At 36.4% G+C, this 243,793-nt stretch overlaps 1 protein-coding gene across 2 annotated transcripts; it reads right to left on the bottom strand.

Annotated features, from left to right (window-relative positions):
* Window positions 1-12,279: 12,279 nt before the first annotated feature.
* On the bottom strand, window positions 12,280-171,302 carry KLHL4 (kelch like family member 4). Of its 2 annotated transcripts, none has more exons than XM_024241144.3 (11): window positions 170,660-171,302; window positions 73,577-73,744; window positions 73,050-73,186; window positions 69,515-69,711; window positions 65,223-65,435; window positions 61,856-62,042; window positions 51,428-51,652; window positions 49,953-50,115; window positions 48,016-48,228; window positions 17,206-17,377; window positions 12,280-12,819 (listed from the first exon to the last, which is right to left on the bottom strand). In XM_024241144.3, the coding sequence occupies exons 1-11, from the start codon at window positions 171,079-171,081 to the stop codon at window positions 12,754-12,756; spliced, it is 2,163 nt and encodes a 720-aa protein (XP_024096912.1). In that variant the 5' UTR covers window positions 171,082-171,302; the 3' UTR covers window positions 12,280-12,753. The 2 variants fall into 2 exon arrangements, with proteins under 2 accessions (XP_024096912.1, XP_002831902.3); XM_002831856.6 differs by lacking the exon at window positions 12,280-12,819 and adding an exon at window positions 14,510-15,673 and having other exon boundaries at window positions 170,660-171,300.
* Between the last annotated feature and the right edge of the window lie 72,491 nt (window positions 171,303-243,793).

The raw sequence follows: 243,793 nt of genomic DNA, 5'->3' as shown, positions 1-243,793 counted from the left end.
CTATGTGGTGACCCTTGCCAGATGTTGGTGCCATGGTTTTGAACTTCTCTACCTCCTGTACTGTGATCCAAATAAACTTCTGTTCTTTATAAATTATCTAGTCTCTGGTATTCTATTCTGGCAGCAGAAAATGGACTAAGACAGAAAACTGGTACTCAAAAGTGGGGCTTTTGCTATAACAAATACCTGAAAACGTGGAAGTGACTTTCAAATTGGATAATGGGTAGATTTTGGAAGAATTTGGAGAAGTAGTCAAGAAAAATCTGTATTACTGTAACTCCAAAGGTTCTTGCCTTAGCCATGCCAAAGATATGTGGTGGCAGCCCGCGGTGACAGACAGACACGGATTGGACCGAGAGAAAAAAGCTGTAGTTTTATTGAGCAGAGTGACAGTACAAAGCTTCCACAGCATGGAAGGAGTCCCGAGCGGGTAGCCAGTGTTAGATTTTTTGATGACCTTTTAAGCTCTTTAAGGCGGGAAATAACGTGCAGTGGGAAGATGTTACCAGAGCAAGAAACAAAGACAATTAACATGTCTCAGATCTTAAGGAAAACCGGAATTGCAACTTAAGTTTTATCTACTTTATTTATTTATTTTTTTAAATTTTATTTTATTTTATTTTATTTTATTTATTATTATTATTATTATTATTATTATTATTAAACTTTAGGCTCTATGGTACATGTGCACAACGTGCAGGTAAGTTACATATGTATACATGTGCCATGCTGGTGCGCTGCACCCACCAACTCGTCATCTAGCATTAGGTATATCTCCCAATGCTATCCCTCCCCCCTCCCCCCACCTCACAACAGTCCCCGAAGTATGATGTTCCCCTTCCTGTGTTCATGTGTTCTCATTGTTCAATTCCCACCTATGAGTGAGAATATGCGGTGTTTGGTTTTTTGTTCTTGCGATAGTTTACTGAGAATGAATCTTGCAGCGGCATGGCGAAGGAGACAGGATCTCACAGGATTTTACAAATTGTGTTTACAAGGAATTGGAATTGGGAGCATAGATAAGGTCTGCTGGTCACAGAAAAATGGGCTTTTAACATTTCTTTTAGTTTCAGGGGTTGGGGAAGGGAGAGAGGGAGAGAGGACACAGGGAAGCTTACAGCCGAAGTTTCGCTGTTTATAGCTTTCTTGGGGAAGAAAACACATGCACAAATTCTGATGTTAGGAATATTTTAAGCACATATCTTCAGTATTATTCATCCAGGACCAAAGGAAGTCCTGATGCAGGAAATGAGTGAGTTTCACAGCTTTCTGAGCCCCTACTCAACCCAGGGAGCCCAGCTGGCACCTCCTCTCATTACCATGAATGAAGCATTAAAGGCAATTTTAGTTAGGGTTCAGAAGAAGAGAGGAGGTGTAGGAAAAGTCTGGAACTTCTTAGAGATTACTTATGTGATTTTGACCAGAAATCTGGTAGAAATATAGACAATGAAGGCCATTCTAAAGAGGTCTCATATGAAAATGAGGAACAAAGTATTGGAAACTAAAGTAAAGGCCATCCTTGTTATACAGTAGCAAAGACTTTGGTTGAATTGTGTTCATGTCCTTTGTGGAATACAGAATGTAACCGTGATGAACTAGAATATCTGCCAGAAGAAATATATAAGCAGTGAAGCATTAAGGCAGCTATGTGACTACCTTTAACCACATACAGTGAGATGTGAGGCAAAAGGAATAACTTAAAGATGTCATTTATAATTAAGTAGGAAGCAGAACAGAAAGATTTGGAAAATTCACAGTCTGGTCGTGTAAAAAGTGAAAAAGTATATTTGAAAGAGAATATTCAGGGTGTGGACAAGGAACCAAACCCTTTGCTAAAGAGATTAACATGAATAGAAAGAAGCCAGGTGTTATTTAGCAAAACAATGGGAGAAAGATCCTGAAGGCATTTCAAAGATCTTTGATGCTTCTCCTCCCATCACAGGCCCAAAGTTCTAGAAGAAAAGAATGGTTTGGGAGGATGGGCCTGGAGCATCCTCCACAGGTTCACTGCCCAGAGCCACCTTGGGACTCTGCTCCTTACATTCCAGTACAGTGTCCCTTGGCTACCTAAGCTGTGTCTTAAATGGGCTCAGGTGTGGCTAAACCACTTCTCTGGAAGACAAAAGCAGTAATCCTTAGCAGCCTCTCAGTTATTCGACTCTACATGAGTGAGAAGTAAATATTTAATATTCTAAGCCAGCTAGGTTTTAACTTATTTTATTTTTCTTTTTTTTATTAACATAGCCTTGGGCCAGGCGCGGTGGCCCACACCTGTAGTCCCAACACTTTGGGAGGCCAAGGCAGGCAGATCTCCTGAGGTCAGGAGTTCAAGAGCAGCCTGGCCAACATGGCAAACTCCCATCTCTACTAAACATACAAAAATTAGCCGGGCGTGGTGGCATGCACTTGTAATCCCAGCTACTCAGGAGGCTGAGGCAGGAGAATGATTTGAACCCCAGAGATGGAGGTTACAGTCAGCTGAGATTGCGCCACTGCACTCCAGCCTGGGTGACAGAGCGAGACTCCATCTCAAAACAAAAAACCAGAAAACATAGCCTTGTTTGGCCTATCCTAATGACTGTAAATATTGTTACAATATCATCTTCTAGTGGCTAACAGACCAGATTCTTTGAATTACTTGCACATAGTATGTGTATACTGTTTTCTCCCCCAGAGCATCTCTACAATTTTAGATAGTAATTCTACAGTCTTGCAAAATGCAAGAGCTTTTAGGGCATGGCTATCTCCACCAAGATTTCAAAGGTTGTTGCAGATAGCCTGGGGGGTCAGGGGGCCCAGGCAAAGACTTGCCGTAGGGGTGTAGTTGCTGCAAAGATCCCTTACTCTCTGCAGCATACATGTTACAGTGGCAAAGACCACTGCAGAGAGCCCCTACTATCATGGACCAGGGAAGTCATGGGAATGGGCCATCCCAAAGACCCAGAATTGTAGCGCCACCAGTGTGCAACTCCAGCCCTCCAGCCTGGGAAAGCTGCAGGCATGAGACTCCAAGTTTTGAAAGTTTATGGGTGGACCGAGCTCAGAAAAACAATAGGGGCAGGGCTGCCCAAGGCTTCAAGTGCCCAGCACTCCCAGTGTGACCAGGGTGCTTGGCATGAATTCAAATGGGATTATTCTGAAACTTTAGACTTTTGAGTTGGTGCTTTCAAAAAGTATTTTGGACTTGTTGGGATGGAATGAGTATACTTTTTGTATATGAGAAGGACATGTATTTTGGGAGCCAGGGGTGGAATGCTATAGTTTGAATGTATCCCACAAAGTTCATGTGTTAGAAACTTGATTGCAATTTTTAAAAATTTAACTTTTGTTTTAAGTTTGGGGTACATGTGCAGGTTTGTTATATGGATAAACTTTGTGTCATGGAGATTTGTTGTACAGATTATTTTGTCACCCAGCTACTAAGCCTAGTACCCAATAGTTATTTTTTTCTGCTCCTCTCCTTACTCCCACACTCCACCCTCAAATAGATCCCAATGTCTGTTGTTCCTTTCTTTGTGTTCATGAGTTCTCATAATTTACCTCCTACTTATAAGTGAGAACATGTAGTATTTGGTGTTCTGTTCCTGAATTAGTTTGCTAAGGATAATAGCCTCCAGCTCCATTAATGTCCCTGAAAAGGACATGGTCTTGTTCATTTCATGGCTGCATCGGTATATGTACCACATGTTTTTTTCCCAGTTTATCACTGATGGGCACTTACGTTGATTCCATGTCTTCGCTATTGTGAATAGTTCTGCAATGAACATATGTGTGTATGTGTCTTTACAATAGAACGATTTTTATTCTTTAGAGTATATACCCAGTAATGGGATTGCTGTGTCAAATGGTAGTTCTTAGCCCTTTGAGGAATTGTCACACTGCTTTCCACAATGGCTGAACTAATTTACACTGCCAACAAAAGTTTATATGCATTTCTTTTTGTTTGCAACCTTGCCAGCATCTGTTATTTTTTGACTTTTTAATAATAGCCATTCTGAATGATGTGAGATGGCATTGCATTGTGGTTTTGATTTGCATTTCTCTAATGATCAGTGATGTTGAGCTTTTTTCATATGATTGTTGGCTACATGTATATTTTCTTTTGAAAAATGTATGTTTATGTCCTTTGACCACTTTTTAATGGGGTTGTTCGTTTCTTTCTTGTAAATTTATTTAAGCTCCTGATAGATGCTGGATATGAGACCTCTGTTGTATGAGTAGTTAGTGAATACTTACTCCCATTCTGTAGCTTGTCTTTTTACTCTGTTGATGGTTTCTTTTACTGGGCATAAGCTCTTTAGCTTAATTAGGTCCCATTTGTCATGTTTTGTTGTTGTCGTAACTGCTTTTGGAGTCTTTGTCATAAAATATTTGCCCATTCCTATGTCCAGAATGGTATTGCCTAGTTTATCTTCCAGGGTTTTTATAGTTTTGGATTTTACATTTGTGATGGTTAATATTGAGTGTCAACTTGATTGCAAAGTATTGTTCCTGGGTGTGTCTGTGATAGTGTTGCCAAAGGAGATTAACATTTAAATCAGTGGACTGGGAGAGGCAGACCCACCCTCAATCTGGGTGGGCACCATCTAATCGACTGCCAGAGTGGCTAGAATAAAGTGGGCAGAAGAAAGTGGAATGAAGAGACTTGCTGATTCTTCCAGTCTTCATCTTTCTCCCGTGCCAGATACTTCCTGCTCTCAAACAACAGACTCCGAGTACTTCAGCCTTTGGACTCTTGGACTTAACACCAGCGGTTTGCCAGGGGCTCTTGGGCCTTTGGCCACAGACTGAAGGCTACACTGTTGGCTTCCTTACTTTTAAGGTTTTGGGACTTGGACTGGTTTCCTTGCTCCTCAGCTTGCAGGTGACCTGTTGTGGGACTTCACCTTATGATCGTTGTGAGTCAATTCTCCTAATAAACTCCCCTTCATACACACATATCATATTTGTTCTGTCCCTTTAGAGAACTCTGACTAATAAAACATGTAAGTCTTTAAACCATCTTGAGTTAATTTTTGTTTATGGTATAAGAAAGGGGTCTAGTTTCAATCTTCTGCATATGACTAGCCAGTTATCCAAGCACTGTTTATTGAAAAGGCAATTTTTTCCCCATTGCTTGTGTTTGTCAGGTTTGTTGAAGATCAGATAGTTGTAGGTGTGCAGCCTTATTTCTGGGTTCTCTATTCTGTTCCATTGGTCTATGTGTCTGTTTTGTATCACTACCATACTATTTTGGTTACTGTAGCCCAGTAGTATAGTTTGAAGTCTGGTAATGTGATGCCTCCAGCTTTGTTCTTTTTGCTTAGAATTACCTTGGATTTTGTGGGATATGATGAGGTTTCTCTTCAAATAGCCTGATCAATCTTTTAATTCATAGTACCCCACCTATTTTTCCCCCCCTTTTTCTCCTTTTTCCTTTCTGCCTTTATTAGATGCCCAGGCATGCCACAGTACCAGGCGTTATCAGTACCAGCTCACATTCCTTTCCTTATTTGGAAAGAAGACTAACTTTCTAGCTCGCTACAGATACCCCTTCCCCTTTCTCTCTCTTTCTTTTATGTGCCCACCTTATCTAAAAAAATTCAAATGTTTAGCCAACCGGGATTAGTTTAGATTGTAGGACCCGATCCCGGCCAATGAGGAAAGGGTACTGGGACAGGACTTGAGCCAGAATTAAAGGCTCTCGTGCCCCTTGTTCAGGTGTGCTCTCAGGGCGACTGGCCAAGGAGGCACCCCTTTGCGCAGAAGTAAAATTTCTTTGCTAAGAATCCTTTGTTTGAGTGTTCAATTTCCTTAGGATTTTGAGCGTTATTCCTAACAATATTTAGGCTCTTATTTTGTTCCATATGAATTTTAAAATAGTTTTTTCTATGATACTGATTTTTCATGTCTATGAGCATAGAATGTTTTTCCATTTGTTTGTTTCACCTTTGATTTCTCTGAGCCGTGTTTTGTAATTCTCCTTATAGAGATCTTTCACCTTCCTTGTTAGCTGTATTCCTACATATTTTATTCTTTTTTTGGCAATTGTGAATGGAAGTTCATTCCTGATTTGGCTCTTGGCTTAGTGTTGTTGGTGTATAGGAATGCTAGCGATTTTTGCACATTGATTTTGTATACTGAGACTTGCTGAAGTTGTTTATCAGCTTAAGAAGCTTTTGAGCTGAGACTATGGGGTTTTCTAGATACAGGATCATGTCATCTGCAAACAGGGATAGTTTGACTTCCTCTCATTCTGTTTGCATGCCCTTTATTTCTTTCTCTTGTCTGATTGCCCTTGACAGGACTTCCAATATACTATGTTGAATAGAAGTGGTGAGAGAGGGCATCCTTACCTTGTGCTGGTTTTCAAGGGGAATGTTTCCAGCTTTTGCCTATTCAGTATGATGTTGGCTGTGGGTTTTTCATAGATGGCTCTTGTTATTTTGAGGTATGTTTTTTAAATACCTAGTTTATTGACAGTTTTTAACATGAAGGGGTGTTGATTTTTATCAAAAGCCTTTTCTGCATCTATTAAGATAATTAAGTGGCTTTTGTCTTTAGTTCTGTTTATGTGATAAATCACATTTATTGATTTGTGTATGTTGAACCAACCTTGCATCCCAAACTAGAAGAGGTACAGAGGTACTGCCACCTGAAGTTGCTCCATCAGAGAGGAATGACAGAGGTGGTTAAACCTCAGAGGGTATGGTTAAGGGTTGTATATAGGGAAACTAGAAACTTGAGAGTATAATTTTATTTACTCAGAGTAGAAATTTATCTACCTTTTAGAAAATTAAGAAACATAATGTGACATTATGGAATAAGTCTACTACTACTATACACATGCAATTACTTATTTGTGATTTTTCAATTCATGATAAAAAATTTAGTTATTTTTTTCTGTTAAGATTTATAGGTTTTATCCAACTTATTCTCCAAAAAATAGACTACTAGATATTAAGAACTTACACCAGTATGTATGTGTTAACATTTTACCATACTTTTTTAAGTCTTTCTGTTGTAAAAGAGTCAACCACTACCATGAGGGTAATGTGCATCCTTCAAGTCAACTGTTTTCTACTTTTACATACACATATGGTAAGTTTTAAAGGTTCACAAAAGCTGAATCATGTTGTCTTATCTGTTTTAACAAACAAACAACCTATTCTATCTGGTTATTCAGTGTGCTCTGTTTCTGACATGACATCTACAGAAATGTAAAGGCCTCCTCATCTGCTTGCCAACTTTATGTTTCCTTCCATATCCTCTGTATTAGTCACATAATTTTTACCTCCACAAGACCATCCTGCAGGTCCATTGGTAGTTTCCATGCCTCTCTTAGTAATCCATGAACTCATGAACACTTATGTACCCGATTTATGGTCATGGGAGACACAGGTTATCTTCAGCCCTTTTGCACCTAGAAGTACTACATAGTTATTTCTGATTTACAACTACTTCATGGTATTGAAGCTTGCTATCTTTGCAGGTATCATCTTTGAAAAGAAGGTGGTGTACATATTCCATGTTCTGGGATCCTTAACCCTATCTGGGGCTTCTATTTTCTCCTAGGAGTGAGTTGAAGAAAGTGGGTACATGGCAAACATCTCCACACACCCAACATTCACTCATGTCTTTCTTGCTTTATTATCAACTTTCTCCCCAAGACTCTTTCCCTCCAAGCATGGTATCTTTATCCGGTCTTATTGGGGAACCAGGAAAAATCTTCTAACTTAACACACCCTCCTGTTAAATATTTTTTTCTTATACCATAATTAATGATCTTTGAGTTTATGATGTAAGATTTTAGTCTTACAACTCCAGAGTAGGGCTATAATGGGCCAGATTAGAGATGGTTACAGGATGAGAATAAATTCAGAGAAATAAAGAACACCCCAGATAATATGTCAATTCATTACACTATTAAACAAGCAAAAGCAAAAAAGCGTATCTTCCTTCTAACAAAATTGGAGCATGTTTGGCACAGATGTCTGAGTTAACAAGTCAGGCTAATGAGAAAAAAAAATAGTTAGCATTTAAGGATTTGGCCTAAGCCTCCCCAAAAAATTAGAAAAAGAACATCTGGGCCAGACGCAGTGGCTCATGCCTGTAATCCCAGCACTTTGGAAGGCTAAGGTGGGTGGATTACCAGAGCCCAAGAGTTCTAGACCAGCCTGGGACTGGTCTAGATGTGGGACCCCATCTCCACAAAAGATAAAAATAAAACAATTACCTGGGCATGGTGGTGCCACACCTGTAGTTCCAGCTGCTTGGGAGGCAGAGGCAGAAGGATTTCTTGAGCCTGGGAGGTCGAGCCTGCAGTGAGCCATGATGCCATGATTGCACCACTGCACTCCAGCCTGGGTGACAGAGTGAGATCCTGTTTCAAAACAAAACAACAACAACAAAAATAAATAAAGAAAGAAAGAAAAGAAAAAATATCCTTGGGGTTGCAGTGTGCGACATGGTACAATTTTTACTTTTTCGTATTTTTATTTAAATATAAATTGATACAGCATAATATTCATCCACTGAAATTTTAGAATCCGTGTTTTGAAAATTATATTCATAGAGTTGTGTAACCATAACCACAATCTTAGTTTAGAACATTTTCATTACCATGAAAAGAAACCCCATAAACCTAAATAGTCACTCATTTCCTATTTCCTGCCAGCCCTCATCTCCAGCCCTAGCAAACCATTAATGTACTTTAAGTCTCTATAGATTTTCCTATTCCGAACATTAATATAAATAGTATCATAAAATATTGGGCCTTAGAAACCAAACCCTTGCCAAGCAAAGCTGTGAGGACAGCACCATCACTCGAGAGGATCTAAAAGGTGGGAACCCTTGCTCCAGTGGATCCAGAAGGTTAGACCTCTTCCGCAGTGTGTATTGATGTTGGTACCTCCAACCCTGTTGGGCCTGGAGGGCAGAGCATCTAGCCAAAGAGGTTTATTCCTGAGCCTTAAAATCTTATGGAGTTTCCCTTATAGTTTGAACTTATGACCTGTCACTCCTGTTTTTCTTTCCTACTTCTCCATAGCAGAATGGGACTCTCTCCTATGCCTGTCCCATTGTTATATTTTTATAAGCAAATTAACATGTTTGGTTTCATAGGTTCACAGCTGAAGGCAAATTTGCTGTAGAATAAGTCATACCTTACCGGGCACAGTGGCTCATGCCTGCAATCCTGGCACTTTGGGAGGCCGAGGTGGGTGGATCACGAGGTCAGGAGCTCAAGACCAGCCTGGCCAACAGGGTTGGAACCCCATTACTACTAAAAGTACAAAAGTTAGCCTGGCATGGTGGCAGTGAGCTGAGATCATGCCACTGCACTCCAGCCTGGGTGAAAGATTGAGACTCTCTCAAAAACAAAAAAAGAATAAGTCTCACCCATATCTGATTTAGATATTTAGACAAAACATGGGAATTTAGGCTTTTGAGTTGATTCTGGAAAGAGTTAAGAGTTTTGGGACTGTTGGAATGGATTAATGTATTTTGCATATGAGAAGGACATGATTTGAGGGGATTAAGGAACTGAACGTTATGGACCGAATGTTTGCGTCCCCGCAAATTCCTATGTTGAAACTGTTCCCACCCCCAACATGATGATATTCGAAGGTGAGGCCTTTGGAGGGTAATTAGGATTAAATGAGAGCAGAACCCTCATGAATGAGATTAATAAATTTCTAAGAATCTTGAAAGAATGTCCTTTCTGCTCTTCACTTTGTGAAGATACAAAGAGAAATTGGCAGTCTAAAACACAAAATACATTTCTGTTGCTTATAAACTAACCTATCTATGGTATTTTTGGTATGGAAGCCCAAGCTAAGACAGTGTCTATTCAGGTTGTTTGTTTTATTATTGTTGATTTCTATGTATATTTTGGATAACTGTCCTTTATCAGACACGCCTTTTGCAAATATTTGTTCCCAGTCTGCGGCTTCTCCTTTCATTCTCTTGACAGTGTATTTTACACAGCAAAGTTTTTGAGTTTAATGAAGTTCAGCTTATCAAGTCTTTCTTTCATAGACTATGTCTTTAATGTTGTATCTAAAAAGTTATTACCAAACCCAAGGTGATCTAAAGTTTCTCCTATGTTATCTTTTAGGAGATTTTAGGTTTACACTTTACATTTAGATCTGTGATCAAATTTAAGTTAATTTTTATGAAGAGTGTAATGTCTGTCTAGATTCATTTTTTAAATATGGATGTCTCGTTTTCCAGCACCATTTGTTGAAAAGCCCATCTTTTTTCCATTGTGTTGCCTTTGTTCCTTGGTCAAAGATCAGTTGACTATATTTATGTGAGTCTATTTATAAGATGTCCATTCTGTCCCATTGATCTATTTGTCTGTTATTTTGCCAATTTCACACTCTCTTGATTACTGTAGCTTTATAGTAAGTTGTAGTTGGGTTGTGCCAGTCCTCCAATTTTGTTCTTTAATTTCGTGTTGACTATTTTGGGTATTTTGCTTCTCCATATAAACTTTAGTCAGTTTCGCAAGATCAATGTACTTTTAAATGTGAAAAATCTCAAATGTAACCATCTCATTCTATCTTCTACTCCTCTTTTTTTATATATTTCCCATTATTAAACGTTTTGTGCTGTACTCTGTGTAGTGTACTCAGGCTTTCCCTCCAGTTTATTATCTTCTTATTTGTGCGTCATCTGCTACTTTACCTCCCCAGTGAATTTTTAAGTATTTAAAGTGTCCATTTCTGGATGTTCCTGGCTTTCTTTCCCTAGGAGAAGTCTCAAGACCCTGTCTTAATGATTCTTGTCTACACATTGGTGTTAAAATCTTTGCCCTCAGTGGTTATAACTAAGTTCATTAACTCCAAGATGATCTCTAGTACCATCTGAGTTTATTATTGTTTTCTAAGTTCCCTCTGATTTCTAGCATCTAAAGATTTGCCTTTATTTCTATGGAGTGTAGCTATGTACCTAAATTTTGTGTTATCTCATCTCTCTGTGTTTTTAATGTGTGTATATATTTGTGGATAGAATCAGAGAGACAGACCTCTGCCTTTACTTATTTGGCCATGTTTCCAGTGCTGTTATTTGAATCCCATTCTCATAAAATACCCAGTCTTTGATGCCATCAAAAATCTATTCATTCATTTTTTCCACAATTATTTACTGAATACCAATTTTGTATTAGAATCTAGACAGACACTGGGGATACTATAATGAATAAAACTAAAATTCATGTGAGAGATTATAGTTTAGAGGAGGAGAATTGTCTGTGTCTACTGGCTCAGACGTTCTCTCAATTGTGCAACTTACTATGCATTGGATTAGCCAGGATGGTTCTATGAATTCATATGAACTTGCTCAGCCTGACTGGCTTTTCAGCCTCATCTCATTATGCAGACTTGACAAAATTGAAACAAGTCTAAGTGGATTTGTGAAGATATGGCTTTCAAAGATCTCCATGTGATATTATCTTTCAGCTTTATTTTAAAATAAGACTAATTGTGATTTGATGGCCAGAATTCATGTGTTCCCATTCTGGTAAGATATAATTAGCTCTGGTCAAGTTAGTCTTTTTTAACCACCCAGCTATAAACTGAATTTAACATATGAAACAGGGCTATTTAAATGAAGGTCTCCATGGCCTTAGATGAAATGTAAATTTGGCAAACTCAGGTGGCTTTTGTATAGGTGAAGCCATTTAATTCTGATTCTCCATCACTTAAAATATAATCCAAATTTTATAGGCTTGGATTTGGTACAAATTTCATAAACTTAGTTTTAATTAGTTTATATCACTAGGGTCCTAAACACAGCAGATCTTTAATAGATGTTTATGTCAAGGGGCTAATATCTGAAAAATACTAATGTGCTTTTATTTTTTAATTTTTACCCATTTATACCTTCTCCATATTCAGCTGTATGTACCCATTTCAGTCATTGTTTACATGTGCTGTGTGTGTGTGTGTGTGTGTGTGTGTGTTTCTGTGTGTGTGTGTTAAGGGAGGTGATTAGGACTATGACAGAAAAAAATAGAGAGTGTCAATATTAAACATTTAGCACCATGAGCAGGACTTTTTCCTAGTCTGTAGCAGGCCATAATCTTAAAAAGCAAGCATTGTTAAGAGAGAAAAAGCTTTAACACTTTTATTAATATTACTAAAATTCATAAATCATAATTATATATATTTATGGTGTACAAAATGATATTTTGGTATATGCATACAGTGTGGGATGATTAAATCAAGCTAATTAAACATATTGTCACCTTACCCGTAATTCACTGCAGTGAGATATTTGAAATTTTAAAAACATTTTAAAAACTTTCCTTTGAAATATGGAGATCCATGCTTGCAAATTAGGTAGTGCCTGTGATATCTTCCACAGACAAGAGGGGAGATGCTCCTTCCATCTTTTAAGTTGGGACTTAGTGTCTCCAGCAGTGTGGACAGGATGTAAAGAAAATTCACTACGAAGAGAAATAGCAACTGAAAAATCTCTTCTACCACAGGTAATGTGATTGGGAGAAAGTAAACATAGAATGATGACAGTTGAGGACATATGTGTTTCATGGTCTTTTTTTTTTTCTTTACCTAGACTAAGATCTCAAGGTAGGAGTCTTGTTAGAGAACTTAAAATGAAATCCAGAGTCACAGAGGTTTTTTTCTATATTGTATTTGGAACTCCAGAAGGAAACTGTCTTTCAGTGTTCCCTCCATACCAAAAAGGGGCAACAGCCACACCTGAGTCAGATTGATAAATGGCATTGTTGTGTGGAGAAAGGATCTGAATTTAGTGCCCCAGAGTCTCCTTCAGCTTCTGTGTGGTATAGAAGTTTTGTAGAAGTTCTTGCATGCCCTGTGGAAATACAGGAAGGTGACAGACAGTGTTAGAGAATCATCATGATGCATGCTGAGAGTTGCAGAGTAGGGAATCCTGAACATGGTCATAGTGATTACAGAAAAAAATCAAGAAGCAACATTGTCTTTCAGATCTGAGTATAGTAAATGTGTGAGCCCTTACACTCTTGAAAGAATATATAAATAACATCTTTCCTATACATATTTGTTTAAACTAGCCCTGATAGGTTATCTCTGCTAAAGCATGTCAGAAAGGGCCCGCTCTTACTCCTCCTTTTGCCAATTAAGTTTGACTGAGACAAGCACAGTTATGTTTGAGTGCCCTGGGCCTCTGCAGGTCTCTATTCTGATGGCTCACATCTGCTCAGATTTTGGCAGCTCATCTAGGGCATTGTCTTAGTTCATTTTCTGAGGCTTAAAACAGAACCTGGGTAATTTATAAAGAAAAAGAATTAATTTCTTACAGTTAGGCAGGCTGAGAAGTCTGAGGTTGAGAGGCCATATCTGGGATGGCCTTTTTGTTGGTAAGAACTGTCAGGTAAGTCCCAAGGTAACACATAGCATCACATGACCAGGGGACATACGGTGCACCCTGAGCATGCTAGCTTAGGTCACTCTTCCTTCCTTTTCATATAAAGTCACCAGCCCTCCACTCTTATAATAATCCATTAATCCATGAATGGATTAATCCATTCGGGAGGGCACAGGCCTCATGGCCCAATCACCTCGTAAGGGCCCTGCCTCTCAATACTGCTACATTAGGAGTTAAGTTTCAACATGAGTTTTCGAGGGAAAAAAATATTCAAACCACAGCAGCCACAGTGGCCTGAACACCATTTTTAAATGCAGCTATGAAGGGGTAGCCCTGGGAAACATACATGTCTCTTCTACGGGTCAATACTTGATCAAGTCCAGCTATGCCATTGAGACGAGAGTATTCAACTTTCTCTTTCCTCTTGTCCATGCATGACTCTAGACACAGTCTGCCATTTGGTAGCACCTCGTTGTTACTAGAGGATTGGCAAGCTAGGCTGCAAAAGGTCCTTTGATCTTTTCCATTGGTTGACACCCACATTTAACTTAACAGGCCAAGCTGTGCATTGGCGATAAAGGTTTAGGTAACTCTACTTCTACACTGATTTTAATAAGGTGTGAATTCAAAAGACCTAACAGGGCTGTATATGTGTTTCACAGCCTCTCTATGTCTCTATCTTCACCTCTAGAACTGCAGAAATCTATAGCTCTCTCTTTAGAATTAGAGAAAATGGCAGGTGTAAGAAGAAATAAAGGAGTGGAATTCTATTTTTGTGTTTAAGTATTTTAGTGATATAGGAAATGTAAAATCAAAAGTCCATTCAGGTTGTACTTGATATATTCTAAAGCCACACTATAGCGAGAGGAAATAAAGTTTATTTAAATTCAATTTGTCAAAGTACAAATATCTTTGTACAACTTACGTTGTTCTTTCTTAAAACTTAAAAGCTAGTAGTATATTTTACAAGCATTTCTCCAGATTTTGATTTCACAATCCACAATAAAGAGACTGTTTAAAAGAACTTATTTGTAGAAATTCTAAAATTGTGCATTTACTTGGAAAGTTACTTCCACAAAGGGTTTTTCTATATTTCATCTTAGTTGTATAATTAAATGGAATAAATGCAAGAATTACACATAAAATACTATTCAACTAGCCATTTTTGCTTTTTAAAACTTAAAAAGTCTTTTTTTTTTTTTTTTGTACAGCACACATATCCTAACATTTTCTACTGGATAATATAACAGTAACAGAAAAGCATGTGTTGGTACAAAAAAGATAACTATAGAATTGACCAGGCTTATTGAATATTTTCGTGTTCCCATGTGTTAACACTGAGTAACATCCTCAATTTTAATGTACTTTAACAATTGTTTTGTTTTTGAAAACTTGTTTAACTTAACGATATTTGTTTATAGAGTTAACATAAATGTTTGAGGAGAACATTACATTCTATACAAGTGAGGCCCTGACACTCTGAAGCTGAGGTCACAGTTTGTATCAATATGATAAATATTCATTATTTCATTGTATAGGCTGTGTATATGAAATTACAATAATACTTTGCTGGTAACAAATCTAACAAGACAATATGTTAAGAAATATCAAATTTATATGTGTGCTCTGGCAGATGAGCAAACCTGTAAAAATTTTGACATACCGTGATCAACATAACAAGTTTTGTCAAAGAGCCATTATTTTTTTTAGCTTCAACACAGTAAAAGCTTTCCTCTTGGTAAATGTAAGGAATTGTTTAGCTCTTTGGGATATTATTTGAATAGGAGAATAATGGCTTACTAAAAATCAGACTATTTTAAGCTTCAGATGTTACCTTTTATATTTCTATGTTCTAGATAATAAGAGTATTTAAAAAAAAAAACTGAAAATGTTTTTAACTTCTAAGGCTCTTACCTTGAAATGTATTAATGCTTTTATAACCCGCACACTGTTGCCATCATCAATTTTCATTAAATATTTTAGCATTTTGTAGTAATGGGGCTATATCTAGACTATGGGATTTCCTTTTATATTATCAGCTGCAAAAGCACATATACTTAATAATTCATATGTAATTCATGTTTTAAAACGTTTTGGCTTCACAAATGAAAGCAATTGTAACTACAAATTAAAATGATACAACAATTTTCCAGTCTGATTATTAATTGCAGGAAAAAGAACATGTATTTCTTTCTCCCTGTGTCCTACTCAGTTTCTTGAAATTATCCAGTTTCATTCCATTTGATAAAGATAGATAGCTTTAGGGTAGCTTCACCACTACAACACATGCACCAGCTCTTCCAATGTTAACAGGAACTTCCTAAAACACAAAACAAGAAACAAAACACTGTTGGAACTCCGATTTCAGCATAATATAAAATATTATATTCAATATAGTTGAAGAAGTCCTTACTTATTTTGGTCTAACATCAGCTTGTCTAAAGATGAGATAAACTGCAGCCTAGATAACAGTGTAGTGTGTTGGAAAAAACACAGCCTTTAGAATGGTAAAAACCTGAGTTTGAGGATCAAGTGATCTTAAGTAAATTTCATCTCTCTGATAATATTCTCACTTGAAAAATTACACCTAATTATACTAACACGTCAAGGTTTTTGTGATGAGTGAGTGAAATAATGAATGACAATTTGCACTTAGTAGTTATAATCCCACCATCTGTTAGTTCTCTTTCACTCTTTTCAAGATCACACGATGAAACAGTGACACAGCCAAAAATATAATCTAGGACTCTTAGCTACTTGTCTACAATCTTCAGAAAAATAAATCCCATAAGCTGGTCAAACATCTTGATTATTGTATTTGTCCTAACACCTTGCATGATATTTTTTTTCCTTCGATTTCTGGTTGGTCCTAAGCATTGATAAAACAGCAGCTACCTACATTGTAGCATTTGAGGGTTTCTGAGTCTTAATGAATCAGATTATTGGAGAAGAGAGATTAAAATCTCATTATCAGCTGTCATTATATTAACACCAATTTATTTAGAGCAACAGACAGCTGTACCCTGTAGAATACAGAGTAGCATGAAGTCAGTAGAAGGGAAGATGAAGTTAGGTACCAAATACAAGGTTTGCCTGTTTATGGAGATGGTAAAGAGTTAATCATACTTTATGTTTTTTGTTAACTCATCATTTAATTGACAAAGCATTATTAAATATTTTAGACTAAATCTAGGGCTATCACTGGCAAAGCAGTCAAAAGGGTCAAATTTGCCTTTAACATCTCAAAGATGCCATTTCAATGCTATTTTTTGTATTCTCCTTGAAATTAGCTCTAATAGATGTGCAGCACTTTTGAGAGGTTTTAATTCTGGTCTCTTATTGTTTACTAAATTATTGACTGACTGAAGAATTTAGGAGTATTGCAGTCTGCACAGTCTCTATATGGTAAAGATTGAAGGCTTGCCTCCTGGGTGCCAGCCAATAAAAAGGGCAGATATTTGTGGAAGAGGATGTTACCCTTTGGTTCTCAGGTCACAACATATACATAAAAAGTTGGCCATGGTAAAATGCTTTATTTTATTTATTTATTACTGAAGTATTTTATTGGATTCACTTATTTTCTTTAAAGGGAATGCTCTCATGAAGTCAAGAGAATGGTCTGTCCTCTTTTATATAAGTACTGATGGGTCCTGCTATCGACTATCCTGTCATATTGTATCAACTAGATCAACTTGTAATTCTCTAAGGCATAGATAGAGCACATACTATAAATTTCACTAAAAGATCTTGTTAGGGCCTAGAGAAGAGAATACAATTAATTTCAAAAATATATTTTAATATCTTCTTTTTAAAATGTGAAATATAGTAATTTGAATATTTTAATTTGAATACCTCTTTCCATTCATTTCTCTGTGCATCATATGACTCAACTGTGTTCAAATAAGTATGTCCATCATATCCTCCAACCACATAGAGTTTGTCTCCAAGGGTGCACACAGCAACAGCATCTCGAGGAACACTCAGAGGTGCCACAGTTGACCATGAATCACTTTTTGGATCATACCTTAAGGGATTTAGAAAGATAATTGGGAGGAAAAGTCCAATAGAGTTACAGTTGAAAATAACAGACATTCTCAAAATGTATACCTATCTGAAACACAGGATTAAAAACACTTTATACAAATATCAAATGTAGATTGGATAATATTAAGGATATGTGCATGACAAAATTACCTTCAGCCACTAGGTGTCTCTCAAAGCTTATTGAAAAAGTTTCCCTATCCAAGATACCACGCACTTCATTAATCAGTGCTTAGATAAACTTTGAGGAAATTTCACATATTGTGATCCTGGCATTATATAAAAAAGTCTCCTCTCATTTAGTAGTCTGATTGAAGAGCTTTTTTTTTATTATTTATTTGCCGAAGTTATACATAAGATGTCTGATCCATTTTATATGAGAACTCATATTTTAAAGTAAACCTGAATATAATTGCCTTTCTATTTTTGCTGTATGAAATGTAGTACTTTGGTTTTAATACTATTTGCAGATAGAATGGTCATAGACTTATCCTGTGTTTTTGCCTGCTGAGAGTTCTTATTTATCTTCAGTGGAGTCAAGGTTAATTGTTTTCTATTTTAATCTGAAGTTAACTCCTTATCCCCAAACCTCTTTAGTAAGCAAAATGAAAAATAATTCAGTAAGTAATATTAATTAACATATTTTCTAGAAATTCTTTCCTAATCTTTGAAGCTTATTTTTAAAAATATATAACACTAAAATCTAAGAGGTGAACAATGAAGAAAACTCATAAAATTATACACAAAAATGCTCCCTGACTTTATATTGGCCTATTTGTAAAAGCCTAATGAAATATATTGATTTTACAAAGGAGATTTTCATTTATCACTTTCCACTGATATATTTGTATTACCCCCTCTAACCACTGTTTGTATCTCTTTAATGATATTCTAAATCATCTGATTTCAGCTTCCATCTGAAATCGGTCTCACGTCTACAATTTTAAAAATATTATCTGAAATCAGCAATAACTCAGACAACTTAAATTCTATATCATTGAGTGTCATGTAGCATATCACTTTAAATTCAGATGTTATGGTAAAAGTCAGAGCTAGAAAATCCATAGCTGCATGCTCTGGCTAAGCCAAATCTTCAAAACAATTGCTATTGTTAATTGATGCTTCACTCAGCTGACAGTCAGGGTACACACACAGATGAATCATGAACCAAAACTCATGGAAGGATTTCCTCATAAATTTGCATCCAAAGACCCAAGACTTTTCTGCATGGGCATGGTAACTAATGCTCAAAATCTGGCTAACATTATTATTATCTGGATGCTGCTTGATTAAGAAGAGGAGTTTGGGGAATGTTGAATCTTTTGAAGAAAAACTAATTGGTAATGTGGTTATCATCTGTAAAGATACACAGGAGCAGTTATTAAAGACAAAAGTAGTCACCACATATTCAACTTAAAATAGCATTACTTCTCTTCCTTGTTTCTCTTTTGCTTTTCTGTCTCCCTTACTTTGAATGTAAGTATATATATTCTAGAGGAAATGAAATTGATCCTGAAGTCAAGAGAATGAGTCATGGTCTTATTTTCCCACTTAGAGTAACTAGGAATCATTTGCTTGATTTATTTGCCTCAATTTTCTCATTAACATTATAGTAATAGTGATCCCTGACCCAACCAATGTGATGGTTTTAGAAAACTTTAATTTAAATTATTATCATAAGAAATTGGGTATGCCAAAAGTGTTTTAGCAAAAAAAAAAAAAAGCATTAGAAAAATTGTTCAAGACGTGGAAATGAAGATTATCTGATTCCATAGAGGCTGGATGGACCTTTAAGTGGCTTTTTTTTTTTTTTTTTGAGACGGAGTCTCGCTCTGTCGCCCAGGCTGGAGTGCAGTGGCGCAATCTCGGCTCACTGCAAGCTCTGCCTCCCGGGTTTACGCCATTCTCCTGCCTCAGCCTCCCAAGTAGCTGGGACTACAGGCGCCTACCACCATGCCCAGCTAATTTTTTTTTGTATTTTTAGTAGAGACAGGGTTTTACCGTGTTAGCCAGGATGGTCTCGATCTCCTGACCTCGTGATCCGCCTGCCTCCGCCTCCCAAAGTGCTGGGATTACAGGTGTGAGCCACTGCGCCCAGCCCCTTTAAGTGACTTTCTACTGACAAGCCTATTTTACAACTTTGCGTGTGTGGAAGTTAAGTTGTAAAAAGCTGAGTTTCCTTGTGATTTTTTTCTATAACAATACAAATTCATTTTGCCTGATAGAAATAGAATTGATTTCCACAATGTAGAAACAATGACTCCCAAAGATTATCTTTTATTGTTCTATATGATTTCAACTAGTTTTGCATCTATTGAGAAATTATTTCAGCATTCAAAGTTGTCTAAGTACCTTTTATTCAAATACCCTTTTGAACTTGTTTTAACATCTTATAATTGTTTTCTTCATCTATGAATCATATAAAATGTTTAACACGTTCATTTTATATTTTTTAATTTTTATATTGATATATATTTGTACACATTTATGGGGTACATGTGATATTTTGTTACATACATAAAACGTGTCATTTTATATTTGTATGAAAGCCATGATTTTAACTTTTTGAAAATTATATTTTAGCACTAGTCATTTTCTCAATGCCTTTTCAAGGAAAATGACAATAATAGCATAATAAAAGGTGATAATGTTGGTAATAAAAATAATACTGAATTAAAGCAATAATACTAAAATGAAACAACTATACTCACTTAGTCACTCCTATTGAGTAATTAACATATGACAAGCAATGTGGTAAGTGCATTACCACATTTTATTTTGTACCCTATGCGGTTGATACTATTATTATTCCCACTTTACACATGACGAAACTGACATTTAGAGATGTAAAGTAACTGGGTCAAGGTCACATAATTAATAAACAGTAGATTTAAAGCTTGAACTCAGATCTATCTGACATCTAATCTGATGTGTTTAACTACTATACTATGCATTTGTTTAGTATGTGTAAAGTTCTTGTTTTTCTCTTTTTAAAAAAATTTTAAGAGTACGAGAATTTTAAAAATCAGTAAATTTGGGAGTGTAATTATGTCAGAAAATGAGGTTAAACATCTACTTATAGGATATGCATGTAAATATTTAATTTTGTAGTCTGTGCCACAGATTATGTCAGAAAATATGAATTAAGTTTATATTTTTAGTGGTTTGTGTAAATACATATTTAAATTGATGTAGACATTTTAAACCATAATAAGGCTCGTTCTACTGTGAACACTCTATGGTGCTAAAATATGCAGCCCAATTTATTTTTTTCAAGTTTTAGCACAGAATTCCACAATGTCAAGGGTTCACAGAGTAAAGCTAAGAAAATGCCGGCATTATAATAATGGGAATAAAAATGATTATTTAATTAAAATAGTTGTATATTCCACATTTTTTTGTTATGAGATGTATACTTTTTTGTGATAAAATTAACTTATATAGTTTCATACATTTAGATACAGGAAGCCAAGCTAATACAACACAAATTTTACCACAAAGCCCCAACAAAAAGCTTCCAGACTGCAATAGAAACAAGAAAGCACAGACTATAATAAATGAAAACTATCTTGCTAGGACTTATTACAAGAAAATTGCCATTATAAGACAGAATTATTTGTATCTCTGATTATATATTTACATGATTTACTTCTTGACAGGTACAATTTTTGTGAAGTCAGATGTGATTTCCATAGCAGAAAACCTTCACAGCTTCTTATTCACTATGTATCTTTGAACAGTTCTGTGTTATTTTGGATAAAATCCTTTAGGCAACTTTTAATATTTCTGTAAAAAACAACGTGGGTTTTCCATATCAGTCTTTCTCCTTGACCTCTCCCTCCCATGAGTCTCACACTCCAATGCAGTTTTTTGTTTGTTTTTTAAAGACAGAGTCTCATTCTGTTGCCCAGGCTGGAGTGCAGTTGCACGATCTCAGCTCACCATAATCTCCGCCTCCCAGGTTCAAATGATTCTCATGCCTCAGCCTCCCCAGTATCTGGGATTACAGGCATGCACGACAATGCCCAACTAATTTTTGTATTTTTTTAGAGATGGGGTTTTGTCATGTTGGTCAGGCTGGTCTCGATCTCCTGGCCTCAAGTGATCCACCCACCTCGGCCTCCCAGAGTGTTGGCGTTACAGGTGTGAGGCACCGCGCCTGGCTCCAATGTAGTTTGAAGTGTCAGTGAAATCTTAAGATACCATAATTATTTTTATACAAATTCATTAGCACTTTTGATCAAGACATTTTTTCCCAAATATAATAATTCCAGATATTATATGTTTATGTTATATATGATTTAGTTTTGCCAACTATCAAGAGTTTTATAAAGAAGTTATAGGTATATATGGCTTTTAGGTGTAGAACCATAAATACTTCCACAGGCATAAGAATAGAATTCAATGCCTAGGTACCATTACTTAAACTAAAAACTGCACTTACCTTTGTTGAATACAACTATGGATTTTTCAAATATCTGTGTACATTCTCTGGTAGTCAGGCTTGTACCCTAACTTTTATGAGTTGTGTGCTGTCTATGACTTTTTGTAGTCTACAGAAGGCATCAATAAATTATCTGGGCAATTTAAAATTTTTGTGGAATCTGTCCTTTTTAAAAAAATGTCTTGCAGTGTTGTTTAAACACAGTTTAAGTCTACTGTATTCTTTGGGTTTTTCTAAAAGGAAACATGATTTGGGCCATGAATTTGGGCCATGTATTTGGGGAATCAAATACACACACGCGCGCACACACACACACACACACACTCACACGCACACACACATCCAGAAAGCACACATCCCTAGAAATGCCCAAGAATACATCAAGCCTTTATGCTGAGCTGACCCCAGGCACAGAACATGACCTGCTAATGTGTGATGGTCTAATGCATGAAGCCAGTCCTCAAAGACTGGGAAGGTGTATGTTTTTTCAAAAACCCAGTTTTCAGCAAAAGATCAAAAGGCATACAAAGAAACAGAAAAAAATAAAAACAAAGTCAATTTTAAAATAACAAATTAAGTCTCCAGATAATCTTCCTGTAGAAATATAAAGATCTTACTTACAAGACAATAACATAGCTGTCTTATGCTAAAGCCAAGAGAAAAACAGAAATAATGGAAATAAGTTAAAAAAATTATAATAAAGAAACGTAAAAATTTTTGAGCTGAAAAATAAAATGACAATTTAAAAATTCAGTAGAGGGATTCAATGAGAGACTCAAGAAACAGAAGTAAGAATAAGTGAACTTAAAGATAGGTCATTTAAAATTATTGTGTTTGAAAAGCAAAAAGAATAAAAAAAATGAGGCCGGGCACGGTGGCTCACGCCTGTAATCCCAGCACTTTGGGAGGCCGAGGCGGGTGGATCACAAGATCAGGAGTTCAAGACCAGCCTGGCCAATATGGTGAAACTCCATCTCTACTGAAAATACAAAAATTAGCCTGGTGTGGTGGTGCACACCTGTAGTCCCAGCTACTCAGGAGGCTGAGGCAGGAGAATTGCTTGAACCCGGGAGGTGGAGGTTGCAGTAAGCTGAGATTGCGCCACTGCACTCCAGCCTGGGCAACAGAGCGAGACTCCATCTCAAAAAAAAAAAAAAAAAAAAGAAAGAAAAGAAAAGAATAAAGAAATATGAATAGAGCCTAAGGGACTTATGGGCTAACATCCAGTGGACAAATATATGCATTTCAAAAATCTCAGAAGAAAAAGAGAGAAAAGAACAGAAAGAATATTTGAAAAAATAATAGCTGAAAAACCATATCAAGACACATTATAAACTGTCAAAAGTCAGAGATAAAGAGACAATATTGTAAGCAAGAAGAGTAAAGCAACTTGTCATGTAAAAGGAATTCTCAATGAGATGACTAATAAATTTCTCAGAAAAACCTTAGAAGACAGTGGCATTTTTTTTTTAAGAGGGCAAATTAGGGGCTTTGCTGGCATGCCTCACTGACGAGGAAGTAGCAAAATAGTGCGTAGAGATTCACACTGTAAACTTTTATCGAAGAAGGAACACAGGTGATTAACATAAAAGCAAAAGAAACTCCAGATACTTTGATGAATTTGGTGGCAGCAGCCTGTGCCGTGGGTTCAGTGGAAAATTGAGAGTGAGTCCCCAGTGCATGAGACCGGGAGAAAGTGTCTCCACAATACACATTCCCACTGGGGAGCTAGGCAATCTAGGCCAAGGGGGAGCTCCTTGACCCTACCAATCGCTGCATCTGATGTTGGGAGCGGTGGGGAGACCTTGAGAAGGGGTAGCAGCGGAAGTGTGTTGCACGCATTCCAGACCCTGGCTCCAATAGTAGGTGGCCAATAAATATCCTAACTATAGGAGTCTCTACTGAAATCTGTAAGCCACATGGGCAGCAGTCACTAGCTGGGCAAGTCTCCAGACTGAGATTTGTGATCCTAGTCTCAAACAGGAGAGGAGTCCTCATGGCCAGAACTGAGAAGAGAGAGTGGTATGGGATTGAAGTGTGCATGCAGGAGGTGGGTGACCTCCCGTTTGCAAGACCAGGCTAGGAAGGGTATCATCTGGGAGCCCCAGTTTTTGTCCCAGCCAGGAAAGTCTTCAGCCTGGGACAGTTTTGCAATCTGAGATGTTCTGCTTGTAACTTAGCTATTTGTTTCAGCTTGCTGCCAGTAGTAGGCTTCAGGAGGGAGCTCTGCAGGGTGGTGACCCAGGAAGCAAGGCAGGTCTCACTGCCACCTGCTAAATTTTGGAGCCCAAGCCACTCCTCGTTTCCTATGCTGGCTCTTTGGAATGACAGAGGTTTCTCCACTCCTTCTAGTATTGCCCTAGTGGCCTGAGAACTACTTTTTTTCACCCATCAGGGCTAGCACTTGCACCTGCTATTGGGGAGTCTGATTATGGGCATGCCTGATGCAGCCCCATCAGAATTTTACCCCATTACACACCTCATAGGCAAAGCATGGGACCAGAACCCCTGGGAGTTCCACAACCCAGCACATTCCCTGGGACATTAGAGTACTTCTCCTTGTTAGTAAAGATCAAGCACAGACCTTACTACCACCACCCCAGCTGCCTGTCACCTGCAAGTGCCTTCAACTGGCCGGGAGGTCAACCTGCACAGCCCATTACAACTGCTGACATAAGTGCACAGTGCTCGGGAAGGAAATGTGCTTTGTGCAACCTCTGCTACCATCATCACCCACACCACCCCAGCTGTTTAGGAGGCCCTGAGCCTCCTCACCTGCCTTGTACATTAATACTACAACTGGCATTTGAGCAAGTCACTACACTAAGGCTATTTATAACCAAGGAAATTATACAGCACCTACATCATTCCTCCACCATCTCTGTCAGGGTTAGTGCTTGTGTCCACCACTGGGATACCTGAGGGTGGCCCCAGCTGGTCCAGCTCTGCCCAACTTCACCCTCCTCATGGTGCTGAGGATAAAGCCCAGGCCACTGGGCATTCCGCAGGCCAGCCCACTGCCTGAAGCACCAGAGGCCTTCTCCTGATAAGCAAATATAAAGCATAAACCTGTCTGCTACCACCACCACCACCACTGACTCTTACCTCCTTCAAGTGCCACGTACTGGCCTGTAGGTTAAAATGCACAACTCAATACAAAATCCATTGACACCAATGCAGATAAGCTTATGGAGACCTCTGCCACCCCAGCTCCAATGGAGGCAGTGAGCCTGCTCACACACCTAGAACATTGCTATGACAACTGGCACTTGAGAAAATCACCACACTAAGGCTACCTATAATGAAGAAAATTCATACAGAGTCTTTGCCACTGAAAACACTCAGACTCAAAGCCTGATCTTGAATATCTTATTCAAAATAGGTTATATTCACATCCTTAAGGGAAAAAAATGTCCCATCCAAATAAAAGTAAATTTACAAATAAGAAGATGTGATATTTTTCTTTTCAAATGAGAAGGAACCAATGGAAAAATTCTGGAAGTATAAAAGAACAGGGCGTTATAATAACCCTAAAGCATTGCACTAACTCTTTAGCAATAGTTCCTAACCAAAATGAAATACATGAAATTTCAGATAAATAATTCAAAATATTGATTTTAAAGAATCTCAACAGGATTCAAGAGAAAGCTGAAAACCAATACAAAGAAGTCAGAAAACCAATCCAGGATATGAATGATAAATTTGCCAAAGAGATATAGATTTTTTAAGAAAAGAAAAAAACAACTTCTGAAAAGGATAATTCATTGAAGGAATTACAAAATACAGATGAAATCTTCAACGACAGACTAGACCAAGCAGAAGAAAGAATCTCAGAGCTTGAAGACAGTACTTTTTAATTTATCCAGTCAGACAAAAACAAAAAAAAAAGTAGAATTAAAAACTGAGCTAAGCTTTTGATAAGTATGGAACTATGTAAAATGTCCCAACTTACAAATTATAGGTATTCCTGTGGGAGAAGAAAAAACCCCAAAGTCTGGGAAACTATTTGAGAAAATAATTAAGGAAAACTTCCCTAGTCCAGGAAGAGATTTAGGTATCTCGATACAAGAAACTCAAGAAACTCCAGAGAAACATTGTAAAAAGAATCTCACCAAGACATACAGTCATCAGACTAAGTTCAATATGAAGGAAAAAAATCCTAAAATCAGCAAAAGAAAAGCATATAGTAACCTATAAAGGAAACCCCATCAGACTAACAGTGGACTTCTCAGCAGAAGCCTTACAAGCCAGCAGAGACTGGGATTTTATTTTCAAGGCGCTTAAGGAAAAAAGCTGTAAACCCTGACTTGTGTATACTGCCAGAATAAGCTTCATAAATGAAGAAGAAATGAAGTCTTTTGCAGACAAGCAAACACTGAGAAAATCTGTCACCACTAGACCAAACTTAAAAGAAATGCTCAAGGAAGTTATAAACATGAATACAAAATTTGTTCAATACTTGCCATAATAAAAACATCTGAAAGTATAAAACTCAAAAGTCTTATAAGACAATTACACAAATAAGGTTACAAAGTAGCTATATAACAATATTATGACAGGAATAAGACCTCATGTGTCGATATTAACCATGACTGTATATGGATTAAATATGCCAATTAAAATAAATAGGTTGACAAAATGGATTAAAAAAAGGATCCAACCATACACTTCTTACAAGAAACTCACTTTATTGATAAAGACACTTGGAGACTTAAGTTAATGGGGTGGAAAAAATATTCAATTTAAATGGAAAACAAAAGCAAGCCAGAGTAGTTATATTTACATCTGATCAAGCAAACTTTAAATAAACAACAGTTTAAAAAGACAAGTAACGACATAATATAATCATGAAGAAATCAATTCAACGAAAAGATGTAACAATCCTAAATATATATGCACCAAACACTGGGGCACCCAGAGTTTTCTTTTCTTTTTTTTTATTTTATTATTACTATACTTTAAGTTTTAGGGTACATGTGCACAATGTGCAGGTTAGTTACATATGCATACATGTGCCATGCTGGTGTGCTGCACTCATTAACCCGTCATTTAGCATTAGGTATACCTCCTAAAGCTATCCCTCCCCTCTCTCCCCACCCCACAACAGTCCCCAGAGTGTGATGTTCCCCTTCCTGTGTCCGTGTGTTCTCATTGTTCAATTCCCACTTATGAGTGAGAACATGCGGTGTTTGGTTTTTTGTTTTTGTGATAGTTTACTGAGAATGATGATTTCCAATTGCATCCATGTCCCTACAAAGGACATGAACTCATCATTTTTTATTGCTGCATAGTATTCCATGGTGTATATGTGCCACATTCTCTTAATCCAGTCTATCATTGTTGGACATTTGGGTTGGTTCCAAGTCTTTGCTATTGTGAATAGTGCTGCAATAAACATACGTGTGCATGTGTTTTTATAGCAGCATGATTTATAGTCTTTTGGGTATATACCCAGTAATGGGATGGCTGGGTCAAATGGTATTTTTAGTTCTAGATCCCTGAGGAATCGCCACACTGACTTCCACAATGATTGAACTAGTTTACAGTCCCACCAACAGTGTAAAAGTGTTCCTATTTCTCCACATCCTCTCCAGCACCTGCTGTTTCCTGACTTTTTAATGATTGCCATTCTAACTGGTGTGAGATGGTATCTCATTGCGGTTTTGATTTGCATTTCTCTGATGGCCAGTGATGGTGAGCATTTTTTCATGTGTTTTTTGGCTGCATGAATGTCTTCTTTTGAGAAGTGTCTGTTCATGTCCTTCACCCACTTTTTGATGGGGTTGTTTGTTTTTTTCTTGTAAATTTGTTGGAGTTCATTGTAGTTTCTGGATATTAGCCCTTTGTGAGATGAGTAGGTTGCGAAAATTTTCTCCCATTTTGTAGGTTGCCTGTTCACTCTGATGGTAGTTTCTTTTGCTGTGCAGAAGTTCTTGAGTTTCATTAGATCCCATTTGTCAATTTTGGCTTTTGTTGCCATTGCTTTTGTTGTTTTAGACATGAAGTCCTTGCCCATGCCTATGTCCTGAATGGTAATGCCTAGGTTTTCTTCTAGGGTTTTTATGGTTTTAGGTCTAACACTTAAGTCTTTAATCCATCTTGAATTGATTTTTGTGTAAGGTGTAAGTAAGGGATCCAGTTTCAGCTTTCTACATATGGCTAGCCAGTTTTCCCAGCACCATTTATTAAATAGGGAATCCTTTCCCCATTGCTTGTTTTTCTCAGGTTTGTCAAAGATCATATAGTTGTAGATATGCGGCGTTATTTCTGAGGGCTCTGTTCTGTTCCATTGATCTATATCTCTGTTTTGGTACCAGTACCATGCTGTTTTGGTTACTGTAGCCTTGTAGTGTAGTTTGAAGTCAGGTAGTGTGATGCCTCCAGCTTTGTTCTTTTGGCTTAGGATTGACTTGGCGATGCGGGCTCTTTTTTGGTTCCATATGAACTTTAAAGTAGGTTTTTCCAATTCTGTGAAGAAAGTCATTGGTAGCTTGATGGGGATGGCATTGAATCTGTAAATTACCTTGGGCAATATGGCCATTTTCATGATATTGATTCTTCCTACCCATGAGCATGGAATGTTCTTCCATTTAAAATGAATATTACTTGACTTAAGAAAAGAGCTAGGCAGCAATGCAATAATAGTGGGGGACTTCAACATCCCACTGACAGCACTAGGCAAATTATTGAGGCAGAAAATCAACAAAGAAACACAGGAAAATGGCCTTGGGAAAAAATTCCTGACTAAGACCTCAAAAGCACAGGCAACAAACGCAAAATTATACAAATGGACTTAAGTAAAAAACTTCTGCATGGCCATGGAAAGAATCAATAGCGTGAACAGAGAATGTTCAGAATGGGACAAAATATTTGCAAAGTATGTATGTGGCAAAGGGCTAATATCTGGTATTTACAAGGAACTCAAACATCTCAGTCATAACCAGAAAAACTCAAATAACCCCATTGAAAGTGGTCAAGTAATATGAAGAGATAATTTTCAAAAACGACATATAAATGGCCAAAAAGCATATGCAAAAATGCTCAACATTACTAATCATGAGAAAAATGTGAATTAAAACCACAATGAGATACCATTTTATACCAGTAAAAATGGCTATTAATAAAAAGTCAAATAATAACAGATGTTGGCAAAGATGCAGAGAAAAGGGAACACTTACACACTGTTGGTGGGAATGCAAATAAGTAGTACAATCTTTATGGCAATCAGTATGCAGCTTTCTCAAAGAGCTAAAAATATATCTACCATTTGGTGCAGCAATCCCACTATTACGTATCTACCTGAAGGAAAATACATCATTATTATTATCATTTTGGTATTATTATCATTATACCAAAAGATACCTGCACTCATAGGTTTAGTGCAGCACTGTTCACAATAGCAAATATATGAAATCAACCTAAATGTCCATCAATGGATGATTGGATTAAAATTATTATACAATCATAAACACACACACACACACACACACACATATACATATACCATGGAATACTACTCAGCCATAAAAAAGTATCATGTTTTAAACAATCATGTCTTAAACAAAATAACTCAGAAACAGGAAGTCAAATATCACACGTTCTCAGTTATAAGTGGGAGATAAATAATGCATACACATGGATATAGGAAGTGGAGTAGTAGACATTGGAGACAGAATAGTGAGGCAGGTGGAGGGTGGTGAGAAATGAAAATTTACTTAATTGGTTCAATATATACTCTTCAGATGATGGCTACACTAAAAGCCCAGACTTCTCCACTTTGCAACAGGTCCATGTAGCAAATCTGTACTTATACTGCCTAATTTTTTTAATTTAATTTTGTTTTATTTTGTTAATTTCCAGGGCACATGTGCAGGATGTGCAAGTTTGTTACATAGGTAAAGGTGTGCCACGGTGGTTTGCTGTACCTATCAATCCATCACCTAGGTATTACACCCAGCATGCATTAGCTATTCTTCCTTATGATCTCCCTGACCCCCACACTCCCCTGACAAGCCTCAGTGTTTGTTGTTCCCCACCCTGTGTCCATGTGTTCTCATTGTTCAGCTCCCACTTATAAGTGAGAACATGAGGTGTTTAATTTTCTGTTCCTGCATTAGTTTGCTGAAGATAATGGCTTCCAACTTCATATATGACCATGCGAAGGATATGACTTCATTCCTTTTTATGGCTGCATAGTATCCCATGGTGTATATGTACCACATTTTCTTTATCCAGTCTATAATTGAAGGGCATTTGGGTTAATTATATGTCTTTGCTATTATGAATAGTGTTGTAATGAACATATGCATGTAAGTATCTTTATAATAAAATGACTTATATGTCTTTGGGTATATACCCAGTAATGAGATTGCCGAGTCAAATGGTATTTCTGGTTCTAAATGTTTGAGGAATTGCCACACTGTCTTCCACAATGGCTGAACTAATTTACATTCCCACCAATGGTGTAAAAGCATTCCTATTTCTTCAGAACCTCACCAGCATCTATTGTTTCTTGACTTTCTAATAATTGCCATTATGATGGGCATGAGATGGTATCTCATTGTGGTTTTGATTTGCATTTATCTAATGATAAGTGATGTTGAGCTTTTTTTCATGTTTGTTGGTCTCATGTATGTATTATTTTGAGAAGTGTTGACAAAGCTGACAAAAACAAGCAATGGATAAAAGATTCCCTATTTAATAAATGGTGCTGGAAGAACTGGCTACCCATATGCAGAAAATTGAAAATGGACCCTTCCTTATACCTTATACAAAAATTAACTGAAAATGGATGACATGGTTTGGCTATGTCCACACCCAAATCTCATCTTGAATTGTAGCTGCCATGATTCCCACGTGTTGTGGGAAAGACCCAGTAGGAGATAACTGAATCATGGTGGCAGTTTTTCCCATACTGTTCTCATGGTAGTGAATAAGTCTCACAAGTTCTGATGGTTTTATAAGGGGGAACTCATTTTGCTTGGCTCTCTCATTCTCTCTTGCCACCACCATGTAAGAAGTGCCTTTCAGCTTCTGCCATGGCCTCCCCAGCCATGTAGAACTGTGAGTCCATTAAACCTCTTTTTCTTCACAGTCTTGGGTATGTCTTTATCAGCAGCAGGAAAATGGTCTAATACAGTACATTGGTACCAGTAGAGTGGGGCACTGCTGAAAAGATATCTGAAAATGTGGAAGTGACTTTGGAACTGGGTAACAGGCAGAGGTTGGAACAGTTTGGAAGACTCAGAAGAAGATAGGAAAAAGCGGGAAAGTTTGGAACGTCCTAGAGTCTTGAGACTTGCTGAATGGCTTTGCCCAAAATGCTGATAGCAATGTGGACAATAAGGTCCAGGCTGAGGTGGTCTCAGATGGAAATGAGGAACTTGTTGGGAATTGGAGCAAAGGTGACTCTTGTTATGTTTTAGCAAAGAGACTGGCAGCATTTTGTCCCTGCCCTAGAAATTTGTGGAACTTTAAACCTGAGAGAGATTATTTAGGGTATCTGGTAGAAGAAATTTCTAAGCAACAAAGCATTCAAGAGGTGCTGTTAAAGGCATTCAGTTTTATAAGGGAAGCAGAGCATAAAAGTTCAGAAAATTTTCAGCCTGACAATGCGATAGAAAAGAAAATTCCTTTTTCTGAGGAGAAATTCAAGCCTGCTGTAGAAATTTCCTTAAATAATGAGGAGCTGAATGTTAACTGCCAAGACGATAGGGAAAATGTCTCTAGGGCATGTCAGAGATCTTCATGGCAGCCCCTCCCATCATAGGCCTGGAGGCCTAGGGGGAAACATGTTTTCCCCATGCTGTGTGCAGCCTAGGGACTTGGTGCCCTGCATTTATAGCTGCTCCAGCTGTGGCTAAAAGGAGCAAATGTAGAACTCAGGCTGTGGCTTTGGAGGGTGCAAGCCCCAAGCCTTGGCAGCTTCCATGTGGTGTTGAGCCTGCAAATGCACATAAGTCAATAATTGGGGTTTAGGAACCTCTGCCTAGATTTCAGAGAATGTATGGAAATGACTGGATGCCCAGGCAGAAGTTTATTGCAGGCATAGGGCCCTCAAAGAGAACCTCTGCTAGGGCAGTGCAGAAGGGAAATGTGGGGTCAGAGCCCCCACACAGATTCCCTACTGGGGCATCACCTAGTGGAGCTGTGAGAAGAGGGCCACTGTCCTTCAGGTCCTAGAATGGTAAATCCACTGACAGCTTGCACTGTGCACCTGGAAAAGCCTCAGACACTCAATGCCAGTCTGTGAAAGCACCTGGGAGGGAGGCTGTACCCTGCAAAGCCACAGGGCCAGAGCTGCCCAAGACCATGGGAACCCACCTCTTGCATCAGTGTGACATGGATGAGGGACATGGAGTCAAAGGTGATCATTATGGAGCTTTAAGATTTGACTGCCCTGCTGGATTTTGGACTTGCATGGGGCCTGTAGCCCCTTTGCTTTGGTCATTTTTTCCCATTTGTAATGGATGTATTTACTCAATGCCTGTACCACCATTGTATCTAGGAAGTAACTAACTTGCTTTTGATTTTACAGGCTCGCAGGCAGAAGGGACTTGCCTTGTCTTGGATGAGACTTTGAACTGTGGACTTTTGAGTTAATGCTGAAATGAGTTAAGAATTTGGAGGACTGTTGGGAAGGCATGATTAGTTTTGAAATGTGAGGACATGAGATTTGGGAGTGGTCAGGGGTAGAATGATATGGTTTGGCTGTGTCCCTACTCAAATCTCATCTTGAATTGTAGCTTCCATGATTCCTACATGTTGTGGGAGGAACCCAGTGGGAGATAATTGAATCATAGGGGCCTTCCCTACCTGCCTCACCTAAGATATTGTTTGCAAAAGCCATTTTGTTAATTTCCAATGCACTGTAATTCATATGAAAAGTGACAGTCTGTAGTTATAACAGGTGAATGTGCAATAATCTGTCTTGGAAAATTACAGACAGCAAGATAAATAGTCTAAGTAACTGAAGACCCAGCTTAGTTAACACATCTGTGAACAAATGTGCAGTGCAGTTTCCCTCATACTGTTCTCTTGCTAGTGAATACGTCTCATGAGATCTGATGGTTTTATAAGAGTAAACCTATTTTGCTTGGCTCTCTGTTTCTCTCTTGCTGCTACCGTGTAAGAAGTGCCTTTTGGCTTCCACGATGATTGTGAAGCCTCCCCAGCTACGTGGAACTGTGAGTCTATTAAACATCTTTTTCTTCCCAGTCTCAGGTATGTCTTTATCAGCAGCATGAATATAGACTAATACAATGGATTGGAGACTTAAATGTTTAACCCAAAACTATACAAAACCCTCACCAGACTAAGAATAAAAGAAAACTACCTCACCCTGATGAAGTTAGTATATGGAAAACCAAGAGCTACTATCATACTTAATGTAAAGTATTTCCTGTAAGAACAAGAACAACTTTTACCACTTTATTTGACAATTAGAAATTTTAAACCAGAGCAATTAGGCTAAAAAGAGAAATAAAAGTCATGCAAATTGGAAAGGAAGAAATAGAAAGATATCAATAAAGGGAAAGATAGCTTTTGCTTATGGAGCGGAAGCCTTAATATTGTTAAGATATCAACACACTCAGTTGGGTGTGGTGGCTCACGCCTGTAATCCTAGCACTTTGGGAGGCTGAGGCAGTCAGATTGCTTGAGTCCAGGCATTTGAGATCAGCCGGGCAACATGGCAAAACCATGTAACTACAAAAATTACAAAAAAATTTGCCGAGTGTGGTGGCACATGCCTGTAGCCTCAGCTACTAAGGAGGCTGAGGTAGGAGGATTACATGAACTTCGGGAGTATGCAGTGAACCATGATGGCACCACTGCATTCCAGCCTTGGTGACAGATGGAGATCATGTCATTAAAAAAAAAAAATCAATACACAATGTGATCTACAGATTCAATGCAATTTCTATCAAAACTCCTATGGTATTTTTGGCAGAAATAGGAAAATTCATCCTAACTCTATATAGAAACTCAAGAGACCCAAAGTAGCAAAAACAATCTAGAAAATGAACAAAGTTGGAGGTTTACTGCTTCCCTGATTAAGAAGCTTAGTATACTAGCTACACTAATCAACACAGTGAGGTACTGGCATAAAGATGGACATAAAGACCAATGGAACACAGTACAGAGCCCAGAAATAAACCCTTACATACATGGTCAAAAAAATTTTGACAGTGGTGCTGAGGCCATTGAATGGGGAAAGGAGAGTCTTTTCAACACATGCTAATGGGAAAGCTGGATATCCACATGCAAAAGAATAAAGTTGAATCTTTACTCAATAAAGAACAAATAAACTAATGGGTCAAAGGCCTGAAGGTAAGAGGTACAGTTATAAAATTCTAGGTATAAAATATAAATAAAAAGCTTGATGAACTTGTAATTTGACAATCATTTCTTGGATAAAACACCAAAAGAACAGTCAACAAGAAAAAAATATATAAATTGAACTTCATCAAAATTAAAAGTATTTGTGCATCAGAAGACATTATCAACACCGTGACCAGGAAATCCATGAAACAGGAGAGACTATTTGCAAATCATACATATGATAAGGAACTAATTTCCAGAATATGTAAGGAACTACTGTAATAATAATATTCAGCCTTAAAAAGGAAATGAAATTCTGACACATATTATTACATAAACGTTGAAGAATCACGCTAATTGAGATATGACAATCATAAAATAATAACTATTTATGATTCCACCTTTATGAAGTAACTAGAATAGTCAAATTCATAGAAACAAAAAGTAGAATAGTGGTTACCAGTGGCTGCGGAGAGTTAAAAATGTACAGTTATTGTTTAATAAATACAGTTTCAATCTGAGCGGATGAAAAATGTAGAGATGGTTGGTAGTGATATTTGCAAAACAGTGTGTATATGTCACTAAACTGTGCACTTAAAATAGTTAAAATAAAAAAATCCTTATTATGTATAATTTGCCGCAAAAATTAGCACTATTAAGAGGTGATTGGTTATTGCTTATGCTAACTGTAGAGAGAACTAATGTGGTTTTCTTCAGTGTCACAAATATTTGACTATAGTACATTATAGTATTATAGTGTATTACAATCAAATATGTATTATCTGAGGCAGTGATTGACCATATTTATGGTTTGTATAATCTTAAAAAAATAAGTTGCATCTCTTAATAACTGATTTTAGAAGAGGCATTCCAGTTATACACTGAGTGCTAGAGAGCCAGTCATTGAGAATAAAGTTTTTAAAGTGCTACAGATCAGAATTCCCTATAAGAAACTATTAGCTTTAATTATCAATTATGTGTAAGTGGTACATTTATCAGAAAAAAAATAATATTCATCCTTTTTCTTTAGACTCTTCTGCCTAAATTCTATCCTTTACGTCATTGTTTGACCAATTTCTTCCAAGTTTCTTTTTTCATGATATTCCAGCTCTCCTCAGTTTAATTTTTCCTTTGCCTAAAAGATAAAATCTCAAAACTTCTACCTTGGCATTAAGGGACATCAGACAATGTGGTCCTTAATTCTGTTCTGAGTTGCACTTCCAAATTATATTTCCGTCCAAAGTGTCTGCTCTAACTGAAAAAGCTGTCTCCTTCTTTACTTCAATGGTTTTGATTGTGATTTTTTTCTCCTAAATTTGTATGCCTGCAAAATACAAATTCTACCCATTCTATAAATTTTCCTTGAGGATGCCATTCCACAATTATGTCTGTTTCCAAAATTTTGCTCACCTTACTGTAAATTTGTCATTTGGTCTTAGGTTAATATTATTTAACTATTTTGTGTATGTATACAGTTTTTCTGTCTTGAAAGGGAATGTAAATGGTATAACTACACAGTCATAACATTTATTTTAACCAAGATACACACCATTCATACGAGTGGATGTCTCCCATTCAATGAAATTACCTCTGGGAAACAAAATACTTATTGCAATAGAGTCACTGCAATAAGTATTTCTGTATATTAATAAAATACAGAATTATATTATTAATTTCTGTATAATAATTCTGTATATTTTGTGATGGTAAGTCATCATCTCTTTACAGATTAATTTCATTTGATTTTTAAAAACAATAAATTTATTTTTATGTTGTTAATGCTATTTTTGAAATTTCTATTGGTGTTTAATGAACAGGTGGTATTTAGTTGCATGAATAATTTCTTTAGTGGTTATTTCTGAGATTTTGGTGCACCCATCACCAAATGTGTAGACTTTATCCCTCACCCTACTCCCACCCTTTCCTCTGAGTCCCCAAAGTTCATTGTATCATTCTTATGCCTTTGCATCCTCATAGTTTAGCTCCCATTTATGAGAGCATATAATGTTTGGTTTTCCATTTCTGAGTTAACTTCACTTAGAATAATGGTCTCCAATTCCATCCATGTTGCTGTGAATGCCATTATTTCATTCCTTTTTATGGCTGAGTAGTATTCCATATATCCCATTTTCTTTATCCACTCATTGATTGATAATTGACAGGCATTTGGCTGGTTCCATATTTTTGCAATTGCAAATTGTTCTACTATAAACATGTGTGTGCAGGTATCTTTTTTGTATAATTACTTCTTTTCCTCTTGATATATACCCAGGAGTAGGATTGCTGTTTCAAATTGTATATCTACTTTTAGTTCTTTAAGGAATCTCCACACTGTTTTCCATAGTGGTTGTACTAGTTTACATTCCCACCAATAGTGTAAAGTGTTCCCATTTTACCACATCCATGCCAACATTTATTATGTTTTGATTTTTTGATTATGGCCATTCTTGCAGGAGTGAGGTAGTATTGCATTGTGGTTTTGATTTGCATTTCCCTGATCATTAGTGATGTTGAACATTTTTAAAATATGTTTGTTGGCCATATGTATATCTTCTTTTGAGAGTTGTCTATTCATGTCCTTAGCCCACTTCTTAATGGAATTGTTCGTTTTGTTCTTGCTAATTTGTTTGAGTTCCTTGTGGATTCTGTCCTTTGTTAGATGTAGATTGTAAAGATTTTCTCCCCCTCTGTAGGATATCTTTTTACTCTGCTGATTATTTCTTCTGCTGTGCAGAAGCTTTTTAGTTAAGTTCCATCTATTTATCTCTGTTTTTGTTGCATTTGCTTTTGGGTTCTTGGTCATGAATTCTTTGCCTAAGCTAAGGTCTAGAAGGGTTTTTGCAATGTACCATCTAGAAATTTTATGGTTTCAGGCTTTAGATTTAAGTATTTGATTTGATCCATCTTGACTTGATTTTTATATAGGGTTAGAGATGAGGGTCCAGTTTCATTCTTCTATATGTGGCTTGCCAATTATCTCAGCACCATTTGTTGAATACAGTGTCCTTTCCCCACTTTATGTTTTTCTTTGCTTTGTCAAAGATCAGTTGACTGTAAGTATTTGCCTTTATTTCTGGGTTCTCTATTCTGTTCCATTCATCTATATGCCTAGTTTTATACCAGTACCATTTTGTTTTGGAGAGTATGGCCTTATAGTATAGTTTGAAGTTGTGTAATGTCATGCCTCTAGATTTGTTCATTTTGCTTAGACTTGCTTTGGCTAGGCAGGCTCTTTTTTGGTTTCACATGAATTTTAGAATTGTTTTTTCTAATTCTGTGAAGAATGGTGGTGGTATTATAAAGGCAAATACATTGAATTTGTAGACTGCTTTTGGCAGTATGGTCATTATCACAATGTTGATTCTACCCATCATGAGCATGGGATGTATTTCCATTTGTTTGTGTCATCTACGTTTTCTTTCAGTAGTGTTTTGTAGTTTTCATTGTAGAGGTCTTTCACCTCCTTGGTTAAGTGTATTCCTAAGTTTTTGTTGTTGTTGCAGCCATTGTAAAAGGGGTTGAGTTCTTGATTTGATTCTCAGCTTGGTCACTGTTTTTGTATAGCAGAGCTACAGATTTGTGTACATTAATTTTTTTCCATAAATTATTGGAGTACAAGTGGTATTCGGTTACATGAGTAAGTTCTTTAGTGGTGATTTGTGAGATTCTGTTGCACCCATCACCCAAGTAGTACACACTGCACCATATTTGTAGTCTTTTATCCCTGGCTACCTCCCACTCTTCCCTTGCCCAGTCCCCAAAGTCCATTGTATCATTCTTATGCCTTTGTGTCCTCATAGTTTAGCTCCCACATATCAGCGATAACATACAATGTTTGGTTTTCCATTCCTGAGTTACTTTACTTAGAATAATAGTCTCCAATCTCATCCAGGTTGCTGCGAATGCTGTTAATTGATTCCTTTTTATGGCTGCATAGTATTCCATCGTGTATATATACCATAGTTTCTTTATCCACTTGTTGATTGATGGGCATCTGGGTTGGTTCCACGGTTTTGCAAGTGTGAATTGTGCTGCTATAAACATACATGTGCAAGTATCTTTTATGAATAATAACTTCATTTCCTCTGGGTAGAAACCCAGTGGTGGGATTGCTGGGTCAAATGGTAGTTCTACTTTTAGTTCTTTAAGGAATCTTCACACTCTTTTTCATAGTGGCTATATTAGTTTACATTCCCACCAGCAGTGTAGAAGTGTTCCCTGTTCACCGCATTCACACTAGCATCTACTGTTTTTTGATTTTTTGATTAGGACCATTCTTGCAGGACTAAGGTGGTATAGCATTGTGGTTTTGATTTGCATTTCCCTGATCATTAGTAATGTTGAGCATTTTCTCACGTTTGTTGGCCATTTGTGTATCTTCTTTTGAGAATTGTTTATTCATTTCCTTAGCCCACTTTTTTATGGGATTGTTTGTTTATTTCTTACTGATTTGTTTGAGTTCATTGTAAATTCTGGATATTAGCCCTTTGTCAGATGTACAGATTGTGAAGATTTTCTCCCACACTGTGGGTTGTCTGTTTACTCTGCTGACTGTTCCTTTTGTCGTGAAGAAGCTCTTTCGTTTAATTAGGTCCCACCTATTTAGCTTTGTTTTTATTGCATGTGCTTTTGGGCTCTTGGTCATGACATCCTTGCCTAAACCAATGTCTAGAAGGGTTTTTCCAATGTTGTCTTTTAGAATTTTTATAGTTTCAGATCTTAGGTTTAAGACCTTAATCCATCTCAAGTTGATTTTGTATAAGTTGGGAGATGAGAATCCAGTTTCATTCTCCTATATGTGGCTAGCCTATAATCCCAGCATGATTTGCTGAAAACAGTGTTCTTTTCCCACTTTATGTTTTTGTTTGCTTTGTCAAAGATCAGTTGGCTGTATTTGGGTTTATTTCTGGGTTCTCTATTCTGTTCCACTGGTCTATGTGCCTATTTTTACACCAGTACCATGATGTTTTGGTGACTATGGCTTTATAGACTGGTTTGAAATCAGGCTGTGAGATGCCTCCATATTTGTTCTTGTGCTTAGTCTTGCTTTGGCTATGAGGGCTCTTTTTTGGTTCCATATGAATTTTAGAATTGTTTTTTCTAATTTTGTGAAGAATAATGGTGCTATTTTGATGAGGACTGTGTGGAATTTGTAGACTGCTTTTGGCAGTGTGGACATTTTCACAATATTGATTCTACCCATCCATGAGCATGGGATGTGTTTCCATTTCTTGGTGTCATCTATGGTTTCTTTCAGCAGTGTTTTGTAGTTTTCCTTGTAGAGGTCTTTTGACCCCTTGATTATGTATATTCCTAAGTATTTTATTTTATTTTTTTGCAGCTATTGTAATAGGGGTTGAGTTCTAGATTTGATTCTCTGCTTAGTTGCTGTTGGTGTATAGAAGAACTACTTGTTTGTGTACATTAATCTTATATCCAGAAACTTTGCTGAATTCTTTTATCAGTTCTAGGAACTTTCTTGAGGAGTCTTTAGGGTTTTCAATGTGAACGATCATATCATCAGCAAACAGTGAGAGTTTGACTTCCTTTTTACTGAGTTGGATGCCCTTTATTCCTTTCTCTTGTCTGATTGCTCTGGCTATGACTTCCAGTACCATATTGAAGAGGAGTGGTGAGAGTGGGCATCCTTGTCTTGTTCCAGTTCTCAGAGGGAATGTTTTCAACTTTTCCACATTCAGTATTGTGTTGGCTGTGGGTTTGTCATAGATGGTTTTTATCACATTAAGGTATGTCCCTTGTATGCTGATTCTGCTGAGAATTTTAATCATAAAGGTTGCTGGATTTTGTCAAATGCTTTTTCTGCATCTTTTGACGTGATTATGTGATTTTTTTAAAATTATTTTTATGAGGTGTATCACATTTATTGATTTGTGGATGTTAAACAATCCCTGCATCCCTGGTATAAAACTAACTTGATCATGGTGTATTATGTTTTTGATATGCTGTTGGATTCCGTTAACTAGTATTGTGTTGAGAATTTTTGCATCTGTGTTCATCATGGATATTGGGCTTTAGTTTTCTTTTTTGGTTATGTCTTTTCCTGGTTTTGGTATTAATGCTGGCTTCATAGTATGAATTAGGGGGGTTCCTTCTTTTTCTATCTTGTGGAATAGTGTCAAAATAATTGGTATCAATTTTCCTTTGAATGTCTAGTAGAATTCCACTGTGAAACTGTCTGGTCCTGGACTTTTTTTTGTTGGTAATTTTTCTAGTTACCATTTCAATCTCGCTGCTTGTTATTGGTTTGTTCAAAGTATCTAATTCTTTCTGATTTAAGCTAGGGGAGTTGTATTTTTCCAGATATTTAGCCATCTCTTCTAGGCTTTTTAGTTTATGTGAGGGAAGGTGTTCATAGTACCCTTGGAGGATCTTTGGTATGTCAGTTGTAATACCTCTTGCAATTCTTAGTGAGGTTATTTGGATTTTCTCTCTTCTTTTCTTGGTTAATCTTGCTAATGGTCTATCAGTTTTATTTATCTTAGAACCAGCTTTTTGTTTCATTTATCTTTTGTATTTTTTTTGTTTCAATTTCATTTCATTCTGCTCTGATCTTTTTATGATAAAATTTCCAGGTGTTTTTGTGCTTCTTGTATTTGAATGTCTAGGTCTCTAGCAAGGCCAGGGAGGCTTTCCTCAATTATTCACCCAAATATGTTTTCGAAGCTTTTAGAATTCTCTTCCTCAGGAACACCTATTATTGCTAGGTTTGGTCGTTTAACATAACGCCAGACTTCTTGGAGGCTTTGTTCATATTTTCTTATTCTTTTTTCTTTGTCTTTGTAAGATTGGATTAATTAAAAAACCTTGTCTTTGAGCTCTGAATTTCTTTCTTTTACTTGCTCAATTACATTCTGAGACTTTCCAGGGCATTTCACATTTCTAAAAGTGTGTCCAAAGTTTCCTGTATTTTTGATTGTTTTTTTCTTTAAGCTGTCTATTTCCTTGAACATTTCTCCCTTCACTTCTTGAATCATTTTTTGGATTTCCTTGCATTGGGCTTCGCCTTTTTCTGGTCCCTCCCTGATTAGCTTAATAACTAACCTCCTGAATTCTTTTTCAGAAAAATCAGGAATTTCCTTGGTTTGGATCCACTGCTGGTGAACTACTGTGATTCTTTTGGGGGGTGTTGAAGAGCCTTGTTTTGTCATATTACTAGGCAGGGTTGGTTTTCTGGTTCCTTCTCATTTGGGTAGGCTCTATCAGAGGGAAGTCTAGGGCTGAAGACTGTTTTTTCAGATTTCTTTTGTCCCACAGGATGTTCCCTTGCTGTAGTACTATCTCCCTTTTCCTATGGATGTGGCTTCCTGTGAGCTTAATTGCAGTGATTGTTGTCTCTATTCTAGGTCTAGCCACCCAGCAAGTCTATCTGAATCCAGGCTGGTACCGGGGGGTGTCTGCACAGAGTCCTGGGATGTGAACCATCTATGGGTCTCTGAACATGGATCCCAGTGCCTGTTCCAGTGGAGGTGGCAGGGGGTGCAATGGAGTCTGTGAGGATTCTTAGCTTTGGTGGTTTAATGCTTCATTTTTGTGCTGGGTGGCCTCCTGCCAGGAGGTGGTACTTTCCAGAAAGCATCAGCTATGGTAGTATGGAGAGGGACTGGCCATGGGTGGGGCCCTAAAACTCCCAAGACTCTATGCCCTTTGTCTTCTGCTACCAGGGTAAATAGGAAAGGGCCATCAGGTGGGGGTGGGGCTAGACATGTCTGAGCTCAGACATTCCTTAGGTGGGTCTTGCTGCAGCTGCTGTGGGGGATTGGGGTGAGATTCCCAGGTCACCAGAGCTGTGTACCTAGGAGGATTATGGCTGCCTCTGCTGAGTCATGCAGGTTGTCAGGGAAGTGGGGAAAAGCCAGCAGTCACAGGTCTCACCCAGCTCCCATGCAAACCAAAGAGCTGGTCTCACTCCCACTATGCTTCTCCCCAACAGCCCCGAGTCTGTTTCCAGGTGGAGGACGAGAAGGGCTTGAAAACTTGCCCCAGGCTACCTGCTTCCATGCTGCAAAAGAAAAGGGCTTGGTTCTTCCCCCACCTGTGGAGTCTGCACAACAGATTTGTGCCCTCCCCCCAGTTCTGGCCAGGAGGCTTCTCACAATGTTCAAATTGTTAAAAAGTTCAGCTAAAGATGTCCTCCTCCCTGTGGAGTTTTACGCCCTGCTCCTCTGGCCAGCCTCCAAATGTATCCCTGTGGTACCAGGCAGGAATGGCCTGCTAGGGGACCCAGCAAGCTCACAGGGACTTTCTGCTGCTTCCTCTACCCCTGTATTTCACTCGGCCCTTTAAATTGCCTCAGCTCCAGGTAAAGTTGGAAACTTCTCCTGCAAACAGACCTTCAGCTTCTCCAGTGGGTATGTTTGGGACAGGAGGGTCTCCCTTTCACACTTCTGCAGTTGGGCCACTCACAGAACTTGGGGTGTCTCCTGGGTCCTGCAGGAGCAGTTAGTTTTATTCAGATGGTCTGTGGGTCCTCTCAGGATTGCTGGTTTGTTCTTGCAGTCCATCTGGAGCTAAAATTCACAATGCGAGCCTCTGCACGCTGCTTTATCTGGAGCTGCAATCTTCTGCCTCGTCCACCATGATGATTCCAATTCTGATTTGTGTACATTAATTTTGTAACCTGAAACTTTGCTGAATTCATTTACCAGTTCTAAGAGCTTTCTGGATGAGTCTTTAGTGTTTTCTAGGTATACAATCATGTCATCGGCAAACAGTGACAGTTTGACTTCCTTATTACCAATTTGGATGCCCTTTATTTCTTTATCTTGTCTGATTGCTCTGGCTAGGACTTCCAATACTATGTTGAATAGAAGTTGTGAAAGTGGGCATCATTGTCTTCTTCCAGTTCTCAGGGAGAATGCTTTCAACTTTTCCCTGTTCAGTATTATGTTGGCTGTGGGTTTGTCATAGATGGCTTTCATTACCTTAAGGTATGCCCTTTCTATGCTGATTTTGCTGAGGGTTTTAATGATAAAGGGATGCTGGACTTTGGCAAAGGGTTTTACTGCATTTATTGAGATGATTATGTGATTTTTTTAAAAAATATTTTTATGAGGTGTATCACATTTATTGACTTGTGGATGTTAAACAATCCCTGCGTCCCTGGTATAAAACCAACTTGATCATAGTGTATTATCTTTTTGACATGTTGTTGGATTCTGTTAACTAGTATTGTGTTGAGAATTTTTGCATCTATGTTCATCATGGATATTGGGCTGTAGTTTTCTTTTTTGTTATGTCCTTTCCTGGTTTTGGTATTAGGATGATACTGGCTTCACAGAATGATTTACGGAGGATTCCCTTTTTCTCTATCTTTTGGAATAGTTTTAGTAGCATTGGTACCAATTCTTCTTTGAATGTCACATAAAATTCCGCTGTGATTTCATCTGGACCTAGACTTTTTTTGTCTAACTTTTTAGTGACTGTTTCAATCTTGCTTCTTATTATTGGTCTGTTCAGAGTTTCTATTTCTTCCTGGTTTAATCTAGGATGTTGTATATTTCTAGGAATTTATCCATCACCTCTAGGTTTTCTAGTTTGTGTGTGTAAAGGTGTTCCTAGTAGCCTTGAATGATCTTTTGTATTTCTGAGATATTGGTTGTAATATCTCCCATTTCATTTCTAATTGGGCTTATTTGAATCTTCTCCTTTTTTTCTTGGTTAATTTTGCTAATGGTCTATCCATTTGGTTTATTTTTTTCAAAGAACCAGCTGTGTGTTTTCTCTTTTGTATTTCTTTGTTGTTGTTTCGATTTCATTTAGTTCTGGTCTTTCTTTTCTTCTGCTGGGTTTGTTTGTTGTTTTTTCTCTAGTTCCTTGATGTGTAACCTTAGATTGTCTATTTGTGCTCTTTCAAACTTTTTGATGTAGGCATTCAATGCTATGAACTTTCCTCTTAGAACCACTTTTCTGTTTCCTAGAGGTTTGGAGAGGTTATATTATTATTATTGTTCAGTTCAAATAATTTTTTATTTCAATCTTGATTTCATTGTGACCCAATGATCATTCAGAAGCATGTTATTTAATTTCCACGTATTTGCATGGTTTCGAGGGTTTCTTCTAGAGTTGATTTCCAATTTTATTGGACTGTGGTCTGACAGAGTACTTGATAAATTTCAATTTTCTTAAATTTGCTGAGACTTGTTTTGTGGCTTTTACTGAGACTTGTTTTGTCATATGGTCTATCTTGGAGAGTGTTCCATGTGCTGATGAATACAGTGCATATTCTGCAGTTGTTGGGTAGAATGTTCTGTAAATATCTAAGTCCATTAGTTCTGGGGTATAGTTTAAGTTCATTGGTTCGTGTTGACTTTCTATCTTGATTACCTGTCTAGTGCTATGAGTGGAGTACTGAAGTCCCCCACTATTATTGTGTTGCTGTCTATTTTATGTCTTAGGTCTAGTAGTAATTGTTTCATGAATTTGGGAGCTCCAGTGCTAGGTGCATATATATTTAGGATTGTGATATTTTCCTGTTGGACTAGTTCTTTTCTCATTACATAAGGTCCCTCTTTGTCTTTTTTAACTGCTGTTGCTTTAAAGTTTGTTTTGTCTGATATAAGAATAGCTACTCCTGCTCATTTTTTTGTGTCCATTTGCATGGACTATCTTTTTTCCACTCCTTTACCTTAAGTTTATTTGAGTCCTTATTTGTCAGGTGAGTCTCTTGAAGACAGCAGATATTAATTAGTGAGTTCTTATCAGTTTTGCCATTCTACATCTTTTAAGTGGAGCATTTAGGCCATTTTACATTCACCATTACTATTGAGATGTGAGGTACTATTCTATACATTGTGCTATTAATTGCCTGAATACCTTGGTATTTTTTCACCGCTATTGTTTTATATGTCCTCTGAGATGTATACTTTAAGGAGACTCTATTTTTCTGTATTGTGAGGATTTGTTTCATGACTTAGAGCTCCTTTTAGCAGTTCTTGTAGTGCTGACTTCATAGTGGCAAATTCTCTCAGCATTTGTTTGTCTAAAAAAGACTGTATCTTTCCTTCATTTATGAAGCTTAGTTTCACTGGATACAAAATTCTTGACTAATTGTTTTGTTTAAGGAGGCTAAAGATAAGGCCTCAATACCCTCTAGCTTGTAGAGTTTCTACTAAGAAATCTGCTCTTACTCTCACAGGGTTTCCTTTTTAGGTTACCTGGTGCTTTTCCATCACAGTTCTTAAGATTATTTCCTTTGTTTTGACTTTAGATAACCTAATGAATATGTGCCTAGGCGATGATTTTTTTGTGATAAATTTCCCAGATATTCTTTGAGCTTCTTGTATATGGCTGCCTAGATCTCTAGCAAGGCCAGGGAAGTTTTCCTTGATTATCCCCTCAAATATGTTTTCCAAACTTTTAGATTTCTCTTCCTTGGGAACACAAATTATTCTTCTGTTTTGTCATTTAACATAATCCCAACCTTCTTGGAGGCTTTGTTCATTTTTTTCAAATAATTTTTTTCTTTGTCTTTGTCAGATTGGGTTAATTTGATACACTTGTCTTCAAGCTCTGACATTCTTTCTTCTACTTGTTTGATTCTATTGCTGAGACTTTCCAGTGTATTTTGCTATTCTCTAAATGTGTCCTTCATTTCCAGAAGTTGTAATTGCTTTTTATGTTTTCTATTTTATGTATGTGTGTATTTATTTATTTATTTTTTCGATGGAGTCTCGCTCTGTTGCCCAGGCTGGAGTGCAGTGGCATGATCTCAGCTCACTGCAACCTCTGCCTCCCAGGTTCAAGTGATTCTCCTGCCTCAGACTCCTGAGTGGCTGACACTGAAGGCACCTGCCACTGTGCCAGGTTGATTTTTGTATTTTTAGTACAGAAAGGGTTTTGCCATGTTGGCCAGGCTGGTCTCAAACTCCTGATCTCAGATGATCCTCCCACTTTGGCCTTCCAAAGTGCTGGGATTATAGGCATGAGCCACCACGTCTAGCCTGTGACTGCTTTTTATTTATGCTATCTATTTCACTGGAGAATTTTCCATTCATATTCTACATGATTTTATTTATTTATTTATTTATTTGATGTGTTTAAGTTGGACTTCACCTTTCTCCCATATCTCCTGGATTGGCTTAATAGTTGACCTTCTGAATTCTTTTTCTGGCAATTCAGATACATCATCTTGGTTTGGATCCATTGCTGGTGAGCTAGTGTGATCTTTTGGGGGTGTTAAAAAACCTCATTTTGTCATACTACCAGAATTGTTTTTCTGGTTCCTTCTCATTTGGGTAGACTATGTCAGAGGGAAGATCTGGAACTCAAGGGCTGCTGTTCAGATTCTTTTGTCCTATGGGGGTGATCCCTTGATGTGGTGCTCTCCCCTTTCCCCTAGGGATGGGGCTTCTTGAGCACCAAACTGCAGTGATTGCTATTTCTGTTCTGGATCTAGCCATCCAGCAGAGCTACTGGGGTGGGGAGTGTCTGCCATGAGTCCTGTGATGTGATCCATCTTTAGGTCTCTCAGCCATGGATACTAGCACCTACTCTCGTGGAGGTGGCAGGGGAGTGAAGTATGCTCTGAGGGTCCTTGGTTGTATTTTTGTTTAGTATGTTGGTTTTGTGTTGGTTGGCCTCCAGCTAGGAGGTGGCATATTCAAGAGCCCATCAGTTCCGTTTGTATAGGAAGGATACAACTTTGCCTTAGGCTTAGGCAGTGGGCAGGGCCATAGAGCTACCAAGAAATTATGACCTTTGTGTTTGGTTACCAGAGAATAAAGAGAAAGACCATCAGGTGGGGGCAGGGTTAGGCATGTCTGAGCTCAGACTCTCCTTGGGTGGGGCTTGCTGCAGCTGCTGTGGGGGATGGGGTGTGGTTTTCAGGCCAATGGAGTTATGTTCCCAGGGGGATTATGGCTATCTCTGCTTTGTCACATAGGCCACCAGGAAAGTGGGGGAAAGCTGGCAGCCACAGGCCTCACCCAGCTCCCATGCAGCCTGCAGCCAGAAAGGCTGGTCTCACTCCCACTGCACCCTCACTCAACAGAATCTAGTTTATTTCAAGGCAGCCAGCCAGTGAGCAGGGCTGAGAACCTACCCCAGGCCATAAGACTCCCAGCTGAGAAAGCAAGCAGGCTCACATTGCTGCGGCTATCCCTGCGCAGCAATCCACCTCCCTCAGAGGGTCTGTGGATTCTCTTGGCTTTCCTGTTATGTTCCTGCGGTAGTTCTTAGAGCAAAAGTTCACGATATGGTTCTCCACACACTGCTCTGTCTATACGAGTGGGAGCTGCAAGTTAGTCCTGGCTCCTATCTGCCATTTTTTCCCCAATCTCAGTAAACTTATTTTGATTTGAGTCTCCTGAATTGGTTGAGTGATGTAGCTTGGCATAAAATTTATTTGTTTACCACTTTGTCTTATTATTTTGTAGTGTGACTATTTAACAATAAGATGGCATATTCTTTTTACGTATTTCATGCTGAATCTGAAATGTATACGGAATATTTAAAAAATATATTTTTAGCCTAAGAGAAAGTGTACAATTGTACAGAAGATAAATCCACTAAAAGGATTAGCATTTATTGGAAGACTACTTTCTGGTTGTTTAAAAATGTAATTAAATACAGTCCATTAAAAATAAAAATAAAAAATTAAAATTAAAATTAGCTAAGATCCCATATTTGAAAGAGCCTGGAACAGGAGGGGACTGGAGTCTTAGAGGATCTCAGCTGGGAAAGGACTTGTTCTCCCTAGACTCCCTTTGTACTATTTAATTTTCTTACAGTGGGCATACAAATAAATTGATTTCCATTTAAAAGAGAAAAAATCTTTCTATTTCTAAAAAATTAAATAACCAAATAATTACATACAGAAAGAAATAGAAAAAACTTACCGTTCCACACAGTCAGAAAGCCTGGAGCAATGGTTGGAAGCAGGGGCATCATGCCCCCCTACAACATATAAGAATCCATTGTATGTGGCAACTCCCACACCTCCACGTCTTTTGGACATTGGCGCACACAAACTCCACTTGTTAGTGTGTGGGTCAAAGTATTCCATTGATTTGAGGCAGGAACTTCCATCACGTCCACCAATAGCATATAATCTAGATAAAAAGACAGAACTGTGTGTATGTATATGTGTGTGTATACATAGACACACAAAATGCATGCATAGAATGAGAGCGAGAGAACTTTGTACAAAGCTTTTCAAGTTTCTGAAGGGTCTGACTATATATTCTACTCCTACACTATTTTGCAGTGAATAGCAGAAGTTTGTGAATAGATCATTACCTGAGGGCACCTGTTAAAATCTATCCCAACCCAAACCTCCCTTTTTCACTATCTTTATCACAGTCATTTTAACATAATTGAATAAAAGATTCCATGGGATATGAGGCACAGAAAAAAAGAGGGAAAGATCAAAGGGATTGGCAGGATAGTTCCAAAGACCAACTCCAACAACTTTACAATTTTAGCAGGGTTCAACTACCTAGGAGCAGAATCCGTTGTTTTTATGTATGACTTTATATTTGCATTAAAAAATTATCACTTAGAAGACATTAGCTTAATAAACAACTAAGGAAAGAGGATAGAACCTAGAAACTAGATTTTTTTTCCCTAGGAAGTGATATTGGCTATGGCTATGACATTTCTCCCATACACTTCAAAATGCCATTCTTTTGATAAGTAGTATTTTTAATATAATTTTAAAATTATCATGTATTAATAAAGACAGACATTTATTAATCCATATTCCTATAACTTCCCTTCATGCTGAGTTGTAAACAATAGCAACTCAGCAAAGCACAATTAAATAGGTCAAATTTCATGTTTTCATCCTGTTCTGTATTACGTAGGAGATTACATAACTGAATCACTTGACATTATTCAGGTGAGGCCACAGATAGATTTAGGAGTAGCTTAAGCTCTAAGACACTTTAAAACTGGATGTCCTCTTAACTATGGACATTTCCTATTTATTTCTGTGCAAGGTTCTAAAAACAATGCGTTGACATTTTGACTGAGACCATATCTATGATAATGTATTGGCTTCATGCATAGTCAATATAAACACACAAGGCTCTCTGGCAACTGACCCAACCTATTGTCTGAAACTCGCATGATTCATGACCCTCTTATATGCTGGTCATTGTCTCCAAAGTTCCCTTGTCAGAAAGCACATAATACCTGGTAACAATTCAAGCTCTTAGAAACTTCTAACATCATCATGTTTTAGTATAATATCTCGGAAGTGACAGGCAAGTGACAGGAAGAGGTAAATATTCAGGAAGGGTGAGACAAGGTAGGATTCTATATTTAGGAACCCTGAACACTCAGGAGAGGGATTGTTGAAAGAATAAAAGAATCATCTTGTTATATCCATAGACAGACTAAAGTTTTGATAAAAATAAATCATAATGTAAAAAAGTAGTAACTTCTTGAGGTTAAAATTAGAACTGGCTTGCCTATAAAAGCGTTTCTGAAATTTAGTGTGCACAGAAGTCACCTGAAGATCCTGTTAAAATTAAGATTCTGATTCAGGACATCTGGGTCGGGGCTAGGATTCAGCATTTCTAAATATGAAAGGTGGATGCTGCTGGTCCCAGGACCACACCTTGATTAGCAAGGACATACAGAATATTTAACCAAGTATTTATTTTAGACAAGTATTTTCAGTCCTAATAGAGAGTTCCAATGAAGATCTTTTATTATTGATAACAAGTACATCCAGGTTATTTGGAATGCTAATTGATTGATGGATCACATCACTGAAGTTCTGTACTATATGACCTGGAAGCAATGAGCATGTGTGTTTCTACTTACTCACTTGTTGTTTAATGCAACAACACCAACTGTGCTTCTAGGAGTTGACATACTGGCTACGTAATTCCACTGTCGTCCCTCAGGGTCCCATCTTTCTACAGTATTTAGATAGCTCCATCCATCATGACCACCTACAGCATACATTGGTCCTTCAAGAGTGGCTACACCTAAAAAAATTAAAATAATATGTGGGTTCACCTCGGTATGCCACACACTGAATATTGCTTCATTTTGCAAGCAATTAACTGCTTAAATTTTTTTTGTTTTGCTTATTAAACGATTTTGCATACATATGTATAGTTTACTGACTCTGTTGTAAAGCTAAGCATGGTTTTCTAACCCTATGAAACTTTCAGTTTTAGTTACTATATCATAGAAGGGTATTATTGTTGTAACACTGAAGTCAAAAGAGGCAATAGAATGCACCATTTCTAGATATGTAATTTAAAAAGCTGGCTTTTTCTGGCAAAATTTCAATATTGTTTGTTGATGTAACATGTAGATACAATATGATGTTGATTCTTAGATAAACCTTAGAATTACAGGCTGACTGTAGTAGGTCTTTATAACCTCTGGTGTTTAATATAGGGATAAAAAGATTCCTGTGAGCTAACTTACTAGACAGAGCTTTTTAATGTTTAGTTAGAAGTTTGTTCTTTCAAATATTATGAATAGCCCATTTCTGCTTCGCATCTGCTTTGATAATTTACATAATTGTTTTTTTCCCCACCTTCACTATCCCAATCAACCTCTCAGTGGTATATCATCATCACCTCTCCTACCTATTTGCTAATATCAATTATATTGAAAAATAAGCTTGCTCTGATTTCTCTGCAGGACGTTTCTAAGCTATGTCTAGGAATAACACTGACATAACTGAACTGAATAATTATATAGTGTATTATTTGGCAGAGTCAATTTATCAGGATAATTGGGGCAAGCAATACCATTCCTGGATCTGCCATTTTTTAGCTCTATAAAAATCAGATCAAAAAAAAAAAAAGAAATTTTTCTGTTGTTCAGCCAACTCTTATGATATTGCAAAAATATGGAGCCTAGTATAAAGAACGAGGTATCTTGACAAATATTCAGGAGAATCAAAGTTCTCCACTATGGGCACATGATTCATCTAACTAGAAACACAATCCCTCCCAATAGTCAAGTACTTTCCTCTCTAAATTGAGCTTAGAAGAAAACTCCTTGCTGTAGTTGTATATTATTTTATAATAAATCCCTTTGAAATGTTGTTATCCTTTTTAGAATGAAACCCCTTTAAAGTACTGGTGGAAGGGAATCAGGAGCAACCTGCAACAATAACAAATGTCTCACAGGCTTTTATCATTTCCTTAAGTTTTTCATCATTTTGGAGACATTTTCACTAAGGATTTGGCTAAATCCCAATAATGTGCTGCTAGATTTAATTTTTAAAAACTCTACTTACTATACATTCTTGAAAAATACCTTATGTTAAGCTCTTACCTAAGCCGTGCCGATGTGTTGACATGGGAGGCATCACAGACCAGATTTTGCCAACTGGATTAAAACATTCCACTGTATTCAAAGTTTTTAAACCGTCTCTTCCTCCCACGACATAGAGCTTATTATCAATAACTGCAACTCCAAATTGAAGCCTACGGCCATTCATGGTGCCAATATGTAGCCAACTGTTGGTCCTGAGGTCATATTTTTCAATAGTAGTAGTACCTGACAAAGGGATATTGAACAATGGTAAAATCTACTTTTATTGAAATTTTGAATTGGTATTATTCACATTATAATTATGTACCCATAACTTACAGCACAGTATCAGTGATTACAATTCAAATTAAGTAAGTAGCTCAGGTAATTCTACAACCTGGGAGATAAAGCAAAGGATAATCTTTTACCACTTCTGGACCCAAATAGAAGAGTCGAAATAAAATGTTTTATGTAATATGTTTGGTTTATACCCTTATAACACTGGCTTTGGCTATACTATTCTATTGGTAGTATCAACACAAGTGTCAAATGACATAATTTACAACAAAATACCTTGGATTCTATTATTGAATGTTTGCACATCTGTTACAGATTTAATTACTTATGACCATTCAATATATTAATTTATGCTTTTTAAATTTGTTTTGGGTGTATGTGTTTATTTGTGTGTGTGTGTTTGTGTGTATATGTGTGTATGTTTATTTAAAAGACACGTAACTAAAGGACCAGGAATGAAAATTATTTTAAAACGGGCCTTTAGCTGTGTGTCATGGCATGCACCTGTAGTCCCAGCTACTTGGGAGGCTGAGGTCGGAAGACCACTTCAGCCCAGGAGGCGGAGGCTGCAGTGGGCCAAGATCACACCAGCCTGGGTGACAGAGTGAGACTCTGTCTATATAAATAAATAAATAAATAAATAAAATTCAAACAATGTTAAATGAGCCTTTGGTGTTGATTCACATAATGTTCCATGATGGTAATGATACAAAAGGTAGAGAGAAATTATTTATGCAGATAGTGAGGTCAAAAGAGTCCTTGGTGGAATTATCTTTCTAATCAAAAGCAGCCCCCCAAATCATTTACTTTTTAACAAAGAGCAGCCTGAAAAATCAAGCTGCAGACATAGATAAGCAAGCTGGAAGCTTGCACAGGGGAATGATGGCAGCTGCACCAATAGGAAAGGGCTACCTTGGGGGCAGGCATTTCCAACATGGAGGCTTCACCTTCCCTTTTTTTGTTACCACGTGTACAGTAAGAAAGAAACGGGTAACATGGCCAGTTTAGGCAGAAAACCCACCTGCATAATAAAAGATTGGTGTGGGCGCTGCCAGAGATTTGTGCCCTATGCAAATGGCACACCTGGTCCTAAACAGTCTTTTGCGCCCTATGTAGAACAGGCACCACCTCCTCACCAACTCATCTATAAACCCCCCTGCATTTCAGCACAGATCTGGAAACCCATTTTTCCAGGACCCTTCTCTGTAGCGGAGAGCTATTCTCTTTCTTTTGCCTGTTAAATTTCTGCTCTTAATCTCACTCTTTGTGTGTCCGTGTCTTTGATTTCTGTGGCCATGAGACAACGAACCTCAGGCGTTACCCCAGACAATGAACCTGCTTCAGTAGCACAAAATATTACAGTTGGGAACATAGAATTACAAGGTATTACTTTCTTTAAGTGTTAATATAATTGTATTTTCTATTCAATTACTAATGTACAAAGTTTACTGCCATAGTATACTGTCACTATTGACAAAGTAAACTATCACTACTGTCATAATGAATTGTCACTTCAGTAGGCAATGCTTCTTACCATTCATTCATAATAGTTGTTGCTATTTTTTAGTAAAAGCTAATTTTGCACAACAGGGAAACTTCTGAATGATAACCAGGGTGGAAAATAATAGAATTATTTTTTACATCTATAGTATATCTAATAGAGTTTGTGGCAGGTTTAAAAAGTTTCATAGTTAATGGGTGCAGCACACCAACATGGCACAGGTATACATATGTAACAAACCTGCACATTGTGTACATGTACCCTAAAACTTAAAATATAATAATAATTAAAAAAAAACCTCATTTGCTAGAAAAGAAAAAAAATTTTCATCCCAATTACACAAAGTCAACCACAGTAATAAGCAAAAATACTTTCCAGTTGCTCCTTTATTGGGAGATTTGTGAAGAAAATGCAGTCCATTAGTTATAATGAAGACTTAGTTAACATTTGAAGCATAATCATTGGCAGTGTCAAAATTTAAGCAGAGTGTATATTAAATATATAACTGCTGCTTGATTAGATTGAATTAGTGGAAACAGTGTTTCCTTCCTCTAAGTTTAAATATTTTCTGGTGAATAGTGCACTGCAAGTATTTGTGTTCCAAGATTTTGGATTTTCTAACACAAACTTGTAAATACACAGGGACACATTTACTCTTTCTCTTTCATTATTGCCTCCTTCACTGATAACATGGATTTGACTGAATACTGATTTATGCATTAGCAATTGCTCTACTGACTATATTTCCTGCTAAGAGGTCAAATTATAACACTTATCAAAATATCTTTTCTACACTAAATATCTTTTGATGGTAATGTTAAAACTGAAACATCTAGAAACACCTACTTTTATTCTATGTTTAACCAGTCAGTTTTCTCTGAATGTTTTCCACTTGTTTCCATTTCCTCATCCCAATCTTCCTATGTCTGTATTCTTATTTGCTTGTTCTAATTTTAACTTTTAGTTCTCTTTGTGTTAGTGGAATTTACCGATGACCTAATTTAGATTAGGAAATAAAAGCTAGTCTGCACTCATTGTTATGATTATGAAGATATGAATGGTGGGGTAATTAGAAAATTGTACAAATCTACATTAGTCAGCTGTATGTAGAAGATTTGCACTGAGAGATGTAGATGTGTGATTCATGCCAGGTTAAACTTTTCAAGGCATTTGATTCAATATACAAGATAAAATGATCCCATAACTTTTGACTGCAACTTGAGCATTTATGACTAGTAGTTCTACATATTGAATTCTGAAGACTTCTCCAGCCCTTTTGTCCACCCCCACCAATCCTTCAACTAATCAAAATGTATATTCTCTAGCTGCTTTACTAGGGCAGCCCTATATTAGATGGAAAAACAAATTCAATTTTTTTACTATCTTTTCCTTTAAAATTTTTCCGTATAAATAACTGTCTGCCCCGGAATGTTTGATCTATTGTTTCTCAATTCATTTCTAAGCTCTTACCCAATCTTCGTTCATAATCTATTCAAGAGTGAACAAAACCTGTCAAACTTATCAGTGTTGCTGAGAACACTGCAGTTCCTGCAGTAGTGAATATATCCGATGTAATGATTTCCTCCATTTACTTTACAAATGTTCCAAAAGCGACAGTATTAGCCTTTACCTTGTCTCCTGCCATATGCTTTATTCAGAATTTATTTTTTAAACAAATAAAAATTTACAAAATATTATGTATGTACAAGACATCCAAAGTTTACTAATTGACAATTTAACAATTTTGACTCTATGATTATACTTAGCACTTTCTAATGATTCTTTCAAATACATCTTAGGAGTTATAGTTAGCCCCAGCCATTTGTGTGATATCTATATTTAACAGCAATTCTGAGCTTGTTATATGAGTCAGAGAGGAAATTAGAGACTGAGGAAGCACTGCATTTCCTAAACATCAAAACATAAAACTTAAATTTTTAAAATTTTTAAAATTTCAATAGTGTTGGGGGTACGGGTGGTTTTAGGTTACATGGATAAGTTCTTTAGTGGTGATTTCTGAGAATTTAGTGCATCCATCACCCAAGCAGTGTACACTGTAGTGAATATATAGTCAAAAACATCTTTTAAAAATAACTGAAACAACACCCTGTAAGAAAAGGCATATGTATAGAAATTAATGTTTATGCTTTTGTGAAAATATGTAAAGTAGTACATTTTTCAATGTCAAACTGCTTTATACAGATAAATGCTGCTCACTTAATGTTTTTGTTATACTTCTTGGGTTTTTTTCTTTCTTTTTCTTTTTTCTTTTTGTTACTACGTGTTTACCCTGGTTTTCCAATAGATTCTAAAACCCCCAAAGAGTTTTGTTGTTGTTCTTTTGTCTGTAGTAGTGGCAGTGTAGAAAAAGGAACATCGTATTTGAATAAGAATTTCTTTTTTTTTTTTTTTTTTTTTTTTTTTTTTTTTAATTTATGAAGTATTTATTGATCATTCTTGGGTGTTTCTCAGAGAGGGGGATATGGGAGGGTCATAGGATAATAGTGGAGAGAAGGTCAGGAGATAAACACATGAACAAAGGTCTCTCGTTTTCCTAGGCAGAGGACCCTGCGGCCTTCTGCAGTGTTTGTGCCCCTGGGTACTTGAGATTAGGGAGTGGTGATGACTCTTAAAGAGCATGCTGCCTTCAAGCATCTGTTTAACAAAGCACATCTTGCACCGCCCTTAATCCATTTAACCCTGAGTTGACACAGCATATGTTTCAGAGAGCATGGGGCTGGGGGAAAGGCCATAGATCAACAGCATCCCAAGGCAGAAGAATTTCTCCTAGTCAGAACAAAATGGAGTCTCCTATGCCCACCCCTTTCTACACAGACACAGCAACAATCTGATCTCTCCTTCCTTTCCCCACACTTCCCCCCCCCCTTCCTTTCAACAAAACCGCCATCGTCCTCATGGCCCGCTCCCGATGGTCGCTGTCTCTTCGGAGCTGTTGGGTACACCTCCCAGACAGGGCAGCCGGGCAGAGGCGCTCCTCACCTCCCAGACAGGGAGGCCGGGCAGAGGCGCTCCTCGCTTCCCAGACGGGGCCGCCCGGGCAGAGGCGCTCCTCGCTTCCCAGACGGGGCCGCCCGGGCAGAGGCGCTCCTCGCTTCCCAGACGGGGCCGCCCGGGCAGAGGCGCTCCTCACTTCCCAGACGGGGCGGCCGGGCAGAGGCGCTCCTCACCTCCCAGAGGGGGCGGCCGGGCAGAGGCGCTCCTCACTTCCCAGACCGGGCGGCCGGGCAGAGGCGCTCCTCACTTCCCAGACGGGGCGGCCGGGCAGAGGCGCTCCTCACTTCCCAGACGGGGCGGCCGGGCAGAGGCGCTCCTCACTTCCTCCCAGACGGGGTGGCGGCCAGGCAGAGGCGCTCCTCACCTCCCAGACAGGGCGGCCGGGCAGAGGCGCTCCTCACTTCCCAGACTGGGCGGCCGGGCAGAGGCGCTCCTCACTTCCCAGACGGTGTGGCGGCTGGGCAGAGGCGCTCCTCCCTTCCCAGATGGGGCAGCCAGGCAGAGGCGCTCCTCACTTCCTCCCAGACGGGGTGGCGGCCAGGCAGAGGCGCTCCTCACTTCCTCCCAGACAGGGTGGCGGCCAGGCAGAGGCGCTTCTCACTTCCCAGAGGGGGCGGCCGGGCAGAGGTGCTCCTCACTTCCTCCCAGACGGGGTGGCGGCCGGGCAGAGGCACTCCTCACCTCCCAGACGGGGCGGCCGGGCAGAGGTGCTCCTCATCTCCCAGACGGGGCAGCCGGGCAGAGGTGCTCCTCACTTCCTCCCAGACGGGGTGACGGCCGGGCAGAGGCACTCCTCACCTCCCAGACGGGGCGGCCGGGCAGAGGCGCTCCTCACTTCCCAGACGGGGCGGCCGAGCAGAGGCGCTCCTCACTTCCCAGAGGGGGCGGCCGGGCAGAGACGCTCCTCACTTCCTCCCAGACGGGGTGGCGGCCAGGCAGAGGCGCTCCTCACCTCCCAGACAGGGCGGCCGGGCAGAGGCGCTCCTCACTTCCCAGACTGGGCGGCCGGGCAGAGGCGCTCCTCACTTCCCAGACGGTGTGGCGGCTGGGCAGAGGCGCTCCTCCCTTCCCAGATGGGGCAGCCAGGCAGAGGCGCTCCTCACTTCCTCCCAGATGGGGTGACGGCCGGGCAGAGGCACTCCTCACCTCCCAGACGGGGCGGCCGGGCAGAGGCGCTCCTCACCTCCCAGACGGAGTGGCCGGGCAGAGGCGCTCCTCACTTCCTCCCAGACGGGGTGGCGGCCAGGCAGAGGCGCTCCTCACCTCCCAGACGGGGCGGCCGGGCAGAGGTGCTCCTCATCTCCCAGATGGGGCAGCCGGGCATAGGTGCTCCTCACTTCCTCCCAGACAGGGTGGCAGCCGGGCAGAGGCACTCCTCACCTCCCAGACGGGGCGGCCGGGCAGAGGCGCTCCTCACTTCCTCCCAGACGGGGTGACGGCCAGGCAGAGGCGCTCCTCACTTCCCAGACGGGGTGGCCGGGCAGAGGCGCTCCTCACTTCCCAGACGGGGTGGCCAGGCAGAGGCACTCCTCACCTCCCAGACGGGGCGGCCGGGCAGAGGTGCTCCTCACTTCCCAGACGGGGTGGCCGGGCAGAGGCGCTCCTCACTTCCCAGACGGGGTGACCAGGCAGAGGCACTCCTCACCTCCCAGACGGGGCGGCCGGGCAGAGGTGCTCCTCACTTCCTCCCAGACGGGTTGGCGGCCGGGCAGAGGCGCTCCTCACCTCCCAGACGGGGTGGCCGGGCAGAGGCTCTCCTCCCTTCCCAGACGGAGTGGCCAGGCAGAGGCGCTCCTCACCTCCCAGAGTGGGCGGCCGGGCAGAGGCGCTCCTCACTTCCCAGAGTGGGCGGCCGGGCAGAGGCGCTCCTCACTTCCCATAGGGGGTGGTAGCCGGGTAGAGGCGCTCCTCACTTCCCAGATGGGGCAGCTGGGCAGAGGTGCTCCTCACTTCCTCCCAGACGGGGTGGTGGCCAGGCAGAGGCGCTCCTCACTTCCCAGACGGGGCGGCCGGGCAGAGGCACTCCTCACCTCCCAGACGGGGCGGCTGGGCAGAGGCGCTCCTCACCTCCCAGAAGGGGCGGCTGGGCAGAGGCGCTCCTCACTTCCCATATGGGGTGGCAGCCGGGCAGAGGCGCTCCTCATTTCCCAGACGGGGTGGCGGCCAGGCAGAGGCGCTCCTCACTTCCCAGACGGGGCAACCAGGCAGAGGCGCTCCTCACTTCCTCCCAGACGGGGTGGCGGCCAGGCAGAGGCGCTCCTCACCTCCCAGACGGGGCGGCCGGGCAGAGGTGCACCTCATCTCCCAGACGGGGCAGCCGGGCAGAGGCGCTCCTCACTTCCTCCCAGACGGGGTGGCAGCCGGGCAGAGGCGCTCCTCACATCCCAGACGATGGGCGGCCGGGCAGCGGCGCTCCTCACTTCCCAGATAGGGCGGCCGGGCAGAGGCGCTCCTCACTTCCCAGACGATGGGCGGCCAGGCAGAGATGCTCCTCGCTTCCTAGACGGGGTGGCGGCGGGGCAGAGGCTGTAATCTTAGCACTTTAAGAGGCCAAGGCAGGAGGCTGGTAGGTGGAGGTTGCAGCGAGCCGAGATCACACCACTGCACTCCAGCCTGAGCACCATTGAGCATTGAGTTAGCGAGACTCCGTCTGCAATCCCAGCATCTCGGGAGGCCTAGGCAGGCAGATCACTCGAGGCCAGGAGCTGGAGACCAGCCCGGTCAACACGGTGAAACCCCGTCTCCACCAAAAATAGAAAAACCATTCAGGCGTGGCGGCGCGCGCCTGTAATCCCAGGCACTCGGCAGGCCGAGGCAGGAGAGTCACAGGAGCCCGAGGCAGGGAGGTTGCAGCGAGCCGAGATCATGGCAGTACAGTCCAGCTTCGATAACAGCGGGAGACCGAAAAAAGGAGAGGGAGACCGAAGAAGAGGGGAGAGGGAGAGGGAGAGGGAGAGGGAGAGGGAGAGGGAGAGGGAGAGGGAGAGGGAGAGGGAGAGGGAGAGGGAGAGGGAGAGGGAGAGGGAGAGGGAGAGGGAGAGGGAGAGGGAGAGGGAGAGGGAGAGGGAGAGGGAGAGGGAGAGGGAGAGGGAGAGGGAGAGGGAGAGGGAGAGGGCTGAATAAGAATTTCATCTCCAGCCTTTCTTAATGTTTGTCCTTTGGTTGGCTATCTAAACTTAAGATGTGCAAAGTAGCAGTAACATTATTGTAACATTATTGTGAGGATTAGAAACGATGTTTGCAAAATGCCAAAGATTAAGTAATCAAAAATGTAAGGTTTTACTATTCTTTTAATGGTCTGCAACGTCCCGTGAGCCTTTTATAGTGTCTCCGTATACCAGGAATTCAAAGTGTCTCATGCCTTTATTTACTTCCATCACAAACTTTGATAATAGAGTCCCGAGATTATAGGCTCATATTTCACTCATTTTTGGAGACTGATAAGGAGTTATAGATACTTATAAACATTTGTTGTAATACATTCCTTTATGGTAACAATAATTTAACCAAGATTAGCCCGAAAAAAATGCCAAAAATAAAAAATAAAAAACAAACACAAAAACCAAACAAACACAAAGTTTTCCATTTCTCACAATGCAAATTAGGCTTTTTTCAGAGTCAGAAATGAAAGATAACTGTACTTGCATTTTTTATTTAGTACTCTTGTAATTTAAATACCAAACAAGAAACCTTCTAATATGTTATTAATATTCAATTTAGTCAACAAAATTCAATAAAACCTCAAGTTGCCAGACTGGAAATTAATTATAGGATCTCATTGTCCTATAAAACCTAGCTTGTAACATTATTGTTACAAAATACAAAAACGTTGTTATTTGTTATTTCCTGAAGAACATCAGTTCTTGAAGTAACCCTACAAATCTGCAAATAATTGCATTTGCAATCTCTTGTTTTATGGGCTTATGATTAATAAGCATAGTTACTATATAGTCTTCCAATTTTCAATTACGTATATCAAAGAAAATAATGTGATTCCAGTAGGACTTCAAAACAAGTTTTTAAACTTTTTTTCTATCCCCTTTCTTTTGCTCATTTTCCATCACCCCCCCCAGTTTCAAGATGTAGTTCTGAGATAAACTTTACATGAATGAATGAAAGAATTCTTTCATGAATGAATTCTTTACATGAAAGAATGTTTTCTTTCCTCCACTCCCTTTCTTATCCCATTCTATGCTTCCATGCCTTATGCACATTGGTTACCTAGATGCTTGATAAACACACACCATACTCACTCATCTGGTCAAATATTTCCTTAGAAGCTTCAGGGACCGGATGCTGATACAGACCAGACACCTCTGGCCATGATGGCACCAGCCCCTTTACCAGATGGAACGATAAATAATTCAACACAAGTCATTGAAGTTGGTCACAACACCTGACACTTCCTAGCCACCCTGCCTATTCTGCATTCCAAACTCTCTCTTTAAAACCCCCACATTCCCTCTACAAATGGAAGAGTAGACATTTTTGGAAAGAATTCCACCCACTCCTCTCCTTACTAGCATGGAAAAGAAAATCTTGCTCTCTTTTTATCACACCTCACTCTTGTTATTATGGCTTCTTTCTACAAGTGGCCAGCAGCCAGACCTTTTGCCAGTTACAGTCTCTTCCTTTCTGATTAACATGTGAAAGGAAAATAAGTCTTGGGACCCCCAAATCACTAAGCCAAAAGGAAAAGTCAAGCTGGGAACTGTGTCAGGCAAACCTTTCCTCCCTTTTTATTCCTAAATAAGATAAATACTGAGATTCTTTTTTTAAAAAAAAGCTACATACATCCCTCACAATTTGCCCACAAGGAAATTCCTTCTGGGCCTCCAGATGCTTACCCTTAAAAAGTTACGCTGAATTTCACAATGGCAGTGTAAATTGACAGCTTATTTTCATAGGTGCAGGACAAAGGAGTGACAGAACTCAATGTCATCCCTCTGTTCACCTGAGACAAATATGTATCTGATTGCTTCCTCTGCTTTATTGTTTATGAAAAAAATGCATATTCTCTAAGCTAGACTAAGGCATAAGTGACTATTCTTGTACCTCCCTCACATGTAAATTGTGTATTCAGTGAAAAGCTAATCATATGCTCAAAAGAATGCAACCATCTGTCTCTTACCTACTTATGACCTAGAAGGCCCCCACTTTGAGCTGTCTCGCGTTTCCGGACAGAACCAATGTATACCATACACGTTGATGTCTGATATCTCCCTAAAATGTATAAAACCAAGATGTACACTGACCCCCGGGGTTAAGAATGGGAGCATTCTTAACCTTGGCAAAATAAACTTTGTAAATTAATTGAGACCTGTCTCACATACTTTTGGGTTCACAAACATTAAATAAGTTTTCCTTGAAAAGATAAAATATGGCAAAGTAAATATTCAAATCTTAAAACAGCTTCTGTAAAGTAAAAGTGCCTATTAAGAGTTCAACACTAATTGAAAGGTTATGTCTCATAAGGTAAGTAGAAAAATGAGGTCACAAAAATCATATAATGCACCCTATTTATGAAAATTCACTTTAGGTGCACTCATTTAACATGGCTTTAATATCACCCTTATAATTTGGAGGCTGTTAAGAATGTATCTTTTTTGAATGAAGACACTCTAAGTTATTTTTACCTTTCATAGCATCCATGCCTCCTACAGCATAAAGTGCCCCCACAGTTGATTTTCTAGGCTTAGTCCGAGGGCTTTGCATCATGGATCTTCTCTCAGGCAAAAGATGATACTTCATAGCTTCCATCAGGAGCTTCTGACACTCAAGATCACCAGTAAACATGGAACTGGTTTCAAGATCTGCCAGTAACTGAAAAGTAGAGATGCATGGCATATGAATGGAGAGTTCACCATTAGAAAGAACATATTTGTATTTATATAGCTTTGGAGGCTGGGCGCAGTGGCGTACACCTGTAATTCCAGCACTTTGGGAGGCCAAGGTGTGTAGAACGCTGGAGCTCAGGAGTTTGAGACCAGCATGGGAAACATGGCGAAACCTTGTCTCTACAAAAAAATACAAAAATTAGCCAGGTGTGGTTGCAAGTGCCTGTAATCCCAGCTACTTGTAGGCTAAGGTGGGTTGATCGTTTGAGCCCGGGAGGTAGAGGCAGAGAAAACTTGAGCAAACCGAAATGTAGAAGTTTGATTATTTAATGATTTTTGTTATTTAGTACGATTTTTATTTTCACTTATCAGGGAAAATAACTACAAATCTGCTGGTAGTAGCTAATGACCTCTGCAGATTTATTTAATTGACGCATTATTCATCTTTTGAATATGTACACATATAAAGGAGCAAACATCAAAAAGCACTCATAGAAAGTATTGCTGAAAGCAGTAGAAGAGAATGGCTCTGTGTGCACAAGTAAGAATCTCCTAGTCTACTGCATGCGGCTAATACAAGTAGCAATCTTTTTGGTGGATTTGGGGTAGTCGTGTTGGTAGTGGTGGCCATGCAAACATGCTCAGTTAAAATAATAACAGACATGGTGGACGGTATCTGTATCATCTGATCACAGAGTATTCTGAAAGTAGGTGCTTTTTAACTGAGTTGAGATACATGCCTTAGTAACTAGCCAGCATATTAACAAAAATAGATGATCAATTCTTTTTAACTATCATTACCTGGCACACAGTGACCTTATTTAACACTGATAAAAGTGAGGTAAAGTATTTTTCATGAGATGAGTTGGAGAGAATTCAAGAGTATATTTCAGAATGTTGTCAAGAGTCATCTTAGATTGGTTCCCTTGGAGTTTTGGGTCCACAGTATCATGGGACATTGAGAGGAATAGTGAGAAGTTTGCTGGAATAGAAGAGGTAATCTTATTACGTTAAACTTATCCGAATTTTCCTGCTCTTCATGTGTTAATTTCAGTTCTGTTCTCACTCCACCTGTGATATCTGATGGATCTTTATTTTGACTTGCCTCATGAGAGCCCAGGCATTTGCTTAATGCATATGCTTTCAGAAATAGGTTTAAAAACTAGGCTATGTATTTTTTCCTAAAAATACTCTTCAGAGATTCATCACCATCCTTTTTATATATTTCATTTCTAAGAAATTTGTAAGGTCACCTTTTAAATTCTTTTGGAAAGCCTATATTTGCATGACATTGCCTATCACTACCAGGATCAGGAAAAGTTGACACAGTCCATATTCTAGGTCTAAGGCATACTCAGAGGTGGGCTACCACGGTACTGTTGGTTGTACATTTGGGCTAGAAATTTCCCTCCATTCCAATAAAATAACAGAAGTTCAAACTAAGAAGTTCACTTTGCTGAAAGTGTCATATAGACTTAAGGCTCTGTAAAGATACCAGCCTCTGATCTTACACCAGTGCATCTTAAGTTTTTTATGCCTAAAATCACAAGGAGAAATTGTTAATACACAGATTCTTCAGCCTGTTTCCCTGAAATTGGTTAACTGGGTCTGCAGTGGGGCATGAGAAATTGTGTTTTTAACAAGTTCACAGGCCCAGGAACATTTTCAAAGGCAGTCTGAGAATCTCATACGTCATAGAACTTTTCTTGAGAATAATACACATAAGTGTACACGTTCACCCAAACATAAAATTTCCATAGATTCTAAAGATCATCTGTCAATCCAAAGATTTAGAACCCTGGATCTAAAATTATATACATATTTATTATTTCTGTTTTTGGCATTACTATTGCCTTCCTTGCTCTTTGGATAAATTTGCTATAACCAGAAGTGTAATCAATGTTCTTTCATTGCATATAGATAGATTCTTAAGAGCATGCATATAGTTCTATGGAATTTAATTAACAGCTGGAAGTTTTAAAAAATGTGGAAAAATCAACTGGGCACAGTGGCTCATGCCTGTAATCCCAGCACTTTGGGAGGCCGAGGCAGGAGGATCACAAGGTCAGGAGATCGAGACCATCCTGGCCAACATGGTGAAACCCCATCTTTACTAAAAATACAAAAATTAGCTGGGTGTGGTGGCACGTGCCTGTAATCCCAGCTACTTGGGAGGCTGAGGCAGGAGAATCGCTTGAACTAGGGAGTCAGAGGTTGCAGTGAGCCGAGATAGCCCCACTGCACTCCAGCCTGGCAACAGAGCGAGACTCCTCCTCAAAAAAAAAAAAAAAAAGAAAAGAAAAAAGGAAAAATCATCAACAGATTAACAATCTATTTTTCAATATTAACATTTAATTAGTAACTGTGTTATAAAAGTGGATTCATGTTAATATTTACAAAATTATTGATCCACTAAATCTATACAAGTTTTCTGTTTTCAATTTGGATGATGTTTGAGGGCTATAGCCACAAATTCAGTAGATATTACATGCATATGTGCAGTACATCCACATGTATTATAAATTTTATTGATCAATTTGCTACAGAGAAAAAACTGTGGTTATCACCAATGGTGAAATTATGTGGTGAGACTGCATTCCAAAATTCAGTATGAGTTGAGTTAACCCTGGATCTTATTCAAAGGTGTTTGTTCTTAGAATCATCTTTGCTATAATCCTTCAATTCAACATATATGGTGAGGATGCCTTTATAATTATGCTATAGTGCATCAAAAGTATGATAGCATTCTTTTGATCATAGCAGATAATATTAATAGATATTATTCAGTACCTGACTCCTTCCTAGACTCTCCTCTGGAAGGCTATTGTACTAATTATTAACATTTTGCCTAGAAGGTGTGCAGGAAAAAAAAAAAAAAGCGTTAGCCTAGTCATTTTCCCAGCTTTTTACAAATATTATGTGGTGAAACTGAAACTAATGAGTATTCTGATGTTTATGGTTTAACGGTAACTTTTTTTGGCCATTTTTTTTGTCTTTTATTAATGCTTCTAATTGATGGCTGAATATGTTCTTCTGTGAAACAAATCTTGTACACTCAAATTACCAGGAATCTTCTGAAAAAATAAAATTAGGCAAATAAGAAATGGATTAGTGCCTAGTGGTAGTTCAGAGCTATATTTTAAATTACCTAGGTAATTTTCCATACCTGTGGTGGGAGTAATGGCAGTCTGATGTAAGAAAGCAGCATCCCCAGTTCTCCTTGCCTATTCTGCACATCATGCCCCACCCACTGCATTAGAGCATGAAAAATAGTCTCTTCATCAGGCACATTAATGTCATCACTGCACAGAAGTTTTGAAATTTCATTAGCTGGAAGCAGGAGGAATTCTTGGTTTTTTATTACCTCAATGAAGTGTTCCTAGAAAAGAAAGGTCATCTACTAAAACTTTGCACTTTAGAAATTTCTTAATGGAATAAGCATATCAAAGCATTTCATGTTCTTAAACTTCAGAAAATGCAAGAGACACAGATGTATCCACTTAAAAAAAATAGGTGCTCCTGCTACCCATGACATGGGTAACAGGGAGTCTTCTGAAGCTGAGAGGCCAAATGCTTCCACTGGGAATTATTTATGGAACACACAAGGTTAGCTTTAACTGCTTCACAGCCCACATAGGCAGAGTGTTGGAGCCAAAAATGGCAGTTTTTGCTCCCAGCTGCTGTATGTGACAACAGCAGCTCATGACTTCAGAGCTGACTGTCTAGTTGGTCTTCAGCCAAAAGCCATAAGAAAAAGGCTGAAACTTTTTAAGGTGGTGGCTATCTTGAAAGACTAGGAGAGTTAACTCTGGCTATGTATGTGAGGCAGAAACAAACTGAATTCCTTGGAGATAAGAAAAAAGAATGATGAAAAACTCTTTCCTTTTATGGAAAAGTATGATCTTCTACTGACCAAGAGAAAAGTACTCTTTTGCAGTTGGTAACAATCTATGGGTTCAGGACAATCTAAAAAGGATTCCTGTAAAGTTTTTTCTTTAGGAAAGAGTGAGGATGTCTTTTAAATTTATATATTATCCCTGGCTAATATTTTCATATTTTTTTTAGTAGAGTGAAGCTCCATCTCAAAAAAAAATAATAAATTTATATATTATATCTCAATTCTTCTTTCATTGTGTTGTATTTTGTCAAATATACAATTTCAAACATCTGTGTTTCATTTTTAAATCAAAATACCATCATATTTTTTCTAGTTTATAAATATTACATGTTCTTTCTTTGACAACAGAATGATCATGTTTAACATTTCTCATAGTGAAGATCTCAAGTTTTAAATGAAATAAAATATATTTCTAAAATGAAGATAAACATACCTACTTGGCAATTTATGTTGCACAATAAACAGATATTCCAGGAACAGTTTAAACTAGTCTCCGAATAATTGGGGTCTCTAAATAAATCAAATCACCACATCAGCTTTACTTTTAGTTTAGTCATTGTGGAAGTGAATCAATCAAATAAGAAAGTTATCCAGACAGCAATAATCAATGTTGATACACCCATCAGAAAGCTCTGATGCCGTAAGTTTCAAGCTGGCCTATTTAGACAAATAACTCTTTGTGATTAAGACAAACAATTGAAAGAGAACTGCTGTTCTTACTGTAGCAGATGTCTCTGGGTGAAGACCCTCCCACTTATACAAATAATGGTGATAGTAGTACAACTATTAATACATTACACTTGTACAGCACTTCACATTTTACTGATTTCTTTCACAAGCATTAAGTCATCACTAGTGTGATCTTGTGAGAAAGTGGAATTAGTCTGATAAAAAAGCAGGTCATATGAGTTGTCTGTTTCCCTATGGAGTAAGTGGCAAAGTCTGGATTCAAGCATAAGCCTCTGAAATCATGCTTACTGCATTTTGTTTGATATTGCAACTGCTTTTCATAAGTGATATGATTTTTGTGAAAGAGTTTAGACAAATATAAAACTATAAAACTTAAGGTTATATAGTACCGATATTGTATATAGATTCTGAAACTGCATTAATATTATGGACACCTCAATATCTCCTCCTTCTTACCCACTCTCCAATTAAAAAACAAAGAGGAAAAACCTAGATTTTCTGATAGAATTTGTTATGACTTCAGAATTGCTTCCTAATGGGACTATTGAAAATTGCTGGGCAATATAGTAGATTAGTCTAAATAAAGAATAAGTGTAATTTTAAAGTATCTATATATTACATTGCAGTATCCAGTATGGTATAGAAATAATTAGTTTCACTTAAAGATTAATTTTAAATTGTTTTATTTTGGAATTATTTTGCTCCTAATTTCAAGGTAAACACTTTATTCTATGCAACTTCCAAGGGAGTCTTCTTTTGTGCCCTGGCTTAACTATTCATTTTATAAAAATCTACACTTATATTGTTGAAAAATTTGCCAAATGACTATCACATATTTGGTAAATGCTTCATTGATGCAGACAACTATCTATATGATTTAAATGGTTAATTTTATGTATGAACTTGACTGGGTAACGAACGGGGTACCCAGACATTTGGCCAAATAGCATTCTGAGTGCGTCTGTGATGGTAGTTCTGGATGAGGCCCATTCACATTAGGGAAGGCAATCTACCTTGTTCAGTCTACCAATGCACATGATTACAATTGAATCCCTAAATTGTTTAATATTATTCTTAGACATTAAAATTATTTGCATTATTAAACTATCAATCCAGAACTGCAAAAACATTATTATAGCAAGACCTTTATATATGTTACTGTATTTACAATAGATACTAACATAACTAAAGAAGAGAGATTAAGAGAGACAACAATATTATATTTTTATGCACATCCTGCTTCAACACTCCGTTTTGGTCACATACTAGGAAAGGGAAGACAAGTTCATTTTGAGCAACAAAAATAATTCAAACTTTTTTCGGAACGTATTTTGCTTGCAAGTGTGTAATACTAAACAGGAAACTGCTAAAACTTAGTTCAAGAATTTAAGTAATTTAATAGGAAGTTTTCATGTTTATTTTTTGTGGTAGAATAAACCTTTGACCTTCATAACTGCTGTTCCTTCAGATTATATGGCATCTGTATTTAGGACACAGGAACATAAATGGTGTATGTAATTAAATGATATATTTTAAAATGTCAATCCATTATAATATGATTCTCCATATAATGGTATTGTTTTAGGAATATGTTTCAAACTTCAAATTTTGAGCAATGGACCTAGGGTGGGAAGTAAGAGGGAGAAAGATTTGATAAGAAGTTTTTAAACAATTGAAATTTTAGAAATTAAAAAATTACCTTCGGTATAAAACTCCAGAAAAATACTTTTTATATGCATCTCTATTCTAAAAAATGCTACTTTTATTTATGATTTCAATGTGTGCCTTTCTATTGTTCACTTGTATGCAATTGCTTTTTGTTTTTTAATATTAAATAACTGAAGCAATTTCATATTTTTGAAATATTTATATTTTGATTGGGTTTCACAAAATGATCCATCTCTTGTGTCCTTCCCTTCTTCAGAGGTTAAAAAAGTTTATTTTTACTCTGCATCAGGGAAGTATTGGCATCTATTGTAAGGCTTTATTGAATATCCTCTGTCCATTTAATATGCTCTATCTTATCATATGCAACATTTAAATAATTACCACCTATGAACATTTGCATTATATTTAATTGTTAATAGAATTGAAAGGGATTTTAAGTTAGTTGCATTAATGAATTGAGCTGTAAGTTATTTTTAACCAAAGTAAAATTTGTTACTAAGACATAAAGAAGTTCATTCAATAAAATTATCTGGGCTGGGTGTAGTGGCTCATGCCTGTAATCCCAGCACTTTGGGAGGCCGAGGCAGGTGGATCACAAGGTCAGGAGTTCGAGACCAGCCTGACCAATGTGGTGAAACCCCATCTCTACTAAAAATACAAAAAAAAGCAGGGCATGGTGGCGGGTGCCTGTAGTCCCAGCTACTCGGGATGCTGAGGCAGGAGAATCACTTAAATCCAGGAGGTGGAGGTTGCAGTGAGCTGAGATCACGCCACTAATTTTGGTAGTTTTTAAGCTCTGACAATTATTGACCCATTAATATTAGCATTTTTCCTTACTGAATGACCCCTCACTTTCTTTATAAATCATAATTTGTACAATTTTACAAACTAAAGCCCTAATTGTGCAAAAACATCAGGGAATTAACATTTTCTTAATACTATAGATTCTATTTGAAATACGCAGTTGTACAATTTATTTTTTGGCAGTATTTTTATTTCCTTAAGTTTGGGGATTTAATTAAACATTTGTAATTCAAAAAAGGAAAAGCTTTCTTGAGTGCAGCTCAACCAGACAAATGTTTTTGTTGAATATATCATATGTGAAAGTCATCTACAAGTTATATAAGTTTATGTTGCTTACTAATTTTATTATAACATTAACATATTTTTACTACAAGTTAAGTTGAAGCAATTGATTTTACCATAGTGTATTTGTGTGCCACGTTCAGAAGTTCTGTACAGCCTTGGGCATCTCCAAATGATCGAATCCCTAAGCAGTTTGAAGGATGGAGCTGCTTTATGAGAAAATTGGAGCAAACATCAATGACCTGAGTCAGCTGCAGAAGACAAGCTGCAGCCAGCAAACTTTCAATGGTATCTTCTTTCAACTGCAGGACTCCTAGATGGTTTGAAAAAGCAAAGAATGATTATAAGTTCCATAAAGTAAAAACTATGTCAACTAGTTGAATTTTTTTTTTATTTTCCTCTCTAGTAGAGCTATGCTTTTCAGCAGATTTGGAGCACATTTTGAGGCTAATATACGCAAGAGAGTCTGTCTGTAAACACTAATAAGATGGCTGAAATGAACCAGATTAGGTTATCAAAAATGACTGTAGCAAATAGTGAATAACATTATTGTAAAGAACAGCAACTTGTTACTTCTTTATCATCTTAGGCCTGCATTTAAATCTTATATCAATCATTTCACATTGTATATGTACATGAGAATATTACGTTGTACACCCTAAACACATACAATTTTAATTTTTAAATCATACCTGTATAAAGTTGAAAAAACTGTTTCTTTATGACTCAAAGAACATTATGTCATATTGTATAAGAATCATACAATTGGCCATGCAAATAACTGTCATTGTGAGGAGGTAAACATCTTGGTAAATAAAAAAAGCATTAAGCTTAATTGTCCATTTATTTTGTAAGAAGAATACTGAACTTTTATGCCTTTTCTTTGTATCTACATTAACTGGTAAAGATGTATTTGCCCAAAATATTATCTCTAGAATTGACCCCTGGCACTGTCTCAAGAGGAAGAAAATGTTGCCAAGAGTCCACAAATGAAGAATTACTTATTTGCTTTGTTATAAAAAAAAAAATCAGTCTCTTTTTGAACATATCTGTAATGAATTTTTAAAAACAGAATCAGAAGCAAATTAAGTTAGTCTGTTTATATTTATGTCTGTATTATTTTTAGAAAAAGTGTTATTGATTAGTTATTGCAAAAATTCTGTGATTTTTATGAGACATTCCTACTTTTTATTGTTTTAGCCAAGTTATAAAGAATGTTTCAAATGGCTGATATCAATTACAAACTATTCCCCTAAAGTTTTCCCTTCTAAAATACCTTAATATGGGGCTCATATAGTTGCATAACCATAAGGAAAAGAGTAATACATATTGTGACGTCCTCTATACATAGTTCAATCTGTAATATATATTGTAAAGGGGTCCATCCCATCAGCAGACTCTCTTGTATTGTTCTTGTTCTGATTTTGAAGGGAGAGCCCTGCCCATATCTCATGAGACCTAGAGAAGTATGAACTATTCTCCAATTCAGATATAAATATGCAGCTGCTATAGACATTTAAATTTGGTCTGGTTATTAGGAAGAATATTCATTCAGAGGAATAGTTATAAATGTCTTCGATACAGTAGGAAAGCATTGTATATTACAGTGTACAGTATTCAGTTACAAGCATGCTTAAGAAAGGCTGTTTGGAGCTGCTTCAAGTTTCACTTCATTAAAGGGTAAAAGGATAGTCAAGCCAGCTGGCTGAATTATCTTATCCTATGAATGCTCACTGGGAACAAAAAGATGTTTTCTAAAGATTAAAATGTATCAGGTAGAAGAAATAAAGTTCTTTCCATTTCACCCCTGATTTTAAAAAACTTATTGAAATTTTAGAGCATAATGGAAATTTAGGGAATATTTTTGTTTAAAGGCTTGTCAGGAGAAAGGTGAAAATTGAAGGAAGGAATGAAATACTGTGAAATTTCAAAGTAGTTTTGTTAGAACAGTGGTCTTCAAATAGCATGCATACCGCTAGAGTTACATAAGACCTATTTGAGACACAGATCAATTTCATGTAAAGAAATTTCAGTACCTCAAATTCCATACATACCCCTCCTAAAAAATGGTCTGCTCCGAAAACAGTTGTTACCACACAGGTTTTACTTTCCCAGTGTCCTTTCCATAGTTTTCTTTTTTCTCACCTCATAAAAGGAAGTCACATTCCTCACCTATCCCAAAATATACTATGCTACATTATAGGGTTGTGGCATAGGAACAAATTTGAAATAAAAGCTTATTCATACATATTTTTGTTAGGATCTAAATCATATCATATTCACACTTTCAAAATGTACAATCTGGTGTTTTTTAGTATATTCAAAAAAGCTTGCAACCTGTATCACTATCTAATTCCAGAACATTTTCACCACTCCCAAAAGGAACTCTATTAACATTCATTCCCAATTCCCTCCATATTCCTACAACCAATAATCTACCTTCTGCCTCTACAAATTTTTCTATTTTGTACATTTACTGTAAATGGTATAATAAAATAAGCGATCTTTTGTGACAGGCTTCTTTTATCTGGCATAATATTTTCACACTTCATCCATGTTGTGATATCTGTTACTACTTCATTCCTTTTTTATTGCCTATTAATATTACATTGTGTTCATATACCGTATTTGATTTACCCATTCCTCAGTTTGTAAACATTTGGGTTGTTTCTACTCTTTAGTTATGAATGATGCTTATATGAACATTTGTGTACACGCTGTCATGTGGACATGTTTTTAACTCTTGGGTATATAACTATGAAGGAATTGCTATATTATAAGGTAACTATTTTGTGTAACTTTTGAGGGACTGTCATATAGATATATTTTTAAATGAATTGTTGTTGGCACCAAATTCTTATAGGATTGAGATTTGTTAGATACATTTAAAATGCAAACTTAATAGTGCTTTATAAAAAGATTAATATTTACAATATTTTGGGGATTATATACTTTACAAATATTTAAAATTACAACATATTTTAGTCATTAATGGAAAAATGTAAGGAGAGCACATCATTTTTCAAAATTATTTTACAGACAGTGCAAACAAAAATGTTTGAAAATGACTCTGTTGGAGAAAACCAGGAGGTAAGCTTTTAGTCTTAAGAAGAGCCTAAGTATACATAATCAAATAAACATATTTTAATACTAAGAGACCCTGAAGATGAAATAATCATTCTGGAATCAAAGTCAAAATACTTTTTAGTCCCCAAATTCATTGTGACCTTTATTTACAGTTTGAATAGATATGAAAATTATTCTGAATGAACAGAATGACTAAACCTCTACCGTAGGATTGGAAGATCCCATTCCCAACTCTACTTTTTACAAACAAGAACGTGCCCACACCATTCCAGAACTGTTCTTGTATGTTTGTGTTAAATAGTTGTCTGCTCTCACGGTTAAGGTATTTTCTACTTCTTACATACCTCTTGTTCTTTTATATTATTGAGTTTATATCCTAACTATGCCTTTTTATTACTTTAGGAAATTTATTTAACTGATCTATTCTTTAGTTTCCTCACCTTTGTAGTTGTAGTGGCAGTATTACAGTAGTAGTAGTAGCAATAATAACTACTACTACTACTACTAATAATGTGTGTTATGTAATGTAGGGTCATTATGAGTTAATGTGTATTTAGCACTTACCTGTGTAAGCATACTGCACCAAGGAATTTAGTGCATTTGGATCTACTCCTTCCATCCTGATCTCTTCTTGTTTGGCTTCAAGCACATCATTAGTAAACATTGCAGCAAAATAATCAGACACTGCGCTGAGAACCAACCTGGAAATAGGAAATATGTGTAGGAATTTAAATGAGTCAATAATTTCACTGAAAAGCATGAAATGGATTCAGCAAGTTTGTGACACTAGTGAGTCTGTTTTCTCCATAAAATCTTTATAATTCAGTTAAATGTAGTGAAGTTAGAAAGGTCAAATACATAAACTGATCTTTTTTAGAGGGTGTGCTTGTGCTGTACTTTCCATCATCAGTCTTTTCAAAGTTTGGCTCTTCTAAATAATACACAGAGAAACGAATCATATAGGCAAACACTTTTTCAATATAGGAAAATAAATATTTTTACAAATATTCCAATTTATAATCCAGGTACTTATTTTCTCTTATTTATAATTGCCCTACTCAAAACCATTCTGTATACATAAAAATACTTACCTATGGGCTGGGATGCGGAGGTGTCCTGCAATTAGTAGCACATCACATAGTTGTTTCTCTTTCAAGTAGTTCTCCATTTTACGAAGAGTTTGCTCTGCATGGTTTATAACATGGAACTGCTCTTCAGATCTGGTGGCATTCATTTCTTCAGAGTGTTGTGTATCTAATCTGAAAAGGAAGTAAGGATGACAATATGGTTCATCATATAATTTTGTAAAAAATTTAATTTTTCTCTAATGAGAATACAAACATGTAGTGGAAATTTAGGCATACCAACTTCTAAAGGAAATATGTTGGATTAAAGTAAAATTAAAATTTGTTTTCCAATCTTAGATATTTTACTATAATTACTACCTAACCTTTCATTAAAGTGAAGTGTGCTGGTTAGTATTTATATCTGAAATGTAACCAGAACTATGTACAATTCACCAATAGGGCTAGTGATAGTTGTTATATTCACAAACATAAAACCTACATTCTTTGATTTATATGGGTATTATAATTATGTCAATAGGCAGGAAACCCTTAGACCTGAGTCAAAATACTTTAACAATTTTTGATTATGTCCTGAAGCTTCTCCCTGGAGTACTCATTACACATCAGAAATATTCCTCAAAGAATTCCAAGCCTAAGAGTTTCATAGCATTCTTTACAATATCAATCCCATTAAGAAACTGTACATATTTCCACCTTTTATTTCTTAATATTTAGTCAAACGTGATAGCTATTGAATTTACAATAATAAAAGCAATCTACCTGTATTTTCAACATTACACAATGGTGGAATTTAAATCTCAACACAAGTACATACAGGCTCACAATCAGTAGGAGATGAACAACTGATTGATAAGATGAATGCACTTAAATATTTTGCTTATTACATTTCTTGTATCCAGGCATCATTTTCTTTTTTTTTTTTTTTCTTTTATTATTATTATTATTATTATTATTATACTTTAGGTTTTATGGTACATGTGCGCAATGTGCAGGTAAGTTACATATGTATACATGTGCCATGCTAGTGCGCTGCACCCACCAACTCGTCATCTAGCATTAGGTATATCTCTCAATGCTATCCCTCCCCCCTCCCCCCACCCCACAACAGTCCCCGAAGTGTGATGTTCCCCTTCCTGTGTCCATGTGTTCTCATTGTTCAATTCCCACCTATGAGTGAGAATATGCGGTGTTTGGTTTTTTGCTCTTGCGATAGTTTACTGAGAATGATGATTTCCAATTTCATCCATGTCCCTACAAAGGACATGAACTCATCATTTTTTATGGCTGCGTAGTATTCCATGGTGTATATGTGCCACATTTTCTTAATCCAGTCTATCATTGTTGGACATTTGGGTTGGTTCCAAGTCTTTGCTATTGTGAATAATGCCGCAATAAACATACGTGTGCATGTGTCTTTATAGCAGCATGATTTATAGTCCTTTGGGTATATACCCAGTAATGGGATGGCTGGGTCGAATGGAATTTCTAGTTCTAGATCCCTGAGGAATTGCCACACTGACTTCCACAAGGGTTGAACTAGTTTACAATCCCACCAACAGTGTAAAAGTGTTCCTATTTCTCCACATCCTCTCCAGCACCTGTTGTTTCCTGACTTTTTAATGATTGCCATTCTAACTGGTGTGAGATGGTATCTCATTGTGGTTTTGATTTGCATTTCTCTGATGGCCAGTGATGGTGAGCATTTTTTCATGTGTTTTTTGGCTGCATAAATGTCTTCTTTTGAGAAGTGTCTGTTCATGTCCTTGGCCCACTTTTTGATGGGGTTGTTTGTTTTTTTCTTGTAAATTTGTTGGAGTTCATTGTAGATTCTGGATATTAGCCCTTTGTCAGATGAGTAGGTTGCGAAAATTTTCTCCCATTTTGTAGGTTGCCTGTTCACTCTGATGGTAGTTTCTTTTGCTGTGCAGAAGCTCTTGAGTTTAATTAGATCCCATTTGTCAATTTTGGCTTTTGTTGCCAATATCATACTGAATGGGCAAAAACTGGAAGCATTCCCTTTGAAAACTGGCACAAGACAGGGATGCCCTCTCTCACCACTTCTATTCAACATAGTGTTGGAAGTTCTGGCCAGGGCAATTAGGCAGGAGAAGGAAATCAAGGGTATTCAATTAGGAAAAGAGGAAGTCAAATTGTCCCTGTTTGCAGATGACATGATAGTATATCTAGAAAACCCCATTGTCTCAGCCCAAAATCTCCTTAAGCTGATAAGCAACTTCAGCAAAGTCTCAGGATACAAAATCAATGTGCAAAAATCACAAGCATTCTTATACATCAATAACAGACAAACAGAGAGCCAAATCATGAGTGAACTCCCATTCACAATTGCTTCAAAGAGAATAAAATACCTAGGAATCCAACTTACAAGGGATGTGAAAGACCTCTTCAAGGAGAACTACAAACCACTGCTCAAGGAAATAAAAGAGGATACAAACAAATGGAAGAACATTCCATGCTCATGGGTAGGAAGAATCAATATCATGAAAATGGCCATCCTTCCCAAGGTAATTTACAGATTCAATGCCATCCCCATCAAGCTACCAATGACTTTCTTCACAGAATTGGAAAAAACTACTTTAAAGTTCATATGGAACCAAAAAAGAGCCCACATCGCCAAGTCAATCCTAAGCCAAAAGAATAAAGCTGGAGGCATCACACTACCTGACTTCAAACTATACTACAAGGCTACAGTAACCAAAACAGCATGGTACTGGTACCAAAACAGAGATATAGATCAATGGAACAGAACAGAGCCGTCAGAAATAATGCCACATATCTACAAGTATCTGATCTTTGACAAACCTGACAAAAACAAGAAATGGGGAAAGGATTCCCTATTTAATAAATGGTGCTGGGAAAACTGGCTAGCCATATGTAGAAAGCTGAAACTGGATCCCTTCCTTACACCTTATACAAAAATCAATTCAAGGTGGATTAAAGACTTAAATGTTAGACTTGAAACCATAAAAACCCTAGAAGAAAACCTAGGCATTACCATTCAGGACATAGGCATGGGCAAGGACTTCATGTCTAAAACACCAGGCATCATTTTCTAACCACCAGTTAGGATTAGTTTTAGATCTCCTCTCTCCTGATTCAGTCTGTGTTTCTTTTAAGACAGTTGGTCCAAGGTGATATGACTTTCTCTGTCCAATTCAAATATATTATCACTCTTTAAATCTTCAGTCATAATATTGTACTGATAAGAAAGGATCATGGTATGAATAGCTCAAAAACTGCCTGCTACCTCCCTTCAGATGCACTCTTGTTGACTTGTTCTGGAAAAGAACAATTTCTTGGCACCATAGACTGAAAAGCATTCAGTTTGCACTTAACTCACATTATCCTAATCTTTTCTCTTTTCTAGTAATGATTCGGTTCACATTAATTGAGTCAAACATTCAATGTCGAATTAGCTTAGCTCCCAAAGTGCTGGGATTACAGGCGTGAGCCACCATGCCCTGCCATGCTTACTGGATAATTTTATCTGAAGAAATGATGTATCCCTATTTGTGAAATAAGTATTTTAATATATCACATGTGATTTTAGTGTAAAATATGCTGTTGTAAATCACTAAAATTATTATTTGAATGACAATATTATGCAGTCTTGTGTCACTCAACAACAGAGATACATCTGAGAAATGCGTCATTAAGGGATTTGTTATTGTGCGTCATTATAGACTGTACCAACCCAAAGCTACATGACCTAGCCTACCACTTAACTAGGCTATGTGGTTTATGGTATAGCCTATTGCTTCCAGTTTACAAACCTGTACAGCATGTTACTGTACTGAATACAATGTAGGCAACTATAGCACAATAGTAAGTATTTGTTCATCTCAAATATACAAACATGGAAAGAGTACAGTAAAAATATAATATAAAAGATGAAAAATGGAATACCTGCATAGAACACTTACCATGAGATAACCTTTTAAAGACCAAAACTTGCTCTGGGGGTAAGTAAGTGAATGGTGAGTCAATGTGAAAGCCTAGCGCATTTCTGTACATTACTGTGGAATGTATAAACACTGTACATCTAGGCTGCACTAAATTAATAAACAATACTTTTTCTTTAATAATTAATTAATCTTAGCTTTCTGTAAATTTTTTTACTTTACAAACTTTAATTTTTAAACATTTGACTTTTTAAATAACACTTAACCACACTGTACAGATGTAAAAAACATTTTCTTGTATCCTTATTCTAAAAGCTTTTTTCTATTTTTAATTTTTTTAGCTGTTAAACTCTATGCTAATTGTTACACAAACATATGCATTAGCCTAGGCCTATACAAGGTCAAGATCATCAGTATCACTGTCTTCTGCCTCCACTTCTTGTCCCAGTGGCAGGTTTCTAGGGGCAATAAGACACGTGGAACTTTCATCTCTGCCTTCTTCTGGAATGCATCCTGAAGGACATGTCTGAGGTTGTTTTACAGTTAACTTTTTTTTTTAAGTAGAAGGAATACACTCTAAAATAGTGGTAAAAATAGTATAATATAGTATAGTATAGTATAGTATAGTATAGTATAGTATAGTATGTACTTAAACCAGTAACATAGTCATTTATTATCAAGTACTATGTACCGTACATAATTGTACGTGGTATACTTTTTATATGACTGATAGTGCAGTAGATTTGTTTACACCATCACTACAAACATGTGAGTAGTGCATTGTGAACAATGGTTGCATTGTCACTTGATAATAGGAATTTTTCAGCTCCCTTATAATCTTATGGGGCCATCATCATATAAGCGGTTTTTCATTGACCAAAATGTCATGATGCAGTGCATAACTGTACTTGAACCAATTCCATCATATCCCAGAGTATCTGATCTGACCACTATGTTCTACCACCTCCAATCTTAAACACTAGTGTAGAAACCAGACACTAAGATGTTAACACTTGAAAAATATATGAATGTTTTTACTTACCAAATACCCTTTTTAATATTTTTGTGGTTATTTCTATAGCCCTTGTAAAATATGCCATACATTAAGGAAATTATCTTAAATCATTTGTGATATTTTCAGATTCATTAATAGTTTTAATAAAAGCAATTTTTTAATTTAAATAGAATTTATATTCTCAGAAGCTTTTTTTCTTTTTTTAAAAGAGACAGAATCTTGCTGTGTTGCCCAGACTGGAGGGCAATGGCCTGATCTTGGCTCACTGCAACCTCTGCCTCCTGGGTTCAAGTGATTCTCATGCCTCAACCTCCCAAGCAGCTGGGACTGCGGGCGTGCACCACCACACCTGGCTAATCTTTGTATTTTTAGTAGAGACAGGGTTTCACCATATTGGCCAGGCTCGTCTCGAACTCCTGATATCAAGACATCCACTAGCCTCAGCCTCCCAAAGTGCTGAAATTACAGGTGTGAGCCACTGCGCTCAGCCACAGAGGCTTGTTTTAATCACCTAATACTTTTTCATTTATGCTGCTCAAAATTAAAAAGAAAGTGAAGAAATTTCACAAATGCAGTTAAATACGTCTTTCAGTTATGTGTTTTATTGGAATGGAATGTTTAAGAAACTCAGCAATCATTTGGATATTTTTCTACTATCATATATATTAATATGTAAATTTAAATAATTATATTTTGATAATTCTAAATGCAGAAATGTTCAGAAAATAACATACAGAATTATTGTCTGTGTCAAATTAAGAAGACAGAAGAAAACTATACATAAAATTTGGAGTCAGTAGAAAAAGTAAGCCATCAGATGTTCTTCCTGATACCCAAATACTATCCAATATAGTTAATATTTAGACTCATTGTTTCTGCTGAATGTGTGTGTGTCCTAACTTTCAATAGAACTTTGCATTTAAACATCTCAGAGGAGATTTATTCATTCCACAGCTACTTATTGATTTCTTAGTGCCTGAACAGACCTATTTTAGGAAGTAAAGATATAGCAGTAAACACAACAAACTCTGATTCTCATGCACTTTGTCTCATGGGAGGGCTTAGAATGTAAACAAATAAGTATATCAGGTAGTGATAAGGTCTATGAAGAGAAACAAGGTGAGGGAAGAGAGTAGAGGCTTTGGGATGGGGAGGCTGGTGGCATTTTATGTAGAGTGGTAATGGAAGGCATCTATGATAAGATTAATCTGCTGAGAAAACTGAGAAAGCAAGCCATGTAAATATCCTTGATATAGTTTTGACGTTTGTCTCCTCCAAATACCATGTTGAAATGTGATCCTCAGTGGTGGAGGTGGGATCTAGTGGTAGGTGTTTGTGTCATGGAGGTGGATCCCTCATGAATGACATGATGTTGTCCTCGGAGTAATGTGTGAGTTCTCACTCTTTCAGTTTATGTGGGAGCTGGTTGTTTAAAAAGACTAGCACCCTTCAAGGACTTCATGTCTAAAACACCAAAAGCAATGGCAACAAAAGCCAAAATTGACAAATGGGATCTAATTAAACTAAAGAGCTTCTGCACAGCAAAAGAAACTACCATCAGAGTGAACAGGCAACCTACAAAATGGGAGAAAATTTTTGCAACCTACTCATCTGACAAAGGGCTAATATTCAGAATCTACAATGAACTCAAACAAGTTTACAAGAAAAAAAAAACAACCCCATCAACAAGTGGGTAAAGGATATGAACAGACACTTCTCAAAAGAAGACATTTATGCAGCCAAAAGACACATGAAAAAATGCTCATCATCACTGGCCATCAGAGAAATACAAATCAAAACCACAATGAGATACCACCTCACACCAGTTAGAATGGCAATCATTAAAAAGTCAGGGAACAACAGGTGCTGGAGAGGATGTGGAGAAATAGGAACACTTTTACACTGTTGGTGGGACTGTAAACTAGTTCAACCCTTGTGGAAGTCAGTGTGGCGATTCCTCAGGGATCTAGAACTAGAAATACCATTTGATCCAGCCATCCCATTACTGGGTATATACCCAAGGGATTATAAATCATGCTGCTATAAAGACACATGCATACGTATGTTTATTGCAGCACTATTCACAATAGCAAAGACTTGGAACCAAGCCAAATGTCCAACAATGATAGACTGGATTAAGAAAATGTGGCACATATACACCATGGAATACTATGCAGCCATAAAAAATGATGAGTTCATGTCCTTTGTAGGGACGTGGATGAAGCTGGAAACCATCATTCTCAGCAAACTATTGCAAGGACAGAAAACCAAATACCACATGTTCTCACTCATAGGTGGGAATTGAACAATGAGAACACATGGACTCATGAAGGGGAACATCACACCCTGGGGCCTGTTGTGGGGTGGGGGGAGTGGGGAGGGATAGCATTGGGAGATAATATCTAATGTAAATGACGAGTTAATGGGTACAGCACACCAACATGGCACATGTATACATATGTAACAAACCTGCACATAGTGCACATGTACCCTAAAACTTAAAGTATAATAATAAAAAAGTCGTGTGTACACTAAAAAAAAAAAAAAAAAAAAAAAAGGCTAGCACCCTTCCCTCTCGCTTGATCCCTTTCTTGCCATGTGACATACATGTTCCCCTTTCAGCTTCTGCCATGAGTAAAAGCTGCCAAGGCCTCACCAGAAGGCTTGCAGATGCTGGTGTCCTGCTTGTACAGCCTGCAGAATCATGAACCAAATAAATCTCTTTTCTTTACCCCGGATCAGGTATTCCTTTATAGAAATGAAAAACGGACTAATAAAATCCTAGTAAAGGTAATTCCTGGGAAAAAGAAAAGCCCTTCAGAAGGGAAACTGTGCAGTGCATGGTTCAAGGAACTGCAACAGTCCAGTGTGGCTAAAGCAGAACTAGTGAAAGGAAGAGAATGGTGAGGTCAGAGAGCTGGTGAGACACCAGGTCATGCAGCGACATTGGGAATTCACATTTTGAACAGAAGTAGCATGATGTGATTTAAGTCTTTAAAATCTCCTGGCGTTTATGAGGCAAGGGTGGAAATGGGAAGAAGAATTACAAGTGTATTGTAGTAATCAAGATTATAGAAGTGGTGGTATTGATAGAAGTAGTTAGGAGTTGTTAAATTCTGAATAAATTTTAAAAGTAGAACCAAATAGATTTTATGATGGATTAGGTAAAGAATGGTAAAGAAATAAACCAAAGATGATTTCTCGGTTTGACATCAGCAACTGCCTAAATGGTAAAGATGGTTACTGAGATAGGGAAGGATAGGTTTAGTAATCATAAGTGTGTTAGGATATATCAAATTGGTGATACCTATTATAATTCCATGGAGGTATATTGAGGAGAATGTTAGATTTGTGACTCTGGCCTTAAGGGGAACAACTGACATATAAGTGGGGCCATTGCCAACAATGACATTTAAGGCCATGGGACTAAATGATATCACCCCAAAGAATGCATGTTATTAGGAAAGGGGTTTGAGGTCATCTCTGGTGACTTCTACATTTAAAGATTATAAAAATAAGAATGAGGAGCAAGTTTTGGAAGTTGAGGATAAGAGATGAAGGTGAAGAAGAGCTGTTTATGAGAGTCGAAGGGTAAACTGACTAGGAAACTACATTAGGACTATGTAGCATTACAGGTCCAGTTGATTTTTGTGGTAATGTTTAAAATAAGACTATCAATGTAGTTCTTATTAGATACAGGCACAAAATACGTGGCAAGCTAAACTTAACCAAGGTTTTTGTTTTTCTAGAAAAGCACAAAGGAAGAAGAGAATTTAAGGGCATATGCAGGTATGTGATTCTGATTATGCCACATGGAGTGTAAGCTGGGTAAGTAGCGAAGTGAGGACATTAGGTATGTGTGAAGGTTAGTGGGTTGGCAGACCCAATAAGGCTAAAATAATTTTGAAGGAATGAACTGAAAAGGTAGGAGGAAGTGACCAGAGACTTGATTGCTTGAAATCAATGCTACGGAACATATGCCATTGTTGATAATGACAAGATGATGGAGTGTGGCCACAAGATTTGAGAGCTGCACTAGGGTGAAACATGTTATTACTGGAGGTGACGCAACTGAGAGGCCACGCTACTCTAAGTTTCATCTACACAGATACTGAGATTGCCAAGAGTAAAAAAGATGGCATAGATCAGGAAATATATATGATAGGCCAGAAACTAAACTTCTCAAGAAATGAAGAGGAATAATCCATAAATTGTATACACAGGTTACTCATCTCTAGGATCTATAATATCCACAGAGGATTTAAGAAATGTTTTATGTAAGTCCTCAGATATGTCTTCAAAATATTGTCATTATTTGCCAACTAAGCCAATAGTGTTATTTCTTACTTTCAGAAGCATTTGTTTTCTAAACTTTTTATTTTTTGCTTTATATGTATTAACTTGTATTTACTTCTTTATATCTCTGTGCAAATGTAAACTCTGTCCAAATGTAAACTCTTGAAAATAAAGAAAATAGTTTCTACATTTTTAGTATTAATAATGCTGATAAACAATTAACTTTCAAAAGACATTTGCTACATTAATCAAGACCTGGGTGTTTTATTGATGACAGACTTTTTTTACTGATTTAATTTTCTCACTCATTGTTTGTCTAGAGTTTCTATTTATTCATAATTTAATCTCGATAGGGTGCATGTGTCTAGGAATTTATCCATTTTTTATGTTCTCAAATTTGTTGGCCTATACTTGTTTATAATACACTTTTATGAATTTTTTTGTATTTCTGTGATACTAGTTGTAATGTCTCCCTTTTCATCTCTGATTTTATTACCATATTTTCTCTTTTCTTTAGCTAATGATTTTTGTTTAGTTTTTCAAATAACCAATTCTTAATTTCATTGATATTTTGAATGCTTTTAGTCTGTATTTTGTTTATTTCTAGTATTAGCTTCATTGTTTTTTTCTTCTACCAATTTTAGGCTGAGCTTGTTCACTGCTGAATTCTACCAAACATTTAAGTAACAACTAATACCAATCATCCTCAGACTAATCCAGAATATAGAAAAAGAGAAAAAAAAACTTTCAAATTCATTTCATATACCAGCATTACCCTGATTTCAAAAACAAACAAGAATACAACAACAAAAACTATAGGTTTCTTGAACATAGATGGAAAAATTCTCAACAATATACAAGCAATCCAAATTCAACAGCACGTTAAAAACATCATCTATTGTGATCAAGTGGGATTAATCCCAGGGATTCAAGGAGAGTTCGCCATATGCAAATTAATATATTTGATACACTACATTAACAAAACAAACAAGACCATATGATCATCTTAATAGACACAGAAAAAGCATTTGATAAGAATTAACAAGTCTTCATGATAAAAAAAAACCTCTCCAGAAATTAGAAATAGACTGTATGTACCTCCATATATTACAAACCCAAAACTAACACACAAACTAGTGAATTGGGAAAAACTAAAAGCTTTTTAGCTAAGATTAGGAATAGGACATAGATGACCACTTTTACCACTTCCACATAGTACTGGAAGACCTAGCCAGACCAATTAGGCAAAAGAGAAAAATGAAAGGCATCAAACTGGAAAAGAGAAAGCCAAATTGTATCTATTTGCAGATGGCATTATCTTATATGTAGAAAACTCTAAAGACTACACAAAACTCTGTTAAAAGTAATAAATAAATAAAGTCATGGTATAAAAATTCAACATAACAAAAATCAGTAGTGTATCTACATGCTAAGAGCAAGCTATCTCAAAAATAAATCAAGAAAACAATTCAATTTAAATATATATAAAAATAAAATACCTAGAAATAACCTTAACAAATAAAAACTATAAAAGAGTAATAAAGAAAACAGAGACATGAAAAAATGGAAAGATATCCCATGTTAACGGATTGAAAGAATTAATTTTCTCAAATGGCCATACTACCCAATGCAATCTACAGATTTAATGCAATACCAATGAAAATACAAATGACATTCCTCACAGGAATACAAAAACAAATCCTAAAATTCATATGGAAACACAAAATATCTTGAATAGCCAAAGGAATCCTGAGCGAAAAAAATGAAGTTGGAGCCATCATGCTACCTAACTTCAAAGTATATTACAAGACTATAGTAACCAACAAAGCATGATATTGGTATTAAAACAGGCACAAAGAATAATGGAACAGAACACAGAGCCCAGAAATAAATTCACACATCTGTAGTCAAGTGATTTTCAATAAAAGTTTCAACAACACACACTGGGAAAAATTTCTTCAATAAATGGTGTTGGGAAAATTGGATATCCAGCTGCAGGAGAATGAGACTAGAATCCTGCCTCTCACCATATATAAAAATGAACTCAAAATAGATTAAAAACATGAATATAACACTCAAAAGTATTAAAATACTAGAAGAGAACATAGTGGAAATGCTCTGTGACATTGGGAGGGGCAAGGAGTGTTTAAATAAGACCTCAAAAGCACAGGCAACAAAAACAAAAAGAAACAAAATGAACTACATCAAACTGAAAAGCTTCTTTATAGCAAAGGAAACAATTAACAAAATCAAAAGATAATGTTCAAATTGTGAGAAAATATTTCCAAGCTATACAACTGACAAGGGATTAATATCTAGAATATATAAAGAATTTAAACAACTCACCATAAACCAAATAACCTGATTAAAAATGGTCAAAATACTTCAATAGTCATGTCACAAAAATGGACATATAAATGGCCAACTGGTATATAAAAATGCTTAATATCACGAATTACCAAGGAAACACTAATCAAAACCACGTTGAGATACTACCTCACGCCAGCTGGAATAACTGTTAACAAAAAAAAAAAGAAAAAAAGAAAAGTCTTGGTGAGTTTGTTGAGAAAAGTGGACACACTGTTGGCATGATTATAAATTAGTACAGCTACTATGGAAAACAGTATGTAGATTCCTCAAAAAAAATACAAATAGTACTACCATATGAATACCTATGTGACTGATAGATACCATAGGATCTTTCAATCCCACTACTGGGTATACATGCAAAGAAAATAACATCAGTATGTCAAAAAGATATCTGCACTTCCTTCATTATTGCTGCACTAGTTAGAGCAGACAAGATATGGAATAAATTCAAGTGTCCAACAATGAATGAATAAATAAAAAAATGTAGTATATATACACAATTAAATACTATTTAGCCATAAAAAGGATTAAAATCCTGCCACTTATGAAACAAGGATCGAGCTAGAGGACATTATGTTAAATAAAATGTTAGACACTGAAAGACAAATACCACATGATCTCACTAATATGTGGAATTAAGAAACAAAAGAGTTGATATCATAGAAGTGGTGAGTAGAACAGTGGTTACTAGAGACTGGGAAGCAGTGGGGAAAGGGAGGGTGGAGAGAGGGTGGTTAAAAGGTACAATGTGACAATTAGATTGGAGGAATGAATTCTGATATTTTATTACACAATAGAGTGACTGTGGTTAACTGTAAAGTACTGTATATTAGCAGATAGCTGGAAGAGAAGCTTTTGAATGCTCAGCACAAAGAAATAAATACATACTGTGATGCATATAAATATCATGATTTGATCATTATATAACATATATATGTATTTAAACACCAAATTGTACTTCATAACTATATACAATTATAATGTGTAAATTTTAAAAAATAAAAATAAATAAATATTTGTTGTTTGATGATGAAAAACTATTATATAGATTAGGACAAATTCTGCTTAATTATTAAATCCCCCAATTCTCCTAATAGTATTACATGGCACCACTAAAAATACTAACGACAGCAGCAGAGTTTTATTTAGTATTTATCAACATTCCTGTAGGTAAAAACATGCTAATTAAAATTGTGGTGTAATTCTATACAATCTTCAATTTTACAGTGGGTTTCAGACCCTTAATTTATCTTTTCTGTACTCTTTAAGAATTTTGATGTTATGCTTGCCTCCCAAGTTCTTACACACTTATTTTCTTGAAATAACTGATATGTCATATCTTTAACAAAAATTCAGTTAAAACTCATGCAAATGCTAAGATTTATGTATTATTCTTCACTGTTTGTTACACAGAGGTAGTCTCAATTAAATTATTACTGGTGCTACTGTTTGTTTGTCTTCTGGAGTTCGCCTTCTACCCCATAATTCCCTGCTCTGTTGCTCCTCTAGCCTCTTGAACCTCATCTTACAGACATTGTCTTGACTACTAACTCCCAATTTTAAAATATGCCCATTACTTATGATTTAAAAGACAGTTTTAATAATAAAATGTGAGATTTTCTTCACATGTGTGTAAGAATTTTAAGTTTCAGGGCACCTTACATATTCTTATGATTCTAAAAGGATATCCGCCCAGAAATCTAGAAGCAAGCAAATACTATGCCAAATTAGGTAACAATAGACAGGATTCAAGTTATTAGACCTCTAGAACCCGCTTTCATTTTTATATACACACATGTATGTATACAGACAAACATACAAAGATACACTATATATACAGACACAAGTTGTTTAACAACAGGGATACCTTGTGAAAAATGCATCAATAGGCAATTTTCTTGTGCAAACATCACAGACTGTATTCACACAAGCCAACATGATATAACCTACTACACACCTAGGCTATACAGTACAGCCTATTGCTCCTCAGCTACAAACCTGTACAACATGTTACTGTACTTTTAATACTGTAGACAATTGTAACACAACAGGATTTGTCTCGCTAAACATATCTAAACATAAAAAAGTACAGGAAAATACAGTATAAAATATAAAAAATGGCATACCAATATTGGACATTTACTATGAATGGAGTTTGCAGGATTAAAAGTTGCTCTGGGTGGGTGAGTGAGTAAGTGTTGTGTAAATGTGGCAGCCTACAACATTACTGTACACTACTGTGGAATTTATAAGCAGTGAAATTTATTTTAAAATTTATCTTTAATAATAAATTAGACTTAGCTTACTGTAACTTAGCTTATTTAGTTACAGTAAGCTAATTTATTATTGAAGAAAGACAATTTTTATCTTTATTTTTAACTTTTTCTGTAATTTTTTAATTTTTTGACTCAAAACACAAACATTGCACAGCTGCACAAAATATTTTGTCTTTATGTCCATATTTTATAAACATTTTTCTATTTTTAATAATTTTTAATTTTATTTATTATTTTTGCATTTTAGACTTTTTTTTGTTAAAAACGAAGACATGAAAACATATATTAGCCTAGATCTAAACTGAGTCAAGATTATTAAGATGTCACTAAACAATAGGAATTGTTCAGGTTTCATGGGCCTACCATGGTATACTCAGTCTGTAGTTGACTAAAATGTTGTTATGCAGCACACGGCCCTATAAGGATAACATAAAGCAAAAGCCTACAATTCTCCCATAAAATCCAAAGCATATGGACAGCTATGAAAGCATATATGTTTTTAATATTTAGGATATTTTTAGAGTAGGTAGCCAGGCAGTCATGAGAAGGCCAGGAGAGGATCCCTCCCCTGAGGAATGTCTGACGACCATTAGGTGATGGTCAGTTGGTCGTTACACTCTCTCTAAAATAACAAATGATCACAGCTTGTGCCAGGGTAAGGCAGGCAGTCTTCCATTAGATAGGAAACAACTGAAGCTTGTTATCAGCAGATTGTTGATAAGATCTCAGGGCTCGGGTGAGCAGGCTCAAGCATGCACACTAAGAGGCAAAATGGTAGTTTAACCAGCATACGAACTTCCTCCAGGAACAGTCCACTGGTAAGGGAAAAGCATTTCAGGTGAGCATGTGCACAACTTCAGTAAACACCCTGCACATGTGGCCCCTCATGCTGGCAGGCCACCATGCATGTGGGCAAACTGCTTTAAGGAAAGAATCTGGGGAGAAGAAATGCAAACTCCGGAACTATGCCAATGTATAAAACCCCAAGTCAAGAGTTGGACAGGACACTTGGATCTCTCAAGTAACTCACTCATCTGGCCCTCTTCCAAGGATACTTTACTTTCTTTTGTTCGGTTCTAAAACTTTTACATAAACTCACTCCTACCCTAAAACTTGCGTTAGTCTCTCTCTCTGCCTTATATCTACGTTTGCCTCTTGGCCAAATTATTTCCTCCAAGGAGTCAAGAACCAAGTTGCTGTAGACCTGTATGGATTCGCTGCTGGTAAAATACTTCGGTGCTGTGACTTGGCTACATTCCCTAGTATTATGGGAGCCACAAGATGAGATTAGGGTGAGGACACACAGCCAACCACTTCAAAAAGCAAGGAATAGACGTTTCTTACCACTATAACTTGTTTCTCCTATCTAACTGAAACTTTGGACGCTTTTCTATGGATATTTTTAATGAAAAAATAAAAACTGTGTTCTTCACTATCAAATTTTGGTGAAGATACATGAGAATAAACAGTATTTCTCACTGAAATAATATTTCCAGATTAGTGGTGAAGTCTGTTGATTTAATTTATATTTTTTAGACTTGTGTTAGGCTATTCTTGCATTTCTATAAAGAAATACCCGAGGCTGAGTAATTTATAAAGAAAAAAATGTTTAATTGGCTTATGTTTCTATAGGCTGTCATAGCTCTGGCATCAGCTTCCGTGGAGGTCTCCGAAAACTTAAAATCATGGTGAAAGGTAAAGCGGAAGCAGGCACTTGACATGGCAAAAGCAGGAGCAAGAGAGAGAAAGAGTTGTGGGGGAGGTGCTACACACTTTTTTTTTTTTTGAGACGGAGTCTCGTTCTGTCGCCCAGGCTGGAGTGCAGTGGCGCCATCTCAGCTCACTGCAAGCTCCGCCTCCCAGGTTCACGCCATTCTCCTGCCTCAGCCTCCTGAGTAGCTGGGACTACAGGTGCCCGCCACCACGCCCGGCTAATTTTTTTGTATTTTTAGTAGAGACGAGGTTTCACCATGTTAGCCAGGATGGTCTCAATCTGACCTCGTGATCCGCCCACCTCGGCCTCCCAAAGTGATGGGAATTACAGGCGTGAGCCACCGCCCCGGCCGGTGCTACACACTTTTAAATGACCAGATCTGTGAACTCAGAGCAAGAGCTCTCCTATCACCAAAGGGATGGCTCAAGCCATTCATGAAGATCTGTCCCCACGATCCAAACACTTCCCAGTAGGCCCCATCTCCAGCACTGAGGATTACATCTCAACATGACATCTGAGTAAGTACAAATATCCAAACTATATCACTTCTGTACCAAGTAATTGAAACGTATTTGAAAAATAGAAAATACAAGAAGAAACAAAAGCAGAATAATGGGATTCCTTCTAATCTAATGTAATTGAATGGCTTTATTGCAATTTCCGTTTATGGTTTATTTGAACACTTAGGCCACATACAGTTTTCTTGGTTTGTTTTTCACCGAATGCTGCTATCACCAAATCCAAAGTAGAGCCATGGATGGAAAAGTGAGAGAGGTAGTAGTGGTGAACTAAAGTAAACACACCCTCTCAGTGATCTACAAATGCTCATTCAAAGCAGCACAGGTGGTACAATCCTCCAAGCCTGTGTTTGGTACTCTCTAATAATCATATCGCTGTTTTTTTCTTTTTTTTTTTTTTGCTACCTATTTTTTTCAGATTCCTAAACCATTTATAGGATGAAGTAAATTTGTATGTGTACTTCAGATGTTTAAAATATTTAGGGTCTATGAATGTAGAAAAGGAACACAAGTGGTATTTTTCAGAAACATTGTTGTATGAATAGACCTAAAAATAATTCATAAACAGTACATATGTTTTTGAAGAAGCATAATAATAGGTTATTTCGGTTCTCAAAGCTGGATTAAATTTGAATCTAAAAAGCAAAATATACTTTCTAGGCTGAGTTTAACGCATCTAAGAAATGTTTTATTTCTTTCATAGTATTTGTAGATTTGATATGTAGAATAATTAAGGAATGCAACATATCAGCTTGCAGTCTGGCAGTGAGGACTTAAGGAGAACAGATGAAGTGGAAGTCTCAGAAAGCAAAGAGCCAACTCTCTAGGCAGGTAAATGAGAAGAAGTAGACACATATTTATGGAAAGACAGGTCATGTAGTCAAAAGTCTGAGCATGTACTCAAGAGGAACCAATGAAAAAGAAGAATGTTGCTATATTATTATATATTATATATAACATAAAAGATATTAATTTTGATAACTTACAGAACAAATTATGTTATGTAAACACATAATGACTAAATATATTTGAATATTTTTTTCTATGGTTATTATTTCTGGATCTCACATAAGGTTATAAAATGTTGCACTACACATGTGTATATTGGAAGTTTTAATTTTCCATTGCATAAAATATTTCAGGACTCACTACTATTCGACAGGGAGGTATACAAAAATGTAGCATTTTGCCTAGTCTTCTGATGGAAAAAATACTAAAATAAAACAACCAGAATCTGTTATGTTAGGGTCATAGATTTTTTTAACATCCTTATAACAGGGAAAATTTAAATTTTGTCCCCACTTATTTGACTTGGTCAAAAGCTAAGCCAAGAGTTTAAACAGTTCTCAAAAAATCTATTATTTTCTTGCCAATATGCATAGAGATTTTATTGAGTTCTATCTCTTTTCTAGATTGGTAAATTTTCCCCTTTCTAATTATTTTGTAAAAATTAAATATGATGGCATTTCAGGAAGCAGATAATAAAACTGTATTCTCTTGCTGCTAAATTGTTGGATTGCTTTAGTTAATTCATGTATTCATGGCGGCTTTAAAAAGACCTATGACCATTTGTTTGTACCAAAATTAAATGCCAAAGTATCAGTATATTCTATATTTATATCTCTATTCACATTAACCATAGTAATAATCCTGTCAAACCTCATTAATTTGGAATTCTCTAATACAGAAATTGTAATACTTCAAACAGGTGATAGATTGATACTGTTTAAAAGAGTGTATCAAGCAAATTAATAAAGAACAAAGAGAAATACCACATACAGAGAAGACATAATTTTAAAATATATTAGAAACATTAATTTCACATACCAAAATATAACCGTAGTATAAGCAGAGAATAATAGGTTGAAATTTTTTATACTCATTACAAATAATCTCCGAATGCATATTCAATTAATATTCCTACTAGGCTAGGGTATGAATTTAACACAATATTTTTTTACTTTTCAAAACAGAATAGAAATAGTAATAATTCTATTCCTATATTATTCTATCACCTAAGACCAATTAGTGAAACAAGAACAAATTTGAATGAAAAAAAAAAAACTGCTTTTTTTCTGCACTGGAAAAGCATTATAAAGTTAGTGCTCTCATCATTGAGATGATCTCTCTGCACCAAATATCCAATTACTAGAACATAGCACTTTCTAAATACTATTAGAAGGTAATATTACAATACTGATTTATTCAATTTAGCAAATATTTATTGAAGACTGACTATGTACAAGGCACTGTCCTGATATATGATGCATAACAACACAGGTGCACAGACTACCACTTTCTATAGCCATTCTTAAAGTTGGATTCCCAAGAAACAATGTTTACCACCTAGTATTGCCCTTAGTTTCTACACACAGAAAAACAAATATGAATCAAAAAGGAATGCTTTTGCTTTGAAGTAACCACTATCTAATAGCCTTTCCATATGTACATAACTAGATATGCCTAAAACTTATCATAATTTATTTATCTCATTGAATTGCAATTAGAATAACTTTCTGAATATTGGAAACAAACTCAAGAGGAATAAAGTTTAAGGCCTGTATGTCATGGAACCTTTAAAGTGGTTTTGTGGCAGAAAACCACTTTAAAGTGGTATTAACACCTGTGCCACCTAGAAATATAAGCAGAGACTTAGACAAACCATGTTTTTATTATTATTTTTATCAAAGAAGGGTTAGAAGCAGGTATGATAATTTCAATTTTTATGTTAATACAATCTTTCTGTTCTGGAATAAATTCTAGCTACAGTGTCAGTATCAATAATAATCATACTTAACGGTGAGTGATCACTTACTATGTGACAGGTACAAAGCAGTCCATATAAAGTAACTCATTGAATCCTCTCAATAGCTCTATTATACTAATTTCACTGATGAGTAAATAGGCTGTGCAGAATGGTTACGTAAACTGTGGATACACATGTCCAATTATTATGTGTCAATTTAAAAATAATAATAAAAATCAAAGCTGCTAAACAAACAGGATTTCAATCTAGGTAGTCTTTCTCTAGAAAGCCAGAGTCTTAACTACTAAACAAAACCAATTATCTTTCTAGATCATCTTGTCTTAATTGTCTTTTTTCTTGATTATTTAAAGATTAAATGCAAACTGATAATGATAAATCATATATTAAATCTTGTCAGGATCTGGATGTTTATAACACCTGGCATATGCCAGATCCTTTCTGGTATCCCAGAATTTGGATGGTTGCCCAAGAGACTGCTTGTGTTCAAATTTTCTTACACATATACTGGAAGTGATAGTTGCAAAAACCTATGGAAAGAAGCAAAACGTCGAGACCCCTGGCTTCTGCCCTGCCTCCCTGTAATCATGTTTTAGCTCAGTTAGAAAGGAACTGGTAATGTATCCATACTGTATTTGGAGGTCAGCTACCCTCTGCAACTCTTGTGCAATTTAATTCCTAAACTTTCTTTCGATACACTTAGGTATTTTATTTACTGAAGATTATCTAGCCTTTTGCTAACTGAGTGATTTCCTAAAAAAAAATGTAGAAATTCATTCATCCATATAATAAATATTTACTGAATGCCTGCTCAAAATGAAAGGAATACACACAGTCTTTCACAATGGTTTTATGTCGTAAAATACGATGTCCCATGTAGTTAAAATGAGAGAACAAAATGAAATTCATAAATTTGCGAATAACCAGCATACTTAGTTTTACAGCATTATATACAAACACAGAAAGGAAACATTGCATGTTCTATTAGTCCACTCTCACTTTACTATAAATAATTATCTGACACTATGTCATTTATAAAGAAAAGAGGTTTAATTGTCTCATGGTTCTACAGGCTATACAGGAATCATAATGCTGGCATCTGGTCTGCTTCTGGGGAGACTTCAGGAAACTTATTTATGGTAGAAGGTGAAGTGGGAGCAGACATGTCACACGGCCAGAGCAGGAGCAAGAGTAAGAGGGGGAGATGCCACACACTTTTAAATAACCAGATCTCATGAGAACTCACTCACTGTCATGAAAAAGGTACCCAGAAGATGGTACTGAACCGTTCATGAGAAATCTGCCTCCATGATCCAATCACCTTCCAACAGGCCCCACCTCCAACATTGGAGGATTAAATTTGAACATGAAATTTGGGTGGGGACAACATCCAAACTATGTCATATGTGTTAAAGTTTATGTTTATATTTAGTATTATTAGCTTGCATTATTATATTATAATTAGCTATTATTCACCAGCAATCTAATTGGGTACTAATTTGAACTTTTTTTCTAATTTCTAATATAGTAGACATAGAAACAAGTATGAATTGACACTATATTATTCAAAGGGCACTCATTTTTCATTGGGAAATTATTACTCAAATGGCCAAGTAATGTAAAAACTGAAAAATATGTCTGAAATGATCTGGTGAAAAATGAACATTTCTATCCTAAAAAAATAAATTGGGGAATGTATGACTACATAATTAGTGACATTATGCTCATTCGCTTCATGTAAGATAATGAATGAGGCAGCTTAAGAATTTAGAAAACAATATAATTTATAATTTACTCTTCAACTAATGGCATTTTTCAATAAAGAACACAGGATGAACTAAGTTGAGGTGGGCTGGTTTGAGTTCCACTCTACAGATCATGAAGAATGTATACACATACTGTGCATGGTAGATTGTCAGAATGTATAAGCAGAAATACTCAAGTGAATCTCTTCAAATCAACACTTACAAAGAAGGTTTGGAACTTTCTTACCGTGTAAACGGAAGTGAGTTTAGCACTAAGTATCACCTAATGAGGAGCACAAAGAGAAGGGTAGAGGAGGAAAAACGAGTGATAGCATTTTACTGCCCCTTGGAACAAAGCTTGACCTAATATTATGACATTGTTGAAGCCAGTTCCCTTCTCTTCCTTTTGAAGAGAAACATTTAGTCCCAGATATTCCTAGAAAACTATTGGCAATTTCTTTAGCATAGAACAAACAAGATCAACTTTGGTGAGACAAAAGAGATTTTAGTGGTGATTTTGAAATACAATATGAAAAAAAATCCACAAAATAATAGAAAAATCTTATGATTTTAATGTAGTTAGAGATCCAAGATACAGTATTCTTCAGGAGTCGTCTCTGAATTCTAGTGGATCTGTATTACAACAGCAATATGTAGTTTGTGGGACAAGATGGGGGACGGAAATTGGAGATGACGCAGATCAATGTGTGAAAACCCATAGTGAAAGTGGCAAGACAAAAGGAACGCCCTGTTCTAGTTGGTTTTGTTAGAAGGGATTTAGGAAAGACATAGGAAAACATGAGTGAGCAGAAATAAAGTGTGAAACTACACACTGCAGTTTAACACATGAGGGCAGACGAAGTGAATCAATGCAAAAAGTTTGTGGTTCAGCATTGTAGTTGTTTAACTGGATCATTCACAGGTACCTTGAAACCGTATAGGAATTAGAACTCAAATTCATCTTCACTCTGAGGCCATTGATCTCATGAGATCTCATGAGAACTCACTCACTGTCATGAAAAAGGTACCCAGAAGATGGTACTAAACCGTTCATGAGAAATCTGCCTCCATGATCCAATCATGGATATATCCAATCAATATATAGTAGAAAGATTGAAATTAAATTCCCTACTAATATATAAATAAAGCCTATAAAACAGGATGCATACATTTATGTTATAAAAACAGCATGCATACATTTATATTATACTGGATGTAATGTAAAGAATTGAAGCCGGCAAAGTTTATTTAACTGCTTGAACAGAGCCATTCTGTCTGTGAGAACCCCGAATGAACCAGACCACATGAAACTATCAAATACAATTATTTTCAGTCCCATATAAAGACTAATTAAATATGGCCTTCAATACTCTACTATTCTTTTGTTGTCAGAGAATTAAAAAGCAATTCACTTAATAGGCATTTTAGTTCCATAATCATTGAACAGGTGAGGTATATCAAAGCCAAGTGTTGCCTGTATAAGATGAATTAATGCATGATTCATATGCCTTGTGATATCATTTTATGAAACAAAAATAATTTAGATTATTTCCAAATAATCCCACCCTTTCTAGCAAGGTGATGGCTGTGAAGATCGTAGCCCACATTTTTGTCAGGTATTGCTGGTGATACAGGGAGCAATGTGAACATTAATTTTGGAGAACTACAGTTGTGGACATGGACCTCTCTGGTGGCTCCTTGAAAGATCATCGATAGAAACTGTCTCTAAGGAAGCCTACACATTGGACTCACCAGACAATGACATTAAATTATGTGTCAAAATATTCAAATATCTAAAGAAACTCATGAACAAAGCCTAAAAGAAACTAGATGAATGATGCCTCACCAAGTAGAAAATACAGCAAAAGAGATAAAACTTATAAAAAAGGCCCAAATAAATTCTGATAAAATTCTACAACTGAAAAGAACAATAACTACAATTTTAAAAATATACTAGACTAGTTCAATAGTAAATATAAACAAGTAGAATAATCAACCAACTTGAATGTAATTCAAATGATATCTAGTTTGAGAGCAGAAAGTAAAAAATAATGAAAAAAATAAACAGAGTCTAAGAAACCTGTTTGACAACATCAAGCATGTCAACATACACATAGTAGAAGTCCTAGAAGGAAGAAAAATAGGGCAAAGGACAGAAAGAATATTAGAAGATATATTCACTAGACACTTTCAGAGATCTGAGTCTATATATACAAGAAATATAATGAACTCCAAGCAGGACAATCTCAAAGATATCCACGATGAAACATTTTATAATCAAAATGTCAAAAAGTAAAGAGAAAGGGAGGATCTTGACAGCATCAAGAGAGGCAATATTTATCACATACAAGTATTCCTCAATAAGATTAACAGCAGGTTTTACATCAGAAAAAAATGGAGAACAAATGACAGTGGAATGACATGTTTAAAATGCTGAAAGAATATAAAACATCAAACAAGAAGTCTGTATCTAGCCATACCATTCTTTAAGAATAGGCAAGTGGGATCCCATCAAGTTAAAAGGCTCTTGCACAGCAAATGAAACAATCAAAAAAGTGAAGATACAACCCACAGAATGGGATAAAATATTTGCAAACTATTCATATGGTAAGGAATTAATAACCAGAATATGTAAGATGCTCAAACAATTCAACAGGAAATAAATCTAACAATCTGATTTTAAAACAGGCAAAAGAACTGAATAGACATTTCTCAAAAGAAAACATACAAAGGGCAGAGGGGTATGTGAAAAAGTGCTCAAAATCATTGATCATTTGAGAAATGTAAATCAAAACTACAATGAGACATGTAACCTCAGTTAAAATGGCTTTTATCCAAAAGACAGGCAATAACAGTGCTGGTGAGGATGTGGAGAAGAGGGGGCCCTTGTACACTGTTGGTGGGAATGTAAATTAGTAAGTCACTATGAAGAACAGTATGGCTGTCTCTAGAAAAACTAAAAATAGAACTATCATATGATCCAGCAATCCCACTTCTAGGTATACACTCAAAAGACAGGAAATCAGTATATCAAAGAGATATCTGTACTTCCACGTTTATGGCATCACTGTTCACAATAGCCAAGATTTGAAATCCATGTAAGTGTCCATCAACAGATGACTGGATAAAGAAAATGCAGTACTTATACATAATGGAATACTATTCAGCCATAAAAATAAATGAGATCCTGTCATTTGTAAACACATGGACGGAAGTGGAGGTAGCTATGTTAAGTGAATTAAGCCAGGCATAGTAAAACAAACAGCACGTGTTCACACTCATTTGTAGAAGCTATAACTTAAAACAGTTGATCTCATGAAGGTAGAGAGTAGAATGATGGCTACTACAGGCTGGCAAGGATAGTGGGGGTGGGGGAGAAGTTTGGATGGTTAATGGGCACAAAAATATAGTTTTATAGAGTTAATATCCAGTAATTAGTAGCACAACAGGGTGACTACAGTAAATAACAACTCATTGTACATTTTAAAATAACTTAAAGAGTGTATTTGGAATGTTGTTAACACACATAATTGATAAATGTTTGAGATTAATACCCCATTTATTCCAGTGTAATTATTAGACTTTGTATGCCTTTATCAAAATATCTCATATATCCTGTAAATATTCCACCTAATATGTTTGCATACAAATTTAAAAATGTTAAATTAATAAGTCCTTAAAAACACAGACAACACAAGCAAAAATAGACAAATAGGATTATATCAGACTAAAAAGCTTCTACACAGAAAAGGCAACCATAGAGTAAAGACACAATCTGCAAAGCGGGAGAAAATTTTTACAAACTATTTGTCTGACAAGGGATTGATATCCAGAATATACAAGGAGCCAAACAACTCAACAGAAAACAACAAATAATCTGACTAAAAAAATGGATGTAAGAAATTACATAATGAGTACAATGTCCACTATTCACCTGATTGTTACACTAAAAGCCCAGACATCATCACTACACAATATATCCTTGTTAAAAAAAACCGTACTTGTACTCCTTAAATTTATATGAGTAAAAAGTTACAATTATTCATTTAAACATTGGCTAATAATCTGAATAGACATTTCTCAAAATAAGACATACAAATGACAAATCACGTATATGAAAAAATGTTTAACATCACTAATGTTGGGAAACTAATCAGGGAAATGCAAATCAAAACCACTATAAGATATTAGATAGAATGGTTTTTATAAAAAAGGCTGAGAATAACAAATGTTGGTGAGGATTGGGAGAAAAGGGAACTCTAATGCACTGGTGGGAATGTAAATTAGTACGGCCATTATGGAAAACAGTATAGGGATTCCTTAAAAAACTAAAACTAGAATTACCATATGATTCAGTAATCTCTCTACTGAGTACATATCCAAAAAAGAAGTTACTATGTTGAAGAGGTATCTGTAGCCTCGTGTTTATTGCAGCAGCATTTACTATAGTCAACATATGGAACCAACCAAAGTCTTCATCAATAGATGAATGAAGAAAATGTGGTGTATATACACAATGGAATGTTATTCATCCTTTAACAAATGAAATCATGTTTCCTGGACAAGCCTGGAAGACATTAAGTGAAATAAGCCAGGCAGTTTTTTCAGCATCATTTTTTGCAGGAACTATCTTTTTCTCATTACATATTCTTGGCACCCTCATCAAAATCAGTTGACCTTTTATGTAAGGGCTTATTTTTGAACATTCTATTCTGTTCCTTTGGTTTATATATATGCTTTTATGCCAGTAACATAGTGTTTTAATTACTATCCCTTTGTAATATATTTTGAAATCCAGAAGTATGACTCTTCCAGATTTGTTGTTCATTCTAAAGATTGCTTTAAATGTCTGATATCTTTTGTAGTCCCTCATAAATGTAAGGTTTTTTTCTGAGATTGTAACAAATGTCATTGTAATTTTGATAGGGATAGTATTGAATCTGTAAATCACTTACAGTACAAACATTAAAAAATATTAAGTCTTCCAATCTATAAGTACAGGATGTCTTTCATTTCTTCAAGGGGTTCTTTGATTTTTTTCATCAGGATTATACCGTTTTTTGTGGGGGTTTGGCTGATTTTATTTTTTTATGTTTGTGGGTATATAGTAGGTGTATATATTTATGGGGTACATGAGATATTTTGCTACAGGCATGCAATATAAAGTAAGCACATAATGGAGAATAGGGTGTCCATTCCCTCAAACATTTATCCTTTGAGTTACAAACAATCCAATTAAACTCTTTATGTTATTTTAAAATATACAGTTAAGTTATTATTGTGTATAGTCACCCTGTTGTGCCATCAAATAGTAGGTTTTTTTTTTTTTTTTTTTTTTTTTTTTTTTTTTTTTTTAGAAGGAGTTTTGCTCTTGTTGCCCAGGCTGGAGTGCAATGGCACGATCTTGGCTCACCGCAACCTCCCCCTCCTGGGTTCAAGTGATTCTTCTGCCTCAGCCTCCCAAGTAGCTGGGATTACAGGCATGTGCCACCATGCCCGGCTAATTTTTTTTTTTTTTTTTGTATTTTTAGTAGAGACGGGGTTTCTCCATGTTCATCAGGCTGTTCTCGAACTCCCGACCTCAGGTGATCCACCTGCCTCAGCCTCCCAAAATGCTGGGATTACAGGCGTGAGCCACCATGCCCAGCAAATAGCAGGCCTTATTCATTCTGTATAACTATTTTTTGGACTCATTAACCATCCTCCCTTCCCACCCACCTTCCCACCACTCTTGGCAGCCTCTAATGACCATCTTTCTACTCTCTATGTCCTGAGTTCAATTGTTTTGATTTTTAGAACCCACAAATAAGTGAGAACATGCAATGTTTGTGTTTCTGTGCCTGGCTTATTTCACTTAACATAATGATCTCCAGTTCCATCCATGTGGTTGCAAATGACAATATCTCATTTTTCTAATGGCTGAATAGTACTTCATTGTGTATAAGTACCAAATTTTCTTCAGCCACTTATTTGTTGATGGAAAGTTAGGTTGTTTCCAAATCTTAGCTATTTGTAAACACTGTTGTGACAAACATAGGAGTGCAGATATCTCTTCAATATACTGATTTCCTTTCTTTTCTGTATATACCATCAGTGGAATTGCTGGGTCATATGGTAGCTCAATTTTTAGTTTATTGAGGAACATCCAAATTGTTCTTCATAGTGGTTGTAATAATGTACATTCCTACCAACAGCATACAAGTATTCCCTTTTCTCCACATCCCCACCAGCATTTGTTATTGACTGTCTTTTGAAAATGTCGTTTTAACTAAGATGAGATAATATCTCATTGTAGTTTTGATTTGCATTTCTCTGATGATCAATGATGTTGAGCACCTTTTCATATAACTGTTTTTTGTCTTTTTTAACAATGTTTTTTTCAAATCTTTTGCTCATTTTTTGATCAAATTATAAATTCTGCTTATTAATCTCTTGTCAAATGAGTAGTTTTCAAATATTCTCTCCCATTCTGTGGGTTGTGTCCTTTGCTATGCAGGAGCTTTTTAACTTGAAATAATCTTATTTTTCTTCTTCTTCTTTTTCCTCTTCTTTTTTTTTTTTTTTTTTTTTTTTTTTGGTTGCCTGTGCTTGTGGAGATATTGCTCAAGAAATTTTTGCCCAGACCAATGTCCAGGAGATTTTACCCAATGTTTTCTTGTAGTAGTTTCATAGTTTAAGGTCTTAGATTTAAGTGTTTAATCCATGTTGCTTTGATTTTTTTTAATATGGTGAGAGATGAGGGTCTAGTTTTAGTCTCCTGAACATAGATATCCAGGTTTCCCAGCACCACTTACTTAGGAGACTGTCTTTTCCCCAGTGTGTGTTTGTGGCGTCTTTGTCTAAAATGAGTTCACTGTAGGTGTGTGGACTTGTTACCTCATTCTCTATTCCATTTCATTGGTCCATGTGTCTGTTTTTATGCCAGTAACATGCTGCTTTCGTTACTATAGCTTTGCAGTATAATTTGAAGTCAGGTAATGTGATTCCTCCAGTTTTGTTCTTTTTGCTTAGTATAGCTTTGGCTATTCAGGGTCTGTAGTGGTTCCATATTAATTTTCAACTTGTTTTTCTATTTCTGTGAAGAATGTAATTGGTATTTTGATAGAGACTGCATTGAATCTATAGATTGCTTTGGGTAGTATGGACATTTTAACATTATTGATTCTTTCAATCTATGAACATGGAATTTGTGGGGGTGTGTGTCCTCTTTAATTTCTTTCATCACTGTTTTATAATTTTCCTTATATATCTTTCACCTCCTTGGTTAAGTGTTTCCTAGGTATTTTATTTTATGTGTGGCTATTGTAAATGGGATAACTTTTTAATTTCTTTTTCAGATTCTTCACACTGTTGACATATGGAACGCTACTGATTTTTGCATGTTGATTTTTTATCCTGCAAGTTTACTGAATTCGTTGATCAGTTCTAGTAGATTTCTTGTGGATCCTTTAGGTTTTTCCAAGTATATGATAATATCATGCACAAAAAAGGATAATTTGATGTCTTCCTTTCCATTTTGGGTGACCTTTACATCTTTTACTTGTCTGACTGGTCTAGCTAGGACTTTAAGTGTTATGTTTAATAAAAGTGATGACAGCGGGTAAACTTTTCGTGTTCCAGATACTAGAGAAAAAGATTGCAGTTTTTCAGCACTCAGTATGATAATAGTTCTGAGTCCATTGTATATGGCTATTAATATGTTGAGATACGTTCCCTCTATCCCCAGTTGTTTTAGGGTTTTTATCATGAAAGGATGTTTAATTTTACCAGATGCTTTTGCTTTTTCAGCATCAATTGAAATGATCATATGGATTTTATTCTTCATTCTGTTGATATGATGTATCACATTGATTAATTTGCATATGTTGAACTATCCTGACATTCCAGAAATAAATCCCTCTTGATCATGATGAATATTCTTTCTAATGTATTGTTGAATTCTGTTTGCTAGTATTTTGTTGACAATTTTTGCATCAATATTTTCCATATATATTGGCCCCTACTTTCCTTTTTATTGATCCGTTTTTGTCGGCTTTTGGTATCAGGATAATACTGGCCTAACAGAATGAGTTTCAAAGTGTTACCTCCTCCTCTATTATTCAGAATAGAATAGCTTGAGTGAGATTGTTATTAATTCTTCTTTAAATATTTGGTCAAACTCAGCAGTGAAGCCATAAGTCCTGGGCTTTTTTTTTTTTTTTGCTTTATTTTATGGAGAGATTTTTATTATGGCTTTCATCTCATTACTTGTTATTCATCTGTTCAGGTTTTAGATTTATTTTTGGTTCAGTCTTGGTAGGTTGTATGTATCTAGGAATTTGTCAAACTCTTCCAGATTTTCTCATTTATTGGCCTGTAGTTGCTCACAGCAGCCACTATTGATCCTTTAAATTCTGCAGTATCAGTTTTAATGTCTCCTTTTCATTTCTGATTTTATTAATTTGGATATTCTCTCTATTTTTCTTAGTCTGGCTAAAAGTTTGTCAATTTTGTTTAACTTTTTAAAAAACAAATTCTTGTTTCATTGATCTTTTGTATCGTGGTTTTTATTTCAATGTCATTTATTTTAGCTCTGATTTTTATTATTTATTTTCTTCTACTAATTTTGGATTTCATTTCCTCTTGCTCTTCTAGTTCTTTAAGACACATTGTTAGATTGCTTATTTGAAATTTTTCCTCTTTTTGATGTAAGCACTTATAGCTGTAAACTTCTCTCTTAGTGCTGGTTTTCCTGTATTCCATGGGTTCTGATATGTTGTGTTTCCATTATCACTTGTTTCAAGAAATTTGTTAATTTCCATCTTAATTTATTCATCGACCAACTTATCATTCAGGGACTTATTGTTTAATTCCCATGTATTTCTATAGTTGCCAAAATTTATCTTGTTATTAATTTCTAGTTTTATTTTATTGTGGTCAGAGGTGATCCTTGATATTATTTCAGGTTTTTTGGAATGTTTTAAAACCTGTTTTGTGACCTAACATATGACTATCTTTGGGAATTATCCATGTGCTAAGGAAAAGAGTGTCTATTCTGAAGCTCTTGGATGAAATGACCTATAAATATGTATTAGGTGCATTTGTTCTTCAGTGCAGATTAAGTCTCATGTTTCTTTGTTGATTTTCTGTCTACACGATCTATCCAATGCTGAAAATGGGGTGTTGAAGTCTCCTGCTATTATTGTACTGGGTCCTATCTCTCTCTTAAGCTCTAACAATATTTGGTTTATGTATCTGTGTGCTCCAGTGTTGGGTGCATATATATGAAAAGTTTTTAGATCCTCTTGTTGAATAGATACCTTTATCATAATATAGTGACCATCTTTTTCACTTTTTATAGTTTCTGTCTTAAATTATATTTTGTCTGATATTAGTATAGCTACTTCTGCTCTTTTTTGGTTTCCAATGGCATGGAATATATTTTTCCATCTCTTTATTTTTCATCTATGTGTGTCTTTATAGGTAAAACTTGTTACTCATAGGCAAAAGATCAATGAGTCTTGTCTTTTTTATTCATTCAGCCAGTCTATGTCTTTTGATTGGATCATTTAGTCCATTTACATTCAATGTTATTATCGATGAGTAAGGGCTTACTCCTGCTAATTTGTTTGTTATTTGTTTTCTGTTTGTTTTGTGGTCATCTCTTCCTTATTTCCTTTCTTCCTGTCTTTCTCTAATCAAGTTAATTTTTCTGGTGATATAGTTTTGTTTCTTGTTTTTATTTTTTGTGTATCCATTGTATGTTTTTTGGTTTGAGGTTACTGGGAGGTGTGCAAATACTATCATCTTCTAATCCATTATTTTAATCTAATAACAACGCTATTTGCATAAACAAACAAACAAAAAGAAAACTATTTAAAAAATCTATGTTTTAGCTATTACCCCTGCTTTAACATTTTGTTGTTTCTATTTATATCGTATTGTACTATGTCTTGAAAAGTTGTACTTATTATTTTTCATTTTGTCTTTCTAATTAAGAGTAGTTTACACACCATAGTTACAGTGTTATAATATTCTGTGTTTTTCTTTTTACTTAATGTCATTAGTGAGTTTTATACCTTCAGGCAATTATTTATTGATCATTAATGTCTTTATATATTTTTTGAAGTGCTCCCTTTAGCATTTCTTGTAGGACAGGCCTGGTGTTGATGAAATCCCTCAGCTTTCATTTGTTTGTGAGGGGCTTTATTTCTTTTTCATGTTTGAATAATATTTTCACCAGATATATTATTCTAGAGTAAAAGGTTTTTTTTGTTGTTGTTGTTCAGCACTTTAGATACGTCATGCCACTCTTTTCTGGCCTGTAAGGCTTCCACTGAAAAGTGTGCTGCCAGATGTATTACAGCTCCATTTAATGTTACTTGTTTCTTTTCTCTTGCTGCTTTTGGTATCTTTCCTTTATCTTGACCTTTCGAAGTTTCATTATTAAATGGCTTGAGGTCGTCATCTTAGGGGTAAATCTACTTGATGTTCTATAATTTTTTTTTTTTTTGATACTGATAACTTTTCCTAGGTTTGGGAAGTTCTCTCTTATTATCCCTTTAAATAAACTTGCTACTTCTATCTTTTCCCTACCTTCTCTTTAAGGCCAATAACTTTTAGATTTGCCATTTTGAGGGTATTTTCTGGTTTCTGAAGGTGTGCTTCATTGTTTTCTATTCTTTTTTTTATTTTGTCTTTTCTGACTGTGTATTTTCAAGTAGCTGTCTTCAAACTCACTATTACTATCTTCTGCTTGATCCCTCTGCTATTAAAAGACTCTGGTGCATTCTCCAGTGGTAAAATTGCACTTTTATGCTCCAGGATTTCTTCCTGATTTTTTCAATTAGCTAATCTCTTTGTTAAATGTATCTGATAGAATTCTGTATTCCTTCTCTGCATTATCTTCAATTTCTTTGTGTTTCCTCAACACAGCTCTTTTGAATTATCTGTCTGAATGGTTACATATCTGTTTACCCAGAATTGGTCCCTGGTGCCTTATTTCATTCATTTATTGAGGTCATGTTTCCATGGATGATGTTGATGCTGGTAGATGTTCTTTGGTGTCTGGGCATTGAAGAGTTGGCTATTTATTGTAGTATTTATTGTCTGGGCTTAGTTGTAGATGTGCTTCATGGGAAGGGTTTCCAGATATTCGAAAGGACTTGGGTATTGTGATTTAATCAGTGTCTACTTTAGGGGGCACCTCAAGCCCAGTAAAACTGTTGTCCTTTCAGATTCATAGAGGTACTGCCTTGGTGGTCTTCGACAAGATCTGGGAGTATTCTCTGGTTTACCAGGCAGAGACTTTTGTTCCTTTTCCTTTTGTTCTCCCAAAAATGTAGAGTCTCTCTCTTTTCTGAGCCACCTAAAGCTGGAGGTGAAATGACACAAGCACCATTGTTACCACCACCACTATGTGCTGGGTCACATTTGAAGCCAGCCCAGCACTGATCCTAGCCCAAGGCAAGCTGTAAAAATTCACTGGTTTAAGAGCCCACTTTGTGCTCTGCCCCCTTGTGGTCATGCTGGTACCTAAGTGGCTATGCAAAGTTCCCTTTACTTTTTCCTCTGCTTTTTTCAAGCAGAAGGAGGTTTGTCCTATGGCCATTACAGCTGGTAATGTGCTGAGTCTTACCTGAAGCCAGAAAGTCTAAGGGGCTAACCCAAGGCCCTCAATGTACTACCTGGGTATTGCTTCTGGTTATTTAGGGACCAAAGGCTCTTCAGTTAGCAGATGTGAATACTGCCAGGGCTAGGTCCTTTTCATCAAGGCAGTGGGTTTCCTTCTGGCTCAGAGTGTGTCTAGAAATGTCTGGGAGCTAGGGCCTAGAATGTGGGCCTCACAACTCTGACTGATGCCCTATTTTGGTATGGCTGACATGGCATCCAAGATGCAAGACCAAGTCCTCCCCACTCTTCCTTTACTCTTCCTTCTCCTTTCCTAAATCAGAAGGAAGGAGTCTTATTTAGAGCTGCAAGCTGTGCTATGTGGCCTGGGGCCAGGGGAGGGTGATGCTAGCACTCCCATGGCTGCCCCAGTTGGTGTCTCACTATGTCAAATTGAGAGGTGAAGCCAGCTGGACTTCCTGTGTCGAGTGGGGACTTGGAGAACTTTTCTGTCTTACAAGAGGATTGTAAAACGCATTAATCAGTGCTCTGTAGCTAGCAAAGGGACTGTAAAATGCACCAATCAGCGCTCTGTAAAATCGCACCAATTAGCACCCTGTAGCTAGCAAGAGGATTGTAAAATGCACCAATCAGTGCTCTGTAAAAATGCACCAATCATCACTGTAGCTAGCAAGGGTATTATAAAATGCACTAATCAGCACTCTGTAAAACGCACCAATCAGCAAGATCCTAAAAGTAGCCAGTTGCAGGGAGGATTGAAAAAAACGACACTCTGATAGGACAGAAACGGAACATGGGAGGGGACAAATAAGGGAATAAAAGCTGGCCACCCCAGCCAGCAGTGGCAACCCACTCAGGTCCTCTTCCACACTTTGGAAGCTTTGTTCTTTTGCTCTTCACAATAAATCTTGCTGCTGCTCACTATTTGGGTCCGTGCCATCTTTAAGAGCTGTAACACTCACCATGAAGGTCTGCGGCTCCATTCTTGAAGTCAGTGAGACCACAAACCCACTGGAAGGAACCAACTCTGGACACAAAATGACCCCCCCATCAGCCCCAGTCCACTTTATCTCGGCCTAGTTCGCACTAGATGTCGCCTAAGAGTTGTAGTCATCATGCTCTAGACTGCCTTTCAAGTTTACTTGGGGACACAGAGTGCTGTAGTTCTTTTGTGGTGAGGTTTCATGAACTCAAATTTGGACTGCTTAGATTGGTATTTCCCTCTGGCTAGGGCTGGTTTAAATGTTCCCTTTCTGAATGGCCATCAGCTGAGTTTGTTCTGGTTTTTCTTTCTGCTCTTACAGGACAGCACCGAGTTCTGTTCCCCACAATTGCTGTGTTATCCCTACAAAAACACCCAGACAGGCTCGCAGCAACAAGCTGCTGCTGCTGGATGTTGGGGAAGTGGTGGCATCCGCAATTCCAGACTGTTTTTTCTATCTCTTTGGTGCTTTTTACAGTGATATAAAGTTAAAACCAGGTACCATGAGTGCTCACCTAATTTTCGTTTCTTATGAAGGTGTTTTTTCTATGTAGATACTTATTAACTTGTTGTCCTTGCAGGGGGGGTGATCTATTTTGCCTGCCTGTCTTATTTCAGAAAGATAGGCTTCAAGCTTTGAGAATCTTTCCTCTACTTGGTCTATTCTGTTATTAATACTTGTGATTGCACTGTGAAATTCTTATAGGGTGCTTTTACCTCCATCAGGTTGGTTATGTTCCTCTCTATATTGGCTATTTTGGCTGTCAGCTCATTCACTGTTCTATCATACCTCTTAGCTTCTTTGCATTGAGTTACAACATGCTTCTTTAGCTCAGTGAAGTTCATTTTTACCCACATTCTGAAGCCTACTTCTGTCATTTCAGCCATCTCAGCCTCATCCCAGTTCTGAGCCTTTCCTGCAGAGGTGTTGCAGTTATTTGGAGGAAAAGGGGCACTCTGGCTTTTTGAGTTTTCAGCATTTTTGTGCTGATTCTTTCTCATCTTTGTGGGCTTATCGACATTCTGTTTTTGAGATTGCTTACCTTTGGATGGAGTTTTTGTGGGTTTTTTTTGTTGTTTGTTCCTTTGTTTTTCTTTTAACCATCTGGCCACTCTTCCCCAGGGTTGCTGCAGTTCGCTGTGGGCCTGCTCCATATTTTAGTCGCCTATGTTTGTCCAGTACCTGGAGGTATCACTAGTGAATGCTGTGAAACAGCAAATGTGGCCTTTTGCCACTGTCTCTGGAAGCTCTGTCCCAGGGGGGTACTGACCTGTTACCAGACTGAATGCACCTGTAGGAGGTGGGTGGAGACCCTGGTTGGGAAGTCTCACACAGTCAGGAGGAATGGGATCAAAAAACCCCTTAAAGATGCATTCGGATTGCTTTTGCAGAGAGCAGCTGTGCTGTGTTGGGGATCCCTTTAGCCCCCAATTGGTTTGGCCTCTCCAAGGCCAATAGGCTAGACTGGCTGAGATGCCCAAATAGCCAACATGGTGGTCTTCCCCACCCCCCGGCACTCCACCTCAGGGAGAAATTAGCACTCCGTCTCAGCCTTAAAACATAGGCAGGGGTGGCCAGAAGCCCTGGGTGAGAAAACTCTTATCACAAGAAGTGAACTGCAGTCCCACTTAAAAAAGCAGTCTGGCCATGCCTTGACAAAATAGCCATGTCATGCTGATGAACTAACTGTGACCCTGTCAGCTTGGGCTCTTTAAAGCCCACAGGCTGGAATGGCTGAGTTGTCCAAACAATCAACCTGGCAGCCCTCCCCTACCTTTGGGTATTCTGTCCCAGGGAGAGATCAGAGCTCTGTCTGTAGAATACATGTGAGTGGGGGTGGCTGGAGGCCCTGGCTGGGAGGTCCCGCCCAGTGATGTATATTTCTTTTATGTTTATTTGGTCTATATAGTGTTGTCCAAGTCTGTTTCCTTTTTAACTTTCTGTCTGGATATTCAATCAATTATTTCAAGTTTGGTATTAAAATCTCCTACAATTGTATTGCTATCTATTTCCCTTCAGATCTTTTAATGTTTACTTTATGTATGCAGATGCTCTGATACTGTGTAGAAATAAATTTATAATTCTTATATCTTCTTGATAAATTGATATTTTATTATTATATAATTACCTTCTTTGTATGTATCTTGTGACACTTTTTGACTTAACATCTCTTTCATCTGATGGAAGTATAGCTATCCCTATTTTTTTTTGTTGTTCTTATCTGTATAGCATATCATTTTCTATCACTTCACTTTCAGCCCATGTGTATCCCTGAATCCAAAGTGTATCTCTTCTAGGCAGCATAAAGTTGGATCTTGGGTTTTTATCCATTCAGCGACTCTGTCTTTTCATGGGGGAGGTTAATCCATTTATGTTTAAATCATTTTTGGTAGGTAAAGAGTTACTATTGCAATTTTGTTGGGTTTTTCCTTTCTGTCTTGCAATTATTCTGTTTCTCTTTCCTCCCTTACTGCTTTCTTTCCCTTTTTACTAATTTTTTGCAGTGATATGCATTAATTCCTTCCTCCTTTCTTTTGTGTATATTCTATACGTATTTTGTTTGAGATCACATGAAGCAACATAAAATATCTTGTAGTTATCACCATCTAATATAAGCTAATAGCAAGTTAACTTCAATCACTTACAAAACTCTACATATTTACTTCTCTTTCTACACACTTTATGTTTTTGATGTCACAATTTGTATCTTTTATATTGTGTATCCACTAACACAGTTCTGTATTTATTGTTATTCTTAAGCCTTTTGTCTTTTAATTAATGTTATACTAAAATGAAAAGTGATTTACCCATTATCTTTGCATTATTATGGTATTCTGTATTCACATATTTACCTTTACCAATGAGTTTCATACTTTCCTATGCTATCATATAATGTTCAGCATCCTCCATTGCAACCTGAATAACTCTTTTAGCATTTCTGTAAGGCAGATCCAGTGGCGATGAACTCCTTCAGTTGTTGTTTGTTCAGATATGTCTTTATCTCTCCTTCATTTATGACAGTTTTGCCAGGTATAGTGTTCTTGATGGGCAGTTATTTTCTTTTGACACATTGAATATATCATCCTACTACCTTATGTCCTGAAAGGTTTATGCTGAGAAATCTGCTGATTGGCTATTGATGGTTTCTTTGTATATGACAAGTGGTTTGTCTCTTACAGATTTCAAAATTCTCTCTCCTAGACTTTTTATAATTTGATTATAATGTGTCTTGGTGGATAATGTTTTGGATACTTTGGGCTTTGCTAGTCTAGGTGTCCATTTCTCTCTTCAGATTTGGCAAATTTTTGGCCACTATTTCTTTAAATAAACTTTCCACTCTTTCTCATTCTCTTTTCCTTGTGGAATTTCCATAATGTATATATTTGTTTGATGGTGTTATATAATTTCTGTAGGCTTTCTCACTCTTGATTATTGTTCTTTGAACATTCTGAAAGCTTCTCAAACCTTTTCTATGGGTATGTTTTCTCTGTGCTGCTGTGTATAGATTTCTAATTAGAAGAGATTTACAGACTGATTTTTTTTTTCAGTAATTTGTAATCTCTTGCTCCCTCTGGTGTCTTCCTTTTGTACCATAGGCTGGAGACATGCTCCACTCCTCTCCCTTCTTGCCTTTGCAGAAACTACAATTACTGCACCGTCTTTCAGTCTCACAGAGCCATACTGAGTACAGCAAGCCACTTGTCCCTTTTCCTTATTTCTTAGCTGCCCCTACTAAACTCTGAAAGTTCTATTACTGCTCTAGTTGAGGAAAGAATATAGCACATTGAGATTTGCACTGGAAGTCCAGGATGTTAGAGGCACACTTCACTCCTCTCCCTCCTGAGAAAGAAGCCTCAGGTTCTGTGACTTCTCTCAATCTGACAAAGCTGTGTTACATTGTAAGCCAACTACCCCCGTTTTTTTTGTTATAATTGCCACTGGGCATCCAAACTGTGCCAGCTCCTTTAGCACTCTGTGCAGAGAAAGACAGAAACTGTCTTGAGTGGCACACCAAAAGGCTAGGAAATTGGAGACATACTTAATGCTCTAATTTTCCCTAAGGAGGAAGTTGCTTACAGAGGGAGTCTCTCTCAGTGCTGAGCTGCTCTGGCTTAAGAAGGGGCTAATGCAGATAAATTAATATTGCTTTTCTTATTCATTTCAATGCAGTTGTTCTCAGTTCTGTGCTCATCTGGAATACTGCAACTTCTTAACTAAATTATGGTCTTCTCATAAAGAAGTTTTGGTCCACATATCATTGTTAAATCAGTGTTTCTGTGGGGAATGAGGGCTGTGGCTACGTATTCTACCGTCTTGCTGACATTATTCCTTCTTAGTTAAGTTTTACCAAAATCTAGATAAGGCAATGATCCATCAAAGTGGATTCTTAAATTTCTCATATTGCCTCTACTGATTAGTCTGTTAGAATATATAATCTTGTAAAAATTACCATTCCATAAATTCACTTTAGTAAATGAGGAAAATATATTTTATTTTAATTTAATTTAATTTGAATTAGGGATATATTTGGAAATACAATCCAAATTCAATTAAAAAAGAGAAAAGAAACTTTATAAAGCAGAATAAATTCCAGAAATTATCAGCATATTTTAATCAGAAAACTATATAAAGAAACATGTAATATTTTGCTGGTATTTAAATGCAGGTATTGTACATAGATATCTCATCAAAGTCCCATTTATTTGCAACGAATTAAGAACCAAATGACAGAGATATAAATTTTTTGTAAGAATATATTTGTAGGATGTTTTCCAGTATAATTTTTTATAATCATATTAGCAAAGTAATATCAATTAATTTATTGATTAAGACCCTTGAAAATCTTGTGTAATACCAACGTTATTTTAGTGTTTACTTATTTAAAAGAAAGCATTACATTCTTTAAAGACACAAGGAAGAAGAAAATATAAAGATGTGTATGCTAGAATGAGGAAGGCAGTTGTAAAACGAAGCATAGCATGATTCCATTAAGTGACAATCACTGGAGTTATTGATTATATATTTATTTTTAAGAGCTTTAATCCTTTTCCCATTTAGAAAAAAAATGTGCAGCTTACTGTCAGCTCTCATTTAATTTTACATAAATGTGCTCTGAGGCTGAAGCAAATCTGATTTTCAATATGAAAATAAAATATAAAAACCGTTCTTGTAGTTATTTCTAAAGAGATCTAACATCAGAATTGTCTGAATCATCAGAACCATCTATTTCAGACAAATTGCCCTCATCAAATGAATCTTCAGTCAACAACTGTTTGAGAATGATGTTAACATCATGCATAGGAATGTTACATTTCCTAGGATTTGACATTTTTGGCAATCAAGAATTACCATATAATGGAAATGGAAATACCACTACTAAAAACAGAATGTTATAAATAGAACGATGTCTTTTGTTTTCAAAGCTGATATACTAGAGCTATGTGAAAATAAGAATAAAAGCAAGATATTTTATGTCAAAATTATCTCAGCGTAAATGCTGCAGCCACAAGTGCCACCAGTGTGTATTCTCCGGGAAAACAGGAAAAGGAAAAGGGTTAAATATATTTCATGTTTTAGCATAACCTGTAAGTTTTAGCATTTTAGCGTACACTTATCTGTATGTTGTAATCTAATGCAGTGTAGCTTACTTAGTGGCAAAATTCGCTACTGTTTAACTTTATAACAGTATTTCAATGTAAAGTGACTTAATTAAGCACATGACATTTTAAAATATTTTCATTGTTCATGAAGTTTTAATCAATACCATACTTAAAGGCCAGCTATTGTTCTTTCTCATGGACTAGATTTATTATTTTGTAATTTTAATAAAAATGCTTTATTTAAAATATGATGTTTCATTTCAAACCAGCAGTTTAAACTAATAATTTTCTACATATTTGGTATTTTTAAAAATAAAAGTATATCCATATCTATGTGTATGTAGAGAGAGTCCTCATAAAAAATATTGTCTTGAAAGATTCTGAATAATACTGCATACAATTGATCAATTCGACATATTAACTAGTAAATAGTTATATAAAACCGTCACAAGTGTAAGGATTTCGTAACAGGATAGCCACATTACAAAAACTATAGTTTTATGTTACTTTAGAAACACATCAAATAAAATATTTTATAATGGTAAATACTCCATATAAATCATCAATTGTAGTTCATTTTATTTTTAAATAAACTTCATTTATCATTGAAGATTTTTGTTTTTATAAAAACCGCTTTTAGTTGAAACAATAATTGTACATATTTACCGGGTCTAGAGTGACATTTCAAGACATATACAAGGTGTAACTAGGATATGCATTACTTCAAACATTTATAATTTATTTGTTTGGGGAATATTTAAAAATCCTTTTGAGTATATTGTGTTTTTTTTTTTTTTTTTTTTTTTCTTTTATTGTAATTATTATTATTATTATTATTATACTTTAGGTTTTATGGTACATGTGCCCTATGTGCAGTTAGTTACATATGTATACATGTGCCATGCTGGTGCACTGCACCCACCAACTCGTCATCTAGCATTAGGTATATCTCCCAATGTTATCCCTCCCCCCTCCCCCCAACCCACAACAGTCCCTGAAGTGTGATGTTCCCCTTCCTGTGTCCATGTGTTCTCATTGTTCAATTCCCACCTATGAGTGAGAATATGCGGTGTTTGGTTTTTTGTTCTTGCGATAGTTTACTGAGAATGATGATTTCCAATTTCATCCATGTCCCTACAAAGGACATGAACTCATCATTTCTTATGGCTGCATAGTATTCCATGGTGTAGATGTGCCACATTTTCTTAATCCAGTCTATCATTGTTGGACATTTGGGTTGGTTCCAAGTCTTTGCTATTGTGAATAATGCCGCAATAAACATACGTGTGCATGTGTCTTTATAGCAGCATGATTTATAGTCCTTTGGGTATATACCCAGTAATGGGATGGCTGGGTCGAATGGAATTTCTAGTTCTAGATCCCTGAGGAATCGCCACACTGACTTCCACAAGGGTTGAACTAGTTTACAGTCCCACCAACAGTGTAAAAGTGTTCCTATTTCTCCACACCCTCTCCAGCACCTGTTGTTTCCTGACTTTTTAATGATTGCCATTCTAACTGGTGTGAGATGGTATCTCATTGTGGTTTTGATTTGCATTTCTCTGATGGCCAGTGATGGTGAGCATTTTTTCATGTGTCTTTTGGCTGCATAAATGTCTTCTTTTGAGAAGTGTCTGTTCATGTCCTTTGCCCACTTTTTGATGGGGTTGTTTGTTTTTTTCTTGTAAATTTGTTGGAGTTCATTGTAGATTCTGGATATTAGCCCTTTGTCAGATGAGTAGGTTGCGAAAATTTTCTCCCATTTTGTAGGTTGCCTGTTCACTCTGATGGTAGTTTCCTTTGCTGTGCAGAAGCTCTTTAGTTTAATTAGATCCCATTTGTCAATTTTGGCTTTTGTTGCCATTGCTTTTGGTGTTTTAGACATGAAGTCCTTGCCCATGCCTATGTCCTGAATGGTATTGCCTAGGTTTTCTTCTAGGGTTTTTATGGTTTTAGGTCTAACATTTAAGTCTTTAATCCATCTTGAATTGATTTTTGTATAAGGTGTAAGGAAGGGATCCAGTTTCAGCTTTCTACATATGGCTAGCCAGTTTTCCCAGCACCATTTATTAAATAGGGAATCCTTTCCCCATTTCTTGTTTTTCTCAGGTTTGTCAAAGATCAGATGGTTGTAGATATGTGGCATTATTTCTGACGGCTCTGTTCTGTTCCATTGATCTATATCTCTGTTTTGGTACCAGTACCATGCTGTTTTGGTTACTGTAGCCTTGTAGTATAGTTTGAAGTCAGGTAGCGTGATGCCTCCAGCTTTGTTCTTTTGGCTTAGGATTGACTTGGCGATGCGGGCTCTTTTTTGGTTCCATATGAACTTTAAAGTAGTTTTTTCCAATTCTGTGAAGAAAGTCATTGGTAGCTTGATGGGGATGGCATTGAATCTATAAATTACCTTGGGCAGTATGGCCATTTTCATGATATTGATTCTTCCTACCCATGAGCATGGAATGTTCTTCCATTTGTTTGTATCCTCTTTTATTTCCTTGAGCAGTGGTTTGTAGTTCTCCTTGAAGAGGTCTTTCACATCCCTTGTAAGTTGGATTCCTAGGTATTTTATTCTCTTTGAAGCAATTGTGAATGGGAGTTCACTCATGATTTGGCTCTCTGTTTGTCTGTTATTGATGTATAAGAATGCTTGTGATTTTTGCACATTGATTTTGTATCCTGAGACTTTGCTGAAGTTGCTTATCAGCTTAAGGAGATTTTGGGCTGAGACAATGGGGTTTTCTAGATATACTATCATGTCATCTGCAAACAGGGACAATTTGACTTCCTCTTTTCCTAATTGAATACCCTTGATTTCCTTCTCCTGCCTAATTGCCCTGGCCAGAACTTCCAACACTATGTTGAATAGAAGTGGTGAGAGAGGGCATCCCTGTCTTGTGCCAGTTTTCAAAGGGAATGCTTCCAGTTTTTGCCCATTCAGTATGATATTGGCTGTGGGTTTGTCATAAATAGCTCTTATTATTTTGAGATACGTCCCATCAATTCCTAATTTATTGAGAGTTTTTAGCATGAAGGGTTGTTGAATTTTGTCAAAGGCCTTTTCTGCATCTATTGAGATAATCATGTGGTTTTTGTCTTTGGTTCTGTTTATATGCTGGATTACATTTATTGATTTGCGTATATTGAACCAGCCTTGCATCCCAGGGATGAAGCCCACTTGATCATGGTGGATAAGCTTTTTGATGTGCTGCTGGATTCTGTTTGCCAGTATTTTATTGAGGATTTTTGCATCAATGTTCATCAAGGATATTGGTCTAAAATTCTCTTTTTTTGTTGTGTCTCTGCCAGGCTTTGGTATCAGGATGATGCTGGCCTCATAAAATGAGTTAGGGAGGATTCCCTCTTTTTCTATTGATTGGAATAGTTTCAGAAGGAATGGTACCAGCTCCTCCTTGTACCTCTGGTAGAATTCGGCTGTGAACCCATCTGGTCCTGGACTTTTTTTGGTTGGTAAGCTATTGATTATTGCCATAATTTCAGCTCCTGTTATTGGTCTATTCAGAGATTGAACTTCTTCTTGGTTTAGTCTTGGGAGGGTGTATGTGTTGAGGAATTTATCCATTTCTTCTAGATTTTCTAGTTTATTTGCATAGAGGTGTTTGTAATATTCTCTGATGGTAGTTTGTATTTCTGTGGGATCGGTGGTGATATCCCCTTTATCATTTTTTATTGCATCTATTTGATTCTTCTCTCTTTTTTTCTTTATTAATCTTGCTAGCGGTCTATCAATTTTGTTGATCCTTTCAAAAAACCAGCTCCTGGATTCATTAATTTTTTGAAGGGTTTTTTGTGTCTCTATTTCCTTCAGTTCTGCTCTGATTTTAGTTATTTCTTGCCTTCTGCTAGCTTTTGAATGTGTTTGCTCTTGCTTTTCTAGTTCTTTTAATTGTGATGTTAGGGTGTCAATTTTGGATCTTTCCTGCTTTCTCTTGTGGGCATTTAGTGCTATAAATTTCCCTCTACACACTGCTTTGAATGCGTCCCAGAGATTCTGGTATGTTGTGTCTTGGTTCTCGTTGGTTTCAAAGAACATCTTTATTTCTGCCTTCATTTCGTTATGTACCCAGTAGTCATTCAGGAGCAGGTTGTTCAGTTTCCACGTAGTTGAGCGGTTTTGAGTGAGATTCTTAATCCTGAGTTCTAGCTTGATTGCACTGTGATCTGAGAGACAGTTTGTTACAATTTCTGTTCTTTTACATTTATTGAGGAGAGCTTTACTTCCAAGGATATGGTCAATTTTGGAATAGGTGTGGTGTGGTGCTGAAAAAAATGTATATTCTGTTGATTTGGGGTGGAGAGTTCTGTAGATGTCTATTAGGTCTGCTTGGTGCAGAGCTGAGTTCAATTCCTGGGTATCCTTGTTGACTTTCTGTCTCGTTGATCTGTCTAATGTTGACAGTGGGGTGTTAAAGTCTCCCATTATTAATGTGTGGGAGTCTAAGTCTCTTTGTAGGTCACTCAGGACTTGCTTTATGAATCTGGGTGCTCCTGTATTGGGTGCATATATATTTAGGATAGTTAGCTCTTCTTGTTGAATTAATCCCTTTACCATTATGTAATGGCCTTCTTTGTCTCTTTTGATCTTTGTTGGTTTAAAGTCTGTTTTATCAGAGACTAGGATTGCAACCCCTGCCTTTTTTTGTTTTCCATTTGCTTGGTAGATCTTCCTCCATCCTTTTATTTTGAGCCTATGTGTGTCTCTGCACGTGAGATGGGTTTCCTGAATACAGCACACTGATGGGTCTTGAGTCTTTATCCAATTTGCCAGTCTGTGTCGTTTAATTGGACCATTTAGTCCATTTACATTTAAAGTTAATATTGTTATGTGTGAATTTGATCCTGTCATTATGATGTTAGCTCGATGTTTTGCTCGTTAGTTGATGCAGTCTCTTCCTAGTCTCAATGGTCTTTACATTTCGGTATGATTTTGCAGTGGCTGGTACCGGTTGTGCCTTTCCATGTTTAGCACTTCCTTCAAGAGCTCTTTTAGGGCAGGCCTGGTGGTGACAAAATCTCTCAGCATTTGCTTGTCTGTAAAGTATTTTATTTCTCCTTCACTTATGAAGCTTAGTTTGGCAGGATATGAAATTCTGGGTTGAAAATTCTTTTCTTTAAGAATGTTGAATATTGGCCCCCACTCTCTTCTGGCTTGTAGGGTTTCTGCCGAGAGATCCGCTGTTAGTCTGATGGGCTTCCCTTTGATGGTAACCCGTCCTTTCTCTCTGGCTGCCCTTAACATTTTTTCCTTCATTTCAACTTTGGTGAATCTGACAATTATGTGTCTTGGAGTTGCTCTTCTCGAAGAGTATCTTTGTGGCGTTCTCTGTATTTCCTGAATCTGAATGTTGGCCTGCCTTGCTAGATTGGGGAAGTTCTCCTGGATAATATCCTGCAGAGTGTTTTCCAACTTGTTTCCATTCTCCCCATCACTTTCAGGTACACCAATCAGACGTAGATTTGGTCTTTTCACATAGTCCCACATTTCTTGGAGGCTTTGCTCGTTTCTTTTTATTCTTTTTTCTCTAAACTTCCCTTCTCGCTTCATTTCATTCATTTCATCTTCCAGGGCTGATACCCTTTCTTCCATTTGATCGCATCGGCTCCTGAGGCTTCTGCATTCTTCACGTAGTTCTCGAGCCTTGGTTTTCAGCTCCATCAGCTCCTTTAAGCACTTCTCTGTATTGGTTATTCTAGTTATACATTCTTCTAAATTTTTTTCAAAGTTTTCAACTTCTTTGCCTTTGGATTGAATATCCTCCCGTAGCTCGGAGTAATTTGATCGTCTGAAGCCTTCTTCTCTCAGCTCGTCAAAGTCATTCTCCGTCCAGCTTTGTTCCGTTGCTGGTGAGGAACTGCGTTCCTTTGGAGGAGGAGAGGTACTCTGGTTTTTAGAGTTTCCAGTTTTTCTGCTCTGTTTTTTCCCCATCTTTGTGGTTTTATCTACTTTTGGTCTTTGATGATGGTGATGTACAGATGGGTTTTTGGTGTGGATGTCCTTTCTGTTAGTTTTCCTTCTAACAGACAGAACCCTCAGCTGCAGGTCTGTTGGAGTACCTGGCCGGCCGTGTGAGGTGTCAGTCTGCCCCTGCTGGGGGGTGCCTCCCAGTTAGGCTGCTCAGGGGTCAGGGGTCAGGGACCCACTTGAGGAGGCAGTCAGCCCGTTCTCAGATCTCCAGCTGCGTGCTGGGAGAACCACTGCTCTCCTCACAGCTGTCAGACAGGGACATTTAAGTCTGCAGAGGTTACTGCTGTCTTTTTGTTTGTCTGTGCCCTGCCCCCAGAGGTGGAGCCTACAGAGGCAGGCAGGCCTCCTTGAGCTGTGGTGGGCTCCACCCAGTTCAAGCTTCCAGGCTGCTTTGTTTACCTAAGCGAGCCTGGGCAATGGCGGGCGCCCCTCCCCCAGCCTCGCTGCCGACTTGCTGCTTGATCTCAGACTGCTGTGCTAGCAATCAGCGAGACTCCGTGGGCGTAGGACCCTCTGAGCCAGGTGCGGGCTATACTCTCCTGGGGCACCGTTTCCTAAGCCCGTCGGAAAAGCACAGTATTCGGGTGGGAGTGGCCCGATTTTCCAGGTGCTGTCTGTCACCCCTGGAAGGGGAACTCCCTGACCCCTTGCGCTTCCCGAGTGAGGCAATGCCTCGCCCCTGCTTCGGCTGGCGCATGGTGCACTCATCCACTGACCTGCGCCCACTGTCTGGCACTCCCTAGTGAGATGAACACGGTACCTCAGATGGAAATGCAGAAATCACCCGTCTTCTGCGTCGCTCGCGCTGGGAGCTGTAGACCGGAGCTGTTCCTATTCGGCCATCTTGGCTCCTCCTCCGAGTATATTGTGTTTTTAAAGCTGTCTTCCTTGGCATATAAAGTTTTTTTCTTATGTTTTATTGATTAAAATACAGGTACATATAATGTATTTCATTTCAGCTTTCACATATTACCTCAAATATCCAAAACTACATAAAATAGAAAATACAATTTCTCTTTTTGGCTATCAAGGGTAAAGAGTAAGGATGATCACCAACCTCATCAGAAATTATAGCTCCCAGTTATCATTGTTTCTATTAAAACAAGAGCTTCTGATTACTTTCCAATATCATAGTATTGTAGAAATCTCACTGGAGGGGCAGACTCCAATTTTTATAATTCCAACATAGATCTCCTTATAGGTTAATGTTAATGAAGTTTTTATGTTATCACATTATTTCCCAAATTTTCAAACCAACACTATAAAGTTTCACAAATATTTAACTTATGGACCTTATCTGAGATGTTATCTTTTCAGTATTGCCAGGATCAAGTATTTTCAGTAGTTTATATTAACTCAGCTATTTGCTTTTTAGCCCTTCATTTTCAGTTAAATAGAAGTGAAATCCAAGATTGGCTGGCTCTAAATATATAGTTCTCCCCAGTACACACTTCTTTTTACAAATTTTATTCTCAATGCCCAGATTAGATTCTGTCTTTCCCCTAATACTGTTACCACTTCAGCCCACAATGTTTTCCCTCTGCTAAATTGTAAAACATCTATGTGTCTTGCATTTTTCAAGTTTCCTTATATCACCTGTTTTTCCTGACTTCTGATCATCTTGGAAAATCTACTCTAGATATATCTTCAATTTCAATTTCCCTCATTTAGAGGATAACTTTAACTAGACCTAAAACTGAAAATGTAATATGACTAGCAGAAAGTCTAATACATCATTATCACCTATACCAGCAGTCCCCAACCTTTTTGGCACCAGGGACTGGTTTCGTGGAAGACAATTTTTCCATGGATAGGGGATGTTGGAGGGGATGGTTTCAGGATGAACTGTTCCACATCAGATCATCAGGCATTAATTGGATTCTCATAAGGAGTGCACAACCTAGGTCCCTTGCATTCACAGTTGACAATAAGGTTCCTGCTGCTGTGAGAATCTAATGCTGCTGCTGATCCGACAGGAGGCAGAGTTTAGGAAGTAATGCTCACTTGTCTGCCACTTGTCACCTCCTGCTGTGCAGCCTGGTTCTTATCAGACCGCGGACCATTACTGGTCCATGGCCTGGGGGTTGGGGACCCGTGACCAATACCCTGTCCTCACCCCTGTATCAGGAAACTTCTAGTAAAGAAGCTGAAGATTGTATTCATCGATTTTGTTAGCCATATTACACGCTATTCGTTCATACTGTAATTGTGATCAACTGATCTGGTAAGATTTTTAAAATTTGAACTGTTGATGACAATTTCTTCTATTTCAAATATTTTAAACCTAAACATCAGACTTTTCATTGAATCCTGTTACGTGACTTTTTTATCATAACATTCTAGGTTAGAAATAATATTAATAATAACTGCCACTCAATGTATGAGAATGTTTTACACTTTACGGAACAGTGGCACACATGTTATTTCATTATATCACCAACACTGCAAAGGAAGTTATGATCATTACCTCCTTTTAAGTTAATGTTAATAAATGGAAGATTTTATATTCTCAGTTCTTCTCACTTCAAATCCAGTATATTACTTCCATACCATGAAGCCTCTCCAGATAATTCCAGTCATTACATACACAAACATATGCCCACACTGATTATCCTCCTAATTTTGTGGTTGCACAAAGTTGAATTTATTTACTTATGAATTTCTGTCTTATTTCAAAAAAGTGAGGTGATTTTAAGTGTGCAAATTTAATTGCACACTTTAAATAGGTGAATTCTAAGGCATGCTAATTATAACTCAATACAGGTGTTTAGAAAAAGCGCATTGCCAGCATTCTTCTTGACAAACTGAGTTGCTCAAACTAATATGTATTTAGAAAACAACTATTAGTTTGGATGTTATTATTGTTTTATTTCCCCTGAAAAAATAATTAAAAACAACACTTGATTTTTTTAAAGCATAATTTGAACTCTTGTTAGCCTTGGATTCTGTAGATTAGAATTACTCATGAACAATGACACATTTTCGGTTTAAATGGGCATTAGTACTTCTTTAGCACTTATTCTATAAAATAATGCTTCTGGAATCACAATAGTTAAGGTTATTGGATATGATGAAATTTCCATTTCAAGGATTATAGCTCAACACTTGTTTTAATATATTTTACATTTTTAAATTATATTCATTGAACTGCATAGGCACACCTACTATTACAAATAGGAAGTTAAATGTTTCCCTCTGAGCTGATAATTTTTTTTAGTTTTGAGTAGACTTGGCTTGAAGAATAAGGTTAATTATTTAGCTATCTGTTGTCACAAAGAATAGCTTACATATTTAAATGATATTGTTACATTTAGCATCCATTCTTCAGGATTTAAGTGGACAATATTAAGTGATTCCATCTAAATACTGAAATCATTCAATACCTTGTGGTTATTAGCTGATTATGTTATATCTATGAAGATAAAGACATGCTGAAATTATTTTAAGACTTTCCTTTATAATTTTTACTCCAAAAATATTTGTATGGCTTAGCGCATACAGCCAAGTATGTATTCAAATCATCAGGTATAGTGAAACATTTTATTGAGCACAAATTTTTATAATATCTCTGGGTGTTTCTGCAGCACGTTTCTATAGAGAATTATGATTGTTTTCATATCAAGCAAAATAAAATCAGTCTCTAAATCTTTACCACAGAAATTAAACACAACATTGGGTCTTTATTATTTAATCAACAACATATAATACTAATACTTCATATACTTATGCGCCCCCGTCAACTAAATTCCCATCCATCTATTCATTCTCTATCCCACATTACCTTGTTCTATTTTCTTCATAAACTAGTCACTATTGAAGTTATCTTGTTCACTTATTTGTTTATTTGTGTATCTATTTTCTCTCACTTCAGCATATAACCTCCACATGAGCTGAGATTCTACCTGTCTTTTTCACCTCTTAATCTCATTATCTATATAGTATTTCAAAATCAATTGGAGACCATTTGAAAAAAAGAAAGAAAAATTTATGGGCTATGCACTAGGTATAGGGAATTAGAATCTCTGGGAGTATGGCCCAGGGATCCGTGCTTTTTGAAAATTTCACCAAGTGACACTAATGTAACAACTCCTCTGAATAGTTCTGATTGTCGTTTAAAGGCCACTGGTCTAGGGCACATGCCAATTGTAAATTCTGATTCTATTAGCTCATCAGAAAGCAATAATCCTGCATTTCATAATGTGGTAACTCAAATGCCTTTACTGAATTTATGATTCAAATATGGCCTTTAATTTTGATAGAAGAGGATTAAGAAAAACATTTGTATGAGAAATATTTGTCGCTTTTATAAGATTAACCAAATAAATTGTCCTTTGAATAACATAATGGTCAGTAGTTTAATGAGTCAGCAAACCAATTCTTCTTTATCTTAATGATAAGAAAAATTTGTCTCTCCCAATGAACTTGTATGCTTTCATTTCTTAAACAATTATACAACCCAACATATTTTCCTTCTACTTTAGCATAAGACAATATCAAAATAAGTTTTACTATTCAACTATAGAAACTAATTGACGCTAAGTGCGAGGTAATTCACTCTTATTTTCCATTATTTATTTGCTTGTTTCCAGAGCTGTCTTTTATAAACGTAAATCTGATTGCAATGGTTCTTCAGCATATATTTTAATATTTTCAGCTACCACAAATCCTATCTGAAAAAAGTGGACTATAAAATGACAAATACAGAGCTTTTTATATAAAAACATTGAACATACGTCTTCTCATATCTATTTGGATGTGTACAAGTGCATATTAGCTCATTAATAGAGAGAAAGAGAGAGAGAGCTCTTTTCAGAGAGCTTTGTACATTGAGTGCTTATTTTGTTAAATAAGTGACTACATGTATAGATTAGTGATCAAATTGCAATTTATACCTAAGGAAGGCAAGAAAGAGTAGACAATTTGTGAATTTTATCTCTTTATGTGCTTTACTTTCCAATGGCACTTTAAGTAATATTTTATACTTTATTTAGAACTGTGTGAATGTGAAAGCTTTTGCAGAAACTAGTTCTTTGGTATGGTGCAAGAAGATGTAATTCTCTTGGTAAACACTTTCTTTACCAAGAACCACAAATATTCACATTAACACTGTTATTCTTGGAAATAGAAATGCAAACAGAATTTCAAATGATTGCTTGGCTAACTGTAATTTTTTATTTTTGTTAGTAGCAAGAGTTTGTTCCTTTCCCTGTGTGTTCACCTGCCCCCTCAAGCCAAACAGCAGATTTTGTATTCTATTTTTCAGGATGTTATTGTGGGTTATTTATTTTTGAATTCCAGTAAACATACATTGTTAAGTGTGGAAAGAATAGCTTCACTAAAATAATCAACACTTTTCATACAGACATAAACATGACAAATAAATCAACAAATCCATTAGGGATAAATACACTCATGAGAAAAATGTCTCTATATCAATTGACTTTTCTGAGAAAATAAATGGCAAATACTTCTGTTTCATAGGGGATGGATAAACTGTAGTAAAATCATAAATATAAAGGATAAGGATGGATAAATTTTATGTGTTATAAAAATGTAGGGAAAACTGTTTTTGAAGCATTTAAGCTTTTTTAAAATTAGAAACATTTTTACTGCTGTCGTGATCCTATTTCATGCAGTGATTTCTTGTCTAAATCAAATCAGTGAGCCACAAAATTTTTCACAATACTGAGGCCAAATGTTTCTTTATACAGTTAAATTATTTTCCCAGTAGCAGACTTTGTGAAACCATGAAATAGCTTTGGTTTTCTATCTACTTGTCAAATAAAGTTGAGGGTTTTCTAAAATGATCTTCATATTCTTTAAGTTTTGACAAAGTGGCAGGAAGATGTTAATCTTGGTGTTTAAATCACCAAAAGAGTGGGTTTCGAGAATATTTTTTGTTGTAGTAAGGTAAAAAGTATAATGCAAAAAGGGATCATTTAATCTAGAAATTTAACAAGATTGGTGGAAACTATATTCAATGTTCTAAAACTATAAAATGCATAAAAATGGATTAAAATTGTATTTATAAGCTACAGTTTAACCCTTGAAGCTCACAGAAGTATAATATATGGCAAACAGCAGAATATATTTCAGAGATAAATGAGTTGTCAGATTATAAAACATGTACCCTGAGAGTTGATACAGGTTTAAAATAAATAAGAGTTTGCTTAAATTACTACACAACCATCTCTAAGAATTACGTTACTGAAATCTGATCATAGTACTGCCTTTTTGAAAGCTGTTAATGAATCCCAATTTCCTACTAACTTAAGCACAAAATTGAAATGACAGCATTCATCATCAACATGCCACAATATATATCTTTCCTGACATACTGCCAAATTCCATTTAATCCTACCTCCCAAATATTTTCAAATCCTTGAACTTCTATACTTATTTCATCATCTATTTCATACACTTTGCCTTCACATTGCCAATAAATTGATGTTTAGAAGTATAAGTCTAGTCACTCCATTGCCCTTTGCTAAAATGCTTCCCCTTTCCTTTGGGAAAATATTGAAAATAAATACTATCTTCTACAAACCCCTGATTAATCTCACCTAATTTGCTTGAATTCATGTGATAACTCTCCTTCTTTTACTCTCTCTAGCTATACTTGGGTTAATTCTAAATCGATTTTTACTATGGGACGTTCCAATGTATTCCTTCTGTCTTGGCATAATTACTGAGAGCAGCTCCTTTTCAGTCTAAAAATTGTTCATGTTTGGAAGATAAATGATACGGTCATTCTCAGTATACTTCTCTCAATTCCATGAATCTGCCATGCTCTGTCAGGTTCTTATAGCTCCCTCTGTCTAGAATGTTTGTTTCTATAATCCTCGTTGAGCTACCCTACTTAGAGCAGGCAATCTATGTATAATTATCAACTAACTGGCCACTACAGATACCTGACATATGCCTATATAAAGATTAAAACATTGTCCAAAGATTATGTAAACTACCACCTCTCTTTTGAAGCCTCTTTCTCAAATCTTCTAAAGTAGATAAAATAGCTCCTTCCTCTCAAATACATACATTTTGTACCTCTTATGATATTCTGTTTTTGTACTAATCTTCCCTTAAGATTATAAATTCCTTTAAGAAAGGGACCATGACTCACTTAATCTGTTCTCTGAAATGTATCTAGTACATTACTTATCTAACACCGTACTTTGAACATAACAGACTTGTTCAATTAAAAAAATTGTTATTGTGATAAAATTCACACAACCTGAAATTCAGCACTTTAACCATTATAAAATGTAAAATACAATGGCTTTTAGGAAAGTTACAATGTTGTGCAACCATCATCAACATTTATTTCCGAAACATTTTCACCACCTCAAAAGGAAACTCCATAACCAATAAACAGTTACTCCTTCTTCTCTCTCCCTATCCTTAGGCAACCGTTGATCTGCTTTCTGTCTCTTTATGTTCATCTATTCCAGGTATTTTATATAAATAGAATTACACAACATGTGACCTTTTGTATCTGCTTTCATTCAATTAGCATAATGTTTTCAGGGCTTATCCATGTTTTAACATGTACGTATTTCATTCCTTTATACGGCTGAACAGTATTTCATAGTATTTACCACATTTTGTTTATTCTTTCATTGGTTGAAAGAATTTCATTGATTTTGGTCAGCTCCACTTTTTGACTATTGTGAATAGTGCTGCTGTGAATATTCCTGAACACATTACTGTGTGAAAAACTATTTCAGTTATTTTGAGTATATACCTAGGAGTGAAATTGTTGGGTAATATGGTAATTGTATATTTGACTTTTTGAGGAGCTTCTAAACAGTTTTCTACAGTGGATTCACCATTTAAAATTCCCATCAGCAATACATGAGGGTTCCCATTTCTCTACGTTGATGCCAATACTTGTTATTTTCCTCTTTGGTTTAATTGTAGGCAGGCTAGTGGGTATAAATTGTTATTTCATTATGGTTTTGACTTGCATTTCCCTACTGACTGATGATGTTCAGCATCTTTTAAATGTGCTTGTTGCTCATCTGTATATCTTCGTTGAAGAAATGAATCCTTTGCCTATTTATGAACTGTATTATTCATCTCTTAGTTGTTTAGTTGTACATGTTCTTTATATATTCCAGACACAAGCCCTCTATCAGGTACATGATTTGCACATGTTTTTCCCCCTTTTGTAGGTTATCTTTTTCATTCCCTTGATTGTATCCTATGAAGCATAAAAAAATTATTTTGATGAGTTCCAATTAATTGATGTTTTCTTTGTTTCTTGTACTTTTGACGTCATATTTCAAAAAATGTGAAATCTAAAGTAATGAAAATGTTTGAGTTTTATAGTTTTAGCTCTTATATTCAGGTCTTTCATCCATTTTGAGTTATTTTTTATATGCTTTGAGCTAAGGATCCAACTTCATTCTTGTGCATGTGGAAATCCAGTTTTCCCAACAGCATTTACTGAAGAGACTATTCTTACCCCATTGTATAGTCTTAGCACACTTGTCAAAAATCAACTGACCATAGATGTATGGGTTTAGTTCTGAAGCTTCTTTTTTATTTTGTTGGTCTATATGTCTATCCTTATGAAAGTACTACACATATTTGATTACTGTAAGCTTTTTGTCCTTATGAAAGTACTATACATATTTGATTACTGTAGCTTTATTTTTGATTACTGTAGCTTTATACTAAGATTTGAAATCAGAACCTATTAGTCCTTGAACTTTGTTCTTCATTTTCAAGATTGTTTTGACTATGCAGGGTCCCTTGCTATTATATCTAAAGTTTACAATTAGTGTTTCTATTTCTGCAAAAAAAAAAAAAGAAAAAGAAAGACAAAGAAAATAAAAGAAAAAGAAAAAAGCTGTAGGGATTTTGATAGCGATTGCATTGAATATGGAGATTGCTTTGGGGAGTATTACCATTTAAAAAATATTAAGTCTTCCAATCCAGGAACACAGGATATCTTTCCATTTATTTACCTCTGCTTGAATTTCTTTTAGAAATGCATTTTTTATTATAATAACAATAAAGCCCCATTTTCTTCCCTTCTTAGCTCCAGATAATCACTATTATACTTTCTCCCTGTATTAATTTGACTCCTCTAGGTACATCATGTAAATGGAATCATACAATATTTGTTCTTTTTTGTATGATTTATTTAACTTAGCATAATTTCTTCAACATTCATCCATGTTGCAACATGTATTAGAATTTCAGTTTTTGAAAAATAATCAGAGTGATTTTTAAAAAATAATTTCAACTTTTATTTTATATTCAGAGAGTAAATGTGCAGGTCTGTCTCATGGGAACACTATGTGATGCTGAGATTTGGGGTATGGATGATCCCATCACCCAGAAAGTGAGCACAACACCCACTAGGCAGTCTCTCAGCCTTTACTCCCATCCCTCTCTTCCCCCTCCAGAAGTCCCCAGTGTCCATTTCTCCCATATTTATGTTCATATGTACTCAATGTTTAGCTCCCACTTATAAGTGAGAACATGCGGTATTTAATTTTCTATTTCTGCATTAATTCATTTAAGAATAACAACCTCCAGCTGCATCTATGTTGCTGCAAAGGACATGATTTCCATTCTTTTTAAGGTAGAATAGTGTTTCACTCTATGTATATATAAATTTTTGTTTATTCATTAATCAGTTGATGGATATTTGAGTTATTGCTACCTTTTGACTATTGTGAATAATGCTGTTGCACAAATATCTACTTGTCCCTGCTTTCACTTCTTTGGGCATATACCCAGAATTATAATTGCTAGATCATGCCATAATTCTATGTTAATTTTTCTGAGAAACTGCCCCATTGTTTTCCACAAAATGCATTGCTTTACATACTTTATATACTCACCAGAAACGTACAAGAGTTCCAGTTTCCCCACATTCCAATTAATACTTGTCACTTTCTTTTTTTTTATTTGTTTATGTTTTGTTTTGTTATGGTATCCATCATAATGATCATCATAATGAGCATGAGGTAATATCTCATTGAAGTTTCTGTCACCTATAATGTTATGATATATGATGTTAGCTGCCAATTTTTCATAAATATCCTTTGCCAGGCTTAGGAAGATCCCCTCTAATCCTTAGTTCATTGTTTTAATCATGAAAGGGTGCTAAATTTTGCAAAATGCCTTTTTTTTAACTTCTATTTTAAGTTCAGGGGTATAAGTGCAGGTTTGTTACACAGGTAAACATGTGTCATGGGGGTTTATTGTGCAGACTATTTCATCACCCAGGTATTAAGCCTAGTACTTATTAGTTATTTTCTTGATCCTCTCCCTTCTCCTACCCTCCACCCTCCAAAACACCTCATCATGTGTTGTTCTCCTCTATGTGTCCATGTGTTCTCATGCCAAATACTTTTTCTGCATAGAGATTGTAACGATTTTTTTTCATTATATTAATATGACTTACTACATTGATTAATTTTTGAACGTTGACCCAACTTTACCAGAATAAATCCCACTTGGTGGCTATGTAAAATCCTTTTACTATGACGCTAGATTTGGTTTGCTAGTACAGACGTTCTCACTTAAAATAGTTTGATTTATGATTTTTCAACTTTATGATGGTACAACAGTGATACATATTCAGCAGAAACTGTACTTCAAGTATCCATAAAACAATTTTATTTTTCACTTTTAGTACAGTATTCAATAAATTACGAGATATTCTTCACTTTACTATGAAATAGGCTTAATGTTAGATGATTTTGCCCAATTTTAGGCTAATGTAAATGTTCTGAGCACATTTAAGGTGGATTAGGCTAAGCTATGATTTTCAGTAGGTGTATTATTTGCATTTTCAACTTACGGTATTTTCAACTTATGATGGACTTTTCATGACATAACTCCATTTTTTTTAGGAACAATTGTATTTTTTTTCAATGATTTTTTTGTATCTATTTTCATGAGGGATGATTTTTATGTTTTATTGTGAAATCTTTGTCTGTTAACATAATAATGCTGGCTTTATAGAACCAGCTGTGAATTCTTCCCTGCTCTTCCATTTTTTGGAAGAGTTTCAGAAGGATTGAGGCTTATTATTTTTAAATGTTTGGTAGAATTTACCAGTGAAGCAAAATGGTCCTGGATTTTATTGTTGGGGGGGTTTATTTTATTTTACTTTAAGTTCTGGGATACATGTGCAGAACGTGCAGGTTTGTTACATAGGTATATGTGCGCCATGGTGGATTGCTACACCTATTGACCTGTCCTCTAAGTTCTCTCCTCTCGCCCCCCCCATCCCTCCACAGGCCCTGGTGTGTGTTGTTCCCCTCAGTTGGGAGTTTTTTGATTAATAACTCATCTTTAATTGTTATAAGCCTTTTCAGATTTTCTATTTTTTCTACATGCAGTGTCTTATTTTGTGTGCTTTTACAAATTTGTCCATCTCATCTAGGATACCTAAAATGTTGGCAAACAATTGTTTATAATCAACTCTTATAATTACTTTTGTATCTGTAAGATCAGTAGTATTGTGCCCTAATTCATTTTCTTTTTTTTTTTTTTTTTGGCACAATCACGGCTCACTGCAACCTCCGCCTCCAGGGTTCAAGCAATTTTCTTGCCTCAGCCTCCAGAGTAGCTGGGTTTACAGGCACGTGCCACCAAGCCCAGATACCTTTTGTATTTTTAAGAGACAGTGTTTCACCATGTTGGCCAGGCTGGTCTCAAATTCTTGGCCTCAAGCGATCCACCTGCCTCAGCCTCCCAAAGTGCTGGGATTTCAGGCATGAGCCACCACACCCGACCTCCTAATTCATTTCTGATTTTGGTAAGGCCTCTCATATTAACTTGGTCAGGCTAGCTAAAGGTTTGTCAATTTTACTAGGTCTTTTAAAGAAGTAAATTTTAGTTCAATTGATTCTATTATTTTTCTGTTCTCTATTTTAATCTCCACTGTCTTTTTCTGCACGATTTGTGCTCTTTTTGCTCTTATTTTTCCATTACCTTAAGATATAAAAATAGGTTATAATATAAAATTTTATTCTTTTTCATGTAGGTGTTTATGGGTATAAAATCCTATCTAATCACTGCTTTCACTGCACCCCATAAGTTTATTATGTGTGGTTTTTACATTCAGCTGGAAATATTTTCTAATTTTCCTCGTGGTTTCTTTGTTCACCCATTCCTTGTTTAAACGTGTATTCTTTAATTTCTAAATATTTGTGAATTTTTCACTTTTCTTTATTTTCTTGATGTCTACTTTCATTCTGATGTGGTCAGAGAAGAAATTTTTTGTATTTACATACTTTAAAAATTAATTTAGATCTTCTTTATTGGCCTAATACATCGCTTTCCCTGGAGAATATTCCATGTGCACTTCAGAAGAATGTGTAATCTCCTGTAGTTGGATGGAGACTTCTATGTATGTCCGTTTGGTCTTGTCAGATTATAGTGCTGTTCAAGTTCTTTATTTCTTTACATTTCTTCTGTATAATTGTTCTATTATTGAAAGCTGATATTGAAGTCTCCAACTATTATTCTTGAACTGTGTATCCCTCCCTGCAATTCTATCGGTTTTTTTCTTCGTATGAATTGTTGCTGTGTTGTTAGCTATGTATGCTTTTTGATGGCTTAGTCCTTTATCAATATTTACTATCTTTCTTTGCCTCTTAAATCCATTTTTACTTTTAAGGTCTATTTTGTCTGATACTAACATAACTACACCAGCTCTCTTTCTGCTACTATTTTCATTAAATATATTTTTACATTATTTCACTTTCAACCTGTTTGTGTCTTGATCTAAAAGTGAATCTTTAGGTTTATTTTTTTTTTCCTGAAGTTACCATTATGTGCAAATAACATCTTATATCCTATTACTTTAAACTGATGGTAATTTAACTCTAATTGAAAAGTAAAGAAACTAAAAAATAAGCAAGGAAAAAACTAATAAAAGCTCCACACTTTTTAACTTGTTTCATTTCTATTTACATATTATCATACTACCTATATCTTAAAATGTTGTTGCAGTTATTATTGATAGGTTTGCCTTTTCATCTTCATACTCAAGGTGAGTAGTTTACACACCACAATTACAGTGTTATACTATTCTGTATTTGGCGGTGTACTTACTATTACCAGTGACTTTTGTACCCCGGGATGAATATGTGTTGCTCATGAATGTCCTTTTCTTTTGTACTGCAGAACTTTTAGCAGGAGGAGTTCTGTCCTTTTAGCAGGAGGAGTTCATCAACATCAGATCTTTCAGGGCAGGTCTGATGTTGATGAACTCCTTCAGCTTTTGTTTGTCTAAGAAAGTCTGTCTAAGCTTTTGTTGGTCTAGGAAAGTCAGCTGCCAGACATATTAAGAATCCTTCATGTGTTATTCGTATCTTTTTCCTTGCTGCTTTGAGCATCCTTTCATTATCCATGACCTTTGGGAGTTTGATTCTTAAATGTCTTCAGTTAGATCTGTCTGGTGTTCTATAACCTCCTTGTACTTGAATACTAGTATCTTTCTCTGGTTTGGAAAGTTATCTACTATTATCTCTTTGAATAAACTTTCTACCCTTATCTCTCTGCCTCCTTTTTAAGGCCGATAACTTACATTTGCCCTTGTAGGTGTGCTTCATTCCTTTTTTTTTTTTTTTTTTGTCTCCTTTGGACTGTGTATTTTCAAATAGCCTGTCTTCAAGCTCACTCATTCTTTCTTCTGCTTGATCAATTCTACTGTTGAGAGACTCTGATGGATTCTTCAGTTTATCAATTGAATTTTTCAGCTCTGGAATTTCTGCTTGACTTTTTATTTATTTCACTTTCTTTTTTAAATTTATCTGGTAGCATTCTGTATTTCTTCTCTGTGTTATCTTGAATTTCATTGACCATTTCAAACAGTTATTTTGAACTATCTCTCCGAAAGATCACACATCTCTTTCACCCCTGGCTTGATCACTGTTGTCTTATTTAGATTTTGTTTTTATTTTTGATGAGGTCATGTGTTCCTGGATGGTCTTGATCCTTCTTTTAAATGTTTTTCAATGTCTGGGCATTGAAAAGTTAAGTATTTATTCTAATCTTCACAGTTTGGGCTTGTGTGCTCTTGTCCTTCTTGAGAAGAATTTTTTCAGTTATTCAAAGGGAATTGAGCATTGTAATCTAAGACTTTGATCACTGCAGCCATATCTGTATTAGGAATATCCCATGCTCAGTAACTGTGACTCGCAGACTCACAGAGGTACCAACTTGGTGGTCTTGGTTAAAATCAGGGATAATTGCCTGGATTACCAGGCAAAGTCACTTGTTCTCTTTCCTTACTTTTTCCCAGGCAAATTGAGCCTCTTTCTCTGTGTTGAGCTGCCTGGAATTGAGGAGGGTGTGATACAGGCACTCCCATGGCATTCACCACTGGGACTAAGTTGGTTCACAACTAAAGCCAGCACACTATTTGGTTTCACCCAAGGATCATGATAATTAGTGCCTGTCTACTGCTAATGTTTATTCAAGGCCCAAGGGCTCTCTAGCCAGCAGGTGGTGACTATTGCCAGGCATATGTCTTTCCCTTCAAGGCAGTAGAGTCCCTTCTATCCCAGGGTGTGTCTAGAGATGGCACGTGGGAGCTGGGGCATGGAATCAGGAACTTTAGGAATATACTGTGTACTTTGTTTTACTGTGGCTTAACTGGTACCCAATTTGAAAGACAATTTTTCTTTTACTCTTCCCTATCCTTTCTTCAAGTAGGAGTCTCACCCCATGATCACTACTGTCCCAGTGCCATGGATACTACTACCTGGCAGCCACTGGTGTTTATTCAAGGCCCAAGGGCTTTTTAGTCAGCAGGTAGTGACTCCTGCCAGGCCTGGATCTCTCCCTTGAGGGCAACAAGTTCCCTTCTGGTCCACATTTGGTCTATAAATGCCATCAAGGAGCTAAGGCCTGGAATTGGGGATCTTAAGAGTTTGCTTGTTGATTTTACTGTACTGAGCTGGTACCCAAGTGAAAAGCTAAAGTCTTTTTTACTCTTCCCTCTCTTTTTCTCAAGAAGAAATCTCTCCCAATGGCTACTACAGCTGGGAATGTGCTGGGTCACACTGTGACTGAGCTGGTACTCAAGGTGAAAGCAAAAGTCCCTTTTTTCTTCCCTCTCCTTTCCTCAAGCAGAAGTCTCTTCCAATGACCACCACAGCTGAGAATGTGCTGGGTCACAAATGAAGCCAATATGGCACTGGGTCTCATCCAAGTCCTATGGTGATTACTACCCAGCTATCATTGATGTTTATTCATGGCTGAAGGGTTCTTTAGTCAGCAAGTGATAAATCCTGCCAGGGCTGGGTCCTTCCCATTGGAGTAGCAGGTTTCCGTGATGCCCAGGATGGATCTAGAAATGCTGTCTGGGAGGTGGGGCCTGGAATGGGGTCTTTAGGGCTCTGCTTGGTGATTTATTTTACTGTAGCTCAGCTGGTCTCCAGATTGCAAGATAAAGTTCTCTACTTTTCTCTTTCCCTACCTCAAGCATAAGGAGTCTCTCCCACAGCTGCAAGCAGCACTGCCTGAAGTTGCAGGAGGGGTGACAGTGACACAAGCACTCCTTTGGCTGCTCCAGATCTCACTGGGTTGCATCCACCCCAAGTCCACTGACTTTGAGCCCAGAACAGCACCAGGACTTACCCAGGAACTACAGTCTTTGTGACCTAGACTGCTTTTCAAATTTATTTAGGATCCCACAACACTTTAGCCTGCAATGCTGGGGCTAGCCATAACTCAAGTTCCAGTCTAATCACTTGCTTAAGTGCCCCTTCTATGGACCCAGTGTAAATTCTGCCTTGTGTTGATTTTTGCTGTGACAGGTCGGCACTGCGTTCCAATGTGAAGTCCTACAGTCACTTTGCTTTCCCCTCCCTCAAGCACATAGATTATCCCTGCCCCAATGCGGCACCGCGGGGCAATGGCGGCGGGTAGTATAGGCAATTTAAGAGTGTCTCTCCTACCCTCTTCAGTGGCTCCTTTCTTGATACGAAGTTCAAACCAGGTGCTGTGGTAACTCACCTGGTTTTGGTTCGTATTAAGGTGCTTTCTTGTGTGAAGAGTTGTTTAACTTGGTGTTCCTGCAGGGGAGGTGAAACCATCATTGGAGGTTCTCTTCGGCCATCTAGCTCCAAGGTCTTATTCATTTTTGCCAAGACCAATGTCCTGAATCAGTTTCCCTACTTTTTTTTCTAGCAGTTTCATAATTTCAGGTTTTACGTTTTGGTCTTTAATCCATTTTGATTTTATTTTTATATATGGTGATAGACAGTGGGCTAGTTTCATTCTTCTGCATGTGGATATCTAGTGAAATAAGGATTTTAAAGGAATATCAGCACTTACATGTTTATTATAGCATTATTTACAAATATGGAAACAATCTAAATCATCATGTACAATTGAATAAAGAAACTAGTTTACACATATAAAAATATTGTGAAGAATTAAAAACGAAATATATCCTGTTGTATGTGACAAAAGCATGAATAAACCTAGAGTGCATTATGTTAAGTGAAATTAGCCAGTCACAGCAAGATATGCTACATGATTCCACTTATATGAGGTATCTAAAATAGTCAAACTCATAGAAACAGGGAGTAGATTGCTGGTTGCCAGGAAGTGGGAGTGGGGACAATGGATTGCTATTAATTGGGTATAAAATCTCAGTTATATAAGAATAATAAGTTACAGAGATCTGCTATACAACATCGTGCCTAAAGTTGACAAAAGGCTATACTGTGCACTTAAAAATTTCTTAAAAGGGTAGATCTCATGTTAAGTGTTCTTGCCATTATACAAAACAATCAACTGACAACATATGAAAAATTATATCAGCAGCCTGCAAATGAAAACATTCTTATTGAAAGCAGTAGCAGAGAGGCTACAGCTATTTGTGTCTTAACAAAGAACAATTATTGCCTTGCAAAAGAGGAAGTAATCTCCAAAAATAAATGTGGAAAATAGCTACACGGATGAGGGTAGAATATTTGAAGCATGAGGTATTTTTCTAGTACTCCTTTAATTACACTCCGCCTACTTAAAAGATACAACAAGGAGTCTTAAGTAAAGCTAGAAGCATTATTGTCACAGGGTTTAAAACCAAATGCTGGTTGGCAAAACTCCCTTTAGATATTTGGACCTTATCTTAACATAAATACTTCTCCTATATATACAGAGGAACAACTAGCTAGGTACGAAATTACTAGTTACTTAATTATTGCCCAAAGGAAAATATGTCTCACACATATAAACAATATTCATCAGTAGTCTACATATTGAGACTAAGGGTACAGTTTTTGTAAGAAATTGTTTTTTATAATTTACAGAATACATTACAGCTTATTGGATATAGTATTATTATACTACTGTATACAAAATCTACCATCATCTATGGCTTATTGGCTATATTACTGTTGTAGCACTTATTATGTTCCATCTTAGATTATAGTTATTCGTATACAAATTTTATGTTATATACTAGAGTGTAAGCAACTTAAAAGCAGTTGTTTTTTACATCTTTTTCTGTGTCAAGGTGTCTTGCATATATCATGCATTCTAAATGTTTATTGAATTCATCAATAGAGTAGTTGTTTCGGGGAAGCTTTACTTTTAAGTGTGTTTGGTTCTCTAAATATGAAAAGAATTTGCAGCAATTCACTTTCTTGGTTTTTATTTACTGTGTTGTATAAGTGCAAAAATCCTGCAGTCAGAATTATTTTACCTTCTTTAACAATAGTGGAAGCATCTTGATATATAAAATTGAATCCAGAGTGTCAAATCAAAACACTGCTGTAAAGTGAGCAAGATTGAGCCAATGGGAAGATACAAAGCTCGAAGAATCACAACTAAGGCTGTCAACGTAACCAGATTTTCATGGTTTTCTGTCGTAGAAAACATTGCCTTCAATTCTCACAAAATGCTTCCAGAACAGGCATTGACAAACTGTGGCTAGTGGACCAAATCCAGTCACTCATCCATTGTGTAGGGTTTGTGAGCTAATAATGGACTTCGCATTTTTATATGGTTAAAATAAAAAGAGGTAAATAAACAATTATACAACTCAAAATTCAATGTCCATAAATGTGGTTTTATTGTGACCCTGTCACACTTATTCATGTATGTGTTATCTATGGCTGCTTTCAAGCAAAAATCAAAGTTGAGTGCTTGTAACAGAGACCTTATCGCTTGTAAATCTTGAAATATATACCCTTTGTCCCTTTAGAGATGTTTACCTACTACTGTCCCACAACATGCACTGCAATCATGCTTCACAATGTGCTTCTATAATATCCAGCAAAGACTTTAAAGTTTTTATTGCCCTATTTTAAAATATTTTCTTAGTTTGTTTTTACCACAATCCAAATAAGACAATGATGTATCAAATGGATTCTCAAATTTCTCTATCCACTCCTTGGATTACTAGAAAATGTCAGTTTCTAAACATTACTATTCCAGAAATCCACTTTAGGAAATGAAGGAAGGATGTTTCTAATTGACTGGATTATGGAGATATGTGGAAATCTCTGCAAATGAGAAATTAAATGAAAGGATAAAAAAACAATTTATAGCTCTTATGAAATAGTTAACTGAGTCAATAAACAATGACTAAGTAATTAGAAGGCAGTTTGTTTGTTTGTTTTGTTTGTTTGTTTTTTGAGATGGAGTCTCACTCTGTCGCCCAGGCTGGAGTGCAGTGGCCGATCTCGGCTCACTGCAACTTAAGAGGTAGTTTTAATCACCTCTAAGCAACTATGCTTAAATATACACGTAATAATACATTACCATATAAGATGATTGAGGTGTGATAAAAATTATTCAAAAATATGAAATAATAATATTTATTGAACACATATATGTGAGCCACTTTTCCAAAAATGTTGCATTTATTCCCTCAGTTATTCTTCCACACAGTCCTATAACATAGGTACATGTACCGTCCTCATTTTACAAATGAGAGAAACTGAGGCTTAAAGAGGTTAAATAGATCACTCCAGTCACAACAGCAAATAAATGGCAGAACTGGCATTTGAACTCAGATATTCTGATTCTAGAATGCAACTTATTGTGCCTTTTTAGATAGGGTGTGATCGCAAAATGCCCTAGAACAAAAACACATTTTACTTGGGGTAGACATGGGGCCATAAACAGCTTTTATGTAGGAAACTGAGAAACAGTAAGGCCCAAAGTGGCCCATCATCTTTAAGCGATTTCTTAGACAAGATGGGGAATTTCCAAGGCATCTGTGGATTTCCTAGGCTTTCAGAGGCCCTGTAGTTTCAAGTTTCAATTTGAGTCCTTGAGACAATTCTTAATGACCAATAGAAGCCAGGAGAATGGAAGGGCATGATCCCTTATGGCACAAAGTGTCTATTGGGATAAAGAAAAAGGACTGTGATCCCTTCCTAATTCAAATTTATATCCATGTACCCAACAAATATTTTCAAAATAACTTTTAAAACCGTATCTATCACATTTTAAAATAACTTTTAAGACCGTATCTATCACATTTTAAAAGACTGAATATTCCCGTTAATTTATTTTTAAAACTGATGCTTTTGGAAGTGTGAATATAAATAAAACAGAAATAGAAGATTGAAGCAAAAAAAAAAAAACAATAAACATTTTAGGTTGGTAAGCATGACTTAAAGATTAATTACATTGTTAATATCAATTAATTGATTTGCTCTTTTAGCATATAAGACATCGCATCGGAGTACTGTTTCATTCCCATTCATTTCATAAAAGAAATGATGTCTGGTATTTTGAGCAGATTGATTACAAACTGGCATAGGAAATAATGATTCTTCTAAAGAGAACAAACCATAAACTACAAAGTCACACATTGCTGCTATCCATAAAAGTTGCCAATTATTCTCTATATCTGGAGCCAGCAGAATAAGGAAAATCAAAAGACAAGAAGAAAACTGTCTTGTATTTACCATAGCAGCAAAAGAATTTCTATTCGCTGTGTACACAATCTCAGTTATAAAAGAATAATAAGCTCAGGACTGACTTTTCAGTGATATCTAAATCAATCATAGATCTTGATTGAAAAAAACTAATCTTGACAAATTTGAATTGCTGCTTTTCAGTCACAGTTTATTCTAAAATCAACCAAGTATATTTTTATGATGGCGTATAATTTTACATGTTTTGCAGACCAAGTTTATTTTCTCACGGTTATTTCTACTTTGTCAGTATCTAGGCTGTCCTTATGGATTCTCTGCTCATCTGTTCAAAGTGTTATATTTGCTGGATTGCCTGGAAGGTATTCAGTGAAACTAACTGTCAGTCACAATAAAGTCCATCAGGCTTTCTCCTTCCTTTTTGAACACCTGGCTTCTGTTACTGTCCCTCCATTATCAAAAAAATCCTGCATGATCAAATACAGTTGCATATATAAAGAAGACTCACTAGGAAAAGAGAAAACTTCCTCTGCCATGTGATATAGTAGGTAGCACTTTCTCAGAATCTCAGAATGGTTCTCAAAGAAGTCCAATGTGAAGCTATTTAGGTTTTAAAAACACAAGTTGTCATTTGACAACTTTGTATTATTTCAATGAAGTTACAATTATTTTTAAATGAGTCCAATATAAAAGCTATATAAAACATTATATCTTCAGGAAAATTAGCCACAAATGTGGCATGTGTGTGTGTATGTGTCTGTGTATCCATTTAAGAACAAGGAAGATAGATTTTTAGAACAGAAACTCTTTTTAACCACTGTAGAGGCCACTGTTAATGAGAAAGTGATATTAGAATTAAGATATTCTCATATTGAGGTTTACCTATATATGAAGACATCCAGTACCTAGAATGCAAAAATTAGTATTTGTCTGAAGTTTGTATTTGAGAATAATCATATTGTGTTCAAATTGCGAAGTTCACAGCTACTTTGATCAGGCAATGGTATAAATATTAATTAATGTATTTATAAATAAAATGAAATATTTAATATAAAACTTTTAGTAAATGTTTCATTAACTAATTATTGATTGATAACATTTGAATTACATTGAGTCAAAGTATGATAATTGTATTCTTATTTCTTTATTTGCACTTGGTAAAACTTAAGAATGTAAATGTATTGCTTTCTATTTTTTGTTTCAAGTCTGTCCTCCACAAACACCTGTCAAATATACTACAAACCACCAGAGCTAGCCACATTATCAAAGCCCAAACTGAATATTATCATGTTTTAATATTACTTTATTTATTTTTAATTATTGTGGATACACAGTAGGTGCACATATTTAGTGTGTACATGAGAAGTTTTGTTACAGGCACACAATGTGAAATAAGCACATCATAGAGAATGGGGTGTCCATCCCCTCAAGCATTTATCCTTTGAGTTGCAAATATTCCAAATACATTCTTTAAGTTATTTTAAAATATACAATTAAGTTATTATTAACTATAGTCACTCTACTATGCTATCAGATAGTAATTCTTATTTACTTTTTCTATTTTTTTGTACCCACTAACCATCTGTACCTCCCCTGGATCCCTCACTATCCTTCCCAGCCTCTGGTAACCATCCTTCTACTCTCTATGTCCATGAGTTCCATTGATTTAATTTTTACCTCCTACTAATAAGTGAGAACATGCCATGTTATATATATATAATATATATATAATATAATATATAATATAATATATAATTAATATATAATATATTATATATATATAATATATATAAGTTTCTTTATCCACTCGTTGATTGATGGGCTTTTGGGTTCATTCCATAATTTTGCAATTGCAAACAGTGCTGCTATAAACACGCATGTGCAAGTATCTTTTTCAAATAATAACGTCTTTTCCTCTGGGTAGATACCAAGTAGTGGGATTGCTAGATCAAATTGTAGTTCTTCTTTTAGTTCTTTAAGGAATCTCCACACTGTTTTCCATAGTGGCTGTACTAGTTTACATTCCCACCAGCAGTGTAGAAATGTCCCCTGATCACCACATCAATGTCAACATCTGCTGTTTTTATTTTTATTTTTATTTTTATTTTTTGATTATGGCCTTTCTTGCAGGAGTAAGGGGGTATTGCATTGTGGTTTTGATTTGCATTTCCCTGATCATTAGTGGTGTTGATCATTTTTTATATGTTTGTTGGCCATTTGTGTATCTTCTTTTGAGAATTCTCTATTCGTGTCCTTAGCCCACTTTTTGATGGGATTGTTTTTTTCTTACTGATTTGTTTGAGCTTGTTGTAGATTCTGGATATTAGTCCTTTGCCAGATGTTCAGATTGTGAAGATTTTCTCCCACTCTGTGGATTGTCTGTTTACTCTGGTGACTGTTTTTTGCCATGCAAAAGCTCTTTAGATTAAATAAGTCCCAAGCTATTTGTTTTTATTGCATTTGCTTTTGAGTTCTTGATCATGAAATCCATGCCTAAGCCAATGTCTAGAAGGGTTCTTCCTATGTTAACTTCTAGAATTTTTAGTTTCAAGTCTTAGATTTAAGTCCTTAATCCCTCTTGAGTTGATTTTTATAGAATATGAGAGACGAGGATTCAGTTTCATTCTCCTACATGTGGCTAGCCAATTATCCCAGCAACATTTGTTGAAAAAGGTGTCCTTTCCCCACTTTATGTTTTTGTTTGCTTTGTGGAAGATCAGTCAGCGGTAAATATTTTGATTTATTTCTGGGTTCTGTCTTCTGTTCCATTGGTCTATGTGTCTATTTTTATACAAGTACCATGCTGTTTTGGTGACTATGGCCTTATAGTATAGTTTGAAATCAGGTAGTGTGATGACACAAGATTTCTATTTCCATCTATCATCTATCTATCTATCTATCTATCTATCTATCTATCTATCTATCTATCTATGCTTAGCCTTGCTTTGGCTATGCAGGCTCTTCTTTGGTTCCCTATGAACTTTCGAATTGTTTTCTCTAATTCTGTAAAGAATGATAGTAGTATTTTCATGGGGATTGTGTTGAATTTGTAGATTGCTTTTGGCAGTATGATCATTTTTGCAATATTTATTCTACCCATCTGTGAGCATGGAATGTGTTTTTATTTGTTTGTGTCATCTATGATTTCTTTCAGCAGTGTTTTGTAGTTTTCCTCATAGAGGTCTTTTGGTTAGGTATATTACTAAGTTTAATTTTTTTTTTGAAGCTATTGTAAAAGGGGTTGAGTTATTGATTTGATTCTCTGCTTGGTCACTGTTGGTGTATAGAAGAGGTACTGATTTGTGTACATTAATCTTGTATCTGGAAACTTTGTTGAATTATTTTATGATTTCTAGGAGCTTTTTGGAGGAGTCTTTAGGGTTTTAGAGTTGAGGTAAATGATTATATCGTCAGTAAAGAGTGACAGTTTGACTTCCTCTTCACCAATTTGGATGTGTTTTATTTCTTTCTCTTGTCTGATTGCTCTGGCTGGGACTTCCAGTACTATGTTGAAGAGGAGTGATGAGACTAGGCATCCTTGTCTTTTCCCGGTTCTCAGAAGGATGCTTTCAACCTTTCCCCATTCAGTATTATTTTGGCTGTGGGTTTATCATAGACAGGTTTTATTACATTGAGGTATGTCCCTTGTATGCCAATTTTACTGGAGTTTGAATCATAAAGGGATGCTGTATTTTGTTGAATGCTTTCTCTGTATCTATTGAGATGATCATGTGATTTTTGTTTTTAATTCTTTTTATGTGGTTTATCACATTTATTGAGTTGCAGATGTTAAACCATCCATCCCTGCATCCCTGGTATGAAACCCATTTAATCATGGTGGATTTTTTTTTTGATATTTTGTTGCATTCAGTTAGCTACTATTTTGTTAAGGATTTTAGCATCTATGTACATCAGGGATATTGGCCTGTAGTTTTCTTTTTTGGTTAAGTCCTTTCCTGCTTTTGGTATTAGAGTGATGCTGGCTTCATCAAATGAATTAGGGAGAGTTCCCTCTTTCTCTATCTTGTGAAATAGTGTCAAAAGGACTGGTACCGATTCTTCTTTGAATGTCTGGTAAAATTCTGCTGTGAATCCATCTGGTCATGTACTTTTTTTGTTGGTAATTTTTAAATTATCATTTCAATCTCGCTGCTTGTTATTGGTCTGTTCAGAGTATCTAATTCTTCCTGATTTAAGCTAAGAGGGCTGTATTTTTCCAGGAATTTATCCATCTCTTTGCTTCAATCATATTACTTGTTATTGGGCGGCTCAGGTTTTGAATTTCTTCCTGGTTAAATCTTGGTAGGTTGTATGTGTCTAGGAATTTGACCATTTCTTCTTTATTTTCCAATTTATTGGCATTTAGTGTCCCATAGCAGCCACTAATGATCCTTTGAATTTCTGCAGTATAAGTTGTAATATCTAGTTTTATTTTTGATTTTATTTATTTGAATCTTCTCTATTTTTCTTAGTCTGGCTAAAAATTTGTCAATTGTGTGTAACTTTCCAAAAAACCATCTTGTTGTTTCATTGATCTTTTGTGTTGTTTTCTTCATTTCAATGTTATTCCTAAGGTCATCTTTATTATTTTTTTCAATAATTTTGGATTTGGTTTTCTTTTCTTTCCTAGTTCTTGAAGATGCATCTTTAGATTTTTATGTGAAGTCTTTCCTCTTTTTTATTTAGGCAGTTAAAGCTATAAACTTTCCTCTGACTACTGCTTTTTCTGTATCCCAGAAGTTTTAGTATGTTGTGTTTCCACTATTGTTTTTGTCAATTTCTTTTTTAGTTTCCCTATAAATTTCCTCATTAACTCAGTGGTCATTCAGAAGCACATTGTTTAATTTCCACGTGCTTGTATAATTATCAAAATTCTTCTTGTTATTAAATTCTAGTTTTAATGCATTATTTTCAGAGAAGATCCTTCATATTGTTTAAAATTTTTAATGTGTGAAGACTTATTTTGTGACCTAACATATAGTCTATCCTTGAGAATAATCCATGTGATAAAAAAGAATGTGTGTTCTGCAGCTCTTGGATGAAATTGTTTCTAAATATGCATTAGATCCATTCAGTTTATAGTGCAGATTAAATCTAACGTTTCTTTGTTGACATTCTGTCTGGAAAATCTGTCCAATGCTGAACATTGGGTGTTGAAGTTTTTAGCTATTATTATGTTGAGGCTTATCTCTCTCTTAAGCTCTAATAATATTTCCTTTATAAATCTGGGTGCTACCATCTTGGATGCATATATATTTAACGTTGCTATTATGTATCCTTTTTTAAATTGATCATTTTATCATTATGTAGTGGCTTTCTTTTTTTCTTCTTATAGTTTCTGTCTTTAATTCTATTTTGTCTGATAGAAGTATAGCAACTCCTGCTCTTTTTTGGTTTCCATTGGCATGGGATATTCTTTTCTATCCCTTTATTTTCAGTCCATGTGTGTCTTTATAAGTGAAATGTGTTTCTTGTAGGCAAAAGATCAATGGGCAATTTTTTTCATCCATTCACTTAATCTATGTCTTTTGATTGGACAGTTTAGTCCATTTACATTCAATGTTATTATTGATAAGTAAAGACTTACTCCTGCCATTTTCTTATTAGTTTCCTGGTTGTTTTGTGATCTTCTCTCTTTTTTTTTTTCATTCTTTCTTGTCTTCCTCTAGTGAAGATTATTTCTCTGGTGATATAATTTAGATTCTTGGTTTTTTTATGAATCCATGTATGTTTTTTGGTTTGAGGTTACCATGAGACTTGTTAATATTATCTTTATCAGATTATGTTAACCTGATAACAGCTTGACACCATTTTCATAAATAAATCAAATTGAAAATGAATTTAAACTCACCTTAACTTCATCCCCCAACTTTTTAACTTCTTATTGTTTCTATTTATGTCTTATTGTACTGATTATGTCTTGAAAAGTTGTAGCTATTATTTTTGATTAGTTAATCATTTGGTCTTTCTACTTAGAATAAAAGTTGTTTACACAACACAGTTACAGTGTTATAATATTCTGTGTTTTTTTATGTACTTACTATTACCAGGAAGGTTTGTACCTTTAGGTGATTATTTATTGCTCATTAATCTCGCTTTTTGTTTGTTTGTTTGTTTGTTTTCCTGAAGTACTTCCTTTAGCATTTCTTGTAGACATGTCTGGTGTTGAGGGAAATCTTTAGCTTTTGTTTGTGTGAAAATGTCTTTATTTCTTCTTTATGTTTGAAGGACATATTCACCAGATATACTATTCTAGGGTAAAAGTTCTTTCAGTCAGCACTTTAAATATGCCATGCCACTCTCTCCTGGCCTGTAAAATTTCCACTGAGGTGTCTGCTGCCAGACATATCAGAGCTCCATTGTATGTTATTTGTTTCTTTGGCTGTTTTTAGGATACTTTCTTCATACTTGACCTTTGGGAGTCTGGTTTTTAAATGCCTTGAGGTAGTCTTATTTGTGTTATATATGCTTGGTGTTCTGTAACCTTCTTATACTTGGATATTGGAAAGTTTTCTCCAGGTTTGAGAATTTCTCTGTAATTATCTTTTTGATTAAAATTTCTACCCCATCTCTACCTTTTCTTTAAGGTGAACAACTTTAAGATCTACCCTTTTAAATTTATTTTCTAAATCTTTTGTACATGCTTAATTGTTTTTTTTTGTTTGTTTGTTTATTTGTTTGTTTTTAGATGGAGTCTCGCTCTGTCACCCAGGCTGGAGTGCAGTGGCTCAATCTTGGCTCACTGCAAGCTCCGCCTCCTGGGTTCACGCCATTCTTCTGCCTCAGCCTCCTGAGTAGCTGAGACTACAGGTGCCTGCCACCATGCCCGGCTAATTTTTTGTACTTTTAGTAGAGACAGGGTTTCACGTGTTAGCCAGGATGGTCTCAATCTCCTGACCTCATGATCCGTCTGCCTCGGCCTCCCAAAGTGCTGGCATTACATGTGTGAGCCACCGTGCCTGGACAATTGTTTGTTTGTTTGAATTTTGTCTCTGTTTTAGTCTGTTTTCCCATGTCTGTAAAGAAGTGCTCAAGACTGAGTAATTAATGAATAAAAGAGGTTTAATTCAATCACAGTTCTGCATGGCTGAGGAGGCCTCAGAAAACCTACATTCATGGTGAAAGGGGAAGCAGGCACCTCTTAAACTGCAGCAGGCCAGAGAACACATGTAAGAAGCAAAGGGGGAAGAGCCACTTATAAAACAATCAGATCTTGTGGGAACTCACTCACTGTCACAAGAACAGCATGGAAAAAACCACCCCATTATCAAATCGCCTCCCACCAGGTCCCTCCCTCAACACCTGGGAATTACAAATCAAGATGAGATTTGGATGGGGACACAAAGCCAAACCATATTATTCTGCCCAGGCTCCACCCAAATCTCATGTCTGAAACCAATTGTGCCTTCCCAACAGTACCCCAATTCTTAACTCTTTCCATCGTTAACAGAAAAGTCTAAGTCTAAAGTCTCACCTGAGTCAAGGTAAGTCCCTTCCATCTAGGAGCCTGTAAAATCAAAAGCAATTTATGTACTTCCAAGATACAACAGAGGTATAGGCATTGAATAAATGCTCCCCTTGCAAATGGAAGAAATTGGACAGAACAAAGGGGCTACAGGCCCCATGCAAGTCTGAAATCCAGCAAGACAGTCATTAAACCTTAAAGCTCAAAAATAATCTCCTTTGACTCCCTGTCTCACATCCAGGGCACATTGATGCAAAGGGTGGGCTCCCACATCCTTGAGCAGCTCCACCCCTGTGGCTTTGCAGGGTACAGCCCTTAGTCCTGGCTCCTTTCACAGCTGGTGTTGAGTGTCTGTGGCTTTTCCAGGTACATGGTGCAACCTGTTGTTGGATCTACCATTCTGTTGTCTGGAGGACTGTGTCCCTCTTCTCACAGATCCACTAGCCAGTGCCCCAGTGGGGACTCTGTGTGAGGGCTCCAACCCCACATTTTCCCTTTGCACTGCCTTAACAGAGGTTCTCCATGAGGGCTTTCTCCCTGCAGCAGATCTCTGCCTGGACATCCAGGTGTTTCCATACATCCTCTGAAATCTAGGCGGAGGTTACTAAACCTCGATTCTTGACTTCTGTCCACTTGCAGGCCCAACACCACGGAAAAGCCACCAAGGCTTGGGGCTTACACCCTCTAAAACAATGGCCTGAGCTGCACATTGGCCCCTTTTACCATGGATTAAATGCAGGGCACCAAGCTGTCAGGCTACCCAAAGCAGCAAAACACTGTGCCCGGCCCATGAAACAATTTTTTCCTCATATATCTCTGGTTCTGTCATGGGAAGGGCTGCTGTAAAGTTGTCTGACATCCCCATTGTTTTGGTGATTAACGTTTGGCTCCTCATTACTTATGTAAATTTTTGCAGCCAGCTTGGATTTCTCCCTAACAAGTAGGTTTTTTTTGTTTTGTTTTGTTTTTTGTTTTTGTTTTTGTTTTTGTTTTCCTATTGCATAGTCAGGCTGCAAATTTTCCAAACTTTTATGTTCTGCTTCCCCTTTAAACATAAGTTCCAATTTCAGATCATCTCTCTGAAGGTCAAAGTTCCACAGATCTCTAGGGCGTGGGCTTTTGTCCACTGGCAGCATTTTTGCTGCCAGTCTCTTTGCTCAAGCATAGCAAGAGTCACCTTTACACTGGTTCCCAATAACTTCTTCATCCACATCTGAGATCACCTCAGCCTGGACTTCATTGCTCACATTACTATCAGCATTTTGGTCAAAACCACTCAATAAGTTTCTGGGAAGTTCCAAACTTTCCCATATCTTCCTGTCTTCTTCTGAGCCCTCCAAACTGTCCCAACCTCTGCCTGTTATCCAGTTCCAAAGTCACATCCACATTTTTGAGTATCTTTATGGCAGTACCTCACTCTGCAGCACAAAGTTACTTTATTAGTCCATTTTTACACTGCTATAAGGAACTACTCAAGATTGTGTAATTTATGAAGAAAAGTGGTTTAATTGACTCACAGTTCTGAATGGCTGGGAAGACCTCAAGAAACTTACAATCATGTCAGAGGGGGAGGCAGGCACATCTTACATGGCAGCAGGTGAGACAGCATGTGTAGGAAGCAAAGGGGGGACAGCCCCTTATAAAACCATCAGATCTCATGAAATGCATTCACTATCATAGGAACAGCATGGGAAAATCGCCCCCAATATCCAATCACCTCCCACCAGGCCCCTCCCTCAACACTTGAGAATTCCAATTTGAGATGAGATTTTGGTGGGGACACAAAGCCAAACAATATCAGTCTCCTCTGACTGTGTATTTTCAAATAGTCTGTCTTCAAGCTAACTATTCATTTTTCTGCTTCTTTCTGCTACTAAATAACCCAGACATTCGTCAGTATGCCAATTGCATTTTCAGCTGCATAATTTATGCTTGATTCTTTTTAATTCTTTTAATATCTGCTAAATTTATGGGATAGAATTCTGAATTCATTCTCTTTGTTATCTTGAATTTATTTGAGTTTCATCAACACAGCTATTTTGAATTCTCTGTCTGAAATATCACATGTCTTTCTCCAGGATTTAGTCACTAGTGCCATATTTAATTCATTTGGTGTTGTCATGTTTTCCTGAATGGCATTGATCCTAGTATGTGTTTTTTGGTGTCTGAGCATTGAAGGGTTAGGTATTTATTGTTGTTTTCACTGACTGGACTTATTTGTAGCCATCCTTCTTGGAAATGCTTTCCAGATATTTAAAAGCACTTGAGTGTTATGATCTAAGCTATATCTGCTTTGGTGTGGGCCCCTTAAACCCTGTAATGCTGTGGTTCTTGAAGACTCATAGAGGTACTGCCTTGATGGTCTTGCACTAGATCCAGGAGAACTCTATTACCAGGCAGAGACTCTTGTTGTATTTTCTTACTTTCTCCCAAATATACAGTCTCTTTCTCTTTTCTGAGCCACTGAATGCTTGGTGTGGACTGACACAAATACCCTTGTGGCCACCATCACTATAAATGTATTGGGTCAGACCTGAAGCCAGCACAGCACTGGGTCTCACACAAGGCCTGCTGTAACTACTCCCTGGCTACTGCCTGTGTTCTTTCAAGGACTTGACTTGAAAGACTGCCAAGCCTGTGTCTTTCCCTTCAAGGCAGTGAGGTCTCTCAGGCCCTAGGTGGGTCCAGGAGTGCTGTCTGGTTGGCAGGGACTATAGTCAAAACTCTTTAGAAACCTACCTGGTATTTTACTGTATTGTGGCTGAACTGGCACTCAAAACACAAGACGCAGCTCTTCCCACTCTTCCCTCCCCTTTCCAAAGGTAGAGGAACCTCACCCTGTAGTCACCACTACCCCTGGCCACAAGGTATGCTGCCAGACTAGCACCAATGTTCTCTTAAGGCTCAAGGTCTCTTATGTCAGCTTGTGGTGAGTGTTCCCTGGCCTGTGACTCAACCTTCAGGGCAGTGGGTTCCCCTCTGGCCTAGGGCAGGTCCAGAAATGTGATCTAAGAGTCAAGTCCTGAAATCAGGGGCCCCAAGGATCCACATGGTGTTTCACCCTCCCTCCCCTGCTGATGTTGATACCTGCAGTCAAGAAGTCTCAGAGGCATACCTAGACCATAGAGGTAGTACCCGAGTATCACTGCTGGCTTATTCAGGGCTGAAGGGCTCTTCACTTAGCAGATGATGATGTCTCAGTAGGGCATATACCTCCCAGTCCACTCTCTCTGATCCTAGTTCTGCCCTAGAATTCACCTGTGAGTTGCAGTCCTTATGGCCTAGGCTGCCTTTCAAGTTTAGAGACTGAGAGCACTTTGGCCCTTTGTGGCAGTGTTTGTGGACCCTAGTTCAGACCGCTGGGATTGATGATTCCTCTCTGTCTAGGGCTGGTTTAAATGTTCCCTCTGTGGGTGGGCATCAGCTGAGTTTGGTCTGGGTTTCCTTTGTACTCTAACAAAACAACAGTGAGTTCAATGCCTTACAATTGCTGTGTTCTCCCTCCCCCAGCACCCAGAGAAGCTCTCTGCACCATGCCACCACTGCTGGGTGTTGGGGAGGGGTGGCATCTGAGATTCACAGCTATTTGTTTTCCATGCCTTCAGTGCCTCTTTCATGTACATGAAGTTAAAAGCAGGTATTGTGAGTGCTTACCTGATTTTTGGTTCTTATGAAGGTGGTTTTTGGGTGTATATAGTTGTTAACTTGGTGTCCTTTTTTGGGAGGACAATTGGTGGAACTTTCCATTCCACCATCTTGTTCTGCCTCTCCTTCTGTTTTTCCAAAACTGAATATTAAATATAGTAATGTTCTGCTGTATTAGTCCATTCTCACACTGCTATGAAGATTTTATCTGAAACTAGGTAATTCATAAACAAAACAGGTTTAATTGACTCACAGATCCAAATGGCTGGGGAGGCCTCAGGAATCTTACAATCATAGTGGAAGGCAAAGGGGTAGCAGGCACCTTCTTCACAAGGCAGCAGGAGAGACAGAATGTAGGGGAAACTGCCACTTTCAAATCATCTCCCGATAACTCCCTCACTATCATAAGAACAGTGTGGGGGAAACTGCCCCCATGATCAAGTCACCTCCCACTAGGTCTCCCTCCATAGATACAAAGGGATTACATTTCCAGATGAGATTTGGATGGGGACATTGAACCAAACAATATCATTCTGCCTCTGGCTCCTTCCAAATCTCATGTCCTTTTCACATTTCAAAACCAGTCATGCCTTCCCAACAGTCCCCCAAAGTCTTAACTCATTCCAGCATTAACCCAAAAGTCCAAGCTCAATGTTTCATATGAGACAAGGCAAGTCCCTTCCACCTAAGAGCCTGTAAAATCAAAAGCAAGTTACTTACTTCCAAGATACAATGGGGCTGCAGTAATTAAGTAAATGTTCCCATCCCAAATAGGAGAAATTGGCCAAAACAAAGAGGCCACATGCCCCATGCGTGTCCAAAACACAGCTGGGCTGTCATTAGATTTTAAAGCTCCAAAGTAATATTTTTTGGCTTTATGTCTCACGTCAAGGGCATGCTGATGCAAGGGCTGGGCTCCCAAGGCTGCACAGTGCAGCAGGGTCCTGGGCCTGGTCCACAGAACAATTTGTCCTTCCTAGGCCTCCAGGCCTGTGATGAGAGGGGCTGCCACAAATATCTCTGCCATGCCCAGGAGTCATTTTCCTCATTGTCTTAGCTATTAATATTGAGCTCCTTGATTCTTTTGCAAATTTCTGCAGCAGGCTTAAATTTCTCCCCAGAAAATGGGGTTCTTTTCTATCACATGGCCAGGCTGCAAATTTTCCAACTTTTATGCTCTGCTTCCCTTTTAAACATAAGTTCCAATTTCAAATCATCTCTTTGTGAACACATACAACTGTAAGCTTTCAGGAAAAGCCAGATCACCTCTTGAATGCTTTGCTACTTAGAAAATTCTTCTGCCAGATACCCTAAATCATCTCTCTCAAGTTCAAAGTTCCACAGATTTCTAGGGCAAGAGCAAAATGCTGCTAGTTTCTTTGCTAAAGCACAGCAAGCTTGAATTTTGCTCTAGTTCCCAATGAGTTCCGCATCTCTATCTGGGACCACCTCAGCCTGGACTTTGTTACTCACATTACTATCAGCATTTTGGTCAAAATGATTCAACAAGTCTCTAGGAAGTTCCAAACCTTCCCTCATCTTCCTATCTTTTTCTGAGCCCTCCAAACTGTTCCAAGCTCTGCCTGTTACCAAGTTCCAAAGTCGCTCCCACATTTTCAGGTTATCTTTATAGCAATACCCCACTACCAGTACAAATTATCTGTATTAGTTCATTCTAACACTGCTATAAAGATACTATGAAAGACTGGGTAATTCATAAACAAAAGAGATTTAATTGACTCACAGTTCTGCATAGCTGGGCAGGCCTCAGGAAACTTACAATCATAGTGGAAGGTGAAAGGGAAGCAAACACCTTCTTCACAAGGTGGCAGGAGAGACAGAGAGAACGCAGAGGAAACTGCCACTTTTTTTTTTTTTTTTTTTTTTTGAGATGGAGTCTCTCTCTGTCACCCAGGCTGGAGTGCAGTGGCATGGGGATGATCTCGGCTTACCACAACCTCTGCCTCCTAGGTTCAAGTGATCCTCCTGCCTCAGCCTCCTGAGTAGCTGAGACTACAGGTGTGCACCACCACACCCAGCTAATTTTTTGTATTCTTAGTAGAGATGGGTTTCATCATGTTGGCCAGGGTGGTCTTGATCTCTTGACCTCATGATCCACCCGCCTCGGCCTCCCAAAGTGCTGGGATTAGAGGCGTGAACCACCGTGCCCGGCCAAAACTGCCACTTTTAAACCATCAGATCTCATGAGAACACCCTCACTATCACAAGACAGCATGGGGGAAACTGCTGCCATGATCCAATCACCTCCCACCAAGTCCCTCCCTCAACACATGGGGATTACAATTCCAGGTGAGATTTGGGTGGGGACTCAGAGCCAAATCATAACAGCTACATAATGTTTCAGTCAACAATGGACTGCACATATGACAGTGGTTCCCTAAGATTATAATGAAGCTGAAAAATTCTTATCATCTGGTGATATCATAGCTGTCTTAATGTCATAGTGAAACACATTACTCAAATGTTTGTGATGGAGTTGGTGTAAACAAACACTACATTGCCAGTTGTATAATTATATAGCACATACAATTAATTATATATAATATTTGATAATGACAATAAACAATGATGTTACTGGCTTATATATATATATACTATATTGTACTTTTTATCATTATGGTAGAGTTTATTCCTTTATTCCTTCTACTTATTAAAAATAGTTAACTCTAAAGCAGATTCAGGCAGGGCCTTCAGGAGGTATTCCGGAAGAGGGCATTGTTATCATAAGAGATACAGCTCCATGTGTATGATTGCCCCAAAGGCCTTCCAGTGATACAAGATGTGGAGGTAGAAGACAGTGATATTGATTATATTGATTCTGTGTAGGTCTAGGATTATGCGCGTGTTTGAGTTTCCATTTTTAACAAGAATATTGAAAAGAGAAAACAAAAATGTAAAAAACAGAAAAATACTTATAGAATAAAGATATAACAATATTTCTTACAGCTGTAGAATGTATTTGTGTTTCAAGCATCACAAGTTAAAAATATAAAGTTGAAAATATATAAAGTAAAATAATATAAAAGTTAAAAATATTAAGTAAAAAAGTTACAGTAAGCTATAATTAATTATTAAAAACATATTTTAATTAACTTAGTGTAGCCTAGGTGTACAGTGTTTATAATGTCTACAGCAGTGTACAGTAATGTTGTAGGCCTTCACAGTCACTCACCACTCAATCACTAACTCACCTAGAACAACTTCAGGCCCTGCAAGCTTCATTTATGGTAAGTGCCCTATGCAGATGTACCCTTCTTTTATCTTTGATATCATATTTTTACTGTCCTTTTTATTTTTAGACATGCAAATATGTACCATTGTGCTACAACTGCCTACAATATTCAGTACCGTAATACCCTATACGGGTTTGTAGCTATATAATATACCGTATAGCCTACATGTGTAGGCTAGCCCATCTTGGTTTGTAAATACACTGTGATGTTCAGACAAAGACAAAATTGCCTAACAATACATTTCTAAAACTGTATTCCCATTGTTAAGTGATGCATGACTATAACAAGAAAATGGCTCTTCATAGATGGAGATAAGGGTGAAAGGACTGACTAATCAATTTATCAGGGAAGAAGTTTACTAAATAGAGTAATGCTGGATGTTAGGATGTGCATTATTTTATTCGTGCATTATTATTTGCCATTAAGTACAGGATTGTTACTTTCCAGCACACCAGATATTCTCATCAGGCTAACACTGTCATAATGTGAGTTTTTGATGCAAAAAAATTACATATATATATATAATAATCCTAGAGAAATAGCAAGTTATAAAAAAGTAATAAAAACAAGTTGTTCAGTATTTCTGAAGCCCAGAATAAATAATTGGGTCCAAAAATCGGATGCATTGAGTAAAAAATAACAAAAAACTTACCAAGAATATTTTTAAGTAGAAAAAATAAAGTTACCTTCCAGATAAGAAGAAGACATTAAAGGAACTCTAGACCCTGGGGAGAAAAACATGGTATATTTTTTATTTTAAAATAGTGATTACAAAAAGGTTGAATAGAGGGAAAAAAACAGTTTTATGTCTTCTTTACCCATCTCATAAAGTGCAGCAGATACTGCAAAATGATGAAAATCTTCAGGAGTGAAAGATTTTAGAAATACTAGTATGGCAACAGTCTAAAACAAAAATGACACAAATATCTTAACCATTTTATATACTGTATATTATACTGTATATATAATATACAGAATCTAATTTGTACATTTCTGATTTCTTTGGGATTTGCTAATTTCATGAACATTACAAATTATTTTATCTTCTATGCAGTACTTCCTTTCAAATGTTAATGTGTATTTTAGCCATAAATATTCATAAAATTTAAAAACGATGAAAAATTTTATATTTTTTAAACTTAATATTTGCCAAGTCTATGTTCCTGAATTAAATGTGAGAAAATGAAATGGTTTCGACAACAATGTCCAGCAAGAGAAGCAATTCAAATATAAGATTAAGTTCAGCTTTGAGGTCTGTGATACAGTTTCTCTAAATTTCCAAGTTTTCTAACAATAAATTCCTGAAGTTTAAGAGAAGGAAGGTGAAGGATTGAAAATGGAGGATGTGGAGATAAGTGAAGCTCATAGTAAAAATTGCATGAATAATACATAGTGGCAGAATTTGAGACTTTTCTTTAGATCTTGCCACAGGGTTCCAGGAAGCTACCACAAAATAAAGCTCTTAATAAAAATGTGAGCTCCAATTGGGATTTCCCATGGTGATTGGTAGGAATGGAATTTACTAAACTTCCAAAGAAAGTTTTCTCATTTAATTAGATATTCTGAATATAGTAATACATCTCTAAAAATTAATTATCACTTCTTCCAAGGATATTTCTGATACCCTAAATTATGTTTTACCTCTGTTAATAAAATGAACACTAAAAAACAAAAATCAGTGGAATAATTATAATAGCTTTCAAACACAAATACCAGTAATCCTTAGTTCATACTCAGATATTTAGGCACAATCTTTATAACATAGTCAGTTTCAATGTAACCCTGATGTTATGACATAGTCATCCCTAACATATATGGGCTCAGAATAACATCCCCCTTTGATTCATGTGGACTTCTGTTGCACCCTGGAGACACTTTCTTGAAGGAAACCTACAGTTGAGATGCCTCTGCATGTATCAATTCTTACTTCTGTTCATCCCATCTCAGGAAAAGAATTAAAATAATGAAGAGAGAAATAAGGAGTTAAGAAAGGGAGAAAGAGAAAAGCTCAGACTTTGGAAAATAACAGGAGCTTTGATGTTGTCTATGCCGAGCATAAAATGAAGATCTGAAGTGAGACTCTCAACCTTTTTATTCATGCGTTAGTATTTGGCATTAAGTACAGGATTGTTGCTCTTTCCAGCACACCAGATTCATGTACCATTAAATGCGTGCCCTAAAAAGCATTTCTTAATGAAATACCAACTAAGTGATTTGAGGTTGCCTTCTTCTCAATTCTTAAAATGCTTGATATTAATTACAAGTACCATATCAATATAAAAATTTCCAATACCCCTCTTTTTTGGGATATTGTGATCTTAGTTTTTATCAAATGAGAAGAATGATATTACAGCTACTGACATAGATAACTAAATAAATATGGGGATATTTTTAAAAACTTAAGTAAATTTAAAGGAAATCTCTTCATATTTACGTTAGCTAAGTTTCATTTAAGCATTTCATTAGTAAAACAAAATATATTTAGTTAGTTGTACCTTGATAACAGGGCATGGTTTTTGAAAGTGTAATCTTTTCTAAGAAGTGTGTATGTATATGTGTGTGTATCTACATCTATATATCTACCTATCTACATATATATTTATATAAACGTGTTAAATAGTATTGAAACTTTGAGGTGACTGTCATCGAATCATTGTTGTAATTTCCATTTAAAGTTGAAAACATAAAATCAAAACATTAATATAAAAATAAAATAATTTGAAGAAAACCTTTAGAATTCAAATTCATATTATAAATAAACATTGTGTTTTATTTTATCTTTTTGATTTAGTCAAACAGCTGATGTGTTTTCAAAAAACACATTGCTCCAAGTCAATGATCTCTTGGTTTCCACATATTAACTAAGGCAAAAAGGCAGGGGAAACATCAAGCTATCTTTAGTGTACTCTTTTTCTTATAAATGCACTTCATTATTTTCCAGTATTGTAGATGCAACCTTGGCTATAGCAGCTCTCTTAGTGAGCACTGTTCTTTGTTCTTAGATACACATTAAAAATATAAACAATTACAGACAAATATAAACAATCATTCAACAAATCAGTAGCAATTCTTTTTATATTTATTTGTTAATCATAAACTAATGTTTGTGATACAATATGAAAAGTAAATATAGATATTTAAGCTGTTTTTCAAAAACTTATAAATTAAATTTTAAAATTATGTTACAATGAAGCTATTTAAGAATGATTTAATCAACCACCTATACAGTTCTTTCTTAAATTAATCTTAGGAGCACTATTATATTTTTTCTTCAAAATGAAAATATAATGACATACTATATATTAATTTTGCACAGAATATCCCCCCACTTTCACCTTCTTCACAATTTTTTTCAGATTTGTATTTTCACTAAGTGACTAATATTCACATAACCCTGTAAACTTTTATGCTATGCTAGAATGGCAAAAGAAAATTATTTTATGCCAGGGAAAATATCTATTATTTGAGCCTCAGTGGCAGCAGTATCAGCTATTTCATACATTTTTATGTTTTGGCAAGTATTCGCTTCTCTTTTAATGACCTAAAATTTAGTGGAACAAGTCAATTGTATTCATTTATTTTTGCAAGCTACTTTTAATACAAAAGTAAAAAATACATGATAACCACACCCTTACTAGTATATAGCTGTCAAGGGAAGACTAACTAAATTATCTAGAGGGATGACAAAGGGAATTTCAAGAATCTTATGTAATTTCTGACAATTTGGCTTAAAGAAGAGAAAAACTGCAAGGTAACTTTAAAAGTCATCATAGAAATTTTTACATATTTATATTTATCATCAGCTTTATACTGCTGAAGGGAGAGTGAGAATAGGGCCGAATTTGTTTTAGGGTAATTGTTGTTTAGTTTTCAGAGAACTTGTCAGTAGTATTCAAATTAACTCCTTATTTCTTGAACAAAGTTGCAAAATTGATCTACTTCAAAATATTAACAGTTTAAATGGGAATTCATTTGGTTCTCGATTACCCAAATTTATTAATTCATTCTTGCATTGCTATAAAGAAGTATCTGAGACAGAGTAATTTATAAAGAGAAGAGGTTTAATTGCCTCATGGTTCTGCAGGATGTACTAGAAGCATAAGCCCGGCATCTGCTTGGCTTCTGGGAGGCCTCAAAAAACTTAACAATCATGGCAGGTGAAGGAGTAGGCACCGCACATGGTTGGAGAAGGAGCAAAAGAGACGGGGAGGTGCTATGCACTCTTATCAATCAGAGCTTGCAAGGACTCACTCACTATCATGACAACAGCACCAAAAGGATGGTGCTAAACTATTCATAAGAAATTACCCCCATGAGCCAATCACCTCCCACCAGGCCCCACTCTCAGCATTGGAGATTACAATTTGACATGAGATTTGGGCAGAAACACAGATCCAAACCATATCACAAAACAACTAATGAACAGAAGCTGAAAGACCAGATGAATCCCTAGCCAGAGACCCTGTTGCCTTGCTGTTGAACTGAGAGTATAGAGAAGCCCCCAGGTGCTAATAGACAATTTACAGAGTATAATAGTTGCTCCTGAGTTGGCTGAATGTTTTAGATATTTTCTGCAAAGAGTGGAGCAAGATGATTTAACTATTTTTAGGATACTAAGGTTTGTAAAATGTCCTAATTTGATACGGTAGTTATAGGATTTAAAGTGTCACAATTATTTCACATATTTAACTCCAAATAATTTTGTGATCAGCCTAATCTAAGCACTTTCTAGTATCTTCAGCTATCATGATGATTGAACATTCATAATTTTATCAGAAGGAAGAAGTAAAATATGCTGCTGTGAGAAGCCAGGCATTAGGAAATTTGGCTTATAGTCCCAGCTTTGCCACTCATTAGGTGTGGTCATTCTTTATAAGTCCCTTTACTTCTAAAATGCTAATGTATCTGTAAATATGCAATTATTATAAGGTCAATTCAATGGAAGTAGAAAGGATGAAAAAAATTCAGAGCAAATATTTTCTTCATCCTCAGATATGTACTAGTTGTGAAATTATAGTATATGTACTTGTTCTAATCATTTACGGAGTTCAAGTGTATCTACAATACTTAATATAGAAATAAAAGAAAATCTTGATCAGTTGCAAGAAGTATACAAAGTGCTATCAAACTTTCTTCTCCACTTTACTAAGATCAGACAAGTGCTTTGGAAAGGTGATTATTTAACATATTAAATCTCTTAATCAGATTCATAATTTGTAAAGAAGGGCTTAATTTTTCATCTCATTTTCCACCTTCTATTCTTGCATTAAGCTTTCTATGTTTGCATCTTAAGAGGTCTTGAATCATTAACCCTACTTCCATCTTAGTTATCCTGAATAGCTTCTATACTGTTAAACACCAAGTGATCCATGCCAAGTTGCTGTTTTGTAATTGCTCTTAAAGCTTTTATGAGTGGTTGTATTTTTTATTCCAACTTTATTATGAACTCCTTCAGGGAAGGACCTCCATTTCTATTTCTTTGCCATCCTTCCACATAACATGTAGGAGAGGCGCAAGGTTAAATTAATGCTGTTGACTCTATTGTTTTTAAGCATCCACCTGGTCAACATGTGGGAACTTGTAAGTCACAGATTCAAGTCTTAGATTTATTTCTTTCAAGTTTACCATTATCAATATATCAAGTGTTAGATTTCTGTAAGAATCCTGATAAACTGGGCTGTCAGGAGTTAATAAAGTGTTTTTTTTTAAAGTTTGGTTCCTGAGTCAATATTACCTGAGAAGTTTGTTAAAAATTCAAATTCCTATGTTCTACCCCCAAACCAATAAGTCCAATTCTGTGATACTGGATACTGAACAACTACATTTTTAATGAGCTCCCTACGTAACTATTGGGCATAGTGAAGTCCAAGATCTTATTTAGCAATGTCAGGAAAGAGAATTGTCCCAGGAGTAGCTACATTTACTAGGGTCTCTGAAAATGAACTGCCCCCATCATTCTACTCTGTTACAACCTTTATAACTTTATACATTTAACAGACTTGCTTTCTTTTATTCCTGCTGAGTTTCTAACCTTGGGGTTTTCCATTCTTCTTTTTTGTGTCCCCTTTATCACAGACTCCCATTTCCGGTTTTGTGGCCTTGACTAGATAAACTGATCATCACTCCTAATTGAAACTCTCTTTACTTAATAACCTGGTTTCAATGTTCTTTATTCTTGGACTGTACCCTGATTTTTGTTTAATTCATTCATTTTGGCTCTACAGAAAGCTCTTGAATTCCTTTCCCTCATAGAAGGTTTTTACTGACAAATTTTGGGGGTGAAAATAAGCAAGCTCATTACTAACAATGAGAAAATTGAGTAGGTTTTAAGATCTAAGCTATGTGTTTGTTTTAAGGAGATAAATTTTTATCACACTATGCTGGCTACTATAATTCTTTGCTTACAGTACTTGTTGAAATTTCTAATGTAGTATCCTAGTTGCCTAATTAACATGGAACATTAAGTGCTTCTGGATTAAGGCATTTAAATTATATTGACCTAAATGTTTTATAATTGGACATTACATCCTCAAAGAAAATGAATCTCTTTATTGTCTTATCAAGGTACATTTTATTTTTTACATTTGGCATGGTCTTTATTCAAAAAAAGGATATTAAAAAGTATGGTTTTATGTCTCCAAATCTTCTCTGAGATTATCTGCTATGTCCAGCCATTTTTTGAAAAACACAATATTGCAGTATCATGACTGTTCTGGAAACAAACATTTTCTTTCTGAAGCATATGCAGTCTACACTGTAGGGCTCACATATAGAGAATTTAATAATAAAAGATCAAGATTAAAGACTCTATACTCTTCTAGGGAACTACAGAAAAGTTTTCCTGATTGTTCTCATGACTAGGTTTTTTTGCCAAAAGGAATACTTTTCTCTTCCAGTTAAGGTATAATATTAATCATTATATTAATTGTACTCAATTTGAGTATATTAAAACTTTTCTGTATTACTTAGCCACTAATCCTAAATCTTGTTTTTCACCATTTTGACTTTAAACCTTTACACTAGAATATTGAATGATGCACATAGTACCATTATAGCCCTGGAGTATTTTGAGTTGGATTATGAATTAACATTTACTGGTGAGTTTCATAATTTCCTGTTTTTGTTATAGTAATTATCATCTTTTCATTTCTAGTTGCAGTACTCTCTTAAGTATTTCTTGTAAGGCCAGTCTAATGGTCATAAATTCCCTTGGCTTTTGTTTAGGAAGGTCTTTACTGTTTCTTCATTTGTAAAGGTTAGCTTTGCTGAACATGGGATTAGTGAAAGACAGTGGTTTTTTTTTCCTTTTATCACTTTGGATATATAATTGCATTTTCTCCTGACGTGAAAAGTTTCTACTGAGAAATCTGCTGAAAGTCCAATGAGTATTCCCTTAAATGTGATTTGGTCCTTACCTTTTGTAGCTTTTAGAATTCTCTCTCTGTCTTTGATTTTGGACAGATTGTTTATAGTCTGCCTCAGAGGAGCTATATTTGGGTTGAACATAATTGGAAACATTTGAGCTTCCTGAATCTGGATGATCGTGATAAGATGCCATACTTGGAAAGTGTTTAGCTACTTCGTTAAACAGGTTTTCTGTGACTTTCTCCATCACTTCTCCCTGGAACACTCTTTTTTTTTTTTGTCTTGCTCTGTTACCTGGCTGGAGTGCAGTGGCACAATCTTGGCTCACTGTGACCTCTGCCTCCTGGGTTCAAGCGATTCCCCTGCCTCAGCCTCTCGAGTTGCTAGAACTACAGGCATGCACCTCCACACCGAGCTAATTTTGTACTTTTTTTTTTTCACAATACAAACATACAATTTTATTTTATTTTATTTTATTTTTCTTGAATTTCTTTTATTATTATTATTATACTTTAAGTTTTAGGGTACTTTTAGTAGAGACGGGGTTTCACCATGTTGGCCAGGATGGTCTCAATCTCTTGACCTCATAATCCACCTGCCTCGGCCTCCCAAAGTGTTGGGATTACAGGCGTTAGCCATGGCGCACAGCCTCGAGCACTGTTAAACTGTGAGTTTCTTTATTTAATGGTGTCTCATAAGTCCTGTGGGCTTTATTCATTCTCCTTTATTATTACTTTTTCTCTGACTGAGTTATTTCAAAAAGCTTGCCTTTGAGTTCAGAAATACTTTCTCCTGCGTAATCTAGTCTATTATTAAGCTTACAATTGTATTTTTATTTCATTATGAAATTCTTCAGCTCCAAAATTTCTGCTTAATTCTTTTTCATTATATCTATCTCTTTGTTGAATTTTTCACTTAGATCACAAATTGTTTCCCTAATTTTTCTGAATCGTTTGTTTGAATTTTTTTGTATCATGTTGAGTTTCCTTATAATCATTATTTTAAATTCCTTTTCAGGCATTTTGTAAATATTCTTTCTACGTTCCCTATTCTTTCTAGGCTTTAGATGCCTAGGTCTTAGTTTTACCATCAGGCGTAGGCTCCTGGCAGCCAAGGTTGTGATGCTACAGAATTTCATTCTCCAGTGATCTGTTACTGGAAACTTATCATGTTTCTTTGTATGTATTATGTTTCCTTGCTTTTTCATGTTTCTTGTGTGCTCAGGTTGTTATCTGTGCATCTAGTAGAACAATTGTTTTTTCTTCCAATTTTGTGAGTAGCTTTCCCAGAGAGAGTCTTTCTTACCTACAGATGAATCCTAGAGTGTCACTTTTATATGGTATATATGTCAGTGGCGTAGGCTGTGGAGCTCTGGGATGGCAGTGTCACCGTTTTGCTGGGAAGGAAACACCAGGCTGGTTGTCATGTTGAATGTGGGGGAGTGGAAAGCTCTCCAGGGGGTTGGAACAGCCACTAAACTGGCTATGAGGCTGGGCATGGGCACACACATATATGTGCGGGTGTGGGAAGCTGGCAAGTTGTTCAGAAGATTCTCTGCTGTGCAGGTCCAACTCTTTCCTAGGGAGGAGAGTGTCACGTGGCTTTGGTTGCCTAGGTCTTCGTTTTAACATCAGGCCCAGGCTCTTGGCAGCCAGGGTTGTGGTGCTGCAGGCACCCATGTGAATGTGATAAAATGATGATGAGGTCTCAGGGACAAAGAGTATAAGTGGTTATTGGCCTCCAATGCAGGACACACTGTAATGGTGAGTCCAGTTTCAAGATGGTGCTCTGATGCAACAGCTTAGGATACAGGGTTGCAGAGCTATATTTTTAAGAACGTTCTCAAAAGCTTGGAATCTTTTATAGTAGATTAGGTAATACATGTCAAGATGACAATTAGTGTAAATATAAAAGTGAGGTGTTTCTAACTGCCTGGGAAAACTTCCTTGCAAAAATCTCATTAACTAAAAATTGCAGATTATTTTCATCTGTTGTTCAGGAAATTCAATGACAAATTTTTCCATTGTTTTCATTATTTCATTCCATAGTTTGATAGTTTTCACTGATTCTTCATTGTCTACAACAGTACCTCTTAAATTTTCTTGTAAAATGGAACTTTTTGAGAACCTGAGGAAAGAGAATGGAACCTCTCCCTCAAAATATTCACACACACAATATATTTTAGAGATTTCTTGAGGATTAATAAGCTCTGACTTCTAAGAAAATGTCCAGAGTCCCTATCTTGTCTTTTAAGAGCCTCCATAATATAGCTCTGACCTTCTTTTTCAGTCTCCTCATTTTGTACTCTTCTCCAATATATGTCTTTCATTTCGACAAAACTGAAGTCTTCCATTGGAGTATACATTAAACTTCTCTGCTTCATTACCTTTTTCCCTAGAAAGGCAATAGAAAGGTTTTTCGTTCTTCCTATAATTAATTATTTCCCATAGCTGTATTAAAATATGTCCATTCCTCAAGCTTAATCTCAAATTATGTCACCTCCATGAAACATTCCAAGATTGTTCTGGCCAGAAAGATTTTCTTTTCTTTGAATGCCTATGGAGCTCAATGACTAAGCAATTTAAAGTATTCTTATATTGCACTTCTTTTTTAAGGTCATGAAACCTTTCAAGTGAATACACTTTATCTCTCCAACTATGCCATAAGCCTCTGGTGAAAATTAGCACATATTATTTACCTTTTTATTCATTTGTATGAGTAGGAAACCATCATGCACATAAATGAGGGCTCAATAAATAATTCTTGAATGGAGGAAACATTAATAGAAAACCAACATCTTAAACAACTGAATTTTGGCATGTTGCAACATACTTCAGACTAAATTAAGTAGCTGTGTTGCTTACAATTTTATGTGACAGTCTGTTACTCATGCATTGTTTTCAGTTTTGTTACAGGTGCTGTAATCAACATTAACCAGAAAAGGACACCTAAGTCTCACTGTGCTGATAGCAGTCTAGTTTTACAGGAAAAGGGTAGACAAGAAATGTAATAGATAGCTTCCCTTTAGTAAGCTACCCAGGGCTTGATGAAGAACCAATTGCTTCTGTTATATAAGCGCCGAGAAAATTGCAAGGTATTTAGTATGGCTACTGATGAAGAAAGAGCAATAGACTATGTGGGGAGGAGGGCAAGACACACATTCTGTACAGTTAATATTTGAAAGTCTGCAAGGGATGAGTCATAGTGACTAATAGTGATAAGCTAAGGAATGTTAACCGGAAGTTACAAAGAACTATGAATTCACTGCTGATAGTTTCAATAAATATCATCATTGATAATTGGTCTCTTTCAGTGCAAATGATAGTGTAAGTATAATATATATGTATTGATTTAGAAAATACGTACGTTATAGTGTTTCCAGAGTAAACCTTTATGTAATGGTTAATGTTCAAAATTTCAATGATGCTCATTTAATCCTAAAACATCAGATGACTGAAAACTATTTGATTTAAGTTTTCTCACTTCTAGTCACCTTTTCTTAGATAGTTATTTTTAGTCTACTTGTAAAATCTTATTTCTCAAACAAACACCATAGCTGAAAATTTTCCATTCTTCATGGTGAAATGATTATCTAAATGGAATAGAAACACCATAAGTAAGATATGCTCAATGACTATATTTTTCTTTTAGCATAGGAAGATAATAAAAATTTTTATATAATAAAGACTGTCTTATATCTGTCATTGTTTTTCTTTTGGAGATAAATCACAGCAACGTAAATATTATTTTAAAGTAGCAGGCCATATTTTTATTTGAAAATACAAATAAATATATACCACTTCATTAGTGTTCGTGGAATCCTCAGTGATTAAAAAATAAGTTTTTCTATTATACCCAACTGTGATTTTATTAGTTGCTACATCCTTAAAATTGATATACACTGAATGATAGCCACAATTAATATCATGTTAATCAGATTTGATACTGCATGTAGTTACTAGATGTTATCAGAACTTTAGCTAACTTCCTTAGGATTGCCTTTAGGATATTATCTTGTTTCTAATGTATAGGATTTATGCATTAGAGATGGTAACAGCCCATTGATTTTGACTCAGTATTACGTTAACTAGTTGCCAACAAACACAAGCAAAACAAACGACAACCAATACCCAGTTTTCCCAATTAGATGGTCCTTTATTGCTGACTTAGGAAATTGATTCACTCAGATAACCCTTGCTAAAATGTTGCATTTTTTTAAAGAAAACCTGTGATAGTTTAATCAGAATAGAGTCCCCACATACTCCGCACTCAATTTATTTTACTATTAACATTTTGTTAGTAACGTAAATATGTTACAATTAAGTAACCAATATTCATACATTATTATTAACTAACGTCCATTTTTGTTCAATTTCCTCAGTTTCCACCAAAGGTCCGTTTTCTGTAACACATCACATTTATATTTCATGTCTCCTTTGGCTCTTCTTGGTTGTGACAGTTTCTCAGATTTTCTTTTTTGATAATACTGACAGTTTCAGGAGTATAGACCAGGTATTTCGCAGAACGTCCCCCTATGTAAATTTCTCTGATGTTTTTCTTATGATTAGATTGGAATGATGGGGGTGGGGGAGGAAGATAACAAAGGTAAAATATTATTGTCATTACATCACACTAAGTGTATATACTGTCAACATGATTGAACAATATTTTAATGTTTAAAATGTTTAATTGACAGTTAATAATTATGCTTATTTATGGGGTACAATGCAATGTTTTGATCTATGTATACGTTAAAAAGATTCGATAAACTAATTATCATATCTGTCACCTCACCAATTTATTTTTATTTTTTGGTGAGAATGTAAAAAATTTTAGCAATTTTGAGCACTTTTGATGTTAAACTTGAGTATCTGGCTAAGCTCATATTTGTCAGACTTCTCCACTAATGGTATAAATTTACACTTTCCTGCCATTCTTTCATACCGTACTCAACCCTTTGGAAAGAAGTCACTATGTGCGGCTTACACTTAAGGCCCAGTATTCTGCTCAACCTCTTTGAGGGCAGAGTGCTGGCATAAATTATTTGAAATTCTTCTGCACAAAAAAAGTCTTTTTTCTTTCATTTATTTATTTATTTTTATTTATTTATTTTTTTGAGACGGAGTCTCACTCTGTCGCCCAGGCTGGAGTGTAGTGGCGCAATCTCGGCTCACTGCAACCTCTGCCTCCCGCGTTCAAGCAACTCTCCTGCCTCAGCCTCCCGAGTAGCTGGGATTACAGGTGCCTGCCACCACGGCCGGCTAATTTTTGTATTTTTAGTACAGACGGGGTTTCACTATGTTAGCTAGGCTGGTCTCGAACTCCTGACCTCAAGTGATGCGCCTGCCTCGGCCTCCCAAAGTGCTGGGATTACAGGCATGTGCCACCGTGGCCGGCCTTCTCATTTACTCCATCATTTATTTATATCGGTATGGACTCGTGGGTGTTTATTTTATATTATGATTTGCAATCCAATAGTATTTCATTTTGCTATTTAAATTGTTCCAGTTTTGGCTATTGGGAGCTTTTTTAGTTGATCCCTGTGTCCCTTTGACACACCTACATCATTTTTTTGAATACTTATTTTCTGGCACCATAAGATGTTCCAGGTTCACCTTTCAGAATATTGATTTTGACTTAAGTTTTTTAACTGAGGATCCAGTGTTCCCCAGTGCTCCTCCTTGATATCAGTTTTTCTTTCTCCTTTAAATAAAATAATTTCACACTGGTAAAAATGCATACATACACATATATGTGTACATATATGTATAAAACACTGCAATTATTTTCACTAATAAAGTCATATGACTTATAATGTCTTAAGGCATCAACAAGATTAGCATTAGGGGCAAGAGTCAGAAAGAAGACATACAAGTTTCCAAAAAAGTCTTTAAAGTACAAAGTGACTGAACGTTTGTGCAATTTTCAACACGTCAATATAATTAATATGCTGCTCTTGACATCACTAATTAATATGCTGCTCTTGACATCACATGTTACATAATACAATGCATTTTGAAGCCTTTATTTCTATTTCCAAATGCAAAAATTAAATGATGTCTTTCACATATCAGAAATAATAACTATGTTTAATCTTATAAAAGAATATGTCTCCAAAGTATCACCAAGATCCTTAAATGAGAGTCCCCAAATTTTGAAATATTAAATATATTTTAATGAATGTTAACTTAATGATATATGTGATACCATACTGTCAGGAATGAGACAATGAGACATGAGGACCATGGTACCTCACTCTCAGGATTGAGGCAATGAGTAGCAAGGATTTGAGATCAACCAGCAAAGGTTTCATCTCTAAAAATGTTAGGAATCATTGGAATAAATTTAAATTTTTTGTCGTAATGTTCTAAATGTAGTAAAGCAATTGAATAACTTATGTAATTTTGTGCGGTGTGTTTTAAACCGTAGGCAAAAAGATTTAACCTTAACCTTTCTGTAAATAACAATATAATTTTAGTTCATTTCTCATTCCTTCATTTGACATAAAAGTCTCTGTTGAATAATGCAGTGCAAAGTTAAGTGAAGCAGGCCTAGTTCTGAACTTCAGAAAATCACACTATTTTCACCTCGTAAGAAGACAGGCAACAACAACATTAACAGATATCATACCTGGAGAAATACCAATTGTAGATGTGAACACCAGCTTCACATTCAAAGATTTTCCTTGGGGGCAGGGGAAAATATATGTAAAGTGCTCCACGCTTGGCACACAGTAAGCGTCAACAAAAGGTACTTCTTATTTTTAATGTTGTATTAGTATTGTTTTGTTATTGTTACCTTTCCAAAGTCATTTCCTACCACTCTCTCTGTTGAGCGTGCTTCTCCAGATACACTATCAACCACAATCCCATCTCAGGTCCCATGAAATTGATTTCTTCCTGGAAAGCACTCCCTGCAGATACCCACATATCTCATTTTCTGCTTTATGGGAAATAATTTTACAATAAGTTTCACTGTTTTAGACTTAGAATTTCTCTTATGCGTGAGTATTTCCCTAGCAGATTTCATAAAACAGATGGGTTTGTGTTGAGGATGAAGACCTAAATACATTTGACCCTATCTGAATCGCTTTGTTAAAAAAGGTAAATACACTATCATGTGTCTATTTTCATAAAAGGCAGAGGTCTCTGTATGAGGCACGTGCCACGCTGGCTGAATAGCCATATCCCCAGAGGGCAAAAGAGCAACATGGTTACAGGATGGCTGGAAAGTCACCTCCGTGGCCATGGACCACGCATGTGATCCTAAAATCACTATAATGAATAACAGGGCAGGACATAATTTTTAGTTCACCGGTTAAGTTAAGGAATATTTTGAACATTAATCAATGGACTCTGTGGGGACATGTGGCATTGATTTGTACTTCATCCAAAAAGCCTTCTCTATCTGAAGGAGTGCCCTCTACTTCACTCTATTCTTTCGAATTAATTTTTCTCATATTATTTATAATCACCTAAATATTATAATTTGGTTTGTTTTTATTGCCTCTCTCTTCCCATTAGAATGTATATTCAATGATTCAATGAAAACAGATTTCTCTGTTTTGATCCTGTTTTATCCCTAACGTCTAGAAGAGTGCCTGGAACACAATGAATGCTCAATCTTTGCGGAATAAATTATTAATAAATTCTAAGTCTTATTCATCCAATCCTACTTTCTTTTGGATAGCAACATATACAATAACATCTGCTCATTTTTTCTAGGCAAACCTCACTTGAAACTTGGAAAGGGCTCTAGTAAAGAAAGAATGGAGTCTTTTCTAGCAGTGCACAGATGACAAAAATATTTAAAGTCACATATCAGTACAGTTGATAGGTTGTGCAAAAGCCTGAAACCCCAACAGGTAAAATGAGGGCATGGTCCCCATTCCTGACAATTCCTTAGAATTAAACAGCTCTGTAAATGTCCAATTTTGTACTGGGGCATGTTCTTGGCCCATAAATGGTTCATTTGCACTTTGTTCAATGTCTTCGAACACAAAGAGGAAATCACGACATCTCTTTCAGTAAATGCAGTAAGCATGATTTTTCATGTTAACACTGTGACATCCATCTGTATACTTATGCAATAATATGTTTATGAGCAATTGCAAATACCTATATATATGATTTCATAATTAAATACTCTGTCACATAGGAAGCATCATCATAATACAGTGTTAAAATATGTGTTCTTTTTGTTGGAATGCTATGGTTGAAATAAGGAAAGGGAAGCAAAGATGCAGAGTTAGTTGATAACTAGGACAAAAGTAAAATGATAATTGAGCACAGGTCTCTGATGACCAGCATACTGGTATACGAATACTCACAGTGTGGGATCACAATACGGAGCTGTTCCTAAATGCTCTATGTACTTATAATTGAATTTCGTATGAATACATTTGGATTTTTAACTTTCCAAACCAACATGTTAACATAACTTTAACAATGTTGGCTTTAATATCCCTTCCAGGACTAACTGTGATTTATTCTGCTATTATTGCATGTTTGCAATTTAGTCCATTCTCTATTTATTCCCCATAATATTTGTAGAAATCTGGATGGCTTAAAGAGCCTTACTTTGCTCTGAGCGTCATAGCTCATCTTGTGCTAGTATGATAATTCTCCACACTCACTACTGTTTTCTTTTTTAAAAAACCACTGAAGTTATATTGAGGGGATGGCAGCCTGCTGCCAACTTGTTAGGATCTTTTCTTCCTGCTCCCCAATATTGCTTAAGAAGAGAGGCACTGGAGAAGCAAGGCATCAGAAAGCTCCTTCTCAAATGATGCTGGACCAAGACAGGAAGATTTAGAATGGTTAAGGAGAAGGTAATAAACCATCGTATTTCAATTAATAAGATCTTCAATTTAGCCCCTCTTGCCTAAGATATCCTTGGCACACCTATAAAACCATTTCCTGTATGTATATTAAGAAAATGTTAGCTTTCCAATGAAACCATAGAATAATTAACAAGGCATTTCTTTAGAAAATAAAAAATGTCAGGAATAAAATCAAAGGATAAATGCGCTTTTTAAAACTGTCACTTGATGACGCTTTAAATTTGACATTTTACCTAACATTTTTTCTAACGTCTATTTTATTGTAAATATTCCCATACTAGAAAATTAATTCACGTATTCTCAAATAATTTTGTTCCAAGGTTACAGTTGGTAATTTAAATTTCTCTACAGCAGAGTTAAATTCATTTATTAATCTCCAAATTCAGCAGTTTTTTTAAAATTGCTCTTGGTGAGGAGAACAAATTTGAAAGCCTGCTGAACTTAAAATTATGGACTCTATATTACTTTGAGAGTCTTATTTGTTGTACCAAATGCAACCTGCAATCCCTACAGTTATATAGCTTTTCCACGAGCAAGCACAAAATATTTAGGAAAATTTCACACATACGTGCTTTATTTCCTGAGAAGTTTATATGGCAGACAATCTAACATTATTATTTAATGTCATTTCACAAAGTCTTCTGCATGTTTATATTCAACAAGACTGAGTTCCTATAAAGGCATCATTTTGCTGTCATGTTATTAGGCTGCTTCTTCTTCTGATATTCTGTTTTGAATTTATGAAAGCAAGACACTGTGAGGTTGTTTTATTGGGAAAACTTATATTAAGAAGCAAATCTGCCAGTTCTTCTTCTCTATTTTTATGTAGAGACATAGTATGCCAGATAACCAGGTTTCCAAATAAATTAGCATGTTGAACTACTATATGATCTAAAATGCACAAAAACACTTATTTTTCTATGGTAGTACTGAATATTAATTACATTGCCAATATTATCAACTGTGTCTAAAACACATTGGAACTATAAAAATGTCTGATAGTGAAAAAGCAAAAAACAAAGAGATAAGGATACACTAGGTTAAGTTATAGTTGACAGTATTAGAGAACAGAACGTAATTTTCTTGCACTAAAACAATACCGGTGGGCATAAAAGTAAAGACAAAATCAAATGTTTTATGAACTATACCCAAACTACACTATATCGTCACTGTTTATTCAATTTTCATTTTATGTAAAAGCTGAAATGCTCCATTTCCCGCTTTAAGATCACATTGCTGTAAGTAGCATCTTATTACCTGCTTTATGCAGAATATTTTCATGCTTGCAAAAACTAGCTATGAAAGTAATACAACTTGAAATGAGTCTCCGAATGCCAAATATTCCATATTGTCACATAAAGATAACACAGTTTTAAGAGTCAATATCACAACTATGTACTAAGGAAACAGATAAGGATGTGCTGATCAGTCACAGCTTTTATTTTGTTAAAGTTGGCCTAACTCACAATGTCAGAAAGAGTTCTCCGTGATTCATAACACTTGCACAAAGAATTGCATTTAAACATCTGAGCCACGGAGTGTATTTATAGAACATTAGTAATTACAATAAACATCTCTTAGAATTGAACTGAATTCTTAATGAAAATAGGAGAAGTAAACTCATAACCCACCCCCCAAATTTCCAGTAATTATAAAGACGTATTCATTATTGCTGTTTTCTTTTATAAACTTAGAGGAAACGGTTTCTGAGAGGCCCTGATTGGCTGAATACAAACTCAGAGATTATTATGACACTTTCTACTTAAACACTAAACATGAATTGTAGAGGATAAGTTAACTGAAGTTACGGCTTTCAGTTATGCGACCAAAACTCTTACCTTGCTGTAGAATCTTCTATGTTGTCATCAGCCATCATCTCCAAATCTTGTGCGCGTTTCTCACAAGCTTCTTTGAATAAATTCTTCTCTGGAACTGCCTTAGGAGTATCTTCATTTGCTTGAAAATGTACTATCAGATTATGTTGCTGCAAATTCTGAACGCCTCTCTGATGGGCAGGGGCCGGTCCTGGCACTGGTGCCAGTATATTGTGGTGGACAGGACTGTTGCTTTTCTTCAGTCCGTTTCTGTCCCGAGAGTGGCTCTTCAACCTGCCCTGAACCGGGGTCCCTCTATGCTCATATCCTTCCTGCTGAAGACAGCTTCCAGTGTTGGTGGAACCTTGAAAAGGATGACTAAACCACCTCCAGCGTAGCCTTAGGATCTGTTTCACATCAAACTCTTTCTTGCCAGACACTGACATCGTAGCAGGAGGAAAGACAAAAGCCTTCTCTCACAGAAAGGAAACGGAGCCTTTGTTATCTCTTGTTTTTCTGCCTCTTCTGTAGAACTAACAAAAGCACAAGTGCCGAGAGCAGTCTTTCTTGCTTTCTCTCCCCTCCCCCACTGCCTATGATACACTGTGAATACTTGTAGCCTTCTAGCAGAAGCAGAAGGCTGCAGCTAACAGTGTAGGTGGGAACCCATGCTGACAGGATGATGAGGTCAGACCTTAAACAAGTAAATCAGCTTACCACAGGAAAGCAGCCACCACAACACTCTCCAGCTGTTAGATTTGCAGGCTTGCTGCCCTACTGCTTGGACTTGTAAATATCTAGCCCTGCTTCTTCAGTATCAAAGTACAGTAGCTGCAGCCGAAACCCAGGCAAGTGAGCCAAAGCGAAGTGTTTAAACTTATTTTCTTCTAGATTCCTTCTACTCACGCCTCCCCTGCTAGATTCATTTCTCAGTAGCCCACTTCTAAAAATGTGCCACTTTGTTCCATGATAATATGCGACAGAGGAATTCATTATAATCTATTTTGAGATTCCTTTTATGGAAACTTTGAAAATGGTTCATTAAGGGAAAGCATCAGTACCCTCATGCGGGTTCGTAATTAGTTTTTACAAAATTAATCTGAAAATGTGAAAGTCTCTATATGAATATTTACCTGAAAACTTGACAAATTTTAGAAACATATAAGAAAGTGTTGGTTGCCCATGTAGAAATGGTATTTTTAGTCTACATATGGAGGAAGAAAGCAGTGCTTTTCCAAGCTAGTTAGGTTAAAAGAGATGTCTTCTCTCAGTTACCACAGCTTGAAAATGAATAGTTCATTCTGGCTCCGTGCCTGGATACACACCTTCTTATCATGCCCTTTACTTTCACAGGCAGTGTTAAAGGTTTATTTTCTTTGTTCAAAAACCCTTATGAAAGGATGAACAGAGTATGTTTTGAATTAACTCCAAATCATCACACTGCTCAGGAATAACTGTGCCCAAAGTAGTTTGAGATCTGAATCATAATTGCTACTTTGTACAGATGGACATGTTTACAAAAGACAGTCATGTATCAAGAATGCATTTACCATCGACATTTTGAAATTCAGTTTGTACTTTATCCAGTTCTCATGTCGTGCATACAGGCGATAAAGGGGAAATTGTGCTAGCGTATGCCTAGAAAGAATACTGAAGTTGGAAGATTTTGCTTTTAGTTTGACTTTATGGTTAATGAGCTGTGTGACCTTGGACAAGTCACTTTACTTTTTTGCATCTCAATTTCTTCATATATATATTATACAGAGTCTAGACAGATTTCTATGTTTTCAAAAGCACTCAGATGTAATGGATTTAAAAACAACTGAAGAGAGAATAAAATGAATCTCTCTAAGTTTTGATAGGCATTTTATCTGTGGTTTTCTTTAAATTCAATTATATCTCTCCCTTTCCCCTCTTGTTTTTGTAGGTGTGATAGTTAATTTATGCATCAACCTGACTGAGCTATGGGATGTTTCCATGAGGGTATTTTTTTTTTTGGATGAGTTTAACATTTAAATTGATAGACTGAGTAAAGCACATTCTCCTCTCTAATTGGGTGAGGCTCATCCAATCAGTTGAAGGCCTAAATACAACAGAAGGCTGACATTTCCCTCAATAAGAGAGAATTACTCTTGCCTCACTGCCTTCTATCTGGAAGATGGGATTTCTTCCTGCCTTTAGACTTTAACTGAAACATGGCTTCTTCCTGGATTTCAAGTCTGCCAGCATTTGGGCTGGAAATATACCATTGGCTCTCCTCAGTCTCCAGCTTGCCAACTGCAGATCTTGGGACTTGTCAGGCTCCATAATCATGTCATCCAATTCCTTATAATAAATCTGTGTGTGTGTGTGTGTGTGTGTGTACATGTAGAGGAAACAAACTGTAAATATCAGGCAGAATAAATAAAATGTTGTAACAGAAATGTAAATAACATGTGGTAGGAGCAAGAAGAAGTACTAAATTATCCATCTAAGTAACTCTAAATAATACCTTTTCATATGTCAGGAGTCTATAACCTTATTTTTCTAACATGTTCTTTGAGCTTGTTATGATTTAGATATAATTGGGGATTTGCCTGTGTACCTTTTACCATAAGATGAAGATTAACTAATATCTGTCAGAATCTAAACTTTGATAGCACAATTTTCTGTAAGAATTTACCAAGAATGTGCTTTTTAAGTGTATGCTGAATATGGTCATTTTCCTGGATCTTAAACAAGGAATCATAGAATGACTAAGAAAGTTTTAGGTCTCCTAGAAAAAAATAAAAAGAATAGTATTTTTATGAAACATGAAGATTCCTTTTGCACTTCTGATTACAAAAGAAAGATTTAAGCATATTCAAACAGAAATGAGGAAAATGTCTGTAAGGATAGAAACTATGTCTTATTAGTAATTTCCTTCCCTTTGCCTTATTATCTACTTTGCACCTGGTAATATTTAATCTATGTAGATTTAATGCATAACAAATTCTAAGTGAAATTCTTGTATTAGTCAGGGTTCCCTAGAGGAACAGAACTAATAGGATATATATATAATCAATTGTATATAATAATACACAAATGATATAATATATTATATATAATTAATATATAATATTTGTATATTATTGTATATATTAGTTTTATATGTACAATTAACTTCCATATATATAGGAAGTTAATTAAGTATTGAACTAATAGGATATATATATTATATATAATCAATTGTATATAATAATATACAATATAATATACAATATATAATAATATACATAATTAATATATATTAATTGTATATTATTGTATATATTAGTTATGTATATAATTAACTTCCACATATGTGTGTGTGTGTGTGTGTGTGTGTGTAAGTTAATTAAGTATTAACTTACATGATCACAAGTTCCCACAATAGGCTGTCTGCAAGCTTGAGGAGCAAAGACAGCCAGTCCGAGTCTCAAAACTGAAGAACTTGGAGTCCGATGTTTGAGGGCAGGAAGCATCCAGCATGGGAAAAAGATGTAGGCTGTAAGACTAGGCCAGTCTCACCTTTTCACATTTTTCTGCCTGCTTTATATTCGCTGGCAGCTGATTAGATTGTGCCCACCAGACTAAGGGTGGGTCTGCCTTCCCCAGCCCACTCACTCAAATGTTAATCTCTTTTGGCAACATCCTCACAGACACACCCAGGATCAATATTTTGCATCTTTTGATCCAATCAAGTTGACACTCAGTATTAACCATCACAATGATTATCATATAAATTATTATCATATAAATTTACTTTATCAATGAATGCCAGAATTGTAAAATAAAAGAAAAATGCAAAATAGCTATGGGACTAAAATGCCATCTAAATAATTACTGATTATACAGGTTGGAGAATAAGCCTACAAACCAGCTGAATATTTAGGGCAATGTAAAAGCCATGAGCTCTCTCGATATTGTATTTTAGCAAAACCCTGTGTAGCAAATTAAGTTAGTCAGCTACTAAGACACTATGGTAGTTAACGTTATTGAAAATTACTTGGGAATACTTTGTTTTATTTCTTTCCCATAATTATCTGATTATACAACTCAAAGAAATATTACATAGCCATAGACATCTGTGTATTAAAAGCTACACATCAACAACCTTTCATGTGCTTAACTGGAACTATTTCACTTGGCATGAGACGCATTATCCAGCACTAAAATGGTCAAAATAAAAGTAATATCTAATTTTGAAAGGTTGTATGCTAAGCACACAACTTTAAAACAAGTCTGTCCTAAATCACTGCATCAAAAAATCACTACAAAATTTTGAAATAGGTAAAAAACATTAATGTTGACTCATGGCTCAAGTCACCCCAGCAAAAAGAGATCAAAGAATGGAATGACATTGCTATAATAAAACTCCTTCCATTTACATCCACTTATTTAGGTAAACAAACAGTTTCAACACTCATGTCTGTAAAAACAAACAAAAGTAAATTAACTGATGCTGACTCCTGTCTTATTCTTCCTCAATAAAAATTATATTTAGAGTCAAAAAATTTAAAAACTAAAATTTATGTATTATTTTTGTTGCAAAAATATGATAAGGTAATCAACAAAATACTTTCAAGTAAAAATATGTTACGAAATAATTATCTTAGGAAACTTAAGTGAAAATGTGGATTCAAGGAGAAAAGGAACTATTTGAAATTTCTGCTCCTAAAGAAAAAATTTCATGTATTACTGAATTATAAAGGTATCAAATCACTACAATATGTAGATTCCATTGAATATGTTTGAAAAAGTAATTTAAAAATTTATTTTGAAATACTAACGTTTAAAGTATGGTAGAAAGTGCATCTTTTGACACTTTAAAATTATGATGTAATATTTCAAATGTGAACTTCGTATTATATCAGACTCTACATAATTTTTCAAATTTTTTTGTAGAGGATGTGTGGAGCAAAATGTTTGAAGACAATTCCTGAAGGCTAACGCAAGTTTGAAAGATTATCATTTAATTTTAATCCCTTTTTTACTCCATTCCATAGTTAATTAAGAGCATTCTGCAGTAGCATTTTACAAACCTTCCTCATTTATTCCCCCCTTCTTTCCTATGGAACATGACTGCTATCCCCTTTTCTATATTGAAACCATTCACTCTCATGCAACTGTTCTCAAAGTTCAGTGAGCTATCACTTTATATTTTTTACTTATTAAATGGGCAGATTCTGATTAGCAGTTTTAAGGTAGGGTCCAGAAACCCATTTGTTCAATAATCACTTAGGGCACTCTTTGAAAGTGGCCCACAGACATTTTAAGAATTAGTGTTTTGAACCAGCCTTGCATCCCAGGGATGAAGCCCACTTGATCATGGTGGATAAGCTTTTTGATGTGCTGCTGGATTCGGTTTGCCAGTATTTTATCGAGGATTTTTGCATCAATGTTCATCAAGGATATTGGTCTAAAATTCTCTTTTTTGGTTGTGTCTCTGCCCGGCTTTGGTATCAGGATGATGCTGGCCTCATAAAATGAGTTAGGGAGGATTCCCTCTTTTTCTATTGATTGGAATAGTTTCAGAAGGAATGGTACCAGTTCCTCTTTGTACCTCTGGTAGAATTCGGCTGTGAATCCATCTGGTCCTGGACTTTTTTTGGTTGGTAAGCTATTGATTATTGCCACAATTTCAGCTCCCGTTATTGGTCTATTCAGAGATTCAACTTCTTCCTGGTTTAGTCTTGGGAGGGTGTATGTGTCGAGGAATTTATCCATTTCTTCTAGATTTTCTAGTTTATTTGTGTAGAGGTGTTTGTAGTATTCTCTGATGGTAGTTTGTATTTCTGTGGGATCGGTGGTGATATCCCCTTTATCATTTTTTATTGCATCTATTTGATTCTTCTCTCTTTTTTTCTTTATTAATCTTGCTAGCAGTCTATCAATTTTGTTGACCCTTTCAAAAAACCAGCTCCTGGATTCATTAATTTTTTGAAGGGATTTTTGTGTCTCTATTTCCTTCAGTTCTGCTCTGATTTTAGTTATTTCTTGCCTTCTGCTAGCTTTTGAATGTGTTTCCTCTTGCTTTTCTAGTTCTTTTAATTGTGATGTTAGGGTGTCAATTTTGGATCTTTCCTGCTTTCTCTTGTGGGCACTTAGTGCTATAAATTTCCCTCTACACACTGCTTTGAATGCATCCCAGAGATTCTGGTATGCTGTGTCTTGGTTCTCGTTGGTTTCAAAGAACATCTTTATTTCTGCCTTCATTTCGTTATGTACCCAGTAGTCATTCAGGAGCAGGTTGTTCAGTTTCCATGTAGTTGAGCAGTTTTGAGTGAGATTCTTAATCCTGAGTTCTAGCTTGATTGCACTGTGATCTGAGAGATAGTTTGTTATAATTTCTGTTCTTTTACATTTGCTGAGGAGAGCTTTACTTCCAAGTATGTGGTCAGTTTTGGAATAGGTGTGGTCTGGTGCTGAAAAAAATGTATATTCTGTTGATTTGGGGTGGAGAGTTCTGTAGATGTCTATTAGGTCTGCTTGGTGCAGAGCTGAGTTCAATTCCTGGGTATCCTTGTTGACTGTCTGTCTCTTTGATCTGTCTAATGTTGACAGTGGGGTGTTAAAGTCTCCTATTATTAATGTGTGGGAGTCTAAGTCTCTTTGTAGGTCACTCAGGACTTGCTTTATGAATCTGGGTGCTCCTGTATTGGGTGCATATATATTTAGGATAGTTAGCTCTTCTTGTTGAATTGATCCCTTTACCATTATGTAATGGCCTTCTTTGTCTCTTTTGATCTTTGTTGGTTTAAAGTCTGTTTTATCAGAGACTAGGATTGCAACCCCTGCCTTTTTTTGTTTTCCATTTGCTCGGTAGATCTTCCTCCATCCTTTTATTTTGAGCCTATGTGTGTCTCTGCACGTGAGACGGGTTTCCTGAATACAGCACACTGATGGGTCTTGACTCTTTATGCAATTTGCCAGTCTGTGTCTTTTAATTGGAGCATTTAGTCCATTTACATTTAAAGTTAATATTGTTATGTGTGAATTTGATCCTGTCATTATGATGTTAGCTGGTTATTTTGCTCATTAGTTGATGCAGTCTCTTCCTAGTCTCGATGGTCTTTACATTTTGGCATGATTTTGCAGCGGCTCGTACCGATTGTGCCTTTCTATGTTTAGCGCTTCCTTCAGGAGCTCTTTTAAGGCAGGCCTGGTGGTGACAAAATCTCTCAGCATTTGCTTGTCTGTAAAGTATTTTATTTCTCCTTCACTTATGAAGCTTAGTTTGGCTGGATATGAAATTCTGCGTTGAAAATTCTTTTCTTTAAGAATGTTGAATATTGGCCCCCACTCTCTTCTGGCTTGTAGAGTTTCTGCTGAGAGATCTGCTGTTAGTCTGATGGGCTTCCCTTTGAGGGTAAATAGGAACACTTTTACACTGTTGGTGGGACTGTAAACTAGTTCAACCCTTGTGGAAGTCAGTGTGGCGATTACTCAGGGATCTCGAACTAGAAATTCCATTCGACCCAGCCATCCCATTACTAGGTTTATACCCAAAGGACTATAAATCATGCTGCTATAAAGACACATGCACACGTATGTTTATTGTGGCATTATTCACAATAGCAAAGACTTGGAACCAACCCAAATGTCCAACAATGATAGACTGGATTAAGAAAATGTGGCACATCTACACCATGGAATACTATGCAGCCATAAAAAATGATGAGTTCATGTCCTTTGTAGGGACATGGATGAAATTGGAAATCATCATTCTCAGTAAACTATCGCAAGAACAAAAAACCAAACACCGCATATTCTCACTCATAGGTGGGAATTGAACAATGAGAACACATGGACACAGGAAGGGGATCATCACACTCTGGGGACTGTTGTGGGGTGGGGGGAGGGGGGAGGGATAGCATTGGGAGATATACCTAATGCTAGATGACGAGTTAGTGGGTGCAGTGCACCAGCATGGCTCATGTATATATATGTAACTAACCTGCACATTGCGCACATGTACCCTAAAACCTAAAGTGTAATAATAATAAATAAGTAAAATAAAAAAAAGAAAAAAAAAAGAATTAGTGTTTTAAAGTAGCCAACATGTGGTCTTAGTTGAATAGAATTCTTTCTTCTAATTTTTCATTTCCTTATTTTTTTTTTTTACTCATTTATTCATTAATCCATCCAACAAAGGCTTATTGAGTGCCTACTATGTGCTGGGCTCTGACGATGCAAATATGATTACACTGTTCTTGCCCACAAGAGCTTACCTTTCGTACTCTTGACCACCCCATCTTTTCTGGAACAGTCTTCTCTTGGTTCTTAATAATATGCTCTCTTTTTCTCCTGTCTGTGCCTTAATAACCATCATTCTCTCCTCTTCACCTACAAATATGTATACGTCCAGACTTCAGGTTTCAGCCTTTTCTCACTGCTTTTACTTCTTTATATTAACTATCGTATAAAGTTTATTTACTCCCAAATTTCAGTGGTAATCTCTGTGTAGGTAATTTTAAAATCTTTCTTTTAAGCCGTACTCTCATTAATATTTTGGTTCCAAATCTCTAGCATCCTACAAGATCTTACTTTATAAAGAAACCTTTATCTCTGTCTTTATGCTGTAGTAGCAATTTACAAGAAAAAAAAATATCAGTTATTCCACAAACTGATTTCCTTCAGTTAAACTTTCTCTGTGTTTCAATTAAACAGAACTGGTTTTTGTGTTCTAAGGATCAAGATTTTACCCTAAAAAGAGTTTTTAAAAATTATCTTGGCCCTCAGCAGTGTAAAGTTGATTGTAAATGTAGACATGGTCACTGGTCTTGAATTACATGAAGTTAAAAATATCTTTTAATGTTAGCCACCATAACTAAATACATTTTCTACTAGAAAACCTAATAAATCAGCACATTAAAAAGCTAATCAACCACAATCAAGTAGGCTTCATTGTTGAGATGCAAGTTTGGTTCAACATATGCGCCTGACCCCCCATCCTATCGTGGCCAAGCATGCAATTTGTAAGGTTACTCTGGGGTCCCCTTGGCCAGGAAGTGGTCCGTTCAGGCAGTTGTGTGGATTTGAAATGATGAGCTGCATGAAATACTTATAGCTTACAGGTGAGATTCTAAGTAAAATTCTATTTGAAAAGAATGCCCTATGTTTATCATGGGATCTGGCTTCATGAACATTTCTGGAATAAATAACAATGTAAATTGGAAGCCACGTGGTTTTCTAGAGGGAAATCTTTGCACTGATCTTATTCTCAGTTTTCTTACTGACTTCTTGTGTGAGAAAAATTATAAAAAATCATCTTGTGCCTCAGGTTTTCCTTTTATAGAAAAGTACAGAACAATATGCCTTTTCTCTAGATTTCGAGATGTTGTGAAGAAAGGCAATTTAACATATAAGGTATGTATAGCCATCTAGAAGTAAGTAGTATAAAAATACAATTTATTATTTTTAAACTATTATTTAAGAGGATGTTATTGTTGAAAATAGTACTTTGGATATGTGCTTATATCTCATGGATTGTTACAAAAAACCAAGAAAATTCATAATCTTCAATACTAAGTAAATTGTTAACTAATGGTATTTTAACTAGTGGGATCATTGGAAGGGTGGTTATGAGTTATAACAGCTAAAGAGTTACAGTTCTCTCGTTTAAAAAGGTGAATAAAATGTTCTTCCTAGAGTTAATAGTTCATATAAATGACATATTTATCTCTTCTAAGTAAGCTCATAAGCATGAATGCAAGTTCAGAGAGATCAAAACAAAGTAACAAGGCAATGTAGAAAAGTACACTATTTGTACTGTCCAAGGAGAAAAAAATGCTAGTCTCTTACAGTCCAAAATATGAGAAAAGTACCTTTTGTTCCTGCTTTTTCAAACTGCAATCAGTGCTTAGATAATTTTACATTAGAAAACAAAGTTTTACAAAAAATTGTATGAAACGTTGTTTTAATATGTTAACTTTATTCTCACAAAACTGCTATCTCTCACTCTGTATATGCACACACACACTCACACACAGCTTTTGGTATAGAAAATTTGCACTATTTGCAAATTCTTTGCAAAAAATATATTACATTTAGCTAACAAACCATGTGTAAATGGGTAATGAATGTTAACAGAAAATCCACAGAAGAGAAAAACTGATTGTCCAATAAACATGTGAAAACATGCCAGAATCACACATAATGAAATAATGAAAATGAAATTAACAAATATAATTTTATATTAATCAAGCTGGCACAAATTAAAGTACCTTAAGATATTGATATTGGCTAGGATGTAAAGTTATGGAGTAGAAATTTACTCTCACTGAAAGTGGGAGTTTACGTCAATAAATAATTTTGGCAACATCTAATAAAGTTGCAGATGCACATACCCAATGGTTGAGATTTCCACTCCTAAATATAAGACCATGAAAAACTCACATAGACACATGAGAAGGCATGTACTAAATATTAGTTGTAGAACTGTTTGTAGTAAAATGAAACCAGAACAAAAAACAGATTTTTATCAATACGAGAATAGAAAAACAGGTTTTGATATAATTCTACAATAAAATACTACTCAAAAATAAAAATAAATGAACTAGAAATAAATCAACATGAATCTAAATATAAAAATCATAACACTAAGTAGACTAATTTGTTTAGTCACAAAAGAGTGTGTACATAAAGAATACTATGGAAGGTATTATCCTTTATGATAGCCTTGTGTATGTGGTACACATACACTGAGAAAGTTAAGACTGAGAAAGAGAAGAAGGCTGCACAGTGAAATATGAGGGTAAAATGTTAAGATTTACTGCATAGCAACATTAAGCAACACAAATTGATATATATGAGTATATATGTGTATACATGTATATATTTAGTAAATATTTGTGTCTGTATATAATTAATATATATATTTAAGACATTCATATTTAGAATATACATATTTGAAGTATATATATATAGGAGTTTTTTATATATATATATATATATATATACATACACACACAAGTATTTGATTCACAAATTTAATGAAATTCTCATCAACTCCTGCAAAAATTTTTGTATACATAGACAAGCTTCTTCTGTAATTTATAAGGAAAGGCATAGGCCCTAAAATACCTAAAACAATCTTGAAAAATAAGAATACGGTTGCAGAAATCTACCTGATACCTAACAGTAAGGCCTTTTATATAACTGGATTAATCAAGACTGTGTAATGTTAGCATAGAGAGAGACAAATAGATCAATGAAACAAAATAGAGAACCTGAAAGTAGGCCCGCATGTACATGCTTGAATGATATTTGACAAAGTTGCAAAAGCAGTTTAATAGAAAAGAGATAGTCCTTTCAACAAATAGTACCAGAGCAAATGTACATCTATAGTCAGAAAAATGAACGTTGACTTAAGTCTCACACTTTATACACACAGTAACTCAGAATGGATAACAGACTTAAATATAAAATGCAGAAAAATGAGTATTAGAAATAACAGAAAATCTTAGAAATAACAGAATGTCTACAATAACAGAAAGTCTACAAACAAATAGAATAGAATAACAGGTTTTGTTAATAACAGTCTACAAACAAAGTGTTTGTAGACTTGACATCAAAAGCACGATCCATCAAATGAAAATTTGATGAATTGGACTTGGTCAAAATTTAAAACTCTGCTTGGGTAAAAGAATCTATAAAAGGGATGACAGGAAAAGCCAAAGTCAGAATATTTGCAAACCACATATCCAAGGAAAGACTAAGATCTAGACTATTTAGAGAACTCAACAATATTAAACTAAACAATCCAATTAAAAATGCACAAAGGACACCAAGAGACATTTCACCAAAATTAATTTTAAAATGTTAAATAAGCATGTGAAAAGATGTTCAGCATCAGTAGCCACTGAGCAAATACAAATTTCAATCACAATGAGATGACTATACACTTATCAAAATGGCTTCAATAAGAAATAGTAACAACACCAAGTGTTGAAAAGAATGTCGTAAAAGCAGATCACCCATATCTGGTGACAATGTAAAATGGTATTAGCCATTCTGGAAACCAGTTTGATAGTTTTTTTGTTTGTTTTCTGTTTTTTGCCCTAGGAAGGAGTCTTCCTCTGTCACCCAGGCTGGAGTGGAGTGGTATAATCTCAGCTCACTGCAACCTCTGCCTCCTGGGTTTAAGTGATTCTCCTGCCTCGGCCCCCCGAGTAGCTGGGATTAGAGGCATGTGCCACCACACCCAGCTAATTTTTGTATTTTTAGTAGAGACAGGGTTTCACCATGTTGGCCAGGCTGGTCTTGAACTGACTCGTCTTGAACTCCTGACCTAGTGATCTGCCTGCCTTGGCCTCCCAAAGTGGTAGGATTACAGGCATGAGCCACTGCACCTGGCCGACAGTTTCTTATAAAACTAAATATGTGACCACCATATTACCTGGCACTGAACTTTGCATTTTTTCCACATAAATTAAAACTTATTTTAATACAAAAACCTATACATAAATATCCCTAGCAGCTTTATTTTTAATTGCCAAAAAGTAGAAACAACACAGATATACTTCAACAGGAGAGTGGTTAAACAAACTGTCATATATCCATACCATGTATTATCACTCAGCAATAAAAATAATGAACTATTGATACACAGAACAACTTGGGTGAACCTCAAAGAAATTGTGCTGAGAGAAAAAGAACACTTCCAATAGGTTACATATTACATGATTCTTTCTACATAGCATTACTGAAAAGACAAAATTCATGTATTTTGCCCATTTTTAATGGGGTTGTCTTCTGCTTTTTGATATAAGTTCCCTGTAGATTCTAGATAATAGGTCTTTGTGAGATGCATTTTAATGAATATGTTCTCCCAAAAGTTGAAATTTTAAAAAAATACAAAATTATACAAATGGTCGAGCGTGGTGGCTTATGCCTGTAATCCTCAGCAATTTGGGAGGCCAAGGAGGGTGGATCTCTTGAGGTCAGGAGTTCAAGACCAGACTGGACAACATGGTGAAAACCTGTCTCTACTAAAAACACAAAAATTAGCTTGGTGTGGTGGTGCACAACTGTAATCTCAGCTACTCAGGAGGCTGAGACAGGAGAATTGCCTGAACCCAGGAGGCAGAGGTTGCAGTGAGATGAGATCATGCCACTGCACTTCAGTCTGGGTGACAGAGAGCAGGACTCCATCTCTCTCTCTCTCTTTCTCTGTGTGTGTGTGCGCGTGTGTGTGTGTATATATATGCATATATACACGCACACATATATATACACATATATACACACACGTGTGCACACACACACACACACACAGAGTGCAGATTAGTGGTTTCTAGAAGTTAGGAATAAGAGTGGGGTGTATTTGGATGTAATAGGGGTTCCATGGGGTTAGAAACTGTTTTGTGTTTTGTCTGCATCCATGCCATCATCTTAGTTGCAATATGTATTATAGTTTTGCAAGGTATCAGAAAACTGGATAAATGATACGAAAGATCTCTCTGTATTATTTATTACAACTGCATGCAAATAAACAAAATAAAATGTTTAATTCACAAAATTCACGGTATATCACCATTGTGTAGAACAACCATTAAGTTTTGTTTGAACAGGTAAATCACTTAGGAAATACAACTCAACTAAACATTGCAGTAATCATTTTTTTTTTGCAAAGTATCTAGAAACTGAATTATATATATACCGCTGAATTGTTCTACTAGCTGGCTTAAATGCGATAAAGGAGAATCTTGAGAGAATATTGCTAAGTTTTATTGAAAAATCATCATTTTGGATCAGTTATATATTTTACTTTTTGTTGTTAGACTGTCAGCTCTCATGTTGGAAGCATGACCTGTACTCAAGGGCTAGGCAGACAGAAGTATTACTGGAGAAAGCAGGCAGTACCCAGATTTATTTCACATTTAATAATAATAGGTTCATTTTTTGAAATCTGACTCTATGAACAGCACTTTCTAAAACACTATACAAGAATTACATCATTTAGTCTATGGGGTGATCCTACTTCTAATAATAGTGGACTAGCTCCTATTGAACGAATACTTCTGTAGATAATAACTGTAAACCCTGGACAAAATATTATAAAAAGTACTTGAAGTCACTGAAGAGTGACAAAAAGCAGAAAAATACTGGAGAAGACTTTATACATGGAAGGTGGGAATGGCAACCTCATTGAGTGATTCTTTTTGATGGCTTTGAGCTTGAGGACAGGACATATTACACATACATGAGCCAACTACTACTTGGATATAAGCCTGTAGTTTTATTGTCTTGAAGAATTGGAGAATAGGGTTCAGGTTAACCATATAAGATGGACAAGAAATTAGAAAATTCCAGCAATAGAGGCACAAAGATGGTTTCATTAATTTTTAACATGAATTCAACTCTACCCAAAGTTTTGGCTTAACTATGTATGTATGGTGTTGGTTTTAGCAGCTTAGCTATGACTAAAGGAATTGAACAAAGACTTAAGCTGCATACCACTGAAAGTGAGATAGTTTAAAGCTTGATTTCAAACAATATAACTGACTACTAAAACACACGGGGAAAATCAATACTCTTTGAAAGATGATAACGCAATCCAAAATCTATGCAGATGTATAATCAAAATGTCCAAGATAAATTTCAATTTCTAGACAGGTAAAAATGTGACTTAAGAGAAAAGGCAACCCATGAGTATTAACCCCGACATATACCAGATATTCGAATTAGCAGATAAGAATTTTAAAGCCGGTATTGTAACTATGTTCAAAGATGTAAAGAAATATGGGAGATATCAGCAGAGAAATAAGTCATTAAAAAGAACCTAACGGAAAGCCTAGAGCTGAAAAAAATACAATATCTGAAATAAAAAATAATTCCCTGGGTGGGCTTAGCAATAGAAAGGGATCACAGAAGAAAGAGTTAGAAAATTTGAAGGTAGAAACTGATAAATTATCCAATCTGAATAACAGAGAGAAAAAATAATTTTAAAAAAAACAACATTGATCTGTGTGACAATTTGAAAATGTCTAATATAGGTGTAATTTTAAATCTCAGAATGATAAATGTTAATTAGTGGGTCAACAAAAATATTTGAAGAAAAAATAGCCAAAGAATTCTTTAATTTGATGAAAGACTTAAAATTACAAATTCAAGAATCTTAGCAAAACCTAAGCAGAATACATACAATGGCAATCACAATTTGGCATATCGTAATTAAATTGCTGAAAACAGATGTGTGTGTGTGTATGTGTGTGAGTATGCACGCGTGTGTGTGTGTGTGAGAGGGAGAGACAGAAATTTTGACCAGTGAGTTTATACTAGGAAATAAATGGAAAACTGAAGACAGTAGAAAAACATGTTTAGAATGTTGAATGAGAAAAAAAAATTCAACACAGAAGCCTATATCCAGAGAAAATATCCTATCAGAATGAAGAGTAAATACATACATTTCCAGACAAACAAAAACAAAGATAATTCATCACCAATAGAACTGTACTATTAGTATAAATGCCAAAGGATATTTTCAGGCTAAAGGAAAATGGTACCATAGGGAATGAAATCTTCAAGAAGGAATGAAGTGTACTTGAAATGGTACATGTGTATGTCAATGTAAATTTAAATATAAATTTAATATTTTAAAAATACATATGGCTGGTTAAAGCAAAACTACATATGATATTCTGTTGTGGGATTTATAATGTATGTGGTGGTAATACATGTGACAAATATAAATGATGAGATTGGTAAATTGATGTAGATAGTTGCAAGATTCTTACAATTTACTAGAAGTGACAATATTAACACTCACTAGGTGGTAAAAATGTAAGAGTGTGTTGTCTAATACCAAGAGATACCACTAACAAAATGACGAAAAGAATATATAATTAATTAAAAAGCTAATAGATGTATTTAATTTCAAAAAAGTTCAGTTGATCTCAAAGAAAGGAAGAATGATGCAACAGAAGAAAAAAATAGAAAAAACAAATAAACAAATGATAAAAAATAATAGGTCTAAATTCAACCATATAAAAATTTCTTTAAAATAAACATACTATATCATCTAACTAAAATAAATCTGTGAGGTTAGCGTTTCTTTTGTTTTCTTTTTACAGATGAAAAAAAGTAATCCATAGAGAGGATAATCACACAACGTTATACAAGTGATTCATACAAGTGGTAAGTAGAAGAGCCAGAATTTAAACGCAGCCAGAGTCCATGTTTTTAAATCTCAAAATTATATCACTTAATATTTACTTGGGTCTGACTCACCATAAATTAATTTATACACACACACAGATATATATATATATATATATATAAAACTTGTGAGACAATAGTTCGAAACACAAACCCCATTAAGTCATTGTCATGATAATAGTGAAACAGAACACACACAAAACAATGAGAGAAAGACAAAAGACAGAATGCAAATATGTATTGAGTAGTACAGTGCAGTCTAGAAGTGGAAAAGGAGATGTACTTCCCTTAAAAAAGACGTCAGTGGGGATTGAAGTGTTCTGGTACACCTACGTGGAAAAGGCAAAACTGGGCATTGGAGGACAGAGGAATTCTAAACAGATGAAGAAGTTACCTTCAAGCTAAGAGAATAGCATGTGCAAGCGCATTTAAATGAAGGCACTATCTTGTGGAGGACAGTGATAATATTAGTCTATTTGGCCTTATATCACATGCATGGGCAAGTCAATAAGATAGCTAAGTATTTGTAAGTGCTGGGATAACTATACACAAATAATTGATCTATCAATGTTCCAGTAGAAGAACCTATCTTATAGTGTGGCCAGGGGCTTTCTTTTGTCCTGTCTTGTTTTATAGTTTTTGTGAATGACTGGATTGGGAGCCATGATGACCACACACATATGCATTGAAGCTGAGAGGATGGTCAAACACATTGTTTAACCTGTTTAATATGAAAAATTCTCTTATTTCACTGGAAAAAAATGGTCAAATCTATCAAGAAGACATTTAATATATACTTCTAATTGAACAAGTACAAAATATAGTGAGATGTTTTATAAAAGTTAGTATTAAAATTACTTCTGGATTGTACTATACATTCATTCCTTCAGTTTCAGTTTCCTCATCTACAAACAGGGCTGACTGGATTAAATTATTTCAGTACTTCCTTGCAATTCTAAATTTCTATGGTTCTTTGCATCACAGTTGAATGCAACTGCAAAATTAGCCTATGTGATCTTGGGTGAATTAATAGGAATTTGAAGAAGAGAGAATCTAGTCTGTGCTAGTCTGTGCACCACACTTGGTTACATTTCTAAGAACATGACAGACTGGAGTTTGTCCAGAAGCAAAGGATTCCTTGGTAAAGAAATAGAAACAATGATAACTGAAATATCAGAGGTTATTCATCATCATCCTTCAAAGGTTTTTCATTGCACCTAGGATAATTTTTTTTGAGAATTACTATGGTCTACAGAGTTCTATGTAATGTGGCTCATACATTTCAGAACCAAACATAGAAATGTATCCATAGTGCAACTCAAACAGCAAGGAACCATTCAAAATAATCTTTTTATCTTTCATAGGAATATCATTAAAGACAGAAATTTTGATATTGATTTTAATAATCTTCAGAGAAGGCAAGTAATATGCACCCTCAGATCCCCTACTTGAAAGACAGCCCACCTACTCTTTAGCATCACCTTGGTTGACTCAACGTTTAACTCATTGAATTTCAGCCAATCTGCTTTCAATCCACTAAATAAACAAAATTCTTTTTTGCCTTATAGTTTTCAAATATTTGATTTCTTCTTCTTGGAAAATTCTATTGCCAGTTTTTCACTTGGCTAAATATTACATATTCTTCAGGTTTCAGCTTAAAATCACTTCCTCAAAGAAGCCTTCTAAAATATGCCATAGAAAAGAGCCCACCTGTTTTCTGATGAATCACCTAATTCTCTATTCTTACGCTTTAATGTTTTTTCATAGCACTCATCATGAGGTATAATTGCATAATTGTTTGAATGCTCTTTGAGATGAGAATTTTTTTTTTGACAGAGTATAATCTGAAATCCTTTATTTTTGGTTTACTGGAACAACTTAAATGGTTTTCAGTCCTGAGGCAGAACTCATACAGAGTAAAAAAAAAAAAAAAAATAGGAAATTAGAAAGCTAATTGTTTTGTACAGTGAATTGAGGAGGGTTCTAAATTCCTAGGGAGAGCCCAAGAGAATGGAAATTAGGTGCCGGAAAAATGGAGAGAAGAGATGATATGAAAAACGAGCTCAGGTAGATAAAAACATAGGGCGCAACTCAATACTGGAAGAAATGGGCAATGAAAAATCTTCAGTGGTGGCAAAGGCCAAGGGATTTTAAGAATAAAGATGTCTAACGTTCTAAGTTGTTTGCTGGGCTGTAAATGAATTCCCTGAGAAACACTAGGTATATCAGTTTATTAGGGCTGCCATAACAAAATACCACAGACTGGGTGGCTTAAACAATATAATTTATTTTCTCACAGTTCTAGATGCTGGAAGTCCAAGATAAAGTTGTCAGCTGGGTTGTTTTCTCCCCAGCTCTCTCCTGGGCTTGCAGATACCTGCCCTTTTGCTGTGTTCTCTCCTAACATTTTTCGGTGCACTGGCCTCCCTGGTATCTTTCTTTGTGTGCAAATAAAGACCATTCAGATTGTATTAGGGCCGTCCTAATGGCTTCCTTTAACTTAATCACCTTTTTAAAGGCCTATCTTCAAATACAGTCACATTCTGAGGTACCGAGAATCAGTGCTTTAACATATTAAGTTGTTGTGGAGGGGCACAATTAAGCCCTTAACACTGGCACAGAAGATAAATGATTTGGTGTCTCATACCAAACAGAATTAGGACAAGAGTAACTGAATTTAAATAGCTGGAAAAAAGATAATCCCATAAAACAGACTTTGGTGTTATTCACTTAAGTGGCACCTTTGTTTCACTAGGTATTCTCACTTGTAAACATTTACAAAAGCTTAGTCACATAGTATAACTTTCTTTAATCTCAATCTTGTTCTCATTTAACCAGTTTTGGCCTATTTCTGATCATGAATTTTATAAACTTGATTCCTATAAAATTACTTCAATTAAAAGAGCAAACATAAGAAAGAGGTCAACATATGAAAAAAAAATAACTCGAGATGGATTAAAAGCTTAAATGTAAGTCCTGAAACTATAAAAATTCTGAAAGAAAACCTAGGAAATATGATTCTGGGCATCAGCTTTGGTAAATAATTTATGATTAAATCTCCAAAAGCATTTGCAACTAGAACAAAAATTGACAAATTAAACATAATTAAATTGAAAAGCTTTTGCATAGCAAATGAAACTATCAACAAAGAAAACAGACAACCTACAGACTGGAAGAAAATATTTGCAAATCATGCAGCCAACAGATTAGTAATATTTAGAATCTCTAAGGAACTTAAACAATTCAACAAGCAAGAAAAAACCTCATTAAAATAGGTGAAGAACATGAACAGACACTTCTCAAAAGAAAACATACATGCTGCAAACAAATACATTTAAAAAATGCTCAACATTACTAATCATTAGAGAAATGCAAATCAAAACCGAAATGAGATACTGTTTCACACCAGTCAGAATGGCTATTTTAAAAAGTAAAAAAATAACAGATGCTGGTGAGATTGCAGAGAAAAAGGAATGCTTATACACTGTTGGTGGGAGTGCAAATTCATTCAACCATTGTGGAAAGCAGTGTGGTAGTTCCTCAAAGAGCTAAAACAGAACTGTCATTTGATCCAGCAATCTCATTACTGGGAATATGCCTGCATTAGTCTGTTCTTTCACTGCTATAGAGAACTACCTGAGACTGGGTAATTTATGAAGAAAAGAGATTTAATTGACTCACACATCTGCAGGTTGTACAGGAAGCATGGCTAGAGGCCTCAGGAAACTTACATTCATGGAAGAAGGGCAAAGGGGAAACAAGCAACTTCTTCACATAGTGACGAGAGAGAGAAAGCGAAGGGTGAAGCTTTACATACATTCAAACAACCAGATCTCATGAGAACTCTATCATGAGAACATCAAGAGGGAAGTCTGCCCCCGTGATCCAATCACCTTTCACCAGGCCCATTCCCCAACACATAGGGATTATAATTTGACATGAAATTTGGGTGGGGACACAGAGCCAAACCATATCAATATCCAAAGGAAAAGAAATTGTTCCACCAAAAAGGTCAATGCACTTGTATGTTCATCACAGCTTTATTCATAATAGCAAAGACATGAAATCAGCCTGGATTCCCATCAACGGTGAACTGGATAAAGACATGTGGTATATAAACATAATGGAATACTACACAGCCATAAAAAGGAGCAAAATTATGCCCTTGTAGCAACATGATTGCATGACTGCAGCTGGAGGCCATTATCCTAAGTGTATTAATGCAGGACTAGAAAACCAAATACCACATATTCTCACTTATAAGTGGCAGTGAAATATTGGGTACACACACGGACACAAAGATGGGGACAGTAGATGCCAGAAACTACTAGAGAAGGGAGTGCTTGCAGGGAGAGTTGAAACACTACCTATTGGGTACTATACTCACTACCTGTGGGGCAAAATCATTCATACACCAAATCTCAGTTACATGCAATTTACCCATGTAAAAAACCTGCACTTGTATCCCCTGAAACTAAAATAAAGTTGAAAAAAAAGAGGTCAAGTAATACAGTTGCATTTATAACTCAAAAATTACTTATCATAAGTATTAAAAATGTAAACATATAAAAAGCTTTATAGTCAAGTTGAGGAGAAACAAGAAAAAAAAAGAAAGTGAAAACAAAATTGTGGCACATTACCAGAGGAGTATTGAATCTTATTTTTAGGATCACATTTTAAAAATCACTAAAATTCTTCATGAATCACCAAGGAGCTTATAAAAATTAGACTTATGTAGTGAATAAAGTTGATTCTTTTAGAAAATGAGATCACTTTCTTCTTTGATAGTGACTATACAAAAATCACATAGTTTATAGAGATTTCTAAAGCTTTGAAATGTATTTTTTTCTTAAGCTTTACTCTCTAAAGCCATATTTCTCTTTCCAGTAATTTAAAATTTGTCATAATTCAAATAATCTTTACTGAGTTTATGTATATAAATGTCAAACAATACCAGAAAAATTGTATTATTCATATCTATTCTTGGCACGATTCACTAGTTGATTATGGTGCTTTTTATTAATCTTTATAAAGTGTAATATGGTTCTCACAACTTTTCAAAACACTCTGTTGCTCATATACATCTAAGAAATTATAAGATTCATGCCATAGTCTTCTTAGGCTGCTATGACAAAATATCACAGACTTACTGGATTAAACAACAGACATTTATTTCTCACAGTTCTGGAATTTGAGAAATCCATACTCGAGGTGCCACCACAGCTGGGTTCTTGGCGATCTGTCTTTTACTGGATGGCAGAGGGCTGCCTTCTTGCTATGTCTTCACATGGCAGAGGCAGAGAGACAGACAGACAGCTTTGGTTTCTTTATCTCCTTACAAGGACACTAATCACATATTATGGGCTCTATCCTCAGGACCTCATCTAATAACCACGCAGAGAACCCACTTCATAATACTATTACATTTGGAGTTGGGGATTCAACATGATAATTTTGAAGGAAGACAAACATTCATCCTCTAATAATTTGTGTAATTGTAGTTCTTTTGGTCACAAAAAAGTTTCATTGCTTACTAGTGTACACCCATACCTCAGAAATATTACACCGCTGGTTCTTAATCACTGTAATGAAGTAAATATCCCAACAAAGCAATCCACACAATTTTTTATGGTTTCCCATTGCATATAAAAATTATGTTTACACTATACTGTAGTATATTTTGTATACAGTTATGTTTAAACTGTACACTATAGTGTGCAGTAGCATTATATCTAAAACAATGTAAATACCTCAACTAAAAGTATTTTATTGTTAAAAATGCTGATGAACATTGCAGCCTTCAGTGAATTGTAATCATTTTGCTTGTGGAGTCTTGCCTCAATGTTGATAGTGGCTGAATGATCAGAGCAGTGGTTCTAAAGGTTGGGGTGGCTGTGACAATTTTCTTAAAATAAGAGAATAAGGAAATTTGCCACATCGATTGACTCGTCTTTTCATGAAAGATTTCTCAGTAGCATGTGATATTTGATAGTATTTTACCCACAATAAGGTTTATTTCAAAATTGGAATAAATCCTCTCAAACCGTTGCTGCTTTATCAACTAAGTTTACGTGATATTCTCAATCCTTTGTTGCATTTCAACGATGTTCACAGCATCTTCAACAGCTGTAGATTCCATCCCAAAAAACCAAATTGTATGCTCATCACTAAGAAGCAACTCCTTCTACATTCGATTTCATCGTGAGATTGCCGCAAGTCAGTCACATTTTCAGGCTCCTTTTCTAATTCTAGTTTTCTTGTTATTTGCACCACATCTGCAGTGACTTCCTCCACTGAGATCTTGAAGTCATCCATGAGGGTTGAAATCAACTTCCACCAAACTCATGTTAATGTTGATATTTTGACCTCCTGTCATGAATCATGAATGTTCTTAATGGTATCTAGAATGGTGAATGCTTTCCAGAAGGCTATTTACTTTGCCCAGATCCATCAGAGGAATCACTATCGGTGGCAGCTATAGCCTTACAAAATGTATTTTTCAACTTTTAAGTTCATGGGTACATGTGCATGTTTGAATAACTAATGGGTACTAGGTTTAATACCTATGTGATAAAATAATCTGTACAACAAACCTCCATGACACAAGTTTACAAAATGTATTTCTCAAATAATAAGACTCAAAAGTTCAAATTCTTCCTTTAACCAAGGGCTGTAGAATGGATGTTGTGTTAGCAGGCATGAAAATAATATTAATCTCCTTGTACTTCCCATCAGAGCTCTTGGTTGACCACGTCCATTATTAATGAGCAGCAATATTTTGAAAGGAATATTGTTTCCAAAGAGTAGGGTTCAAAAATGGGCTTAAAAATTCAGTAAACCGTGATATAATAGAAGTGATGTTATTCAGGCTTCATTGTTCCATACATAGAGTACAAGCAGAGTAAATTAGCATATTTCTTAAGAGCCTTAAGATTTTCAGAAACATAAATGAGCATTGGCTTCAACTTCAAATCACCAAATGCTTTCGCGCCTAACAAGAGAGTCAGTATGTCTTTTGAAGCTTTCAGTCCAGGCACTGACTTCTTCTCTCCAGCTATGAAAGTCCTAGTTGGCATCTTCTTCCAAAATAAGAGTGTTGCATCAACATGGAAAATCAGTTGTTTAATGTAGCTAACTTTATCAATTATCTTAGGAAGGTATTCTGGATAACTTGCTGTAGTTTCTACATCAGCACATGCTGTTTCATCTTGCACTTTTATGTTGTGCAGACAACTTATTTTCTTAAACCTTATGCACCAAACTCTGCTAGATTTAAACTTATCTTCTGCAGCTTTTTAACCTCTCCCAGCCTTCACAGAATTGAAGAGAATTAGAAACTGGTTCTGGATTACGCTGTGGCTTAGAGAATCTTGTGGCTGGTATGAACATCTGTCCAGACCACTAAAACTTTCTCCAGATCAACAATAAGGCTGTTTCACTTTGTTATCATTCATGTGTTCGTCAGATTAGCACTTTAAATTTCATTTAAGACCTTTTCATTTGCGTTCACAATTTGGCTATTTGGCACAATAGGCCTAACTTTTAGCTTATCTTGGTTTTGACATTTCTTCTTCATAAGTTTAATTACTTTTGGCTTCCGATTTAAAGTGAGAGACGTGTGACTCTTCCTGTGAGACCACTGTAGGTTTCTTAATTTCCCAATTATGTCTCAGGGAATAGAGAAAGGAAAAGACAGTGAAATATCTGTTCTGTGGAACAGTCAGAACACCCAATACATTTATTAATTAACTTGTCCATCTTATATAGGTGAGGTTGTGCTCCCCACAAACAATTACAACAGTAATATCAAAGATCACTGATTACAGATCACCATAACAGCTATAATAATAATGAAAAAGTTTGAAATATTGTGAAAATGATCAAAATGTGAGATAGAGACATGAAGTGAGAAACACTGTTGGAAAAATGGTACTGTTATATTTCTTGATGCAAGGTTGCCACAAACCCTTTAACTATAAAAAAAAATGCACTATCTATGTAACACAATAAAGTGAAGCACAATAAAATTAGGTGTGCCCGTAAAATAATATAGTTCTGTATATAAGTGAGAGGACTTTTACCTATTACTTTATGCCCTTTTGTGTTGATTGAAATTTTGAAATGTGCATGTATAACTTTAATAATAAAATATTATATATGTCATGACATATGCAGACAAGATGTCAATCTTTTCAATAGTTTTGATCTGTGGCCATTTATCTGGTAAAATACTTAGTGTTTTCTAAGTGGGATTGGTGTTGAAATGATAATAACACATTAGTAATGGATGCTGAGTAAGCACAAGTATCATAGCAGTAACAGCATATTTGACAACTCTTATTGTACTTCTGTGGTAAAACCATACTTAATTCCCAATAACAGTGAAGTAATTTGACAATATAAATTCATTAAAAGTATCATTTCTAAAGGAATGTGGCTATATCCAAAAGGGTTATATAGATTTCATCAAATTTCTATTTTTTTAATTGACCAAGTATGTGGCCAAGAAATTAAAAAAATGCATTCTTGGCTGGGTGCAGTAGCTCATTCCTGTGATCCCAGCACTTTTGGAGGCCTAGGAGTGTGGGTTGCTTGAGGCCAGGTGTTCAAGACCAGCCTGACCAACATGGCAAAACCCCATCTCTATTTTAAAAAAATACATTCTTAAAACTTAATTGCTGAATGAACGTTAGAGAAGTTATGATCCTAGAAACAACCCCAAAGCCCCTGTTCACTTAATGAGTAAATAATTGATCATTGGCTTGTGTTCACTTTGGTTTCAGAAGTTAACTTCTCCCAAAGGTATAATATGAAATGTGCAAAGAAAAGTAATTGAGTTTCCCACTAAATTAAAAACTGCATGGTCATGCATATTAAGTGATCCAGGAAAAGTATACTATCAATAGGAATACATTCTTTAAAGGCAAAAATAAGTTCTATCCATCTGCTGCCTAATGATTACCAATTTTTCAGTTCTCTACTTCAGTGTCACTTCTTTAGGGACACTGTTCATAGCACCATACACCAGACGGGGTAAAGTATTACACTCCTTTTACACGTGGTAATTTTTCTTCATAGCACTCAGCAGAAAGTATTACTATGTCATGTTATAATTATCTGTTATCCTCCACTTTAAGCAAACAGGGACCTTGTTTATTTGTTCATCATTGTACCATGAAAATTCATCAAAATGTCACATGGTTAGTAAACAACCCATAATTATGTTGAATGAGTAACTTGGGATGATAACACCAGCTCTAATACACTGCCATCAGCCATATTGACCTAGTTTCTCACTTCTTAAAGGTCATACCAGCTTGAGGCCAGGTATACTTCCAAGTACCCTACAATGCAGAAGGCAGTCCCTGCAACAGCCCTAGCACCAAATAGCAATAATGCTGAGGTTGAGAATTCCTGGATCACATAAAGAGCTGTATTATTATTTTAATTAAATTTAGGTTCAAGTAAAGAATATTAATATATAATAAGTATAACTGGAAATTATTACACTCACTTATTTCTTGCAAAATATTTTATTTCTATATAATGTGGCATATAAATGTATTTTACCAATTGGTTTTGAAATACATACAACAAATACTGTATACATCTTTTATTTCATAGATACCAACCATGAAATATACTTTAAAATTTATAAGCAGGATTCACAGGTCACAAACACAACAGTTAGCACCTTAAATCTTGAAAAAAAATTATGTGGTAGAGAGCTATTAGTTATGCTGGATGGAAAAATATGAAGGATCATTTACGTAAAGAAATATCACTATGTAAGATTGCCTTTTGTTGACATCATTCAAGGCAACAAAGTCACAATTTTTAAACAGCTACTTTCAATGGGTAATAGTTTTTTTAAATTTTTGCTTCAATAATCTATTCTCAGCATAAATTAAAGAAACAATATGATTATTTCACCTTGTTTCTTGCAAATATTGGGTATGTGAGGTTATTAACTTAAATAAGTATTCTGTAAAAGTTACACTGGTGTAGGACAAGTCTTTACACATGTGGCTAAAATATTTCATTGGTGTAATTATTGAAGCTTGGCTCACTAACAACAAGGTTGCAGAATGTGTTTTTTTTGTTGTTGTTTGTAGTACAGAGTCCTATATAAAGATGTGTGTTGGAAATTAGCCCTATCATTATAAGCCTTATTCAATTCACGTATCCTTGGATAGGCAAAGTCTGGATTTTGTGTAATGTCTCTTTATTTATTTATTTATTTAGGAGACCGTGCCTCACTCTCTCGCCCAGGCTGCAGTGCAGTGGCACAATCATGGCTCACTGCAACCTCCACCTCCTGTATTCAAGAGATTCCCCTGCCTCAGCCTCCAGAGCAGTTGGGACTAGAGGCGTGCCCCACCACGCCCAGCTAATTTTTGTATTTTTAGTAGAGACAGGGTTTCGCCATGTTGGCCAGGCTATTCTCGAACTCCTGACCTCAGGTGATCTGCCCAACTCGGCCTCCCAAAGTGCTGGGATGACAGGTGTGAGCCACCATGCCCTGCCAGATTTTGTGTAATGTCTCTTTATTACAGAATACTGGGTAAGAGATTTGACAATACATTTAAAAATATCCAACTAGGAAAATTTCACTCGATTTTATAGACTGAGAACATTAGCTGGTCATGCAAATTCAACCCCAGCTTTTCTTAAAAGGGCTATGGCTTTATTTATTACAATTTATGCTTCCCTGCTACTCATTATCTTCTTACTGATGTAAAATTCCCAATATGTCTTAGCTTTCCGTATCTTCTAATGGTGTATAGGAACAAGCATCATGGGCAGAATATTAAGTACATTCATATATTTTTCCTCATAAAACATAGGCTAAATTTACAAGATCATATCTATACTTAGATTTATATTTCTAAGGAGAGATAATAGAACATGGCCTGGAGTAGTGCATTTTCTGAGGTACCATTAGCTTTGGTTCTAATATTTCAGACTCGTGGACATGAACAGATGTATACATATTTTTATTACTAATGAGAAAAGATTTGAGGCTTTTTATCATTCCAAAACAATCTCTCTTCATACTGAGAGACTGTGCTGACATAAGTGGAATTATGATTAATTAGAGAATATTGACTTGAGCTAACTTTTTTTTTCCTATTTGGCATAAATGGGGTGGAGGAAAGAGATAGGCACATGTTACTCAGGACACTTTGACTAGCAGTATTTATTTTAGCGTTGGGTTTCTTTGTAAAATATTCCACAATGTTACGTTTCAATGCTACTCTCATCCTCCCTCCATCATCATCACCATATTTTTTAGAAAGTATCTTCCATGATTATCTATACTCCAACTTATCTGGAGCTATATACTTTCAATGTTTTCAAAAAATTGTTTCTGAGAAGTGCACTTGATTATCTGAAACATCTTCATTATTGACATTTTTTTAAATGGCTCTAAAAAGCCAGTATCAAATCATCAAATATTTAAGAGCTGGAGCCTTTCTAAAAAAGTTATCGTATTAGCGTAATATATATTGTTGTGAAAACAAAAGCAATACTAACATTTGCATGAAAACAAGGAAAACAATGAGTATATATAGACAAATATAACAATACCTTTTGGATATCTGCACATACAATAACTATTTTATTTTAGTTATCTCACAATATGTTCCCAGAAGTAATACTATATTTAGGGTTCTGTACAGATCATTCCCTATTTATTTATATTTCTCTATTTGGCCTGGAAATAGTTGAAAGATGGAACATATTTTGTTTACTATCTTATACTAGAGAGTGTGCCATTTAAAAATGAGATATTATTCTCACCATTGTTTTCATTATATCATGCTTTATTCTTTAGTTGCATTTTATTTCCCATTACAAAGTTTGAATCAATTTTCCCATAATAGAGCAATATTTAGTTTGACATTTCCCTTTATCATAGTAAAAATAAGATGTACTTATATTGTGTGTGTGTGTATACTTATTTTTGAGGCATCACCAAACCCTGAACAAACACCATTCAAGTATAATGGTGTATAGTTGAAAGAGAAAGTGTTTTATGAAAGAAAAAAAAAACTTTTATTTTGTCCAGGAAATGATAACGTAACCTGATCTAATTTGTACCTTTTATAGAAAGGCAAAAAACTTGAAAAGCAATATTATATAAAATATTATATATTTCCAAACCACTATTCAGTACCTATCATTTGCAAAGGTATTAGGTTAGTGCAAAAGTAATTGCAGTTTTTGCCATTACTTTCAATTGCAAAAACTATTTCAAACTGTATTTCCTCTCCCCACCCCACCCCCAGACACACACAATTTTATTTGAATCAATCCAGATTTCTTCTGATTTTTCTCAAGGAATATCTTGAAGTTCTCAAAATAAAGTGAATTTACATTTCTTTTCACCTAAAAATAACACATATATCGTATACCAAGTCTTAGGAGGAGGCAGAGAACACTGGGGAATTAAAGATATGACAACCCTCAAAATGTTAGAATCACTGACTTAATAGTAAATAATAGGTTGCTCAGAAATAAGTATAGAATTATCTGAAACAATTCTGCAACCATTGCTAGTATATAGGTAAATACATAACTCAGAGACTTGGCGGTGGGTTCCTGAGCCTGTTGCTTCTCTAGGTCATTGGTACGAATCACGTTCAAGTTAACTATGATGTAAATTTCTACGATCAGACAGCTCTTGATTACCCAATGTAAATTGAGCTGGTAATTTTTCTTCACTATATGAGTCACTAACATATGAAACAAAAGAAAGCCTAATGGAAAGTTTTATTTGGCAACGTGTATAAAGCAAACCAAGAAGTCAAAAGACCTTAAAACAAAAGTTCAATCTGACAATCCAGCAGTCTGGCAGATGCTACAGAGGGAGTAAAAGTAAGGTGTTAAAAAAGCTTACAGAATTAAGATGATAAAGAATGCAGAGAATAGAACACTATCCCTGGAAAAATTGGCTATGGTAGGAAGAAACAGCTTTCTATATCACGAAAACAGAAAATATATAGAAAATAAGAGAGAGTTAGCAAAAACAGACTTTTTATATGTGCTCGTATTCTAGAGCAACACTGTTGGATCTTTAACATTGTATGCTATCTACTAGGCGTATGCAGAGTGAGCTCCACATATATTGACTATCTCCAGAGGAGATGATTCTATATATCTCTGAATATACTAAAAACCTTTAAATCATACACTTTAAATAGGTGCATTTTATAGTACATAACCTTTTAGAAAAGAAACATAGGCCAGGTGTTGTGCCTCACACCTGTAATCCCAGCACTTTGGGAGGCCGAGGCAAGCAGATCACAAGGTCAGGAGTTCCAGACCAACCTGGCCAACACGGTGAAACCCTGTCTCTACTAAAAATACAAAAATTAGCTGGGCATGGTGGTGGGTGCCTGTAATCCCAGCTACTCAGGAGGCTGAGGCAGGAGAACCCCTTGAACCTGGGAGGCAGAGGTGAGCAGAGATGGCACCACTGCACTCCAGCCTGGGTGACAGAGCGAGACTCCACTCTGTCAGGGGGTGCAGGGGTGGGGGGGAGAAAAGAAACACAAATGATACAATAACAACAAAAATGAAAGGAATCATTTCAAATAAGGCAAACCCCATGAAAATGTGGCACCTGTTTACAACATTGCCCTCAATATTCTGAAAAACTGCATATAGGAAATGGATCATTTGACTAAATGTGTAGTATCAGTTTGCAAGCTTCAGAGAACAAAAGAAATGTAATCACAGACAATTTGAAAGTTATTTCAGTCATAGACATCTTAAATGAAGAGTATGCCAGACACTTCAAAAAAAAAAAAAAAAGATCCATGCCCAAGGTTACTCTTTCATTCCAAATTTGAACCATTTCTCTTTCTGCAAATATCTATTATCTAGTGTTAGCAGAAAGGTAATGAACAATATCTTTTATCTTGAGTTTGGAAGCCCCAGAGAGCATAGTGTATTGATAGAGAGTAAAAATGAAATGTTACTGAGAAAGTTGGATGAGGTTTTCAAAAATTGTTATTTAAAGCTTTGATTGGAATATTTCAGACTGGTGGCTATGTATACAATGTTACTTTTACCTTTTTAAGGATCCAGAAATTGTACCCCATGTGCTCCAAGTTCCCCTAGGTGAGGCCATGGATGGAGGATCATTCTCTGCTTTTTCTTTTTCTTTTTTTTTTCTTTTTTTGAGACTGAGTCTTGCTCTGTCACCCAGGCTGGAATGAAGTGGAGCGATCTCCACTCACTGCGACTCCACCTCTCAGGTTCAAGTGATTCTCCTGCCTCAGCCTCCTGAGTAGCTGGGATTACAGGCCCCCGCCCAGCTAATTTTCGTATTTTTAATAAAGATGAGGTTTCACCATGTTGGCCAGGCTGGTCTTGAACTCCTGACCTTAGGTGATCCACCCACCTCGGCCTCCCAAAGTGCTGGGATTACAAGCTTGAGCCACCGAGCCCGGCCTGGATCATTCTTTAAGAAGAGAACTGGAACTTTCTCACTACATTACATATACCAAGTAATTTACATATATTATTTAATATTCAGCATAATCTTTCAAATTAGGTATTGTTACCTTTACTCTCATAGTAGAGAAACCCAATTATCAATAGTTAATTAAATTACCTAGGGCTTACATATCGAAATGGTGGAATTGAGATGCAAAGCACCAGGTCTGTGTGGTTGCAAAGTTTGTGCTCTTTCTTACATTACTCTATTTTCTTCAAAATCAAATTCGGTAAGACTGAATAAGAAATATGAAACGTCAGGAGTCTTCACACGGGAAAATGGATTGATTAATTAATACAAAGAACCATATATTTAAACTTCTAAAATGATAAATTGTAATAAGAAATACACACACACACACACACACACACACACACGCACATATACATTACCTTCTGGTTACCAGATACCAAATTTTAAACCCCTCACTAATCTAAGTAATTAGTAATCTTTGTATATCTATTTTTATTTTCAAACATCGACTAGAAAGTATAGTTTCAGTTAAACTTGATTACGATTAATTTAATTGTGGCACAATTCATTGCAGTTCATGGTAATAAATTTGCTAAACCTAAAAGATTCAAAAAAGCCTTTTCCCCCCTCAAAACCAACTTTTTCATAAGCACAATATTAAAATGCTTTTTCAAGAACTATCCCAAAATCAGAATTCAGCCATGGGAATGACCTAAATATCAAACATTTCCAGCCTTTGTGGGCTCTTTTACTGCTTGAGAAATTGTCACTTTAAAATTATGATCTAAACTGGGTTCTCGATTGCATCTGCTTTCACCACAAGTCACCTATTTGCTCTCCACCTCAGCACTTTGAGCTATCCTTTCCTATCTTGATGAATTTCAACTACAGTCTCTGAAGCTTGAGTCAACTTGTCTTCATATGTGTCATTGTCTGTCTGTTCCAAATTCTCCCTCAAACAGGCTGCTTTTTCCAAAATCATTACAACTTAAGGAAAACTGCATGTTTCCACCTTCCCGTCCAGCATGTCTTGCCTTCTTCTTCCTCCCAGAGACTATAGTAACACACAATTTTCACCTCTACATTTAACACTGTAAATGAAAATTGATTCTGAGTGGCATAAAGGCTATGTAAAGATGGAATGCTTGGATGTGTAGGACAATAAAGTTCATTTATTTACAGCAAGATTCTTGGATTCCAGTGACCTTTCCAAACATGCTAATTTACTAAGTCAAGTAATGTTGTATATTACAAAAGATAATTTCATTAAATTAATAGAAATGGTAAACACGAATAGAAAATAAACCTAAACATTCAATAGAGAAACAGATTTGTTTTTGTTTTGACAAAACAGATATATTTTATCCCAGAAAATGTTGTTTTAACTTTCTGCGTTTCATACAAGTAAGGTCAGATAATTAACATTATCTAGGCACTTTAACTTCTGGTGTCTCTGTAACAATATTACAGCATCCCAATGCCTTTGTGGTGAAAACCTGTTCAGCAACATGTAAAATATAAAATGTAGTATATACATCATTGTGTCTTTAGTGTTTGTGTAGGTATATACACATATATTATGTGTGTGTACATATATATGTGTGTTTGTATATGTGTGTGTGTATACACAGTTGATACCCATCATTAGGGAGTTTCATATTTACCTACTGGCTATAATGTATTTGTAACACCAAAACTAATATTCACAGTGCTTTTAAGGTCATTTGCAAACATACACAGAGCAGGAAAAAAAATTGAGTCTCCTGATGTCAGCTGACATCTCCAGCTGAGGTCAAACAAGGCTATGATCTGCACTGTTGTTTTGGTTTTCATATTGTAATTGATTGCCTTTTTGCAGTTTGTTTATTGTCAAATCTATTGCACTTTTGTGCTTTTTATTAGTATTTTACTGTTTAAAATGGCCTCCAAGCATAGTGCAGAAGTACTGTCTAGTTTTGCTAAGCACAAGAAGACTGTGATGTGCCTTGCAGAAAAATGCATGTGTTAGATAAGCTTACTTCGGGCATGAGTTATTGTGCTGTTGGCCATGGATTTAATGTTAATAAATCAACAATAGATATTAAATAAGTTATCCTTAAACAGAAACATACCTATATAAGGATTGTGTATTGAATAGTTGATGAAAATATTATGATCAGAGGCTTGCTGGAACCTACCCCTAGCAGGTTCACCTAGGAGCTGTGCTTTAGCATTTGCAAATTCAGTGCTCATAGTGACTTTTAGAACACAACTACTGCAAATAATGAAAATTGACTGTGTACTTGTGTGTGTGTATTATGCAAAAAACAGCAGATTGAAAATGATACTAATAATGCAAAGGCAAACAAATAATAGAAGAATGGAGCAGAAAATGTTCTTGCTAATTCACATTAGACAGTTAAGGAAAAAATGGTTATCCAATCAGATATAACAGGAATTCAGCCCAAAATTTTAAATTATAAAGATAATTTGAAGTACGAATTTATATCAATGATCACTAACAATAAACTTTACCTTAAGTACATATTACACCTCGACATATTTTCTAATAAATGTATGGAATCATCAAAACTACAAACACATTCAAAATAATTATTATCTCATTTTATGTAATTCTTCTTAAATGTTTAAATAGGTATTTTTCACAGTTGTACTAAAAAATATATACATGTATTGTGGCTGTATGTTTAAAATATTTTACTGATTGGAATTGATGTAAAATGTTTCAAGACTATTCTTTGATCACATAGTTCCTAATATATAGGAGTCATATTTCTGCTTGTATAGTCTGAGTACATTACAAATGAATTCTATTCAATAGTTTGATAAGATAGTAAACTTTTTTATATTTTAATTTTTCCTATATACTAGTTCTGAAATACACAGAATTGGCACCACTGAAGTTTGCTCTTTTCACTTCTACCATTATTACAAGTTGTAATTCACCCCCCAGAAAGTAAATAATTTCTCAAATATAGTTTGAAAATAGTTTTAAAAAAATTATTTTGTAGCACTAAGTAGAGCTCAATTGTTGACTATAAAGTGATGTGCATTTTCTCAGTGGAAATTAGATCCAGAATCATTAGGGTCTTAACTAAAAGAATACCCTACCATAATTCTAGTCGTGCATGTCCACCCAAAGAGCTTGCTTATAAAATTCACTGCCGGTAAGTAGCAGAAGTCTCATATTTTTCACTACAGAATTTTAAGGTCTTAACTGACAACAAATAAATATAAATTATATCATAAATAATGGTAAGTCTTGTTTATGCTCTTGATATGTGAATCTTTCTTTCCTATTTGGTGGCAGAATATTTGTCTTAGCCCCCAGAGAAGGGAAGGAGACTTATTTTTTTTCTGTTAGTAGCAAATATGGATAGGATCTTTGGTCATTACAGTCTTTTCAGGTAGATGAAGTTCTAACCAAATTTAGTTTGAGTGAGAATTTTGACATAGGTAATTCTTATTTTTGATGCCTTCTCGAACTTTGCCTTTTGAAGATCAATTTATATGGGGTCCCTTCCTCTCATGTTGTTCTATGTTACGCATATACTCTCAAATTAAATCTTCCCATTCTTCCTATACACTATACTCGGACTCTACGTTTCCTTCACTGCTTCCTGTATTAACCTGTCCTCAGCTCGCTTTATTACTCTCAATGGTATTTGCATCTGGACAGAGGATGAATATTGAAATAAAAATAATGATAGAATGAGAGCCATCAGTAACAGATGTTTGAGAGGATGTGTGTGCTTGTCAGTGTGTGCATATGCACATGCAGACAGCCTTCCAAGTTACTAAAATTTCCAAACAGATACATATATTTTAACAAAGAAAGCTGTGCTTGAATCTAAACTACAAAATTTAGGAGAAACTTAACTTTAAATAATACACCAGCATTCTTTAAAGAACTTACAGGCTGACAAAGTTAATCTAGAATTCAATAATAATAACAGGCAATAATTTAACTTAAGCCCTCATGTTAGAGTTTAGCTTCATTTATTTGTTTTTATAGCCCAGTGGAAATATGGCATGAATGTAGCCTTCATATATCTGATGATCCTTACTAAATATAACTATGATCAACTAATCTAAATTAAATTTAAGTTTTCATAGCACAAACACACGTAAACAAATTTAATCTAACTTGAATAACTCTATTTTCTTTAGCATGTTATCATTCCCCCCAAAGTTTGAAAAACTGTAGCATCCTGTTCTCTTTTCTCTATTTATCCTGAATCCCCAGACTAGACTACTATATGAGTCTCCCAACTAATCCCTGGTTTTCAAAGTTTACTACTTTATTGCATCTTTCATCCTGCCATCAGATCTATCTTTCTAAAACACATGTAAATCATGCCACTGTCTTTCTTCAAAATTTGTCATGATTTTCCATTGCCTTTGTCATACAATCTATATTTCTTAGCATGAGATTCATTATCTCAACCTCATCTTAGCAAAATTGTTCTTTTAAAAAATGACTGTGGACAGATCACATATACAAATTACTATAGCATGAGATTATAAAATTATATATGTGACACAAGTAAAATTTAATGAATTTCACCAAAAATGTGTTTAGAATCTGGTCCTTGTCTCCCTTGTGGATCCTATAATATAGTGTAAGTTAAATATAGAGATGCAGTCCAAGTAGAATACAAGACAGAATGTGATATGTATGATTTGTAAAGTCTTACAAAGGAATGACTATAAATAAAAAATAGAAATAGAGTAATATTTTTGGAAAATTGAGCATTTGAACTGAGCCTTGAGATACAAGAAGGGTTTTACTTGATAAAGATAGCAGAAAAAACTTCTCCATTGTAAGGTGACATGGGCCTGAACTAAGGTAGTGGTGGCATAAATAGAAAGGTAAGCAAAAATATCTGACACATTAGCATCATTAGGACTTTTAATTTAAATGAGATATGAGGAAGAAGATTTCCAACCTTACAGAATTCTGTCTTGTTTAACTTGCTGCTTTCGCCAACCAGATTGGGTCATGGGGAAGAGAGTTTGATGAAGAAATAAGTTACGTTTGGGGTGTCTATAAGATATACAAATGCTAGCCAGTAGGCAGATAGAGTTACAAGGTCTGTAGTAGAGATAGAGGTCTTGAAAAAAGAGGTGCTGCAGTGTGGTCTTGATGCTGCATGAGGGCTTTAAAAGCCTGAGGCTGGGGTGGCAGTGAGGGAATCAAACGAGGAAGGCTGTTGTTGAAAGAGCAGTGGAAATAGCTCAAAAAACTATATCATCTAAGTCCTCAAATCATCTCACTTCTATCATGTGTGTTTGGGGCTGGGGTGAAATGAGACAATCTGGGAAAATGCTTAATCCCACATGCATTCATGTCTGACTGTATTCCAAAAGAAAATCAAAGTTATTTCCTAGATTCTCTAAGCTTCCCCTCCAACCTCTCAATCTCCATTAATACAGTAATTTATTGCTATTATAATTATTTGACATCAGGTAACAGATATTACTATAATTTTTGGGTATTATAGTGATTCAGCATATTTATAGCTATCATTTCTCTCAGAGAACAACCTGTTCATTTGCATACACAATAAAATGTGACTATTATCAACCCAAAACATTGTAAATCAAAAGATAAATTCTGATATGAGTATAAACTGTGGGCAATTTGCTTTGCTTCTGAGAATCATCGCTGTGGATGGGCGTATCATTTCACATATCTTTTGTAACACACTATAGGAAGAAGCCTAATGCCTCGGGTCCTGATATTCAGGAGCTAAACTTAATTTAAGCTGAAAATGTGGGCCATAAACTTTTTTGTAATAGATAAGAAAACTGAACCTAATTGGAATTGTTCTTCTCTAGTTCCTAAAGTTTATGGCATTAGGTACATATTTGACATGATAGTGAAAAATCAGGGACGAAGTAGTACTTGTAAAATTGATGGGGAAAGTCCTTGGGTAAGTTCTGTATGGATAGAGGTGAAGACTTCTTTGGTCATTTCACTTTCTGATATATAAGGCCATCTATACTCTAGCTTGAGTTAGCCACCCATATTGCTTACAATTTTGCAAACGAGACCATCTATTTCAGCCAAATTGTTGAACAAAAGATTGCTTATTATTCCCTCTTTTCCTTTGTTCACATCATTCTCTATGATTTGAATAACCACCACTTTTCCTCTGATTATTCAAATCCTACTTATCTTTCAAGGCTTATCTCATATCTTACATGCTCCATATTTAATGAGTATTCCTTCTTATATCAGAAATTCTTAATACCTACACGGTTTATGCATGGGTTTCAGAAGGTTCTTGGATCCTCTAAAATGTTTACATTCTTATTATAGGATAATTCATAGATTTTATCCGATTTTCAAAGATGCAAATTAGTTAAGGTTCTACTTAGAACATTTGTTATCTCTTTCATTGCTAGTTTCCTGTTCAAATATATATTTCTCATAATTTCACATAAGTCGAAAGTGACATTGATATGCTTTATATCCTACATGACACAGGGTAAAGTTCCTTAAACGTGGTGGCAACTACTTAGTATATAATAGTTGATTTATCTTTTAGCTACTTTGTATTAAATGGTGACCCTGCCCTATGTGTGTGGCATCTTAAATACCCATATATACACAGCAGCTCATTGACAGTAGTGAGTCAACCTACAAACCATGCAATTTTGGCCTTGGAAACATTCTCAGTCAACTCACTAACTTCAGTTCCATAATGCAATCATCATTTCAGCTAATAATATAATTCTCTTGAGAGTTCTATTTTTATGACTAAACCTATTATTAACAGACAATTGATTTTATGAATATTTTCTGCAACCGACATCATTCAAAATATTTCCAGTTAACACTTAAGAAACTCTACATACATATTCCACATATCCCAGTAGAAATACATGGTCCCAGCCTTCAAATCAGACACCACAATCACAAAATAATTTAGGAGACACTATCTGTAGAAAAGATTATAATTATTTTAAATTAATATAGAAATTTAGAATAAAGTTGCTTTGAAGATTCAGGTTAAGAAATTAATCAAAATGAAATGGAGCCATGAGGTAAGGTTTTGTATGGGTAAATTACATGAATGTTTCATCCAGTTTTGAGAAATATTAAAAACAGAGGTGTTAGGCAGAATGTATTATATATGCAAATTCACAAAACCAAATAAATTGTGTTCATAGAGAAATGAGTAATATAAGCTAGGTTGTGGAATGAGTTAGGGAAAAGAAGAAATAAGATTAGTAGAGGAGTGATGTCAGCAAGATAGTGGAAAAGGAAGTCCTCAGTCCTTGTCCCTTCACAGAAACATCAATTTAGCAACTATTCACAGGTGAAAATGCCTTTGTGTAAATTCTAAAGCACAGAGGTGAGGCTGCAGCGTCCTAATAAAGCACAACAAAATGAGAAAACTTCATTAAAAGGGTCAAAATAAATGGTTTCACTTTGTTCACATTGCTTCTCCCTTAAGCTGGTATAGCACCATGGGGGGAAGGACCCCTGTGACCCATGAGTTCTCCAGTGCGGGAAAGAGAGAGAAAGGTAGATGTTTCACTTCAACAATTTGGGGTGCTTAAGTATAAGAGATCCAGTTTTGTTTTGCTTCAGGCAGAACACAGGGGAAATTGGCACTGCTAGACCAGTGGGGACAGCTAAGAACAAAGAAAAGAGGTGGAGCTCTCAGTGACCAGCACGCAGATTCCAGTAGTAGCTCTGCACCCCCTGCCAGCTATGTTGCCCAAACAGAGCCCTCACCATTAACCTGTCCCAACTTTGGAGTCCCTACAGCTGGCAATGCCTGACTGTGGAGCCCAACCAGCAGCTCTAGCCAACCAGAAAGCCTACCCAGAGGCCTTCCCAACCCAGGAGTTTAGCCAGCATCCCATCCCAACCACAGAGCCCAGAAAACAGCCTCATCCTACCAGAGAGCTTAGCCAGCAGCCCTGCCTTACCATGAAGCTCAGTTGAATAAACGCTGAACAACACAAAAGCATATGAAACTACAAATCTCACTGATGAAAAGAAATGTTTAAACAAACTGTAATGGCGGCAGAGAAATCACTTTTAACCCTGGTATAAAAGTATTTCTTAAAGTACTTAGAAAATTACAACCACAAAAACTTAATGAGCACACAATATAAAAACAAATTGGCCGCGCACAGTGGCTCACGCCTGTAATCCCAGCACTTTGGGAGGCCAAGGCGGGTGGATCATGAGGTCAGGAGATAGAGACCATCCTGGCTAACACAGTGAAACCCCGTCTCTACTAAAAATACAAAAATATTAGCTGGGCTTGGTGGCGGGCACCTGTAGTCCCAGCTACTCTGGAGGCTGAGGCAGGAGAATGGCGTGAACCTGGGAGGCGGAGCTTGCAGTGAGCCGAGATTGCGCCACTACACTCCAGCCTGGGCGACAGAGCGAGACTCCGTCTCAAAAACAAACAAACAAACAAACAAAACCCAAATAACCTCTGATAGCAATAGTGTGTGGGGGAGAAAGTAAAACCGTAGAGGTTTTTTTTTTTTTAAGACAGAGTTTTGCTTTTGTTGCCCAGGCTGGAGTGCGATGGTGCAACCTCGGCTGGCCGCAACCTCCGCCTCCCGGGTTCAAGCAATTCTCCTACCTCAGCCTTCCGAGTAGCTGGGATTACAGGCATGCGCCACCACACCTGGCTAATTTTTTGTATTTTTAGTAGAGATGGGGTTTCTCCATGTTGGTCAGGCTGGTCTTCAACTCCTGACCTCAGGTGATCTGCCTGCCTTGGCCTCCCAAAGTGCTGGGATTACAGGCGTGAGCCACCTTGTCCAGCCCAGCTGTAGAATTTTTTAACTTGATTGAAATGAAATTGTTATCGGCTTATAATGAATGGTTATAAAAATAATAATTTCAATGCAAGTCTCATGGTAAGCACAATTAAAACTTATAGTAGATAAATAAAAGATAAATAGAAAAATATTAACCATATCATCATAAAAAATCATAGACTCGCCCCTGCTTCGGCTGGCGCACGGTGCACTCACCCACTGACCTGCGCCCACTCTCTGGCACTCCCTAGTGAGATGAACACGGTACCTCAGATGGAAATGCAGAAATCACCCTTCTTCTGCGTCGCTCAGGCTGGGAGCTGTAGACCAGAGCTGTTCCTATTCGGCCATCTTGGCTCCTCCCCCCACCAGGGCAATTAGGCAGGAGAAGGAAATCAAGGGTATTCAATTAGGAAAAGAGGAAGTCAAATTGTCCCTGTTTGCAGATGACATGATAGTATATCTAGAAAACCCCATTGTCTCAGCCCAAAATCTCCTTAAGCTGATAAGCAACTTCAGCAAAGTCTCAGGATACAAAATCAATGTACAAAAATCACAAGCATTCTTATACACCAAAAACAGACAAACAGAGAGCCAAGTCATGAGTGAACTCCCATTCACAATTGCTTCAAAGAGAATAAAATACCTAGGAATCCAACTTACAAGGGATGTGAAGGACCTCTTCAAGGAGAACTACAAACCACTGCTCAAGGAAATAAAAGAGGATACAAACAAATGGAAGAACATTCCATGCTCATGGGTAGGAAGAATCAATATCATGAAAATGGCCATCCTTCCCAAGGTAATTTACAGATTCAATGCCATCCCCATCAAGCTACCAATGACTTTCTTCACAGAATTGGAAAAAACTACTTTAAAGTTCATATGGAACCAAAAAAGAGCACGCATCGCCAAGTCAATCCTAAGCCAAAAGAACAAAGCTGGAGGCATCACACTACCTGATTTCAAACTATACTACAAGGCTACAGTAACCAAAACAGCATGGTACTGGTACCAAAACAGAGATATAGATCAATGGAACAGAACAGAGACTTCAGAAATAATGCCACATATCTACAACTATCTGATCTTTGACAAACCTGAGAAAAACAAGAAATGGGGAAAGGATTCCCTATTTAATAAATGGTGCAGGGAAAACTGGCTAGCCATATGTAGAAAGCTGAAACTGGATCCCTTCCTTACACCTTATACAAAAATCAATTCAAGACGGATTAAAGACTTAAATGTTAGACCTAAAACCATAAAAACTCTAGAAGAAAACCTAGGCATTACCATTCAGGACATAGGCATGGGCAAGGACTTCATGTCTAAAACACCAAAAGCAATGGCAACAAAAGCCAAAATTGACAAATGGGATCTAATTAAACTAAAGAGCTTCTGCACAGCAAAGGAAACTACCATCAGAGTGAACAGGCAACCTACAAAATGGGAGAAAATTTTCACAACCTACTCATCTGACAAAGGACTAATATCCAGAATCTACAATGAACTCAAACAAATTTACAAGAAAAAAACAAACAACCCCATCAAAAAGTGGGCGAAGGACATGAACAGACACTTCTCAAAAGAAGACATTTATGCAGCCAAAAAACACATGAAAAAATGCTCACCATCACTGGCCATCAGAGAAATGCAAATCAAAACCACAATGAGATACCATCTCACACCAGTTAGAATGGCAATCATTAAAAAGTCAGGAAACAACAGGTGCTGGAGAGGATGTGGAGAAATAGGAACACTTTTACACTGTTGGTGGGACTGTAAACTAGTTCAACCCTTGTGGAAGTCAGTGTGGCGATTCCTCAGGGATCTAGAACTAGAAATTCCATTTGACCCAGCCATCCCATTACTGGGTATATACCCAAAGGACTATAAATCATGCTGCTATAAAGACACATGCACACGTATGTTTATTGCGGCATTATTCACAATAGCAAAGACTTGGAACCAAGCCAAATGTCCAACAATGATAGACTGGATTAAGAAAATGTGGCACATATACACCATGGAATACTATGCAGCCATAAAAAATGATGAGTTCATGTCCTTTGTAGGGACATGGATGCAATTGGAAATCATCATTCTCAGTAAACTATCCCAAGAACAAAAAACCAAACACTGCATATTCTCACTCACAGGTGGGAATTGAACAATGAGAACACATGGACACAGGAAGGGTAACATCACACTTCGGGGACTGTTGTGGGGTGGGGGGAGGGGGGAGGGATAGCATTGGGAGATATACCTAATGCTAGATGACGAGTTAGTGGGTGCAGCGCACCAGCATGGCACATGTATACATATGTAACTTACCTGCACATTGCACACATGTACCATAAAACCTAAAGTATAATAATAATAATAATAATAATAATAATAATAATAATAAAAATCATAGACTTCAGAGAAAGATAGCAAGAGAATAGGGAGGAATGAGAAAATTACAAACTAGCCAGAAAATGATTAAGAACATGGCAATAATAAGTCCTTATCTATTGATAATTTTATTAAATGTGAATGTATTAAACCAGTCAAAACATATCGAGTGGCTGGATGGATGAAAACAATACCAAATTATATGCTGTACACAAGATACTCACCTTAGACTCAAGGACACACATAGGTTGAAAGTGAAAGAATGGAAAGGCATTTCATGAAGATAGTAACCAAATAAGAGCAGAGGTGATATATTTGTATCAAGTAAAACAATTTATATAAAAAACTGTTACAATAGGCAAAGTCATCACATAATGATAAAAGGTCAATACAATAGGAAGATACAAAATCATAAATATATATGAACCCCAGATCAAAGCACCTACATCATAAAGCAAACATTGACAGATCTCAAGGGAATAAAAGGGTATAATACAATAACAGTAGCAGGCTTCAATTTTCAACTTTTAATAATGGATAACCATTCACAAAGAAAATTAATAAGGAAACAGAAGACTTAAACACTATAGACCAAGTGGATCTAAAAGACGTTTCTAAAACATTCCGTCCAACAGGAGTAGAATTTTCATTCTTTTCAAATGCACGTATTCTCTGCAATAGGTAACATGCTGGGTTACAAAAGAAATCTTAACAAATTTAAGAAAACTGAAATCATTCCATGTATCTTTTCTAACCACAATGGAAGAAGAGTAGAAATTGACAACAAAAGGAAATCAAGAAAAGACTCAAATACATGGAAATTAAGCAACATACTCTTGAACAACTATCAGGTCAAAGAGGAAAGCAAAAGGAAAATCAGAAAATTTCTCAATACAAATAAAATTTAAAATGTGCCATACCAGCATGTGTGGGGTACAACAAAAGCATTACTAAGAGTGAAGTTATATTAATAAATGACTACATTAAAAAATAAAAGTGTTCTTAAATAAGCAACCTAATAGTACACTTCAAAGAGCTAGAAAAGAACCACGAATTAAGCCCAATGATGGCAGATTGAAGGAAATAATAAAGATTAGAGAGGAAACAAATGAAATAGAGGATAAGAAAACAATATAAACATTGATGCAACAAAGAGTTTTTGTTTGACAAACTCTGGCGTTTGACAACGAAGAGTTGGCATATGAATGAAATTGACAAATATTTAGTTAGACTAGCTAAAATAAAAAGAGAAGAGGAGGTGGAGCAAGATGGTGGAATAGAAGGCTCTAAAGATGGTTTCCTCTTCAAGGGCATCAGTTTAAAAACTATCTACACAGAAAAACACCCTCATAAGAACCAAAAATCAGGTAAGCACTCATAGTACTGGGTGTTAACCTCATATCACTGAAAGATGCACTAAAGAGGTACAAAAAACAGTCTTGAATTGCAATTGCCACTGCTTCCCCACCTTCTGCAGAGGTGACATGGTGCAGAGAGTGTCTCCGGGTGCTGGGGGAAAGAGAGCACAGCAATTTTTGAGGTAATGAACTCAGTGCTGTCCTGTTAGAGCAGAAAGAAAAACCAGGACAAACTCAGCTGATACCTGCCCACAGAGAGAGCATTTAAACCAGCCTTAGCCAGAGGGGAACCCTAATCCAAGTGATCAGAACTTGAGTTCCTGCAAACCTTGCCACCAAAGGCTAAAGTGCTCTCAGTCTCTAAGTAAACTTGAAAGGCATTGTAGGCCATAAGGATTTCAAACCTTAGGTGACTCCCAATAGTGAACTGGGCCCAGAGAGAGTGGCCTGGAGGGAGCATGAGACCTACCGAGACACCAGCTGGGACAACTAAGGGAGTACTGGCATTACCCCTCTCCTAAACCCAGACTGCACAGCTCATGGTTCCAAAAGAGGCCCCTTGCTTCAGCCTAAGCATAGAAGAGGGAAGAGGAGAGAAGACCATATCTTCCATCCTGGATACCAGCTCAGCCACAGCAGGATAAGGTACTAGTCAGAATCATAAGATCCCTGTTCCAGGCTCTACCTTCCTGGTGACATTTCTAGACACACACTGGGCCATAAGGGGACCTGCTGTTTTGAAGGAAAATTGCCCAGTCCTGGCATCATTCATCACTTGCTAACCTCAGAGCCCTTGGGCCCTAAATAACAAACAGCGACACCCAGGTACTACATCGATGGGCTTGCATGTGTCTTTGAGATGTACTGGCTGCAGGTGAGACTCAGCACATTAGCAGCTGTGGTGGTTATGGGGTAAAACTCCTGCTTGAGAAAAGCAGAGGGAAAAGTGAAGTGGAATTTATCTTGCATCTTAGGTACCAACACAGCCACAGTGGGGAAGAGCACCAAGTGGGTACTTGCAGTACCTGATTCCAGGACTTGACTCTTTGACATTATTTCTGCACCTACCCTGGGCTTGAGGGGTTACCATTGCCCTAAAGAGTGAGTCCCAGGCCAGGCAGCATTCACCACAAGCTGAAATAAGAGGCCATGAGCCTTAAGGGAACATCAATGGTAGTCTAGCAGTAGTATTCATGGACTCAGATGGCAGTGGCTATGTGGTGAGGCTCCTCTGCTTTTGAAAAGGGGAGGGAAGAGAAGGAAGAACCACATCCTGTGGTTTCTTTGCCACCTCAGCTGCAGTACAATAGAACACCAGGTAGCTTTCTAAGTTGTTTGACTCTAGTGGCTTCCTACTGGATGGTACCTCTGGACTGAATGGGGTCTGAGAGAACCTGTTGCCATGAAGTAAAAGAAACAGACCTGGCTGGTTTTGCCACTTGCTGCTTGTAGATCCTCAGGGCCTTGGAAACATAAGCAGTAGCCAGGGAGTGGTTACAGCAGACCTTGGGCAAGACTCAGCACTGTGCTTTCTTCAGGTCTGACCCAGCACAGTCATAGTGATGGTGGCCACAGAAGTGCTTGTGTCACTACCCCCAGCTTTCAGGGGTCCAGAACAGAGAGAGACTCTGTGGGATAAAATAAGGCAAAGAACATGAGTCTCTGCCTGGTAGTCCATATAATTCTCTCTGATCTTATTCGAGACGGCAAAGGTGGTACCTCTACAAATCTGCAAGAACTGCAACATTACTCACCCTAAAGCAGTTACAGCTTGGATCACAACACCTAAGTATTTTCAAATATCTGGAAAGCCTTTACAATAAGGACAGTTATAAACAAGGCTTAGACAGTGAAGACTACAATAAATATCTAAATTTTTAATGCCCAGACACTGAAGCACCAACACCATCCAGGAAAACATGACCTCACAAAATAAAATAAATAAGGCACCAGGGACTAATCCTGGAGAAACAGAGATATGTGACCTTTCAGACAGAGAATTCAAAATAGCTGTGTTGAGGAAACCCAAAGAAATTGAAGATAACATAGTAAAAGAATTCAGAATTCTATCAGATAAGTTTAAAAAAGAGATTGAAATAATTAAAATAATCAAGCAGAAATTCTAGATCTGAACAATTTAATTGGCAGACTGAAGAATGCATCAGAGGCTTTTTTTATTTGTTAAAAAAAATAAAATAATTTTTGGGGTACGTAGTACATGTATATTTATAAGGTACATGAGATGTTTTGATACACGCATGCAATGTGAAATAAGCACATCATAGATAATGGTATATCCATCCCCACAAGCGTTTGTCCTTTGAATTATAAACAATCCAATTTCATTTTTTGTTGTGGAAAGTTAGGGACCCCGAGCGGAGGGACAGGCTGGAGCTGCGGCAGAAGAACATAAATTGTGAAGATTTCATGGACATTTATCAGTTCCCAAAATTAATACTTTTATAATTTCCTACGCCTGTCTTTACTGCAATCTCTGAACATAAATTGTGAAGATTTCATGGACATTTATCATTTCCCCAATAATACTCTTATAATTTCATATTTCTGTCTTTAGTTTAATCACTTAATCCCGTTATCTTCGTAAGCAGAGAATGTACGTAGAAAAGAACCTACATTGAAATATTGGGGACTGGTTCCCCTGAGAAATTTTAAAGTTATTTTAAAATATACAATTAAAATATTATTGATTATAGTCACCCTTTTGTGATATCAAATAGTACATCTTATTCATTCTTTGTACTCTTTTTGTGCCCATAAACCAATCCCACCTCACCCCTAACCCCCTACTACCCTTCCCAGCCTCTGGTAGCTATCTATCTACTCACTATGTACATGAGTTAAATTGATTTGATTTTGATTGATTTGTCTTTCTGTGCCTGGCTTATTTCACTCAACATATTAATCTCCAATTCCATCCATGCTGTTGCAAATAACCAGACCTCATTTTTTTAATATGGCTGAATAGTACTCCATTATGTATATGTTCCACATCTTCTTTACCCATTCATCTGTTGATGGACACTTAGATTGCTTCCAAATTTTATCTCTTCCAAACACAACAAACGTAGGAGTGAGGATATCTCTTTGATATACTGATTTCCTTTCTTTGGGGTACATATCCAGCAGTGGGATTGCTAGATCATATGGTAGCTCATTTTTAAGTTTCTTGAGGAACCCCCAAACTATTCTTCATAGTGGCTGTATTAATTTACATTTCCACCAACAGTGTACAAGGGTTCCATTCAACTACTCAGTCTATATACAAAGGATTTGAAATCAGTATGTTGAAGAAATATCTGCACTCTCATTTTGGCAGCATTATTCACAATAGTAGCCAAGATATAGAATGAATGTAAATGTTCAGCAGTGGATGAAGAAATAACAAAAATCGGCATATACACACAGTAGAATATTATCCAGCCTTAAAAAAGAAGAAAATCCTGCCTGACAATGGATGAATGGATAAAAGAATATGTTATATACATACACAATGGGATACTATTCAACCGCACAAAAGGAAGAAATTCAATCACTTGTAACAACATGGATGGAATTGGAGAAGATTATACTAAGTAAAATAATCCAAACACAGGACAACAAATACCACATATTCTCACTTACATGTGGAATTTAAAACAATTGAATTTATAGACGTAGAGAGTAGAATGGGGGTGAGGAGGCAATGAGGAGATAATAAAGTATACAAAGCCTCCCCATTATATAAGGAATGAACTTGATTTCTTTGAGACCTACTGTACAAGAGGTTGAATATAGCTAATAATTGAGTACTGCACATTTCAATATTGATGAGAGTAACTCTCAAATATTCTCATCCCCTATATGTAATTTGCTTCTTTACTTCTGCTGCTTTCAGGACCCTCTCATTGTCCTTGGTTTTTGCAATCTTGATAACATGTCTTGGTGTTCTGTTGCTTAAATGTTTCTGGAGACTTTTGACCTCCTTGATGTATTTGGATATTTATATTATTCTCTAGATTTGGAAAGTTTCTGCCATTATTTCTTATAATATGCTTTTTACCCATTTATCTCTCTCTTCTCTTTCTTAAAATTCCATAAAATAATTATTTTCTCTTTTGATGATGTCCCATAAATTCCACAGGATTTCTTCTGTTTTATCTCTTCTGACTATATATTGTCAAATAACCTGTCTTTCAGTTCACAGATTCTTATTTCTGGTTGATCAATTCTGCTATTGATGGTGACTACTGAATTTTTTATTTTATTTATTATATTCTTAAGCTACAGAATTTCCTTTGATTCGTAAATAATTTAAATCTACAAAATTTTTGTTACCCTGATTTTCTTGAATTGTTTCTCTGTGTTTTCTGAAATTTCACCATTTTTTTCTTAAAACAAAATTATTTTAAATTATTTTTCATGCAGTTCATATGTCTTCATCTCTTTGCAGGTCAGCTACTGAGATATTATTTTGTCTTTATTGTTTTATGTCTCCTTGGTTTCTATTTATTTATTTATTGAAATTGTGTTTTATTTCAATAGTTTTTAGAGAACAAGTGGTTTCTGGTTACATGGTTGAGTTCTTTAGTGGTGATTTCTGTGATTTTGGTGCACTCATCACCTGAGTAGTATACACCATACCCAATGTGTAGTCTTTTATCCCTCACCCTAACCCCACCCTTCACCCTGAGTCCTCAGAGTCCATTATATCATGTATATGCCTTTGCATCTTTATAGCTTAATTCCCACTTATAAGGAAGAACATACGATATTTGGTTTTCCTTTCCTGAGTTACTTCACTTAGAATAATGGTCTCCAACTCCATCGAGGTTGCAGGAAATGCCATTATTTTATTCCTTTTTATGATTGAGTAGTATTCCATGTTGTATATATACCACATTTTCTTCATCTACTCGTTGGTTGATGGGCATTTAGGTTGGTTACACATTTTTGCAATTGTGAATTGTGCCACTGTAAACACGTGTGTGCAAGTGTCTTTTTCATATAGTTACTTATTTTCCTTTGGGTAGATACCCAGTAGTGTGGTTGCTGGATTGAATGGTATTTCTACTTTTAGTCCTTTAAGGAATCTGCATACTGTTTTCCATAGTGGTTGTACTAGTTTACATTCCCACTAGCAGTGTAAAAGTGTTCCCCTTTCACTGCATCCATGTCAACATCTACTATTTTTTGTTTATTTAATTATGACCATTCTTGCAGGAGTAAGGCAATATCTCATTGTGGTTTTAATTAGCAGTTTTCTGATAATTACTGATGTTGAGCATTTTTTATGTCTGTTAGCCATTTGTATATCCTCTTTTGAGAATTGTGTATTCATGTGTCCTTTGACTGCTTTTAATGAGATGATTTGTTTTAGTACTGATTCGTTTGAGTTCTTTATAGGTTCTAGATATTAGTCCTTTGTTGGATGCATAGTTTGTGAATATTTTCTCCCACTCTGTGGGTTTTCTGTTTACTCTGCCAATTATTTCTTTTGCTGTACAGATGCTTTTTAGTTTAATTAGGTCCTATTCATTTATTTTTGTTTTTGTTGCATTTGCTTTCAGGTTCTTGGTCATGAATTCTTTTCCTAAGCCAATGTCTAGAAGAGATTTTCTGATGTTATCTTCTATAATTTTTATGGTTTCTGGTATTAGATTTAAGTCTTTAATCCTTCTTGAGTTGATTTTTCTATACAGTGAGAGATGAGGATCCAGTTTCATTCTTGTATATGTGGCTTGCCAATAACCCCAGCACCATTTGTTGAATAGGTGTCCTTTCTCTATTTTATGTGTTTGCTTGCTTTGTTAAAGATCAGTTGGCTGTCAGTATTTGGCATTATTTCTGGGTTTTCTATTATGTTCCACACCGTACTATGTGAATATTTTTATACCAGTGCCATGCTGTTTTGTAAATATAGCCTTGTAGTATGGTTTTAAGTCGGGAAATGTTATGCCTCCAAATTTGTTCTTTTAGCTTAGTATTACTTTGTCTATGTGGGCTCTTTTTATGTTCCATATAAATTTTAGAATTTTTTTTCCGTTTCTGTGAAGTATAATGATGGTATTTTTATGGGAATTATATTGAATCTGTAGTTTGCTTTTGGCAATATGGTCATTTTCACAATACTGATTCTACCCATCCATGAGCATGGGATGTGTTTCCATTTGTTTGTGTCATCTATGATCTTTTTCAGGAGTGTTTTGTAGTTCTCCTCATAGAAATTTTTTACATCCTTGCTTAACTATATTCCTAAGCATTTTATTTATTTTTTCAGGTGTTGTAAAAGGAATTGAGTTTTTGATTTGATTTTCAGCTTGGTTGTTGTTTGTGTATGGCAGTGCTACTGATTTGTATACATTGATATTGTATCCTGAAGCTTTACTAAATTTATTTATCAGATCTAGGAGATTTTTGGATGACTCTTCAGGGTTTTCTAGGTATAAAATCAGATTATCAGGGAACATTTATAGTTTGACTTCCTCTTTATCAATTTGGATACCCTTTATTTCTTTCTCTTGGCTGATTGCTCTGGCTAGTGCTTCCAGTACTATGTTGAATAGAAGTGGTAAAAGTGGATATACTTTTCTTGTTGCAGTTCTCTGGGGGAATGCTTTCAAATTTTTCCCACACATTATGATGTTGGCTGTGGGTTTATCACAGAAGATTTTTGTTATTTTGGGGTATGTTCCTTCTATGCCTGTTTTGCTGGGGGCTTTAATCATAAAGGGATGCTGGATTTTTTCAAATGCTTTTTTAATATCTATTGAGATTATCACTTTTAAAAAAAATTCTGTTTATATGATGTATCATATTTATTGATTTGTGTATGCTAAACCATCCATGCATCTCTGGTATCAAACCCACTTGATCATGATATATTATCTTTTTGATATGCTGTTGCATTTAGTTAGCTAGTGTTTTGTTGAGAATTTTTGCATCAGAGATTGTTCATCAGAGGTATTGATCTGCAGTTTTTGTTGTTGTTATATTCTTTCCTGGTTTTGATATTGGGATGATACTGGCTTCATCGAATGATTTATGGAGAATTACCTCCTTATGTATATTTTGAGACAGTTTTAGTAGCACTGGTACCAATTCTTCTTTAAATATCTGATATAATTCAGCTGTGAATTCATCTGGTCTTGTACTTTTTTTAGTTAGTGTTTCAGTCTTGCTATTTGTTATTGGTCTGTTCAGAGTTTCTATTTCTTCTTGATTTAATCTACAAGGATTGTATCTTTCCAGGAATTTATCTGGGTCCTCTAGATTTTCTGGTTTCTGTGTGTATAACTGTTCATAGTAACCTTGAATGATCTTCTGTATTTCTGTGGTGTTGGTTGTAATAACTCCTATTTTGTTTCTAATTAAGCTTTTTTTGGATCTTCTGTCTTCCTTTCTTGGTTAATCTCACTAATGATCTATAAATTTTGTTTAACTTTTCAAATAACCAGCTTTTTGTTTCATTTCTCAGTTGTATTGTTTTGTTTCAATTTTATTTAGTTCTCTGATCTTTGTTATTTTTTTCTGCTTGGTTTGAGGTTTGTTTGTTATTTTTCTCCAGTTCCTTGAGATGTGACATTAGATTGTCTATTTTTGCTCTTTCAGACTTTTTGATGTAGGCATTTAATGCTATGAACTTTTATCTTAGCACTGCTTTTGCTGTATCCCAGAAGTTTGGATAAGTTGTGTCACTATTATCACTCAGTTCAAAGATTTTTTTTTATTTCCATCTTGATTTAATTGTTAACCCAAATATCATTCAAGAGCAGTGTGTTCAGTGTGTATATGTTTGTATAGTTTTGACTGTTCCATTTGGAATAAATTTCCAGTTTTATTCCACTGTGGTCGGAGAGAATAATTGATATTATTTAAATTTTCTTAAAGTTTCTGAGACTCATTTTGTGGCCTACTATGAAACAGAAATTCAAAGAAATTAAAGACTGTGTAAGCAAAAACTTAGTTGTATGTTAAAAAAACCCAGTTGCCCTTAAGGAGAGAAAGGGCTAGAGTCCTTTAAAATTAGCTGCCTGTTTTTCTCTCTGTGGCTAGTGAGCCTTATCTCTCTCATTCCCAGGCATTGTGAAGACTCTGTTTCTCTAGCTGTGCAGCTGCAAGGTCACTACACAGATAATCTCAAGTTGTAAAACATGTTGTTCCTTAAAAAGTAAGAAATAATGTAATGCATGTCTTAATTGAATAACTGTCTTTGTTTCTCACTTCTGTAATACACTTCCTCCTGCACAGATCTCCCCATACCCCACGAAATGCTTAAAAGGTAGCTTGACTCTTTGGGGCTCAGTCCTTTGGATGTTAATCTGACTGGGTTGGTGCACCTAAACAATTAAATAATTCCTCTTCAACCCCTCGGTCTCTCTGATTCCTTAATTATTCTGCAGCAATTATATGGTCTGTTTTGGAGAACAGTTCGTGTGCTGATGAAAAGAATGTAAGTTCTGCAGTTGTTGCATAGAATGTTCTGTAAATACATTTTAAGTCCATTTGTTCTAGGGTATAGTTTAGGTCCATTGTTTCTTGTTGACTTTCTGTCTTGATGATCTGTCTAGTACTATCTGTGGAGTATTGAAGTCCCCCACTATTACTGTGTTGCCCTCTATCTATTTTCTTATGTCTAGTAGTAATTGTTTTATAAATTTGGGAGCTCAGAGTGTTAGGTGCATATATATTTAGCATTGTAATATTTTCTTGTTGGACTAATTCTTTTATCATTATATAATGTCCTTCTTTGTCTTCTTTTACTGTTGTTGCTTTAAGTGTGATTTTTCTGTGTGTGTCTATGTGATATAACAATAGCTACTCCTGCTTGCTTTTGGTTTTCATTTGCATGGAATATCATTTTCCACCCCTTTACATTAAGTTTATGTGAGTCTTTATGTGTTAGTTAAGTCTCTTGAAGACAGCAGATACTTTGTTGGTAGAGTTTTATCCATTTTTCCTTTCTGTATATTTTAACTGGAGCATTTAGGCCATTTACATTCAACATTTGTATTAAGATGTGTGGTACTGTTCTATTCATCATGTTAATTATTGCCTAAATATCTTTTTTTTTTTGTAAATTGTGTTATTGTTTTATAGGCCCTGTGAAATTTGTGCTTTAAGGACGTTCTGTTTTGCATATTTTGAGGTTTTCTTTCAAGGTTTAGAACTCCTTTTTCTTGCAGTGCTGGTTTGGTAGTGGTAAATTCTCTCAGCATTTGTTTGTCTGAAAAGGATTTATCTATCCATTTATGCAGCTTAGTATTCCTGGGTTAAAAAAAACTTTGGCTGACAATCATTTTGTTTAAGGAGGCTGAAGATAGGACCCCAATCCCTTATGGTTTATAAGGCTTCTGCTGAGAAATCAGCTGTTTATCTGTTAGATTTTCTTTTATAGGTTACCTAATTCTTTTGTCTCACAACTCTTACAATTATTTTATTTATCTTTACTTTAGATAACCTGATGATTATGTGCTTTGGTGATCTTTTTGTGGTAAACTTCCCAGGAGTTCTTTGAGCTTCTTGTATTTGAATGTCTATATCTCCAGCAAGGCCAGGAAAGTTTTCCTGAATTATTCCCTCAAATAAGTTTTTCAAATTTTTAGATTTTTCTTTTTCCTCAGGAATATCAATTATTATTAGGTCTGGTTGTTTAACATAATCCCACATTTCTTGGAGGCTTGTTAATTTTTTAAATTCTTTTTTCTTTGTCTTCCTCTGATTGGGTTAATTCAAAATCCTTATCATTGAGCTCTGAATTTCTTTCTTCTACTTGTTCTAGTCTATTGTTGAAACTTTCCACTGCATTTTGTATTTCCTTAAGTAGGTCTTTTATTTCCAGAAGTTGTAATTGTTTTTTCTTTATGATATCCATTTATCTGTAAAATTTTTCATCCATATCTGTATTTTTAAAAACGTATTTTGAGTTGTTTTTCACCTTTCTCTAGTATCTCCATGATTAGCTTAGTAATCAACCTTCTGAATTCTTTATTTGGCAATCCAGAGATTTCTTTTTGGTTTTCGTTTATTGCTGGGGAGCTAGTGTGATTTTTGTAGTTGTTATAGAACCCTGTTTTATCATGTTGCCAGAATGACTTTTATGGTTCCTTCTCATTTGGGCAGACTATTACTTAAAATTGTTTTTGAATTTATCTTTTATTAGACAGTGTTTTTTACATTTAATTTTTTTCTTCTCTCTTAAGGATCAGACTTTAATGTTTATTTTAGCTTAATTTTAATTCTTGGTGCTTGTAGGGGTGAAGACTCTGAATGAGACCCTTAGTTATAGAAAGTCTTTGTGCACTGGCCTTCTCTGATGATGGTTGTAGTAGTAATATTCTTGGGGTGTGGGTGATTTCACTGTTTCTTATGGAGTTGGAAGGGCAGGGATCTCTTGAAGCTTATCTTGTTTCCTTATGGTGTACACTTTATGTGTTTATTTTTTTCCTGGTGTTTTATTTACTGAGTTGATAATTCAGGCTTCAGATGAATAGGGGAGGTATCCCTGGGTAGGCACAGGTTGTGGGTAAGGCAGGTGGGTAGATGCAACACCCAATGTTGGGCTGAGATCCCAGTCTTGATAAAGGTGGCTGGGGGAGCTCTCAATTAGATGAGCTAAGGTTTTATCAGGGTGAAGAACGAGAGCTACCTCAGCCCCCCTGCCAGGGAAGCAGTAAAGCTATTCGCCTAACAGCTCTACTCCTGTCCTAGAGTTTCAGCTATTGAGATCACACAGGCATCTCATTTCATCTATAGGAATGTTGATGTTCCACATAGAGAGGAATTGTGACTACCTCTCATGCAGGCCTGAATCTAAGGTGTGCTCCTCCTGTGGGGCTGCACTCATCTTGAATTTTTTTCAGAAAGGTTGTCTACAGGTGCCTCCATGCTGCATTTCTGAGGGGAAAGCCCAAGCTGTGTCTGTGGTGGAGTGGAGGGGGGACCAACGATCCTTTCTCCAAGGCTCTTCATGATCAAAGTGGCTGCCTCCCTGTTGGTGTACAGGTGCAGACTTTTCCTACTACACCCAGCACTGTAATTGTGTCTCTGCTATGAGAAACTACTCACCAGTGAAAAAATCTGAAACTCAAAGCCTGCTATTTTTCTTTTCTAGCAGGCTAGATTCTTTTTTCCCATGTGTGATCCCTTGCTGTAGTGCTCTTCCCCTTCCCCTAGGGATGGTGCTTCCTGAGAGCCAGACTGCAGTGGTTGTTATTGCTCTTCTGGTTCTAGCCACCCAGCAGGGCTACCAGGCTCTGGGTTGGTGTTGGAGAATGTCTGCAAAGAGTCCAGTGATGTGATCAGTCTTCAGGTCTCCCAGTCATTGATAACAGCATCTGCTCTGGTGGTGGTGACGGAAGTGATGGAGACTGTGAGAATCCTTGGTTTTAGATAGGTTTAGTGTGCTGGCTTTCTCAAATGCTGGTTATGCTAGCAGTTAAGTTGTCACATGGGCAGACTCGGAACCTCTGGTTAGCCAGGATGTTGCAGGCAGTGATATTAGCTATTGTTTTCTCCTTCCTGGGAGCAGTGTTATTCTGTCAGGGGTTGCTGTAATGGCCTGAGTTGGTTGGCCTCCCAACAGGAGGTGGCACTTTTAAAAGAGCACCAGCAGCAGTAGTAGAAGGGGGATATAATCTTGCCCTACATTGGCAAGGAAGAGTATAATCGGGTTTCTCGAATGATAGGTACAGCCATAAAACTCCCAAGAATGTATGTTTTTTGTGTTCAGCTACCAGGGCAGGCAGAGAAATACTATCAGGTGGGGGCAGGTTTAGGAAGGTCTGGGCTCAGACTCTCCTTGGACAGGGCTTGCTATAGCCACTGTTCAGGATGGAAGGTGGTCCTTAGGCCATTGGGATTATTTTCCATATGGGATTACGGCTGCCTCTGCTGTGCAGTATAGTTCACCAGGGAAGCAGGGGATAGCTGGTAGCTAAAGGCCTCACCCAAGTCCCATGCGGTTGGTGAGGCTGGTCTTGTTCCTGCAGTGCCCCACTAACAGCACCAATTTTAGGTACAGGCAGCTTGTGAACAGAACTCATACCTGTGCCAGGCCTTTAGCTTTCCCACTGACAGAGCAAGCATATCTTTCAGGCCACACCCTCTCCCATCTGCCCACAATGGTAGTGTCTTCTGCACTTATATCTGCAGCAGTTCCTGTTCACCCCCCAGATTCTGCCAAGGAACTTTGTGTCCAGTTGAAATTATCACAAAATTCATTTGGAAACTTCTTTCATTCTGTGACCGCCTCCCTAATTCCACTGGCTGCCTTCCCCGAGGGTCTTGGGATAATTTAATTATGAATGGTTTCCTTGGGCTCCAGCTCGAGAGTGGGAGTGACTACAAGGCTCTTCCTGCTGCTGCTTTTACTTTTTTTTTTTTTTTTTTGAGATGGAATTTCACTCTGTCACCCAGGCTGGAGTGCAATGGCACTATCTCTGCTCACTGCAAGCTCTGTCTCCCGGGTTCAAGCAATTCTCCTGCCTCAGTCTCCCAAGTAGCTGGGATTACATGCATGCACCACCACACCATGCTAATTTTGTATTTTTAGTAGAGACGGGGTTTCACCATATTGGTCAGGCTGGTCTCGAACTCCTGACCTCAGATCATCTGCCCACCTCAGCCACTCAAAGTGCCGGGATTATAGGTGTGAGCCACCAGGCCCTGCCTGCTTTTACTTTTGTATTTTGCACAGCTCCCTAAATCCGGTCTACTTCTAGATAAGGTTAGATTTTTTGCCCATGATCTGGATTTTCAGATTTCCTAATGGGCATGTGTGTATGGAGGCAGGATTTCCTCCTCTTACACTTTGGGTACTCAGAGCTTTTTGCATGTCTCATGGAGTTTGCAGCAGTATGTCACTACTTTCATAGGATCTGTAAACTTTTTTAGTTTTCCTGGTGTGTTCCTGTAATGGTTCTTGGAAAATAAGTTCACAGTGTAAGTCAGAAACATTTATCACATCATAGTTTTTGCAGAACAGGATGCAGACAGGGCTCACATTTTTTCTTTATCTCAATGTTTCTCAGGAGGCTGGGGCTGTGGTCTCAACTGAAGCTTGACTGGTGCAGCATCTGCTTCTGCACTTACATATGAATTATTGGCAGGATTCAGTTTGGACTGATTGTCTCAGGCTGGAGCTCCTGTTGATTCTTTGTAATCAGGGCCTTTCCATTTAGCAGCTCCTAATAATTCAACTTGCTTCCCTAGTACACAGATTTTTTTCATTGAAGCATTTCACAAACCAATGCAATGGGATCTGAATACCCAGCTGTGACTGTTGAGAACTGGCTAACACTGGTGAGTGTAGGCTTCAGCAGGAAGAACCATTAGCCACAGGGTGCTGTGCTTAGTATCTTTCCATTTGTCTACCTGGCTGTCAGCTTGTCAAGAGTCTCCTTGGTTTTTAAATATTCTTTTTCCCTTGTGTTCAATGTCGTCACATTTTCTGGAGTATTCTCCTCTTGCAGACACTATGGTTCAGCTTTGTTGGCTTTGTTGTGAAAAGCAAAAACCTCTATGTAGTGGTGCAAGGGTGCAAACTGGATGGGGTGCAGTGATTCTAATAACAGTGAGAGTGTAGCTCTGTCAACTTTGCACAGCTATGTCAGCTGATACTGGTGTTGATGAAGACTGCAGGTATCCTCAGCTGCCAATACTGTCCATGGTGGCAGCAAGGGTTGTTGTGGTCTTTGGTGGCAAGACCTTTTATGTTCTTCCTGATGTCTCTTTCTCTCTCCTGGGAAGTTTCGGCTGAGGGGATTCCTTTTAATAATGGATCTGGCTTATGAGCCCTCTCATCATGATGGTTTCATTGGGTCTGTTGAGTGGTACTACGGAACAGCTGTGAAGCTGAGGTCTGAAGCATGAACCTGTTTGAAGGGACTACGGTTCTGTGATTTGAGGTGGTAATGGCACTGTTGCCCATGTTGGTGGCATCCCAGTGCCATAGTGCTAAAAGTATGTGAGTCATGGATGCTTATAAAGTAGCCAGGAAAACAGAATGAGAGTACAGGTGAACACAGAGTTTAGAACAGCTCTAGTGTCAGAACAGAGCCTAACTCTCTGTGGTCACTGAGCTGGTGTCCAGGTTGCAAGCCACTCTATCACTGTGTTGGTAACAGCTTGCAAGGCATTAAGACAGCAAGCCAAAAATGGGAGCACAGAAAATTGGCTCTGGGGGCTGGAAGTGGCCTGGTCTTCTATAGTGGCTGAGCCAGTACTAGACCTCAGGAATACACAGCAAGGTCTGACTTTGGGATATCTAGTGTAAACTAGGTGACTATGCTGATGGCTCTAGTGTCTGAAACATGAGAGAGTCCAGTGCAGCTAGAGAGCCTGGATATGGACTGCAGGTACTTGTGGGTCAGCCACAACTCTAGGACTGGAGCACATGCAGGGTTGAGAAAGGTGGAAACTATTTTCCCAAAGCAACTGAACAATGGATGCTTTTTGAGCTGGGGAGAAGTGTATAACCATATCTCCTCTGGTGTTCCCTGTTGGGAATGGCTGTTGGTTACTTCAGTGGTAAGAGATGCTAGTATCCTCTGTGGAGAAGGCTGCTGGGGACCATGGTGCTTCCCATAGTGTGGCTGACCCAATATCCTCCATCTTTCCTCTCTGTTCCTAGCCATCTCTTCACATCTCAGGTGTGTTGATCTAACTGGAGATCCTTTCTAATTGGATATTCTTCATTTTATTTGCTTCGGTGTGTTGCTGCAGATTCTTTAATGGGCCCTCCGGCCCTCTCTGGGCTAATTTGAATTTGAATGGTTGTCTATATTAGTTGTTTTTACTGGGGGATGAAGGCATGTATCTCCTTCTCTGCCATCTTGGTAATGTCACGCTATTAAAATAACATTAACTAATTTGTGTTTGTTAATACAGCTTCCTTAACTAACTTAAATATATTAGTTTCCAAACACTTCCCAAAATTGTGTTTATCCTTCTTTGCTCTTTAGAGTAAGCTACTCAAAGGCCCATCCTTCTCTCAAAGATGTTTGTTTCTTAATATACAGAGTGTTGATGAAAGTGTCAAATAATACTGAACCAAGTTAAATATTGAGCAATATCATTTATACAACCAAGTACATACACAGATTATATGTTCTCTTCTATTGACCCAATATTCTAATGATTAAGCACTGATTATAGAGGGGTAAAGGAGGTATTATAAAAATGTCAAATAAAGATAAAAAATTAAACGGTAAATCAATTAGATGAAGGAAAATAATGAGAGCTGTAACACTGGGGCACAGACTGGGTGAAAATCACTTTCTTCCCCCCGTTCCCCTTTATTTAACTTATCATAAATTTGGGTTGCAGGAGTTTTAGTATTAGGTTGATGCAAAAATAATTGCCATTTGTGCAATTACTTTTAATGGCAACAGAAAGAGAATCAAACTGAAAAGGCTGAAGTTATTGAGGATTGTGTGTCTGAACCACTGTCTTCAAGGGCACCTTTGATTATGAAGAACTAGATGGGTCAGCGAGAATTAAGTCCCAGGGAGAGAAATAAGTTAGGGAGAGACTTATAATTTGTTCTAGGCTTGGCATAAGGAAGTAAAAAGGGTCTTCAAGTTCCTTTCAAGGACACAATGTATATAAGACTTACTTGTTCGCTAATTAATTTAACACATACCAATGGTTACTGTTTACTGTATAAACAGCATTTTGCTTGAGTATTTATGAGACAGATATGACTCAAATGACACACAACTTAAAGATTTATACACAAAGGAAGCAAGATTGCAACTGATTCCAAACTAAGAGAGTTTTTTAATGGTAAATTACATAAAAGTCCAACAGCACTTTTGACCTCATTTACATTTGATGATGGTAAAAAGCAAGAGTAACATTTTTACACTTAAAAAGCCACACAATGATATATATTAGTATAGTATAGCATCTTTTCATTCACCTTGTACATTCTGTTCTATAATGAAAACGCAAGTTATATCTATTTTTATAAGAATGGGCTATTTTCCAGAATGATCTGCTAACGTCCAAAGTGAACTAAAAGCTTAAAAAACATCGTTTAATTTTAGTTACAGTGACTATCCTTTTATTTTCCTGAGTGGAAAACCAGGTGTCATGAAATAAAAGATATTTCTGTGATTCTGAGGAGGCAAACATGGACCTACAGCACATTTTTTTAAACTTATATTTTAAGTTCAGGGATACATGAGCAGGTTTGTTATATAGGCAAACCCATGTCATGGAGGTTTGTTATACAGATTATTTCATCATCCAGATATTAAGCCTAGTACCTATTACTTATTTTTTTTCCTGATTCCCTCTTTCCACCCTGCACCCTCCACTATGCCCAAGTATCTGTTGTTCCCCTCTATGTGTTCATGTGTTCTCATCATTTAGCTCTCACTTACAAGTAAGAACATGTGGTATTTGGTTTTCTGTTCCTGTGTTAGTTTGCTAAAAATAATGGCCACCAGATCCATGCATGTTCCTGCTAACAACATGATCTTATTCTTATTAATGGCTGCATAATATTCCATGGTGTATATGTACAACATTTTCTTTATCCAGTCTGCCATCAATGGACATTTAGGTTGATTCTATGTCTTTGCTATTGTGAATAGTGCAGTAAAGAACATATACATGCATGTTTATGATAGAATGATTTATATTCCTTTGGGTATATACCCAGTAATGGGTTTGCTAGGTCAAATTATAGTTTTCTTTTTACCTCTTTAAGGAATTGCCACACTGCTTTTCACAATGGTCAAACCAATTTACACTCTGACCAACAGTGTGCAAGCATTTCTTTTTCTCCACAACCTCACCACCATCCGTTAATTTTTGACTTTTTAATAATAGCCATTCTGAACTGGTGTAAGATGGCTTCTCATTATGGTTTTGATTTGCATTTCTATATTAAATGCAAAAGAAAGCTTTCTTTTGAAAAGTGTCTGTTCATGTCCTTTGCCCACTTTTTAATGAAGTATTTTTTCTTGAAAATTTGTTTTAATTCCCTATATATACTAAATATTAGGCCTTTGTCAGATGCACAGTTTGTGAAAATTTTCTTCCATTCTGGAGGTTGCCTGTTTACTCTGATTATTTATTTTGCTGTGCAGAGCTCTTTTGTTTAATTATATCCTATTTGTCAGTTTTTGCTTCTGTTACAATTGCTATTGGTGTCTTACGCATAAATATTTTGCCCTTTCCTATGTACAGAATGGTATTGCCTAGGTTGTCTTCCACGGTTTTTATAGTATTGGGTTTTGCATATAAGTCTTGAATCCATCTTTAGTTGATCTTTGTATATAGTATAAGAGAGGGGTCCAGTTTCAGTCTTCCACATATGGCTAGGCAGTTATACCAGCACCATTTATTGAATAGGAACTCCTTTCCTCATTGCCTAATTTTGTCAGCTTTGTCAAAGATCAGATGGTTGTGGCTGTGTGGTCTTATTTCTGGGCTCTCTATTCTGTTCTATTAGTCTATGTGTCTGTTTTTGTAGCAGTACCACGCTACTTTGTTTACAGTAGTCCTCTAGTAAAGTTTGAAGTTGGGTAGTGTGATTCCTCCAGCTTTGTTCTTTTTGCCTAAGATTGCCTTGGCTATTCAGGCTCTTTTTGGTTCCATATGAATTTTAAAATAGATTTGTCTGGTTCTGTGAGGAATGTCACTGGTAATTTGATAGAAATAGCATTGATTCTATAGATGGCTTGGGGCAGCATGGCCATTTTAATAATGTTGATTCTTTTCTATCAATGAACATGGAATGTTTTTTCCATTTGTATGTGTCGTCTCTGATTTCTTTGAGCAGTGTTTTGTAGTTCTTATTGTAGAGATCTTGCACCTCCTTGGTTATTTGTATACCTAGGTATTTTATTCTTTTTTGAGGATATTGTGTATGGGATTGCATTCCTGATATGGCTCTCAACTTGAATTTGTGGTGTATAGAAATGCTAGTAGTTTTTGTATGTTGATTTTGTATCCTGAGAATTTGCTGAAGTTGTTTTTCAGCTGAAGGAGCTTTTGGGGTAAGACTATGGGGTTTTCTAGATATAGAATTATGTTGTCTTTTTATTTATTTATCTTGCTTGATTTCTCTGGCCAGGACTTCCAATTGTACGTTGAATAGGAGTAGTGTGAGAGGACATCCTTGTCTTGTTCTGGTTTTTAAGTTTGATGTTGGCTGTGTGTTTGTCATAGATGGCTCTTATTATTTTGAGGTGTGTTCCTTCATTACATAGTTTATTGAGAGTTTTTAACATGAATCAGTGTTAAATTTTATCAAAAGCCTTTTCTGCCTCTATTGAGATAATCATGTGGATATTGTCTTCAGTCCTGTTTCTGTAATGAATCACATTTAATGATTTGCATTTTTTAAATGAACTTTGCATCCTAAAGACAAAGCCTACTTGATTGTGGTAGATTAGCTTTTTGCTGTGCTATTGGATTTGGTTTGCTAGTATTTTGTTGATAATTTTTGCATTGATGTACATCAAGGATATTGGCCTGAAGTTTTCTTTTTTGCTGTATCTCTGCCAGGTTATGTATCAGAATAATGTTGGCCTCATAGGATGAGTTAGAGATGAGTATCTCCTCCTCAATTTTTTTGGAATAGTTTCAGTAGAAATGGTAATAGCTCTTCTTTGTACATCTGGAAAATTTAGGCTATGAATCTGTCTTGTCCTTGGCTTTTTTTGGTTGGTTGCCAATTTATTACTGATTCAATTTCAGAGCTTGCTATTGGTCTGTCCAGGGATTCAATTTCTTTCTGGTTCAGTCTTGGGAGGGTGTATGTGTCCAGGAATTTGTTCATTTCTTCCAGATTTTCCAGTTTGTGTGCATATAGGTGCTCATAATAGTCTCTGATGGTTGTTTGAATTTCTGTGGGGTCACTGGTAATATCCCCTTTGTTGTTTCTAATTGTGATTATTTGCATCTTCCCTCTTTTCCTCTTATTACTCTAGCTAGCAGTCTATCTGTATTATTAAGTTTTTCAAAAAGAAAACTCCTGGATCTATTGATTGAATGGCTTTTCATGTCTCAGTCTCTTTAAGTTCAGATCTGACTTCAGTGATTTCTTGTCTTCTGCTAGCTTTGGGGTTGGTTTGCTCTTGGTTCTCTAGTTCTTATAGTTGTGATGTCAGGTTGTTTCTATTTTATTTTATTTTTGAGACAGAGTATCACTCTGTTATCCAGGCTGGAGTATAGTGGTACAGTCTCGGCTCACTGCAACCTGTGTCTCCTGGGTTAAAGCTATTCTCCTGTCTCAGCTTCCTGAGTGACTAGGATTACAGGTGCACACCACCATGCCTGGCTATATTTTTGTATTTTTAGTAGAGACGGGATTTCACCATGTTGGTCAGGCTGGTCTTGAACTCGTGACCTAAAGTGATCCACCCACCTCGGCCTCCAAAAGTGCTGTTACTACAGGCATGAGCCATGACGCCTGGCCATTAGGTTGTTAAATTGAGATCTTTTTAAGTTTCTCACTAGTTTCAAAGAAATACTTATGAAATTTAGTTTAGCTGGATATGAACTTCTTTTCTTCAACAATGTTGAATGTTGGTGCCCTATCTTTTCTGGCTTGTAGGGTTTCTATTCAGAGGTCCATTGTTAGTCTGATGTGGTTCACTTTGTAAGTGACCTGACCTTTCTTTCTATCTGCCTTCAATATTTTTTTTTCATTTTGATCTTGGAGAATCTAATAATTATGTGTCTTTGAGATGATCTTCTTGTGAAGTATCTTACTGCGGTTCTCTGTGTTTCCTGAATTTGAATGTTGGTCTCTCTAGCTAGGTTGGGGATGTTCTCATGGATGATATCCTAATATATGTTTTTGGAGTGTCTTTCATTCTCCCCATGTTTTTCAGGGACACTGATGAGAGTCATAGATCTCTTTACATAATCCTGTATTTTTCAGAGGTTTTGTTCTTTCATTTTCATTCTTTTTTTCTCTGTTCTTCTCTGACTGTCTCGTTTCAGAATACCAGTTTTTAAGCTCTGAGATTCTTTCCTCAGCTTCATTTATTCTGTTATTAATACTTGTAATTGCATTATGAAATTCTTATAGTGTGTTTTTTAGCTCTAACAAGTTGGTTATGTTCTTTTCTGTGCTGGTTATTTTGTTTGTCAGCTCCTATACTTTTTTTATTGTGATTCTTATCTTCCTTGAATTGGGTTTCAATGTACTCCTACATTTCAATGATCTTTGTTCCTATCCATATTCTAAATTTTATATCTGTTATTTCAGCCATCCTAGCCCGGTTCAGAATCCTTGCTGGAGAGGTAGTACGGTCATTTGGAGGAATAAAGCCACTCTGGATTTTTGCATGTCAACGTTCTTATGCTAGTTCTTTCTCATTTTTGAAGGAGGCTTACCCTCCTTCAATCTTTGTAGTTGCTTGCCTTGGGATTTTTTTTTAAACTTATTTGAGGCCCTTGATTGTTTGATTGTGGTATAAGATGATTTAGTTTACTGGCTTCGTTTCTAGCATATTTTAATCATCCAAGGTTCAGCTCCCAACTTCTGGACTGTGTGTTTTAACTCTGGGGGATTGGTTTTAGATCTCAACTTTGTTCTTTGGCTCTTTGAGGTTAAGAACTCATTGCACTGGGGTGGAGGGTGAGGTGCTCCCAGACCACTGATCTACACTCCAAAGGGTGGTGCCAGCCAAGGCATTTGTAGGGAAGTGGAAGTGGGATCCACCCTTGTTCACATGTGTCAGCAGTAGCAGAAGCAGCAGTACAATGGGGTGCATGCTCATTGGCTGTGGCAGGGTGTAGTGGGTGCTGGGGTGTCTGCCTCCCTGCAAGCAATTACAGCAGTGGTGAAGGCAACAGGGCTAGGTGGGTCTGTGGGTCCCCTGCTGGTAACTATGCATGCACTCACACTGGTGGTGATGTTAGCACAGGGTCAGGGTACTGGTGGGTGCAGGTCTGAGTATGCCCTTTGTACACATTCACACAGGCAGGGGTGGCTGCAAAAGGTTGAGGGGGGGCACTCTTCTGCTGTTTTCCATGCCTAGTTTCACTCTGGTGGCAGTGTTGGCATGAGGGTAGGGTGCTGGTGGGAGTGAGCATGGCGGACTCTGTGCCTATCAAGGCTCTGACTACAATGGTATTATGGTAAGGGAGTGGGATGGAGTGCTCGCCCATTAGCAGTAGTGATGGGGCAAGGTGCATGCTCACACACACACTGGTGGATCAGGGAAGGCAAAATCTGACCACACACACACGTGCTGGCAAAGCAATGTGGGGGATGTCTGTGAACCTGCAGGAAGTTGCTGTCAAGGGAGTGAGTAGGTGGGCTGATGTATTGCCATGCAGATTGCCCCACTGGAGCTCTCCACCAGTCAGGCAAGGTCCAACAGTTTGCAGAAGCTATGATGTAGGCCCCCAGGACACCTCAGTCTGCACTGCTAGCAGGCACAGTCAGGCCGAGGCCCTGGCAGAGGGCAGCAGACCAAGAGATACTCAGGTCAGACTGGCCCAATCTGATGGCAAGACTGTCCTTCAGAGTTTAGTTCCAGATAGTTCCCCTGTGGCTAACATCTTCTCTGGGAGCAAGTGGCATTTAGCAGGGATGAGTGATCCCGGCTGTGCTCCACTACAGATACTTTCACACCAAACTCTCTGGGTTTCACATTGGCAGCCTTGCTGTCCTTACCAATTCTCTAAGCAGCTCTCCCTGCCAACTCAAGTGTCCACAGTGGTTGAGGGGTCTCCTATGCCAGGATTTCATAGGCACATGATGAAAGTGTGTTGTTTCTTGACAGTTCAACTCACCTGTTCCCCTAGAGTCACTAGGAGCCAGGAACAAGTCATGGTGCATGGTAGTCGTATGCAGGGTTCCCAGCTTCCTCCTGCTTTAGCCCAGCTTCGGTGTCTTCCCTCTGTCCACTGTCAGTGCCTTCCCTCTGAAGATCCATTAGAAGTTCACCAGTTGTTCTTGTCCCTTGTTTCACCTGGCTGTCAGCCATCTGACAGTACATTTCCATGGCTTATTGACATTACAATCAACAGAAAGTTTGATTATTTAGAAAGTAGAGTTTAGGGAAGTTTGAGGTATTTTGTCAACTGTAAGGGTTTACCTGCATAATTTATCTCAAATGTATTCTCTATATTATAAACAACAGCTCATAGCTTCAGAGAATTGTAGAGTGATTTACCTATGTTTTCATTTACATTAGCTACTGATTGGATGCTAAGGCTGGATGATGGCATCTGTTTAATAATACATCAGTTTAAAAATATATGGGAATCACAGAACTTTATACTGGAGTAATATTGGAAAAAATAGATTATGTGACTTGTCCAAGATCACACAGCTAGTTAATGTTTGATATAGAATTAATAAATTCTGACTGGGCTCACATCTGTAATCCCAGTATTTTGGGAGGCCTAGGCAGGTGGATCACCTGAGGTCAGGAGTTGGAGACTAGCCTGGCCAACATGGTGAAACCCTGTCTCTACTAAAAATACAAAAAAATTAGCCGGGCTTGGTGGCAGGTGCCTCTAAACCCAGCTACTCGGGAAGCTGAGGCAGGGGAATAGCTTGAACCTGGGAGGTGGAGGTTGCAGTGAGCCGAGATCACGCCATTGCACTCCAGCCTGGGCAACAAGAGCGAAAACACATCTCAAAAAAAAATTAATAATTTTTAATTACTTCATATGCTATGCAACTATATTTACAATGTGTACATTTCCCAAACCTTTGAAATTATACTTCGCTTGTTCATTAGTTTGGCCCACACATACAACAGAAAATCAAACTACACTTCAATCTCTGCTAGAACTGAAAGTCAGAATTTCTATATTTGGCTCCAATGTCTGTTGAGAGTTTACAAATTGCTCATTTACTTTGTGCCCTTGACAATTTTCTTTCTTTTTTGGGGGGAGATGGAGTGTCACTCTGTCACCCAGGCTGGAGTGCAGTGGCGTGATCTTGGGTCACTGCAACCTCTGCCTTCTGGGTTCAAGCAATTCTCCTGCCACAGCCTCCCAAGTAGCTGGGACTACAGGCACACGCCACCATACCTGGCTAATTTTTTGTATTTTACTATAGATGGGATTTCACCGTGTTGCCCAGGCTGGTCTCAAACTCCTGAGCTCAGGCAATCCACCCACCTTGACCTCTTAAAATGCTGGGATTACAGGAGTGAGCCACCGCGCCCTGCCGACAGTTTCCTGCGTATGTTGATATCTCAGATGTCTCCCTGTCTTGTGTTCTGTGTACTTTCCTTTTGATTTACTTTATTTTTTTTCTCCTTCAGATGTGAGGACTAAACCACATAAACAAAATATGTGTAATTTGTAGAATAAAGAATAAGAATTATGCTGCTTCTAATTAAGATATATTATTGTGAAGATTCTTCTTCTTTTAAAAATTAGTTCTAACATAATCTTAGAGCATTAAATGAATAAGGTTATTTCTAATTCCTAGAAATACATTACAAATAAAATAAGCTAAGGAGTCTCAAGAATAAGCTTAATATTCGGAAACGTTAAGATTATTTCTAGAACAATAGCTAAGGAAAATGTCCTGATATTCAAATGACATAAAATGTGCTTGATGAAATGGAAGCACTTTCCTTTCCCTTCTCTCACCCTTGCTCTCTCTCCATGCTGTGTTTATACTAAGTTCAAGAATAGAACTATCAGCTGTAGCTTGTAACCTACATATAGCTGTCAATGCCAGCACTTTCTCTGAACCTGTCTTTACACAAAAAAATAGAAGTGTACAATGTAGTTGAAAATTTTAAACATGATTTTATTATTATAATGTCGTAAAATAATTAGTTTCAATTTACCTTTAAGCATATGCTATTTAGACCATTGCCTTAATTAATCCATGAAGGAGAGCTTTTTTATTTGTGCTATTTAAGGCTTATTTTCTAACTGCAGATTTTGGCCTACTTTTTTACATGTATTTTAATTTTCTAAAACCAAAACTTGTACATTGTTTTTCAAAACTAATACAGAAAATTGCTCTGTATTTTGATTGTGATATAAGATGGTTTAGTTGACTGGCTTTGTTTCTAGGATATTTTAATCATCCAAGTTTCAGCTCCCAACTTCTGTACTGTGTGTTTTAACTCTGGGGGACTGGTATCAGATCTCAATTTTGTTCTTTGGCTCTATTTACTATCTTGTCAGAATATACCCTCTGAGTCAAAGCTATGAAACTACCATAAGTTTTTATTTTATTAATATATTGAAAATTAAAGTATAAAATGTATGTTAAGAAAATAAGAACTCTATAGTCATAATTGGAGTTTTTTTAGAAAATGATAGAATAAACAGACAAAAATAATCAAGGCAAAAGAAGTGAATAACATAGGTATTCAGATTAATTTGATAAAGGTCAATTCCTCTGAACACATTACAAAGTGCACATTATGCTCTAACATGCAAAGAACATTAATAAAATGTAACCATGTTCAAAGACACATAGGAAACTAGAAATAAAATAAAAAGAAGAGGGTAAATAAACTGTCCAGTGTAAAATTGAAAACAAATAATAAAAAAACCCACACACTGGCATATAATGCCTGAATTAAAAAAGAAATAACAATTTTAAATGCAGATGGTTTAGAAACAAATTGTAGTGAAGACATTATATATCACAATGTATGGAATGTGGCCAAAATGACATTCAGATAAATTTTTAGTCTTGAACCAATACATTAGAGAACAAGAAGAAATAAAAATGAATGAACTAAGCATTCAAGTCAACAATTCTTAAAAAGAATTACAAAATAAACTCTGACAAAGCTAAAGAAACACATTAATAAAGAATAAAGTGGCCAGACATGGTTGCTCACACCTGTAATCCCAGCACTTTGGGATGACGAGGCAGGTAGGATCACTTGAGGCCAGGAGTTTGAGACCACCCTGGCCAACATGACAAAACCCTATCTCTACTAAAAATACAAAAATTATCCAGACGTGGTGGTGTAAGCCTGTAATCCCAGCTACTCAGGAGGCTGAGGCAGGAGAATCACTTAAACCTGGGAGTTGAAGGTTGTGCTTCACTCCACCCTGGACCACAGAGTGAGACTCCATTAAAAAAAATAATAAGAAGAAGAAGAAGAAAGCATGAACGAAAAAAGTCAAAGTGTACAAAGTGGTTAAATATTTTTAGCATGATTTTATTATTTTAATGTTATAAAATAATTAGTTTCAATTTGCTTTTAAGCCTATGCAATTTGTAGACCACTGCCTTGATTGATCCATAATCATACCAAGGCTTGAATAGTTCTTTACTGAGCATTGCTCCATCCCTGGAGAACTTCCATGGGAAAGAAAAACAAAAAGTAAAGTTATCAATAAAATCAAAAGCCATTTCTTTCATAAAACATTAAACTATTGTCATATTTGATCAAAACAAAGAAGAGAAAAAAACACAAATAAGTAACTTTATGATTGAGGAAGTGATCAAATTAAAAATAATGTAAAACTATTAAAGAATAATATATACATCTTTAAACCAACATATTTAAAACTAAATAGATTTGTGGATATAGCAATGGAGACGTAGTTATATAGGTAACAGTATAAAAAGTTCTGGAAGTCTTGTATACTAAAATGTTAACAGTGATTATTTGAAGGAAGGGCAATGTGTGTTGGAGGGGAAATGAAAACTAATCTCAGTTCTTCTATGGTACTGAGAAAAAAATGCATATGAACATATTGTCATATATTGCTTATGCACATTTTTTATTAAAATAAAGATAAATGATATTATGTTACTTTGTAGACAATATTTGTCAGATGTTGTTGGTACTTAAGAAAACAAAATTGCTTCCAGTTTCAATCCAGCATATAAGGTGTCTAGAAATCATCACTTCCATTCTCTAATTAAGTAAAACGTTGAACAAACTAAAAATCAACAATTTTTTTCTAGATTCATCAGAGAATTGAGGCCACAGGGCAAACTACTCAGCTCCCAAAACTGGAAGCACAGACAAGCAGGTAAAAAGAATCACAACGTACTGGAGCTGAGACTGAAGAGAGGAAACATTATCTTCTCCTAAAGTTACTTATTTGTGTTTTTTCTCTTCTTTATTTGGATCAGACATGACAATAGTTAATAGTTTAATGTTTTATAAGAGAAATAGCTTTTGATTTTATTAATAACATTTACTTTTTCTTTTTCTTCCCCATGGAAATTCTCCAGGGGTGTAACAACACTCACGATGTATAAAAACCAGTACAAAGATAGGAAAACTTAAACTTTACTTGAATAATTGCTGAATGCTTAGTGTGTACAAGTCTGAGAGTTAAAATTTCCAGGAAGGGTCCAACACTTGTGTGAGTTTTACCTCCTGTAGCCCTACCAGGTTCTCACAGTGAAAATTAGAGAAAAACCTGCTCCTGCTTCACACCAGAAAAGAAGGAAGTATATTCATTATGAAATAATGCTCAGAGCATTATGTTCTTACCAAGGTATTCCTCAAAGGAAACTATTTTACAGGAGGCCAATCTGCTGGAGTTTTACCAGAGCCTAAGTAATCCAGGGAAAGGAAAATACCCATTTTCTGATCATTACAGGCTTCAATATGGAGAAAGGAAGCTATCCAAATCTAGCCCCCTCTAGAAGCCTTCTTGTCTAATCTAATGGGGATAGAGAGAATGACTTAGCACACATTCATTAAAAGGTTTAGACCTAATCATAGAACAATAAAATGTTCCCCCTCCCCTGACACCTTACTACCACATCAATATAACTCCTGAATAATACCAGCAGCACACAACTGAAAGAACTGCACAATTCACACATTAAGAACCGCATTATTCACACATTATTGAAGCGACATAGCTAACATCAGAACCAGATTCAAATATGGCAGATATGTTGGAATTATTAGACCAGAAACGTAAAACAAGTGTGATTAATATGCTAAGAGCTTTAATGGAAAAGCAGGAAAAAAAATCAAGAATAGATGGTTAATGCAAGAATTACTTAAAAAACTTTTTAAAAAATCAAAAGGTAATGTTAAAATAAAAAACAATGATAGAGAAATAAATAAATAATGCTTTCTAATTTATTTATTTATTTATATTTTAAGACTGGATCTCTCTATGTTGTCCATGTTAGAGTGCAGTGGTGTGATCATGTCTCACTGTAGCTTCAAACTCCTGGGCTCAAGCAATCAACGTGCCTTAGCCTCCTGAGTAAGTAGGACTACAGGCACATGCAATCACGACTGGCTAATTTAAAAAAGATTTTTTTGTAGAGATGGAGTCTCACTATGTTGCCCAGGCTGCTCTTGGAATCCTGGGCTCAAGCGATCTCCTGCCTTGGCCTCCCAAAGTTTTGAGATTACAGGCATGAGCCATCATACCTGGCAAGAATGCTTTTGATAAACTCATCAATAGACTAGACAGGGCCAAGCAAAAAATTGATGAGTTTGAAAAAATGTAAGTAAAAACATACAAAACTGAAATGCAAAGAGGAAAAATAGTAATAAAAAAACTCACAGCATACTACCCAGGAACTGAGACAATTATAAAGGCTATAACATAAGTGTAATGAGAAAACCAGAAAGAGAGAAGTGGGTGAGGGAAGAAGAAAGATGAAGAGAGAGATGAAAAAATAAAGAAGAAATAGTTAGAGCAATAATGACTGATAATTCTGCATAACTAATGATAGATTTACAAAAAAAACCACAGAAACAGGAAACTCAGAGAACACCAAGCAGGATAAATACCAAAAACATCAACTTCTAGGTATACAATATTCAACTTCTAGGTATACAAAATCAAAGACAAAGAGAATGGCTTGAAAAAAAAGTCATAAGGCCTGGGCACACCTTATTTAGAGAATTACCACAGACTTATTTTTACAAAACATGAGAACAAGAAAAGTGTAGCGAGAAATATTTAAAGTGTTGAAAAAATCCTCAGCAACTTAGAATTCTGAATACAGTGAAATTTATTTTTCAAAATTGAAGGAAAAGTATAATTTATCAGACAAAAATAAATGACGGACTTTGTCACAGTAGACTTGTCTTGCAAGTAATGTGAAAATGAGTTATTGAGGAAGAAAATAACAAAGCTTAAAAACCCAGATATATATAAAAAGAACAGCATTAGAAAAGAAATAAATGAAGGTAAAAGTAAATATTTCACTTCCTTATTCTTAATTGATTTAACAGATAAAAATGTGGTCAAAATAGTGATAGCAACAAGGTATTCAGGGAGTATAACTTATAGATAAGTAAACAAATAACAAAATGATATAAATGACTGGTGAGAGAAATTAGAAATACTCTGCTATTATGCTTACATTGCCCATGAAGTGGTATAGTGTTATTTGCAAGAGGACTTTGATTAGATGCGAACTTTGATTAGATGTGAATGTATATTGCAAACTCAGAACAACTAAAATTAGTTTTTTAAAAATATAATTCATATGCTAAGAGGGGAGGGAGACAGACTTAAAAATTCTCAATTAAAACCAGGGAAGGAAAATAGCTGTGTTAAGGAAACAAAAAGAAATTCAAGATAATACAGAGAAAGAATTCAGAATACTCTCAAATAAATTTAACAAAAAGATTGAAATATTAAAAAAATCATACAGACATTTTGGAGCTGAAAAGTGAAATTGGCATACTGAAGAATGCATCAGAGTTTTTAAATAGAAGAATTGGTCAAGCAGAAGAAAGCATTAGTTACCTTGAAGATAGGCTATTTAAAAATACACAATCAGAAAACACAACAACAACAAAATAACAAAGCATTCCTACACGATCTAGAAAATAGCCTCAAAAAAGCAAATTTAAGAGTTATTGCCCTTAAAGACGAGGTAGAGAAAGAGATAGGTATATAAACTTTATTCAAAGGGATAATAACACAGAACTTATGAAACCTAGGGAAAGGTATCAATATTTAAGTACAAGAAGGTTATAGAACACCAAGCAGATTTAACCCAAAAAAGGCTACCTCAAGGCATTTAATAAGCAAACTACCAAAGGTCAAGGATAAAAAAGGAATCCTAAAAGCAGCTAGAGAAAAAAAAAAAAAAAACACACATACACATACAATAAAGCTTTAATACATCTGGCAGCAGACTTTTTAGTGGAAACCTTACAGGACAGGAGAGTGGAATGACATATTTAAAGTGCTAAGGGAAAAATATTTTACCCTAGAATTGTATATCTGGTGAAAATACACTTAAAACATGAAGGAGAAATAAAGACTTTCTCAAACAAAAACTGAAGGATTTCATCAAAACCAGACCTATTGTACAAGAAATGCTAAAGGAAGTGCTTCAATCAGAAAGGAAAGGACATTGGTGAATAATAAGTAATCACCTGAAGGTACAAAACTCAATAGCAATAGAAAGTACACAGAAAAACACAAAATATTCTAACACTAGAACTGTGGTGTGTAAGCTACTCTTGTCCTAAATACAAAGACTAAACAGTGAACAAATCAAAACTAATGACTACAAAATCTTTTCATGACATAGTCAATACAATAAGATATAAGTAGAAACAACAAAAAGATACAAAGAGGGAAAGCAAACTTAAGAAATACAGTTTTTAGTATTTTTCTTTCTGCTTGTTTGGTTATGCAAAGAGTGTTGTTATAAGATTAAAATACAGGGTTATAAAATAATATTTGCAAGCGGTATGGCAAACTCAAACCAAAAAAACATTCAATGAGGACACAAAAAATAAAAAGCAAGAAACTAAAGCATATCACCAGATCACCAGAGAAAAATCAACTCCACTAAAAGGAAGACAGAAACGAATGAAAGAAGAAAGAAATGACAACAAAACAACCAGAAAACACATAACAAAATGTCAGGAGTAAGTCCTGACTTACCAATAACAACATTTAATGTAAATGGACTAAATTGTCCAATCAAAAGGCATAGACTGGTTAAATGTATGAAGAAACAAGACCCAATAATTTGTTTCCCACAAGAAACACACTTCACCTATAAAGACACACATATACCTAAAATAGAGG

Source organism: Pongo abelii, chromosome X, assembly GCF_028885655.2.
Source record: "Pongo abelii isolate AG06213 chromosome X, NHGRI_mPonAbe1-v2.0_pri, whole genome shotgun sequence".
In the NCBI taxonomy this organism is placed as follows: Eukaryota; Metazoa; Chordata; class Mammalia; order Primates; family Hominidae; genus Pongo; species Pongo abelii.
This window is presented reverse-complemented; position numbering and strand designations above follow the sequence as displayed.

Coding starts and splice junctions, on each gene's coding strand:
- KLHL4 (XM_024241144.3), bottom strand. CDS start 171,081: ATGTCAGTGTCTGGCAAGAAAGAGTTTGATGTGAAACAGATCCTAAGG. Junction 51,653..61,855: donor AGGCATGGATGCTATGAAAG/GTAAAAATAACT, acceptor TCCCTTTGTCAG/GTACTACTACTATTGAAAAA. Junction 50,116..51,427: donor AACACATCGGCACGGCTTAG/GTAAGAGCTTAA, acceptor TAATTTTTTTAG/GTGTAGCCACTCTTGAAGGA.